Raw genomic sequence first — 288,358 nt, 5'->3', positions numbered from 1 at the left:
TTTGCTAGCTCAGCATGCATGTTCACCGCGCATTCTTATGTAATGGGAACCTGGCATGATGGGAGCCCAGGTCTCGACGGAATTTTAGAGACAGTGAAGTGATTTGCAAATAATGTGGCATTACCTGCGCAAATTGAAGTCTCGAGTCATAGGCCTTGTTGAGACCACTCTCCGTGCGTTTACGCAGCTTTATTTAGTAGAAACGTCATTTCGAAAAGACACGGTGAAGTGATTTGCAAATTACGTGGCATTACCTGCGCAAGTTGAAGTCTCGAGTCATAGGCCTAGTTCAGACCAGTCTCCGTGCGTTTACGCAACTTTATTTAGTGGAAACGTCAATTCGAAAGGGCTCTACTCTTCTCTGCATTATTTTTGCCAATTTCCGATGACATTTCGTATGACGCTCAGTTGAATGGCTTGGCTTCGCTGGGATACTGGGCGACTCGTAGACCCTCTGACAAAGTCAGTCGGCCGGCCGCTCGCCGGTTGTACCAGTTTGTACTCTCAGTTGAAACCACGCCAGGTTGAATCTAAGCCACGACACGATTTGTTTGTTTGAAGAATGTCCTTTTATAGTTTGTGAGTTTGTCAACTGCAGCAACCTCAGTAAATTCTATGAAGTCAAAGTAGCTCCCCACAAGCGCACATAGAACACTTCGCTGGCTGGTACACTACTAGAAAATATAGGGCCAAATAAATGTGGGAGAAGAGTCAGCGAAGTCTCTATAGGTACTGAGCAATAGAGATCAACCGGGAATTTTATTGTAAAACGTAAAAAGAAGGTGCGAGAAGCGCGTTGTGAGCTAAGTGAACAAACACAGCATCAAAAATACGATAACATATTTGCGATAGCTTTTTGCCCAAGGAGAACCTTATTCATTCATTCATTCATTCATTCATTCATTCATTCATTCATTTATTCAGTTCTTGTGTACAGGTCAATCTTAATATGTAGTGCTCCAAAGTGGCTAGGCACTTGGTGAAACAAGACACATCGATTGAATTTCATGAAAAGCAGTTCAATAATGTTTTTTTTTCCGCATACAGGTTGTCCCAGCTATCATGCATCAGGATTTAGGAAAAGAGCAATGACGTGACTCGAACAAAACCTACGGGTTAATGTCTCCAGTACAATGGCGCTGCGACCAGTATTATTCCCGTAATAAGATTGAATCATTTAATTGTAATAATAATCGAACTCGAGAAGTACTGTCGTGATCTTTACAGTGTCATACAACTGCAGTAGTTTCAACGACAAACTAATGGCGTTCTCATTCATTCTCATACATAAAGAAATACCGTAAATTTTAAAAATACCACATGACGGCACTCCCGCCTGCATCATAAAGCAGTGACCCAAACAGGCTGCCTCTGAGTTAGCCAAAATGCAGAAATGAAGAAATTAGGATATGAATTAAAGAATTGAAGAAGTAATCGCGAACGATTTTGTACCTTATCTCCCGCGCGCGCCCTGCGAAACGTTCGGTTGCTACCCATTCCATGGCATTATCAAGGTGATGCGCTGTCTATTCGGGCGTGTGAAAAGCCAAGCAGTAGCTTTGTATCAGTTTATTTGAGTTCTCTGCCTGATGAGCCGGGCGGGAGCACTATCACGTGGTCTTTTACACGAAGGAGTTTTATTCTGGAATGCACGAACATTTGAGTGACGTCATATCCATCACGGACAGGATGCCAGTAAAACGACGCAAGCGGCCTGTCAATGGTGCACCCTTTGACACAGGGTCTTTTTCCGGGGAAAGAACCTTTAGAACAAAAACGTGCTTTATATTTAGGGTAGTTTTTTTTGGGGGGGGGGTTCGTATTTTAAGACGAAAGTGTTTTATGCCGGGATACAACAAGATTTCATTGACGTCATATCCGTCACGGAAAGGACGCCAGTACACGTTCGCAGAAGCGATCCTCCAGCAGGACGTCGTGCGCAAAGCACACCCACAAGACAGCCCCCGACCCGCAAATAATCCTCAGATGCAGATTTCGCTGCACAATTCGCTTTCGTATTTTACCGATTCCTATGACAGAGGAATCAACCACAATTTGTTTCAACTTTCGGGGGTATCTTAATCAGCCAGAATAAATGAATATGCATTTAAGTAGTCGCTGAAGATACCACAGTAGATGCTCATGTGGGTACCTACAAGTGCTTTATTGACCCTTTGGTGATAAGTACAGTACATTTCGATTTCGATAACTGATTGGAAATAAATAACTGATAATATAACGAGAATATTAGTGGTCGATATTCCACTGTACTGTAAGCATTATGCACTAGATTTTCTTCGAGTAACGCCAATGCTCTTTTTCAAAATTATGTTGCATGATAGATGTGACATCCTTTATAAACTGAACACTTCCCAGTCGCTAGAGATAAGATATTAGGTGGAATATGAAGCACGCTTGCTGGATTTTAAAGAAATAGCCATCTAAACTACTGGGACCGCTGAATAAACTAAATAGGCTATACAATATAAACCTTACATTTCCATCCAACATTACCGTTGCGTCTATGACCGAGTGCTAGTACTACTACTCGTGCTACTGCGGAAGCGGTTGAACAAAGATATTATTGATGTGTGTCTACCTGTTCCGTTTTTATTGTCATTTCTATGAGGTAGGTCCCGAAAAAAATGTTCCAAACAGTGAAAGGAATGCCAGGGCGTTCTTCGGGTAATGCTTTCATTTTCATGGCTTATCTCCAGTGATTTTGCACATCTTTCTGCATTATTGGGATATGGTGTTCCCCATGGGACATACTGCGGCGGAGCTTGAAAAAAGATCTGCCAACAACGCCTTATGGCATTCTCTCTCTGCCAGTGGACAAGGCGGGGCGTGTCCTGTGATATGTTCATGGGGCTTAATTATTCTCCATTCCATAAACTCGCACACCAGTTCAATATCAAACGCGGATGCTCCTACAGTGCGAGAACATTTCATTTTACGCTGTGTTTATTATAAGAGAACTGTATGAAATCATGCCGGGAGAACCCGGGTGGCCACCCCTTCTGGATCTACTTGCGCGATTTAAAAATATTGAAGCTACATCACTTCAGCCGACTGGAGGCTGGGGCGTTTACATTGTGTACCGTACAGTACGATTTGTTTTGCCGCAAGCAGGCAATGGACAAAGAAAAGGTACCTATGGCGGAGTGGGAGGTCAAATGGACTATGTGTATTTTTAGCGATTCGTAAGTTATAATTCCCGATAGCGCTTGTTTTTATTTTTTCGGAGTTGGTTTTTGCGTACTTAGGAAGTCATTTCTATATTAAATTCTTTATTTTGTGCGGCAACCGTTATTTCTCCACGAGCGAGTTGCCCGAAGGCTGTGAAACTGACAAAGACGTGCTCTCGTTGGCGTGGTATTGACATAAGCAGGGACTGCTGGTGGGCACGAATCACGTGACTCTCGACCTCGTGCGCATACGTGCAAACAGCCAAGCTCCCAAGGTGTTGGCGGAGTGCCTCGCAGTCGAGCCGCTCTCATGACGTAGAGGGGGTCCAGCCACTGCGTACGCATCGGCTGGTAAACGCCAGAATTTTGAGCGGTGCTGGTAAACTTATCTGACGCTTTTACAGCCGACAACATTGCAGAAGGGCGGTATGCCTATTCCTGTGATATCAAGATTTCCTAACCAACGATAACCTGAAATGGCAAACATATTGTTTCGCAAAACTTTAACGAAAACTAGTTTGAATTCCAATCGTGGGCATCGTCCAATCGCATCGCAATTCGAAAACGCGTCAGTACTGTGACTGTATGCGAGGCTTCGCAATATTGGAGACGCTTTAACTAGGATTTATTCTGCTCGTCCGAAACATTTAAGGGATTAAGCATAACGTTACCGTCTTCGGCGGAAGTCACTGTTTGCTTCGTTGTCCACTGGCTGTACTTGTTGTTAGGCGTCTTCAGCGCCAAGCGGATGCCGACGGATGTGTAGGGCTTCACTGGGATGCGGTGCTGCTCTACGGATGGAAATCCCGACTGTGTGAGGTTAAATTCCAGAGAATTTCCGTCAATTTCGAGGACGACGCTGGCGCTCCAGCAGAGCCATTGTTCTCGAACGGGGTTCTGAAAAGAATTGGAGCAAGGACCCACACACGTAAGAAGTTAAACACGGTGCCAAAATTGTTACTTTTCAAAAAAAAACGTAGAACACCCAGCTCTCGTTACTATCTATTGAGAGAAAAAAAGCGTTACTGCTAGATTACGGAACAGATATGCTGCAATTGTGTGTGTGGATACTTTCACTGCTGCGGGTGATGTAGGCTGTTGAGAGTCCATTGTGTACACTTCCCACCGACAAAAGTAGTAGAATAAGTGTCATGTGGCAGGCAGCGCGTTCTGGCTGTGCACAGTGATGACTTGGTGCCTGCAGCGTGACGTGCCCAATGGTGCGCGCGTGGAGCCTATTTTTATTTGTTTGTTTGTAAGGCCAAATGCATTACAGAGGGAAGTGATACAAAAAAGGCATATAAAATAAAGTAGCATGGTTATAACAAGGTGTTGTGCATAAAAAGGGAAAGAAAGACAAAACAAATTTATATAATTGCAACAATGTGGTCACGTAATTAGAGATGCAACATCAGATATTTCCTGCATACACGTTACTGGTTAGGGCATCACGGGACAATTGATTATCAGTGATAGCCGCAATGTCAGCTGGAATGTGGTTCCGTTCTCGGGTTGAGCGTGCCAAAAATGTCTTGGTGGCAGATTTCGTGTGATGAAAGTTAAAGACCACTATTTAGCGGTGAATGTACAGTGGCTGTGGTAAAAGCTAGTTGCATAGGGGGGAATGATATATTTTGTTCAGCATGGCTAACCAAAAAAGTTTCCTGTGTGATAATATAGAGTGAAGAGGAAGGCTGCGTTTCATTGAAGATATGCTGTCATAGTTTGATAGGATAAAGCGGTCATAGTTTGATAGGATAAAGCGAACGGAATTAATTTGAACAAGCTTGAGAGAAGCGATAAGATTTTCATGGCTTGGATCCTGTACCGACGCTGCTTATTTTAACCTGGTTCGTATTAGCTATTTGTAAAGCGATAATTCTATTGAACATGGGGCTCTAGAAAAATTCATCCGTAAATACTTTAACATGATCTTAGCACTGCTTATATGTTCAATATGTGTTGACCAGCTGAGGTTAGTTGTAATGTGAACTCCAATGTGATTATATGATACAACTGATTCTAAAGCTATGTTGTTAAGACAGTAAGTGGACCGATGCGTAGCGTTGCGGGATACGTGCATAACATTACATTTATTAATGTAATGTTATCATCATCAGCCAACTTTGGCACCAGTTGGAAACAGTGGTTACATACTACTGAAGGATTCTAGTGTCATCCCAACTATTTTTCTAACAAAAAATCCCACAATTGTCTGTAGACAAATGAATAATAAAGCATACATTGGAGGGAAGGTAATTAATATAGATCCGAAAGAGGAGGTGCTCAAGGACGGTTCCTTGTGGTGGCCCAGAGCGCACTTCGATTAAAAAAGAACGAAAGCCATTACAAGAAAAAATTGAGTGCGCTGGGTCAGAAAGGATTCAATACATTGTAACCCATTTTCATCATGGTTGAGGTTATTTATCTTTTATTGTAGCAGTTCATGACAGACCTTATCGAATGCTTTATATTAATATAAATAAATGCAGTTAGCTTGAGGTAAGCTGTCCATGATATTGTGGAATTTTTCAGTGAAAGATATGAGCTGGGTTTCGCAGGAATATGTTTTACCAAACCCTTGTTGCACTGGACTGAAAAATAACTTTGATTGAAGAATGTTTACAAGGTCTGTAAATATGATATCTTCGAGAAGTTTGCAGCAGATGCTAGTGAGAAAAACCGGCGATAGTTAGTAGGAGAATGCCTGTTTTTGGATTTATAGATAGGAACCACCTTCCAGATTTTCAATTCAAGAGGTCGCGGAGATCGATCGAGTGATTACTGAAACGTTTTGGCCAAGATGATTGAGCTCATCGCAGTGCTATTTTTTAAAAATTAGTGTCAACACTGCCATAACCCGGTGGAGGCTGAAACCAAAGTGTTTATAACATCGGCAATGCCAGGAGAGTCCACGGTCACTGGTGGCATTGGGACATAATTGCTGTGAGGTAGGTGTGGCAAAAAGCTGTAAGATGTATGCGAAAAATTGCTTACAAATGTTTTGTTAAGGATACCTGCACATTAACCTTGAAAAAATAATCACCACACATGTCTACAAGAGAGATGGAACAACTAGACGTCGGGTAATAGTGCGCTATTATTGTTTCACAGTTGATTTTTGCATGAATGTTAATTCATTCGACACGAAATTTTTTTAGCATCTTTGGGAGCCGTCACATAGCTGTCAGAAGCAGCTCTGTAGGCAGCCCATTTTGCATCGGTCTGAAAAATTTTAGCAGAATGATAACGACGTTTCTTTTTGCATGAGGCGTTTGATGCGTGTGTTGAACCATGGGCATTGCGCATGAGTAGTAATGAAACTCCAGGGGATGTACTTATCGGTTAGTCGGCGTACTTTGGAAGAAAACATATCCTAGTTAGTACGAACAGTTGGCTTTCAGTAATCTTTCAAAAAATGGCATTATCTCTACTCTGTGGATGATGGCGACGGTTAGGAGTACGGGGACTCAAAAGGACATGGAAGTTGAAGCGGTGAAAACGGTGAAAAATCTAAGCAGAGCTGCCGACTACGGGAAGACTGCACCATGCATGGGTGTTCGCCTGTCTTCTGCGATACCACAGTTTTGTCACGGCATCGAGATAAAACCACTGGAGAGCTGATAGAAGCATTTCACATTAAAAGGTTCGGAGATATATGTGTTAGTGCCCCTTCCATTTTTATAACAGACAAAGAATATTTTTATCTGTTCCACTCATTGCGATCGTAGCAGTTTCTTGATGTGTTATGGTTTTGCGGTTTTAATGCCCTTACCCTTCAGTTTTCGCGTGTACACCGGTATGCATATAACCACTGTAAAAAGTGACTTTCATGGTATTATCTTGCGCGAGATGAACGTGCCACATGAGATTTTAAAAATACCTATTTGTGTTTCTTTTCAGAAACAAAAAGTAGCGAGTTAGCGCAGTGTCGTCTTTGTTTTCCCACTGTTGTCTCTGTTGTGTGAGCGCTTCCACCTTCAAGCTGAACAGCTACCAACTAGGCCAATTGTCCGTTCTACTGCCGTAGTGAAACCAAGTGGGTAAGTGAAAATGTCGATAGCAGTGGCACGAATTCGCTTTCTTCGCTTGAAAATGGTGACGAAGAGGGAGAAGGAGCATGCCACTGCCTGGGAAATTAAAGTCACCAAAAAAGAGCAAAGGAGAGGAAGAAAATCGGAGATGAATGATGTTGAAAACCTCGTGTAATTCATTAACAAAAGCTGGTGATGAGGAAGCAGGGCGATAACATACACAAACAGTGTACTTTTGATGGCCTGCTGTAAGTGAGTAACATACGCGTTTCTCGATTGCTGCGAACATGCTCAGGTGGAAAATGTATGTTTATTGAAACAGCCAACAAAACTCCCCCTCCTCGTCTTTCAGTGCGGAAACGGTGATAAACTGAGTAGCGGGAGGTATTCAGAAAAGTTCGGAATCATGCACATGCGCATTAAGGCAGGTTGCAGTTAAAGGATACACTAATTTGACATGCTTTCGCGAAGAAAGGGTTTGACATAATTAGTTTCAATTACCTGAACCAAAGTCTTTGTTGTGTGAAGACAATGCTCTCTGAAATCATAATCCAGCAGTCACTAATGAAGTGCCGGACTAGGGTATCTTTTCTTTGGTGAAGGGTATCGGCTTCATGCAGGTTTTATGCGGTTGGCTTCCAGCCACAGCGTGCTTTTGTGCTTGCAATGGGCTAACAAAATTTTTAAGACTGATAATAATTTCTCGATAACCATTATTAAAATGTAACACAATTCAAAGAAAGGAAATTCCGGACCATCTCCACTAACGTGAAACCTATGCAGGAGCGAAGGATACAGTGTATGAGTGTATTCTTGGCGCCTTGGCGCTTTTGCCAACCCAGACGAAACCACTGGGTGGTAGACGTATACAGCTTTGCTGTAAAAGTCTCTTGTCTTTGAAACGCGAAGCTCTGTAGCGTGAGGCGCAAACGAGTATACCGGGTTTTTTTTTCGTACACGTTGCGTTCTAGCGCGAGGTGTAAATGAGTTTGCCGGTGTCTTAGCGCCATGACTCCATGAGACGACGCTTACGACAACTACATGAGAAGGCGACAGCAGCAGCCCCTAAGGGGGTTCGGCCAGAAAAGATTGCCTTTCTAGTCGCCGGTACCAGTGGTTGTTATGATGTACAAGCGTAATGTTGTGTGGAGATTGCCAAGCGTGGAATGAATATGTTAAATGTTTCCGTCATCGCGACAGTCTGGAGCCAAATGTCATAGCATATCCCATGGAACCTTGACAGTGTTGGTTTGTGCGTCATCCTAAAAATACTTTTTAAATGTTCTCAAAGGATACAAATTCATATTTGCATCTTTTATAGCTAAAAGCACTTCGGCATGTGAACGCGTGACGTACACAATCACGAATTTAGGGTAACAATATCGCACTTGTCCTCGGTTCGAGTGCAATTTCCGAAAGTCCCGCCTAAGTGAGCCCATACGCTGTGTAGCAAATGTACTCGCAAAATTTCAAGTCTCTAAATCTGCCATATTTGGCTGGGCGTTCATGATTCAGCCAGACAGACAGTTAGTCGGGCACTTCTCTTTATATGTATAGAAGGTTCATTCTGTGAAGCTAGCTTACTCAAAAGAAAATGCGATAAAATCCCCGAAAAGCAGCTTTTAAAGAAAAAGAAGATAAAAAATCCTTCGCTATGAACCTACCTGACACGAACAAAATATCAAATACTGAAAGTAATATCCAAGCTTCAGTATACAAGGTGTATTTTTTTATATGCCCGAAAAATGTTTCAGAATAAACAAAATTGTGGTCTGAAATTATGACAACCATAATTGCGCTTTTCAGACACTTACTTTCCACTTCACCAGAATCTCAGTGGTGCTGTTGCTGTCAATCATGATGTTCTGGGGGGGCATTGTTGGTGCTGAAAAAAATAACGCGTTATTGTGAGCTTCAAAACCATCGCCCATCCACTACGACAACTCACTTCCGCAGGCTGTTTGAAAGCGGCTAGAAGAAGCTCCGTCTTCTCTGTAGTTCCCGTCCTTATCCACGACCAATACACGAACCTCGTAGTCCGTGCCAATCCGTAGCCCGTTCAGGAAAACAGCGTACCTCCACGTTTCGTTAATTGCTCTCACAAAATGGGTACTCCATGTTTCGTTTGCCACCTGAGTTCATAGAAGGGTATATTTTAAACAATGGTGAAAGAGGCCATGAAGACAAAATGCATGTGTGGTTCATTAAGAATAGTGCCTTGTCCAGCGTTAAATATTTCCAACTCTCTCGCCAGCTTTGAAATAGCGGAGGCAGTAGGAAAACAGACGAAGCTTTAGCGGCTCCGCAGCGACTTTCCGGCCAAATCTCTATGACGTCACCGTATCTTCTTTGTGCAATTTACGGCCACCGACGGGAGCCATAACCAAGAAACTTCCCTGGTTGAATGTAGGGGGCGTCTAGTTCAGTTTAATCGTATCACCTAAACGATAACGTGAAGAAACGCACTGAAAACTATAAGTCCTCCTCCTATTGCGTTTTTGCTTCCGTTGTGTAGCGCAATATATGAGTTTTTATTGCGGGCGTTTTTTTTCGTATAAACAAACGTATTTCGCTGCTGGAACAGAGCCGAGTGAGTTACTGAAGGCTATTCCATTCAAACTGAACAAGGTTCCATCTTGTCATTATAACGCTTACAACGACAAATAATGACGAAAGGCCCATTTTACTTGTGAAAGTGTTTAACCGCATACGCTCGAGCTTTTCTCCAGATGTCAGTGGCCGTCAAGCTCTGGCCAGTGGGGGTGGCCACTGGTACTTCTTGTGTGCTTTTCTTCTGTGCATTTCACTCGCCTTCTTCACTAATGAGCATCAGATAGTTTGTCTCGTGAAAGTTAAAAATCCTGGTTGGCTTAAGCCGGACTTTTTTTTATTTCTGAAGGTTAAATCGGGATGGGGGGGGGGAGCAAAACATATTGTACCGCATTGAGACAGTATATAGACAAGACTGACGCAGCAGCGCGACTTTTACGAGGTTGATTCACTTTCACTTCAACCCTCGGTGCCTGAAGTTTGTGTAACCGAACCTAGCGGGATATTAGGGCACGTAAGAGAGGTCTTTTTATTGTTGCTGAACGTATTGGCTTGAAGCACGCAAAAAAACATCTTTAAAATTCTGCAATAGTGGACAAAGCTTGTGGCCTCATCCGTCGAATTTTCTAGGAGTCAGCCTAAGCTTTCTTACGTGACTTCGTATCAGTGTCGTCGTAAGACTTCACTGAAATGCAGTTAGACAGCCAGCTTTACCTAAACGAAGTCACTCTTTAGTGGGGTTGAGTGCTAGCATTGCCCGGGCTTCGCAGAAACGTTTAAATAGGAAAAAAAAACATAGAAAATTACTGGAAAAAGGCCGTCTGCTTTATTCTCCTGTTTTTTTGAAAAGAGGCAAAACATTGAATGTGCTTCGCGCAGCGAATATAAATGGGGCAAGAACCCGCATTCAGAAGTTTTGTGTGAACCCTTTAAGTGCCGTAGAACACAACCACACACGAAACTTTAAACAACACCCCCTGTAATTTCTTCCATTTCTTCCAAAGCTAAGCAGGGTGGGGAAATTGCGTTGTCACTGGAGACCATAATGGAACCGTACAACAGGTTCTTGCATTGGTAGTTTTATTAGTCTGCTATTGACTCACAAATTTAAAACATGCCCCGCCCATGGCGCACAACGTGCTCGAATTCTTGACAATTTGAAAGTTCTTTACCGACTTTGTTCATCAAGACAGTGGCTGAAATGTCTTACGCCATTCTCAGAACGCCTCTCAACAGGGGGAGGGAGGAACACGCATCTTGGAATTTTTAAAGGAGCCGTACGGATAAACCACAAGTTTTGTCAATTCGAAAGATTGCCTCGTTAGAATCATACTGACACCACTTTTAACTCATACTTCTCTGAAATAAAGTATGGAATTAGACCAAATTGGAATGGCCTTGCGACCCACTAGCTCATTTCCCGCAACAGAACCTATGATGTTTTATGCCTCGCTGCGCCATTGGCTGAGGCCGGCAAAAAGCAAACGTAAATTAGCAGTGCTTATAAGCTATCTGACAGAGCTATTTTGCGATAAAATGTACTGTATATTCATTTTACAGCAGTAAGAATGGTGCGGTAAGCAATGAAAGTTACGAAAATACATGTCAACATAGAAGTAACGATTCGCAATGCTGTTGGTACTACGCTTGTTTTAGCTGCACAGGCGTGCGCGGCTTTGGAGTTGCGTAACACGGCACTGGCCGTTTGGCGTAAGCGACGTTGCCTTACGTGACCTTATTATTCGAGCATACCGATGTTTCCCTAAATGATTATTTTCTATCGTAAAAAAAAGAAGTCAGTTCCAAATAAGTTCCAAAACGAAGCAATGGACAACGGTCCGCGGCTCCGTATGGCAGCGTCATCTGGGAGGACTGACGGTAAGCAAGGCTGCAGATCCTATTGGCTCACTGGCAGTTCGTTTGAATATCCGTCCTTCTCACTTCATGGCAGACGGCATGAAAACACACGATTTGGCGGGTGATTCCAAATTTTAACCTAAATTAAATAATTTCTTAGTGAATACGGCATCGCTCGCAGCCGGGCTAGCTCGGGGCACCCTATAAAACACGGAAGCTTTTGAATAAAATAAATTGTATTTTGTGTTCATGGCCCCTTTAAGGAGCCTAATGTTTATGAATGCCTGAACGTTTGACCGCATATTACCCTTGGTACCCATTTGTTCTCGGAATGTAAGATCCGTGGATCAGTTCCACTGAGAATTATTCCCAGGGACTTGGAATCAGGTGCGTAAAGTTTCCGACCACTTCTGGCAGTACTAAGAGCTTCATTTTAAAACAGATCTCCATCTTTATTACAAATGCACTGAAGCCCACGCACATGTTTGTGTGAATGGCTTGATGAAACCAGTGTTAGATGTTACGGTGCTAAAACGATGTCAGTGCCGGCTAAGCGGAGAGCGAGGTTTAGAGGGTTTTCTTTCTATTTATAAACAGTGTGTTACCTACCTTGTATTCGACGCGATATTCCTGAGGATCGCCTTCCCCGTCGTCGACATTTTTGGTCCAAGCTTTGAATTCAATAGTCGCCTCTTTTTCGGTTATTCCAGTAACTGATGGTTTGCTTTTGAAAAGGGGGTAGCCTGAAATTTTTGTAAGAAATATCGATGAGACGAAGAAATGGTTTGTTCGTAAGCCGGTTGATTGTGACTGTTGGATCAAGACGTGTAACACATAAGCCGGCAGATTTAACTAAACTGGGTGAGTGATTCGTTGACATTTTTAAATGCGAGTGCAAAGACGCTGCGAAGCTACGCTTCGGAAACGATGCTTTGATTTGTTAACTCACTAGGTGTGTAGCCTGTCAAATTTGAAACTGGGAATTTAGCTGTGACGACTGGTGTTTATAGCCGAAAGGCAGGATTCTGTCCTACAGGGTCTGGTATATAACCTGCTCTTGGCTTCAATACTACCATGAAGGTGGGTGTTAGGCCGAATGCAGTTGGCATTAGAGTGAGGTATACTGCTGGGAGAGTTCAGAGTTTGTAAGAGCACATCATGCGAAAAGCAAACTGTCGTAGTCATTAATGCGTTCACTGTTTGTAGCCCGTGAAAGACTGCTTTTATGTTTTAACGTAAATTTTTCTTGTGGTTTTTAACTTCGCACGCAATCAACGTGTGGTGCAAAAGCGATGATACTAAATTCTTTGACCTAAAATAAAAACACCGGTGCGTTTTCGTCCGTTTAGATAGGAGTGTATCGGTGCTGTAGAGTTTAAGCGATTGCACTATGTTAGTGTTATGCGAATGATGCGGTCAACACATTCGCGGTATCGCTAAGTCCTGGGCACATTTCACCAGCAGATCATTATCCGCGCGTGTTGTAGTATCACAGTGACTTAAGAGTGGTGCTGCTGAATCCAATGCCGCGGATTCGATTCCGTACTAGGCGGGCTTTCTTCTGATTGAGGCGAAAGACAAAAATGCCAATGTGTCTTGGTGGGCTTTTTTCTGATGGAGGGGATAAACGAAAATGCCTAGGTGTCGATATTTTGGTTCGGGTTAAAGTTCATCAGGTGGTCTAAAATAACGAGAGCCCTTCACGAAGAGGCGTCGCAAGGCCGAGATGTACTTTAGGCACGCAAAATACCCCAAAATAAATTCGAAACCGGGAATTATACCCATTCCGATGGATGTTTTGTTCTTCTATACATAAAGAAATAACTGTCCAAAGTTTGTTGACCTCGTACGTCCCCAGAACCAATCAAGCCCATAATTTTGGTTTTTCGGGCTTTGATATGGGTCGTTTGTCACCACGCCGCTTCTTACCACGAAAAATTAAAATAAAATTACATTAGATCGTCCCGAATAATGCTGGTGGATCGGTCTTTCCATGGGACAGACTCACCTGCTAAACTGAATTGCGTAATATTTCCCCTCCCTCCTTTCTTGTTCGGTGGAATTAAAGGGGCCCATGAAGACAGAATGCAAGTTTGTTTAAGTTGAAAGGGCTGGTTCTTTTTAACGCACTCAACGTCATTCCAGCTAAACAAGACGTTCTGTTTAGCCAAAAGACAAAAGAAATACGAAAGAACTTTTAAATGTCGCGCCACAGTGACGTAGCCTAAACAGGAGTAACGTAATATGGTCAAGCAATAAAAACAATTTTGCCAATTTGCTAGCCGCACGCGCGCACACTGATATTTCTTGGCGGTAGCTTAGGTCTGTGGCCGCCAATCACATCAACAGTATTCTGCGAAGTGACAAACAAATAGCTGTGAAGTGGCTGTGTAGCCGCCACTGCTCTATCTGTTAAGTTTAATCTCTGGATTATTTGTTTCAAGTTCGAGATAAAAATTTCTATCATTGTTATGGGGACAAAGTAGCATTCTTAATCGACCAAACTTGTATTTATTCTTCATGACGTCATAGCTGCCGAAACGCCGTCGTCGTTCGAAGTTGCTTTCTGCAAAGGAAGCAGATGCATAGCCTCTTTCCTACTCCCAGCTAGAACTAACCTGCATCCTCCGAAGCATGCGGTTAAGCCTGCAACGTTTAAGCCTGCATGCGACGCGTAAGATCTGATCAGTTTTCAGTGACCTTTGGTTTCAGGGCAAAAACAACTTTGCAAGGCACTTGGAATGAGGTCGTTCATGTAGTAGAAATTTCTTTACTTATGTTTGAATCGTCTTCATCATATATAGGGTACAGACGCCAACTGCTTCCACGTAAAGTATCTTGACAAATAACTTCTTGCAACATTATGCTGAAAGCGGTATTTTCCCTTCCACATTGTTATGGTTGAGGTTATGGTTCATTTCCCTGACACAGACGTTAAGTTAGAAAGGCGAGAAACGTTTGAAAGCAGTTTCTTTCAATGAATTTAACTGTAAGTACGACACACAATGTTAAACACAGCTTCAACGTCTGTACTCACTGTAGGTGTCACAGTCACAAGCGAGTTGTTTTGACTGAGGACGTACTTGTTACTAAGAAAATTTTGAGTAAATATGGATTAAAATGGCCGAAATCCCGTCAAAAATGTGAAAATAAAGTTGCTGTGACTAACTTGTGTCGCAGAAGGGCGCGTTCCTCCAGCCTTGGCGACACATCCCCCGGTCTTGTCGACAGGTGCCCGAGTAGATGTCGCAGAACGGCGCGGTCTTGCAGAAGCAGATTCGGCTCTGCTTGCAGTCTGCTCCATAGGTGTGAGGAGGACATGCTGTGACGCAAGGGAAGGGGGAAAGCAAAAGGAAGACAAGCATATTTTTCGCTAAAATGTAAAAGATGAGCAACAACACCATCATCATTCTCCTAATCAGGCTGTGTATGTTCATTGGGAGCCGAAGACCAGTACCGTAGGCTTTTAGATGCTCCAATGCTACCATGTCCAAATTTCGTCTCTGCGAAGAGTTCTCTCATCTCATCGCTACATCGAGTTAAGTGCCTTTCTTTATTTCTCGTCCCGTCTCTCGGTAGACCCTCGGGTGCCGCATCAGCGCCCCTTCTGTTATTTGCGTTAAAATCGCTTACCGACTACACTTATTCTGCAATTTGGCTTTTATGTCTTCCGCTCGAATTCGTTCCCTAAACGAAAACGCCAGTGTCCTATCCGTTAGCGCTACTTTCATCAGCTTTCTTTGCATGACTGGATGTGACGTTGCCATAAACACGCCTTCGAAGTTTTTCGTGAGTCCCGAATTTTCAGGCCCAGAAATCGTGACCAGTAGTACCCATTGGTTGTATACCTTCCTCTTCAGTCACAGAGCTTTGCTAATGTTTATGATTCGGAACTGCCTGCTCAATGATTCCTTGCTGATACTAGTCCTACACGGGATTTTTTTCTTGGGTAGGCATCAGCATGGACAACTTCGCTAAAATGATTATAATCATGGACATCTTGCGTTGGCTTAATTACCTTGGCTGAATTCCCTTGTCCTAAGGTTAGACCTTAAGCTTGTATATTCAATATTATTTGCGAAATCTTTATATTAGTCTTCGTCGCTACCTCGAGCCATATGAGTGTCGTTAATGAAGCATTTTACTTCAGCTGTTAAGACTCGTAGAGCAGAACACTGCCGCCCGCAAATCTTACACGGCAAACATATTCTTAATTTGCTCACAATTGAGACGTTTCCTTACGTAGCTTTCCAAATTCTCCCGCTTCACTTTATATCAACAGTTCTAGCCGCTAGTGTCTGCTTGCCTGAAAGCCAAGTCTTGCGGAGAACCTCTAATTTTTAAGGCAAAAGCCTTAAGGGCCCTATATTAAAAAAAATCGTCGTTTTTGGGGTTGTTGTTGTTCACTTAAAGAAATGGCGGCCAGTGTGCATGACAGTCGTGGCCAAATGAAATGCGGACATGGAAATATAAACCAGAATACGAAAATTCGAAAATACTGTTCGTAGAGGTCAAATAATGGCGCGCTACTGAGATCCATATTTCCCGAGATCCATATTTCCCGAGTTTGTTGCAATAATTAGGCGATGCTTCAATTTGACCTTTATGGAAAGAAATTGCGCTATTTGAATGTTCGGTTGAAATTTTTTTTATCGCGATTCGTTTGTTCATGAGTGTACAGAGTGAAATAACTAAATAAACAAATAAATAATAAATAATAAATAGATAAAAAGCATCCATTACACTAATAACAAATGGTTAACGAACGAAGCGGTGACACGCGTCCCATGTCTTCTACTTGAAGCTGCACCGCAGCACAGCCGCTACTACTGCCCGACATTGTCGCTTCAGGCTGAGCTTTATGCAGCAGCTCACTGCGGGCGTGCTCCACTCCGGGTTAGTCACTTTTTCCCTCGCTCCTCTTTGCCGTTCCGACTTTCCAGAAGTGATAGACGCGACAACACTGTAGCAACGTCATCTACAGGCACGTTGGGCTGATGTTTGCCGCAAAACCAGCAGCGCTATTTCCCGTGTCCTGGTGGTTCAGGTCGTCATCTCCTTTGTTAAAGATGCCATGCTCAGCAGCACCTCAGTTCGAACACCCAATTTACGCAAGCGTCGCCCCCCTGACTGAGATACCAACAGCCATGACTCTCACAACGGAAGCCAGGGGCGCCCACACACCGAATACTGCTGGTAATATCCCAACAACCGCCAGGGCGAACAAACAGTTTAAGCGGCGCAAGTGACAAGGCGTCAGTCGCTGATATTCTAGCCGACCATTCATGTTATAGGTAATGAAAAAGGCAAGGAGGAATACATGCACTCATCACGGCTTTCTTTCTTCAGGCCTTGTTTCAGCGCAAGCCTTGCATACCATTAATCACGGCATGCCGCAGGCACTGGGTGATAGCCGGTCGAGAAATCACCCCTCTGTTGTCGATGACCTAACATGGGCTGCAGGAAAACTTACTACTAAAAGCGCTGCGCTCCCAACGGCGTCTGTCCGGTGCAGGATGCCTATAAACCCACTCGTTTAAAGAGAAGAGCATTTCAATGGCTCGCCTTGTCGTCGTAGCTCGCTGTAACGCAAGGGCTATGTTAAGACTACCGACGCAAAAGCCATGTCGTGATCTATGGATGTAAAAAAACGGCGTGTCATGCCGTTTCGTTGGCTGAGGCGTGAAATGATGTCATTGTTCAAAGTTATTACGACAGATGAGGTAATAGCCTCAACCCGGCCTAACCCGTAACGCTTGATTGCCGGAAACAGGCGGCGCAGCGAGATAACGGACCCAAGTAGATCCCGGCGGACCGTCATAGCGGCGTCCAAAACAGGCGTGCAAAGTGAAGCGCTTTATATAGTCACAACCGTTCGAAACTCGTGAACCGCTGGCGCTTGTGCTACATCTTCCCGTTGTTTAGCGCAAGGAACACTGCAGGCACATTTGAGGCAAAATATACGTAATTCAGCGGGCAGCACCCGCGTTTATTTAGCTAGGAACTCTCGTTGGGTTTGGTTTTACAATATTAAGCCAAAAAAGTGGTAATGCAAGAAAAAAATGACGCGTTGTAAAGTGCACAGCAAGCCGCCGGCTGGGCTGGCACTTCCGGGATGAAAAGCAAGCACAGAAAGAACAGAACTTTTACTGGCGCTGTTTCAGGTAGAGTGCTTGGGAGCACTACGAAAGCGGGAAATTTGAATCGCTTTGGACAAACCTCCGTTCCAGTGGTCAAGACAGGAGTGAGACAAGGCGGCGAAGAGCGTGATGGGTAGTAGCAGTGAGCGGATAGCGGCGCTAGTGCCCTATACGGCGAATGACTGCTGTGCACTTCCGATGACTTTCACGTTGAGTGGAATGTCTTTATGTTTCTGTACTTTGGTTTAATTTCCTCTCCAGCCAGCTTCTTTGTTTAGCCCAGCCCAACGGCTTCATCGACAACCCACAAAGCATTGTCGGATCCAGGCATGCTCTCGACACAACTAGAACGGCATTACCAAGGTATTTTTACCGTATACGAGCTGACATCGTCGCAAATCAAGCCGCCAATACCAAAAGCACCCGTTTATTCTATGAATGTGAAAATAGCTTGATGACACAGGAAACCCGTCACGCCGCGATAACTTAATCGTCATAACATTGTCAATCCTAACGCAAAAGAAACAAATGACGGAACAGAACAACTTATTCTTAACGCTGTCTCGAACAGCTGAAAAGAAAAATCACCCGAAAGAAACAGATCGTGTACATCGACTCGAAAGCCACACAACTGATCGCTGCCCCCCCATTGATTTTCCGGTTCACGTTCTAAAAAACAAACCAAAACACCCTTACTAATGCCCGATTGTTCAAAGGAAGTAATTTTAGCATTGGCGACGATATTTCACTCAAGGTTTGCACTTCCCGCCATGATTTAGTTGCGTTCACCAATCGGAAAATTTCAAGACACACCTCGAAACTTCGCACATGTGCTCGAAACACTACTGCCACGCATCGCAGCACTCATAGAAATCGCCGCGCCCGAAGAGCAAAGCGCACCGCCCCCGAATCCAATCGCAAAATAATTTTTCTTTTTTTATACTCTTTCCAAATAGTAGTAGCCCCACGCCGAAGCGTCAAGTCGTGTCTAACGCTGCGGCGCCTTCGAACATCAACATGTTGGTACCTAAAGCAGTATTGCTTACCCATGAAGGTACCGACGCCTTTTCCATTCCCTAGTTGCTACTTTATTGGAGCAATCTGGCTGCAGGAGTGCTCCACTACGCAACAGCAAAAGCCCACACCCGATAAGTGCAAACTTTTTGCATTTCATAATTTGTTTAAAAGGTCCGACACCTGCATATTGTTAGTACTTGAGAAGTGTGACCGGAGGAGCTGCTCAGTGGCTAAGCGGTTTGCTGCTGACCACAAGTTGCCTCGATCTCCCTTCCCCACTGCCGTTTTTTTGAAGTAGATGGAAATCTTGGACGTCCATGTACGAGATTTTGATCCACGTTTAATATCATCAGCTGGTTAAAATACGTCTGCCGGCTTGCAACGTAGGCTCCCCCTAGGAGCAGAGATGTAGCACCGGGCATCAAATGCGCCGGTTTTTTTCAATGTGTTTGCGCGGAAAACAACAAAAAAGATAAGGCAAATCACGTTGTTTTAAACTATTAAGCAAAAAGTAAGTAAAACCGAATAATTAAAAAGCGCACCAAAACGTGAATATTGCTCTATATTTTTCTTTTCCCTCCCTTTCACAACCAAACGTGTAATCAATACGAAGAAAGTGAACTCCGTGGTCAGTTTTTGATGAGGGTACAGTGCACAAATTCCGCTTGTACATATAAAAATAACAATAGATATGTCAGGGAAAACTCTTAAGATGTGCACTTAATCCCTCGGCAAGAAACTGCAGCCCTCGACCTTGTCTTGGATGCAGAAACAGTAATAAAGCAAATGACACTTGCAGAAAGGCATGCAGCTACCTCACACTGTCCCAATCGCCCAGAGATAATCTTTTATGCTTGTTCTGTAGTTTTGTCTCTTTTAGATCTGCTTTTTTTCGAAGGTGAACTTGTAGTGACTATCCAACTCACTACATTATTTCTACTGCTGCTCGTTGCGGAGGGGATTACTGCTGTGGACGAATTAAAGAGCGTCTACCCAAAAATGTCCCATCTCATGCTCCGCGCGTCCAATTTCCGTTTAATTTTGTAACAGCATAAGCTGTTATAACATTCCGCAATGTAGCACACGGAACGATGGCCGGGGGTAAGGCGGTACGATGGATTATTTCACCTGCACAAAAACTGTAGCCGAACCGGTATTTTTTTTTTCATTTCGACACACTGTTATATATACAAATATGTATATATATAAACAGTAAAAGCTCGTTAATTCGGATTTCTAAGGACCGGAAAAAATGTCCGAATTAACCGAATGTCCGTATTATCGAATGGTCGAAATAAACACAATAAATGCAAGTTTTTTTTCTACATACCTTTATTTTACGAAGTAATCGCGTATGCTTGTCTGCTTTCGAGCAGAAATTCGCGCGAACACAATTTTTCTGAGCCCTTCAAGGTGCTCATCAACGAGAACAAAGCCAAAAAAATTGCCCCCACCTCCCCGAAGGGAATCGTGACGAAGTGCGAATGCATTTCTTGCGCCGAGAGTACACGGCGTAGTAATTCTGCCATCGCCTTGAGAGGCGCAGTACTGGCGAGGGGGAGCTGTCAGGCGAGGGGAGAGGCGCGCGCCGAGGGTGAGTGCAAACCTAACGGGGGGAGGGCTGCGGATCCCGAACTCCGCGCTCGGGAGGCCGAAGGGAGACGTAAGCGGCGCATCGCCTGCGGTGATGAAGGCCGGCAGCGAGACGCCGAACGAAAGCGTGCGAAGCGAGCCGAGGTCCCCGAAGGCGTTCTGGCCCGGGAGCGCGCGGCGCGTGAGCGTGTGCGGGCCCTCGAATTCGATCGGCCGGACGCGCGCTTCAAGCGAGACTTCCTGGACCGCAGCTTCGGCAACAGCTGCGCCGTGTGCGACCGGCTGTGGTTCGATAACAACCTAAGCTGCATTTCCGGAGTGAGGAACGAGACCAACAGGTTGAACGCGTTGCGGGTTCTTTGGAACGAGTTCGGAAGACGGTCGGGCGAACACCGATGCGAGGACATGAATGCGCAAGACCCGCGGTTGGCTCCCTTCGGTGCGTTCCGGGTGTGTGCCTCGTGCCGAGAGTCCCTGCTGGCCGGACGGGTCCCGCCGTTGAGCAAGAGTCACGGCTACGCCTACCCGCCTCGTCCCGCTCACCTTCCCGATCTGAACTCGGTCGAAGAGCGCCTCATCTCGCCTCGCCTCCCCTTCATGGCCATCAGGCATTCGCACTTATTCCTGGCCAATCTCCCACGTGGGTATGTGCCATGTCAGCGGCCAGGCAGCGCGCGCCCATCTCCCCCCGTTGCTAAAGAAGACAAAAGCGCGCGCACCCGCAGCTGTTGCTATGCGGACGGCGGAAAGTTCGCGGTCGCTTATAAAGTGCATTCGCACTTAAAAATGGCACCGATGGCACCGCCAAACCTACACGCGAAGAAAAGACGTTCAACCAGTCTCAAGTCAAGCCAAGTCAATAATTGATGTCCATGGCGATGCTGCGTTTGAGCTTCACTTTTGTTCCGAATTGTTCTTTTTCATTTTTGAGCCTCGCCAGCGGCCTGAAAGTCGCCGAATTATCCGATTTGCGGTCAAATCTGTTCGAAATAACAAGCGCCGTGTCTCATAGAGTGATGCGTATATTTACAGGGACCAGATGACGTGTCCGAATTAACCAATTTTTCGAAATAACGAGAGTCGAATTAACGCGACGCGAATTAACGAATTAACGAATTAACTGCCGGCATTTCTTTCTGTATTTCGTAACGAGCCCCTCATTTCCAAACCCTATTATCGTGCGAAAGCTTAGCGAGTGCCTCGGTTCTGGCAGCCTTGATGCCAAGGTAGCATAAGAGGGCTCCCCGCCAGTTACCCGCCAATGACAGGCTGTAGACGTTCGCATCATGCCCCGGGGGTTGAAAAGAAGGTCCCCTTCTCCCCGTGTAGTCTAAGTGGCGCTGGCTACCACCCTCAAGCGTCAGATACAGTTGTAGTAAATATAAATACCCCAGAAAGTGAAGGAGACCACAGTCGCCCAGATAGCCGAATTGATAAGGCATTCGAGATTTAATCAAAAGGCGTGGGTTCGGTCCCCACTCTGGGCGCGTGTTTTTCTTTCTTTCTTTCTCCCATAATAATTAAAATAAATAATGTAACATCACTAACAGTAAAAAATGGTTCAACCATTCCCCTATGCCTTCTTTGGCATTGTAGACTGCCGGCATTTCTTTCTGTATTTCCTAACGAGCACCTCATTTCCAAACCCTATTATCGTGCGAAAGCTTAGCGAGGGCCTCGGTTCTGGCAGCCTTGATGCCAAGGTAGCATAAGAGGGCTCCCCGCCAGTTACCCGCCAATGACAGGCTGTAGACGTTCGCATCATGCCCCGGGGGTTGAAAAGAAGGTCCCCTTCTCCCCGTGTAGGCTAAGTGGCGCTGGCTACCACCCTCAAGCGTCAGATACAGTTGTAGTAAATATAAATACCCCAGAAAGTGAAGGAGACCACAGGCGCCCAGATAGCCGAATTGATAAGGCATTCGAGATTTAATCAATAGGCGTGGGTTCGGTCCCCACTCTGGGCGCGTGTTTTTCTTTCTTTCTTTCTCCCATAATAATTAAAATAAATAATGTAACATCACTAACGGTAAAAAATAGTTCAACCATTCCCCTATGCCTTCTTTGGCATTGTAGACTGCCGGCATTTCTTTCTGTATTTCCTAACGAGCACCTCATTTCCAAACCCTATTATCGTGCGAAAGCTTATTGAGGGCCTCGGTTCTGGCAGCCTTGATGCCAAGGTAGCATAAGAGGGCTCCCCGCCAGTTACCCGCCAATGACAGGCTGTAGACGTTCGCATCATGCCCCGGGGGTTGAAAAGAAGGTCCCCTTCTCCCCGTGTAGTCTAAGTGGCGCTGGCTACCACCCTCAAGCGTCAGATACAGTTGTAGTATATATAATTACCCCAGAAAGTGAAGGAGAACACAGTCGCCCGGATAGCCGAATTGGTAAGGCATTCGAGATCTAATCGAAAGGCGTGGGTTCGGTCCCCACTCTGGGCGCGTGTTTTTCTTTCTTTCTCCCATAATAATTAAAATAAATAATGTAACATCACTAGCGGTAAAAAATAGTTCAACCATTCCCCTATGCCTTCTTTGGCGTTGTAGACTGCCGGCATTTCTTTCTGTATTTCCTAACGCGTCCCTCATTTCCAAACCCTATTATCGTGCGAAAGCTTAGCGAGGGCCTCGGTTCTGGCAGCCTTGATGCCAAGGTAGCATAAGAGGGCTCCCCGCCAGTTACCCGCCAATGACAGGCTGTAGACGTTCGCATCATGCCCCGGGGGTTGAAAAGAAGGTCCCCTTCTCCTCGTGTAGTCTAAGTGGCGCTGGCTACCACCCTCAAGCGTCAGATACAGTTGTAGTAAATATAAATACCCCAGAAAGTGAAGGAGAACACAGTCGCCCAGATAGCCGAATTGGTAAGGCATTCGAGATCTAATCGAAAGGCGTGCGTTCGGTCCCCACTCTGGGCGCGTGTTTTTCTTTCTTTCTTTCTCCCATAATAATTAAAATAAATAATGTAACATCACTAACGGTAAAAAATAGTTCAACCATTCCCCTATGCCTTCTTTGGCGTTGTAGACTGCCGGCATTTCTTTCTGTATATATATATATATATATATATATATATATATATATATATATATATATATATATATATATATACCCCGAAAAAACGCCGGATTTTTTCTCGACATATATTTTCGCTTATTTATAAATGTATCAAAAAGAAACGTGGCAAACACACGTCATTCGGCCCTAATAAATATTTCGGAAAAAGCCGAATAGCACTGGCAATGATGACTGCAACCTTGATATGTATCTTTACCGAGTCCCTTGTCCCGTATCTTTCTGTTCTGCTACATGCATTACGAGGCACTGGCTCCAGCAGTTCGGATAAGCCAATTGCTAACCCCGACCTCCTACCACGGTCTACGTGGCGGCCGCTGGGAAAGAAGACGCTCTACGTCTCCCGCGGTAGTCGAGGGGCGGCGCTAGTTGACCGGCCTCCTAGTACTTGTAAATATAAACCCCTGCACTAAAGTCGAGAGAGAAGCCGCTACGGGATAGCGTAATGGCGAACGCACCGCACCGGTTATGCGGAGATGTGGGTTCGAGACCCGCTCCCGGAAAAAATGCCGGATTTTTTCTCGACGTATATTTTCGCTTATTTATAAATGGATTAAAAAGAAACGTGGCAAACACACGTCATTCGGCCCTATTAAAAATTTCGGAAAAAGCCGAATAGCACTGGCAATGAAGACTGCAACCTTGATATGTATCTTTACCGACTCCCTCGTCCCGTATCTTTCTGTTATGCTATATATATAGTCAGAAAAGATAAAAACTCACACAGAGCGCGAAAAAAAAATCAGGTTAGTAGAGACAAAGACAAACATGAAAGACGTAGAAAATAGAAATACGTTTTCTGACGTTTCAGGGAGAGGACTCCATTTTTTCAGAGTAAAAAGGGAGTCCTGTCCCTGAAACGTCCGTAAACTTATTTCTATTTTCTACGTCTAGCATGTTTGGCTGTGATTCTACTAACCATATATATATATAATTATATATATATATATATATATATATATATATATATATATATATATATTTATATATATATATTTGTCTATATATAGTAAAAGAGACCGGTATTCTCGTAGGTCAAGGAGGGACATTGTCAAGTGCCGTGTCTTGTCTTCAGTCCGCTCCTTTCTCGCTGTTTAAAACTGTTTCGAGATCAAGTACGAACGAGCACAACCACTCCAGGGTATTACATACTTACTGAAAAATTCCGCCCATGCGCATTTTTTACGCTCATAGACACTTCGCGATTTCTTCCCGCAGGTCATATTGAACCGATCGGTAGCTTCTCAGCGGATTGTTTTTTCTGGAGTGGGAAACGACTCACTTTCGTTGCAGAACGGACCGTGGAACCCCGTGCCGCAGGAGCAGCCGTACGGGTCAGGGAGGCACATCAGAATTCCCCTGCAAGACCGCAAGTTTCCGTCCGGGTTTGTGTTTGAACACCGATGTTGGCATTCCCTGCCAAAATAATTGTCTCCGCAGGCTGAAATGAAGGAAAAAACAAGAATACCACAGGTTAAGATCCTCCTCTCCCCGAGGTGCTTCAATTGCGCTAATGGTTTCTCTTAACCGGCATATGTATTAACCATTTTTCTTCACCATGACGTGATATGTCATCGATGCACCGGGGGCTCATACGATAAACTTCTACCGCTTTGCTGAAATATATCCCCACGCGCATGTTACAGCGAAATTTTCAGAACCATGTTCTGAACCCCGACCCCTATCTCACACCAGTGCGAGCACGTCAGCCATGGCATTCATACGTGCTGTTTAAGCCGGTACTTCGCTGGTACAAACTGTTCAATTTTTTCCCTACCCCTTCTAACAATCAAACAGCTTGACTGGTAGAAGATTCCTCTCTGCTGATCTCATTCACGCAGTAATTTGATTTCGTGTTCATACTATTAAGTGTTCCACGCTTATCTCCGTAACTCCTACTTGTTGCTGTATACAAATTTTCGGCATGCCGCATTTCTTTCTTCAGCTTTTTTCCAGTTGCTGTTGTTTCAAAATGTTGCATATGAATAGTTTACCTCTCCTGCTTGGGCCTCTCTAAAGGAGAATTAGTAAATAAATGAAAAAATAAACATTTCGCCTATTACGTTGGCATTACATTTCCGAGATACGAATTTCATAGAGCAGCACGGCCGTCCGCAACTGCCGTTCGTAGCCTCCCGTCACAACAGTATACCTGTTCCGAGAAAGTGTATATTTTGTTTATCTATGGACGACGGATCGTACAGTCCTATCAGTCGATAGACGTGGAGGGGAAAATGGAGGGGAAGGCCCATATTTCTGTGGAGGTGCGCAACTTCCATTGGTTGACGCTAGTGCGTCTCGCCAGGCAATGCCGAAGAATATCGTCTGTGAACGCTTCTCTCGGCGAGACGTCTCTGCTATGTGTAAAGAAAAACCAAAAAACCCGCCCGCATCTTCCCACGGGGTGAACTCGAGTAAATGCGTCGCAGAGTGGTGGGGGTATCGCGTGAATGTTGCGCAATTGGGTATGGTTTGGGAATGCTTAATTGTTATATCGTCTTTATTATTCTTATTTATTGAATGAAGGAGAAGCGAAGGCAAGGAGTGTAAAGTTAAAGTCTGTCTTTATTGCTTGGTGCCGTCGTTGTATTGGACGGAGAGCATGACTGCTTTGGGGTCGCTAAAGTGCACTGTCAAGGGGTCTTTGAGGAGCGGTCGTGCGATTGCGTAACTGGTGAAGACGTTGCTTCCATCGCATCTACTCGAGTCAAGCCAAGCGTCAAGTCAAGCGAAAGCCACGCAAAGACGCCCTTGACTGAATTACGAACACGCGCTCCGCCGCTTAAATACACACCGCCCGCGTTCGAGGGAGAGGCGTACTGGGGAAAGACGCGCATGCGCACACTTCCGTACACACGCGCGCGAACTTTCCCCGCACCCACCACGCCGCTATCACGTGTACACGCCCTGCCGCCGTTACTGTGGAGCGCGACGCAGCGCACGGGTAGCTACGACGCATGCGCGCACAGACACTCCCCCCGCACCGCCGCAGCTGTTGTTGAGAGCGACGGAGCACACGGGGTACACGCGCTCCTCCCGCACCGCCGCACCTGTTGTTGAGAGCGAGTAGGGTACGGGGGAGAGACGCTCACCTGCGCCTCGACGCGACGCGCATGCGCAGTGAGCATGTGGACGGCGCCGACGCCTAAGCGCGACATCGTGCGACTAAGAAATGCTCCGCATATAAAAAAGAATTGACTGGAGTGACTCCCGGTGGAAACGTCGTTCACTCCAGGCCTAAATGGAACAGTTCGACGTAGCATTAACCGTGAACCAGTTCTCGTTGATGGATAATACTGGAGTCAAGGACGAAGAACCGACTCATCGAGAACATTTAGCGATAGGGAATTTCTGTGAGCACATCTCGATGAAGGATGGCCGGTACGAGGTTGCCCCACCATGAAGAAATGACATCGACCTTTGTGATGGCCTTCAAGCTGCGAGAAAAGACTTGACCATCTAAGTGACCTTACGGTATAAGAGTAGACGTGAAGCAGGCCAAAAAGAAACGTTCGAGGAAGATTGGTAAAGGAGGAGGAAAAAAAACACCCGCGAAAAGAAGAATACTCACTGATCCAATCCAGTTCAATCCGCGCATGCGACATGTCAATTTTCGCTTCTTTAGTTTTTGGTGGTTTTCAAGCGTATCTATTAGGCTTGCTCCTGATGCCTAGCTTGCTGGCGTATACGGCAGTGACTCTTGGCAAGTCACCGGCCGGTTAGGGACGCCGTGCGAGGTGCTGACGCGGCCCTGGAGCCAGCGCTGCATCATCGTCGGTGATTAGGCCATGCGTCTACTGGCACCCCCTGCTCTATAGCTAGGCGTGCAGCAGTTGATTTGGTAACACCAGCGCTACGCTGGTTATGCATCGACGCTGCAACGTGATAGCATGGTCACTGAGATGGCTGCACCAAATCCGATCGAGAAATTGCCAATGGCCGCAACGGGTAATGGTGGTACGGCGGACAGTAAGTGGCGAGAATGTGATCAGTCGGCTTACTTCGCTTGAGGACAAAGCTGCCCGTAAGCGTGACCGCCAACAAGCAGGCAAGTCCTTGCGCCCAGCTGGTCTCAGCTGTACAATGTGGCGACAAAACCACGGGATTGTTTCAATGTCACGACACAGCCAAAACCGGGTCCTTCAAGCGGCCCGTGAATTCAAGGTGTCGTCATTCTCCGCCCCACCAACACCACCTCCGAGTGGGTGCGTTCACCAGAAGATGTTGAACACCTCTTTGGTGTGAAGGAGGTCCCTTTGTCTGCTCGAACTGCAGTGACGGTACAAGCGTACCTGATAAAACTACATGCCTTCGCAGACATGTAGTTTTCGGCGTCAATCCAGACGAATCACGAGGAACCCTAGTTGCTGCGCAGAAAATCTCGTCTCACCAGGGTTTGAAATTCCGATACTTGGGTGGCGGCCGAGCTTGCCTGGTCACCGTTCTGTGCCCATCTCCATCAGCTCCAATCACATGTATATTACGGCTGCATCCTGCGATTTCGCCTGTATAAATCAGGCGTGGTCTATTGCTACAGGTTTTCCGGTGCGGTAATATACGTATCTCACGCCCGTAGCCTGAACAAGACTACGAGAAATTGCATGAAGCTAATAAATATAAACCGGCATCTTCAGACAGCACGACCACGATGTACGTCCAAATAGTACAGAATTAAGCGCAAGGCCAATAAACCCATCGCAAAACCCGTGACTGCAGATCGCGATAGCATGACGTGTCCGCCAGGAATGGTCCTGACGTCTAACCTAAGCGCGGTTTTGACGCCCACTGAAGGGACGACTTTTGATTCCTTAAGAGTGGGGGATAACCACAAGGTCACTCATAAGGAAACACGCAAGAGGGAAATGAAATGCCGGAATTGTTATGCTTCCCCGCATCAGCCAGCACTGCAAGATTCTGGGAAGAGGGCAAAAGTGGAAAAGCGTCTCAGTACGGTTCAGGAAAAAATCCAACGTCTTCGCCAGCGAATGACCAAGTCACCAGCTCTTCTGAGCGGTGAGTTGCCGTTGATAGTGGGTCTTCTTTTCCTGCTACGCCTGCCTCACTTACGTTATTAGCATGCGCCAATGCAACAGTGATTGAACTACTACAATAGGTGGGGCAGCCACTTCAACCCTTGTCATTGGTTTTGCTGGCACACCACACTTCGATGCTGTGATTCCGATGGAGCACAAGTGTATGATTTAGAGGAACTACAGAGCACTCGCAAACAACGCCTTGAAGTTTCTCTAAGTACGTAGTTGTTTTGGCCACTGGCGCCTGAATAAAAGGACACTTGTTCGTGTTCGGGACATAGAACAATTGGCCCTACTGTTCTTGGCCTTACAAGTGTACCATGTCCGTGCAAGGCGCCCAAACAGCTACCTCGACACGAACTGTAAAATATCAATACGAATTATCCAGACAAGTTGTTAATCCAGTGGCTGGCCTCTTGACTTCAACATCAAAAGTGGGGCGATTGTCCACAACGAAAAAGAACGAAAACAGGAGCGACAAAATTGGAAATAATACTCCGGAAACATACGAAGAACTCAAGAAATGGAATAATGATAAAAGCCACTGCCTTCACCCCTCCCCCCTTCCCAAGGGACACCTATTGAAACTTTCGGGTACTATGAGACTGTCACGGAGTAGGCAAGCAGAAAACTAGCCTAAGTCACGAGGAAGAAGACCACGTGCTGTTCCGGCTATCATAGATTCTCTACACAACAGTGAGCGGGCACCAATGAAGAGGCCATGGAATGCAACATGTCACCCAGAGAAAAGGCTCGCGAGCATGGAATACTTCCCTGCCTTTTCCCAGCTTTTCTGTTTTAAAATTCCTTCGTTGCAATCCCACGTAACTGACGCGTCGACGATGGCCACCCTGTCGTGTGCCTGGAGAACCAAGTCTGGCTTGAGGCATTCTCCTCTAGCAGCGTCGCTTCCGGGTTCTTATCAAAGACGATCCTCACCACTTGTCGGGAAATGAAAGTGTGTCGTTCTTGGCGGACTAAGCTTAATGATTCACACTATTGTGGTATACGAAAAGCCGCGCCAGGCCTCTCCCTCCACAGCGGCGACAAAAGCCTGTGGCTAGATCGTTGGAATTTTTATTAAAAATAGTCTTTGTCGGTGCCAGGCTGGTTTGCAATCTCAATGCCCTAATGCGGTCGGCGCCTTTCAAAAACTTAAAATAATGTTGCAGCCACAACTTCTCCCCTGCTATTGGACATGAGCGAAAATGTCTGTGTATATTCGTCGTTCATGCTCTTCCACCATTTGGCTGCTCCCCTTTTCAGGGCGCCGTCGACCATCTTCGCATACGTTAATCCTTCGGGAACATCGAAGAGACCGCAATCCGCTTGTGGCAAGCGCCAAAAATCTCGTCGAAGAGGAAATTGACGGCCAGCTCGGATAACCGTAGTAGGCGACCTAGGGGTTTCCACTGCGCTGGCGGTGCTGACATATTAAGCTGGAGTCCCCAAAGGCACCCCTTTTGTGCTGAAAGCCTGATGTAGCTACTTTGGAAACTCTGTGGTAAATGCATGACTTTCCTAATCTTCATACCAAAGGTGTTGCCTAGACGTCGGCATTTCTTGTCGACTTGAATGGTGTTCGTTGAATAGTAGAGGAGAGCTGGGAGCACGAGCTGACGGATACTGTGTAGTCTCTGGAAGGGCTTGAGGGACGCCTTCTCGATCAGTTGAAGCAATTTAGTTGCCTTGGCGGAGTCACCATTGGGTGTTTTATTGGTGCCCCGCACGGGGCACCTTGAGTAATCTTGGGGACCGTATTGGCGACACCGCGGAACCCAAGCCCCCCAACATAAGCTGTAACCTACCGTGATGAGGTGTGTTTAAGGTGAAGGGTAGAAACATCAAACGGTGGCCGTCGGAGCCCAGGTCAACCTCCGGCGGTTGGGCTCCCTGTCTGTCTACCCGGAAGGGTGTTCCGGGACCTCTCTCGGTATCAGGGTAACCGGAGCGAAGAATGTGCCCCCGTCCCCTGCTTCTATACTAGAGCTTATTGTATTTTCAAACACCCCCAACCGTGGTCAGTCCCTGAAAAGGGGCCGCACCGAAGTTTATTTTCCTTCTTTGCAATCCATTTTACTCCCAAACCCCGATAGTTTCTCGCGCTTTTTGATCATGGAATCTCTACAGGCGGCTCAGGCGCGGCTCCCGATGGTGCCGCCAGCTCCTGTCGGGCACGCAGTAGCTTCCACAGTGCCCGAGAAGGATCGACACAAAAGACGCGCATGGAGCTAAATGAGTATGACCAGGAAAGAGGCGACGAAAAGACAAGTCAAGACAACTGGATGGAGGTAGTTAGCAAGTCGAAGAGAAAGAAGAACAAGAACGGACGTCTGGGAGACCAAACACAGCTTCATCCCACTACAAATACAACCCAGGAAGCAAAAGCAGACAAGCCTCGCGTCTCCCCGAAGCCGCCACCGCTACCAAAATATGACTTTAAGATGGTTATCACACCCACGGAGCGTCTTGGCTTCCGAAAATACCAAGCGGCAACCATCTCCAACATCATACTCCACGCTGCTCAACTCTCATGGAAGCAAGCAAGCATCAAGATAAGAATCAACTGCGACCAAAACATCGCGACCGTGAGCACACCTCACGAATTCGCAGCAAGCAAGCTTGACAGAATCACCCACCTCACCATCCATGGCACGTGTTTCAAAATCAATCATTACGGCCTCTTCCCCAGGATTCAAGTAAAGGTCTCTTGCACGACATACCGATCGAGTACACCCCCAATAAATTCTCGAATATTTATGATGCCCGGATACGAATTCGCGGCGTGTCAACGACTTGGACAATCGGGCTCGGTGGTGATTACCATCCTAGGACAGAGAGTCCCCTTCTATGTCAACTACAAAGGAGTATAAATTTGTAGTTATCTGTACAAAAAAAACCTTTCCGTACTGCTTCAAGTGCTTCAAGCAAGGTCACCGCTCCGACGTGCGCCCCACGCCAGACGTCATAGCATGCGAACGCGGCGGTGCCCGGGACCCACTACCTGAAAACCTGTGCAACCCCAAATGTGAGCTGTGCCAGGGGGACCACCTCACCGCCAGCAAGGAATGCAGAATGCGGTTCGGGAGCCGTATCTTCTCCGATAGAAGAAATGGGAACACGACCACCCCTCCACTCCGACGGAGTCCGCCCATCGGTCCCGCAGTGCCACCCGGGGTAACAGTGGGCCAGCCAGGCGCTCAAGTCCCGATCAACCGTCCGTCCCCAGGGAACCGTTCGCGGTCCCGGTCAAAGTCCCGGCAACACGGGGAGAGGCAAGGGGGGCAGGACAACGACACTGACGGGAACAAGGTGAGCTGGGCACCCGTTCTCTCTCCCACTGCTCATCCGTCCAGTCCACAGTACAGCGAATGTGATAAACTACAACAACAAATAAGGACACTCAGGGCAGAAATTCAATCACTCAAATCCCTCATGACACAACAACTCAAGAAAACATCCGCGCCAACCCCACAAACACAACCCGGTACGCCCCCTGAAGATGCCTTAGAAGAGCCCATCACGACACCTCTGACACAACCCGCTATAGAAAAAAAAAACGAAGGCTGGAACAGGCGTAACCTATGCAGGACGAAAGCACCGTAAGTTATATAACAAAGAAGAAGTCCAAAGCGGTCTCGAGCAGCTCAGTACTCTCCTCCAGGGCCAGCTAAATACCATCTCCGCTCAGCTAGGGCAACTTGGGAGTCAAGTAGCGCAGCTGTCGGGACAAATGCAGAGCACCCAAACCAGAATCAAGCGCCTAGAACTTCAGCACGCGACAAGCACCGGCCGTCACTCAAGAAGGGTCAAACCGTACCTCCGCCCAGGACAGACAGACACGACGGTCGAAAGCTACATCACCAATAATGAAGACTAACTCCATACAGAGTCCGCAATCTCCGCTACTAGTCTGGCAGTGGAATTGCCGAAGCTTTAGAATTAAGAAGGGTGACTTACAACAATATATTGCTAATCAATGTCATCCCCCCGATGTAATAGCTCTGCAAGAAACGGCCCAGCCCGCAAAAATTCTCGGCTACGCAAGACACATCACTAATAATGGAAGGAATGTCTGAACCCTAATTAGGAAAGATATCACGGCTGTTCAGCGCCCCTTGACAACAAACACTCAACATAATATTCTAACCGAACTAGTTCCTCAGAAGACGAAAAGAAGTAATAGCATTTTTATCCTCAACATCTATTGCCGGCCGAAAAACAAAGCCCCTGGACTGGCGGATATCATTCGACAGACAAAAAGAATAGCGGGCTCTAATCCCTTTGTCATCGCAGGGGACCTAAACGCCGCACACCTAGCCTGGGGCTACATGTATCAAACCAAACGAGGAAGAGAGCTCTCCAACATTATCGACGAAGACAGCCTCACCCTCATCACAGACCCATGAACGCCACCTGGAATCGGCACTCGCTCGACGAGAGATACCTGTCCGGATCTTACCTTAACATGAAACATCTTCAGCGTTAACTGGAGGAATTGTGAAGAAAGGTTAGGAAGTAATCACATGATCATCGAGACTAAAGTGTATGGCCCGTCATACAGACGGCAATTAGGAAAACCGAAACTTACGAACTGAGAGGATATAAGAAAAAAAGAAGTCAAGACCCCACCACCACAATAGAATACATAAACGCATGGACCCAAGACCTCTGCAACTATATTTCACAAAAGACAAAGAAAATTCAAATTTCCAATCAAACACCGGCAGTGGACGATCACTTGCTTCACTTCTAGGCAGCCCGGCGCAGCTTACTGCGGAGATGGAGGAAGCAGAGACACAACAGAAAGCTCCGCTTACGAATCGCCAAACTCAACACAGAAGCAGCCCAGCATGTGGCGCAGCTTTGCCGCCAAAACTGGTTACATATATGTGACACCCTAAACGGAAGACTCAGCACTTCGAAGTTATGGCAAAATTATTAGATATCTGATAGACCCTACCAAGAGAAAGCTAGAATCTAGCGAGACAATGCAGAGTGTAATACACCAGTACCAAGGATCTGGAGAGGACCTCATGAGTGCCCTCAAGAACAGGTATTTCCAGGACACACCCAAGGAAGTTTTACCGACATACAGTGGACCACCGAATACCACCCTTGATCAGCCAATAACACCAGTTGAGGTGAGGGCGGCCCTGGCAAAGATCCGCCGGAACACGTCTCCTGGCATAGACAAAAAAACTAACAAAGCCCTGAGAAACCTGGACGACGCTTCCATCGTTTCTCTGTCCACCTACATGAACGATTGCCGGATGAGCAGCATTTTCCCGAGTTCATGGAAGGAGGCGGAAGTGAGATTCCTACCCAAACCGGGCAAGACGCTATGCGTAGACAACTTCCGCCCGATTTCCCTCATCTCCTGCATCGGGAAGGTCATGGAACACGTTGTTCTATACAGGTTGCAAAGGCACTCAGGAACTACAGACCAAATGCCCCACGCCATGTTCGGATTTCGCCCGCAGCTATCCACGCAAGACATCCTACTTCAACTGAAAGCCGACATCTTCGAAGCAGCCAGTACGACCACGCCGAAGGCCATCCTCACATTAGACCTCAAGGGGGCCTTCGAAAATGTGGCTCACAGCGCCATTATGAAGAACCTCAACGACCTCGGCTGCGGCGAAAGAATGTACGAATACGTCCGTTGTTTTCTCACAGACTGCAAAGCAATCATCAAAAAGGGAGACCTACAATCTGACGTTGTATCGTGCGGAAGTAGGGGTAGGCCGCAAGGCGTGGTTCTGTCCCCAATACTGTTCAACATCGCCTTGATCATCCTCCCGAAAGAACTGAACAAAATTCCGGACATCAAGCACGGCATTTACACCGACGATATAACGATTTGGGTGGGTAAGGGATCACTGGGGATCATGCAGGACCGCCTCCAACAGGCCGCAGACGCTGTCCATGCGTATGCAAAGCAATGCGGCCTCACCTGCGCGCCTCAGAAATCGGAGCTTCTCTTGGTTCAAAAACGCCACCGGGATCCCACCACGGATATTCACGTCATGTTGGATGGCATCATGATTTCCCCAAATCGAAACATCAAGATTTTGGGAATGACCTACCAGGGAAATTGTAAAATGCGCAACTAATACAGAAATTGGACTCGTCAACCGCCCAGATCGTCAGGATGCTTCGCCGCATTGCAAGCCAAAAACACGGAATGAAGGAACAGGACATCCTGAATCTTGTTCAAGCTTTTGTAATATCACTAATTACGTACGTCGCCCCCTACGCCACCCTGCTGGCCGCAGAAAGGTGGAAGATCGATACAATTATACGAAAGGCCTTTAAACAAGCCCTCGGACTTCCGGCAAGCACTTCTTTGTCTCGTTTCATGGCGCTAGGGGTGCACAATACCATAGATGAGCTTACAGAGGCGCACCTGAACTCCCGGAAAGCGCGAATAAGCACTACCCCGACAGGCTGGCAAGTACTTATGAACCTGGGATACTCCCCTTTAATGGAAATGGAGAATGCCGAAGACATTCCACCGGAAATTAGGTCGAAGCTAAAAATTGCTCCCCTGCCAAGAAATATGACCCCTCAGCACCATGAAGGCAGAAGAACAGCCAGGGCACAAACCCTTGAACGGCTGTACTGTCACTCAAAAACAACAGTATTCAGAGACGCAGTGGACTACGCATGTGAAAATACTAAAACAGCGGTTGTTGCGACCCCCACTGATCTTATTACTAGTGTCACCTTTCGCCAGACTACCATCCTCGAAGCGGAAGAAGCGGCGCTCGCATTAGCAATAACCCAGACCAAAGCCAAGAATATTATTACGGACTCGCAAGCGGTGTGTCGCAAGTACAAGCTGGAAGGATTTCCACAAAAGCCCTACGGATCCTAGTCCAAAACCCCCGTGAAAGAACAGTCAAAATCATTTGCACGCCTGCCCACTCATCTCTTCGCGGCAATGCAGCTGCTCACACTCACGCCCGAGATCTTGCTCGCCGGGCACCGCAAGAGGACGACGAGAGGACCAGACACTCACCTATTACATACAACATCATCCAACACTACATGCCCACACGACGCACCTTCCCGACACCCGCAGAAAAATTAAAAAAGAACAACAAGTCACTCTCCGACAACTTCAAACAAATATATTTGAACATCCCACACGGCTACACGCCATTCACCCCACAATATACTACCCCCTGTGCAGGCACTGCGGCAACCCAGCAACGCTCTTTCATATGGTTTGGGCATGCCCTTCGAACCCAGACCTTGCACCAATTCCCAGTCCTACATACGAGCAGTGGGAGAGTGAACTTGCCAGCTCGGACCCAAGTAAGCAGCTCTGGCTCGCTGAAAGGGCGAAGACGGCAGGCCACACCAACGGAGTCCTGGGCTGAGGACCCCGCCCACTTACAAGCTCGATCTATCTGTCCAAAAAAGTTTTCTCCTCCGGCCCCTCCTCTTGATGACACAAAGCCAATCACTCCTCGGTCCATTTATTTAATGTACAAGTATCTTAAAAGCCTTTTCGGCAAGTCGTACAAGGCTAAAAAACTGAAAACGGGACAACTTATTGTGGTAGAAAACAAACAGCATTCCGCTAACCTCCTCCCAAAAACGCACATGGTCGATGTTGACAAGATTACGCCTCATCGCAGCATTAATAGCTTCAAAGGCGTGATCTCTGATTGGAAACTTATAAGTGAAACCGAAGCCGATCTGCTTGAGGGCCTTCGGGATCAGGGTGTGACGGCAGTGGGGCGAATAACCATACGCCGAAACGACTAAATTATACCAACCAAACACATAATCTTGATGTTTGACCGCTCAAAACTTCCTGAGTCGGTCAACGCAGGCTTCTTGATATGTCCGGTCCGACCCTACGTGCCGAACCCACGCCGCTGCTTCAAGTGTCAGCGGTTAGGGCACGACACCTCTTGTCGTGGTAAACTCTTGTCGTGCACAACCTCTTGTCATGCGCAAAATGTGTAGCACATGATTATCTAACTGACAATTGTGAATCAGAGAATTTCACCTGTGCAAACTGCCAGGGACCACACGCTGCCTATTCCAGGAGCCGTGAAAAGTTTAAGCGCGAGAAAAAGATCATTTCTTGAAAGTCAACGAGAACATCCCCTTCTACGAGGCGCAAAAGAGGTTCGCCCCTTTCTCCTGGGGAGGAACGCCGACGCAGCTCGCCGGGGGCTGAGCGGCGTCTATGAGTGTCCTCGGGCAGCCCAACCCGTCTACGCCGCACCCACTGAGCCAGCAGCGGCTGTTGTGGTATTCCCGTCCGTAGGGGATGCTGCTGCACCCACTGTTTCCTCTCCACCGGCCGAAGCACACGCGAGAGCACGGAGGAGATGGAGACGGAGGAAACCACAGTACTTGCCACCCCCGCCACAACGCCTGTGCCACCTGGGGCGCTCCTGACACCCTCGTCGGCCGCGGTTCGAACCAAGGGCACCGGAAAGGGTGCACGTCTGGGGGACCCGGTCCGCCGGGTAAACCCTTCCAAATCTGATGATGGCAAGGATGTGGGACTTTCCTGTCTTCTTCGCCGCGGAAGGAGCAGGTTCCTACATAGACACCTCCAGAAAAGGTTAAAAAACCCATCCCAAGAGTGCAAGGCCCCAAAGACCTTACGTAAATAGTCCCGCTCCAGTACCTCCGAACACTTCATGGGAAGAGATGGGATGAGAAAATGGGAAAAGAAAACATACTACAATAAAACTGCAGAGGCATTCTTAAAAATCTTGACTATTTATACGAAATACCGCATGCTAATCAGCCAAGTGTAATATGTGTCAAGGAAACACATTTGAATTCCAAACAAAGTTCTTGAATAGTTACCTGGTATTCACAAAGGAAAGGAATGGTTACACACACTCTTCTAGGGATGTGGCCATCATTACACGGAAATCCTTATTATGCCACCCTGTCACTTTGAACACTGTCTTTGAGCGTGTAGCAATTAGCATAATAATATTCATTAGGTTGATAACGGTATGCTCCCTATACATTCCTCGTGATCTTGCACTTTGGAGCGCCGACTTCGAGGCGCTGGTCGATCAGCTGCCCAAACCATACATACTAACAGGCGACCTTAATGCACACAATTCTCTTTGGGGCTCTTCTTGCACGGATGCCCGCGGTCGCCTGACAGAGAAATTCCTTACATCTTCAGGAGCATGCGTCTTCAACAAAAGTAAGCCAAAATACGTTATTATAGGACATACCACACACTCATATCTTGAATTGACTGTTCGTTCTGCAGTTCTCTCACCTCTTCTTGTGCGGAGTGTGGGCACTGACCCATATGGCAGGGACCCCTTCCCCACCTCAGTAGCGTATACAAGTAAAGGCCCATACAGTCCATCTTACCAGAACCGGTTCAATGAAGCAAGAGCTAACTGTAATACAATTACAGAGGCGTCCAAACTACACTACACAACCATAAGACACCTTCACATTGAAGAAGCTCCCCAACTCCTCACGGCGCACATCCTCGGCGCCGCCAAAAAATCCAGAGGCGCCCCGCGCATCCAGAGGAGGCCATGGTGGAATGAGGGCGGTAGGCGGGCGTGAGAGGCCGAGAACAAGGTGAGGGGTATCCTTCGTCGGTACCTCACGTAGGGTAACCTCCTCTTGTTCAAACGGGCAAAGGCGTTCAGAAAACGTGTTGGCCATGAGGCAAAGCGAGAGAGTTGCCACACCTTCTTGACATCCATAAACTCGTACACTCACAAAGTGTGGACACGAATACGCAAAGTCAAAGGACAACAGACACACAGCCTTTCCCTGGTTAGCACAACAGGGGACACACTGGAAGACCAGGCTAACACGCTCGCACAACACTTGGAACACGTGTCTAGTTCAGCACACTACACAAACACTTTCATGAAACACAGAACAACTGCAGAAAAGAAGTCCCTGTTTAATAGCAACAAGTCGCACACTTCCTACAATTCTCCTTTTTCAATTCGTGAGCTGAAGGCAGCTCTGACCACATGTAAGCCTTCAGCTCTAGGTGCAGACAAAATCACATACAGCATGATACAACACCTACACTCAGACACCGTTGAAACACTTCTACATGTATACAATCAAATATGGCTTTCAGGGCACATTCCACGCTCTTGCAGAGAGGTCATAGTAGTGGCTTTGCTGAAAGAAGGAAAGGACGCTTCCTCTCCTGCGAGTTATCGGGCCATTGCTTTGACAAGCCGCCTGTGCAAGCTTTTAGAGAAGATAATAAACAGGAGACTCGTGTACTTCTTAGAGTACAACGGTCTTCTCGACAGCTTCCAGGCAGGCTTTAGGGCGGGGTGATCTACCAACGATCAGATTGTTGCATTAGAGTCGTATACTAAAGATGCTTTCCTCCACAGACAATATTGTATGACGGTATTCTTTGATCTGGAAAAAGCGTACGCTACAGCGTGGCTGTACGGCGTCCTAAGCGACCTGAAGTACTTCGCCATATAGGGTCACATGCTAAACAGACTTGTCAGCTATTGGTCTGAAAGAACCTTTCATGTTAGAGTTGGAAATGCATTCTCAAGGGTTCATGTGCAGGATAATGGCGTGCCGCAAGGCGGAGTTTTGAGTTGCACTCTGTTTATGGTAAAAATAAATTCACTGTTCATGGCACTGCCACCATCAATTTCTTGCTCAATCTATGTAGACGACCTGCAATTATCCTTTAGGTCTTGTAACCTGTCAATCTGCGAGCGGCAAGTACAGCTTGGTGTTAACAAGCTAGCTGTTTCGGCAGATAGAAACAGTTTTAAAGTTTATCCAGGAAAGTGTACGTGTGTTTAGTTTTCGAAAAAGCATGGCATTCACCCGAATCCAGACATCAAACTCAATGGTATGTCAATTCCAGTCAGAAATGAATACAAGTTTTCAGGCGTAGTTTTTGACGAAAAGCTCACATTCATTTAACATATAAATCAAATTACGTGAGATTGCTTAAAGGCAATGACTATACTCAAGGTTCTTTCGCACTCTTTTTCGCACTTCACTTTCTTTCGCACTCAATGTCCTTTCGCAAAAATGAAAACCCTCCAACGACGCAACGACTCGCGGAAGACAGTGACTCACAACATGCCCTCATCCCGACGACCCGACCCAGACCTGACGAGACTCCCGTACACGACGATAGCTATACGCCGCGACGCGTACCCGACCGGACCGAGACGTCCGCTGAGAAGACGATGACAACGACGACGCACAGTGCCCGTCCGCCAACACGCACAAGCCGAGATGCGACGCCCCGACGCACCCGGAACTCGAGGAAGGCGGCATCCGACGTCAAGGTGTCCATCGACGGATTTGATGTAGTCGCCCTCGTAGACACGGAAGCCGACTACTCCGTAATGAGCGGACCATTTGCGTCTAAGCTGAAGAAGGGTATGACCAGATGGGACGGTCAGCACATACGCACAGCAGGAGGCCACCTCGTGACGCCAAGTGGAACTTGCACATCGCGCGTCACCATAGACGGCACGACGTACCCTGCGGTGTTCGTCGTTTTGCCCAACTGCTCCCGCGACGTAATTCTCGGAATGGACTTTTTGGCGGACATCGGCGCAATAATCGATCTGCAGACGAAGTCGATAACTTTTTCCTCCGACCACTCCGTGACGCCGGAATCGCACCCCGAACACCGTGCAGCTGTAAGGATCGCCGATGATCACGTCACCCTGCCACCCCGCGCAAGCTTGTTGATCACCGTCTACCGTGAAGGTGCTGCTCCCGACGTCGACGCTATCGTGGAGAGTGACCGAAAGTTGCTTCTTGACCGCGGTGTGTCTGTTGCAAGAGGCATTGCGCGGTTTAAGCAGCGCAAATCCCACGTTTTGGTCACCAATTTCACCGAGGAGTACCAGCATTTAAACAAGGGCGCTGCAATTGCGTTCGTCGAAGAAACGCAACAAGCAAGTGACGTGATAGCAGTCTGCGACTTTGAACGCGCACCCGACGATACCTTCAAGCTTCCGCACCCCTTCGACGTGAATCCGGCGCTACCGCAAGAAGAAAGGAACAAGTTATTGGCTTTGCTGCGTCGCTACAGCGAGTGTTTTTCGTCGAACTCAAAGTTACGTCAAACACCTCTGGCGAAGCACCGGATAATAACCGAGGATGGAGCCCGACCTACCCGACAGTCACCGTACCGCGTCTCTTCCCACGAGCGCGAAGCCATCAGGACTCAAGTCGACGACATGCTCAACGACGACATTATACAGCCATCGAAAAGTCCGTGGGCTGCGCCGGTCGTACTCGTGAAGAAAAAAGACGGCACACTGAGGTTCTGCGTTGACTACCGGCGATTGAACAAGATCACCAAAAAGGACGTGTACCCCCTGCCACGAATCGACGACGCCCTCGACCACCTCTGCCATGCGAGGTACTTCTCACCGACGGACCTGAAGACCGGCTACTGGCAAATTGAAGTGGACGAGAGAGCTCGAGAGAAGACTGCATTCATAACCCCGGACGGCCTATACAAGTTCAAGGTAATGCCGTTTGGGCTATGCACGGCACCAGCAACGTTCCAAAGAGTCATGGACACTGTGCTAGCTGGCCTGAAGTGGCACACCTGCCTCGTATACCTCGACGACGTTGTGGTATTCTCCCGGACTTTCGACAAACACCTCGCAAGGTTGCAGTCTGTACTCGAGGCCATCCGTACGTCGGGGTTAACGCTGAAGCCTGAAAAGTGCCGCTTCGCGTACGAGGAACTGAAGTTTTTGGGCCATGTCGTCAACGCCGCGGGAGTCCTGCCTGACCCGACGAAAACTTCAGCCATAGCGAACTTCCCAAGGCCGAAAGATAAGAAGGGCGTGCGCAGATTTCTTGGACTGTGCGCATACTACCGGCGCTTCGTCGCAAACTTCGCATGCATTGCAGAGCCGCTCACGCGCTTGACGAAAGATAGCACCGCTTTCAGCTGGGAAGACGACCAAGAAAAGGCATTCTGCGAGCTGCAAAAACACCTGCAAAGGCCGCCCGTGCTCGCTCATTTTGACGAAAACGCCGAAACGGACATACACACGCACGCCAGTAATATAGGCTTGGGTGCCGTCCTTGTCCAAAAACAAAGCGGGTGCGAAAACGTAATCGCCTACGTGGTCTGTCGAAGGAGGAGAAAAACTACTCTGCCTCCGAAAAAGAGTGCCTGGCTATTGTATGGGCCATTTCAAAATTTCGCCCATACGTGTATGGCAGACCGTTCAAGGTTGTAACAGACCACCATGCGCTGTGTTGGCTCGCCAATTTGAAGGACCCCTCTGGCCGTCTTGAGCGGTGGAGTTTGCGCCTGCAAGAGTTCGACGTTACAAACGTCTAGAAATCCGGCAGGAAACACTCCAACGCCGACTGCCTGTCCCGCGCCCCTGTCGACCCACCACCACAAGACTCCGATGAAGACAGTGCGTTCTTCGGGGTTGTTACGGAGAGCGACCTAGCCGCCCAGCAGCGTGCCGACCCCAACTTGCGAGTAATGATCGACTACCTCGAAGGACGAAACGTCGCCGTGCCTAGAGCGTTCAAGCGTAACTTACCAGCATTCAGCCTCAAAAACGCCGTCCTCGTGAAGAAGAATTTCAGCCCCGGAACAAGAACGAATTATCTACTTGTCATCCCCGCAGACCTTCGTGACGAAATTTTGGAAGCGTCCCACGACGACCCGTCTCCCGGACATCTCGGCACAGCTCGCACTATTGCAAACATTAAGGCGAAGTACTTCTGGCCCCGCCTTACATCCGACGTCACCCACTACGTTCGGAGTTGCCGGGACTGCCAGCGACGAAAAACGCCGCCGACAAGACCCGCCGGACTTCTACAACCGATCACCGTCCCGTCGAGGCCCTTTCAACAGATTGGAATGGACCTTCTAGGCCCGTTCCCGACGTCACGATCGGAGAACAAGTGGATTGTCGTAGCGACAGACTACATGACGCGCTACGCAGAGACCGCCGCTCTTCCGCGGGGGACTGCACAAGAAGTCGCCAAGTTCTTTATAAACCAAGTTGTGCTGCGACATGGAGCCCCTGAAGTCGCCAAGTTCTTTATAAACCAAGTTGTGCTGCGACATGGAGCCCCTAAAGTCCTAATCACGGACCCCGGAACGGCCTTTACCGCGGAGCTGATGCAAGGAATCTTACGCTACACCAACACGGATCACCGATGAACGATGGCGTACCACCCCCAAACGAACGGACTAACAGAACGTCTGAACAAGACAATTGCGGATATGCTGTCCATGTACGTCGACGTTGAACATAAGACTTGGGACGAAGTCCTCCCGTATGCCACGTTTGCGTACAATACAGCGACGCAGGACACTACGCAGATGACACCGTTCGAGCTTGTCTACGGAAGACGACCGACTACAATGCTCGACGCCATGCTTCCGCATGTAGAAAACGACGACCTCAACGCCGACGTCCAAGGATACCTTCAACGTGCGGAGGAGGCCCGCCAGCTCGCTCGAGTTCGTATAAGGGACCAGCAGCTGGTAGATGCCGGCCGCTACAACCTCCGACGCCGAGACGCCGAGCACCAACCAGGGGATCGTGTGTGGGTTTGGACTCCCATCCGACGACGCGGACTGAGCGAGAAACTTCTGCGACGGTATTTCGGACCCTACCAGATTCTGCGACGTGTTGGCCAACTTACCTACGAAGTGATCCCCGATGGTGACTCCGGCACATCACGACGACGTACGCGGCCCGAAGTCGTCCACGTGGTTCGCTTAAAACCTTTCTACGAACGATAACGAACTTTTTTCATTTTCGGACTGTCGCTTATGTTAGCATCGGGTCGATGCACTCTTAGAGGGGGGGGGGGTAATGCCGCGAACCATGCATTGGGTTTATTTATTTGTGTTTTGCTTTTACCGCCCGGCTGCGCCGGTCTGTGTTATCTCCGTGCCAAAGGAAGCGCGTGTTCTATTCTTTCTTTCTGGGCCGCAAGTGTTATCTGTTCTGATAGGGAGCGCATTCCGATCTAACGTGAACATCCCGGAATAATTTTCTTGCATCTACAATGTTCTCGATGCGAATCGACGGTTCCAGAACCACGCGCACCGAAAGATAAAAAGCCTGCAGAGCAGACGCCGGGGCATTCGATTCTGCGACGCTCGCTGACGCAAGTCACTTTGTTGACCGCTGCTTCGCCGCCTCTGTATTCTTTTGAGTTGTTAAGGGAGCACAAGTTCGCTCCAATAAACTTGTTTCTCCTGCAAGACAACTGCGTCGTCCTTGGCTTCGTGACAATATGGTGCGGACAAACTTCTTTTATGTGTTTTACTAGCCTGATACGTTCACGATTAGACTTTAGAACTGTTGCTTATGGGTCAGCAAGTAAAACATACCTCAAAATGTTGGACACAGTGCTTCATCTGGGACTTCTCCTGGCATGTGGTGCCTTCCGACCTATCTAGGTCCAAAGCCTCTATGTGGAGTGTAATAAATGGAAGCTACAACGTCAGCTAGCATAAACAGATTTTCTTTATTCTGTTAAAAGTTCGTCTATGCGGGACCATCCTTTTAAATCAGTTGTTTATGATACCTATATGACTGAACTCCTTCCAAATTGACCATCGATCGCTGAGTCCTTCTCTTACAGAGCTAGTGAGGACGCGTCAGTACTTGCTGTCTTCTTTGTAGATACCATCCAAACTTCAATAAGAAATTTTATACCACCATGGCATCTTTGCCATGCATCATGCGACACATCTTTCACACATGTAGATAAAAACCAAGCTCGCAGATGTGCGATTCTGCAGCACTTCTATTTGTAGCAGAAGTACCAGTGTTCTGAATTTTATACGGATACCTCTAAAACTGCCACCTGTATCTTCTGCGCTCCGCATGGACCCGACCTAATGTCACTAAAACTCTGAATACTAACACTAGTGTATCTTTACGACAGACGCTTATGGTGTACTTCTTCTTGTTAATCATATACTTCGAAGCAACATCCCACACTCTATTATCTATACAGATTCCCTCAGTGTTGCGCGGGCACCGTATTCAACAAATTGTTCCAACAACCATGTTGTCCATCTCATTGTCAAGGGTATTATGTCTGCGTAAGTCCACAAATTTTAACTGGGGCTTTTCTGGGTCCCTGGCCAATGTGGTATAGCAGGGAACGACGCCGCGCATCGAATGGTTGCTGCTGTTACACTCTTAAATACAGCAGGCATAACCACATTACCCCACACCAACGTTAAGCCACGTATCAAACAACTTCGCAGAACATGGCAAACCCACTGGAGTAAACAAATAGACAACACGTTACACGTAATAAAACCTCACTTGGTTCCATACACCACCGACACACGCAATACATACACCGAAGTCGCCTTGGCTAGATTACGAATAGGTCACACACATGCAAAGCACTCGCACGTTCCCAGTGGATCGCCAAGACCTCTGTAAGGCAGGTGCGGTAGGCCCAATCCGTGATCCACATCCTCATACAATGCAAGCCACTAGAAACAACACGACACAGACACTTCTCACAACTATACAGACAACACATACCACCGTACCGATCGTACTTTTTAGGGGAATGCCCCATAATCACTCACAACCGTAGCGATGTCAAATTTTCACATCTCATTACTTACCATGCATATGACACCCTGGCCCTTTACACAGTCATTTACATTATATTTTATTTCATTTCGCGTATAATTTTTGTTGAACGTTTTACACTCACCATTCCCTCCTCCTCATAAAACAACTTTTCCGTTGCGTGGTTTGCGCATAGTCGGCCTTGCGCCATAAAATCCCGACCATCATCATCATCCACCGATTGGGCCAGAAGTCAGAGAGTGCCTGCTTTCAAGTCATCCTGACGCTAGTTCGTGCCATCCTCAAGCCTGGACTCGTCTATCAAGCACAGTTTCCCCATTCTACTTCGTGCTACTGGAATAAGTTAAAAACTGCAAAACGACAAGCAATGGGAAATATCACGGGTCTCCCGGACATGACCTTAAAGTGAGGCGCAACTGCACACGCTGGACAAACGGGCACATCAGCGTCAATCGGCTCGTCGTCTGAAAATCCAGTCAACTCCCGCCGTGGCAGCAATTGCACAGCACTGACTGTGTACCGCCTCTGCTACCTTGGTCAGGGGAGCCACCTACATTGCAGCGACCGCAGGACACGGGCAACCGGCCTTTTGGGTACATTAAAAGCATTCATCACCAAGCGAACCAGGACAAATCACCACTTCTTGGCTCGCCAGATAGCCTAATAGCTCATGCTAACGCAGGGGTGGTCAATGTTATCCTCTAGACTAACCTTTTCTGCTCCACAATACCATCTATTACCCCGACATACACGTCTTTCACGGAGAGGCTACTGCCATCTGTGCTGGCGACTTCGCTGGCATTCGTGATTGCCAGTGTGGTTTAGGTTTTGATCTCGAGCTTGCCCACTATCGGGATTGGTTATATAGAGGGACGCGTGATTTGTAATATATAAATTCGTGATCGGTACTATAAACTGGAGCTATACGAGAGCTCCAGCACGTTACCAGTACACTGGAGATAACATGCGGTGTGCACCAGATACAACAGTGCTTCCAGTTCCCTGTTCTTGTCCTCTGGACCCACCTTATTACGACCACCGAGACTCTCGCCGACGCTGCAGCTGATGCGCAGCAAGTGGTTTATCCTGTCCCGCTTCTGCTGCCGTCACTGGACGACACTCTTTTCGTCAAAAAACATTCTTCGGGGTTCCACGCGAGGCCTCCCCACTACGCGTGGGTCTGACCTCCATAGCGGCCTATACCTGGGCGACGCATTGACACCTGCTGTGTGACCAACATGGACTTCTAGCCTTGCAGACACCTCTTCAACCTGACCCTACTGTCATGCCTCTGTTTTATAAGCGGCATTGGGTAAATTCCTAGAGATGTTCCCAAGGCCCCAATGAGCCGGAGGTTGACACGCGGGGACCGCAGGGCATCGCAAATGCCGCCCTCCCGATATTTATAGGTGCATGAGCATTCCCCTTTATAAGAAAATGTTGGACTTCTTTGCGAAACTGCACTGGATAGGTTTCTGTAGTGCATAAAGACACCCGCACTCTGTCGTTTTTTTCCTTTTCTTTCTTTCTGCGCCGTACCTATACCCTATCCTGTACATAGCCTCATCATGTTTTTTGTGGGATTTGGTAAAATGGCACAATCAAAAGAAATACTCACACAAGCTATGCTTTCAATGGAAGAGCAGTAAAAAGTGTTTGGAAGAAATAAAAACAGGATCTGTGGGGTGCATCGGTGATATTAAAACAAAACCGCCAGCGTTATGGAGTCTGACTCGCATCGAAGCGGTACTCCAAGACCGCGAGAGCACCTTTTGCTCCTTCATCTTGTGGTTTCTGAATTGTCCCGTAACGAACCCGCCAGTGCAACGTCTGTGCGTACTGAGAGCAGGCTGACCCAGGTTCCTCCATGGCCAGGGAATATGTAGAAACTTCGGTATCACCATCGCTGCTGGAACGACGGCATCGTCACTGCCGGAGCCGAACATAACCTGGGCGGCTTGCTAGAACTGGTTGACCCTTTTTCTCAAAGCCGCCAATAAAGCTTGCCATGTGCAAGCTCCCTTTTCTCTCCATGGGGATCCTTCTTCTTTGAGCTCAAATTCTCACAATGTGGTTATAGCTAACAGTACTTACGGCAAGACGCAGTCAAAGCATATCACACTGCACTTGCTTCATTAGTTTAAATATCGTAGGTTAAGAAAAAGTCGCTGTTTCTTATGCGGATCGGGATCATGATCGCACTTTGCCTTGGCTTTTGCAAGTTGATGAGGAGTGGGCCACGCTGTTGATTTCTATAGACATTGTCGCATGCAAGCGTGCATACACCCCGGACACTCGGCTTTGTTATAAATATGAACTTCACACAACCTGCGTGCAAAATTACCTTAATAATCAAAAACAAGACGCCAGAACGGATAAAATTACGGGGCTCGTGAAACTAGTTGTCCCTTCCGCTACTGGGTTGTGAATACCAATTTGGTTTAAACTAAAACATTGGCAGCGTATCTGCTAAGTTCATTGCAAATGTCTTCGAAAAATGATAGTCGGTTGGCGCGTATGTCAAGTAATTTCCCGCCTTCTATTTTTAGCCCACATCTAAAGGGGTTTCTGTTCTGTATCGCTGATCCAGAGATAAACACTGTAGAGGTTTGCTGAAGTGAATTTAAATTTACTGCGTTTCGCTGCTCCACGCTGGGATCCTGCGTCTATGCGAGCGCCGCCGTACGGAGAAGACGCGCGTCAATCGAGGCACCCTAGCCCACGCGTCTTTCACGCGCCACCTATTAGAACCTTGTGTTACTATTGCCGTTTGACTTGTTAGAACCCCACAAGGGTACCGCGGGCGACCGCTTTCGTATTTTTCGCGTCGTATTGTAATAACAAAACAATGCAAATATCACTTATGTGTTTATGCTTTGTGTCAGATATGCGCAATGCTTTATTTTGGCTCAACAATTTTCACAAGTACGAATATTACCACCCGCCTTAGAGGTTGAGAAACGAAGGTAGCTTTACAAACATAGCTTTCACCTTCGAATTACGTTTGGCTGGGCGGTTGAATCGAAAGACAGGCCGACAGATAGATGCACCAAAATGTCAACGTAGAAGTAGGCCAAGAAAGACTATCGTGTTCGAAATTGGGAATGACGTCCTTATGCTCCCTCGGTACCAGCGACAGAAATATTGATGTGAACTACGAGGATGTGTCCCTAGAAGGTGCCGTATTTTCAAATACAAAGGAAAAAAGCAGCCAGCCAGAGACAGCGGGGATGACAAAGCTGAGAGTATTTAGGTAAGATAACACACCCCTCCTTCCTTTCGATGAAGACCATGGGGCGTGTATTGTCGTTGGTGTCAAAAGAATCACAACTGTACGTTGTGAAAAACACTTAATAATATCTAGATACCTACGCGCAAGAAACGTTTCGTACTCACGTGCGTCGCAAATCCGTCCCCGAAAGCCCGGCGGACAGATGCACTGCCCCGTGATGTCGTGGCACACGCCTCCATTTTGGCAGTCGGGACAGCGGTTATTGCATTCTGGCCCATAAACGCCGTGCTCACAAGCTGCAACAAAAGAGGGCCAAAAGCTTCGCGATTTTTCGCTTTCTGAGCAGACACAGCAGATAATACGACATACTTTCATGGGCAAGAATAATCGCGCACGGAGCGAGGGGGAAACTCATGCACTTTTAGGAGCAGTCGGTAACTGCTATTAGAACAAACCGATTTTAACACGACCTGTGTGCGATGAGAATTATTTCTTGGCCTGAAAACGTTAAGAACTTCAGCAAGCCAAAATGACTTTCACCTAACTGCGAATTTAAAGCGGCTGAAGGGCTGTGATTTTAATTTACATACAAGCAGTATTGGTACGAGGGTGCTTCTGATAGAAACTCAACCACATGTCTAAAGCCCTCCGACCTTGAGAGCCGAAGTTTCCGATAAACGGTGGTCGATTCATGGGCTCAAAGGCGGGGATGCCTGTGTGCTATATTTAGGACAAAATACCGAATATTCTCCATTCGTGCCCCGAACTTCCGTTACGGACGCATCTCGTGCGTTAACTTCCGTTAAGTCCAAGTTTGCAGGGATGTTTACACGTGTTTAAGACTGCGAAAGGCAAAGCCTAGTTAGGCCTTCTGTTCATCAGCTTTTAAACGTTCTGCTGAAGTTTAGAGCTGCGCCCGTCACCACTTGATCAGTCCCGTCGACAGCACCATCCGGCGCTCGTTCCGCTCATTCGCCGTCGCCACCCCTTCCGTGCGCTCACCTTTCACGGAGGCTCGTTTGGCACGTTCTGTAGGGGCCTCTCCCCACACGCGTTCAGTTGCCCTTGTTAAGAACCCCTCTCCGGAGTTGTTTGCCGTTCCCCGTGCCCGCTCTATTTTCTGCCAGCTTCTAAGTACCTCACTACAATTTTAATTACATGACCGTTTTGTGCACCATATAGATCCACGGATTTCGCTTCAAAAATGACCACAGAACTTTGATTAGCAAGCAGTTACGCACGTGAAATGAAAGGCAGAAGCGCCATTTGAAGGACGGAGGCCGTTTAGACGCCATTACGCAGCATCGGGTGCTTTCAAACAATATTTATTCCGGAGAAAACGTACAGTAACAAAACCTAACGGAGCCTTTAAGTTCTTAAATTTGTTTTCCAGCAGCGTGTACCTGAAAAACGTACTCCAAACAAGCCACACTTCACATAACAAATTTTCTCCTCACTTTGCGGTACCAGCATCACGTAAGTGGAAGAGCTGCACCAGCGTAACGCATTGAAACCTAACCAAACTGACTTCTCTTTATTTTCTTCTTGAGAATATACGCGGTCCTGCGCAGTAGCCTGCACACGCGCCGCCAATTTCAAAAAGGCAGCCAGTAATAGCAAAGGGAAAAAGTTGGCAGACTAATTATGCCATGCGGAGTTGGTAATTTCTTAGCGAATCCCGTGGATTGGAGAAGCTTCATTTTTTTATGCAAGATAACCTGCAGCAGTTTTATCTCCACACCAAATGAGCGTCCAAGTCTTCTAGTAACTGCTACCCTTATGCGGTTTCATTTCCCGCACACGCATCGTCCCATGTCATCAGTGGGCATGAGTCTGATGGATGTTTCTTTCCCCATCTGAACGTCTACGTTAATGTAACAGCTTTTTGAGAGAAAGCGAGCTACATAAATTATAAAAAAATGCTACCGCCTCTTGGTACTCATATTGACAACAAATGTACGTAGAATAAATTATGATAACGTCTTTATCAGTAACAAATGTGTCTGGGTCGTTCTGATTCTACCCTAGAAACCAACTGGAAGTCACGGGTGCACCACTTGCTGGTGTCTGGTTTATTTTACATGCGCTCCAATTGCGTCCATGCAAGCTACCACGGGCAAACACTGCCCCAGTCCACGCACTACAAGGCAATAAGATTACAGGTAAAACTTACAGCGAACAATGAGTCTGAAGATGGCTCTGTTCTTTCCAGGCTCATTCGTATGTCGGCCATCAGCAAAGTACACTCCACTGTGGCGGCGTTCCACTTTTTTAATGCTCCACGCCGATGAATCGTCCTGGATCGTGAGCTTTGAAGTAATTTCCCAACTCATCAACTCTGCCCCAAGATGTCACCATAGGGTCCGTGCCTTCTTCGAGCAAAGACTGGACCCGCAGCGTGACAGACTCGTTCACACTGGCGGTTACAGTGTAGTTCTGGGGCAGGAAGCCAGGATTTACTGCATGAGAAACCAACAAATATCGTGGCAGTGTTACGTGTAGGAATTACGTTATTAAGAACGTGGTTTGCGCTGAAATGTACACGGAAAATAATATTGAAATCAAAACTGGCGAACTGGAACAGACGTGTTTTGAGCTGGAGAAATTCCCTTAAAATGCCGTCGTTCGTTACTGAGCACCTAGTGAAGACGTTGGCGTCAGCCAAAGTTGTCTTACTTTTATAAATTGCTCTGAACGCCAAATTTAAGCCAACAATTTATTGCTGAACCTAAAGTCGCTTCCCTGCAATACGCCGTCTTTCATGCGAGCCATCCACCCCACCGAGTTTAGCGCGATGTGGAAACTAGTACAAGACATTCTTTATTGTAGCAAATAGCCAAACCCAATGTGGTTGTCGTGACCAGAAGCGATGCAAAGCTGACGTTTAGAACGGCATGCAGAGATTTAGAATAATAAAAGTAGCTTGTCGGCGCTGATCGGAATCCACAGTAAACATTGGCTTATTAGTGTAAAAGCATTACGTGGCCTTTACGCGAAAACCTAGGCTTTGCTAGAAGCGCATGGCCTAAACAATGTGCGTCATTCAACTAAAAATGTCATAGTCGGTACGAAAACAGTCCACAGGAAGGTGCAATAACAGATAGGCGAATTATTCATTCACGTACTCTTACGTCCCAAGCAAAAAGGCTTTCGAGGTGCACCTAAGTAAATACACGAATTTTTAATAGTGAAGCATGTAGAGCTCCCCTGCGAATACATTTCTACTTTAGGCATGTATCAACCTGGTTCCACGACGCCCCCTAAAGCATATTTGACGAAGTGTTGGGGTGTATCTTCAAGAAATGCGTGAGCATGTTATGCTAATCTCCCGCGAACGTGAAGCTCAGACCGATGCGCACGCCTTGCTGCGATTCCAGCAGCCCGCAACCCGCGGCTCCCTCTCGCCCGTCGTACGCTGTGGCGAACGGGATTAGCCATCGAAGCGTTTCAGTGGTCACGTTCGCTGGCTTGTATTTGCTGCCTGCTTCTCCTTGTTGAGAAGCAGCGACAATTTGTTGCCGTTGCTTCATTGTATCCTGTTTTGCCGTCACCCGGGTCCTCCACTCCATAAACACTCCATTTTACGAAGACTGAAAGCGGTGAAGGGACGGGTGGAGATGCCGTGCGAGGAACTTCGGTCAAGGGACAGTAGATGACCCAGCACCTATTCTGTGTGACGTCTCTCTATTAAACGAGGCTAGCGCAGCGTCAGGCGCGGCCAATACTGCCACCGAATAAGCTGTCGTGGCCGCTCTCAGCAAGCCTTCTCTCGATCTCTAATCTGTCGCTTTGCGTTCACAAATCGATGGCGCCAATTATTGCTGACGTGAGTAATATAGTGGTAATGCAAAATTAGAGATTGTGGCTTCTAAATATAGGAGTTCCAAATGATCGCTGGAATGGTCCTTTGCGCACTTGAAGCCATGACAATGACAGCTGGTGTGAGTGGCAATGACGGGAACCTGTAAGAAATGCGTAGTGAGAGGCAAGTGACTTGAGCACTAACCTACTGATACTCTCCTCAATACACGGTTTTTGAGGTACACCAAACTGCACTTAAAAATTCATAATTGCACCCCTTTACGTGTCCGTACTTTAAAGGTAAATCTACTGGGTATGATAATAGTTGCACGCAGCTAACGTAATACAAAGTTGCAGCTTCTCAGCAGAAAGTTCGAAATAGTCGCGGACTGCTCACTTTACTACTCAAGCGGCTTGACAAGTATTGTTTACAGCTGCTGTCAGGAGCTCACATCCTATTCACTAGTTATTACCCGGCCACGGCGCTCCGACATCAATATAACCGCCCCCAATCCCTACATACCCGCTTGGGGGGAATGACCAGACAAGGGAACTGCTGTCAGGGGCTCACGGCTGATTCAGTAACTCTGATAACCACAACGCTCTCGCAGTCAAGGACGTAAGCCGACTGAAGTGACGCTTCTAAGTGTTTCACTCCCCTGAGAAATACAGCGGCTCTTGCACAGAAAGCATTTGGCTTCCTTTCCTTTCCTCCCTTTTTCGCTTCCTTTGGGGCAAAACTACCCCTGTCATATTTTGTATTCCAGGTTTCTGGCGTTTATGAACCGTGCTTTTCTGGCGGTGAGGATATTTCCCCTATGGTTACATGAGCTACATTTAGGGAAAGATGGTACTTGTTCATTGATTGTGTTCAAACAGTGCCAAGATTAAAAAAAGTAAAGCTGTTTCCCTCAACGGGAAAACTGTCAGAAGTGCAGAGCAGTGATTCTCCATGGAGGCTTTTCCGCGGTTACCCGAATTTGCTACCACTGTTAACGCGCTTCGCCTGCCGGTCTCCCTTCTCTGTTGATGGATTGGACAGACGATTGTCCGACGCATTTGAAATGCTCCGCCTTCGAAGTAATAGGGCGCGCTCTGCCTGCAACAGCAAGAATGGAAGTTCTGTAAGTTTTGTGATTGCTTTCGTCTCACGAGCCTCAGCTTTACAGCGCAGTTTTGAACGCGTGTCTTCAGCACCCACTGGGTTTCTTAAAACAAAACCCAACCAGCGCTCCAAACTAAATGAACGAGGGGCCTGCCGGTTAATTCGATAGAATTTGCATCAAATGTACTAGCAGAATTCGTTGTGCTAACCAACGAGGAGATGTATGACAAGCTCCGGCGGTTCAGCAGTTTTGAATGGTTATGAATATTTAAATTTCTTGTTTTCAGTAGCTTCTCTGTTACGCTGTTACGCCGCAAGGCTCTGTTTGGGTCCGTCATGGCACTACCTAGCCTCATTGGGGCGGTGGCTACACATCGCAACAGCGAACCAGCTCGGACGACAAGACAACGCGGGACCGTAAAGGCTCTGCGTTGAAAAAATTAAAGCAATTTCACACAAAGTGAAAGCTGTAGGTAGTGCAGAGCAGTGACTCGTGAGGCGGCTGTGGGGCTAGCATCCGCTTATTGCTACCACCACACACGCTCTCCGCTTCCCTGTATCACTCCTTTGCTTATGAACTGAATAGAGGTACGTCCAACACATTTCGAATTTCCCGCCGTTGAAGTGCCAGCGCGACCTCTGTCTAGAACACCACAAGCGAGAGTTCTGTTTTTTTTTTTTTTTGGGGGGGGGGGGGGGGGGGCTTGCTTTGATCTCACAAGTGCCGGAGCCTTACTGCGTAGTTTTGAATGCGCGTCTTCCACGGCCGCTTTTTTTCTTAGAATCAATCGTAAAAACCAACCCGACGAACCGTCCTAACTAAATTAATGTGGGAGCCGCCGGTTAATTACACAGATTTTGCCTCAAATGTACCTGCGGTTTTCTTTGTGCTAAATAATGGGAGATGTATGACAAGTGCCTGTCGTTCAGGTGTTGTAAATGGCTATGGCTACATAAAGCACTTGTATTCCTAAGCTCGTGTGTTACGCCATTACGCCGTCGGGCTGTATTCGCACCCTGATATGTGGATTGTAATAAATTCTCTTTTCATATATTTATTAGGACACAACTTCGCTTTGTTGTAGCGGTGGAAGTGAACAAGCTACGACGACAAGACGGGACCCTCAAATGCTCTGAGCTTAAAAGGAGGCTCACAAAACGAGCTTAACAGTTGAACGAACTTCTTAAGTACCCTTTTCCTACGTTTACCATCTTGGCGTTTTTAATGCGCAGCTTTCTTTGCCTTACTTATGGCGACCGTAGCTAAAAACGCATTGCGGGAAAGCCAGGTTTACACAGTGGGAGGCACGTAGTGTCGACGGGTTTCCAAAAAGGTACATCAAGCACATCAAGTCAAAAGGTACATTAAAAGGCACATCAAAAGGTACATCAAGTTCCTGGCGTTATCAAGCCGACGTTTCTCCAATGGCGTTATTCGGACACGGCTGAAGCCGTTCGGATTTTTTGGACTTCGACACTCATTCAGGTTACAAGGGAGACAGCTTTGTGTTTTGACTATCTTTCTCTTGTGAAAGGGCTCTGATTGTTTTGGAACAAAATCGCGCATACTTCTCGCTAGTACTCCTCTCACATCCTACAGGGAAGTGTGCACAACTGATTTTCGATTGTTCAAGTGAACGTTTCATAAACTCCGCCTCTTTTCTCGTAGTTGCGTACCTCCTTCCTCAAGCTTTTCTGAATGTGAACTATAAAGATATGTCTTAAATGCTTACTTCAATTGCCGTTTATTAGCCAATACACATATCTGAATTGTAACACTGGAACATCAGCCTACAGCATGGTTCATATTTACATAATGAGATTAGTAAACCTTTAGCGCATCCCACGCATCGATAAGAGCATCACAAAAAGTGTGCCCCGCTCCTCAGCTTCGGTTACATGTCTCTTACAAAAATGGGCGGATTTAAAAAGGAGTCACGATAAAAGTGCTTACCGTCGCTACCGTAGTACATGGCTGGTGAACCGATGTTTGAAAGTGCAGAACCATTCACCTGGCACCAGAACATGTTCGTTCTTGCAAGCGGATCTGCATTCGTAGGTGCATTTAGCATGTAGGCTCCTGAAAGTTTACAGAAGACAACAGAAACCAGTTGTTCTCAAGGATAGAGGGAATACAGGGGACACCATATTTACACGGACAATTCCTGATACTCTTAACGTTTATCAGTCCTTCCCAGTTGCGGAGCATGTGCTTAGCCACGAAAAATGATTTGGCAGCCTTTCCTGCAGACTCTCGCCCTGCGCTTGCGAACCTAGTTCCCTGGGGCGGATACTAGGTCGAAGCAGGAGCCAGGGAGCATAAGAGCTATCAGAAACGTTTTCCATTAAATAGGAGGGTTAACATTGCGTGAGAAAAACTTATATTAAACGGCAAGACACCGAGCAGGCCCTGTTTAATTTACTGTGTCTGAATTTTTTACGGCGCAACTGTATATTTCGGTAGTTTCTTAGACGAATATAACTGTATGTGGAGAAGTATGCTGGGGCGAAATGGCTGGGGCTGGTAGCTCACTATCACTTTTGCCCCTCTGTGTACTATGTGCGTACGTTCTAGGTTAAATAAACAGTTGAGTGTCAGCGCTTGTCCCGTGTGTCTTGCAAGCCTTTTCGCACCTTTTACGCTGTTACGCCTTCTGTAGCTGATTACCAACTCGCCAAGATGTTCGTTTGCCCTCAATGTAGCATTGTAGCAGTGAAATGTTTAATATATTTAGCGGTGGTTTGAGTCAAAGAATTGCGACAGACACGCGTGTATCAGACCACTCTTTTTTGTGATGAAAACATGGAGTGCAGCGTGTCTGACACAAATTATCTATTGTGCAGCATTTTACAAACTAGGCGAAGTATGGCGCAAGTGCGTCGCTAGTAGCGAGATCACGGCCTAGAGCGCGTGGGTGATGCGCTGTCGTGTTTCACAGCAGGCGTCATCATACAGAATGCCGCTGGGCGAAGGGACGTCGGTATGCTAGTAGTCGCTGCGGACAGACCTCCAGCCACTGATAGAACACTGCGATTTTGCTCTTCTGCTTTTACGTCTTTAGCGTTATGCTTCCCCTCTATCCACCAACAGCTTCCCTCTTCGTGCTCTATTCACAATCACCGTCATTCTTTCTGGACTGTTCCCTGTGTTAGCCTTATCTCCTTATCACCGATGGTTCCTATCTGCACGTTTGTGATCACGTCTGCACAAGGGGCGCCAAACATAACGAAGAAAAACACACAAAATACAGGCACTGCCTGTGTGGAAATACTGTGTATTTGAAGGTTAGCCAGAATAAAATCACAGAAAGAAATAGAGAGACAGAAATAGAGAGAGAGAAACTTGAATGAAAGCTCAAGAACACATAAAGAAAAACAGCCGCTGTCGCATCCGGTACCAAACGCAACAATAGCACAACATTAAGAAACTCCGCTCGGCCGGCGCAAAGAATGGCATTCGGCTCGTATACACAACTTCGAAATCTGATCAACTGTATCCGGCGGCCCCAGCAGTGGGTGCGAAGAAAGCTATTCAACGACGGCAATCTCCAGTACAGAGTTTCGGCCCAAGCCTTTTGAAGACGAGATTGCATTTATTCCTACTTTCCTTCTGCGTACGAATTTGCGGCATGGAACCGAAAAACTCTTCGCTAAGTTTTGCACTTTATATTATTGGTGCACATCCTTGCAAATCATCCACCCGTCCGACGGGGAATAGGACATTCTGTGACTCGCTTCGCTTAGTTAGAAACTCTTCATATATGCTACCACATCGCATTCATGATAAAAAAGAGCGATAGAAAAACAGAGACCAAGTAAGTAGGGACGACGCACAAATAATAGGGGACGACGCACAGCGCTGCCGGTCGCCCCTCTTTTTTTGTCGTTGTGTTTCTTGCCCTGTTTTTTCATCATCCTGTACGTTGTCCCCTCTTCTTTTATCCCGCCGTTCTTTGCGCTGGTTTTTTCTCATGAATCCTAATCTGCAGTCATTAGCCCAACTTGCCATCTTATCACACTGCTGCCTGCTACGTATCCTGCCTTCAACCCTTTTCCTGCTTTGCAAAACACAGTATTACATTTCAACTGGTGGCTAGAAAGAGAGGCCCCACCGTGAACCAAAAACCCGTACGACAATCCGTATAGGCCGTCTCCAAACATAGCACCCCAATGTGTTTTTTTTAAAGGAGAAATGTTTTCATAGGGCACTGGTTAGACTTGCAGAAATAAACTGGGCATTGTGTAACCCGCAAAATAGCAGGGTTTTTCGTATGCGTTGGGAGATGAGTTAAGGCACTTCCAAGACTTGTCCACGCCACCTTTATATTTATTACCATACCGCACGGGTAAATGATACTTAAAGTTCCCACCGCCTTCGTCTTGGGCTGATAGCGGGCACCTACAGCGCCAAATGCTCTTTTGTAGAGGCGGTTGGTTGTATTTTCAGAGAACGTGCGACCTACGAGGTCCCGAGATCACACATTCTTCAGGACATTTAGCGCTTACAGGAAAGACAAGTAACCCCAAGGATTTATCTAGGACCATGACCATGGCCCCCAAAAGCTGCTCCCAGCTCTGAATTGCTTGATGTCTTGTTCCGTTAACAGTGCCCAAATAGCAAAAATTGGAGAAACTCCTGACAAGGTGGCAATGTGCCAAAATTTAGAGAAGTTACTGGTGGCTGATAGAGAGAGCGAAAACATTAGGAATTTATGAAGGCACTTAAGACGGGTGCGTGTGAGATCTGGAAAGCATTAAATTTTATTTGAAGATCTTTTTTCCAATGCGTTTATTTTTTTATTATTTAATAGATATTACAGTCCTGTAAGGACCAAGCCCGAGTGCAGAAGGGAAAGTTGCATAACAGGCGTGGTAGAGAAGACTACATATCAGTTGCCATGCTAATATAGGACCGTCGTGATTATATTTTTGTCTGTTGAGGCAAACAATTCGAAACTTCCGACTTATGTACCTTGCGGGCAATCTTGGTGTCGTAATGTTTGCGCTACTACTGGCTGGTGGTAGGTTTAGCTGAACCAAGTGCGTGACTCTTTGTTCACCGCGCGGTATTTTCGTGCTCCCTGGAACCTTCTTCTTGAGCGCACTTTCGTGCATGACCGCATTTCACAGCTGCCATTGCGGCACATGCTTCAGAACGTATCCAAGTAGAGAGAGCGCAAGCACACAGAAACGTGTCCAATGTTGCGATTACCCTGTCATTGCCATCGCTATTATTTTTTAGATCCCCTCATTTTCTTTTTTTGTATTTTTAAACCCGAGAGGCTTAGCCAAGCACCATTTCAGTAAAACATACAAGCTTTTACGACGCACGTGCGTTGCTAAGTTTCTAATTAGCACACTGAAATTACTCTTGTAGGCCCCCTTGCTGAGATTGTATCCTCCTTGGTTCACCCTCTGTGTTGTTCCTTACTCACTCTGTTAGTATTACTGAAAATCCAAATTCGCCCTACACATAGGCGTTTATCTGATTTGCTACTTTCTCCAACTGGCATGGTCACAAAAGCCCTCTAGGCCTCCAGTGCAATGGTTGTGTCATCTCGTTACCATTTTCATGATTCTTCTTCCTTTGCATCATACTCATTTTCTTTTTGGTTTTCATGTTCTGCTCTAGAGTATTGACGCCTACACGTGGAAGGGAATGATTTTAAGTGCGAATGCACTTCTTAAGCGACCCGGAACCTGCGTCCACCGGCGATGTCCACATAGCATACCCACGTGGGGGATTGGCCAGGAATCTCCTCGTCTTCCTTGGCAACGGCGGGAGACGGGCGCGCGCTGCCTGGCCGCTGACATGGCACATACCCACGTGGGGGATTGGCCAGGAATCTCCTCGTCTTCCTTGGCAACGGGGGGAGATGGGCGCGCGCTGCCTGGCCGCTGACATGGCACATACCCACGTGGGGGATTGGCCAGGAATCGGGCGTGAGAAGGGCTAATGCACCCGCTTAAAGGAGTACTGACACGAAATTTCAAAGCTGAGATCCGCTCTAGCAATCAAGTACAACGACAACACAAATAGGTGTCTGTGAATAAATGCATCTTTCTTTCTTTGTAGTTGTGTGTGTGTGTGATCTCTCTTTCGCGAACATTACCGAACCGCGCAAATTCAACTCGTGCATTCGCACTTTCACATTCTTCCCCTCGGGGAAATGCTGGCAATTTTTTCTTTGTCTCTTTTGCGTCCTCCCCTAGCCCCTGTCTCATCCAAATATTCTCCTTTAGCGAATGCCGGTTTTGCTACATCTGTTTTAGCATATGCTCAGAATACTCATCTAGACATTAATGCATGCATCTAGCACCATATGCAAATTGGAATGCCGCATTGAATTCACTGTGATTGTCCTCTTGCGCTCATGTTCGTTTCGCTTTTATTGTTTTTGCGCTGTACATGTCACACCATCTTCAGATGGCATCAACGTCGGACGACACGTTCTCGCTTTAAGTTGCATGTAATGCTTTCGCCCTACTCAGAGCTCAATTGAGCATGTAACTACGTGCACGCGTTATTCAGTGTGACTGCGCTGATTTCCGGTTGTCTTGTGCTAAAGTAGCCGTAAAAAAACAAATTTTTGAGTTTTATCTGCAATAACGCTCACGTGGTGAAACAACCTCATGCGCTGTTATACGCCTTCAAGACCGCATACTGGCGTTCCAGCACCGTTCATTAGCGTTCATTAAGAGTACTTTTCTGTGGTTAAATCAAAATCTGGGAGCGTTATGTCAAAGTACAGATATTCATAATTTAGTTCAAATTACAGCCGCACCTTTAATGCACTCGTAAATGGAAGAGGCAACGAAAATAATTACGTGTACAGTTGTACACGTTCAGCTTATAGCGCACGTTGGAGTGATTCCACCGCGCGAACACCCACACTCGTCCGCACCTTGAAAAAAAAAATGGTTGCCATTTTGTACCGTATTTTCTACGCCGCTTTTTGTCCCGTATTCACGTCAAATTACACCGGGATGTCTATCCGCGCCAACTGTGATCGACAAAACTACATAAAAAAGGGAACGGAAAAAAATTTTATGAATGCAAAACCCCACGTCAAAACTCTGGATGAAGCTTGCCAAAAGACGTTTTGTGTCGTAGTCTCTTTTATTTTTCTCGCTTTATCTCTAACTCGACGGCCGCTGCAAAGCGATACGCGACGCTATCGCCGAAAGCGGATAACAACCAGCCCAGGAATATATACCTGACATGGTGAAAAAGGCGAGATCTTTGGCAGTAATGTATAATGCAGTTTAGACAGCCTGAAAAGGGTCCCTGCAACGCAACTTTTGGTTTAGCGCTAGTGGTGCCTGTTTTCTGTATATACTACGCTACGTCACGCTATTTTGGGATTAAAAATATAACCGAACTTTTTATCGTAGTATTTTTTAAGAGCGAATGCACTTCTTAAGCGAGCCTGAATCGTCCGCCGCCGTAGTCCGCATAGCAACAGCTGCGGGTGCGCGCGCTCCTCGTCTTGCTCCTCGTCTTCCCTAGCAACGGGGGGAGATGGGCGCGCGCTACTCTCCTCCTTCTCTCTCCGCTCAGTGACTGCGGGTGTTGGGCGCCTCCTCATGGCACATACCCACGTGAGGGATTGACCACGAATCGGGCGTGAGAAGGGCTAATGCACCCGCTTAAAGGAGTACTGACACAAAATTTCAAAGCTGAGATAACTATGTAAAACGCGTCGACGTCCGCAAGGACGGAGAGTGGTTGATGCACGCCACGCACTCCATGTCGTGCGTACCCCTCGACTCGCCCACCACCATCAACGGCGGTTTCATCGACCTGGCCTTTGCGAGAAACTGCCAAGTCCGCACCGTCCTCCAAGACCCTTTGACGGTCCATTTCACGGACCACAAAGCGATCCTTCTAGCAATCAAGTACAACGACAACACAAATAGGTGTCTGTGAATAAATGCATTGCGTTTGAAAAATTTACTCAGAGATAGAGGGTGTCGAAGCACGCACCCTGCGCTGAAAAACCGAGTGTCCGACACATTAAACCATGTAGAATCTTTTTATCTTTATCTCGTGAAATTCAAATACCATCTCCTAAGACCACATATCTTCAAAGCTAGGGATGGCGTTTCGAGAACTGCCAAATTAAGATTACGAGAGGGAGTTTTATGCATTTCTCACACTACTAATTTCTTATAGCATGACTCGGCTGCGTTGTCTGTGGAATAGAAGCGCGTGAGCTGTGGTGCTAGACAAATACAAAATGACTCCGTGCTTTGACCAACAACGCCCTGGCCCATTCCGAAACATAGGCATACGAGCCGGTTGACATGAATGGACATCAATACATTTTTATGAACAAAAAGGGCATCGCGGTATGCAGTACCAACATAGCAAATTTCACTGCTTTAATAATGGCACCCGCTAATTAAGAGACCATTTACAAACGCGATGGTGTCTGGATGACGGGCGTATTGCCAAAGCAAAGTCCAGAGGCATCGGCGCAGTTCTGGTATCAATATGTTATACCTGGCTCCACGAACTGAGGCTGTAGAATTTATGCCGGTGATTCTAGAACGGGAACCACTTAGTGGTTGCGCTGCATGTTACTACGATTGCGCCCGTGAAAAGGTACATGCCAATGATCCTAACGGGAGACTTCAATGTCCAGGTGTCTTCACCTTTACTACGTTGCGTGTCTTATTGTAATCAGCCCGCGAACTTCAGCAGACGCACTTTAGAGTGTGTAGACATAATTTAAAGAGCACATAGCGCCCATACAAATAGGGACATGAAATGCTTGAATTTCCCATCCGGGATTCTCCCCTCCGCCCTCCATAATTTTTATGTGGTTACCGTTCGAGGGCGCTGGGTGCAGGTCAATGTCGAATTCGACTTGCTTAATGGAGTAATCGAAAGCAATCGTGCGGTCCTTTGGGCCATGACATTCCAGTCTCGACGAGACATTTATGCTCGGGTAGGTGAAATTCCGGTGTAATGCCGTGATGTCCAGCACCTCTGAAAAGAAACACACAGTACACGTTCAAAGTTCTGTACGGCCCTGTCGTGGGTTTCAAGCTTAAGATTACGTTTTCCTAGGTAAGTTAAAATTTTGTTGGCGTTTCGCAACACTCGGGAACGAATATGGCTATTTTAGAGACCCATTCATAACACCAAGGCGTATATACTGAAAAAAAAATATTTTTGTGTTGTGATGATTGCGTTCAGTATACTTCATACATTTTGGACAATGGAAGATTTTGGTGACGTAGCGATTCATCAGTGGCAGAACAAGACGAGTGAAGATGCTTTACGCTGAGTAGGGCAGCTGACGATATTATCAGGTTCAAGCAGCATGGAAATAAAGGAAGACGAACTATGTGTGCATGCTCCACCACCATGTGCTTATCCGCGGCCCCACGTTTGAACTGAGACCCGCCGCGGTGGCTCTGTGGCTAAGGCGTTGCGCTGCTGAGCACAAGGTTGCGGGTTAGATTCCCGGCCGCGGCGGCCGCTTTTCTGATGGAGGCGAAAAGCAAAAACGCCCGTGTGTACGAGATTTCGGCGCACGTTAACGATCCCCAGGTGGTCAAAATTAATACGGAGCCCTCCACTACGGCGCGCCTCATCGCCTGCGTTGCGTCGGCGCGTTAAACCCTACAATCAATCAATCAATCAATCAATCAATCAATCAATCAATCAATCAATCAATCAATCAATCAATCAATCAATCAATCAATCAATCAATCAATCAATCAATCAATCAATCAATCAACGTTTGAACTGAACATTTTGGACATTTGATGATATATGTAAACCAGGAATGACCCACAATTTTCGCTGTTTTGTTTATGCCCCAGCTTCTCATTCCTCCCACGCCAGCCAAGGCTGGAAGGCATGACAGCGTGGGGTGGCGTTGTAAGAGTATGGCGGTCAATCAATTCCAGAAAAACTCATTTTTAAACGAGAAAAAGTTAAAAACTTGCGTTAATTCGCCATGCCGGGCGAACTGTGTCATGGTTTGTTAACTTATTTAGCGTCGCGCTGTATATCCCTTGTTACCAGGCGAGAGGACACCTGAGGCCACGGAATAGAAATTAGTGCTATAGTAAGTAGAATTTATTTATTATCACTCTTAATCTTCCAACAATTATATTGGAGGAGCGTAGAGTCTGGATATATTTCCTTTTCCATGCACCAGAGCGAACCTTTGCATAAAACCTGGAGTATGGTACGAAATGCCGCATAGTAGGCACCGGAAATCTGGTTATGAAAGAGGCTGCCTTCTTTCGAAAGATAGCGGTAGAAGAGCGCAAAAAGGAACACGACGAAAGACGAAAACGACAAACACAGCTTTGACGTACAACTTTATTTTAAGCGCAAAGTTGTTGTAGGTCGAGCTTTTTCGTCCGTCTGCTGTAGCTCGTGCGTCACGCAGGGGTAGGAAAAGCTTTCCGTTGGGTTCATCCGCAGGCAGCAAAGAGTTGTGCGCCAACCCGTCATTTTTACCCCATATTTGTGCAGGAAAGCCACCCGTTGGGCGTGCACGATCCGCGCTTCCGCGGTTCACCCGCCCTAGCTGGGCGCAGCACAGGAAGCGTCAAGGCTTGTTCTTTCGCGCTCAATCTTTGTTGAATCCGAATTTCACAGTAATATGTGAAATGAAGCTGACTCACAAAAATTTGCCTCCGACATAGCAAAATACCTGGTTTCGCTGATAATCCGCCACACTACGTGAAGCGGTTTTTTAGAAACCCTCGGCACAGAGATCAATCTCTTCGCGTTATAAACACGAGCTGCATTATCAGACGGTCTTAAAATTTATCTCTTTCTGGAGTAGGGTCAGAAGGGCATGCGCACACAGAAAGGGCATACTTACACAGCTTCAAATTTCTGCTGCTTCAATTATAAGTCTGGTTCTTCCTCCTCTATCAGAAAACATTTTTCAAGAAAGTTTTGCTGTAGCAAAAAAACAAAAGAGAATATAAAAAAAAAATAACTGCCGCAGCTGAAATTTCGCCCTCAAAGGAAAGCTGGGTGAGCATGCCCTCTCTGACCTTATGACCCTCTTCTAGGAAGGGAAACTTTTTTAGACCCTCTGTTAATGGAGCTCGTGTTTATAACCCAAAGCGATGGTTATATGTGACGGCAGTTTGTGTCAGAGGCAAAATTATGTTATTCTTGGTTTTATTTTTTTTTGCTGTGGAGATACATAAACTGCCCTTACGTCGAAAAATGGACCAGTTGTAAATCAGCGCTGTGTCTGTCGTCTTCGGCTCTTGTCCGTTTTTTGCACTGTTAGCCTTTTTCGTACCATTAACCAACTTTCCCATGCATCGACACTCGAACTAGCCCACCAGCAAAGATGACTGTAACCCTGTTTTATATAAGAGGCTTCTTTTAGAGCAGAAAAATACGATATCGACACAAAAATATAATTATCTGTCAAGTAGAGCCACGCAGAAACCTAAAGAAACTCGGTGGAGCTTGGAATACCTTCGATGCGTGGTGACAGGAATTCAAAATATCCGGCTTGGTCGGAGGAGCTGAGAAAAGGGAAATGCGACAGTAAAGCCAGAGTTAGTCATGTTCATGATCATCATGATAATCATAATTGTCATCAACACCAGCATTAGCCTACTGATTTCAAGTGCAGCAGAATACCTTTTCCTTAAACCTGTAGCAGTGGCATATCATGCAGCGTCATTTCAAAGCATTCGTTTGCACTCAATTTTATACTTGCACACATCAAACGGCTCGTCAATTTGTCGTAAACTTTTCTTATTGTTCTACTCACTTTCTAATCAAGAAATACACCCCTTAGAAATGACATTTACTTTGCCATCTACGCGCTCTCTCCTTGTGCGAACTATCAGGCGTACATTTTATTTAACTGTGTTATCACACCATGCCTTTATTACGGCGCACCTTGATTACCCTATATGAACCACTTTGACTATTTACTAAAGTCATATACAAGTGATCTCGATATTATAAGTATATTTAATTCCATGTTTGGGGATCATTGTCGAGTAACCATTGTGGAATTCAGGTTGTCCTGAACCTGCCATACAACTTGTATAGATCACAAATCAGGCTGCTGTATTTTTACTTTTTAAATTCACTGATATAATCTGGTGAACCAGGATGTTATTGGTATTTGCCGATGATAAGGAGAATACTCAGGTCGCGCTGCATAGTGAATGCCACCTTTCACAGAATTCTAATGCATATTTTCCTGAACTTTCTCAGCACATAAGACCTATTCTGTCGCATCTTGTTGCTTTCTCTCTCTTTAAATGCTAAAACATTTGTACGGATCATCTATATTCGAATCGTGAAACCTATTACTGCCGGTACAAATCCAGGAAAGGCTTGGCGACGTCCCTCTGACCTTCAAGGATGCGCCTAGTGCACTCAAATGCAAGCAAGTACCACATGCATTTTCGCGCGCCGAAGCGAGAGCCACTGACCAAGCATCGGCGATCGACAGTACCCACTCGGGGCACCGATCGCTTTCGCAGTTGAATCGTGTATTCGCTCATTCCAGGGGAGACGGTTGGTGGATGGGGTAAGACTAAGCGCGATCTCACACACGGTTAGTCCTGCGCTTCGTACGCTTTTGAAGTGAAAGCGCCTGATTGTTAGTCGGTTCCAAAAAGAGAGGTGCGAAGACAGGTAGGGGAAAAGAATAACGGCGGGTGAGGCCGGAAAATGGTACGAGACGACGACTGCATCCTAGTTCGCGGCGCGTTCGCCCCTTAAAGAGGCACTCCGCCGAGCAGCGTAGGTGTTTGGCCGTCCGTGCAATTGTGTCCGCGTTCACTACGCCCTTTAGCCCGAAGACCGCGCGTTCGTCCGACCAACTTGGCCTAAACGCGCACAACCACGTCAAGGATATAGCTGCAGAGTAGATTTCTAGTGTGCTCATACACAACTGTGATTGTAATACAAAGAATATTATAAAGAGGGTGTTTCTAGCTCTTAGGTATGCGAGGTTCACTGAATAATAAAACGATTTTGTGTTGCTTGCTGGAGTGCCATTCGTATGGGCATGATCAATACGCCATTACATGTAAGGGGGCCGGATTAGCAGAGTGTCGCGGATGCCTTACCACGGAGAAAAAAACAAAATTGTTTTTCAGGTGTGTTGCTAATATTGAAAAACGCGGACTTTCATTGGTATGGTGAGAAATTTCACTTACATTTCGGAAGTCATGCTTACCGCTTAGAACCAGAAAAATCTGGATCGTGTCTGTAAATCCTAAAAGAAACATTCCACTTCGCTGAGGTCCACGAGGATATTCGGAAATCATCAAAGGCGCTTTTGCAGATAGATGATTCCTGACAAAAAACAAACATATGAAAAAAATAGTTTCCCTCTGGCTCAACAAATATGCCACTGTTGGACGTCAATCGAGAAAAAAAATTTCAGGGTGCTGAAGTCTGATTCCTGCTTTGAAGAAAAAATCTTGCCTGATTGGTGACACTTACCTTCGACACCGACGGGCTGTTAACTCTTTTAACTCTTTTGACGGGTTAACTCTTTTGACGGGCAGCTTTTATATGCACGTCCACCCGTCTACGTGTCTGCCTCGCCGTTTTACAGTATTATATTTTACTGACAGTTTTATATCGAGGGCCGTTCCTAAGCACCTTATTTACACCCTAATGCTACCTAACCCATATAAATCGAATTTAACCCAAACTATGCCTTAATCCTTCATAGTCCACCTTAATGTATCTAAACCCACCCTAGTTTATGTTAATATCCCATAACAGTAATTACAATCAAGTACCAATGATTTTTTATTTAGGCTGTGTATAAAATGCTGCCTGATGGCACTATAACCACTCGACTAAAGGTATGTTCATCGGCATTTCGTAACAAAAATGTCCTGTCTGTCATTATTTCTCCCCAATAAAGTGACCAAACCTAGCAACTTCACGAAGAGAAAGGAATTATCCTAAACACCGAAAACTAACCAAGTCGTAAATATTTTAATTGAAACTGTAGAACTGAAAAAATAAGGGTGGCAAGAGCTGCACTCGAATCACCGTCATTACTTTAGGAAGCCAAAACGGAACATGTACACCAGAACGGATGTTTTTTTGTTAATGGCATGAGAGGATGCGCTCAAACTTAACGACGGCACGAGGACACAACATAATTTCTGGACAAGAGAGAAAATTGTGACAAGCATAACTACACCAAAATTCAGGCAAACACCCGGAACTGTTCAGAAGAGGGAACTAGTCAGGTGATAAGTCGAAAGAATTATGCGCACTACGTACAGAAGCCACAGTGTCTCAGAAATATGCGTATGCTGATCTGGGTGACTCGGCATGCCTATCATAAAATCGACCCTGCCAGAGACTGTACAGGCCAGTTCAAACATACAAGCCATAGAGTCAACCATCAGGAATGCCGAATGGTAAAAATGGGTTTGAGAAAGGCGTGGTGTCAATGTGTTCTCAGTTTTCGCTGAAAATGGGCACACAAAGGCGGCATCCCTGCAGTCTACAAAACAGTAATCATTTATCTCTGGTCGTGAGCAGAGGTGGCAATCTGTCGACAATGCAAAGGATCCGGTCATGCGTCGAAGTTTTTGCTTTCTTTATTGGGCTACATCGCAATGGCAGATGCTGCCCCCAGTGCTAAACTACTCTTGAAGATTCTATGGTCGTCGGACTGCACTGTTGCCCGGGCGCTTAGCTGGGAACTCTAGACACTGCGTATTAACTTTCGTAATCGCATTCATCTCTTATACAAGGCTGTCATGCTTCGATTCACTTGTGGCCTTCGTTGGGTCACCTGATAATGTTGGACACTATTTTGTGCCGTTAGAGTCTATGCCAAAGTCATTCAAGGCCCCTTTCATCTGACACATGTAAGGCTTTCTTTAACTTTAGAAGACAAAGTTACACCGTAAGCAATTGTTTTAACCATGTCAGTCAGCGGAACTATGGAGAGATTGAGTTCCACTTCTCCTGCGCTGAACGGGATACTGGGCAGCCCCTACTACAGTGCCGTTCTTACCCAAAATACACAGAGCATTTCGTTATGCGCACCTTAACTTGAATGCAATTACGCGCCGCTTCTGTGGCCAGTTTGGGCAATGTTTCTGCTTTACGGCCACGGGAAAAGTAATGCACATGTGCTGCCGGTAATTTACGATCTAAATATTCCCGCACATGTATACGCTGGAAGGAAGTTAACACAACTGACAATACCGCCGAGCACATAGCTTCACTCCTGGCTGTATTTACTCCCACTGGAGTGCTGCTGCTTTCCTAGGAAAAACATTTGAATGTATATCACAGTTCACTTCGCAAGCCTACACAGATTCAAAGCAGACGCATATTTACCAGCCGGTAACGAGGCGTTCCGATGTTGCCAGGCTTTGTTCCGATGACAAGAGCTTGGGAGTCCGTCGAGCACGTAGACTTACAATGGACGCTGCAAAACGAACTGACTTATAGAATGCGGCTCGGCCAAGACGGCTTTCGGCAGTAACATCATTTTTAGTTTCATCGAAAAGCAGGGGATTTAGCATTGAACGTAATGCTCGCCGAGAGTTGTAATAACGTTTTTACCCCCCTATTTCCTTTTATGTTCGCACCGTGAAAGCTTTCCAACACATTTAAGAGCACAAATATGGTTGTGGATGCAAATTGAATATTTAGAGACTTGTAGCACCCCGATTTTTTTAGAAAGTTATATTCGCTATGTGGGAACAGCATAAATACGAAGGGTAAAAATATATGAGTCCCTGAGGACTCGTTAAGATGTAGTGAATGCCGAAGCCTGGGTGTTCAGTGGCCGAATATGACCTATCCTTACGATCATCATTACCTTGCCTTCCTTTTTATTTCTTCTGAAGCCACCTTATTATGTAACTTCCCCCTTTCCCCACATAGCCTCTAAACCATTCTGTATGTAACAAAGTTTACAAAATTCGGAAAAACAGTCCCGTACTTGGATAGGTTGCGCGTGATCTGTTAGGCAAGTCTGTCTAATCTACATAATTATTTGCTTTGTTGTCTTCAAAAGCAGCTCTAACCGGCCTATCTTGCCTTTTTGTTTCCGTTTCTTCAGCTCTCTTCAAGTCGTTTCCAGCCCGTTGATTTTGATTTCGTTTGCCATCTTAAAAATGAACCAAACGTGTTCTCTTAAACGAAAACAACGTAGGTGTGTATTTTTTAAGCCTGTTTTGCCTCAGATATGCCTAACGTTTTCTTTACGCTTAATAATGGCGGTAGATAGGAGCCATGGCAACCGTTTTATCACGACGACAACCCCTTCGGTAAGGGAAAAAGAACTGTAGTTACATTAGAATACACACACAACACGTCCGATCGCTGCTATCGTTCCTCAGCGTCCCCGTCGTCTCCCCTCAGCGATCACTTCTTCCTCCTCGCGGAATAAAGTTCCTACACACACACACACACACACACACACATATATATATATATATATATATATATATATATATATATATATATATATATATATATATATGACCTATCTTTCTGCATATATATATATATATATATATATAGTAAGGAAATGAGGGGCTCGTTGAGGAAATACAGAAAGATAGGGCAGCAGTCTACAACGCCAAAGGAGGCATAGGGGTGTGGTTAGTCTCTTTTCTTTTTCACTACGGTTAATTAGGTAAACATTTTTTTTAAATATACAGAATAAAGAAAGAAAGAAAAACACGCGCCCAGAGTGCGGACCGAACCCACGCCTTTTGATTACATGTCGAATGTATTACCAATTCGGCTATCTCGGCGACTGTGTTCTCCTTCACTTTCTGGGCTATTTATATTTACTAGAAGTGTATCTGACGCTTGAGGGTGGTAGCCAGCGCCACTCTGACTACACGGGGAGAAGGGGACCTTCTTTTCAACCCCCGGGGCGTGACTCGAACGTCTACAGCCTGTCATGAGCGGGTTACTGGCGGGAAGCTCTCTTATGCTACCTAGGCATCAAGGCTGCCAGAACCGAGACCCTCGCTAGGCTTTCGCAGTATAATATAGTAAGGAAATGACGGGCTCGTTGAGGAAATACAGAAAGATAGGGCAGCAGTCTACAACGCCATAGGAGGCATAGGGGTGTGGTTAGTCTCTTTTCTTGTTCACTACGGTTAATTAGGTAAACATTTTTTTTAAATATACGGAATAAAGAAAGAAAAAAAAACACGCGCCCAGGGTGGGGACCGAACCCACGCCTTTCGATTACATGTCGAATGCCTTACCACTTCGGCTATATAGATATATATATATATATATATATATATATATATATATATATCGAAAGGCGTGGGTTCGGTCCCCACTCTGGGCGCGTGTTTTTCTTTCTTTCTTTCTTTCTCACGTAATAATAAAAAATAATGTAACGTCACTAACGGTAAAAAATAGTCTAACCATTCCCCTATGCCTTCTTTGGTGTTGTAGACTGCCGGCATTTCTTTCTGTACATATATATATATATATATATATATATATATATATATATATATATATATATATATATATGAGAAATGCGGGGCTCGTTGAAAATAACGCAAAAATAAGAATTGGCTGTCAAGAAAACCTCGGAAAGCAAAAGGGAGGATGTGGAAGGTCACTGAAACAGATAAAGAATTTTGAAAGAAAGAAAGTGGAGAAAAAATATTGAGTGGATAGTTTCGCTGGTTACCACCCCCAAGCACAGGAAACAAAAATACCTTAACATAAATACCCCAGAAAGTGGAGGGGAAAGTCGCCCCGCCGGTAGCGTTGTGGTTATTGTACCAGACCGGTATACTGGAGGTCGTGGGCTCGGATCCCAACTGTCGGGAATTTTTTCTGCACTTTCTTTCTTTCCAAATTTTTTACCTGTTTCAATGACCTACCACATCCTCCCCGTTCGTTTCTGAGGTTTTCTTGACTGCCAGCTCTTATTTCTTTCTTTATATATATGTTGTAGAAACTTTATAGGTGTCATCACTGTTGCACTGATGTGATCACCATCACCGGTGCCCATAGTCGCGTGAGCAGCTTTCGCTCGAGCTGCTTCATCTTCATCATCCGCCATCTTGTAAATAAAAGCACCTTCGTATCGCCGGGACGTCGGGGCTATTGATCTCTCTTTTGTTTACATTTTTGGTGCCGAAACCCGGGAAAAAGGCCCAGTGCGATTCGGATTCATCCGAACTTTGGCCTACGAGAAGGAGGACCCCTCGATGCCGATGACGGACCGTTCGATGGACACATCGACGATGGTGCTACCCATGGCTGACCGACGCGATGGGCAGACAAGACGACGAATCATCCTCCACTCCGAGGATTTTCTTCGGTGGGTCTAGAAAGCGATTCTTCAAAAGGTGAGGGGAGTGCCGCAGCTCATCGCGCAATGAAAAACAGACTACCTTCGATGCAGGAACTGGGTGTTCCTCAACCTAAGATGCGCCTGCACGAAATGATTATGACAAGAGAAAGGACGCGGTCAATTGCTCGTGAACTACGTAGAAACGCAGAAGCCGCATTAGGGCTGACTGTAATAACGAGCGATGTTTGCGAGCTGTTGACGAGCTTTCTGCGCCAGCTGCGGAAAATTGAAGTTGAACTAAGACGGTTGAATGAGGAAATTGAACCGCTTATTGACATCGACCACTTGGATACGAAATTCGCAACCAACGCAGAGTACGATGACGATATTACTCACATTATGACCTGCATATACTATCGATTGAAAACCCAAAACTACGACACCACAGGACATTGAAGACCCTGGAAAAATTTAATTCATCTAGAAGTTTCGGAGAGTTTTTTACGGTTACAGAGCAATGCTACGACCCACGTGATTTCATAACTTCGGATGAAGAAGCCGTCTTGACCGAAATGTCGCTTAGGTCAGATTTCTTACCGCAAGCAGAACAGGAGAATGCGACTCCCTCATTGGCTGCGCTCGATTTCAAGCTGAAGATGCCTTATTCTCGTCTGTTTTTCAAGAATTCGTCGACCCTACCTCAAGCGAGACTGTTTGCTCATTAAGTTGCCTACCACCAGCACAGGCTACGTATGACGAACGTATCGAGCGGAAGACAACGAATGTATTACCTGGAGCACATCAAGGGCAAGACAAGACACCAAAAGAAAAAGTGATGCACGACACTGAGGAGCGGGATGCTGCCGTTTCCGAGAAATATCCCAAGAGGACTGCTGCCGAACCTACCAGGCAACCCGAAGTAAGAAACAATGTTCGCGGAAAGCATGTTTTAAAGAAACAGAAAACATCTGATAACTGCAACAGAATTGTCAGCGTACAGAGCTCCAGAGAGAAGCAGAAGTCCCAGGGAAACTTTTTTCGGATCTCGAAATGTGCATTTGAAGAACTAACATCTGAGTACGAAAGCATCGAAGACTGCTTGCGAATTTCTACCTGGCTGCGTCGACTGCGCCGATATTTCCAGCGAGGATTCAAAAGACGCCCCCTGCGGCAGTTTCCCGTTCTGACTGCCTCCCGGATCAGATTGGAACGAACTTATGTACTTCTATATATATATATATATATATATATATATATATATATATATATATATATATATATATATATATATATATATATATATATAGATATATATATATATGTATATGTATATTATAGTGGGATTTATTGACAGGACGTTGTAGCGAGGTCTTACAGCCGTGAAGTCCAAACGGGTCAGAGCGAGCTCTCGGCGGGTCTCAGAAGCAGTCTTGCGCACAGCACTCTCGGTGGGGCTGCCAGTCCCAGATCCAGGCACATACCCGCCTGTGGCGGATTGTCCCATATTCGAGCACATACCCGCTTTGGGGGAATTATCCCGATACTACGCACATACCCATTTAAGGAAGTGCCCTTGCTGCTCGTAGTATCTTCATTGCAATATATATAAATAAATAAATAAATAAATAAATAAATATATATATATATATATATATATATATATATATATATATATATATATATATATATATATATATATATATATATATATATATATATATATATATATATATATATATATATATATATATATATATATATATATATATATATATATAAGGGGTTTTGAAATACCTTCCGCCGATGCATGGATGTACACGTAATCAAAGAAAGCAATGTATTTGGAATCTCCTCCCGCAAGAATTTTGTTAAAGCGATGAGTATTAGCTGGGAAATCGTAAATCAAAAACCGCGCATTATCGTCGCTCTGCGTTTCATCCTCCTTTCGACTTACTCTCCGCTGTTGACGGCGCGCGAGCCTTGCCTCCTATGATGATGCGCTCCGCAGCGGCGGCGCACTTCCTCTATTGCGCTGCTCAGACTATCGTCTGCTACGGGTAAGCTTTGTTGACACGATGAATCCCGCACTCCGCTCAAGGCTGGAAAAGCAAACGAAAAATCTGGCCGCATGTATGCGGCGGCCTGGCCTTTGCCCTTTCGCGGTGTACGTTACTGGCGGCACATGACTTTTTATCGGCGGCGAACTCGCAGCCGCACGGGGTGGGTCCTGCGCTCGTTCCCTTGATGCACCGCGCACTGTTATCCAAAAAGCGCCGTATCAGATGTGGCCCCGCTGGTGGCGGGTCTTATTTTGCGGCGGTGGTAATTCCTGCCGGCGGCATGTGAACAAGTCATATTAAACCGATACAGAACCCGTGCACAAAACGCTTCAATCATGTGACCAGTTCAGCTTGGGGTGACGCGTGGTGGAGAGCGGCAACTTTGGCAAAACATGCTCCGCCGCGGCTCTGAACTTTCTAGCGCAGGAGCGAGCCCCATTTCTTTGACAATCTCAAACATCGGTTGCCTTGGCAACAAGGCACAAACCACTCTAAAAGTCCGTTACGGTTCCGTGATCCCGTTCAGCTCTGGGCCTCACCTCGCGACATGTGGGCACTGCAAGCGTACACTCACTGCCATTGGGAAGTGCGAGATGCGTTTGGCATTACAGGAGGCGATGGTGTGCGTGTTGTGGACGCCTTTGTTTCGCGATGAAATTCGACGTTGTGCTTCTGCGGGTGGATAGTGCTTCCCATGGTCTGGATTATCTTTCTCGAGCGACGTACGACTCAACCTCGCAAGGGGTATGTGCAGTGTGCGTGGCTAAAAGCCATCGGCTTGTGCGCCAGAGTTAAGTGACTTGCTGTTCATCCCCGCAAACCGCGCGCGAGGTGAGTACAGAATTTACGACGGGCAGGAGGCAACCCATCCTCTGTCAATCGTGGTTCAGACTTTCAACGCATGTTGTGACGTTGCGTTCGTTAGAAACGCATCTCTGGAATGTTTTGAAGTTCAATATAATGTTTGCGTCATACCCGGGCATTCGGCTCAGGGCTGCGATTGCACTAAAGAAGTGCCACGGGGCTTCAACGCTTTCTTTATGGAACGTACTCAGGTAAGAGAATATCCATGTCGTGTTATTGCCGTGTTGCATTCAATACAAACGGTTAAGCGTTTGTTTTACACTTGTTTCGTTTGCCGTAAAATGCCCAAGCACTCCGGCACTCCGCTGGGAGATCAGCCGGCGAGCCGACGCTGAGCACACGACTCATCTCTTTGCCGGAAGTGCGTGAAAAAGCCGCCCAATAGCAGGATGTCTAGCTCATGACGAACATCTGGGAATCGATGATGCAGACATGTGAAGAAGGCGGCGTCCAAAAACACGAAGGGACGGGTGAGAAAAAAACGACAAACTTTGCAACAAAAGTGTGAGCTTTCCGCTGCGCGTAAAAGAGTAATACTTGGCACAGAAGACGTTGACGACCTAATCTAACGGTTGCTCTAGTTCATTTGGTGTGCTCAAAATGCCTTTCAGGGCCCCTTTAGGTAAAGAGACGCACACGTCGCTAGAATAATTAAAAAGAAAGTTATAAAGTTTAGTCACGTAGCAGCAATGCGACTTGCCTTCATCAGAGTACGGTCATATGATTTTGCCTCCATAAACATTTGAAACACATTTGTTATATAGCTTTGCGAAAAACTGTGACAAGGAGGGGAAGATGTTTTGGAAAAGGAGAGTATGCATATAGTCGGGCTATGCCCGTTGTACAACAAGAACAAAAAACGAGATAGAGTGAGAAAGGGAGAGAGAGAGGGGGGTTGAATTAACAAGGCAGCTCTCAAGATAGCACAACGACGTGGCGACGCGCGTGGCGTGGGCTGCAAGTTCAGACAGTGCCGAAGCGTGGACAATCACAGTTTTAGAAACAAGGGAAAAGTGCACAATAAATATTCAGTGGATTGGGAGACTGGATCCGACGGATCCATACAGGCACGAACGAAGACTGTGTTTTGCCCCCCAGCCCGCGGATGGAAAGAATAGATACAGCGCCCAAAACAACATTGCACAATGAGCTAGCAACCGAACAGGAAATAGGTAGGGTTCCTAGATTTCCAGTTCCATTGCTAGCGGAGAAAAAGCGTTCTTGCTTTTTGCAGCCGTACCTTTCCATAGGTGGCGAATTCCGGTGCAAGGCGGGTGTACTTCCGAAGCGTTTAGTCCCACACAAGGGCCGAGCGCTAGGCCGGGGAGTCGTTTGTACCTATTTTATCGGTAGGTGCCCGGCGCCACCAAGATACATGAATGCACATGGTGCATTCCACAGAAACGCTTGACGCTCAAATCGGAACAGCTTGTGGCAGGACATGCCGCCAGACGCTTTCACCCCCGGCAATGGCGGAACCCGGCATGAGGGCCGGGGGCCCCGCAAGATGGACAAGGGTCATGGGCTTCTCAGAAGTGTGAAGGCAGCTTTCCAGGGGTGGATTCCCTTTTGAAGGGTCCGCACTCGACCAAGGATGCAGTACCCAATAAAGAAGCTGGTGGGTGCCCGGCGGTACTAGGATTCGAACCCGTTACCTCCCGCATGCGAGGCGAGTGCTGTACCTCTGAGCCATCGACACGGTTTAGGTGGACAAAAAATGAACACCGGGTTTTTTTTATTTTTTCTTGTGTTTTTCAAGAAAAAGACAAGTCCCCTTGTCGAAACGTTGCCAGAGGTCTGACGGTGCTACCTTCTTCAAAATTAAATATATATATATATATATATATATATATATATATATATATATATATTTATATATACAGCAAAATCATGTAAGTGTACTCTGATTAAGGCAAGTCACGTTACTCACATTTGGCTAAGTGAGTAAAGCTTCATTGTCATTGTTCTTTAAATAAATATATATATATATATATATATATATATATATATATATATATATATATATATATATATATATATATATATATATATATATATATATATATCACAGACAGAAATAAGGTTTGGCAGTCAAGAAAACCTCGGATGGCAAAGGGGAAGATTTGGTAAGTCATAGAAACAGATAAAGAATTTAGAAAGAAAGAAAGTGGAGAAAAAATGCCCGCCAGGTGGGATCCGAACCCACGACCTCCAGAATACCGGTCTCGTACGATAACCACCACCCTACCGGCCGGGCTATTTGTCCCCTTCACTTTCTGGTGATTTTATGTCAATGTAATTTTTTCATGTGCTTGGGGGTGGTTACCAGCGTAACTCCGACCAGCGCCACTCCGAAAAAATTTACATTGAGATAAATACCCCAGAAAGGGGAGGGGAAAAATAGCCCCACCGGTAGCGTAGTGGTTATCGCACCAGACCGGTATTCTGGAGGTCGTAGGTTCGGATCCCACCTGGCGGGCATTTTTTCTCCACTTTAATTCTTGCTAAGTTCTTTATCTGGTTCCATGACCTACCATATCCTCCCCTTTGCTTTACGAGGTTTTCTTGACTGCCAACCCTTTTTTCTGTCTTATTTTCAACGAGCCCCTCATTTTCTATTCTGATTCGCTGTATGTATATATATATATATATATATATATATATACAGAAAGAAATGCCGGCAGTCTACAACGCCAAAGGAAGCATAGGGGAATGGTTAGTTTATTTTTTGACCGTTAATGAAGTTATATTTTTTATAATTTACGTAGAAAGAAAGCAAGAAAAACACGCGCCCAGAGTGGGGACCGAACCCACGCCTTTCGATTAGATCTCGAATGCCATACCAATTCGGCTATCTCGGCGACTGTGTTCCCCTTCACTTTCTGGGGTATTTATATTTACTACAAGTGTATCTGACGCTTGAGGGTGTTAGCCAGCGCCACTCAGACTATACGGGGAGAAGGGGACCTTCTTTTCGAACCCCGGGGCGCGACTTGAACGTCTACAGCCTGTCATGAGCGGGTGACTGACGGAAAGCCCTCTTATGCTACCTTGGCATCAAGGCTGCCAGAACCGAGGCCCTCGCTAAGCTTTCGCAGGAGAATATGATTTGGAAATGAGGGGCTCGTTTAGGAAATACAGAAAGAAATGCCGGCAGTCTACAACGCCAAAGGAAGCATAGGGGAATGGTTAGTTTATTTTTTGACCGGTAATGAAGTTATATTTTTTTATAATTTACGTAGAAAGAAAGAAAGAAAAACACGCGCCCAGAGTGGGGACCGAACCCACGCCTTTCGATTAGATCTCGAATGCCTTACCAATTAGGTTATCTGGGCGACTGTGTTCCCCTTCACTTTCGGGGGTATTTATATTTACTACAAGTGTATCTGACGCTTGAGGGTGTTAGCCAGCGCCACTCAGACTATACGGGGAGAAGGGAACCTTCTTTTCGAACCCCGGGGCGCGACTTGAACGTCTACAGCCTGTCATGAGCGGGTAACTGACGGAAAGCCCTCTTATGCTACCTGGGCATCAAGGCTGCCAGAACCGAGGCCCTCGCTAAGCTTTCGCAGGAGAATATGATTTGGAAATGAGGGGCTCGTTTAGAAAATACAGAAAGAAATGCCGGCAGTCTACAACGCCAAAGGAAGCATAGGGGAATGGTTAGTTTATTTTTTGACCGGTAATGAAGTTATATTTTTTTATAATTTACGTAGAAAGAAAGAAAGAAAAACACGCGCCCAGAGTGGGGACCGAACCCACGCCTTTCGATTAGATCTCGAATGCCTTACCAATTCGGCCATCTGGGCGACTGTGTTCCCCTTCACTTTCTGAGGTATTTATATTTACTACAAGTGTATCTGACGCTTGAGGGTGTTAGCCAGCGCCACTCACAGTATACGGGGAGAAGGGGACCTTATTTTCGAACCCCGGGGCGTGACTTGAACGTCTACAGCCTGTCATGAGCGGGTAACTGACGGAAAGACCTCCTATGCTACCTTGGCATCAAGGCTGCCAGAACCGAGGCCCTCGCTAAGCTTTGGCATGATAATATGATTTGGAAATGAGGGGCTCATTTAGGAAATACAGAAAGAAATGCCGGCAGTCTACAACGCCAAAGGAAGCATAGGGGAATGGTTAGTTTAATTTTTTGACGATTAATGAAGTTATATTTTTTTATAATTTACGTACAAAGAAAGAAAAACACGCGCCCAGAGTGGGGACCGAACCCACGCCTTTCGATTAGATCTCGAATGCCTTACCAATTCGGCTATCTGGGCGACTTGTTCCCCTTCACTTTCTGGGGTATTTATATTTACTACAAGTGTATCTGACGCTTGAGGGTGTTAGCCAGCGCCACTCTGACTACACGGGGAGAAGGGGGCCTTCTTTTTAACCCCCGGGGCGTGACCCAAACGTCTACAGCCTGTCATGGGCGGGTTACTGGCGGGAAGCCCTCTTATGCTACCTAGGCATCAAGGCTGCTAGAAACGAGACCCTTATGCTACCTAGGCATCAAGGCTGCAAGAAACGAGACCTAGGCGAGGGTCTCGTTTCTAGCAGCCTTGATGCCTAGGTGGCATAAGAGGGCTTCCCGCCAGTAACCCGCTCATGACAGGCTGTAGACGTTCGGGTCACGCCCCGGGGGTTAAAAAGAAGGTCCCCTTCTCCCCGTGTAGTCAGAGTGGCGCTGGCTACCACCCTCAAGCGTCAGATACACCTCTAGTAAAAATAAATAGCCGAGAAAGTGAAGGAGAACACAGTCGCCCAGATAGCCGAATTGGTAAGGCATTCGACATGTAATCGAAAGGCGTGGGTTCGGTCCCCACTCTGGGCGTGTGTTTTTCTTTCTTTCTTTCTTCTGTATAATTAAAAAAAATGTTTACTTAATTATCTGTAGTGATAAAGAAAAGAGCCTAACCACACCCCTATGCCTCCTTTGGCGTTGTAGACTGCTGACCTATCTTTCTGTATTTCCTCAACGAGCCCCTCATTTCCTTACTATATATATATATATATATATATATATATATATATATATATATATATATATATATATATATATATATATTTATGTATATAAAGATATATATATATATATACATACAGGTTGTCGCCGCGATCATGCACCAAGATTTAAACAAAGAGCAATGATGTAACTCGAAGAAAACCTAGTGCATAATGTTTGCAGTACTGTGAAGAAGCGGACTAAATTTTTCGTTAATTACACTTCACTACATATTGGTAATTATTATCTAACTCGAGAAGTACTGTCCTAATCCGTAAAGTGTCAATGAGTCACTTGTTGGTACCCACAATTGGCATCTAACAGTGGTATTTTCAGCGACGAACTAATTGCGTACTCATTTATTCTGACTGATAAAAACCCCACGAATTATGAAAAATGCCACGTCACGGCGATTCCCCGGGAATTGTAAAGCAGCGTCCCGAAATAAGGTGATTGAAAGCAACTGCTTCGCCTGTGACCCGCCCAAAAAGATAGCGCATCTCCTTGATAATGGCATGCATGGAAGAAACAGCAACAGCAAGTTTCGCGACGTGCGTGTGCAGATAAGGCACAAAGCCGGTCGCGATTTCTTCGTTCTTTATTTTGTTCATTTCATTCTGGCTAATTTATAGGTAGCTTGGTTGAGGGCGTCGCTTTACGATGCGCAAGGAGGCGCCGTCACGTATTATTTTGCATATTTCGCTGGTTTTCTTTATCAGAAAGAATAAATGTGTACGCAATTAGTTCGTAGCTGAAAATACCACAGTTAGATGCCCCTCATTGATACCTGCAAGTGCCTCATTGATACTTTAGGGATTAGGACCGTACTTCTCGAGTTATATAATTACAAATAAATATTAAGTCTCATTAGCGAAAAAATACTGTCCGATTCTATACAGTACTGAAACATTTTCCACTAGGTTTTCTTCAAGTTACACCAATACTCTTTTTTATATCTTGGTGCATGATAGCTCGGTTACCCGGTATATATAACTAAAGTTGAGACAGCGACGTGGGAAAAACATTACAGAATCAAAGTTTACTGACGTTTCAGGAAGAGGACTTCCTTTCTTCAGAGTACGGAATAAGTTTGTTTCAAAGTTGTATATAACGAGAATGTAGCAAGGGTTAAGGCTGGGAAAGGGAAGGTAGAGTTTGTACAATGGTAATATAGTTGGTGGGCAGCGAAAGAGAAAAAAATGAGAGAAGTGAAAGAGGGGAAAAAGGGATCACAAGAAATCACAGTCACCCGATACGAACTTCAGACAAAACAACTGAGGAAAGTAGAAACGGAAGGAAAAAAATTAAGGCAATTCTCCTTTCCTCCGGCGGCAACATGAGGGGAAGAAATTGGTATAAACAAGATATTCCCTTGCGTGCATTTGGCATGGGATTAAAAAACATAACAAAGAAATCAGAGTCACCTGGTGTGAACATGAGAACGAAGTATGAAGAAAAATAAAAAGAACAAGGTAATGGGTATTTTCAGTGTCCCGTGGGAAATGGAGGCAAGATAGCGGCCAAAAGATATGCCCATGCACGCATATATTGCACATTTGGCCATACACATTCATTGTAAGAATCAGAGTCAGGAGATTGGAACATGAAAGAATACTCTACTTGGTTTCTGGTGGTTGGAGAAAGGGGCAGCGCGCAGAAAAGCAAACAGACAGCGAGTTTTTACAGGACATGAGTGCACATTCCTATCCAAAGAGCATCGAAAAGCAGGAAAAAAGGAGAGAACAAAGAAAAGAAAAAAAGACAGGGTCAAACAAGCCATGAAAAGGAGCATAACAGAATGCAGGTGCACGCACATGACGCGAAGTTTGGTCGCCACATGGTACCAGTTGAGGGAACGCCGAGGCGGTCAGCAATGAATATTAGAAAACAGAAATACAAAAAAGGAAGGGGTATAGAACAGCAATCAGAAACGCTGGCGTGCACAAAGCGATTACGGGTTGAGAGTACCAAAGCTAACAATGGTAACGCAGCCTCCTACCCAGGACATAATTCCCAGAGTTGCTGGTCAGACTTGTTTAGTGAAGCCACCGTGCTTAAGGAGGAGGTGCTACCACGAGCCTATAACTGTCTCCTTGGCGTCGCCAACTGATGGGAGAATATTATCGAGGGGGAAAGAAATGAACAGGCATAACACAATGCTGAGGAATGCACAATTCAAGCATATGAATAAGAAGGAGGGGGGAAGAGAAGGCGAAAGCTGAAATTTTATTCCGAGAAAACACCCGTAAGTTTTCTGTTACTTTCATTGCAGCCAAACGAGGCTGACCTGAACTCATAGATAAGGTAGGACTCACGAACCTCGCGATCGTGATACGTTTTAAAACTAGATTCTCAACTTTGGCCTTCAGCTCTTTAAAGGAAGAACCAGGAGTGTTAACATGCCTTGATAGAGGCAAAGAAGGGCATGTTTCCTCTTACGGTAGCTTACTGTAACTTTGACCATATGGTATGGCAGTGCCCGGCATTACAAGAGGACGCGGAACTCATCACAGAGGGAGAATGGACCATGGCCCTCCACAGCGAAGACTACTGCACTCAACTCCGGGCTGTCCAGCAGACCTGCGTTAGGGCGGAGGTCTTAAACCGCCCGCCACCCGCGCAGGTGCGGTCCGCGCCTACTCTGGACGGTCCTCTGGACGGCTGGGTTAGACCTTCCGGACTTAATAAAGTTCAATGTCTGTCTGTCTGGCCCAGATAGTTTTTGTAAGGAGAGGAGTGCCTGCGCGTCCAAAAGTAGACAGAAAATCACCCTTCCGTCTAACGACGACGAATGGTGAACACTAGAGAAAGGCATGGAATGTCCTTATCCATAAACCACTTGAGGGCACAATCGCAGTGCAGTAAACAGTGCTACTGGAAAGATACTTTATGTGTATACGGCATGGTGGTGTGATGTGGAGCCGCTCGCTTCTGGATTGGTTCGCTTGATGTGGGACTTGATTTTACAAAGCTTCACGTTCCTCCGTCTTTTTATTTCTAGAAGCGGTCGTTCATTTTAGAAATTCATTGTGGGTTTTTGTCGGGTAAATAAAGAATGTGGTAGCCGGTATGCAGCTGGGCAGTATGCAGTATGCATACTGCATACTGGGTAGTATGAGTAGTATGCAGTATGGATGCAGTATGCATCCGGTTGTCTCTACCAAAGTTACAGTAAGAGGAGACAGAGAGGGTTAATTCCGGGTTAAATAAGCTAAACTTGCTCCTGGTTGGGGAGGAACCGGTCTGAAGCATTCTAAAGGCGGCGGAATGTGGGTGTGGGCGAGCAGGGTGGGCCAGCGGAAATGTTCTTCGCCTAAGTTGGTAGTGTGTGAATATCTCGTTGAACGTGAGTAACGCGTCTCGGAACTCTTTTGGGGCCTCGGGAGCTCGGCCTGTTCGATCGCCGCGGCGGACGGTTTCTCGCGCGCGATCGTGAGCGAACTCGTTGTCGTTGGGGAGGGTGTGGTAAACTCCGTGGCCCATGTGGTCCGGGAACCATGTGATGTTATAAAACGTCTCTTGTTTTCTTCCTTGTAGAATCCTGGCGGCCTCTTTGGCAAGAGTTGCTTTGAGGAAGGCTCTTGCCGCCGAGTGGGAGTCCGTGTACATTTGCTTGAACCGGGTTTCCATCATGGGGATGGATAAGGCGATTTGTGCGGCCGTAGTGCCCTTAGTTGCATAGAAGGACCCCGAGGTGACCAGGTTTCCTTTGACAGCCATGCCGGCAATGCGGAAACGATTAAAAAGCGGCTTCATAGCGAGTGTACCCAGGTTCTATCTGGACCACGGAAGCGATTTAATTTTGCCTTATTTCATCTGCGATCATCATCGTCAAAAAAGTCGCTTTCTGGCAGTGCGCTTTGTGTAGACGACACATGAAATTAGTGAGAGGCTGAAAGCTTCGATTTGAAACTTTCAACATTCACGCTGCAGTTACAAAAACGGCAGGAGAACGTAATATGGGCTAGCAACAAAGTCAATTTTAAGTGTGTTAACTTCACAGTAGCATTCAAGTGATACAATGTAACATAGCTAGAGACCACTACTATCACCCAGTCCTGTTTGTTGATGGTGACATAGGCCGGCGGCCTACAATCGCAGAAACAAGATTCTGTCACTTCGTGGAAAAATCACCGAAAGTGTCAGCGGAGTCTCCATGGCCTCATGTGTTTTCTAGAATAACTGGATTTTTTTTTAATTTCGTGATAAAATTGGTATTATTGTTATCTGCAAAAGCAGACTTCCTAATGAATCCAGCTTGTATCTTGACTTCATTTCGCTTTAACAAGAGAAAACGGTGCGTGAACACACAAAAAGTTGGAATTATCAAAAAATTAATTGAAATTTATATGCTGCCGGCTAAGAACGTTAAAACTCATTGATAACTAACTAGCGCGACGTCAATACGACAGTTCATGCAGTGGCCGTGACCAGCGAAGGCTATGTTCTCTTCAGTCCCTGGTTATATCTCAGCTATGATTGTAGACATTTAATAAATTCATATAGAACAGATGGGATGGGCGCAACAGCGCACAGACACAAATTAGGTTCAATGAATGTGCTTTACGCCAAATGTATTCACTCTACCACGGGTATGAATAAAATATTCCGGACGGGGATGAGATTAGGTTTTGAAGGCTTGTGTGAAGTGTGGCTAATGCCAAACAAACGTTTCACAGCTGTAGACAACAGACGATGAGAGTGTCTTGGATAATACTTACGTGCAAGTCTGGTTATAGCCACAGTGATTCATCAGGAATGTTGTACCCGTTTCACTGCAATCGATGGTCAAGCATCTTGCTCCTGCAAAAAAGAATGTTCACTAAGTATGGAGCAATAAAGGAAAAAAGTGCAACTCGCTTAAGCAAAAGAGATTGTTACAGTTATACATACGAAGATGCCAGAGAAAATTTCATTGGGATTTTAAAGTTAGGCTGCTCATTCTGATCACCGGTACGACGAGTCTATTAGTGCAAAAGAAAATATCAACATGTCAATGTACTGAACGCTATCGAAGGTAGCGTCAATGAATGCTGAAACAATGTTTAAACTCGCTTGAGCACAAATGAGCATATCGTAAACAGATCCGACTTTCTCCCAAGTGGAGCCTGGGGGCGCGAGTTTGTGTTCCTTCAAATAACAGCGGGAAAACTCCTGCTCTGCAGTTGTAATAAATTGTAATGCATAAAGTATATATCTTTGTGTGTGCTTTTCTGGGAAGATACTTTAGGATGTGGGTTTGCGTCAGAGGCGTTTTTGTGTGCCTGCGTGCGTATATGTCGGTCCGGGTATACGAGCGCAGATATGCATTTCTCAGATGCACAGCCCATGTAACGTGCTTACACAACAATTTTGCAAGACAGCCATGAATTTTATTTCACAACAAAAGCCTTGTTAAATGTTTTTATTATTGATAGGTTCACACCATCTGTTTTATACTCTAACCTATCATCGTCACTGCAATCGTCAAAATCACCACACCACCACTATCATCATTATAAGCCCAGGTACACTACAGGACATAGGCCTCCGCCATAGGCGTGCAACCGGTCCTGTCCTGCCCTGGCATAGTGCATACTGCGCCTTCCTAGTTTCTTATTTCGTCCCTTTTGGGGTTAAAGGCCAAGTGCACTGAAATTTTGCCTGGCCCACATTTTATTCAAAAAGACACTTATGTTCTTCAAATCACATAGGGAACTCATAAGCTTCGCACTTGCATAGCACACTAACTTCCGCCTTTGAAGTAGCTCTGCAGCACGCGACATTTCCACCTGGCCGAGTGCCACCAAAATAACTTCCGAGGGGCCTATGCCGGAGCAGAGGAACCTGTTCAGGGGAACTCGCGCTTCTCCGGCGACTGAGACGGCGCACTCCCTGGTGCAGGAATGCGGTAACCCGGATATCTCTTCTTCACCAGTGGGCCGTACCGCCGTCGGCATCACATGTTGTAAAACTAACAGCATTGGTATCAATATCGGCCATTTAATTAATGCAATAAAACGATAAGACTTTTACACATTGTACAAGTGCTTGCGATGGTTCTGAAGTTATCAAAACTCTTTTTTTGAAAATATTATTTGAAACACAAAAATAGCGCGACGTTTGGACTTTCCTGTACATTTATCGTTCTTATAGTACCTCACACAGAAACAAAAAATCTGTTATCACTGTTGACCACTTGCACTTCCGCGTGCAATATTTTGTGGATTTAGACTGTCCCAACGTCACCTCCACCCGTTAGACTTTTTGAAATAATGTACAGAGGCAGTTATGGTACGCGTGGGTTCAAAGATTTGTGCAACTGTTTTCTCGCTGGCTAGGTGAACCAAAATCAGCCTTGTTCGGGGATACAAATGTATTTTCACAAAGATCGGTCGTCTCCACAGGGTGCGAAAGTTAACGAAACTTGTCCTCTCCTAAACTACGTTATTTTTTCCATCTCGAGATAAAGAAGTTACTTTCGTGGAGTTATAAACATTGTTTACCTGAAAGCGAAATGTTGTGAACCGCACATATATTTTGTGAAAGTAGCAAACAGCGGTAGATAGGTACTTTATCTCGTTTCTGTGCATCATCTTGATTTGGAAGCAGACAAATGCTTTGAAAACGATTTTTCAATTCGATCTTTGATTGGCAGCTAGGTGAAAGTTACTGGTCAAATACCGGGAAGCTGTTCGCACGTAAACACACAGCAAAAACAGTTCGTGATTGACCGCCACCTGTGTGGGGTTGGTTGCCCTAAAAAATCGAGATGATATCTAAGGCGCCAGCTATCCAGAGATTATCGATATCATACGAGCAAACAGCTTTGCAAATCTCGACCGGATTTTTACTGGAACAGCCAATGATTGCTACACCTACAGATATGAAGATGCAAAAATGATGGTCCAATGGTATGGTTCATTCCAGTTTAGACCAACGCGATATCACAATTGCGCAAAACTCCATAGGTCTCGACATATTTTAGTGGAAGTTCTGTGCAAACAACAGAGCGAAACACGACTCTATCACGTGCATTTGGAGGTTTCGTAGATGTGAGTGTCCGCCGGTACGGGCGCACCCGCTCCCGTTGCATCACCTATGTCACGTCCTACCAATGGGCTTCACAAATTGAAAGAAAACAAACCCAAAAGAACATGGACCCCAACAGAAAAAAAAGAAGAAGGGAGGCGAAAGTAAAAGTAATTACCAACTGTCGCAAGAAAAGAGACATGAGAGAATACTGTACACTGATGCTGCCCTACCCAAATTCTCCAACAAAGCAACTATAGTGGTGACCAGACGGAATGAAATAGTGAACTGTCCATCATTGTACACCACGGAACCAGAGGAAGCCGAAGAGGCCGCCATAGCATTGGCGCTAACGCAACGTGGTGCAGCGACAAGTCTCACGGAGTCGAAAAAAGCCTACTACAGATACAGAACAGTATTGATCTATAAAAGTGCCGCCAAAATCGTGACAAGCGGGAAACCCCCTGGAACAAGAGTTGAACTCGTTTGTGTCCCCGCGCATTTCTCGATCGAGGGAAACTAATTCGCCCAACGACAAGCCTAAAACTTAAACCTCCGGGCCACACAGAAAACGGAAGAAGGAATGCACACAATAATGAAATATGCCGAAATCCCCAAATATTGGAGGGAGAATAGAAGAAGCCTTCCGCGCAGTCATCCTCAACTATCCAGGGAAGAACAATCAATATATCGATAGATACAGGCAGCCTCTTTCCAAACCCTTTACTCCTCAAGTGCATGTTCCCAATTAAGTACGGAAAAGAATGTCCCGTATGCTCAAATCCAGGCACCCTAAAACACACCACCGGAGAATGCACAAAACTCAAGTCCACCCTCCCCCACCCAATAATTGTTGACTCCGTCAGCATAGAGGATAAGCGATGGAAGATCTTGCAGACCAGCCCCGCCCTAGAAAACCAACTTCGGCTGATCCACAGTGGCCAGGAGGCTCGGGAAGCATATGGGAACCTGTGAATAAGGAACAACTCGGACTGAGCTAAAGTGGCTGCATCGCTACCCTTTTGCTAAGAATAAAGTTTACTCTCTCTCTCTCTCTCTCTCTCTCTTCAGAGGCTGGTAATACCATCTTTTATGCAATTTAATTTAGGTACCGCAAACGCCAATCTTCATGAGCCGCTTGCGTCGCACACATTATTGTTTGAAGCGCAGCACTTTGCGGTTAGCCCTCTTTATATGTGTAATATATGATGACATCATTTTTACGTGGTCGAAATTTTGAGTGTAGTTGGCCTATAATCCTCTCCCCCTACTTTTAGTCCTTTTTTTCGTGAGACACTCTACGGCACTGGTGGTGTGCGCAGTGCGATGTCCGATTTGCTGGAGCGAGGTTTTGGTGCTGACTTTATTTCACCCACCAAATGTTTGCTACCGTGGTCTGCAGGTCTATCGGACCTTCAGTAGCATATAGATTGTATTCACTTGTGTGGCGCGCATGTCGGCAACCTTAGCAACCGTTGCCGACATGTCGGCAACCGTTGCCGACGTGTCGGCCTTAGCAACGGGACGCGCGGGCTGCGTCATGGCGGTACACGGGTGAGGCCATCCCCGTGAGCTCAAAAGGATTGCCTCGACGAGAAGATAAGTTCCGCGCAGCGTCCTACATCCTAACTGTCGCAACACGCGAGTGATTTCGTCGGCACAGATCAGCTGATTGTCAGCTGCCGTGTTTTGGTACCGGCCACAAATTGCTCACCCTCTCGCCGAGCGCTTCCCCTTCGGCCACTTGTAAGTCGCTAGTCTCCAAGCTAACAATGCATTGACGTTACCACCCTACCTTAATCGCCGTGCGCCTGAACCTTACGATTTCTTCAGAAGCATTATTTGGTTTTTGTACTGAACGTATTTGCCTTGGGCAAGGTGCAGGCACACATATGTTGATATCCGTATTCACAGAATATCAGGACACGTATATCCGTGTCCATGTGTTCATATCCGTGTCCGTGCGTCGTGCGGGCTTTCTTTCGCGATTGCGGCTCTATTCTCCGGTGGTGATACGGAGTTCTCTAGGCCTAGTAATGCTTCACCACGCATTGCCACTGCGAGTCTCCGCATCTATTGATGGCAGGCCCGAGGTTGGTCGGGTGACAGAGACAACAGACGCCGGGGCCTGTTTTTTTTTTCTGCGAGATTAGGACGCATGTGAAGACAGGAGGGAACTCTTGCCAAAAATAGAATTCGGCCACTAAACGTTGATGGGAATACCTTCTATACACCTACATCTTTCTTGAAAACAACAAAAATCTCTAACTAAATTCTGCAAGCCTTTTGTCCCTTTACGTAGCCCGGAGGACCTGCAATAGTTGTTGTTTGCTCTTTGACACCTCAGCAGTGCTTTATGGGTAGGCAGTGGTATACAATATGTAACTATGCAGCGTGGCGTACCCATATTGTGGTTCCACTGTGTAAATGAGATTTTATTAGCACAAAACGCAGCCCCTATAAATACTGAGCGCTTCGTCCTCTTAAACGCCTACATGCTTGCTTGCTTGCCAGCATGCATGGTTCTGGTATTGATTCTGAAGGATTTACAGTAACTAACATGCCCAATGTTAGAGAATTCACGGCGGAACACTGTAGGGAAACGCGACTACTTTCAAAACAATTCCAGACAGTAGCAAGGTCTTGCAAAGGTGACTCCGGCTTCCCAGAGGTCGAGGAAACGCCAACGCAGCCGGCCACATACACAAGGCAAATTCAATAGTATCAGGAACGTCCGAACAAGTTGCCAACAGTGTCTTGGTAGCTGTAGCCGTGCTCGAAGGAACGCAACATATTATTTTGAATGTATTTATCGCCGGAAACGCCAGCCAAATGCCCTTCCAAGCGACCGATGTGCTCCGAGAACACATATTCTTCTTCAAAAATCCACTTACGGCACCATGTTCTGTTTCATAGCGCCATCTGTACTACTGGACATCATTTAATGTCAATAAGCGCGTCGCAGATATATTCAGCCGCCTGCGGGCTGGCTGCGCCTTTCTTATCGCTTTGCTTACTCGGAGCATGGCCACAAAGGTACCACCCGGCTGGGCGAAGGTGGAACATCCCCTTTGCCTGCGCCCGAATGCTCAGCCTGTTTCCCTTCTGCATTGTCTTCTGATGTTCGCCTATTTTTAAAGCAAAGCTTTCTAGCTATACCACTTATCCGTTCTTTCGTGGCGTTCGGGACAAGCTACTCCCAGCGCGGCTTGGCTGGGAAGGCCGATTTTCACTCACGGAGCACACTGTAGATGGCTCAGCGAATTTACCCAGCGTTCCCAGTGCACTCACGCCGGCGGGCGCGTCGGCGCAACCCGGCGTTGTCGTCTGCTTAGCGAATGTTATTTTGGGCTTGTTTAGGCGCAGTTTGCGTCCATGGAGCGCTTTCTTCTCACGCATTGATTAAATTCTTCCACAGCACCTCCTGGATAACCCGGACACAACGGAAATAAGTGGTCGTAATGCCCAAGTACGTTAAAGATTGGTTGGCAGGGCTCGGAAACGAAATGTAGCGACCGCATACACATATCTGGCCGCTAAACAAACACTACCTTTTCAGCATTGCGTACTACGAATGAGACTCCATTTAATAAATTTGTGAATACCAATTCGCTTGCGCTTTAACAGGTATTACAAATGGCGAAAGGAGCAACTGGTTATGATAAATAGGAATTATAAAAGTCCCCTGAGCTTTCTCGCACCTTTCAATCTTTCTAAACTAAATAGTTTACATCGGTGTAAACGCGAATCCCTAACCTCCAATTGTTTTGTGTGCCGGCGCTTGTGTCGCGCGGTGATATAGCCCCGAGATATCACATCGGGATGATTAGGCTCCATTTTCTAACCCTTCGAATGACGCTCCTCGCCGTTTCCTGTCTGCCCACGTACGTCCAGGCTACAGCGGCGCCGTCCGCCGCTCTAGCCCGGCCGAGGCCGGCGCTTCTGCGTTGGGGACGCCGCCTTTGCGAATTCTAGGTAACGGCAGGCAGAATCTCTGGTTTCACTCTTTCTTTGTAGAGCCACGTGTGAGAATTCAAGTGCGTCGCATGGACAGTTCTTGTGGGGTGACTTACAGCTTTTCTTTCCAACCATCCTCAAAGCATCGGTTTATCAGCGCAAAGTTTTTTTGCGCTGATAAGGATACCTCTGTAATACCAGCACAACTCCCTCAACCTTCCGCACTAACTGAAGGTCTGCTTTGCCGACGTTTGCTCCCTCAGTCTCGCCATCCATGCCGTGCCGACTGCAGCCTGTATGTGAGTGCCCTTCAACGCAAATAGAATGATGAATCTACTCATTCAGTGACATCGCTACACGGCAGGCTGTGTAATCTAAAGCAAAGGCAAACTTCCCCGAAACACTGTGTGCATACTCTTTGCTTGCGCTCCTGACAACGAGCTTTAGTAGTGCTATACCTGAGACATTTTTAAATGCAGAGCATTTCTTTAACTAACCTGAAGCGTCCGCCATCCGTCCGCAACAGCTCAGCGCGCAAGTGCGCCCTCTCCCCAACTCCTCCTCTCCCGCATCACGCTACCCTCCTCGCTCTCAACAACAGGTCCGCGCCCCTCCCCCTACACTATGTAAAAAAAATAATAGTTATCGGCGCCTGGTTTCGATCCCACGACCCTGTGGGCGGAACGCGAGGTACATGGTGCTCTTCCACTGCGCCACAAAACCGACACAGAATCAAAGGGTACGAACGCGCCTTATATCCTTGACTCATTCAAACTACGTCAAGAAGCGAACAACCTACTCCTTGCCTTCACTTTTTGCGTCACAAAAAAACGAAAATGGGGGCCCATCTCTCCACGAGGGGGGACTCGAGTCGCAAAATCACGATAGTAATAATTAATATATGAAATAAATAATATTAATAATAGTAATAAGCAATAATAGTTAACACATTCGTTACCACCCCACCACCACCCCCCAAACACTAACGTTAACGCAATACACCCACCCCCTACGCGACGCATTTACTCGAGTCCCCCCTCGTGGAAAGATGGGCCCAATTTTTTTTAATTATTCGGAATTACGTCGAAAATGCGGACTGGATTGTGCAGATAGAAGCCTAGCTTTTTCAGTGCTCACACTGACAATAGTAAAATAGATTTTCCTGTTTGCTCCCCATTCACCAATCTAGTTCCATAATTGTGACGCCTCTACGACCCGCAAATTTCACGTGGATGTACCTGTACTGGCACAGAAAAGAATGAAATGCACAGAATTATACTACGAGTACCCCAAATGTATTCGTAAATTTTGAGTTGGTTAATCACTGTGGCCATGCGTATGGCTCTTCCTCTCTGCGCAATAGTGCATGTGCCTATGTGCGTGTCAGTATGTTATCGTACATTGGCAACACCTCTGTTGGCGCCGCAGCACCGCAGCAAATTCGGGAAGTTTGATGATGGCCCAGAAGCAACCGGTTTTTTAGCCAGTAACCACAAGAGTTCGCATCAGGGACTGTCTCCTCATAAAAATTTTTACCAGCATTGAATTCAATGTATGTTGACAAAAGTCGACACATGCTCCCAACATTGAGTAGACTGTCTACTTACTCTCTATAGACCTCCTAGCAACAGCCTACCAACTTTTTGTCAACCATGGGCCACCGTGTTTGAACCGGAATGTTTCTGTTAACTTTCTACAGAAAGTTTTGTGTAGACGTTATACTCAATCGCTGTTGCTAACCGAAGCGTTTTTGACAGGATATTAAAGTTATGATGCAGTAGGAAAAGCCGTGCTGTCAACACAGCTTAATTGAAGGTCTTAATTATTTCTCTCTAAAAGATCTTGTGGTGGCAGCAAAAATGAAAAAAAAAAACAAGGAAACAGCAGGTTAGGCTAATCGGGTTCTTCAAGGTATAAAGCGTTCGCATTTTTCGGAGCCAACATTTACACGCTCACTTTCTGAAACGTAACATAACAACACAACCCCACCTCAGAAACGTACTAGAGCGAAAAAAACACAAACGCAAAGTAGCACAACATCGTCACCGCACATTTTCAAGCAGTGCACTTCATGTATATATAGCCGCCATCCGCGGAATGCCGATGCCGCGGTGAGGCGTGCTCCTAATTGCAAGTTTACAAGACTGCGCATTATTATCTCCCAAATACAATACCGCGAAACACTGGGACGTAAACAATTGCACATATCTTCATGTTTACTTTATAGTTGCAAGCTCTAACCAAAGAAAACGGAAAATTGGAATGAGTTGCAAGAAAGCGCGGCGCCAGCACGCGCGTCGCGTGTTTGCTGCCTCCCGTGATTGGCGCTTTTCTCCCATAGGTACGCACAGAGGAAGGGCCGCCGGCGGCGGTTGGTCGAGAGCAGCCAAAGCATCTGCGCTTGCCGGATTAGGTTAGCATAGCGGGTGATTTTCGATTATCGCCGTTCTTAGAAACGCGTCCAGCAGTCTGTAGCGAAATATTTACGCAAATATCCTTTACACCATGTAGCAATTAGCTTGCGTAAATCAAAACACCATGACGAGTGGTTGCGAGTGGTTCATGCCGCTGGTTGGGGCTTGTTCGGAACCGCTTATTAGCAATGTTTAACAGCGTGAAGAGTGAAAGCGAGCAAGTCGTGAAGGACCAACCCGGAGAACTGGTTGTTCCGAGTGAGAAACTGCGCGGCTCGAAGTACGAACACTGATAATTTCTCCCTTTTGCTACTCTTTCTTCTTCGAGTGCACAGGTGTGAAGATACCTGCAGAGAGAGAGGGAGAAAGAAAGATACGTGTGTGTGTCTGTGTGTGTGCGCGCGTGCGTGCGTGCGTGTGTTTGTTTGTTTGTTTGTTTGTTTGTTTGTTTGTTCAAAACCTGATTCCAACAAAGTAACGTAATCTGGTTAAAGTGAAGTAAATATATTGTCCCAAAATATTGTGAACCTGTCCAGGTATTTAGAAAAAAAACAATATGAATTAATTCAAATCGGACTCCAGGGTGAAGGAATCAGATGTTTCCGTTCAATTCAACTTGCGACAGAGCGTCTCATAACACTTTTAATGGTCATCCCACAGACGCCTGTCAACAGACAAATGTCAACAAAAATGAAGTTGACTTTCTATGTACAACAGTAAATAGACGAGCGTCAACACATATTCAATAGACTTTTTACAGACAACTGTCAATACAATGTAAGAGTATGTAGGATAGCAATAAATTTGGTAGGATGTCAACAGAACGTCTACAGAATGTAAGAACGTCAACAGAACGTCTACAGATCCGTACGTTTTCACCGTGTAAACAGTGGATTCATAGAAGAAACACGTAGCGACACGGTACTATTAGTGGTATATTTGCCGTTTGGAATTGTGCTACACCACGGTCTCAACCTCACCATGGTAACTGAGGCCATGTATCGCACGCTGTCCGCTAAGCATACGCCAGATCGTTCGTTGCTGTGGGAATCCTTATTAGAAAAGTTTCAACACCGCCGAAATTGCGGGTTTCTTAAGCTGAAATTTGCTTTCGGGCGACCTTAAAAGAGCACTGACACCAATTTTCGGCGTTAATATTATTGCACAGTTCGCTTCCTTCACTCAACAGAATATCCTGGCTGAAATATGAGCGGCTTGCGACGCGAAGAGCATAGTTCAATTCCATCGCAGTTATAGCGCGGATGGAGCAGCGCGCGGAGCGGCACTCAGCATGTGGACATCAGCGTGACATCACTCCAGGAGAGGCAAAAGAAGTGACGCGGCAGCGCTCGCCAAAAACTCGTGACGTCACTTCACGCGCGCGGCCAGCGGGCGCAACACCCTCTCAAGCGGGCGCCGGTGACGTCCGCACAAAGCGGTGAGGTCAAACCGGGAGGCTGTCATATGCGCCGTTCGGGATGAAAGCGGGGGAATTTGAAACAAACGGTTTTCAGGCCGTTCAATGTAATTAACTATGGCGCGCTGAAGTATTTTAAGTGCTGTTTCAGGTTCGCCAGACCATTAAACATCGATAAAAGCAATAAAAGTGTAACATACAATTTTCGTGTCAGTGCTCCTTTCAGAAAACCTTGGTCAACCCAAGCTGGCTTAGCCCGCCTGCTTTGACTTCGGTTTGGTGGCAGCCGCTTTTTGGTTAGAAGCTATAAACTCTTTCTACTTTGAACAGTTATTAAATCTAAAGGGCTGTCGAACTTGTTCTTTCTACTTAACATTCGTACGAACATAAGAGCGTGATCAATTATTATGCCCAAGAAGTCCACAAAATATCTGTGCCAAATGGTGCAGCTTTACACTCACGGCTTGCCGAAAACATCGAGTAAATGGAGCTTTCAATAGCTCCCCAGTACCACCGAAGTACAACCGGTTTAACACCCAATTTCACCAGTACATGAACAGGCCAAACGGCAAAAGAATTTTGTCCACCCGAAGGTGGAGAGAAATTAATAGGGAAAGCTACCTTGCGACCCACCACCATGGAGACGAGCCCGGGGGGACCCCCATTGTGCCCACTAGGAAATAGCCGTATGGGATGGGTTGTTGGGAACGGGAAACGGGAATCGGGATAGGTTTTAGGAAAAGGAGGAGAATGGGCGAGCAATTTTGCTCTGATCCAGATGTCTGACACCTTTTCAGGACTGATCACTGAGAGAGGGCATCAGACAGTGCCAATTGCCGAATGTGCGGGCCCTGCCACGGTTACCGCTCACCCATGGGTCCGTTAACTAGGCCCTATTGGGTAGCGACGGTCCAGCGCCCCCTCTCCTCCCCCCCACCCACCCCGACCCTCAGCTCTGGGGCCGATGCGTACTAACATCCTCGATCGATGGCCCCGCACCAGGTACTAATAAATCACCAGTGAAGCTTTCCACTATACACGGGTAAGGTCCACTTATGAGATCAGTGGCCAGGCGCTCGGGCTGCGCGTGAGAACCCGCCACTCTGTCTGGGGGCTCAGCACTATGGACTCTACGCCGCAGCCGTCGCCAATTCGTCACGGCGCGCACGGCAGACGGATTGTACTGGCCACCGGATAGCACAGGGATAATCCCCCATTGAGAACGCAGACGGCGCCCCCGGGTTCCGAGAAGCACCGGGGAGGTGTAATTGCCGACGTCGGGGCGTGCGCCGCGCGCAGCCTCCATTGTTAACGCGCTCCTTCGGCAGTGCACTGTCGCCGCCTTTCGCTCTCACCCCGCGGGGTCGCGCGCACTTGCTCGTCTGCGAGTGTGCCATTGACCCAAAGATGGCGGGCATCATTGAATATATATTCCGTAGCGCGCTGAGTGACAGATGTCTACGTGAATTTGGGCACTCCCTTACGCGTGTGTGAACGCTACAGGGGCGTTCCGAAGAGAGTGTGATCTCACGGTGTTATAAGGCTAAACTTGGCCGTTAGAACTCGTTCTTCTCTGAGCGCTGAGCTGGGCAGTTCCCGGCGGGACAAGTAGTCTCGACCGTTAAAGCTAGGTTGGGATTTGTGAGCCCCCTAGGCTAGGGGTTAAGATCGCGTCGGAAGTTTAGGGTACAGCGCCGTACCGGGCAACTAGACGGATCTTGCGGCGAGACAAAGTCTCGGCCGTCGTTTTTCGAGCGGTTTGTGTACGCTCCGAGGATAGGAGAGTTAAACGAAGTTGAGGAGCTCACGTGATTTGTGCGCACTTCGAGCTAGCGTCTAGCTGAAGTTGAAGTTTTTCCTTTTATTACTCATGTACCCAGTTTTCCTACTGTAAATAGCTGTATATATTCGTTTCACTTAATCAACGCCAACAGCTCGAGTTCGTCAGTTGGACTGCCGTCTCCAAGAACTTCAACACCATCGCCCTGCCAGCCTCCTGCCAAATCAACCGGAGCCAGGGCGATTGGGTTCCTGATCGACACCGGACTTCGGGGAAACGAACCACAACCATTTTACTCACGGGTACTTGCAACACCTGCTCTTCACAGTCTCCGGACACCAGAAGTTTGCATGCGAACGTTAACTGAACTCCACGTTCGCAAGGTCCCCACAGAAAGAGTGAGGGAGTCTTGCTTATGCCATCCTCTTTGCCTACTCTGTCGCTCAATGAAACAAGAGACTTCGATTTTTGCCGTTGGTAACGGCAGAGGAGATCGGTCCGGGCCTTCTAGCCATTGCTACGCCAGGAGAGTTTCCCAAGCCCGTGTACTAACCTCCCCTTTCCCCGTTTCCCTGTGCGGGACACCAAGCAGCTCGTCGTAGCAGGTCCCGGTGGCCTCACGCAGCAAGGCTATGAGGAGGCGCACCCCCCCCCCCCCCGGGCCCCTGTACAACATCTTGCCCCCCCCATTACATTAGGTTACAGGGGTCTGTCATTCACCCCGACACACGGTCGATCAGGTCGCTGGAGCCGCCAAGATTGCAGTTACAAGGGGTCGCCAGTCCCCCGGCCTCATAGTGGTTTCCCGACTAATAAAATCGGTACTGCCAACTACAAACGACTGTAGGCTGGCATCACTTGCTACTTCGCCACTTGACTCGCCGGCCTCCTCTCACGCTAGATTAAAAGGGTGCGTTACTTCTCCCAGCTAAAGAAAGTCATAGTTGATCGATCTCGACTGATTTTCAACTTCAACCGCATCGCCAAGTGCCGGGTTGACACCCGACCGCCCGACCTCCACGTAGGACCTGATTGAAATTGTTCAGGAAGCTCCGCAGTTGCGGCCGTTTTGCACGCTCCCCTAGCCTGGGGGTGCAGCCTTCCCGTTTCCTCGAGGAGGTCCTGTGGAACTTCCCGTGTCTCCACGCTCTGGCCTCCACGACATTCGGTTACAATGGTTTGTCACAACCCCTGGCCTGCAGACAGCACGCACGTTCAACCGAACGAGCCCCAAGCTATGGTTACTGGGGTGTGCACGTCCCAGGCTCGGTAGTGGTTTTCCCATTGCTTCAGCAATTTACCCCAACACTACTTGCGAACCGCACCGCTTGATCGCAGTAGTTACTTCGCACCATTGACCCGATGACTTCCTCTCACGGTGGATTACAGGTGTGCGTTACCACCCCCAGCCTTTGTCCTCCTCCCGCACTGGATTACAGGGGTTCGATACTTCCCCTAGCGAAGAGAGTCATAGTTGATCCACAAATATAACCATCTTTCGAATCACACGGGTCCTCTGAGGAACTCCAATTAACTCCACACTCGCGCCCCCAAGACTGAAGGTTACAAGGGCTCATTAGGTTCCCTCGGTCAGCAGACCAGCTCGCATTATATGCCCCATTCATGCTCCGGCTGCAGGGGTTCGCTACACCCCCGGGCTCATTGTGTGTACCCATGCTTCAGCATGGTACGATAAAACGAACTGTATCGCATATATCCCTATGACTCGGGTTACAAGGGCTCTTCACCTCCCTCAGCGAGCACATCGGTTCATCTTTGTAAGCCCCTTCCAAGCTGCGGTTAGAAGGGTTCGCCACTCCCCCGGCATCATAGTAGCACTCACATTGCTTCAGCAACCGTGCACCCCTATAACACAAACTGTACCGCATGAGTGCAGTTACACTTTTAAACATTGACCCCCCCGGCCTTCATCAACACTGGATTGCAGGAGCGCGTTACCGCCCCCGGCCAAAGATAATCATACTTGAACCACAAAAAAGAATTCACCCCACCTCCCCGAAGGCAATCGTGAGGAAATGCGAATGCACCGGGATCGGCCCGGTGCCACTGCCGCTTGGTCTCGGCCTCGCGCCTCTTCACCTGAGGATCGACCGAGCTAACGGGAGATTGGGGCGAGCGTCGAGAGGAGAAGCACCGAAGCACCGCGCCTACCCTCGCGTACACACTCCCACACACGCGGGAGCTCCGGCGAGCTCCCGCGATGCGAGCGCCCTCACGCGCCCGAGCGCGCTCCTCCTCTCTACTCACTCGCCGCTGATCCGCCCGCACCACCTGCTCCGGTTGCTAGGGGAGAGGAGGAGCGCTCGCGCTCGCAGCTGTTGCTATGGGAGAGGGGGTGAGAGCGAAGAGATAACACCTGCGGGCTCGTGGACGCCGCACGGCGCCTGACATGGCTCGACTAAGAAATGCATTCGCATTTAAAATTTCACATTTTGGTCGAATTTCCATTCCAAGCACCAACCTCGGTAGCCACCAGGCTGTCCGGGCCTGCGTCCGCATTACACATCGGTGTTCTTGGAAAGCTACTACCCTCAAAGTACCTCGGGAGTTGCTCAAGCTCCTACGGGCGGTCGAATAAAAAGTTATTGTATTATTACTGCAAAGCCGTATAGTCTAACCCCACTGATTTTTTTCTGGTGTCATTGATCTACTCGGCGCCGCTTCGGGGCTCCTCCTCACCACCGCTGCCACATCTTTCACGAATATTTTCCTCTCGTCTCCGCCGATGCCCGTTCAGCAAGTTGCGCTTAACGGCGGTAGTACGGTTATCGGATGATTGGAAAAATAAACACAAGCACGGGCGCGCGTTACAAATGCGCTGATGATCACTACACTCCCCAATATGAAATTTCTGAGCATCGCAAGCTGCAGTGTTGGCGGTCACGGCGCATTCCTGTTGCGTCTCAGGAAGTGTTCGTGTTATCAGCTTACGCAGGGCGGCGTGCGCAACCCTGCTGCCACCTAGCAGGGCGCCGCCGCCGCCGGCCTGCATGTTGCAAATCTTGTTTTAACCTCCCGCGCAAATGTCACGCGGTTCCGATTCTGTGGAAATTTTGTTGGTTCCGATTGTGGAAATTTGTATTTGACCCTCCCGCTGAAAGTCACGTGGCTTGGATTAGTGGAAATAGGAACAGCGTATAGAAAAGTGTCAGGGGGAGGGCGCTCCTGTGAAAAAGATGCCGCCGTGAAAAAGATGCCGTGAAAAAGATGCAGTGAAAAGATGCAGTGAAAAGATGCAGTGAAAAGATGCAGTGAAAATGGCAGTGAAAAAGATGCCGCCGTAGGAGCACGTGTCGTACTCCACCTCAACCTTCGCTAGACGCTCCCCTCCGTTTTATTTCTTTCGTCGCTGCTGCGTTCGCTGACTCGGTAACACGGACATAAACAGACGCCGCTCTCGCCAAGCCCAGGTAACGGTTGCCAAATGGCTGCCCCTACAACGACCGAATTCCGCCGTCGCCGTTTCCCCTGAAGCTCCACTTCGCCAAGTAGCTGCGACTCATTGCTGGTTGAGGGGAAACTTGCCCAGCTGGAAAGCCCGCTTGAACCCATATTTGCCTTTCAGCCTGGGAGGCCTCCCTAGCGACATTTTCGCTGGTGTCTTTTACGCCTAAGTATGCACCATCACCGGTTGCCGGTTTATGTGTGCATGGTTTGCGGATGGAATAAGGGGGGCATGCACGCACAGCCAGGCTTCATGCCGCTACCGATAAGATGCCGGTTGTGCTGGTGGGAGATTTAGATGTCGAAATTACATGGCTCAATGCGCTTAGTCGGCTGTCCTCCATAATAGAGTGGTTCTAGTGTGGGTTTGTATGTTACACAGACATCTTAGACAGACAATAATTTGCCTACGAGAAGGAAGGGAAACGGACAGCTACATGTTTGTACGCGAAAGTAGAGCTCAAGGGCTTCCAGGTATAAAACTTTGTGGGGCGGACACATGCCGCTCGTTTGAAGGAAGAAAAGCAACAATTGAAGCGTTGGCCGGAACACAAGTGTGAACGGGAGCAAGAACAACAGTAAGATCCTGGCGCCACCGTTAGCGCCTCAAGTTGAGCTCGTCGAGTAGCAGCGAATACCCCGGAGGAACAGCAACTTGCTTGCTTGGAGCGCCGGAGTGAGCTAATATCACATCTTCAGGGGGCTATCAGGGTACATTTTCGACCGCGTCTGTGATGTCTAAACACGCGCACATGACCGGTTGCCGGTTTATGAGTGCACTGGTTTCTAGTGGAGAATAGTTACAGGCAGGAGAGGGGCGTGGAAGCGCCGCCATAGGTTTCATACCCGTACTGGTGGATGGTATCTCTGCTGTGGTGGTGCATGGTTAAACGAGGACGTTAAACGTCCCAATGTGACCTGTCCGGAGACCTTAGTGCTAGAGTGAATAGGGTTGGTGTGTTACACAAACATTAAGATGCCTTCGACGCGGGAAGGACACAGGCAGCTCCATGTTTGCATACAAGAACAAAGCTTCGATCCTTCAGAGGTTCATTCAGCTAATTGGCAAGAAATTATGCTTCATCGCAAATTACAGCAAGCGTCTTTTGTTTCGTGCACTCCATGGACTGCGTCTGGCTTTGCAGGTCATCCTTCTTCACAGAGTGGAAGGGCGCTAATTTTGTTTTGTTTTCGCGGAGATTTTTTGTACTTCTGTGATCGCAGCGCCTTGCTTGGAGCTGCCGCTACTGATACCTAGCAATTTGTCATACACTAGTCTGGTAAGTAACTATAAGCAGTTCTTGAGAGAAAGAGTGAGAATAGGTAGTAAGATTGTGTATACATAATTGATTATACCATGTGCGGTGCTATTTTGCATCGGTATTAACTGCCATTACAAGCGTTAAAACTACCTGAATGGGGCCATGAAGAGAACACAAGTAGAGTGCACTAAAAACACTGCTGTTCTCCCAATGACAAAAATACCAAGACTTCTCAATTTCAAAGACATAGTGAATACATTTAAAAAATAAAGATAAAGCGGTGAAGACTCCCTAATCACTATCCCGCGATTTCCATACGACGTCATAGAGTCTTTCTTCGACTGCCGGACCCCAACATAAACCATCCCCATAAACATCACTGGGCGATTCTTTGGGGGACCTCCTGATCGGTTTGATCGTAGCACTTGAATATTTGCGTGCACTTAACACACTCCAAATTACCTGTTAGTGTTGGACAACATTACGTCATTCTTGTCGAGAACACGTCACTGTAGCGAAAAATTTCAAAATTTGCAATATTTCTGAAGCTTTTTTGGGTTATCAAACGTCTTTTTTGGCTGCATTGGAGCTGCGTGAGACACCACTAACGAGTTCTGGCAAATTACCCAAAGTCGTATTTTGTTTGGAACATCTCGATGGCAGCACACTTAAACACGGAAACTAAAAAAGGGAGCTACAATCCACGGCGCTCAGGTTTGTCGTCTTCTTTCTAAGTGTCCGGGTTAAAGTGCGCTAATATCAATATGTTCCAAATGCAATAACAACTAGCCCAGTTGTCGATTATGCTATTGTATGTGGTCCTAATGGCTGCTTGAACAATTGATATGGGAAAGATTTTGTTTTCATACATTCTTCAGTTCTTCCCAAAAGAGATAAGTTCAAGGGTGAATGTAGTGACCATTGCCACGCTCAATCTATGAGATACTATTAGGCCTAGAAGGACCAGGAAATAAAAGCAAGGGGGACAAGACACCAAAAACGTCGGAAGGGTTCTCTAATGCACAGTGACCCTGTGTTGAAAGTAAACTATACGAAAGACCTGTTACGACGCAGGTATTGAAGCTTACTATATCACACAGTGTGACACGATTGCCTCAGCACCTGATAGCCCGGAGATAGGGAATCTATTCGTAATAAAGATGTGGTAAGTGACAAGCGCCATGTGCGACACTGTCTGCGGTATGCTGAAGAGTGTTCCGGCGCCGCTTTATCACCGAAACTCACCCGGCACGCAGGCGATGAGGAGCGCTGCGACCATTTTCGGGAAGGCCATCATGCTTCATCTGGAGTACACACACCGATCCTAGTTACGTTCTTTGCACTGCCTCGGAGAAAACATCAAGGGGCACGAAAAACGTGGGTGGATGAAGATGCACCGGCGAAAGATCCAAGCACGAAGACAGGAGCCCTTTTTGCAAGGGCAGCACGTGTCTTGATGAAGCGAACCCTATGAGGCCGTTCCCGCTGCAAGGCAAAATATGCGATGGGAAAATGGCCCACTTGCCCTCCCCGGCACGCCGGTTTCCGCGGACCCCCTCCACCACTTCCGCAGGCACCGCCGAAGCCGACCGACTTACAGACACTCTCTTTCTCTTCAACGTTCTTGGTTCTGGGGGAGGTAGGCAATATGGATGATCAGCCGTAATTGTCCTAACTGCTTCAGGAGAAAGGGAGGGCTATATTCAAGTGAAGGGGTGGTTCACTAGCTCTCCGTCACCGCATAACGCTTTGGTGCTTTGCCCATGAAGCATACACGTGGCGTGGGGAACTCAGGAGAGAAGGAGCGGCAGAAGGCGACGCTGCACATTGCGGGCGGGTGAGGGGGGGGGGGGGGGGTGGCTGCTGCGATGTGAGCGGACGGAGCCGGCTGTCTGTGGAATTTCCGGTGAAGAAAGGTAGCTTGAGGCAGATGCCGGAGCTCGGATCGGAAATGACGTCGTCCGCCAGGGGCATTTGGTTGCCCACGTCCTACGTTATCGGAAGAGGAAAGGCAAACCAAGGAGCTTCCTGGATGGCGTTTCTCTTTATCTCAGTCTTTCCGTGCGTCTGCAGGTGTGGCGAACTGTTCCGGCGAAAGAGTTCCTCTTTTGCTTTTTGGTTGCGCTACGCATGTGTCAATAGCAGATTTGCAGGACTGCTCGTTTCGTTATCAGGTGGATAGCGTTGCTAAATGCTGGACAGAAATTACAGGATAATTTATAAGGAACTGATGGCAATGTATTTTAGCATACAAATCATTGTTGCTTGGTCATTACCAGCGAGGTTTAGCAGTGGCCTTGGTGGCTTAGTGGCTAAAGTCTTCGTTCTGCTGGGCCCGGTAGGCATTCATCCAATCTCTGTCGCAGTGGTGGTTTTAATCGCAGCGGACTTTTAAGGATAGGCTTGTCGTCTAGCTTGTTCGCGGTCACGCTATGTAGCCACTGCAGTTACGTGGCGTCACAGACCCAAACGTAGTTTAGCGGGGTCAAGTACCCGAACAGAGGCTTCGACAAGTACCTTAAAATACACTTTGACGATCATAACCGAAAGAAAGACCCGCTGTGGCTAAATACTACACGGGTCGTCAAAAAATAACATTAGTTCCAAATATTGCGACCTAAAAGAAGCTAAAATGGTTTCTCAAGCACGTAGCTGCACTACACGTTCTTCTACTTCACAACGCCATCGCAGCACTCATTACAGTTCCGCACAGTTCTCTACTGCACCCGCAACTAAAACCACTACTACACCCAGAGATCTTTTCAGTTCACAAGACGAAAAATTCACGACAAAACATATAACCCGCAGCACAACAATCAATCGGTAGAATAGGCACTTAGATTTGCTTGTTTATCACACTCATAAACCCAGTCGACCACCGCTGAAGGAACTGATATTCCCCAGCTTGGAGATCCCAGCCTCAAGACAATAGAATAGGCGAGAACGCATATTTCTCAGCATGGGAAGCATGTACCTTTGCGGCCTCACTTGTGCGCCGCAAAACACGCCTGCTCCAGATAATCAGGGCAGCGAGTCACAGAAAAAGGAGAACAAACGCGTCGCGCGGCTTGGGTCGTGCGCCGATTTTCTGTCCAAGCATCCGTACTAACAACTTCCACTATGTCTTTGCAACCCTCCAATCGAAGATCGAATGCCGCAAGGTTTCCGCCGCCCGCACTGTGGGCGCCTGTCGGAGGGTGCTGCACCTCATGCTGCTATGCGGTCTGCCTTGGACAAGACCCCCCAGTTGCGCTGCCAGCCGAAATTCCTGACGTCGTCTAGTAAAAGCGAGGCCGCCAGCTGATTCCACCGTACCTTTGTGCTCCTTCGGCGCTGCTCCTCAATTTGCAACATCACTGGACGGTTTCGCATATTTCGCTCGTTGGTGTGTTGTGAACGTCTATGGCATGAACTTGCATTCTAAAATTTATGAACGTCTTTATTATGTGCTTATAAACAGGGCGGCTGCTCGGGGAGGGTCCTACCCGCACGCCATTGAAAAAACACACATTTAGTCCGTGCCAAGGAAGAAATCACAGAGCTATAGCGCCGGGTGTTCCTCATCATGCACCAGGTTATTAAAGTCCTTATTCCGAGGAGACCACTCATGGCATCTAACAGGGCAGGCGGAAATTGCACATTCTGCCTTGAAGTTGCAAGCACCGGTGGGCCACTTTTTCAGTTTTCCAAGCAAAAAAAGGTGCCAAGAATAGTTCCCTTTTGTTTTTAGTACATGCTGTGGTGACCCCGCCAGCCATGCTACCTAGTAGTAAGCTGCCCACTCGCAGGCTTTTATAACAAAGGTGTGCTCCCACAAACAAAAGTCGAAAAAAGTAGCTATCGTCAGCTGCGTCTCCGCCTTTTCTTTCAACTGCTGCAGGTCTCGTTCGCCACTGCGCCCGGCGCGCGAAAGGCCACAACGCTTTCTTTCTCGCAACCCAGTCAACGCCACCAGGCAGGTGAACGCCTCCAGGCTGGTCCGAAGCGAACAAGCCAAGGCGGAGCGACTTGTTTATTCCCATGTTCAGCAAGGCACCTGGCAAATCGCTGTACTCTGAAAAGCTGAAAAAGTGTTGCGTAACTCTCTTGGTCAATCGAGAACATAAAAACGTTGTCCGCGTACGCCAAGACCTTGACCTGACACGGACAACGGGAAGCCGCGAATAGGAGGGAATTCAGTTATTCGACGCAAAATGTAATCAAGGAACAGGGCTAATAAGAGGCGAGACAGAGGGCAACCGTACCTTATTCCGCGAGTCACGGAAGCACGGGGGTGGGATCAGTTAGTGGTCCGTTACCCAAAAGCGTCGGTGTCCCGTCCGTCTAAAGAGCCCCCAACATTGTCATGCAGTCCCGAGGAAAGCCGAAGCACTCCAGAAAGGCGATGACGATCCGGTTCTCCACCCGGTAGAACGCCTTCGCCTGATCGACGGAGGCGATACAGCCGCAAATTCCCGTCCGTGAGGCGAAGGTGAAGATGTGTCTACGAAGTGTGAGCACTGAGAATGTACTGGGGCCTGGGACGCAACACTTCTGCGCCATGCTAACTGCGGGGGTTCCATGGCGATGTGTTTTACCAGCAAGGACGAGAGCAGGTTGTTGTCAGCGTTGGGTTGATTTATGGCTGGTATGCATGCACTTCTGAAGTACCGCTGCCAGGCGTAGCTATTAGAACTACCCTTCCCGATCGAAATGAATAGGGTTTCCTTCCTTCGGCCAACAACGCGTTCACCATTCTTAGAAACTGCTGTTTGAGGACCGGGAGAAATAATTTCTAAAACTCCATCGGGATTCCGTCTGGGCCACGAATGCAGGAGTCGTGCATGCTGGTCAGTACTCTCAACAGCGTCTCCGCTGTGACAGGACCCCAAAAACACTCCTGGAATTGGTATTGATGCTGGGCAGCGCGCCACAATATTATCGTACGTGATGTTTCAGGCTGGACTGATGAAATTAAGCCCTCTCTTAGCTACAAAAATTATTGGAAGTGGTCCGCAGACGTCCTGAAGATATCTATATCGTTTGTACAACGTTCGCCATTCGGTAACTCTACGCATACACTTCGAACATGTGATGCCTGACAGATTGAGCCTGCTTTCACATTTATTGAGAGAGATGGATGTGAAACTGTACGTCCAAAACAAATGCTATGCTTGTCGCACGTGACGACGGCCGCAACAGGCGCTCGTGTGGTGCCTTCAAAAGATACATGTAGGCTCGCATAGCGAAGGTTACCGTACCTGCCCTCTTAACTATTCGTAACCTTCGGTGGGTTTCGTTAAGCTCACGCGTGACGCGAACGCGAACCTTGTGCCCGCACCCTGACTGGGTAAGGAGGGTACGCCTCCAGCTTTATAGCAATCGCCATCCGCACCCCCTCCTTCTTCATGTGTGCTCTTTTCCTCCACTGGAAAAGCCTAATTTCCATCGCGCTAACGGCATCAGTAAGGACGCATCGAACCAGTCAGCACATATTAGGGTTAGTGTCGGTTGTACAGGATCTTAGTTTCACCGAAACTGGCGCGTTATCCGAACATCTAGGTGCATCCACGGTGAAGGACAGCACTTCGTAACTAATTAACCGGTCACCTAACTGAGGCGGAAAAATGAATTTGTATAGACTACTGGCCTAACGACCTCTAGAGCATGTCACAGCAAGCACGTTTCCTCGTAGATGAACCCACGCATAGCCGAGGCAAAACTGCAACGTGCCCGCACCGCTATACAGCCTCCCATGTCCTAGCCCGCGAACGTCTCGCTCGGTGTACACTGCACAGTTAAAAATCGCATACTAGGGAATTTGGTTAGGCATCCAACAAAAACAAGACTAGCAAAGGAAAGAAATTGGCTCATAGATGGCGCGGTGCAAGCGCGTACACATTAACTGCTAGACCAAGTCGCGAGAACAGATAACAGTCGAACCCGATTACCCGCCCATCAAAACTTAAGGTTACATGCGCGTTCTTGCAAAAGTAAGGACGCTAAAAGACAACACCAACACCTGAGGCAACAGAAGCATTGAGAGAAGAAACGGAACTAACTGAAAATCGCTTATTAAATAACTTACCATTCTGCGGGGTGCGACAATTGCTGTATTGCAAGACAAAACACATCATTGCTCTTTGCATGACAACACTGCTGAAACCCTCAGCATTTAGCGAAAGTAAACGCACTTTCATTAGAGGATAGTAATAGTGGGGCGTCTTGTTCTTGACATATCCATCTTTCTCTAAAACAGTCAGACGGGCGGGTCAGAAGCTGAGCTTGACACGTTGCACCTGTAACGAAAGACGAAGCCTACGCACGTTACGGCGTACATTTCGCGTGCCCAAAGAAAACATAGTTCTCTCGCGGGATGAACCCTTGAATTGCATGCGATGTCGGAACGGAGCAATTGCGGGAACAAGCAGAGGCCGTGTGCAACGGTGAACGCTAGCACATGATCTGAGTACTGCCGAGGACAGGCGACCAAAGTGACACTCGAACGCAAAACAACGTAGAAAATAAAAATGCAAATGAAAGGAGCATCAAGGGGATTTCTTCGTGCTAGTCTTTGCAACCCCTACTTCCCACTTCGCCAGTGGGTAAACCTGTTTTCAAGCGAGGGTAACACGGCCATCTGAAAATAAAGGATGGCTATAAAGACAATGAAAGCAATTAATGTACTTAATTTTCAAATCAGGACTAACGTTAGAATCGGGCAAACGCAATTTCTTACTCGTGTCTGCGGTGCCATCTGAGTGCGTTGACGTTGATAACAGCCGCTTGCTGTCCACTGGTGAGGTACATATGAAGTCCCCACGTGAATAATTGGAATAGCAAGGTACGGGTCCTTGCCTTGCGTGGAACAGTCTGGTTCGGTCAAGGGTGCAGAGTCGGTCGGGAATTAGGCATCGTCTGGGAGTCGAGGGGGCCGCACGAATAATGTCCCGCTGCTGTCACATCAGGGTGATAGGGATTTGCCGCTTCACGACGAATGGGCTTCACGTGGTCCTCGTTACTGGGATCATGAAGTCCATTGTTGCGAGGCCCTCGACGCTTGGCCGCAACTTCGGGGTCGACTGAATCAAGCAGTAGAGGTGGTGCATGAAAGTAAGTAGAGCCAATCTCTTCTGTTTCGATATCTGAAGAGCTGGGCAGTGAAAAGTAATCATCGGAGCGGGAGCTCCCCTCCGTAGTTGCACTCATCTAGCTTTCATCTTCTCAAATGATGTGGTGTCCTTGTCAAGAATCGCCAAGACGAAAATTTATCCATTTGCGTCCTTCAACGGTAGTCATGGCCCCCAACGTGTCATCGTTGGAAGAAGGCATAGGGTCGCTGGGGATACCGGCAGGTAGGTCCTGTAGGGCGGTCAAAGTCGCCTGTGAGGTATCGCTGATATTTCGTGAAGTTCGGGAAAGTCGCTTGACGCCTGTGTGTAAGTGCGCCTTGGTAGGCTGTCGGCGTTGGCATCATTTCCCATACAACAGTGACACAGGGCGAACACGTGTTGAACTCGTTGCCAATCTTTCGCGCAGACAGCACAACGACGTTTTACAGTCCATGCCGTGTGACCTTCAAGGTCACAACGAGAACACACTCCCTTCACGCTCCTGTTCTCGCACTGTACCTTATACCCTCCCAATGACAGGAAGTTTGGGATGGGCGACTTCTTGACGCGGTCAAGGTGCACGCTGTTCTCAACGCGCGGCCGACTAATGAAGTTCGGGTACTGAATGTTAAGCACCCAGCTGTAAGGCGCTAGGTCTGCACCCAAGTCTTGATCGTTCATGTACCACTGAAAACGGTAGACGGTTACGTACTCGATTCGAGGACCAATGCATTTAACGGAGCACAAAATGCAATACCTGACAATGGCAGCACGCTCATTGTAGGTTCTCGCTGCAGCAGCGGACGGGACCATGGCAAAGAACTTCAGGCCTCATTCGTGTTGGCGACCCGTCATGCCGTGGGGGCCCGCGATGGCCGCTATGACATCGATGATGTGAGGAGTTTTTTTTTCAATATGAGTCAAGTGCACTTCAGACGGAATTGAGAAAAAGGCCGTTTATTGCTACTGAAATAACGATAGCACCTACTGACATAATTTTCTGCCATGGTCACGGAGGCATAAAAGGAACTTATTTTAGAGCAGTGAAGTATAAATGTGGCTTCATTACTTCGCTTGGTAGGTACTGGCAAAATTCTGATCTAGCGCACATACATGTCATACCCAAAAGCTGGGCAATTTTGAATAAAAACTTTTTTTATTTCACAGGTTCTTGCTTGTGATAAACGTGTCCAAAAGTATTACTTGAGGACTATTTGGGCTAATATGGGTAAAAGAAGTAACATTACTATCATTTTCTAGCTGCAATCTCTTGCTACACTGGAACAGAGGTCACTACGTGCCGAGGCAATTACTAAATGTTGAACGAAGGAAAGTCTCCTTGGCAACATCCGCACTCTTCCTGTTGGTCAGCTGCCTTTTCTTTATTTTGGAATCTCCTGAAAAGGTCGGAAAAATATTGCCAGTCTTCATGTTGCTGCTGCCATGATTCTCCAAATTGTTTAAGAAGCAGTCCCGTGACGTGCAGAAGTGCAAAACATTAAAATAAAAGCACCACGGTAATTTTGTTCGGAGGTCCCAAACATTTTTTGTTGAAATTTCTTGCTGTAGGTGGCTAACTAAGAACTCACTTGCGCGTTTTCTGTTTGTGCGCGCATTTTCGCAGTGGTACGTTTCGCGCTCGTTGTACCCTATGTACCCTAGGATCACTTCTTCCAGGAGCGCACCGGCCACCAATCTCTTCGTTACCGTCGTCTTCCATTTTAAACTGGAAAAATTATGTCAGAAAACAGCAAAACAAGGCAAGAGGCGTAGGTGCGAAGCCGAGAAGCGACGGCCATGTTGAGTGCATGATCACGAGGCTTGCACAGTGATCGTCCATTGGCTGAGTGTATTTGGCTCATTTTGTTTGGCACAGGTCGCGTAGATGGCCCGTTTTTAAATCGAAATAATCCTTTTGAGTTCGTGTTTGTCTGTATATTAGGCCCATTCCCTTTTCAACGGGAACCTTATATAACACTCTCCATTATACAATTTCTAAAACCCAAATTTAGCTGAGTTTTTATTTCGGTATTTGGATCATTTTGCAATAAAAAACTCATGTCATCAACAGAGGCGTATTTCGGCCCATAACACTTCAAGCACCGTTGACCTAGGCACTAGTGGACGGTAGTGCACGAATTGTGGCTGGCGAGGCCATCTTGGCGAGAAGTCAAGGAATAGGCTAGGCTCCAACAACGCGGGAGGGCGGGGACAGATGTGGGGGTAGAGGCTTCCCAATGCAAAAGTTGGGCCGCCTCGCAGAAAAACTGGGTAAAACACGATAGCAACTGGCCACCTGCACCAATGCCCGCTTGCCCGTCGATTAAGCCAACAAGCTAAAAGTCAAATGGACGGTGAAGGAAATTAGAGGCTGGGCTCAGACGAAAGTGGAACTGCCTCGAGGTCCTCTCAGCGGTTAATCGGCAGCGAAAGGCTTTTAATTGCGAGAAATTGCCAATTAAAAAGCGCATTTCATTTCTTGAACCATTTTATGACATTTCGCGTGAAGCAAAAGGTTGCCGTAAGCGAGTGATACCGCAGGGTGGTCCCGCAGGAAAACTAAAATTTACTGAGGGAACCATCGCGGCTGAAAGAGCTAATGGTGGTGCACTCGGGGCATACGACAAAACTCCTTGCCCGCCATACACGTCGCTTACCTTGGTGACGCAAGGGACGTGAGATAGCGGTGAGAAGGCGAATGTGTCGTGCGGTGTTTTACTTTACTTACAAAACGTCTAGCGGACAGCGCAACCGCCGCGCCGGCGGCGACGGGCGCGCTATTTTCATTTTCATCGTCGCAATGGACAGTCGCGTCTTAGTCGCTACGACGGCGGGGCGCAATCTACTAGTTCAAAATGTAACCCATAGTTTATCTTGCAACTCGATTGATTATTTGATTGATTGTGTGGTTTAACGCGATGACGCTAAACAGGCGATAAGGCGCGTGGTAGTGGAGGGCACTGGCATAATTTTTTCCACCTGGGGATCTCAAAAGTGCGTCGAAATATCGAACAGACGGGCGCTCTTTCATCACAAAAGCAGCCACTGCGGCCGGTAACCGATCCCGCGTACTTGGGTAATTGACACTTGTAAATGTTTTCTGAAGCGAGTTTCCCAATAAGCCATCTGGCAGAAGTATTCCGAGAGCTTTTACCAGCTTCTAATGCAGTACTAACAAACGCCTTGGCGCCAGTATGAAATGAAAAACGTGCCTGCCGGGATAAAAATATTATTTTACCTAAATACACACCGTAGCCCAAGCATAGCAGACCCTGTATGGCGTGTACATTTTATCAAGACAGTAGTGTTTGATGCCAGGGTACACCAAGATCCCACTGACGTCATATCCATCGCGGAAATGACGTCGCCACAAAAAAGTGCTATTGAACAAGAGGCGCCCGGATTCGACCCCACGAACTCTCTCGCCGCCACGGGAAGTACGAGTCACTCTGCCAACTGGCTATGAACTCAGATGTAAACAGTTCTACAAACGCGCCTTATTTCCTTTCCTATGACTCATTCAGATGGGGCTGCAGTCTAGGAGAGGCGGAGCGAATGAGCGCACCATGACGCTAATGAGCGCCGACAGTTGGCACCTCGATGCCAGCTTCTTCGTGTACGGGTGACGCGCGTGAACTGAGGCACCCTCCACTGCTTACTGCTTTTGGTGTGACAGCAACTTGTAAGAAAGCTTGCGTAAATTGCCACACAAAGGCAATGACTCTTATGGGTGAATTTCGCGTTTGTGACTGCTTCGGTGCGACGAGAGACACGCCAGCGGGAAGTGGAACGCGCTCACGCGCTTACGGTTCATACCATGAACTAGGGCTCTCGTGTTTTACAAACTGAGCTCGTTGCAACGAAACCATCTGCTGTACACGCCATAAGGCACAAAATGGTCGCACCTTTGCCGAAGCGACCCGCCAGCAGGATGTCTTCGCCAAGCACACCCACAAGACAGCCACCGACCCGCAAATCATGCTCTTTTCGCTGCAGATTTCATTCCACATTTCACTTTCATCTTTTAGCGAATCCTGTGAGAGAGGAATCAACCACAGTTTTTCAACTTCAAGACAATCGAGAAACGATTTCGAACAAACACGTCGTCACGGCATGCGCTTTGAGGTCCAAGGGCGGAATTAAGACGAGATAGATTGCTCGCTTCTGGCGTTGAACGCGGGCGAACAAGTCTTGCACAAGACGAAAAGGGCTTCAAAAATTGCCGACACTATAACCACCCGATGCAGGGTTTCAGTCGTCGCTAGTGATAATGCTAACACAATAAGCACTCTCCATCCGCATCTCCACCCGCAAGAGCAGGCCGTCACATTTCTTGGCGAACCAAACCCAATTAAAACAAACACACAGCTTAGGCCTCCGGCCTGGCTGCAAAACTTCGTTCGTGCAGACAGCGCTCCTGAGGGAGCCAACAACTTGCTGTATCAGACGCGAATTCCTGTCCACAGAAGAGCGGAACCATGAAAGGCCGACGAGACTTGTTGCCACGATGTGAACGAAAAAGCAGCTAACAGGCATGTGACTACGCCGAGCCTGCAATAACCATCACCACCGGCCCCAGTGCCGAGGCTCCGAAGCTTGAGAATCTCGGCCCTGCTTGAACTATACCTGCACATTTAAAGCGGTTTATGACTTTACCTGCAAAGAAAGATTTCACCTGTTTCCTTGAGAGCATATGTGCGCGCTCCTCGTTCGGTTGTTTCTCACGTGTCTCTTGGCACACCCGCGTAGTCGCCATTTACGTTATATCTGCTGGGCAACTGATAGCTTCATTTTTTAAATATTTACGAGATTGTGTTGAAGGTATGGCCCCGGAGACCTGTATATTCCTTTTCTGAGGATGGCAATCTATCTATGAAGACCAACTTCGGTTTTGCCTTCAGTGTCCCTTAGGAGATGCTTAAACAAAACTTTTATTTAGGAAAACCGTTTGAAACTCCTGGAAATGCTGCCACTTGTCACAAATGTCCCCATTAGATAGCGCATAGAAAACTGCAGGCACATGAAGGGAAAACAAATGTAAGTAACCGGCCGTACCACGTCCGTTTAGTTAGTAATGCTCATTGAGTTAGCTTTATGACAGCAAGCGAAAAATAAACTGGCCGCCGAACAAGAAATGACGCGTTCAAAATGGCGCCGAAACGCTTCAGCACTCGCCAAAATAAACCAAACACAAAAAGAACAGAAGACTTGCCCCTGCTGTTCCAGGCACAACAAGAAACAAAGGACAAAGAAAAAGAGGCGATCTCTCTCAGCAGAAACCGTGTGAACACTGTGAAGGCATAAAAATTGAATTGTATTGAACACACCCCTGTTCAATTCATTAAGAGAGGAGTGAGGCAGATAGGGCAAAAACGTGAGGTGTGGTAGTGGTAGCAAAGAGCGAAAAAGGGTGCCACAGCCCCCGTGCCAGATAACGGCTCTGCATTTCCTACCGATTTCAGGTTCGGAGGAGCTGCTTGAAGTTTTCCTCATGGAGGAAAAAATGAAAACGCCTATATGTCGCGATTCTAGCTACCGTGATAGATCTTCAGGCGTAAAAGCTGATGCGGAGTTCTTCTCTACGGCGTACCTTAATGCCCAGGGGTGGTATTCTCGAGTTTTGTCCCTTTGCGTCCCTTTCAAAAGTGTCCCTTTTGGCGAGCCCTGATTGGCTAACAGCAAACAACCGGATGTGACGTAACGCAAGCGCAACAAACATACTGCCAACGCCCACTGTTTAACAGGAAGTACGTCACGGTGAAAGTGACTCAAAATGGACGTTTTCAATAGGAACAGCTACGAGAATACCGCCCCAGGTGAGCTAGTGCGCGTTAAATAGCATCCACCTCCTCGAGACAGGAAAACCAGCAGCAATCCCCGTTTGTTTTCGCAGTTTATTTGTAAAATATCAGATCTTTTTTGCACCCAGTTAACCACACAACCTTACAATAAGACCGTCTGCAGACATCTCCGCAATCAAATAGATGATCACAGATCACGGCGGGTACAGCGGGGTAGGGTTTCCACAGTAATTTGCCAGCGTCTACCGGCAGCTACTTTAGCGCCTGGACGCAGAACGGTGCGCAGAAGTCCCAAAGAATGAGCATGCGGCTATAAATTGTTCTCGTAGAAACCAATGTGAGGTCGTGTTTCAGAGCAATGTCTTGTTGTCAGCGATTCAGCGGCTTGCTGGCGGGCAAAGGCGTCGCACATACGCTGGTGGGTAGCAAGTACCTTGCAGTGCTCCATAGTCCCGAGTTCCAGAGCTCTGACGCAAGTAGGAAAAGGACCATGACATATTACTTCATTTCACAACACTGGACACGCAGCAGCCTTGTTTATAGTTTTAAAGTGTTGTAGCAGAAAAACGTTTCCTACTCTTGATCTTTTTCGTATTTACCATGAGAATCGCTCCTGGAACTAACAAAGAATATGTAAGCATTCTTTGAACAATCGATCGGCTGGCGTATCGGTCTAAGGGGGATGTTGGCAATGGGATGAACGTGTATAGGCAGCGTCCTGTTTAAATGGTTTTAAGGCCACGGCGGCTGCTTTTCTGGATGCGAAAAGTGAAAACGACCACAAGTCGATATTACAGAGTACGTAAAGATCCCGATTGATGGTGGGGTTTAATGCGCCGACGCAACGCAAGCAATAAGGCGCGCCGTAGTGGTGGGCTCCGGATTAATTTTGACCACCTGTGGATCTTTACGTGCGCCGAAATCTCGTACACACGGGCGTTTTCGCTTTTCGCCTCGATCAGAAAAGCGGCCGCCGCTTCCGGTAATCGAACCCGCGACCTCGCGCTCAGAAGCGCAACGCCTTAGCCACTGAGCCACCGCGGCGGGTGACGTAAAGATCCTCAGGGTGGCTAAAAATGGCAGCGGTCGGCAAAAAAGTAGGTCGGCAGATGAGATCAAGCAATTTGCGGGGATAAATTTGTCGCAGTTAGCCCAAGACCGGGATATTTGGAGATCTATGGGAGATTGTTTTGCCCTGCAGCAGTGGGCGTAGACAGCATGATGATGATGATAACGATGAAAAAGGAGAAGAAGAAGAAGAAGAAGAAGAAGATTCAAAGGTGGTCGAAATTATTTCGGAGCCCTCCATTACCACACGCCTTATATCCCGTGCGCCTCTTCGGCGGGTTAAACCCATGAAAAATTAATATGTTCCACAAATATTGAGAGGTGAAGCAGGTTTCTTTTAAACAAAAAGGAACTGCTATCCATCGCACGGCATTCTTTTACAGCTACAAAACATCGCTTTCTGTTTTGGGAGAATGGTCACTAGTGGCTCTTCGAGGAACGCATTGCGCCTGTTGTTAGCTTGTTATGATGGTATACCGTATTTGCTCGCGTAAATATCGCACTTTTTTTTAAACAATTTTGTGGAAACTAAGGGGTGCGTTCATTACGCCCGGGACAATTTTCGCAAAACATTTTTTAGGACAACAAACGCAAGCAAGTTGTGCGTAAAAATTGGACGGTAGTTCTCAAGACCATAATAAAAATATCAACATCCTAAAAACTCGTTCACCGCTTCCAGCGGGGTTGCAAAGATGCCAGCCGATTCGGAAAGATTTGCAAATGCCATGGTGTTTATGAATGAACGATCACGCCGGTACGAGTTTGCTGCAAGGTAACAACAGTTTGACCAATAAGCGGCTGCGACTGTTACAGTATCAAAACAGACATGGCGGCCGATTCAGCAACCTGAGTGTGATGTTCCTTGTAGTATTGGTATATTATCTGCATTTAGTGAGTGTTCCTTCCTCATCAATATTGAACGCATGCTTCCCGATATCGCTAATGTCGGCAAGTATGCCGCAATACCCTACCCATGTCCTCTTTGACTTGGAAGTAAACATAGGTACGCACGGCCATCATCAGCTAGACTTTGCACACATAAGACATATTGCGGCGGCTAGTTCAGGGTGCGTTCATTGGGGAGAAAATAAAAAAAATCGAACATCAACGACATACTTAAGGGGTGTGATCATTAGGCGGGTAATTACTGTACATCCATTCTGCTAGTTTTACTAGTTTATTAGCACGTTCACATCTACGAGCAGCTTGGGCATTTGTCATTGCGACTGCCCTTGAAGGGTTATGGTAACTTTGTATCTTTCTTTACTCCCGACAGCTGCTCTTGGTTGAACTGCGATTTTTATTCTATCAAGAGTTTTACTTCACAAGAAATATTGTCATATCTACTGGCATTGTACCTCTTCTTGTCTTAAGAGGCGTGCTGCCATGGCAGAAGTAACCTGTTATTTAATACGCTAGTAGCAAGGTACATATATAGGCTGACATAGGTCCTCAGGTTGAAGAGTAGCAGGATACACCTATTAATAAATATTAGTGCACACCTTGTCATCGGTACGACGCTGACTACATTACCCATGAGCTCGGGGCATCAACTTTGTCGTTTACAGTGAAATGCTGGGCAATACATTTGGGTACACGGGCGCAGCTTTAATTTTATTAAGTAAGAAGCCTATATGGAGTGCCCACAAAACCGAAAAAAATACCGGTTCGGTTACGGCTCTGGTTCAGGCGAAATCATTTCGTTCCGGTTCAGTTCCGGTTCGACGAAAATCGCGCACCGAACCAGTTCGCAAACTGGTTCGGGAGCTTGAACTGGTTCGTTAACCGGTTCGATGAGTTGAATTATCACTGATAATAAAATAAAAAAAAGCATTAAGTAGTTTAAAATGACCGTCAAATCAAAATAGAAACAAAAATTCAAAATGCTGCTGTCTCCCAAGGGCGTTGGCGCAATTGAAAACAAACCTTTAAAAAATTACGCGATATTAGAACAACATATGAAGTGGCGACGATTTGCCACCTATTTTCTCGCCCAGACTTTATGTTGTCCTAGCGACTATTCATGAAGCCACCACCAAGAGATATGACAGTGGGATATAATTTCGGCCCCTTACTTTTTTGTTGAAATCGCAATAGCCGCTATGGAATCGCCCATCACGCTAACCTTGCAGCCTTCAATTTAGGCCTCCTTACTGGCGCGATAAAATACCAGCGCTTAATACCAATGGCGCACATTTTTTTATATTTGTAACACAACAGAAAAAATGTTACAACAGGCACATAAATACTGCCCATGATATAGATAATTTGGTCACCTTGAATAATTTGTTAGCCGTCAACATACCGAATGTGTGAGCCACACTTTTGTTAAAAGTAAGCTTTAGTCAACGCTGTCACTGCATTATTGCTCTGACCACTGCAATGGCTTTTGCGATAGCTGGACCGGATGTGTGCATTACAGTCAGTATGTCATCGTACCGCCTGACCCCCTGCCATCGTTGCATGTGCTACATTAGGGAATCTTATAACAGATTGTGGTGTTTGAGGCCTAAAACATTAGATGGGACTTTCTTGGGGAGACGCTTTTTAACTCGTCCACACCAGTACTCCCCTCCCGAACGTGTAGCAGTTCCAGTAATGTAGCGTGTTGGGCCGTCAGTACAAGTGCACTTTCGGAAAAAAGCAGATCTGAAACCTACAACACTGCAAAAGAAGCAGAATAGATAGTCGCTGGGGGAATGGGACAGTGTGATGTTCCGGCCTGCCTTTGTTCACATGTCGTCTGCTTTATTACTGTTTCTGCTTCCAATACAAGGTCGAGGCCTGCAGTTTCTTGCCTAGGGATTAAGTGCACAGCTTAAGAGTTTTACCTGACATATTTGTTATTTGTATGCGTAAAAAACGAAACTTATCCCTTGTACCGTCCTCAAAACGAGACCACGGAACTCACTTCCTTCGCATTGATGGCACGTTTGGTTGTGAAAGACAGGGCAAAATAAGTATAGAGCAATATCCACCTTTTGGTGCTTCTTTTGCTTATTCCGTGTTACTTACTTATTGCGTAATATTTTAAAACAACTGGATTCGCCTTTTCTTTTTTGTTCTTTTCCTTGTAAACACATTAAAAAAAGTGGCACATTTGATGCCCCGTGCTATAATTCTGCTCCAGGGCGCAGCTTATGTTACAGGCTAGCAGACTTATTTGAACCAGCTGGTGACATTAAACGTGGATCAAAATCTTGATACACGAACGTTATCGATTTCCATCTACTTCAGAAAAACGGTCATGGGGAAGGGAGATGGAGACCACTTCTGGTCAGCAGCAAACGGCTTAGCCACTAAGTAGCTCCTGCGGTCACACTAGTCAAGTATTAACAATTTACAGGTGTCGGACCTTTCAAACAAGTTATGAAATGCAAAACGTTTGCACACAGCAGGCGTGGGCTTTCGCTGTTGCGCAGTGGAGCAATCCCTCAGCCTGATTGTTCCAATGAAGTCGCAGCTAGGGAAGGGCAAAGTCGTTTTATATCCCCTGCCAGCTGCCGAGAAGAGCATTTCGTTTGGTCAGCTTTCACTACGCTCGTGCTTCCAGCAGCAACGGACCATTGCTACATTGGTGCTCGTTCATTTCCCCTGTTGTTACATAGAGCGTGACAGTGTTCAATTGTCTGGAGGGGAAGTGCGCGAGCCGGTACGAAGTTGATAGTACGTGAAAGAAAAAAAGGCCTGAATTGCATCGACTGTGCATTATCAACAATGGACGGTCGAACCGCTCCGGTGTGAACCTGTTTACGTTATTTCTTTTTTCGGTTCGGTTCCGGTTCGGGTTCAGCGTGCTCAAAAAATAACGGTTCGGGTTCGGGTTCAGTTCTGGACAAAATACCGGTTAAGGTCCTGTTTTCGGTTCGGTTTGGTTCCGGTTCGACAACCGGCGCAGAAGCAGTGGCTTGTTTCTGCCATATAACTCTGCTCAAGTTTAACGTGAGGAAGAACACTTACTCTCTTTTCTAGACACTGCGAACCGGTGCTCACGATGCACGGCACCATTTTGCAGTACGTGCCACATATCATGCATTTAAGTTTCCGCAAATTCTCTAGAACTACTTTGATCCGTAAAGGAAAGATTCACACCATAGCAAGTGGCAGCTTTCTGAAATGACGCATAAGCTTGTGTACATACCGACAGCTACGTCAATACTTTGCGCTTTGTTAGCTCCTTCACGGCGCGTGGACAAGTGCCCGGCTGCTTCATCAACCTAAAAGACGTCTCACAAGAATGATGTGAGTAGGGTTACTGAAAAAAAAGCCTCCGCCAGCGTAACTTCCCACATAAAAACTATAAAAACTAACCTCCGTCAAGTAAACACGGTGTTTCTTAGCGTCACCTTCAGGCACAAAATAGCGACGTTATGCTTAACCAGGAATGGACAGAATCGAAACCTACTCAATGCCCATTATGCATGCTCAATGCGACGACTTGAACGAGGCCTGTATACATAAATATCGGGGTATTACATGCATCGGCGGATCTAACAAACCGAGGCTAATTCAACACGTTCTGCTTCACCTCCTCCCTCATAAAACGCAAAAGAAGCGAAGAATTTACAGCTGAAAGACGCAAATACGCGCCAATCCAACAAGACCTTAACACAGAAGAAACCATAATATTGCGACGAATTTGAATGAAAACCTAACCAAATATACATACGTTTAGCTTGACGTATCCACAGGAATATTATGACACTTGCCCCTATTGCGCGGTAAACTGATTTTACACCACGTTACGTGGATATGTACGGACACATGGCAGGTAGTGTATCGCCACGGAAGAAATAAAAGGAGGGAAAAAGACCTAGTCAAGCTGCAGCTCCCAGCTTTTATCCCAGAAAATAACTTGATAGGGCACTCTTGGCAGCTCGGACCTGGCGCTTGAAAGGAAATTGTGTAACGATGATCAAGAGATTGCAAGATGCAGTGGAATCTTGGAAGGATAACCCCAACCACGGCTGTGCAGTGAATACCTTTTTTTTTTCTTTTGTATTATGTTGTAAAGGTTGTGATGATGTATCGGGGGATTTTCGAAACCGTGTTCAGAGGGGCCCTCAAAACGACGCCAGTCAAGCTCATGGAAAACCGTGACGATTGCAAGTCGAGCGAACGAAACACTTCCTCGTGCAGGCCCCAGCGACACTAGACACGCGCGTTCTTCGTGCCACGGCGGAAGTTGAAATCAGGAGGACGCTCGCAATATCTCGCGGGCGACGGAAATTGCTCGGCGTTTGCGGAAGCCCTTGCTACAGTGTGCGCCCGCCCGCTTTTGCCTGGTTGTCGTAACTTCGCTTCGCAGGTTCAAAATCTCGACCTTTACGAGGACCATTTCAAAGCGAAAGCTTTCTTATTGGGGCCGATAGCGTCTTGTGAAAAATGATGCATATTCTCTTAGGCCAGTTGGTCCACCGAGAAAATCTGATATTATCTCTGGACACTCAGGGCATACGTTACACCGGAAATCTGTTGTGTCAAAATGGCAACTTGAAAATCCTGAAAAACGGAACGAATCTAAGTACGACTACGCTACACACATCGACAATGAAGAAGCAATATGTAGTACAGCTATCCACAGGCTTTGCTGGAGCAACGTTTTACCCACTTTTCGTCTCCTCTTGCTTTGGTATCAGTTAATGTAGTGACCATTGCCGCATTTAAATCTTGTTAAATGGGGCACTTAAGCCTTCCACACGGGTTTTCCAGAGTTTTTGTTATAAAGAAATATTCTACGCCCAAGTCAAATTTGTCGCTTCAGCTAAGCCTTTGCACGACTGTACAATAGCATGCCTTCATCTCAAATACAACGTATCGGTATACATTTACATCTTTCGTACATGTGTTTGTGTTCACTTAGTCCGCCAGAAATCGTCGCACGTGTTTGTTCTTCATTATAATTTCGGACGTTAAAAGTTCGATTATCGGTTGGACGCACTTTCTGCGGCAATCAGACGCGTTTTTAGCTTTCCGGCATCTTTTGACATTCTCCAGAATGGGAGGGTAGTTTTTTTCAAGGTCATCGCTTAGCTCCGCAGCTCGCCAAGAAAATAAATACGCTGTTCTGTTCATACAGCGGCTGAAGCCAGCATTACCGGTTCGGCTGCTTGTGACCTAATCAGGTATATTAGATGCAGAGCATCCGATTCACTCGCCTTGTCCCTCCGGCGTCGTCGGCGTTGTCCCCCCTCCCCCATTCTCCTCGCCGCTCACCCCCTCGCCTCTCCGATAGCAAACACTTTCTCGCGAGGGGCATTGGATTGGATTCGATTGGATTGGCTTGGATTGGATTGGCTTGGCTTGGATTGGATTTGAATTGGATTTGATTAAAGTGGATTGTGTTGGATTGTGTTGCGTCATAGCCGCGGCACGTTGCGTCATAGCCGGGGCAGACGCGCTGGGGCTGGCGCATGTGCAGTACTCTCTCTTCCGCGATTTCCTCTCCTTCGGGAGCGCTGCGCATATAACCGGTGTGCCGTTCTCCGGCGAAGCAACATCCACGCTTGGCTCAAACACCTAGGGTCCACGCCGCTTTACAAGTACGCCAACGTCGTCATCGACTGGGACCGGCTTACGCAGTACCCTCAGCGTTAAGCTTGCTCAACGCCACCTGTATAAACATTGCCTAACGCGTGAGCGAAAAATGGCCAAACAGCCACTCTCCTGTTGCTCTCTCCTACCCTTCCCCGCTCCGTAACCTTCCAGCCAGCACCGCTTCTCGGAAACTATGCAAAATAGTGGAAAGTTTGTTTAGCGTTCCGGAGGCGGCGCTCCTACGCCTTCTTGTTTTTCACCGTGCCTGTCTGTCTTGGTCTGTCACTGATAAAACTTCCTTTGTCACGAAGCAAAATCCATTGCGCTGCCGCAGGCTGATGCCGGCTTTGCGCGCTTATCTACTCGGATCACAGGCCCTGAAATTTTCTGAGTGGGGCATCCCACCTCTATCCCCTCCGCATATAGGTATTGTTTTGACCTCGCTGTTCGCACTCCGCATCGGTACGCACTTCTAAAATTGAGGACTGTACTGTAGAAGCGCCCGGACAGCGTGGCGGGATCCAAGCTGCTTATCCTTTTGTTTCCTATAATTTTCTGAAGTTTACAAGCACGTGATATTACTGGAAAGTAATCGTAGAAGTGAGCGCCTGAACAAAAAATGTCACGCAATTTTTTTTTCTCTAAATACTCCAGAAAGAAAACTATCAGTCAAATAATGGCTGCCCCATCCGAAAATATCGTTTTTCTGTTAGCTATATGTCTACCCGACAATCAGTATGTTCTGATGCTATTTCAGTCCGCCTCCGCCTTTATCTTTGGAAAAATGCAGCAAATATGAAGCGAGCGACACGTTGAACGAGATCCCCCAGTGCGCCAAAGAACTAGCGCCCCGTCGCGGCTAAGATGTAAGCGAAACGGCCTTTGAAGCCCAACAGGCAAGCTGACAGACACACGTCCTAGAAGTGGGTGCAGCGTTCGCGACTCGCGAGCAGTAGCGTAAGGCGAGATGTCCGCCGGAACGCGGCGCCACGTAGCGGATCAGTACTTGAACTAAGCGTCCCTACCCTTCCCATTGAAAAGCGCGCGACACGTCAGGCAATGTTAAAGGGAAGCTGAAGCGCTTTCCAAACAAATTGAGTTAGATTAACAGTTATATAGTTTCTTGCGCGCTGATTCCGAATATCACATTGAAATTTATCGTAAATGAGTCCAAGTGGCATTTATCTTGCAAAAAGCGCGGCCCCGTTTGAAAGACGCGCGCTTTTCGTCTTTTGACGCTCCTGATTGGTTGCGCCCGTCATGACGTCAAAGGAGGACACCCTTCGGCCGCGCGGGTTGTCGGAAGCATTGCGAACGATCGCACGGTTGCCTTTGCGGCAATTTAGCTTGCAGTTTAATTTTCGCACATGACTGGAAGTTTGTTTTATAATTTCCCGTGCTGTTGGTTCAATTATCTTGGAGCTTAAATTTGCTTTACACGACAGAGAACCCCAAAGCAGTGACTGTGACGTCGACTAGTGGGTTCCATCAAAATACTTTTGAATTAGGCAACCAGCATAGGGGGATTTTATACCTTATGTTAATATTATAGGTACTGCCTTAACTGTTTCTTATTATACACAAAACCATTTATGCCGAAGATTAATGGGCGTTTTATAGACAATCTACCAGCGAAAAGCACGTACGTGCACTGCGCGAAAAAATAGCGTTCATGCGCTGTAAACGTATATGCGAGACACATCTTGCCGGTACACGCATAAACCAACAAGCAGACTCTGCTTCCGCATTTCCTTTGTTCGTTGTCGCCCACCCCAGCCCCGTTACTCATCCCCGTACACAGACCCACACGCGCGCGCCATTTCGGCAGCGGCGCTACGGCGCCTCCGCGATTGCTAGCTGCACTTCGATGAGTGGCGTCTTACTGCTTCACATGCATTTATTCTGAAAACACTGCAGCATACTAGTGCCTGCTCAGCATTATTGGCTGTAGTAGGACTGGATTTTCGCTTGTGCGTTGCGCATTCTGCTACAATATTACGGCCACCTCGTTATAATTAACAGACCAGTCGGACAAGGCAGTTACGTTGTAGTTATGTTACTTTAGGTAACAATCACCAAACGTTTGTGATAATGAATCGTTGGCCTGTTTCAGCATTTCTAGATTTAAGCATTTACCGCGCTTGTCGGACAGAGGCCGTATATTTACTCTTCGCTCCTAATTTTTTTAGTATCATCATTATATCTATATCACCAACTATCACTGCAGCACACTTGAGGTTCAGTGACAAGTGCTTGCCAGGTTGTAATATGCAGCCACACGGAATCTTGGGCAAAAAATTAGGCCCCCGCAGTCAACACAAATTATGGCACGGTGATGGTTCGGAGTGGTGTTTTTTTTTAATTCCAGACAAACATCACCTTATCGTGACATGTATACTTGCAAAATAAGTAATCTGGTTGTCTTGGTTCTTTCACTTTGTAGGAATACTGTTTACCTCTTAGCCGGGAAAGAACTTCTATCAGGATTGGCCCCTTGTTTTAGTTTCGCCAAAAAATTGTTTTTTTGAACACTGTCCTGAGCCCATAGGGAACGAAAACCGACGCGTTTAACGAAACAAGTATTTCCTGAACAAATGTGACTTGGTTTCTGGAATGGAACGAAACATCCCCGGCCAAAGTACAGCAGTATTCCCCATCCTTCCTAAATCAGAATCTAATGTGAGCATTCACGTCCGTCGCATCAAAAAAAAAAAAAAAAAAAAACCGCACTGGAGCGGTTTAGAAAGTATTTAACGTAGTGTAGTATATTCTCTGTCATCAAGCACAACCACCTCGGCTGTCGCTTCCGTATGTTATCAAGCATCCCGGCGTGGCATTATTCTGCTTAGGAATACGGCATGATAACGTATGCCTCGTTTGGCGTTCGTGTATACTTTCAAATGAGTGCTACCAACCACAACAACAACAAGTATCATTCACGAGGAAACACGGCGAAAAGAGCATGGCCGAGGCGGCCGATCCGGCCGGAAGTCCAGGTATGACGTTTTTCAGCCGGTTTTCGCCCGCGCTCTTCGGTCTTCCGGCATCGCGCGGCGAGATGGGGGCGGGGCATCGGGCCACTTTTGTTTGCTCATTGCGGCGCTTCTATTGCATGTATTGCGAAAATATTTCGTACACATGAACTATTCAATGTGTACTTGCTGCTAGTCAACTTTTCTTTTAATTCTAAAACCGCTTCACCTTCCCTTTAATACAGGCGGCTTTGGCTCGCTATAAAACGCGGTCCATTCGCCGCTCCGCCTATGCGTCGCATCTACACAGGGGTTCCCGCGAGGGGAGGTGGGAGTTTTTTGTTCCTTCCTTGGCTGTGTACACAACCATGGTTCTTCTCCCCATTTTCTTGCAACGTCTCATAAACCTGTTTTACAGTGTACCTGTATTCGGCTACCATTCCATTGATTTTAATGGGTGTGGCCCGTAGTTCAATACATTAAGGGGAATCGATCCCCGGTTTTCAAATCTTGTGCCCGGTGCTTTACCCCGGCGCCATCTCTGCGTGTTGACCGCAGCGGAAGGAGGGTTAGCCTGCTACGTTCCACGTAACCCAAGAATGTGATGGCGTGTAAGGTGCATGGCAGCCATACGAAGCTCTGATTCAGGAGCAGCTGTCAGTTGAGGTATTGGCAGTCAGCCCCTCGCAACAGTTAACACCCGTTCATAAAGAAATGACAGCGAGCACAGGGGCACAACATGGTGCAGCAGTAAAGAAGTAGGTGATATGTAGCTCGGCTTTCACCTTTAAAACAAGTAAACGAGATTTGAGTGTCCGAGGAATTATCTTCTCGTTCGGGGCTCCAAGCGCCATCTTATAAAATACAGGGACAAATCGGTAAGGCATGTTGTGGCACCTTGAAGGTCCAGGTGGTGTAGGGCGAAGATTGAATGCTTTCCAGCCGACTGATGGTGCACTTTGTATCGATCTTCTTAGTGCGCTTGGAGGATGCGATCTAACTTGACGAACTCTCGGCGCTTTGTTATGTCAGCCGGACTGCTCTTATGGCGGAGAAAAGCGTGCTTATTCTGTATTTCCCCTGCTGCTTTGTTATACGGCTCCGTTGGTGTTGCACCTGCGTGACGTGGAATGGATATTTTTTTTCTCCAAGTAGTCTTGGTTGCTTAGATAATTATGTCATCCTCGTGTATTACAGGTACTGTCGGTGGTAATGCTCTTGGTTTTGTGCTGTTTGTCCATTGTAATGTTGAAGACAAGAAGATATTGGAGCTTCGTGGAGTCCCTATATTTTATTTATGGTATTTGGAAACAGCGCGTTAAAACAGCATCAAAAAGCAAACAACCATACAGGATTAGCGCTGCCCTGTCCTCTCTCAATGCATGAATGGGATTCTTATCGTAGCGCATGCGGAGATTCGATGTGGTAGTGTATAAATGTTTCTTTGTTTGGAATAATCGCAGTTGAAAGCCAGCGCTCGTCTTCCCTGGTTCTTTTCTTTGTGGTCCTGTTTTAACGCGCTGTTTCCAAATACCATGTCGTGATACCAACTCGCCCAACTCTCCATTCTGCTGCACTATATTTTCTTTGCTGAAGTGTTCCGTACGAAGTTCACCTATGCAAAGGCGGTACTTCTCTCCTCCCGAAAAGATGCAATAAAGTTGCTTATTCGCTCTGCGTATCCTATCTTGCAGAGGGCGTTAAGTATAGCTTAATGAGAGAAATTGTCGAAGGCTTCCTCAGGGTCCAATTAGAGGATGACATTTACTCCTGGTCAATACTACGCAAAAAGGTATTCGTGACAGCATCGCTGTGTAAGCTCTTGGCTGCACTGTCGAAGAACCGAGGTTAGTGTTTGGTTAGGTAAAACTTTATTGATGCCTGTGTTTTTTGTCTGCACCCCGGGCTTGCTGGACGGCCCAAAGTTGAACGTCCTTGTCGTTACAGCGCACTCCGTGAAGTTTTGTTTGATACGTCCGTAACTTCGCCTCGCCTGGAAATTGGACACCGTACCAGAAGATGTTCCACTGATCTTCCACACCCATTTTACACACTTTGCACTCAGCACTGAAATAAATTACTGGATGTAACACGAACAGCGTCCAGGCGAAAAGATTGATCCGGTTTGGAGCTGCCGTAGCTACACGGCCAGTAGAATGGCTCTTTTTAATTGTGGCTGGGAAGGGGTCACTCCCATGGGAGTCTTAACGCAATTTAAAAACAAGTAGCTAGAAAAAGCAGCTGAACAAATGGCCAAGCCTACTGAAGTGTATTTTTTGGAGGTGGGACTATAATGAGGTGGATTCGTTTTGTTTAGTAGGCATGTTCCGGTGCAAGGTACATTCGCCACCGGACATCATACTGCTGGCAACCAGAAAGAGGATGGCGGGCGTTGTAGTCGGCCGCTATAACGTATGGTTCTGAAAGCTGGTGTATTAGGTTTTCAAACTATAATTTTTGTAGTTGTCGGTCAACTGGAACATAGATTAAGGATAATTTCATGAGTCTCTATAACCATACGACTTACTTCTACAGCCTCCAAAGCAGCCTGGAGATTCAGTTCTTTATCTTCGTTGTCCTTGCCAGAATAACTGCCACACCACCTCATGATTGCCTGGTGTTTCGCATGTTCTTTCTGTATGTGATGTATTGAGGCAAAAGGTTCCAGTCTTACTGCCCAAGAGGGTGTTTTGAAGACACACTGCCAGTGGCGCATGGTCGAAAAGCAGCTCGTTAAGGCTATCAAAGTTTTTAAGAATCCCCCTTCAGTTCAACTGCAGATTGCGAGAAATAGCCATTGCTAGTATGAAGTCTGTTGCTAGGACCGGGATTAACTTTTTAGCTACCAGAGCCCTTTCCAGGAGGAGACACTCTAGGGATCTCTGCTTTTTGGACCTTTCCTGAGAGATCGTGCGCTGCAAGGGTTTCTGGCGATTATTCGTCGTGCTCCGTGCCGTAGATGGCTCACATGTGCCCATAGCCTGGTGAGAGGGCTTCCTTGTTGACGGTTCGAGACCTAGGGGCCATTGCAGACCTTATGTTCTCGTTTGAGCGACAACCGTCTTCATAACGTTAGTCAGATGTGTATACCGCGAGGTTACAGCTCACACATACGCCGTTTTCTCACCGTCGCTCCTTTGAGGTGTAGCAGCAAGGGCTGTTTGCACCTTGGAGGCTCAAGGCTTCTCCTCAAGCCCTCTCAACAAGGAACCTGATAAGAACAGCGCCGCACGTGGCTCCGCCCCCTCACGCGCACGTCGGCGTATGCTCTGCTGTGCATGATTGAAAGACGGCGGCGTGCTGCGAGGTTGAAGGTACTTTATTTTACTTTCAGTGCTATAATTGTTTTTTCTTAGGTTCATTTTTGACGCGAACGCGAGTATGTGGCATGGTCACCACTGCAGTTGTACAGTAGGGAGGTTCCGAGCAGGTTTCTATGGCATGGTTAGTTTTTCTGCGTCTTGCACATGTCTGCTTACCCCTACAGCTTTGCGATCAATGTCCACATTTGTGACAGGTGTAGTGACGACGTGGCTCTGGGGAGTAATGTCTGTGTTACCAGCTTCTATGTTACCAGCTTCTACAATTTCAGGAGAACTGTCGATGATGGGCCTTGTTGGTATCTCTTTGTCTTCCCGCGAGATCGCTATTCTGTGTAATTTCACATTTCGTTGCTGGAGTCCTTTCAGAAGCTCAGTTTTCGATAGGTCAAGGAAGCCCACGTCAGTGATAATTTTCCGAACGGTGTTCATGGAGCAGTGAGATCTATGCTGACAGAGTCATAACCTATTTTTCAGCTTGTTGCTGCTGACTGCAGTGCGCGTTGTTCTTTACTTCGATCAGCAGGTATCCACTTCTCATCTTTGCCCTTTAAAGCCGGCTCCGACCAGGATGGAGAGTCGTGTGTATACAACGATTATTTTCTCAGTGAGATGCTCTAATTTTCAGACTTGATTACATTGAACTTTTGAATACCTTTTTGGCTTTTGCCAGTGAAAATGTGAAGGTTGCCTCTGTGCGCCCTGTATTCAGAAAACGATTGACAGAAAAAATCTTTTAAGATGTCATACAACCACTATGTGTTCGGTGGCATGGCCGGTCGCCCACAGCGTGGCCACCAACGAACTTGGCTTTGCAGCACACGCAAACGGTACCTTGCCGCTATACCCTGATGCTTGGAATCAAGAGTAATGTTTTTGCATAGATTTTGCCCACGCCGCGTGGGAAAACATAAAATGATGCTTAATAAAGAAGATAGGAGAGAGACAACTGAGAGTTGGACAGGCAACAGCTACTGGCTGATTCGTTCCTGGGCAGTTCAGACGGGGGGCCACATTTGCGAGAAGCGTGGACCAAAGTGTTGCGTGTCCGCCGCAAGGGGCCATGATCCTTCCATGATGTTAAAAATATACGTAGGTCTAAGAGCTTCTTTGCGCTTTTCGTGTGTCGTGATTTCTCAATAAATGTAAATGCCCGGCGACAGAACCTCATGTGCTACGAAAACAAAGGCGTTTTATAATTTCAACACAAAAAAATGCACTTTGCTTTATTCTCCCAGAGTGTTAGTTTGCGTCGATCACTTCGATCCTCGTTTTTCCGTCCATCACAGCACGAAATGTCTTGAATAAATGAGGAAAGCATCCGACGCTGTCACTCGATGCTACAATACACGTGTAAAGAGTCCACACAGGCTAGTGCGACCTCGTAGCAGAAGGCATACTGTTCCTGCAAAAAATTATAAGACAGAAGTCAGAATAAGCCAGTATGAATTGACAAACTAGGTCAGCGTTATTTACTCAATTCTAAGCTGCATGTTATTTTAAAAGACCTGGAAAAGGGTGTGTGCCTAAAGCTGTGGCACACCAGCACTTCATTATGTACGTTTCCAAACATACGCATCACTTGCTAGATGGCAGGTACGATTTACGAACAAGGTTGGAGGGAGGGTGGGCGAAGAAGAGAAAGCAGGAATCATGTTTCTCACTGATGTGGACGTCGGTTTCAAAGACGTTGAAAAGTACCCTAGGTTGAAAATAAAAATAACACTATGTTGAAACGACGGAATGCCCAAACATTGTAGTTCGGAATACAAATTAGACCATCTTTACTGACTTTACTCGGCGAACAATGATGTTAACAGCGAGGCTGCCTGGCGTTTCCAAATCTTCAGGCTAAACTTCATAGAAAATGTTATATTGCCGGTAGATTTGCACAAGCTAAGAATGGCTGAGTGGTTATCTATGCATGCCATGCTCTTCCCATCGTTGCAGGCACTGCTAAACCGAGACAGGTTGTTGTCAAACGACAGTCTATCCTACAACTGCACCATATTTCCTTTCAAGAAACACCCATTTGAACAGTCACTTGGTGTTCCTGCTAGAACCTCCCTGACGTTATTGAAAGGCTTCGACTAGTCGGAGACCAGGGTCACCGGTATTTCGTAGTCCTTGGATTCATTCCTTACGTCACAGTTGACTTCGTCATAACCGTAATGAACTTCGACGTGCTATGCTTTGACTCAAGGCGCGTCACAATTCTTTCGCGCTTGGCTTTGGCTTCTTCCTCTCGAAGCTCTGCATTTTCCCCTTCTCTTGGGCATGGCTTTGGTATCACTAGCGCAGGCTTCGGGATTCGCCCGACGACGGCATGCCATTTCGGTCGCCAACTCTCGCTGGCATTCCCGACGGGTGGCTTCTTGTTCTGCAAAGCACGCGAGTTAACCCATTTTCCGAACATTGACAGTGCCAAGCGGGATTGTCTATACTCTGTTTCATACAAAGCGTGCATTCCTTCTGAGAATAGAGAGCATGTTTCGCGCTTCCGGTAATGAGGAAAATCGGGAGCAAGGCTGCTCAAAGCAGTAAAATTCCAAACACTGTGAACGTAATTGTTATCATTACAGTTTTACTAGCGTTATCTGTACAGACAAAGTTTGCGTATGTTTATTACTGCTATGGGTCTGTTTTTCTGTATCCCAGCGGAATGCAGCCATGCGAGCGCATCTAAACCTTGAAGAGACGGCCCGAGCGATTTCGCTATTTCTGCCTTTCGTTTTACCATGCAGACTCTATTCCCAGGCACGCGCATCTAAAGCCACGACGTAAGGTGGAGTGGTACCATTTGTTTATTTTTTGTCGGGAACTATTTGTGCGTATTCCATGGAGTTGCGCTACCTGGCGTTTGCTCTTCCTATCATAAGGCGTGCCATATACACAGCGCTTTGCCCGCGTTAGCACGCCTCGTCCCATGAGAGAATCGCCCACGAACATCTTTGCTCTTAAGAAGGGGATCAATTATATTTTGTTTTCTATTACAACTTAGATCGACCTACAAACTGTTTGATCTAAATAGAGGTCATGTTTAAAGCTTTGCAGAAGAGATATTACACAACTCTACTTGCATTCGAGTTCCGAAGATAATGACCTATAATTGCAATTAGTGATTGACGGTCCCACCATGATTCCAAAAATTTGTTTTTGGTTTGTATCTTACCGAGTCCACGATGAATTCAGCACGGCTGCCACGCACGTTCTGAACAGCGCGGAAGACGTCCAACTCTTTCTCGAGTTGGAGTTGGTCGCAGATTGCCGCTGAGACGCAGTAGAGACCAGAATGTTGGCATCCGTCACTGGAATACATAAAAACATAAATGGCGACTTCCAACACCATAATACTATTAGAACCAGCCAGAACGCCTAAGCTGAAAGTCACTACATGAAAACAACCTTGCTAATGATCGTTTTCGCTTGAGAAATTATTACATCAAATTCTCAACTCTAAACTCCTTCCCGTTTAATCCGAGGCGTGGTGCTCTTCCTGTGCCCGATCGACTTTCAGATAGCGACCTTACCATGCTCGCCGACTCCGTGTGCTGAGTTTGTTATTGCTTGTTTGGCGTTTTTATTTCTTTGCTACGCCACTGCACTGGCTGGCGCTGCGTTTTTTCACCATTTCTCCGCTCTATGCGAGAGAGCTCAGTCGGGTGTCATTATTTAGCCGTTGTTTTGGGTCGTTGCGTTTAGTTCTTCCAATTCACCCTGTGAGGACTGCACACCTTGTGTGGACTCGGCGGTCTGTGTAAGTGAAAGCTTTTTTAACGCGAAAGAGTAACTTCGTTAGGCCGACGAAAGCACGCAAACAGCTGGCGTCCATCCAATCCGCACCCATTCTGATATCGTTCGAAAAAGTGCGTAGAGCTATTACGCCTCTGCTAACGCGTCTCAGAGCGTTTCTTACATGTAATAGCGCGCGTACATCGGAAATATTAAAAGATATTCAGCGTGTTTATTTCATAGCAAGGATGAGAAAAAACAAACACCAGAAAGTACTTAGCGTGCACGGTTTCATGAAAAAAAACAGAGGAAAAACCCTCGGGTCGCGGGCGATGCCCATTTACATGCGACGCGTTTCACACTCGAGTATAACAAAAAAATAATACGAGCACGCTTAACAAATTTGGCCTGATGTCTTAGTTGCCCTGCAGCTTCTTCGGAGGCAGTGACGCAGATGCATGAATAGTGAATCTGGAAAACGTAGGTGCACTGAGTCTGAGTTCAACTTTGCAGGTTATAGACAACGTCGGCAGAAGGCCCGGTGACAAACCTAGCCAGGTGAAACACTTTCGCGAGAGAATGTGCTGAAAGATCCTGTGCATTGTTTTTGCACTGTGTTTTCAGCGAAAATATCGTTGGCGATTTTACTTGCTGCATACAGCTGAGAAAGACAGGCAACCGCACGGCAAAAAAAAATGTTTTAGGTGCGGAGTTCCTCAGGACCGCACAATGTCCGTCCGCGTCCGTCCGCAAGCATTTACAATGGAGAAAAATCAAAAAGGCTCCGGCAGGATTCAAGCCTGTGTCTGGTAGACGAGACAGAGTTAGTGTCAGTAGTCTTACCCATTAAGCTACGACCGTGAGCTATTAACCGAGAGTCAAACGGCTTACTCCGTAGATTGGCGCAAAGCATTTGCACTTGCAAAAATTACACAGGCGCCAGCAAAATTTGAGCAGGTGTCTGGAAGACCAAACAAAGTTAGTGTCAGTCGTTTTACCCATTAGGCTACGACCGTGAGTTAGTAACCGATAGTCAAAAGGTTTACTGCTTCGCCTGTAATGGTGCGGAGTACATCAGGAGCTTCGTATGTCCGTCCGCGTCCAACCGTGCGCACACTACCATCAAGCGAAAATCAAGCAAAATTCGTTTTGAGGCGTGAGTTGCAGTTTTTTTAGGGAATATTCAAGGTGCAACTCATAGCTCCAAACCAAATGACGGTCAGGGCGCAAATCCGATGTCACTCGGGGCGGAACATCGATGTCATTTCGAATCCCCGTAGTCCGCTCACTCGCAATCAACCACACAGTTGAGATGCTGCCATTTTTAAATTTCCATCGCTTTGCTACGTGCAAGTGGCTTAAGAAAGAAATTGTAAGATAAGTGTGGTTTTCACAGCATGTATATACGAGGGGCGGCTGTTATGCCAACCGCGGTATTTGTCGGGTTCAGCCACCCCGAGGAAGTTCCTACAAGTGTGGCTCCAGTTTTGATGAAAAAGATGCAGCCACTGAAAAGGTTTGCGTTGATTAGTGCCCCGTTTGTTAAAAAAAATGTCTTCGCGTGAGGGTTTTGGCACTTTGACGGACACATTGGCACGGTTGGAGCTCCTTTACACAATTTAAGGCACTACCTGTAAGCTTTTGCTCGTGTATAAATCAGCTTAACGTAAAAAAAAAGTTTCGCGAGTAAAGCCCAGGTTGATAGTTTTCGAATGTTTAAATGAACGGAAATGCTCGCAGCTAGGGACTGGCAGTGGGACATGCGGGTACGGTTGCAGCGTGATTTCCTTGTATACGCAGAAGTTTGCACAGCTAGGAAGCGCGGCTCGACTGAACAGTAAATTCTCGATGGTGTTACGTATTTTAGGTACCAAGCGATACAATCGGTGTTGGTTGGTACGACGGCTAAATATTCCATGATTTCTAGCACCCAATGCCAATGAAGCGAAGCTGCTGAGGATCCAGATAAAATTTAGCTCCAGTTACGGAGCGCGCCTTCTATACACAGAAATGTTTCGGCACGCTGGTTACCCATCGTTGCCGGCTGCTATGGGCGGGTCACTGCGGGTCACTGCTATGGGCGGGGCACCGGGCCACAACCGGGCCGGTTGTGGCCCTGTGCGCGTACAAAGCGGTTGGATGCTCGTTGGAGCAGTTCTGCACTTATATTTCTCTCCAGCCACGTACGGAATTCTGCTCCTAGTTTAAATGTCTCCATACTTCCTTTGAAGGAAGTGAGGGGCCTCTCTAGTGCAAACTATTAGAAGAGTAAGTCGGACGAAAATCTCGTTTCTTTGTGTTCAATGAGGTGTATAAAAAATGCCTGAAGGCCCAAAGAACAGAACCATAAGTTAGAGAATGCTCAAAGCAACGCATTTCCCAAAGTTCGTGAAATAAAGTGAAGTATTTGGTATTCTTTCATTGATTGATTGATTGATCGAATAAACATTTGTTAGAAAAAGCGAAGACTACAATTCCGTGTTGCGGTAAGAAAAACTACTACGTCCATAAGAAAAGCAAAAGGGAAGAGAAAGGTACAACAACTAGCTAAAATAGAGCCTGATGCTAGATACAGCTCACCGGCCCGGATTTTTCTAGTCGGGAGAGCGCAGGTCTTCGTATGAATGTTTTCATGCTGATTTGCTGCCTACCATGCCATTAAGTTCACCTCTTCTGTCTCTGCAGGTTGCAGTGCAAGCTTTAATGAACCATAAGTCATTCTTGAAAGCATGTCTTGTGCGCGAGCCTAATACCCTGTACCCTGAATACCCTGCAGGGATATTCGGATTGGCTGACGTAATGGCAAGTCTCTTTTCCAGTGGTAGCGTAGTTTGTTCGTCCGCTCCTTCTTTTTTGGGGTGTTTTGATGAAGGACTTGGGGGCCGGCTTGCCGCATATTTAAGGATGCTCAATTGCTTGAGCATTTCTTTTTCAGACGGTGTGAACAGTGTTAGTGGGGCTGATTTGTGAAAAGCACATGGCACACCACAGGGTTGTGGCCATTTTAGGGCTACTAGAATTGCTTCTTCAACGATATCCTGTTACTGTCCTATGGACCTAGTAGGAACTAAAAAGGGTAATCATCGGCGCACATAGCCACGTTGAAACGTGATATCTGAAGCACGACGGGCAGTATGTGTTCTACAACAACAAAAATTAGTAGACGGGTTATAACCGAGGCTTGCAGTGTTAATTTGCTTTAATGTCCAGAATTACTTCAAGTGAGGTGTCTAATGCCGGGTCTTGCATTGCGGTCGGCAAGAAATTCAGAGCCACATGTTGAGACACGCATCTTCGAAAGGTAGTAGAAGCGGAGTCTCGACATGTAGCTGAGTTCGTAACATTATGTGAAGTCCCCCTGATATCTACAGGCAGGAGCGATTCCTTGCTACGTTATTTTATGCTAAGCGCGAGGCAGACACAGGCCGAGATAAGAGAAGACACAAGAACGAGCGCTAACTTCCAACCAACACAGTTTATTTCGAGAAGCAAACAAATGTATGCCCCTCCCCAAAACAGTGCAAAATAAACAAAATTATCTAGAGATAACACACTTGCCACAAACTGCGAAGGAGGGGGAGATAACACATTCCAGCCCCACTCTACAAATATTTTCCGCTTCGATAATTTCGAGCGTGAGCCTGCTTTTGCTTTTTTTTCTCACAAAACATTTTTGCAAATCTGGCTTACAACCATTTAGAAGACACGGGCTTCCGTGCAGTGTGAGAAAACCATCACGACCATTCATCACATTGCGTGCGTGTTCGCGGAGCCTATCAAGCCTATCATGTAAGAGCGACCAGTCTGTCCAACATACTGCTTACCACAAGAGAGAGAGAGATCTGGTACACTACATCCGCAATGCCCTACATAAGTCGTGCCCCACCTACTGATTAGTAGTTTTAACCAGCAGTATTCGAGGCTCTCGATTGCTGGTTATCCCACGCACACACAGATATCAGTAGCGGAAGCTCTGGTCAACACGAATACATCAAAATATTCTCACCCACAATAAACGTCATTACCCCTGCTTAAATGCGCCGTGGTTCCGTATTTTGATGGCTTATTGGACAACCGAAAAACATCGGAGCACGCCCAAGTGTAAAAGTACTGTGTTTTCAGCCCCGAAAAAACTGGCCACATTATTCAAGATGAACCCTTGCAAAAGTAAACCGAGCATGTGCCAATACGCACAAAAGCCTCTTCGTTTCGTGTGCAGAAAATGTGGTGCACCAGATCCCTCTCTGTTGTGGTAAGCAGTATGTAGGACAGACCGGTCGCGGCTTAAATGATAGGCTCCGTGAACACGCAGGCAATGTCATGAATAGTCGTGATGGTTTCCTCGCACTGCACTGAAGCAAATGGGTTCTAAAGGGTTGTAAGGCGGATATACAAAAATGTTTTGTAATAAGGAAAAGCAAAAGCAGGCTCAGGTTCGAAATCATCAAAGCGGAAAAGATTGTAGAGTCAGACGGAATGTGTTACCTGCCCCTCCCTCGTTCTTTGCGATAAAGAGTTGAAATTCCTGAGGCCATGGAATGTTCGCGCATGCCAAGTGTGTTATCTCTTGATGATTTTGTGTACTTTTTCACTGTTTTGGGGCGTCGTTTGCATCCCGAAATCAGCTTATTTGGAAGTTAGCGCTTGCCTTCGTCTCATGTCTTGTCTCGTGCAGTGTGTGCCTCGCGCTGAATAACCGTCGTCCTTGCTACGGTTACTCAGGTTATCGCTTCCAGGGGGGGGGGGGGGGTAATATAACGTTCTTCAGCCAGGGATTCATGTGAGCCAGAGGTCTTTAGGTTTATAACGTCAATTTATCTGATTCAAGCGAGAAAATGTTCAAATTTTAAAGACTTCAAGTATCTGGGGTCATCTGTAGTTAAAAGTGGCACTCTGGCATGAAATTTATTCCAATTGGTTATCCACCAAAAGCGATCTGTTGCTCCTCTGGCTGCTGCCGAGAGATTTTGATTTGAATGTTATAGTGATCAGTGCCTAATGTTTTTGAAGACATGTCTACTTGACATAATTAACCTTGATGGCAGTGAATACAGCGCTTTCCGGAATACAAAAGCACAATTAGCAAATGGAATGATGGCTCGACAGTTTAACTGAACAAGATCATGAAAGTAGAAAAAACTGCGCGTAAAAGACAGGACCGTGACAAGTAGACAGGACAAGCGCAGACTCACAACTAACTTTATTGAAACAATGAAGGAGAATATATGTCATTTCTGGCACATGCGCACACAGAAGTCAGTTCGTTTATCTTTCCCTGTAAGTGCACCATCCTCTTTAAAAATTCAAATTCATTGCCGTACAAAGCAACGGATGGCACGCTAACACAATTTTTGTCATTCCTGCGTATAAAAAACGCCTCTATCAGCTCTCAGGCGGTTCGATCACGGCCTTTGCCCAGCACTGTAGTTTCATTTATCAACGGCCGACATGGTTTATCTTCACAGGCAAGACAATGGTGCGGAAGGTGGGACCCTGTTTTGTTTTTTATTGAAAGCTGGTGTTCCCTCAGGCGGTGATCGATGCAGCGCCCCGTCTGCCCAATATATACCTTCCCGCAAGTGAGCGGTATAGAATACACAACCCCCTTTGCGCAACGCACAAACGGTGTAGCATGCTTCGTTTGGCATGCTGCGGCCTTGTCGGATCCTTTTAGAATCTTGGGGCATAAGCCAGCCAACTTACGAGGGGCAGAAAAGACTACCGGCACTCCGTGCCTGTTGGCCACATTTTTCAGGTTGTGCGCTACTTTGTGGACATATGGCAAAACTACAGGGGATTTTCGCTTAGGAGCGTCAGCCTCACAGGTCCGGTTACACTTGATCTTTTTCAGCAGTGACTCAGCCACCGCTATCAACACCATCAGAGGGAAACCAGCAGTTAGCAACCTCGACACCTGGGCAACAAAACTTTCACGCACCCTGTGGTGGCAAGAATTAACAAGCGCTCATTGGAGACATGCCATAGCAACCGCCCTTTTCACAGTCTTTGAGGGCGCAGACTCATAAGGCAACAACCCTTTACGTACCCTTGGCTTGTAAATCCAGCATACATGATCCGGTAAAAACGTGAGGTTCAGGTCTAAAAACTGGAGACAGTTATCGCTCGGCATTTCATTGGTAAAAGAGAGGCCTTTCCCCACTCGTTGAAACACTTCTAAAATCTCGTTGGCAGTGACAATGTATTTAGAAACAGGTAAGGTCAACAATGATGCTTTTAAAATAATCAAGAAGTCGTCTACGTATCTAAAAACCTTCAGTACCTTTCCTTCAAGGTCGTGCTCCAGAAATTGATCAATGCGGGCCAAAAACGTATCACAAAGAACTGGGGCCACGCACGATCCAATACACACGCCCCTACGTTGAACGTACAAATTGTCCCGGAATGAAACAAACGTGGACTGAAGATAGAATCCTAGCAGGGTCATGAAATTATCTAGGTGTGAAAAGGGCGGTTGCTATGGCATGTCTCCAAGGAGCGCTTGTTAATTCTTGCCACCACAGGGTGCGTGAAAGTTTTGTTGCCCAGGTGTCCAGGTTGCTAACTGCTGGTTTCCCTCTGATGGTGTTGATAGCGGTGGCTGAGTCACTGCTGAAAAAGATCAAGTGTAACCGGACCTGTGAGGCTGACGCTCCTAAGCGAAAATCCCGTGTAGCTTTGCCAATTGTCCACAAAGTAGCGCACAACCTGAAAAATGTGGCCAACAGGCACGGAGTGCCGGTAGTCCTTTCTGCCCCTCGTAAGTTGGCTGGCTTATGCCCCAAGATTCTAAAAGGATCCGACAAGGCCGCAGCATGCCAAACGAAGCATGCTACACCGTTTGTGCTTTGCGCAATGGGGGTTGTGTATTCTATACCGCTCACTTGCGGGAAGGTATATATTGGGCAGACGGGGCGCTGCATCAATGACCGCCTGAGGGAACACCAGCTTTCAATAAAATACAAAACAGGGTCCCACCTTCCGCACCATATCTTGCCTGTGAAGATAAACCATGTCGGCCGTTGATAAATGAAACTACAGTGCTGGGCAAAGGCCGTGATCGAACCGTCCGAGAGCTGATAGAGACGTTTTTTGTACGCAGGAATGACAGAAATTGTGTTAGCGTGCCATCCGTTGCTTTGTACGGCAATGAATTTGAATTTTTAAAGAAGATGGTGCACTTACAGGAAAAGATAAACGAACTGACTTCTGTGTGCGCATGTGCCAGAAATGACATATATTCTTCTTCATTGTTTCAATAAAGTTAGTTGTGAGTCTGCGCTTGTCCTGTCTACTTATCACGGTCCTGTCTTTTACGCGCAGTTTTTTCTACTTTCATGATGCTGCACCAACTAGCCCAACAACATGCTTTACTGAACAAGGTTTGGTGGTGTGAATGCGATGAGGTTTAAGTCACAATTTAAAATTATGACCTAAAAAGGAAAACAGGAATTGAAAGATTCGCAATAAAACTACTACCCCTTCATAAAGAAAGTCTACAAGACCGGAAAGGCTAAACGTGCGTCCAGTTTTCGCTGAACGTTTGTACCATTATTCATCACACCTTCAAAGACAGAAATAGCAAAGAAAGAACGAACCGATGCGACGATTTTTTGCGCACTATGTGAACGCATGTGCAAACATTTAAAATGCATACAAATTTGCCCCTTCGTCATGATCGATGCGTGTATTGCCTCACTTAAAAGCGTTCCTTTTTCTCGAATTTCAAGTATATATTTTGACACGCAGGAACCCTAGTTTTCCGCACGCACGAGTGTCCAGAGATCTTATCATTGCTTTTCGATCGACCAACCAGTCTAGGGGGAAATTCATTATTTTTTGCACAGGACGCCATTGGTCCAACGTAAACGTTTTCCATTTAATAGAAGGGAGAATCGTTCAGGCAAAAAATGTGGCTCCTAGTAGAACAAACTAAACAGCTCACTGTATGAGCAGTCGTCCCGCCTACTTGAGATTGTTTCTCGTCTGGTCTTTCTTTTTTTAGTGTTAACTACAAAACATTTCCCTGGCAGAGCTTTAAAAGTAGACTAAAAGCTTTTCCTCACTAAAAAAAAAAGGTTGGTGCCCGTAAAATGGTGAACTTGTCAGGAATTTTTACACTACAGCAAAGTAGAGCCGTTTGAGGTATTCTTTAAAAATTCCTGAGAAAGTCAGTTGCAGGAGTCACTGCGGTGCATCCTGCGTTTTTTAAATATAACGCCATAAACGTAATTGCTGCGACGAGTTTGCGAACTTACAGACACTGCACTACGACAGGTGTTCCTTCCGCTTGCGCCTGCCAGCGCTGTACATGCTCGAGGAGCTCCAAGACAACTTCCGCCGAGCTGGGCACACTCGGATGCGTCGGCCAGGACTGGGAGTGAAACTGCTTTAGGATACGGGGTGGCCCCTGGAAGAACGAAATAGAACGTCCCGGTCACTGGAAATAAATATTACCGCCCCGTACAATAACAAGGAAGCCACCCCAAAAAAGAGCATCTAACAAGGCACTGCATCTTAATACTCTGTATGCACGAAGAACAAAAAATTAGCAACTATGTGGGAAAGAAGATGAAAGGGAATCATCTTTAGCACACAGCATCGAAGTGACGCAAAATATGAGCACAATTCATTCATATCGCACGCACCGTTAACCCTTTTGTCCGGGCCGCCTCTCCACCCTTTTTTAAGAGTAACTAGGAATAAGATGTTTTCACTGCGTAAGCACACAAGACACCGCCTTCACCAGTATGAGCTTCATTATTCTCATTCCGCTATCGCATGCTCCACACCCCATCTCTTCCGAACAAACGAGCGATTTGACGCTTTCGCTTAGCAAGCGTAACAGGCACCGGCTTGACGTAGTGGGAACTGGCATTTTTTCACTTATCGCTCTTGGCGTTGGCTGAAATTAAAGGCCAGATTGATGGAACGAGGCTTTTGAAATGCTTGACCTGGAGTTAAAACTTTGCTTAAAATAAAAGGACTCATATGAAGTTTATTCACTTTCGTAATGGAATGTTCGTACGGGAAGGAAGAAGTTTGCAGTGTCGATTCTGAAGAAGACGAGTCACACGTGTCGCAACCCCGGTTTTCGTGCAGCATTGGCTGCCTATAAAACCGTCGTTCGTACTTTTATGTCCAGCGTCCTGCCGGGGCGTAACATGCTTGGTTCCTTTCGGATCAGCTCGGCACCGTCTTGGTATCGAAGCTAATGTAGAGACAACGTGGACAGCCCAACCATGAGCCGACCTAGTACGTCGATACCCCTTGCTTAGTGTCCCCAGTCTGTGACCGACGAGAATGAAGATATTATGGGCCGTGACCAGCTGAGACCATTGTTAAGTTAGCCCCCCCCCCCCCCCCCCATTCCCGTCTGGCTAGGCTCCAAATTTGTAGCACATCTTTTTTGAGCCACGGTGGGCGTCACTGTGCTCTGGCCACGTCGCATGCAGCTCAGCATCTCATCCTTGGCGGCATTGGCGTAGGAATATTTTGCCTTTTATCTTTACAGCAGCTGCTCTTGTACTGCGGCCTCAAACGTGACGGTCGTCTTCGAACAGTGGGTATGCTACGAGAATAAAGCAACCAGTGGCGCACTGCGCCTTGCAGACACGACTTCGAAAACGAAGATGAACTACATGCGGCATACTTCCGACGTTTCTGCAACCATGGCTGCCATGTATATAATCGTTAGCTTCTTCCATGGTTCATATCATGCGCTCTGTCACCCCGTAACAATAGTTTGAGGACGTTTATCATTATGGACTGGTGTAAACAAGGAACAGCTGTAGGCGAAAGTGCTTTTCTGAGCAACTACAAAGACGTCTTCTGCACAATTTTACGGGTGAAGGCATGACGTGCCACTTGAGCCAGGCGACCACATTGGCTTAATGTAGACACCTTTTAAGCATGCAATGTGCTTCTTCTACTAAACACTCACCCCGTTGCAAGGCGGAGATTCTGTAAATCCACGATTAGAAGCCATTCGTGCGGAAAGATAAAGGTTACCCACTTGGGCTGCTTTAACACAATTTGCAGTGGACTATTTTAATAAATTCTACTGTAAGAAGAGTTTGTGGTATCATAGCAGACATAGTTGTGTGGTGGGTATTTTCAGTATACTGCTTTGTTTGACGATCGCACGCCTACTAACGGTAATTTGCATAGAGATTCACTGAGTTTCCAAAAATCCTCTGCGGCATGTTTGTCGCAGTCATAGAATTCAGGAAATTATTTTCAACAAAGGTCAACTACTTTCCTACCCCTCCAAAGCCCATACTTTCGGCACTGCAGGCATTTAGAGATGTCCTGAAAGTGTAGTAACTGTGTCAAAAAGAAATAAAAAATAGCGTTAAAAAAGTAGAATGTCTGGATTTGTTCATTTTTCTGGCGTAACAAAAGAAAATTTTGCTTCACATGGGTATCAAGTGGGATAGGCATTCTTATGTGGTCAAAAAGAAATCGCAAGCCATTTGGTGGATGCGGTGAAGAGTATCCCCGCTACCTCCTTGAATACAGGAATACTCAGATTCCAGTAGTCACGTATGTCAAAAGTACCTAAGCCTTCCTGAACGTTGTCGGAGCAGCCTGTACGAGCGTACATCTTTGGACGTAAAGCCTGGTGACAAATGTTCTCAAATTTAATGAACTGTGCACACATTTCACTAAACCTTAGGAGTGGAAGAATTGTGATTATAATATTTCCTGCACGTAAACTCCGTCTTAATGGAGGCAAAAACAAAAAATACAGGTTTGGTGGATTACAACGATTGGCAACAGAACGATTAGAACGATTGGATTGTATGTTTTGTCACATACTCCCAACAAACTGAGCTTCATAATAAGCAAAAGAGATTGACCCATAGTGGCTCACAAGCCAATTTCCGGCCATTTATTTGCAACGCCCAACGATGTTTTTGTGTGATTGGCAGGTGTCCAACAAAGCCCCGAAAACAGCACGACTGTGCAGTTGTAGCGCTGATTCTAGTGCTGTTTATTAGTATCACCTGTGGGCTAATGTTCAGCCAACACACGGAAAACAACGGTGTTTTGTTGCCTCCATTACACAACTCTGATGTCGTGCTGCACTGCATTGAAATTTTCGTGAATATTTCTCTAATACATCAATTGTTGCAGAAATGAAGCGTCAATAAAACCAGGTTTTAGTTTTTTTACAATCCCCTGAAGTAGTCGTAAACACGATCATAGCTGTGGAGTGCTTTTTGAAATGTTTTTACATGATCGCCAAGTTTTTGCGCATTTTCCGGCGTTTCGATACGTTTTTTTCGGAGATTGATTCTCCCATGCACTCAACAGTTAACTTTCAAAGTTGAATAGGTCGGCGAGGTCGATGATCGAAACGATGATCCTAAGAGATGATTCGGTGAAACGACGATTGCTGGCTCGTTGGCCGATGGCACATAGCCGACGACGGTCTACTTCAAGTAAACTCAAAATGTACAATATGTAAACTTTATTTACACTACGGATGTATTTACAACTCATCACTCATGATCGAAAACAAGACGTTGGGCAAGGCCGGCGTCGAGCACCTAGCTACCGAGCGGTATTAGTAAGTGAGGAGCCGGAACTTATCACCAACCTTCACGAACAAAAACAACCATTGAAACGCTTCGCAACTTCTTGTGCCAAGTTCCTTGCACAGCCATTAACATAACTATAAACATACGACTGCCAAAATGTATGCAACGATACTCATAGGTGGCCCATAAATGGCATGAGAGAGGGCTTTTTTTCTACTTTGTTTCCTTCTTGCTTATTTAAAGGCACCTAACTTTAGTAACTACCCTGGTGGGCTCATTCTCGAGCCTTTTCGATTCTAGTCATGAGGGCAGAAATTTATTAGGCTGAAATACTCGCACGAGTGTTCCCATACGAACTAACAGTAGGTGGTCTCAGAGAACATTAGCAGCTAAGTAAAGTAAAGTACACAATTAGTAATGTTTTCTAAGCATTAGTTACTTCTCACAAGTGCGAACCACAAGTGATCTCTGCGCTGCTTTTAATGAAGTCTTGAAGGAAGCGTTGTTAAGGCGTTTTGCAAAGCAAGAAAAACTTTCGCACCGAGCTTTGGGTCAGCAAGAAGGTGCGGACGACAAGGCCTTCGAAATCTTCTGTGCTCTTCTGCTCCACAGTCACGTCCCCGTATCTCGCCGCGCACTTGAGATCAGGCCAGAATATTGGTGTCACCGCCTGCGGGAGGAAACGTTGTTTAGATGCAAAACGTAGTAGCGTTAAGCACGACGAATGAAAAGGAACCGCACTCTTCGACACGCACTGCTCCTCAACAAATCTATGGGCGGGTGTTTGTGTGTATGTATACACACAGCGCGGCGGCTCAGTGACTAAAGCACTTTGCAGCTGAGCCAAACGACGCGGGTTCGATTCCCGGCCGTGGCGGACATTTTACTAAAGGAGGCAAAAAGCGAAAGCGGCCGTGTGTTCGAGATTTCGGAGCGCGTTAAAGATCCCCAGGACGTAAAACGTAATCCGGAGCCCTTCGCTACGGTGCACTTTATCACCTGTGCAGCGTCGCCGTGTTTAACTTCATAATCAATTTGTTTGTGCGTGCGTGCATGTATGTATGCATATATACGGGCCTGCATGTATGCGTCCATGTATGTATGCGAATGTGTGTATTATGTGTGTATGTGTGTAGGTACACATGCATGTAGTTCAGTACTTTTCTATGCATGTTCGTATATATGTATGCACGTCTGCTAGTAGCATATGAGTTTTCCTACTCTTTAGTACTGCACGTAAGTAAATACGGTTTCGTAGTGATTGGTTTAGACCTGATGACTGGTATCGACGTTTTGACACCAACGGCTATAACCAAGCAATTCATTCTCCCAGAGGATACGGTCGAGCCAGAACTGGTCCCACGGCTACAGGTTTAAGGAAAAAACTAGAACGACGTCGATGAGCCACTCCAGGTCAAGCTATTAACGGGAGGAAAGTACAAGATGTCTTATCAAACAGAAAAATTGTCACCATAGGTGTCGTCGTCGATGAAAACACAAAAGGCACCTGAATGGCCCCACTGTGAATAGAATTAAATAAAAAAAATGCCCCATTTCGCTTCAGGGGTGCAGTGCTTAAGAAACAGCAGTGCTACCGGCACCTCTCGCTTCGTCGGAATCGCCGCTGTTGCACCTCACATGGATTTGCGAACTTGCCTGTGAAAGTTCTCCATGACTGGCAGGCCCGAAAACCTCTGCCTGCAGTCTTTCACATCTCAACCAAAGTGGACTACCTTAGCACGTGCTGGAACCCGTGTAAACCGACTTCGCGTACTCGGCGTCTGTAGCGTACACTCGGCGTCCGTGCTCCCTACTTCAGGCGCGAGCGCACGTAAACTGGCAAGATCAATACGCGAGAGACCACGCCACGAAAGCAATGGCATTGTCGCGACGGCGACAGAGAGATCAGAAGACACACGTCTGCACGCTACAGCGCCGTGGGCCCAAACCGGAGGCCCCGCTTTATTCCACACCCGTGCCCAGCGCGCACCGCAAGCGCGTGGTCAGCACTCGCCACTCGTGGCTCAGCCCCAGCGTCATCGTTCCTGGAGCGTGCCCGTTTGCGGCAGCAGACGACGCAAGCTGCTGGGGCGCCGCCACATAGCCCCCCCCCCCCCCCCTCTTCAGACGGAGTGTCGGCAAAACGGACAGTCTTTGCGCTGGGATGTTCGCGGGTGGGGCTGCGAACGGAGGGGAGAGTGGTGGTGTTCAGGGTGGAGTGGTGGATGGTGGTGTCGAAGGCAGGCGGTTCAGCCTCGGTGAAAGCGGGCTTGAGGCGATCGATGGAAACGACAGTGTCGCGGCCGTTAACGCGAACTGTAAACGTCTTTTCGCCGCGTGAAATGACGAGATGAGGGCCGGTGTAGGGCGGTTGAAGTGGCCGGCGGGCACTGTCGACACGGATGAAAACGTATTGGCTGACAGAAAGACTTGGGTGAATAAAAGTGGGTTTTGTTGAACACGGCCGTGGCGGTTGGGGACGGATATAGCTGAAAAACCGGGTTAAATCCTTTACGTAGGATGGGCCAGGAGAGGAAGGGTTATCTTGAGGCTGTGGAGGGACCAGGAAGTCTGCCGGTAATCGCAAAGACGTGCCGTAGACCATTTGGGATGCGGCACAACCAAGATCATCTTTGATGACAGTGCGCAATCCTAGCAGCACAAGAGGAAGGTGAACTGCCCACTGCTCAGGTGATTCGTGAGCCATCAGCGAGGCCTTGAGCTGACGATGAAACCTCTCGACCATGCCGTTGGCTTGAGGATGATAGGCCGTTGTTTTTAGGTGAGTAACACCGAGTAGGCATGTCAAGTGGCGAAAGAGTGTGGACTCAAATTGGCGGCCACGGTCTGTGATAATCTCCGACGGCACGCCAAAACGGGCGATCCACGTCGACATAAGCGTGGAAGCAACAGTCTCAGCCGTAATATCGTCGATTGGAGAAGCCTCCGGCCAGCGGGTAAAACGGTCGATCACTGTCAAGATGTAGCGGCAGCCCTTAGATGGTGGTAGTGGGCCAACAAGGTCCACGTGAATTGTGGAGAACCTTGAGTCCGGTAGTGGGAAAGTAGCCAGAGGCGATGTGGTATGCCGAGAGACCTTGCATTGTTGGCAGGCGAGGCAGGAACGGGCCCAGGCGCGTACGTCAGTATTCATGCCCGGCCAGACGTATCTCTCGGCAATCAAACGCCGTGAGGCACGAACTCCAGGATGAGAGAGACGGTGAATAGAGTTGAAGGCAATGCGCCTGAGAGACGCAGGAAGGTACGGCCGTCTGCGGCCTGAGACCGGGTCAATGTCGCAAACGATGCTGATTCCCGAATCAGGGCATAGAATGTCCTCGAGTTGCAGAGAGGAGCTGTTTGAAGAACGTAGAGTTCGGAGCTCCTCGTCATCGCTTTGAGCTTGGGCCAACTCCTGAGAACTGAAACCGGGGCGCTGTATGGCGGAAATACGGCTAAGGGCGTCGGCTGGAAAGTTGTTAACTCCCTTGACATGCCGAATGTCCGTCGTAAACTCTGCAAGGTAAGCCAAATGTCGCGTCTCTCGGGGAGAATATGTAGTCTTCGATGACTTGAAGGCGTTCGTAAGAGGCTTGTGATCGGTGATGATCACGAAGCTGCGGCCTTCGAGGAAAAAGCGGAAATGCTTCACAGCGAGGTATGCCGCCAGGAGTTCCCGTCCGAAAGTGCTGTACCGTTGCTCAGTGGGAGAAAGCTTCTTCGAAAAGAAGCCGAGCGGGTGCCAGCTGCCGCGGATGTGCTGCTGAAGTACACCTCCAATCGCACAGTGGGAAGCATCTACCATCAGGCTTGTGGGAGCGTTGTGGCGCGGGTGCACGAGGAGGGTAGAAGAGGCCAGGCGCTCCTTGATGGTAGTGAATGCGCTATCAGCGGCTTCAGACCATTCAAGACTGCACTCGGGAGACTTGGGAGTTTGAAGGAAAGTTTCGAGAGGTTGAACAATGGCCGCACATTCCGGGATGAACCGTCGGTAATAATTCACCAGCCCTAGGAAACGGCGCAGTTGGCGCAAGGACTCAGGTCGGGGAAAGTCGATTATGGCCTTCACTTTGTCTGGCAGAGGGCGAATTCCATTGCAGTCAACGAAATGACCGAGAAACTCCAACGACGGCAACCCGAACGCACACTTGTCGCTATTAAGGATGAGGCCATGCTCTGCTAGGCGTTCGAAAACTATCCGCAGATGGTGCAGGTGCTCAGATAGCGATGAACTGGCGACAAGAACGTCATCTATGTAGGCGAAAACAAAAGGTAGACCACGGAGGACGACGTCTATGAAGCGCTGAAAAGTCTGAGCTGCGTTGCGTAACCCGAAAGGCATTCGAGTGAATTCGAAGAGGCCAAACGGTGTAATGATGGCAGTTTTCTTGACGTCATCCGGGGCTACGGGGATTTGGTGGTAGGCTTTTTGGAGGTCAAGCTTTGAAAAGATGGTACATCCACTGAGGTTATTGGTGAAGTCCTGTATATTAGGTAGGGGGTACCTGTCGGGTACAGTGGCCACGTTCAGGGAGCGGTAATCACCACAGGGTCGCCAGTCTCCTGATTTCTTCGGGACCATGTGCAACGACGAGGACCAGTTGCTCGATGACGGGCGAGCAATGCCGATTTCAACCATGTGGTGAAATTCCTGTTCCGCGATTTTATGTTTCTCTGGAGCCAGTCGACGCGCCACGGCGTGCGTAGGTGGACCGGTGGTGATGATCTGATGAACGACGTCATGCTTCACTGGCTTTGTCCAGTCTGGAGGGGCAGTCAGGGAAGGAAACTCGTTCAGCAATTCCCGGTACGGAGAAGGTAGGTCGCAAAGAAGCGTGAATGCGAACGGATGGACTGGAGACGATTTGCCGATGACAGAAAGGCCGGTTGTGGCGTCCAGGATTCTTTTTCGGGCCATGTCAACCAGGAGGCCGAAGTGCGAAAGGAAATCGGCTCCTAGAATGGCGTGACTCACGTTGGCCACGAGGAAAATCCAGCGGAACGCACGGCGTAGGCCGATGTTTACCATCAGGGATTTTTTTCGGTACACGGGAATGCTGGACTTGTTAATAGCTTGGAGATGGCACAGTGGTGCTTGAGTGCGGTCACAGGAATTAGCGGGGAGCACACTCACTTCAGCACCAGTGTCAACTAGGAAACGTTGACCACTGGTTGCATCTGTGACGTAGAAGAGGCGACTGTCGCTGGCTTGGGAATCGGTCGCCGCCGCTAACGATCCCTCGCCTCGTTTCCCGGCCAGCCGCAAGGACGGGTGCAACGTTGCGCCGCTGCACCGAAGCGGCGATGGTACCACCACAATGAATCAGGGTGTTGAGGTGGCTGGCGCGTTGTGCCTTCCTGGCGAAATACTTGCGGAGACGGGGTACGGCGAGAAGGGCCAAACCGGCGAGCTCGAGGGTTGCGAGGCGGCGGCGAGCTGTAACCAGCCGAGGCGACAAGCTCCTCCAAGTTTTGCATGCGCTCTCGGAGAGCGGCGAGGTCGTCGGATAGCGGTGAGGGCAAAGGAGTAGCAGGCGCCGCCACGGTGGTATGGTCGGAAGATTGAGCGGATGCCACCGTGGACAAAGGCGGATGCAACGTGGCGACTTCCATTATCTTGTCAGCATGCGCGGCCAACGCGGATAAGGGAAGGTCAGAAGCAGTCGCGAGGATCATCTGCACAGAAGAGGGGAGCCGTCGCAGGAAAAGTTCCTTCAACAAACCGGAGTCCGTGGCAGAAGGTGCGTCGCCGAGCAGGGTTTGCAGTTCGTGAAGGAGCTGCGAAGGTCGACGGTCACCCAACTCCTCTGCAGAAAGCAGCCCCTGGAAACGCTGCCGTTCCGAAGGGCTCGTGCGTCTCAAGATGGCAGCCTTCAACGTGTCGTAAGGGTTCGTGGTAGGCGGGTTGGCAAGGATGTCACGAACCTCAACCGCGATCTCAATAGGCAATGACTGTTGTAGATGGTTGAAGCGGGTCTCTTGCGACGTGATGTGACTCACTCGGAAGCTTGCCTCGGCTTGAAGGAACCACACGTCGGGGTGCTTAGCGCTGAAGGGGGGCAAACGGCAAGCGACGGCGGAGATGCCAGGTGAAGAGGCAGCGGAGGACACAGAAGGACCGCTGGCGTCGCGGGGAGGGTCCATTCTGAGTACGTGGCTCCGCTGCAACGTCCGGGTCACCAATGTCGCGACGGCGACAGAGAGATCAGAAGACACACGTCTGCACGCTACAGCGCCGTGGGCCCAAACCGGAGGCCCCGCTTTATTCCACACCCGTGCCCAGCGCGCACCGCAAGCGCGTGGTCAGCACTCGCCAGTCGTGGCTCAGCCCCAGCGTCATCGTTCCTGGAGCGTGCCCGTTTGCGGCAGCAGACGACGCAAGCTGCTGGGGCGCCGCCACAGCATAAAAGCCGGTTTCGTAACACGAGATACCTAGAATATATTTCGTTCACGGAAAGCGTTCTTTCTCGTGCTTCGTCTAAGCGCTAACTCGGCAGCGCTAACAAGGCAGCGTTGATGCATGAAAAAAAATGGCCACGTATCTCTACCTTTCGTTGCAGATGTCGCCGAAGGACGATATTGGACTGGCGCACTGCCAAGTAAATGCATCCCTTCTCTCTCCCGCTCACCTCTCGTGCTGATTCACTCCCGTGTCGTTCGTGTGAAGATTAACACGGTAGAGGTTTGCTCAAGTCATTTTAAATTTACCGCCTACCACTTCGCCGAGCAGGGTGCCTTGATGCCAGCTCTGCCGCATGGCGGAGACACGCGTGAATGGAGGTAACCTACTGCAACTTTTATAGAGCCACCATGCCCTACTCCACGAGAGTTCTAAGTGGAACGTTTAACCTATCTAGTGGAACCTTTCGCTTCTGTTGCGGTTTGATTTCTTAAATGCCTCCAGGAGCTATAGTAGCGCAGGCAAGAGCAGGGGACGGTGTTCTGTCTGCAGTTTAAGTAGTATTATATTTGCTATCGCAAAAACCAAGCATGCATGAATTCTTAATTAAGGAACACTGCACATATCACTTGTGCATTGGTTTTCTGCCATATATTTGCATAAAGTCCGGTTTTTGTTCAACAATTTTGACTAGTATGAACGTCGACAACGGACTTAGACGTTCAGATTTGGCTGTGGGTATAAAAGACTATTCCGCAGGTTCCGTTTCACTTTGGCCGGGGGGCTGAATCAAGTCACAGACAGGGAGATAGAGTCGGCTGGGTGGCTGGGGGCACCGAATGGCTGAATCGAGCCAAGGACGTCGTTTTCCTGCGGGGCGGCCATCGTCTGGCGGTCATCTACCCTGCTGACACCTGGACCGCCTCTTGGACACTTAAGGACACGTTTTCTTGGCGTCTTTGGAGACTCTTGTCTTCTACTTCACAACCCCGAATGACGTCACCGTGGATAATCTGGTGAACGGCCCCGAGGAAATCATAGGCCGTTATGACATGGATTCCCTGATGCACCTGGTGGTTGGAAGTTCTGCGCAGTGGCTGCTTCGGCTGCTGCGGCTAACAAGATCACCAGAAAAAAGCCGTCCTCGTGAACGTTGCTTCATGTCCTGTGGCGTGCATGGGCCCACAGGTCATATACGTGATGGTGTACCGCTTGAATCCCGCCGTCAGCAACACGGATCTCGCGGCATCACTGAGACCGTATGGAAAGGTCCTGAACGTCAGGCAGCCAACGTAGAGGAGTCTCCAGCATATCAAGACCGGAATGCGACTTAAGAATATGAAGATGTCCAAGGCTGTGCCTAACTTCATGAAGATTCGAGGGTTCAAGGCCCAGTTTGAGTATGAAGGTGTGCGACGGGGATGCGCCCGCCACCGTCACAGAGGCTAAGAAGTCTGCGACTGCAAGAAACCCTGGTGCGGCCGCTGCTCGCAGTACGGCCCCGACGAAGATATTTGTAACGCCAAGTGTCGTCGCGGCAAGGCAACCATGCAACCGCCGAATGCATGCGCCCCCGGTCTTATGCGAAAGCTGCACACAATTCCTCCGAGACACATTTTCATCGCGCTTTCGCGAGCGCAAGTTTAATTTCATCAACCACCCCGTGCCCCCTCTAGCCAGCCCGAAGAGCTCTCAAGCGGAAGGATTGATGATCTCGAAAGCGCAAGCGAATTTTCCGAACTACTACGGGCCTCTTCGAGCCAGCCGGCCAAGGCGAGGAATTTCCCAGGACATCCAAAAGATGGATCTCGAATCTCCACGTCGCCTTCAGAGGAGGCGATTACACCTCCTGGGGCAGCCACTTCATCGTTATTCGCTTGGGACCTCCTTCTTGACGAGTATCAGCTCTACAGTGCAGCGACATCGCGGAGCAGCCTTAGTGCCAGCAAGGGCTTGCACCGGTGGTGGTGGTGGTGGTGGAGAAACTTCATTTCCCAAAAGGGCCCTGAAGGACACCTGACCGGTGTCAAGGTGTAGAGGACATCTCCCACGGTAAGACGGGAGCCCGAGACTCTTCGCTGCTATGTGGGCTTTCTAGACAGCCCAGAGGTGGTCTTTAAATTCGCTGCTCCTGACAGCACTGCCCCACTTGCTCTTATTCTCCAGATAGGAGGCTTGCGTTGCACAACCACACAGCATGTGGCCCAAGTTCACGCGCACATCACACTTTGTACACTTAACAGTTCCGTCGTAGTCCGAGTCGATGTGGCTCATCCTCCAAGGATTTGCGTATGAGTCCGTTTGTAGCATGCGGAGAGTGACTGACTGCGGCCTGTTTAGGCCTTTGTATGAGAGTACAAATTCACGTCTATTTAAGCAGAAGTGCTTGGTGAGCTCGTTCTAGGTCTAAAGTTTATCGTTAAAAGCCCTGTGTGGTGACGGGAGTGGCTGGGAAGCAGCGTGGCTGATGAGTCCTTGCGCCGCCTCGTGTGCGCATTCATTGAAGTTTCGCTGTCATCTCCCGAGGTCGCTCATGTGGGCGAGAAACCATACTAATAAATGATTACTACTGTTTCTACCTTCCAATAACTTGCAGAGTTTGGCATCAACCACTCCCATGGCGAAGGCCTGAGTGGCAGCCCTTAAGTCACTATAAATTATGTTGAGGATCCAGCAGAGAAAGTGCAATGGCCATTTCCTCAGCAACCTCCGCATTATTGGTAAACACGGAAAGTGCGTTGCACATCCGTTCTTGAGCATCAATTATGGCTGTCGAAAATGCGTGTTTTCCATTTAGCAAAGCAGCATCTACAAAAGCCGACTGCGAAGGGCTCTCGAGTGCCGCAGCTAGAAGTGCCTTGGCTCGACACAGTCTCATCCCTTGAAAAAAGAGAGGGTGGGTGTTTTGGGGGAAAGGATGGACCACGATTGAGTCTCTGATTTCTCTGCTAAGGTGCCTGACACTCTCCCTATTCTGTTCGGTAAAGATACCCAGAGTGACCTGAATGTCTCTGCCTGCTCTAGTGCGGGACAGTCGAACTACCTGCGCAGTGTGCTGGGCTTCTGCGATTTTTGATAACGTATTTTGAACGCCTAATTTCAGTAGGAGATCTGTGGATGCATTGACAGGAAGCCCCAAAGCTACCTTAAAATCCCGACGAATCATGGTGTCGAGGCGTTTCTCTTCGGTTTTCTTCCTATTGAGCATAGCAGCGACGTAACAAATATGGCCTAGGACGAAAGCACGGATAAGCCTGATGACGCACTCTTCCCTGATACCTCTTTCCTCTTGAGGATGCGTCGATACATTCGTAACCCGTTTTCCACTTTCCCGGTAATATCATGTAACATTAAGTAATTGGATGCGTTTCCTTCGATAATTAAGTCCAGAAATTTCATGGAAGTGACCTCCGGAATGCGATTGCCATACATGTCAAAAAGCGCGATGTGGGGCCTCCTGTCCTGCTTCCAAAAGCTCAGCTTGCGTGCAGGTCTAGATGGCAACTCCGACTGCTTTTAGGAGCGTTTAAGACCCGCAGAGGCGAGTTAGAGCTCTGAGACCCTGACAGCTTCTTGCAGTCGAGCCTCCAATTCGCCGTCACGGCCCCCCAACTCAATAGCGAAACATCATCAGGGTAGATAGTGTGTCCAACTCCAATAGTATCAAGAAGTGTTCTAGGTATTTGGACTTGACCAGATTCAAAAAAGGAAGACAGTACTGATCCTTGAGGAGTTCCCGTGGCTCCAAGGTCGAAGGGTTTTGATATATTATCACCAATGCGTAGGGAGGCGGTTCTGTCGCTAAGAAAAGATCGAACGTAAGAAACCGTTGCCAAGACTGAGGTCTGATATGGCCTTGAGTAGAGCCATGTGGCGTATATTATGGAAGGCTTTTTTACATCAAGGCCCAGAATGCCCATTGTGTAATGCGTGACTCGATCTAGCAGCTTCTTTTTGATCCCGAGCATAGCTTCCTGGGTCGAAAGACCCCGCCTGAAGCCGATCATGGTATAAGGGAAGAACTGGGTATCCTGCGCGTAACCAGAGCGCCTGTTTAGCACAACATGCTTCGCAACCTGACCGAGGCAGAAGGTCAGAAAGATCAGTCTGACGTTTTTTAATCCAAGAGGCTAGCCCGACTTGGGAATGAGTATGGTATTAGCGTGTTTCCCTACATCTTGAACGTAGCCCTGTCTCCAGATAATATTGGTTTGTCTGGTTAGATAACTGGTGGAATTATGCTCAAGATTGCGAAGAACTTCTGTTTGAAATATCGTCAGTGCCAGCAGCACATTTACTGTTAAGCTCCGGAATCGCAAAACGAACTTCTCCTTCCGAAAAATCTCCGTCAAGCGCGTGGTAGGGAGAACCCGTGTACACTACTGAAGGAGGTTCTAAAGTCTGCGTTTTCATACTTGGCAAGTACTGACTGGCTACATCTTCTAAGAGCTAGTCGTACTTAGCATCCTTCCGCGCCTTGTGAATTATTTTGCTCAGCAGCGACCGCTGGTTTGGTTTAGATCTGGAACCATTTTCATCTGTCTGTCTGTCTGTCTAAAAAATTTTATTGTTGGAATATACAGCGAAGATGTTTGGGGTGGCCCGGAGGGCACTACCTTTCACAATCACTAGGTGGGCTTCTCATTACAGAATCCCTTTGGCGATCGCCGCGGCTCGGGCTCGGTAGACCATGGTCTTCTGGCTCACTAAATGGGAGCAGCCGAGCAGGGCTGCCTCCCAGTTTCTCATCTAGTAGATGTTTGAGGATACTCCAGCAACTTCCTTTGCGAAGTTGGCCGTCTAAAGAATCACCAATCTCATGCCATTGTGGCCTACATAGAACTTTAGAGTACTGCTCGATCTCTCTGTTTAGAAGCGTGATCTTTTTCCTAAGGGTCCTATTCTGCCGTTGGCCTTTCCGCCGTGCTAGTATTGGCTGCTTCACCTGAAGGAGATTAGTTCATCTGTGGTGCATCTTTTCAATTTTCGCATTTGTGAAGATGGTTTTTCCGACGAGCGAATGTCCAGCCCAAGCTGATCTATCCAGCTCTCGAGGGGAGGGTCTGCCTCGTCGGGAGAGGAATCGCCATGGGCCCTCAATGTGCGAAACTTATCCAAATCAATCAGTTTAAAGTCTTTTAGCTTATTAGAGACTACTTCGAAGCTGATGAACAGAATATAGTGATCGCTACCGAGAGCTATATCAGTATTAATCAAGCTAGGTTTCTCGATTCCTCGGAAAAAAGTTGTGCCGCATCTAGTTGGCTGAACAGGGTCTGCAATGAGAGCGAGACTAAGGTTCGATCTGTGAGTCCATAGCCGTTCACCGTTGCCGGTGGAGTAAGGGTATTTGGCCGTTTTGTGAGGGACATGGAAATCTCCACCAACGATCAGAGGAGCGTCACCGGCTAGTCATGCCACTTTAGTTAAGATGGCCTCAAAGCTATGCCTCGATTCTTTTGAGCTACTATAAAAATAGAGGAGTAATATGCTGCTGCTGTTGAATACATACTTATTAGGAATGACCTCGACAGCGAAGAATTCCACCTTACAACGCGACGTACGGAGCTTATTTCGGATATTAAAGAACTTTTTTATCAAAATAGCAACACCCCGGCTTTTATCACGCCGGAGGCTCTCCACCTTGTATCCCGTGAAAGGGAGGTCAGCTGCAAGAATCTCCTGAAGTATAATAACATGTGGTTTCTCAGTTATGATCAAATTAGCTGCTGGAGGGCCGATATTTTTTGGGCTGAATCCTCGGCAGTTCCATTGACAGGCTCTAAAGGCTTTACTTATCGAGGCCATCTTGACGTTGCGGTATTGCGTTATTATTTGGTATTTGTGTGGGATCTGCCCTCGTCTTCTAAATGCTTGGGATAGATCTTCACCATAGCTGGAACTACCGTATGCCTCAAACTTTTGCAGCGTAGCTCCGACGCTGTCCTCATTGTGCTTAATACGAGTGAGTCGGTCGTTTATCTGTTTGATGCTATCGTTGATGGCAGATAGAGCCTCCTTCATTTCCGACTTTGCTTTAAACTGCAAGTTACTGGCCGTAGTAAGGACCCGCTTCTTGGAAGCTGGACACACTGTGGCCTCGCCCTCTGAGTGAGAAACCTTCATGGCCCTTGGAATGTCGGTATTGAGGGATGCTCGCCCTCTGACGGAAGAACCTCCATCGACCTCTAAACCTCAGTATCTGAGGGACGCTCGGAGGAATAGGACTTGTTGCAAGTAATCTCTGAGTGGAGCTCGACCTATTCGAGAGTTAGCCCTTCTAACGCCGCCCTGAGGCTGTTGTTCTCCTTTTCTAGCTATAGAATGCTATATCTTTCTTGACTTGTACTCGCTTCGGCCATTGGCTGATCCGGGCCTTTCTCTTTGCTCTTAACCTTCTCGGGCCAGGAGTCTGCGCTCCCACCAACCGAGAAACGCGCCTGCGGCCCCTTGGAGCGGGAGCGACAACTGTTTCTGCTTCATTCTCGCAGTTTTTATGACGCACGACGTCGCGACCGAGAGCGGCTGTGCGAGCTAGGTCGTTCCTTGAATTCGGACCTGTTGCTCACCATCTGCGTCTCTTCCTTCACCAGCTGTGCCTTTGCGCGCTCTTGACGTCTACACGCGCGACGAATGGAATCAAGTATCGCATCTTGCACAATTTGTGCGCTGTCACATGCAAGCCTTCCGCACAGCTTGCTTTTCGGGTTGCAGACATGCGGGTCGCTTGGGTTGCGCACGCTGTGCCCCTGCATTCTGAACCACCGGGTGACGGCAAACGTACTTCCGGTGTCCGATTTTTTCGCAAGCGTGGTACACGTCCACTTGTTTCCAATATCAGTAGCAGTGTACTAGAGCAGGTCCATATCTAACAAAGTTCGGTACACGAAGTCCATCAAATACGATAATAACAAATACGGAGTTCTTGATTCTTTTGACGTTAGCGCCAACGTGTTACGGTAGTCCAAATAGTTCCTTTAAAAGGTTGCCGGCCTGTCTTCGATGTCCACGTTTTTAATAATCCCCTTGCACGTATCCCGGGGGCGGTCTCTTAATTGTTTACTTCCAAGACATTCCCGGCCACCGTTGTAATCTTGATGCGAGCGTACTTGTCCGCATTTTCTTTTATGGGGGTGCTGGCCACCATATTGTTTTGCGTAATGTTTGGGAACATTACGTCATGCAGCGTTTGCTCTATGCTCAATCTTGCTGCTTCGGTAATCGTCTTACCCACGATAGGGCCCATTTTCTCCAAATTCAATCCCCCTCTGGGGCGTATCACAATCTTGATCTGCCCCTGAGGCATGGGAGGCATGCGTGAGTCCTTTATCACCGGATTCACGACGCTAGAAAACGGCCGGCGGGCACTCACATTTCCCTTCGGCAGCAAGCTATAATGCTGCGCTCGGTTGACTTTTTTCTCTCTTCGGCTGTTGACCTTCTTCCAGCCCGATTCCTTGTCAATATAGTCTTCGGCGATGAATTCGCCTTCCACTTGCATCGAAGCGGCCGCCATGACAGCTGCAGCGGAGATCGCCGTGTCAACATCCATTGAGACGAAGGAATCGCAGAGGATGTGGAGACGCGGCGACGAACACACATTTATTCTAGAAAAGCATGATAATGACTAGATCTGGAACGTGAATGTGGTGACTTCTTCTTCTTCGCTTCTTCTCCTTGGTTTTGTACATCCATGGCAGCCACCGGCGCGTCGCCCCGCTAGGCCTGCCGAGCGTTAGGCCCAGTAGTTGCCAGCATGGCGCTAGGGGAAAAGGTTCAGTACTTCGGTGAAAAGACCACCCACCGGCGAAATCCAGGTATCCACTAAACGCTACAACTTCCGGCGTTGGTTGAGGCCAGAAACCCAGCGATACAAGTAGATCATCCGACCGAAATCATCTGAAAACTTGGGAGCCGATCTTGGCATGTCCGCACTGGTCCGTACCCTCTGGCGGCATCCAAAAGACTCTTTCTGGAAACTCGAGCGGCTCGCGCAGCCGCCGAAAGGAGCAAACAAAGCCCGGCATGACTGTCAAGACAGCGGCGAGTTGTTCTAGTCTCGCGCCCAAGCCACCTGGGGCTGACCTTCGTACGGCCAGCGCCAATGTTCTGCCTCCGGCCAAGATCAACGATCCCCGTCTGGTCAATCCTATAAGCCAGGTTGCCGACCTACTGTGCTCGCCATCCTTCCTGGATTGGCCCGACGCATCCAAGCGGCGTTTGCCTTCTTCCGCTGACTCAGGAGATGCGGATGACACTAAGAAATCGTGTGTTGAGATGTCCCCTGAGGATAGCAAACTGTAGGTGGGAGCATCAACATTAACTAGCGCATTTATACCATCGTCATGCTGGTGCATTTTATTTCCCTGCATGCCCAGGGTTTTCGAAGCTTGATCAAACAGCGAGAGATTATGACTTATGCACGTGCGCAAAATGTGGACGTTCTTTTTCTGTAGGAATGTAATGTACGCTTACCGCGGGATGTGTTGGCTTTTGGCAAGCGTTTTCCAGTAGAGGCGTTTTTCCCATCGACCTGTCGGGCAGCTTCGGATGTAGGAGTTGTTTTCTTGCGAAAGAGCCTACCAGAAAGTCTCACTGCACATTCAGCTTTGAGGGGCGCGTGTTGTTGGCAGTAGATTTTATGCTCCTCAATCGTCATGTGCGAGCCGTGGCTGTTTATGCCCCGGCGTGGCCTCTGACTCATCCGCGTTTTTTACATCTTTAGATGCATTGATGTAGTTGCCCAACCCCACGTTTCTAGGGGGGGGGGGGGGGGTCTTTAACTGTGTGTAGTCCTGGACAGGGTAAAAAACCCTATGTAGGCGCGAAAGCAATAAATGTTCTTGTAAGCCCGTTCCAACTCTGCGAAACGTGGGTACAGCTGAATGAATACAGGTTTGCCGCCATGCGGGAGAGGGGACGGTCCGGCAGCCGGTTGGATAAGTTCTTTTTTCCCCCGGAGCTCAGCCACTATCTTGAACGCTGTGACGTTCTTTCTTTTCTGCGGGCACTCCGCGTATCTCTGATCACACACCAGTCTTAGGGACTCTACACTTCGGCGACTGTATGTAACGTCACCAGATCCGGCGTTGGGGTCATTGCAACCGCCTTAAAGGAAGCGTTGCGTCCGCAGCGTCATGACTCTACGAACCCACTACATGGGATGAGTTTCTTTGGCTGGCGCGAGAATCTAGTCCGGGAAGGGCGAGTGCATAAAAGCTCTCTCACGCCTGCGCTCAACGATACACTATGGAGGCTTCGGATTTTAAAAAAGCGTGGCACTTTAGGCAGGGTTGTTCCTTGCCTCCTCACTCTTTTCCCTATGCCTGGACCCCCTTTTGAATCGCGCGGTAGCGAGTCATTCCATCCGTGGCTACACACTCCCCGGTCAAAGCCACAATAAGGTCTCTGCATATGTAGACGATGTGTCCGGTTTTAGATGCGAAGCATCTCATGGTCGGGGCTATGTCCCTCCCTTGTCGTTGTCGTTGTTGTTGCTACATCCACACCCCCCCTGGACATGCTCGGCTTGATAGATGCCCGGTCCCTTTTACGGCTCCTGGAGCGGCAGTGTTGCCGGTGTCTTCCTGGGCCGGCACGAAACGAGCACGCTTCACGCGCCTTCGACGTTTCATCGTCGAAGGCGCGTGAAGCGAGACTCGCTTCACGCGCCTTCGACGATGAAACGTCGCGCGTGAAGCGATGACTCACGCTGATGACTCACGCGCGTGAAGCGCGTGAGACTCGCCGACGCCGCCGGCGTGCGTCGGCGAGTCTCGGCGGCCCATGATTACAAGCAGCCCAAAAACATCCGGGGAACGTGCATCGACCTCAGCTTTAGCAACTTTAGCGTTCATTCACTACAACAGCCCTTGACTTTACATTTCAGAGACCATGATTGATTGTAGGGTTTAACGCGCCGACGCAACGCAGGCGATGAGGCGCGCCGTAGTGGAGGGCTCCGGATTAATTTTGACCACCTGGGGATCTTTAACGTGCGCCGAAATCTCGTACACACGGGCATTTTTGCTTTTCGCCTCCATCAGAAAAGCGGCCGCCGCGGACGGGAATCGAACCCGCGACGTCGTGCTCAGCAGCGCAACGCGTTAGCCACTGAGCCACCGCGGCGGGTTATTTCAGAGACCATAAGGCGTTAATAATCGAAGCGAAACACACGCAACAGCTCAAGGTCACCTACGTTGAAGATGAGCATGATAGTGCCTAAATAAAGACAAACTCATACCACGTACAACGGTTCTCTCTCTCTCTCTCCCTTTAATGCTTCTCCACTCTAACACCCCCACCCCCCTCCAATAAAATTAAACCTCTTCCCGTAGGGGAACCCTGAGTAGTATGCGAAACAGCCATGGCGTCAACGCAATTTCCCATTTGGCGGTTCCAGTAAGTGAAAAGCGTGGTAGTTACTATAGAAACCAAACGGTAAATATAACGGTAGCTACGTACATCAGCCTCACGGAAACGATGAACTGAAAACTAATGGGCACTCGAATCAACCACATGCCTGCTTCGCATACTACTCAGGGTTCCCCTACAGGAAGGTGGTGTTATTTTTTTTCGGGATGAGGACAGCTACCGGGCGTTTATACGGCTTTTTTTCGGAGTATGGTGAGGTGTCTGTATACCGGCTGAACAAGGGTAAACAAGAGTGCTACGCTTTGGGTCGCTTGCCACCGACCTTGTTGGAGTTGTAGAGTGGGTGAGGAACGTTTAGGTGCTAGGCGCAATTTTGAACGAGCCTGGCGAAGTTGGCCGTTAGACATATGGAAGGGTCCATTGGACGCGGCCTACAAACGCATTGCGATAGCTCCAAACTTTCAGGCTGTCTTTATCTCAGAGGAGCTGTACTATTAGGTCGCGCGTTTTAGCGGTGCTCTGTTAAGCGGAGAGGGCAACTCGATCACCTCGCAACATAACTCGTGGACTGGCCAAAAAATTTGGTCACTGCCCTGGTGTAAGGTCCACTTATGAGATTAGCGGCCAGGCGCCCGGGCTGCGCGTGAAAACCCGCCGCTCTGTCTAGCGACGTGGCACTGCCGACACTGCGCTGCAACTGCCGCTAATTCGTCGCGGCGCGCACGGGAGACGGATTGTCTGGCCCACCGCATTCCTCAAGGATAATCCCCCGTTGAGAAAGCCGACGGCGCCGCCGAATTCCAGGAACGTCGAGGAGGTGGGGGGATTACCGGCGTCTCCATTGTTGTCGCACCCTGGTCAGCATGACGCACTGTCGCCGTCTTTCGTTTTCACCCCGCGGGGTCGCCCGAACTTGCTCGTCTACGAGCGTGCTGTTGACCCGAAGATCATCATCATCATCATCATCACCAGCCTATCTACGCCCACTGCAGGGCAAAGGCCTCTCCCACTATTCTCCAATTACCTCGGTCCTGTGCCAACTGTGACCAATTTATCCCCGCAAACTTCTTGATCTCATCTGCCCATCTAACTTTCGGCCGCCCCCTGCAACGCTTGCCTTCTCTAGGGATCCACTCTGTTACCCTTAATGACCAGCGGTTATCTTGCCTTCGCATTACATGCACTGCCCACGTCCATTTCTTCTTCTTAATTTCTACTAATATGTCTTTAACACCAGTTTGCTCTCTGACCCATTCCGCTCTCTTCCTGTCCCTTCCTGTCCTGTCCTGTTCCTGACCCGAAGATAGCGGCGCCTCATTGAATATTCGGTGACGTGCTGAGTGACAGCTGTCTACGTGAATTCGGGCACTCCCATACGCGTGGGCGAACGCTACAGGGGCGTTCCCGAGAGAGGGTGATCTCGAGGTTTTAAAAGGCCGAACTTGGCCGTTGGAAATCGTTCTTGTCTGAGCGCTGAGCTTTCAGTTCCCGGCGAGACAAGGAGTCTCGACCGTTAACGCTAGGTTGGGATTTGTGAGCCCCCTAGTCGAGATTAAGATCGCGTCGGAGGTTTGGGTGCAGCGCCGCACCGGGCAACTAGACGGATCTTGCGGCGAGACAGTCTCGGCCGTGGTTTCTCGAGCGGTTTGTGTACGCTCCGAGAGTAGGAGAGTTAGACGAAGTTGAGGAGCTCGAGTGATTTGTGCGCACTCGGAGCTAGCGTCTAGCCAAGTTTGAAGTTTTTCTTTTTATTTCTCATGTACCCAGTTTTCATACTGTAAATAGCTGTACACAAACTTCCGTTTCACTTAATCAACTTCAACGCCTCGAGTTCGTCAATTCGACCGCCATCTCCAAGAACTTCAACACCATCACCCAGCCAGCCTCCTGCCAAATCAACCGGAGCCCGGGCGATTGGTTTCCTGATCGACACGGGACTTCGGGGGAAACGATCTTCACTCCTGGGGTGCGGTTTCTGCGCTTGTGATCTGAGATATGATTTGATCTGTCAGCGCACGTGATATCAACGCACTGGGGCCCACATCGAGGTACTCGGCAGAAAATGTCTTCCAAGATTTCCGTCATGTAGGTTTCAATTCGGTTTATTTTAACCAATGTACCTTCTCTCTTTCTTCTCTTTGTGTCGAAGGCGACGCGATTTCGCGTGTAGGTGACGGCTACGTTTCTCTGGTCATTTACCCGCATCCCAGCCGCCAGCGCGGTGCTGCGTAGTTTGCATTACCCAGGGAGGAACCCACTAATGTTGCATCCGGGCTTTGTTATTCCTAGATTCTATGACGTTTGACCGGACCAAGGGTTGCAGTTCAAGCTACAAACAAATTCAAATTATTGAAGTTCTAATCTACGAGCTGTCAGTGAATAGCTGTGTTGATGGCACGCATACCTCGTCTTCAAGGGGACCAAGCGTGACAAGGGTGACGGCTTTGCTGCCTGCTAGAATCTCCCAGAAGTCGTCGATGGTTTCCAGCACTGGCATTGGCGTCACCAAGTATGCCTTGCTCCTCTTGTACCCCTATTAAAAAATACAATACACTTCTTAAGACAAATAATAGAGAAACGGCAAAGTAAAATAAGTTGAAAGAGTATCTTCATTTAATATGGGAATGTCAAAAATTATAGTGAGTGAAAGGCATAAAGGATAAATTTATATGCATGTTGCTTGTCACTTGCGCACAATAAGTTGCATTAGGTGCATTGACATCTTTTACGAGATGTCACGTTCCAGAAGTAATTGTTTCGGCAGTTCTCCAAAATCACGCAACACGCCACAAGGAGCTTTGCAGCAAGGCTCCGCTCCCCTGCAATGCTCCTGGTGTCGTGCTCTTTTTCACTGTTTTTTCGGCCACTGCTCAAAACTTTTTTCATATAATTCTTAACTTTGTTATTATTATTTAGCTTAAAGACAAAAAAGTTTGGAGAAATTCAAAGAATTATTTAATATTGCGTGTCACTCTTATGCCGCTTGTACTGAGTTTGAGCGTTTTAAAGTCACATTTTTAATTCTAAAGTGTAAAGTCTAAATGAAGTCATACCAATTATCTCCATTTACGCTATTATAAGGTTTATAGGCGAAACGTTCCCGAAATATGCATTATTGTCGAAATGCAGAGCGTTACACGCTTCGCCATGTTTCGTATTTGTGGTATAGCTTTCTTCTTGTTTTAGTTTTCTAAATTTTGTTCGACCAATTATCTGAATTTACGCTATTATAGTGATCATAGGCGAAACTTTCGCGAAATCTGCATTATTGTGGAAATGCCATGTGTTATAAGCTCCACCATTTCCCGTAATCTCTTTTTATTTTTCTTATTTTTAGTTTTTCAAAATTTTGTTGGGCCGCTTTTTTCCATTTACGCTATTTCAACGTCTACACCTAGAACTCTCGCAAAATTTGCATTATCGTTCAAATGCGGAGCGTTACATTTTTCTCCATTTTCCGTAATTTTATGTATTTTTCTTATTTCTTAATTTTTCAAAATTTGGTGCTACCAGTTATGTCCGTTTACGCTAATATGGCGATTACAGGTAAGGTGTAACTTCAGCAATATCTGCATTTTTGTAGAAACGCTGGGCGTTACACTGTCACGCCTGTTGGGGTACTCAGAGAAGAATGCTACGCAATAAAAGACACACGGGTATAATGTACATTTTGCACTACTTCTGCGGTCAAGCCCACAGGGAAGACTGAGAATAGCGTCAGTGTTGTTTCGTGTACTATGTTATGATCAGTTTTCTTGTTTCGAAATCAAAGTTGGGGAGCAAATGTAAGAATAAAATTCAATTTTTTTCTTGATACTTTCGATTACAAAACTACACCAACCGAACACAATGTAAAACCAGCGTTGTGTCTGCAAATATTTTGCGCCCAAAATACTAGCCATTACACCTGCCACGTCTGCCTCGTGAAATATTGCTTCCCGAAGACATTTTTATGCACAACAAAAACATTGTGGGGGGGGGATGATGTGACCAGTTTTATGTGTACTCTGGTCTTTTCGGCAAACAAACGCCATATCCCAAAGCGGGAAGAGAAAGGTATTGACTTGAAGGGGTTCACAATCGTAAAACCAGGGTTACCATGCTTCCCTAACATTTAACAAAAAAAAAAGGTTGAAAATGTTTAACAGCACAGCCTCCTAGAAAAACGGCAGGAAATGTAACAGCGCACTGGAAGCCATATCACTGTAAGTAATGTTCCTTACATCGACGTATATTGAGTTGATGTAGCCCGTCTTCAAACCGTCAGATGTTGCCCTCAAAAGGCGCTTCCCACTGTCACCTGGAAAGATGGACGCAGCATATTATAATGACTGGCAATAAACAGTTCGAACCGCCAAAACGTGGAATTATGTCCTGATTTGTGTGACGTACCAGCCAGGTTTGTCGCGGCGTGAGCGCTTCTAAAGTCCTCTGGAACTTGAGGGGGATGCATCCGGTCCAGCTCCTGAGGGAAAAGGTTATTACACCAAACGATGATCCAGCACATCAACATAATATTTGTGATGGCTAATATGTAGTACACATAATCGAGGACCGCCACCGAGAAATGAATTTGTAGACACCACTCGGTAAGATAGATTTACAAGGCCCTTCACTTGTGGAGAAAAACTTCTCTCGTCCGTTTCAAAATGCCTGCACTCAAGACATTTGGCGAAACAAAAAATTCATTCCCGAAAAATGCGGGGCTACACGGGTAGGTATGTTAATTACAACTTCACTATGGTGCTTAACATTGCGTCTCCGGCGCAATTGCCAGAGGTACCGGATGGTTTTCTCAACTATGTGAAAATAGAACTACACTCGTGTAGAATAAATCATCATCATCATTAGCAGTAACAGCAGCAGCAGCTTGCGTATGTCCACTGCAGGACGCAAGACCCTCGGAAAGGTCTCCAGTCACGTCTATCGAGTGCTAAGTGAGTCTACACTCAGGAGGAGTGCAGACATTTTTAAAGGCCGCTGCAACACTTGTGTAAACCTTTTAAAAACTGTTAAACCCTCTTAAGAAGTAGCCAACTAATAGATTGAATACTTCGATAAAGAAGTCAGAAAGTAGAACTGAAGCTAACTTGCGAGGCTGTATGCATATTAAAAACGTTAAGCTGGCTGAAAACAGCTTTCTCCTTCCTAGTTCGTTGCCGCTGTTTTTGCGGACTTAAGCGACACCACTGAAGCCATATCGTTGCTAAGGAGCAGCTTTCGATCAGTTGCAGCTACGTATGCTTCGATATCTACCTAAAAGCAACGAATGCAAATCTGAACTACAAGTCATACCTTCTGCAGCGATCGAATCACGCAGTACCGCTCTGTACTGGAGGTATCTCCGGCTTTAATGTTAGTTCGAGGCACAAGCCCTGAAAGTGTTAGTGCGACCATTAAAAGAAATGCTACTTCAGGAGCAAATTACAGCCCAACCCTTGGAAATATAAGACATTGGGTTCTCTGCACAAACGGGTGATGCCTGCAGCTGTAATAGACGCAACAATGTCTTTTTCACGGTTCACAGACTCGCCTGCAACGTGATTCGGGGTGGAAGATTGAGGATGGGGCAGAGTAGAATTTTGCAGTGTGTATGATCCCACCCCGTTGAAGGCGGTATTTCTCAACGAATATTCATGGTAAGACCAGGACAAAGTTGTAATTCTGCATTGTAGGGACCAAACAGTAGAGTTTGAAGAACATCCTTCAAGTAGCACTGTCTTTTCTAAGAGCTCTTAAACAATAAGGGGTTTAAAAAAAACGAATCTTCGCAAGTTATAGTGTTGCCGATGCCTAATTTTTGCAAAATGTAAAACAAAGAAAAAAGCATCGCATCTGGCACAATTACGCTGAGTCGTCTAGGAGGAGCGCTCTAGTAGCACCTAAAGGCATTTTAAATCTTGTAGTACCAGTGTGACAATTACGAATACTCTGGGTGTCGGGCGCCAGGTACAGGGTAAAAGCAGCAATTGGACCCATCATTTCCTCAACGCTCTTAAAATGCTCCCTCCAGCCACTCATCATGACCTAAGTATTTTAATTATTCTCAAAATCAGTTTGTCTGGAAGCTGGCATGGTTGAAGCAATATGAGCAACAAAGTTAGAAGCATCCTAAGGTCGCGTGCTTGGGAAACCATGAAGAAGACTACCATGCTTTCGTCACGCACTTCTACATGGCTACTTTCTTGTCTTTTTAATAAAACTGCTGAATCTTTCATTTGCTTACTCATTTATTGCGGGTTGAAATCATAAATGTTTTCTAAATGCGTTCGGGTGCAGTTTGTCAAGAAGCTTCTATAAACGATTTTGCAAGCTTCCCCCAATATAAGGTACCTGCTGCCGCCGTGGCGCTCAGGATGAGGTGGACTACGTGGGTGTGGGTTTGCGCTGCAGCTCTCGCCCTTTCTCTCTCCCTGTTTGGTATAGGCCAAATTCCAAAGAGTGTGTGTTCCCAACGCTTAACCATTGCTGGAGGCGAGTCTCAGGCAAATTGGCTAATCTTGAGCGGGGACATTGTCGGCTTCTGGACAGCTGGCCCTGTTATGTGCCAGCTTTGTTTTGCTTGCAAGATTTGTAGCCGTTGTTTTATGTTTCAGAATCTTAAACCAGCGACCTGTTAACATATCGTTTTCCAGGAGTAATGAACATGAGGATTTATGTTTACCTCGTCCTGTTACCTTCATTTGCGTAATTATGCCTTATGCCTCTTATTATATATGAAATTCATTTTTCTCTACATATTATAACACAATTATTTGTAATACTTCATTGTTACGAAGGCGATGTTTGCTCATGTAGACATGAATGATACTGCCACTCTTAACAAGGTAAATGACCAATAGAACACTGTCACCACTTTATCCCAAAATGCATTAATTAGGAAAAATGCGCACTCAACTACTGTGCTGTTGGCAAGAATGTGTGAGCTACGTCCGCCATTTGTGGCTGAAGAAAGTAAAAAAGTGTTGCAGGCTGTTCAGTTGTACTACGCCAGTTAGGCACAACAGAAGGAAAGTTTAGCGGAGGTCATACTGCTACCTCTTACCTCGAACTCAAGGTTAATCAAGCTCTTGCCAGTTGCAGGGAACTTGGCTTTAAGCTTCGGGTGGAGCCTGACAAACTCTTCGATGGACAGCTTGTGGTTCTTGGGGCAAAGTATCTCCACCAGAATATTGTAGACAAAGATGTATTGTTCCTGCAATGCAAGACAGTAACAAGGAAAGCATTACAATGAACCCATAATAGTGGTCGTTTGACTGGCGCACGTTATGTTCTCGCTGTACCTTTCTATTATTCAAGAAACTGAAATATAAGGTAATGCTTCATGAAGATTTTGTAAGCGCTGCGGTCAGTATTACAATCTTGGTGAACCTTAGCTTCCGGTGGCAGACTGAAGAAAGACCGGTTTTGCCATCTTTGTGGAGTTTTGGGATGACTAAAAAGCAGTTTTTAATGACATTGGTATTAGTGAATAATAAATAAATAAGTGGCTAGTGAATACAGAATGAATAATCTGTTAATAAGCAAGAACTATATTATTTGGAAATTTAAATTTTCGTACATTGTAAATACTTTTGTATAAAAATTCTGCTTACGTAATGTACAGATTAACCTGTGTTTTTTTACTTTTTACACGCCTCCTGGCTAAGCGATTTAACAAATTGATGCTTAAAAATAATGTTTTCTTGCACAAGATACCATGGCTGGGGTTTATTCTTCGCGACAATTGAACAACAGTAAAAACTTTACAGACCGAGTAAAACACAAGAGTGGCCAAGGAGATGTACCTTATTCCCTTCCAGGTTTTTAAGGTCCCTGTTCACCGAAGGTTTCTGCAAATCTCAGGGTGATGTACACCAGCATTTTAGGCTATTACACAGTACCAGACAGTACCATTTCATTCTATTACCTGTGACATGGATAAAAGTTTAATGCTTCTCACCAATGAATCTATCAGGTCCACCCTGCTCTGTCGCATGGCGTTGAGCTGAGCCACTAGGTCGACTCCACCCTCAGCCTCAGCCTGGGTCAACATGCTGTCCACGAGGACAAATGCACCGGTGCGACCGATTCCGTCACTAGAAAGAAAAAAATGCGAGCAAATATAGTCACAGAAGACTGTCATTAAAAAGCGCGAGGGGTTAAACTAACTCGTAGCACGAATAGACAGTTTTTAATATGTGAATTAGTTTCGTAGAAATAGAAGGAACTTATATTAGGACAAATATAACAAAGCACTCATAAGGCAAGAAGAAACTGTACGTATAGCTCAAATTTATTTGTTCGTTAGATGCAAGATTAAGGGAGCCATGCTATTTCAAGCATTCGCAGGAGAGAGAGAGAGAGAGAGAGAGAAAAAGAGAGAGAGAAAGAGAGAGAGGGAGCTCTATATTAAAAGAAAGCAGAGAGGTCTGCAGGCATGTATTCGCCTACATGCTACTCTGCGGGGGTGCGGTGGAGGGAGTAAAGTCCCTAAAGGAAGTAGGGTGAAAGAGAGGGGAGAAATAGAAGAGGTAAAAAAGACGGCAACGTGGAGTGTTCCGTGGGTCACGTAAAAGTAAAGGTGGTCTCACAGGATGACGATGTAGAGTTCTACAGTGTCTCTGCTACGCCGATGTCGTGTAAATAATAAAACAGTGCATCTAACACCTTTCGCTGGGATGATGGAGATGACCTTGGTCCAAGAAGAGCTTTCAATGATAAAAGTCCGTTATTCAGGCACTCTATCTTCTTGGCGAGGTGGTTCCGTTTCTGGCTGTACGCCGGACATTAATAAAACGTGTTCAGCAGTTTCTGGCAAACCACAGTTATCACAGTAAGGGTTTGTGGTTTGACCGAGGTGATGTCGGTAGGAGTTCGTAAGTGTTGCGCTGAGGCGCAGCCGATGGTAGAGCGTGTCAAGTCGACGTGGGATTTGTTCTGGGAGCCTCGTTCTCGGAACAGAGTCTATATAATACAGAAAAGGGTGGTGAGTTTCGGGGAAAGACCAGAGGCGGTTTTGTTACTCTACGGCAAGCTGCTTCGCTAGCGGTGCAGCCTTGTACTTTGCAAAAAAAATTTTCTTACATTGCGCAGTTGTAGCCCTCTGCGAGCATTCTCATCTGCTTTCTCGTTGCCGAGAACGCCACCAAATGCGGGTATGCATTGCAAGGTCACAGGATGCCCAGCGACGTAGGCTAGATGGTGCAGGTAGGTGATGTCGCGGGATACATGGTCGTGAAGGCTGAAGCAACTGGCGTGCTGTAGGGTATGCAGTGCTGTGTATATTCCGTGAATATAGCCCATTCTACTGATGGCTGACGAAGAATGTAACGGAGGGCTTGTCTAATTGCATGAAGGTCGGCCGACGTGGATGACCTTGCACGTTCAAGGTGGAAGGACAGCGCTTGCTCGGTAAACGAAACGTAGACACCCGATGCCTACTGTGAGGTGTAGATGAACCATCCGTAAAAATGTGGGCCATATGTGAATAACAGCCACTGATGTGGGCGAGCACGAGTTGAAGGAGGCACAATTCAGGGAGTGTTTTCTTTGAGGTGACACCAGGTACGTTGAGGTTTATGTACACCGGTGACAGAGTCCAGGGGGGGAAATCAGACGGCATGGTTGGTCGCGCTTGGGATGGTAAAGATATGTTAATGGAGTTTATCATCTCTGCAAAGCTGGAGATTTCGTTGCGTTGTACAACACGGGTCAAAAGATTGGTTGATGTGTGAAATAGAGTACATTCGGAATGTTTCCTGTAGCCCAAGAACATCTAAGGGCAAGCAGCCAGCCTCCGCAACGGTACCAGCGCAGGAAGAGCCCCTATGAAGGCCAAGGAAGGTGCGCAGACCGTTATTTCTTGCCCCATCAGCTCCTTTTTGCTTGTGGTCGAGAGCTGCTGCAAAACAGGCAGGCTATAACGCATCAAGCCATCAACATAAGCCTTGGAGAGAAGCCCCATCGATCGACAGTCACTGCCCCATTGACTTCCGGCAAGGTATCCAATGACTTGCGCCGCCGCGGAAATGCGAGTACGTAGTCTCCAAACCAGAGGGGCCCAGGAGAGGTTTCGATCTATGGTTATCCCGAGGTATCTTTGAGTGCGCACATAAGGCAGGCAACGGCCCCCAAGAGTGAATGGGTACTGAGTCATCCGCTTGCGGGAGAATGCCATGGCAACGCTCTTCTCAGGTGAGAGGCGGAGGCCGTTCGGTGCAAGGTATTCAGAGACGTTTTTAGACCTTTCTGTAGCCTCTGTTGTGTATTTAGACGTGACCTTGCTGCACTCCAAATGCAGATGTCGTCGGCGTAAATTGTAACCTTTACACGAGGAGGAAGCACACGCTTTAGGTCGATTAGTGTAATGTTAAATAACCAAGGACTCAAAACCGCTCCTTGAGGTACCCCTTTTTTATACTGTAATATGACATAGGACCTTCCTGTGTGCTCATAAGAAGCTCTCGTCATTTCAAGCAGCTGGAAATCCATGCATACAGCCTCCCACCAAGTCCAAGAGCAGCAAGGAACTCTAGAATGGCTGTATGAAAGACCGAATCAAATGCCGACTTTATGTCTAGATAAACCACTGTTGCTATATCTCCGTGGTGTAATCCTTCTTCTAGGGACGCCACGAGAGCAAGGATAGTGTCGATAGCTGACCGGTTTTCTCGAAACCCATTCATTTCCGGTGGATAAAGATTCTTATTTTCCATGTACCAAGTAATTCTTTAAAAGATCATTTTTTTTCGTGATTTTGCCAATGCAACTATGTAGAACTATGGGACAGAAACAGTCGTACCGTGATGGGTGCTTTCCGGGTTTTAGAATTGCGGTAATTTTGGCTCTTTTCCATTCTGCAGGCACTGTACTCCGCAGCCACGTCGAGTTATAATATTCCAGAAGGCGTAAGCGGGAGTGATGAGAGAGGTGGGAAATCGCCTCGCATGTTATGCCGTCGCAAGCTAGAGAAGAGAGTTTCTTGACGTTTGATATTGCCGCATTGAGTTTGCCTTTCGAAAATGGAAGGTCCATGGCAGGTATGGAGGCCGGTGGCACTGTGTCGGGAACACGCAGAGAGGACACTGGAGGCAGAGAAATCGTAGACGGGAGCCTAAAATACTCTTCAGCCGCTTCTTTTTGGGGGATTCGTTCGTGTGATGACAGTGCCCCGAATGGATTGAGCTGCTGGTTGTTCTTGCGCATGCCCTTTATGACTCGCCATATACGAGAGAGAGGGTTACGGACGTCCAATCTACTACAGAAGTCACGCCACAGTTGTCGACGCAACTTTTCCAAATAGCGTCTCACATGCCTTTGAGCTTTACGGGCCTGAGTCAAATCCTCTAAATCTTTAGTACGGTGAGCCTTCCGCTCAGCACGCCTACGCATAGCACGCAGCCTTTAGTATTCTGCGTCAGTTTTCATAGCAAGGCGCTCCCGTACGACTCTCGAGGACTCCTTTATACAACGAGCCATAATTGGCATTAGGTCGTCGTCGGAAGTGGCGGCGGTTATCTCCACGTCGACACGGTTTTTGAGGCAGTCCAGTCTGTGCATCCGAAGTTGCTTTCGCACCGAGACGCAGACACATCTGGTTATGATATTAAAATTTGGAGGGGATCACTTCCTATCGTCTCAAGGTCAGTACACCGAGTAAACTTTTGGATCAAGCTGTTTGAGACAACACATCCCCACATCACATAATTTGCGAAATTTGGGGAAGTCGCAGGGAAACATGAGCCGAAACTCTGACACGCTCTTGTCAGATGAATTGAGAGACAAAATGATAAGTGCGGGCACTTAATGAGGTGAAACACAAAACACTGAAGGGTCGTTGGAAAAGAAGCTCGGAAGAAGAAAATGGACGAACTCAGGCAATTGGCAGCGCCACGATGAAAAGCGTGAAGTGGAGGATGAAAAAAATTAGGAACCGATTTCCGGAACATCGAGGCGGCAATGGTGCCATCCGATTAAGAGCTTTTAATCTCATTGCCGTATACTTGCCAGTTTTAGCTTGGTCCTTTCCGCAGTGTCTCCTAAATTGGCACGTCATGTTAAAATACACCGAGTTTGCCTCTCCATAAAACTTTGGTTACAGTAGTCTTCCGTTTGCGTGCTTCTCGCACATTAATCTCTTTCTACCCTTAAAAGCATGTTTGGCGAAGAGCATAAAAGGTGCAAAGTTTTCTGTTTAGGCCCATTTCCGAACATGACTTGGTATTGGAATTCTACGATCACATGTAGAATAGTTACCGCGTCTGCCTCAAGAGCGCGTGTGTTCTGAAAATCTAAAAAACTTCGCCGAAATGGTCGCTTAATATTGCTGTATGCAACTTGGTTTATATGCAAAGCATAAATGTGTGTCCCATGACAGGATTTCATCTGAAGTAAACAGACCTCCATATGTATTTAAAGGGACACTAAAGTCAACCAGCAAGTTGGTTTAAAGAGAAAGTCGGACCTTCCCATGGGCACGTTGCACCGCACAGAGACTGCTGTGAGCGCAGCACTCTTCCTAGTAAAGTTGTCTGCAGCGCACGCAGGGGCGCAGATAAAGGAGCGACTTTTTATCGAGCCGTTATCAACGACCGCTTGCAGCATTCTATACCAACAATCTATGTCGTTGACACTGAGTCACGGTGTAAAGAAAGACGGCCGTCATGAATGCAACTATTCGTCGCTGCCTTTTCTATCATCTGCAATCTGACTGGTCGGCTACAATAGCACCTAATGACGTATTTTCGCCTGCGCAAAGCTCTTCGTTCTTCGAGGACTTGTTATCATGACGTTTCCTTAGGTGCCTTCTTTGTGTGGGCACCTATGCCTGACTCGAGATAATCCACGCTGTCCGTGTCTAGGACAAAGCGCCGGCAATTACGTATTATGATTGCTATGAACCGAGCCCGTGATATGCCTGGCATCTTTCCTACCGTGATACGCCTGGCATCTTTCCTACAAGAAATGGCCCCCCAAACCATCGGAATATAGAAAACGGCGCTGCTGATTGCGAGGCATGCACCAGCGCAACGTGGCTATAGCCATTTTTGCGTTGATTCGGTGCCGAAAGAGGCCTGAATTGCTGATAAGTCGCTATCAACCGCTCATCGAAGGCGACGCAAACAGCGACAGCCGCTGTTTGCGTCACGAAAAGCCGAAAGCAAGCAACTCAGCGGTGATGTATAGCGCTATAGAAGTACCCGAGTTCAACGCGACCACACACCGAGCAGTTGGTCAGTTGCGGTGAAATAAGTCGTGCTTTCCCGACCTTCCACACCCTTCGCAGCTCCGGAAGACTAGGCAACATTTTTCTTCATAGTACCCGTGATCAGCTCAGAGTTTTTAGGGGCGAAGCTCCTAAAGCCGTGGGTATGTCCATCCCTTGTGTCTCGTGGTACGTGACCACCTAGTTCGATGACTCACTCGCAGGTGGCGCTACGTGACCGCCTAGTTCGATGACTCACTCGCAGGTGGCGCTGGTGTGAGTGACGTCATGATGACGTCATTCGTGACACTATAAAAGGCAATCGCTGTTGACGCGCTGCCTCTTTCCCAACGAGTCACCGGATGGAGGAGGTGGTTGTTGACAAGGCATCGGAGCGGAGGGCGCGCAGGGCGGCGGCAGCGCTCGCTCGCCGACAGGATCCCGCCGTGCGCGAAAGAGAGGCCGAAGCATGTCGTCTAGAAAGTCGCGCTTAAACCGCGCGTCGGCAGCTTCGGGCTGAGCTCGCTTGATGCGTTTTGCAGCCGCCTCGCGAGCCCTCACTGCATCGGGGTTTTCCTGCCGATACGAGCGCTTGCTTGCAGCCTCACAAACCCTACAACAACAACAACAAACGAACAAGAACAAAATAAAAGTTGATTTGTACAATGCACGCACACAGTCTTACGTCTTAATGATGTAATGGGCGAACTTGCACGGGTGAGTTACGGTTACCGATGATCTCCCCCTCTCGAGCTTCGCCCCACTTATCATCATTCATTCCGTGGATATGGCGTGATTTTTTTTAAGAGCAACATTGTCATGTTGAGGCCCCGGGAATGTTGTCTTTCAATCAACCGCTAGTGCGTAGCTCGCACGCTTTCTCAAGAAGCGGTCCCGCCGCGCAAAGAATAAATGAGTAGTTCGATGCAGCGGACGCCAGGAAAGGTGTTTCGCACCACAGACGTTTTCAAAGGTTCAACCACATCTTGTGCAAGTTGCGGGGTATAGCCATAGCGGCGGCACCTGTCGTCATGTTTTCACTATTTTCTATCTCAGTAAAAAAAGCTACGCGTAAGAGTAGTATATTCCTAGTTTCGGTAGCTAATCTTTCGAAGTAGAGCAACTGCCATTTTATCTTCAGTGTCCCTTGACAGTCAAATTTACTGATCAGTAACGTTTACTTGCACAGAAGCGTTTCAGAACAGATTAAAGAAACATGCAGTACATCGCCCCAGCAGCTTTTAGAACTTTTACCCTGGTATCGCATTCGTACAGGTTGATTTATTGATTGATTGATTTATTGATTTATTGATTGATTGATTGATTGATTGATTGATAGATTGATTGATTGATTGATTGATTGATTGATTGATTGATTGATTGATTGATTGATTGATTGATTGATTGATTGATTGATTGATTGATTGATTGATTGATTGATTGATTGTAGGGTTTAACGCGCCGATGCAACGCAGGCGATGAGGCGCGCCGTAGTGGAGGTCTCCGAGTTAATTTTGACCCCCCTTTGGATCTTTAACATGCGCTGAAATCTCGTACACGCGAGCGATTTTGCTTTAGGCCTCCATCAGAAACATGCAGTACATCGCCGCAGCAGCTTTTAAAACTGTTACCCTGGTAGCGCGTTCTTACAGGTTGGGTGATTGATTGATTGATTGATTGTTTGATTGATTGTTTTATTGATTGTAGGGTTTAACGCGCCGATGCAACGCAGGCGATGATGCGCGCCGTAGTGGAGGGCTCCGAGTTAATTTTGACCCCCTGTGGATCTTTAACGTGCGCCGAAATCTCGAACACGCGAGCGGTTTTGCTTTAGGCCTCCATCAGAAAAGCGGCCGCCGCTGCCGGAAATCGAACCCGCGTCTTTATGCTCATCAGCACAACGCCTTAGCCGCTGAGCCACCGCGGCGGGTCGTACAGGTTGGGGCTGTCTGGCTTGGGCGAAACCTGTCAGTCATTGCAGGAAAACACACAACAGGAGTGGCAGCAGCTGTGTTCCCGTAAAAATGGGCACTATATTGTTTAAAAGGAGTTTCTCAGACCACGGCATCTATATTTTAAATTTGTTCCGAAAAGGTGTCAAGTACTTCCCCGGACAAAAAATTGTGCGCAGCCGCCCGGTATAGCAAAAATAGCGGCATTTTTATATTCTGTAGTCTCTTGCAAATGAACTGATCTGACAAATAGCTGGTCGCCTAGCCAATAACTGCTGACATTTTACGGTAGCACTGACTGCTGGACTTACAATTATTTACTCGCCTTGAAAATCTCTGTTGGGACCTAACTATTTTCCATGAGTTCCAAATACGGAAAAAGAATGTTTAATTGATAGAGCACAAGATTGTTGGGCTCGAAACTAATCTGCTGGTATTGAGGAGTACACATGTCCTCTGAAACCAATTCTGGTTTCAGAGGACATTTTCTTGTTAAGCGTGTCTGCGGAACACCCGCAAGAACGTTGGAGGAACTAGGATCAGAAAGCAAGGCAGTAGGACAAAAGATAAATATGACGAATGTAAAGTGATGTTGAACAAACATGGCAAAAGCACCGTCCTCAACTTATATTACAAGGCGCTAGAACAAGTAGAGTATATCTATTTTAGAAAAAATGTCAGAGCCAACCCCAATCCCGAAATGGCAATTCGGTGCAGAATACGTATGGTCTGAAGTACTTTTGGCAGACGATGTCATATATTGAAAAGCGGGCTATCTGTCACTGAAAAAAAGAATATATAAGCAATGCGTCCTGTCGGGGATGATAAATACATTGGAAACTTGGCGCCCTACTAAACAAATAGAAACCAACCTGGGTTGCTGAGTAACTCAACGGGCAAAGTAACGAATATTGATCGGAGTAACACTCCGGGACAGGATACGAGCTCCCTGGAACAGGCTGTGAACTCGAGGTGACGATATTATAGTTCAGATAAAGAAAAAGAAATGTACTTGGGCTGGCCACGTAGTTAGATGAGTTGACAACTGGTGGACAATTAGGGTAACAGACTGAAAACCTAGATAAGGTTCTGTTAATCAAGATGAAAGGGAAAGACAATAGATTTTGAGGGGTATATGACCTGACCTCTAAATCAAATGAAAAGGTGCCCCTTAAAACCTCATCAACCGATCAGGTTTTGATGATAGTGCCACAGAACGTTCGGAGGCGAAAATTGTAGATCTACAATCCTGCCAGAAGAATACCTGGCAACCAAGGCTGTGAGCAGCAGAGCAACGTATTTTTAACTGTGCGTGAGATGAAGGCACGTGTATGAAAATTCGTCTCCGCAAAAAGAATAATATAATCAAGTTTTTTATTCGTTTATGCGATTTTTCCGATATTGTATTTAGACTTACAGAGTATTTGAATACGTATGGTAGTGCCATGGTTACAGACTAGCTAATGTCGCCGTTCAGACTACGGGGAGTTTAGAGCCAAGTTAAAATTGTGTGAACCAATTTATTTAAATGTCCATGGGGTTTCCCCGGGATGAAACGGTGGCTTGTATATTAGCTAGGGGATATGCACTGCACAAAAATCGGTTGTATTGCGAAACCTACATTATAACCGACATCCTTGTTGCGTGTACCAGCTTAGTTGCGCTTGGAAACTTTACGTCACAGAGCCCACGAAACTTCTGCCACCTTCTAGGCTTCCAGAAGGAGTGTGTTCAAATCGTTTTTGGCGAATTAAACGTTCAGTCGTTTGTCGCCAAAAATACAAGATGAACTACTTGATTTTAGTGGTTCGTTTTAAAGTGCATGTTTAACCAGCGCTATCGAACGGTACTATCTATAAATATGAATTTCTTAACTCTCTCCGTGCCTCGTTCTTACCTCATGGACTACATTCGTAAGGTATATCTTGAGATTTTATCAGCGCCACTCCGTGAAACGAGTGCTGAATAAAACTGCCTGTAATGGCCTAGCAGAAGTGGAAAGAGTGGTGCAGCGACACTCTACTCATCTTGATTTAAAGACTATCGTGTGCCTCAAACAGCCTCAATTATTTTACAGAGAGCTGTTTACGGCAGGGTTCTTGTAAATTCTTTTTCTGCCTCACGATTCGGCGCCAATAAAACCCCTGCCCTCATCCAGCACACGCTCGAATCAGGTGTGGTTTGTTTTCTTAGGCTCTGCTAAGGTGACGGACGTCGCCCACGCTGGAGCGACCACGCCACCTCACGTGGCTTTGAACCTTCAGGCGCTCCATTGCTGAAAGCATAAGTGTGTTGGGACGCGCTTGCTTGCTTCTTAATTGCTGCTTGCTGCACAGGAGGGCCGAAACTAATTCGGTGGGCCAGGCACGGATTTATAGCGCCGCACCATTGCCGTTGTCATGGCAGCTAATTTTTTCATCAGAACGGCCGTGTGCTAAGGTAAGGTCTAGGATGTTTCGATGACAGCATCTTCAGCAGCTGAAAAAATGTATCGTCACCGGGATGTGCACGCTTGTTCGAAATTCGGTGCCAGATCAGTTTTGCTCGTCAGCCTCCTTCCCGGAGTAGACTGGCTCGTGATTTTTCAAGATTAGGCTCTGCAAATGTATATATTTAAATAGTGAATATACATTTCCGCGGTGAGCCGCACCTGTTAAAATATTGAGAAGCGATTGTGCACAATTTCACTTGTAATCCGGCACACTTGTTGACGTCTATCTTGTTTAAACGTAGCTAATGTACTGGACAAAACATCGAATAGTTATAATGAGTTTTCCTAAAATAAGTGCCATTGCTCAGCTTCAAGAGAAAACCCTAAAAGCAAATATTCATTTTTAATGTTGTGATATCATCGGCGCTTAAAAGCTGTAAACTAGGGTAAAATTTAATGCCTAAGGCAGTATGCTGACAAAACTTCAATATACACGTGTACCAAACAATGCCTGGGGTGCTTTTCAAATTGCGTTTTTTATACCTGCAATGCACAATTATAGGGTGCTCGTCTTGCGGCAGGAAATCCCGTATTCTTCCAAGGAAAGCTCGAAAAGCCGCTGGGTGCAGGGGAACTCCATGGTCCGGCCACGCTGTGAAGTGAAACTGAACTACTCTCCGGGTATTGCCGTGCTGGTGGAAACAGATGAAAAATTTGAACCGGTGACTTAGCTTTGCTTGCTGTGTAAGTGCAACAACTGTGAGGGCATTGTCACCAAAATATACGCAACCCGCAACCACAAACATAACAAAAGTCCAGGTGCCGCTCTTAACAGTGCCATTCATTGGTTCATTGGTTGAACGAGGCGTGAACACTACGCATTTTTGTTGGTTAGATATTCGTTTTTATCAATGACGTACTGATACAGTTAAAAGTATTGTGAAGGACGTCCGTATAGCGCAGCAAGCAGAGTTCTGAATAAATTGAATATCTTGAGTGCCATGCTTTGCGTAAAGACTTCGCACTTCGCCGTCACAAATGTTTAAATTAAGCGATGTGGTTCCCGCCAAGGCAATTCCGCAGTTCAGCTTCTCCACAATTCTCTCAATTTAAGTATTTATGCAGTCAACGTCGAATTTTTTCTGCGAATGATGATGTTTATTTAGTACATGATTTTAATGAAAAGTCCATTGTGCACTTTGGCGTCACTCAATGCAAATGCGAAGTTCTGCACTGGCAAGTACCGCTGCGCCGGTAAAATTGAAGTCAGATAGTTAGCGCGTAGCTGGAATTCGGCAAGCTGGTTTGGTCAGCCACACGTCTTTTTTTTGCTCACTCCGGTGCTTTGTTGTGAAGCTAAACCAACACTCTATACTATAGTGTGCATATGTGCTTCGCAAACATTTCACAATTAGGCTAAAAGTCATTGTGGTCGTCTTTTTGTTCTTTTCGCTTGGGCTTTGCCACATTTTTGTAAAAAAACATAAATAATGTATACAAAACAAAGGCTTCTAAGCAAAAATGCGCAAACGTAAGGAAAAAATCGATTCGAAAGGCCACCTAATTGTGACGGAACCAATTTTAACCTGATACGCATAGATACACGTAATGGTTTACATCAATCCATACGACGATTTATACATTGCTTGGGGCAATCGTTTATTATTTCTTCTCGCACATTCATTGGTTCTTCTTATGAGAAAAACACTTTACCGGGCAATTTGTAAATTCCAACTTATTTTTTAAGTGCGAATGCACTTTATAAGCGACCCCAAACCATCCACCGCCGGCGGCGGCGGCGGCGTCGGCGGCGGCGGCGTCCGCAGTGCTCCTCTATATTTAAAAAAGAAACAGCATCCGGCGCCAGGTTTCGATCCGAGGACTTTGCGGGCCGCAGCCCGACGCTCTACCGAATACGCCGCGGACGCGACGCTGATATCGGTGTCAGTAACGCGCCTTATATCTTTAACGCATTCAAACTACGTCGTCAGCGGCGTGCGTTGGCGACTCAGCGGCGTTATAGCGGCTTGATAACTGCGTGGTGTACACGTGATACTACAAACCCGATGGAAGAGATGGAAGAGAAGGCGGCGAGGCGGTGGGCTGTGGGGGCCGAGCGCAAGCGCCGCAAGCGGGCCGACAACCGTGCATTCGCACTTTCACATTCTCCCCCTCGGGGAAATGCGGGGGAATTTTTTTTTTGAATTGTACTTGCATGCGCATAGGAACTTGCACGAACCACCAATTGAAGCTCAAGCTTAACCTTCGTATATCACTTTGACGTCACAGGTAAATTGATGGGAAGCGCTCTCTAGAATTTTATTTTTAATGCTGTATAAACACGCAAATAAAAGAGGATGTAGTTACCAAGGTAACCTGAAACTCTCGCACAACAAAGTCGACTTGTGCATCCGTCTTCATCAAAGTAACGGTAAAGTTGCTGTACGTCTTCGAAGTCTCTGGCCAATACTGCGAACACTTTGTCTGAAAAGAACCGAAATGGACTGAGTATTATGATGTTGCGCTAGGTAAAGCAAACCTCTCTATACTGTTTTGCATAGTTAAAAGTCCACCATTAAGCAAAGATGCCAGAAATACTCTAGAGAAGAAATGAAGTACACTGCCAAATATAGCCTTGCTTTTCCTACCAGTATTTTGCGGGAAAATATTGGGGATTATTAAATATGTTTCGCTGATGCCCATTACTTCTGTGCGGGAAAAAATCCTCACCAAAGTCTTTTTTGCCGCGGTCACTGCCTGCAAAATAACACACAATTTGTACTTTATTTCACAGTTTTATACCACATAGCCCACTGACCAAAACGGAGGATATTAGTAGCTGCGTTACACTGATGATACGGATTTATGATACGGATTGCCCTATTGGGTAAAGCTAAAGTTTCGATATTAAGCCTTTTTAGCGGTGGTAAAAGTACCAAGGTTTCAATAACAGGTATTTTTGTCAGCTAACTGTAACTTGCATTGTAACTTCGTTGCAAAATTTTCGCACGTGCTCTATTTTCACGATTTTTTTCGCGAACCTGCGCATCGGTGGCGGTGGCCGCAGTGAAGCGCTATGGAGTAATAGAGGAAGCCATCCGAAGAAAGCCCATTGATGCCAGACGAATAAAGATGCTTATTTGCGTACAGAGAAAACATGTTTCAATGCTTGATGATATACCAGGTAGTCGTCAGATGACGTGGGTGGGCGTCTGCCCGGCGCGTGATTTTGCGTCCCGGATGAATGGGAGAATAAATCTACCGCTGTTCCTTTGCTCTTTTCACTACTGGGGTGTGTAGAAGGACAAATCTACTGTCACTCACGAGGAGAATTTGCCAGTGCCCATTGGGATAAAAACGGAAGCGAAACACCGCAACATCCTGCCCTGCGGGAGCCTGATTGATAATTTGATGGGCTTTGGGAGGTAGTGAAGTTGGCTGTGTATGCCCCACTTTTTCCCGTGTCGTAGGACGCCACTGCGCCTTGAACGTGTAATCAACAGCAACATAATATGCGGCGCTTTGTAATCATTCGTGCAAATGGCACTTTAACTCATTATGGCGAGGATTATTTTTGGTCGTCTATGTTAAACGCTCTTCAGAATACAGAACTGGGTGCTATTTCCGCGGGCAAGAATGCTTTTGATTGATAGGGCAGACGACATATTCTTATACGAATCACATAAATAAAAAGTCCGTCCTACGGCACCGAAATGATCACATCCTCTAGAGCAATCTGCTGTATTTTTCCTACTTACTGGCCTACTCTAGTTCACCTCATTCCTCATTGAAAAGTTGCACCAAACACGCCAAGTTGAACGCGCAGCAAGATACTGCATTCATTTGTTTCGTGGGCGAACAAAAACTGCAAAGGTAGCCTTTACCCATTTGAGGAGGCACCTGTTCTGCTTAAATTACTTTGAGCAGTTTAGGGCGCATTCTTTGCGCCATGAAAACGATGGAGGAAAGAAGAACAGAAAACCACAGCTTTAATTTTTATTTCGTGTAAAAAGAAGTTGCAGAAAGTTTATGGATCGCCATAATCGTAGTGCACTTACGATAATCATTATCGGTGCCCATGGCCAGGTTAACGGCTCTCTCGAGCTACTTTAGGTTTTTCACAATCGCCCTTTAACTGGTGATGCGCACGGTATTTTTTCTGCATAAATGCCTTTGTCCCTGGAGTCTGCGGTCCCACACAACGCTTGTGACGTTGAACAAACTTTCTAACATAGGGTCCTGCATAGACCTCGCAACGTAAACGGAAATATATCGATCCCATTGGTTTCTGTTTAAAATATATCAGTTTTTTGAACCTGTAGCGCCATGGTTACGTTTTGTTTCAACGACGGGATGGTCGTAACAATTTGTACCGTAATGTCACCAGCAAAACTGAACGCCACGACAAGCATACTGACTGCACCAAGACAGTCTAACCACTTACTCAAATGCCGACTGACCAAATATAGTAGGATAGATAACGATTTGGTTGTTGCAAAAACTGGTCACATGGATTAGAGAAAAAGGGATCTTATCATTCGGGAAAAAAAACTCCGTAGTCACCTTCTGCAAGCCTTGGAGAATTCTGAGGTGACATGCTAAATTCTCTGTGTGGGAATGGCTATAAATAATTTCGCACAAGTATTACTGATTGATTCACTTGAAAAAGAAAACAATTGTGTTGTTGTAGAAAACCGTACAAAATAAATTAGAGGAAAACAAATCTTACTAGCAGGAAAGAACAAACTCTAAGTTCATGTTTAGAAGGCTTCAGTGGTAAATTAGATTAACTCACATTTGTCACGTTCACGATGCATATGGGATTGCCTACATTTCCCGCACAAGTATGGCGACAACTTTTCAACCGGCAATTGTTTTTTTCGTATTGATAATTTATACGCCCTATTTCTTTGAATTCTGCGAAACAAAGAAAAAAATATATACGCACCTTCTCTTGTTCCATCAGGTTGGTTAGCATTACTATTTTGTACGAACCTTCCTGCCAAACCATCCGCCAGAAATCTGAAAGTGTGGACTCCTTCGGACCTGCAAGCGCAAAACATAACGCAGCATTGTTCAAATGTTTATTGCAACGGTATTACCGATGCGTTCCGTTACCTATTTATTTATATTTGTATACGTCTTCTTAACAGCTTTACTGGTTTAATCCCACCGTCTGCTGTGACAGTTGTGTATTTATGCAGCAATCAATGACGGTATTCGCTCTTTGCGGGCAGGGTCTTGCTCCTGCCTTCCCATGAAGCTCTGTGAGGCCGTCTGCCGCAGCGGCGCAAACTGTAGTCTAAACTGCTACATCACTACCAGCAGCACTTCAGATAACACTGATACACGACCCCTGTATCAACTTCCATGCTTTGTCTTTAGAACCTTGGAGAGCCTCTTTATCATCCCCAGCCGCAGGATGCCAGGCACAAAATGCAGTGTCCTTTTTTAAGACGACAGTCTTTCTTGGGCTACTTAAACCCAGAAATCTTGGTCTGTCGTTATGTCTGTCTGTCTGTGACTCGATTCAGCTTCCCAGCCAAAGCAAAGTAGATATTGCGCAATAGTCTTATATACTCACAGCCAAAGGTAAACGTCTAAGCCTGGTGTATATGGTTATACCTGTCAACTTTGCTGAACAAGAACAAGACATTACGCAAATATAAGACAGGAAATTAGTGCACAAGGGATATTTACAGTGTTTCTTTATTAAAAATTCATGGATGCTTGGGTTTTTGATAGCAAATGAAATTGTACATCTACGGCAGAAAACCGCCGCCTGCTGTTGCCCACGCCACTTCCAGGAGGCATACGAATAATCACGCGACAACAGGAACAAAAGATGATGCTGACGATGTCCACAAAGATTTTGGCATGCACCCAAAGGAGGGGATTGGCCAGGGCTAAATCAGTTGTTCCACTAGCTAGGTTCCACGTTCTGCTTTGAACGCACGTGGAGCACGGCCACTCGGTTCTATAAACCTTCAGGTCAGCCGCCTCGATTCACACGCGTCACCGCCGTACTGCAGCGGTGGCATCGAGTAACCCAGCCTTGAGCAGTGGAACGCGGTAAATTCAAATCGCCTTGAGCAAACCCTTGGTGTGTTTACCTTGGGAAGAGCGCAACGGTACGGGAACAGCATGAGAGGTGAGCGGGAAAGCAAAAGGGGACATTCCCTTGGCAAATGTCTACAAAGACTGTCGCCTTTTGACGACATTTGCAACGAAAGGCGCAGATACGCAGCCAATTTTTCGCATGACTGACTTCGGGGTATTGAATGATGTGCACAAATGCGGAATTCCGTTGCGCTTTTTGCGTTTAAAGCAAAGGAGTGTTCATTATACCATTTCCATGCAGCAAAATCCAGAAACATTTGTGGTACAAGCTAGACGACCACTGAGATTTGTTGTTTGCTTCTGATTAATTTCACGCCCCCTACAAGCATTCTAAACCAATAAAATTTTGTAAGGATCAAGAACTCAGCCCCTACCCCACCAACTCCAAGCAGCCGAGCTGATGATACACTTGAGGCAGTACTAATAGATACCCAAGCAAGTATGGCACAAATCACTTTCGAAACTAAAAGTGGTGATTACATGGCTACCAACGATTGAAAGAGCGTAAGAAAACCGAATAAAGAAACTATGCACCCCTCCGTCTAACGACGAAGATAGTTGAACGCGAAGATTTCTCTTGAGGGATTACTTGATGGTAGTCTGAGTTTTTTTCCACTCACGCAGGGTTTGAACTTCGACTCAAACGCAGAAGGTTTGAGCTTTGACATAGACTCGCACGCAGTTTGGACTTTTGATCGCTGCGGCTTTGGCTTTGAAAATCCCCCAATTGATTTATCACAAATAAAGTATCGGGGTCAATTATCGTCGTCGTTAGACTGAGTGCACTCTAAGAAATCGGGGGAGTAGTTGAAGAGTCCAACAGTCATTGTACTATTGTAAGCGTTGGCGGACTACCCTCGAAAGCTGCGGGAGTTGGATGCAATTGTCGCTTCCCATGAGGAGGAGAGCAAAACTGACCGTGTACTCTTCTCGTGCGCGGCGGAGTGCACCCAAGTTCTGCTCCCGCACCAGTGAAGAGTAAACCTGCGCATCACCTCCCATCTCCAGTACGAAGAGTAAAATTGCAATTTCATTCTTGTCCAGTGCGGGAGTAAGCATGGAGATGCACTCCTGCCATCTGCGCTCACCAACTCATAAGCGATTTTTTATTTCCATACGAATATATTATATAAAGCAGTTGTGTAAAAAGCGCCCGATTACTTCTGCCGCGCATTCTAAACGTGCAAGAGTATGAATTCGTGTAACGATAGCTCGCAGCGTTCAGTTGCGCCAGGCGGCAAACCGAAGGAACTAATCTACGAGCCGCTGCAGACGGCCGCATTCGAAGAGTTTGATAGACGTACGCTTGTCCCACGCCTAGTCGAGCTAAAAAAACGGATTGTAAAGCTGAGATCGACTGAAGAAAATGGTGTTGCAAGAACTGAAGTCCGCGCTCTTCTGATAGCTCAAGCTGCAAGCGGAACACGAACCCGACCCAACAACCGTGGCTAGTGTCGGCGAGATAGGCATGTACATACGATAGCTTTTATTAGGTTAAATAAAGGAAATCCGGCTACATAACGTGTATTTATTAACAGCAATATGGGGCCCGTCTGCAAGGTCGGAGTGTGAGGAACAGGCGATATCACTGCGAGGGCATCTCAAATACACCGTTTACCTTGAAAACTGTCTCGTCGGCTGGCGAGCGACGATAAAAGCGTACACACCGATTGGTTGCTGGAACTCAAGTGCCTGTATTAAGCAAAGAGAAATGATGAACCCCGCCCCCCCTTCCCCGCGGCAGCGCAGGCGTGGAACACGATATAAAACGCGTCATACATCCGGCGGGTCAGGTAACGGGAACCGGCCGAGCAAGCGTGAGAAAGGCACCTTCAGCGAGCAGCGAAGTGCGCGTGTTCTGCAAAAACCTACACAGGCGGTGAACCCGCCAAGGCCGGACGGGCGACTTACAGACCACCCCAGACCGTGATGTCAATGTGCTACGAACGAAGTCGGCTACGAACGATGTCAATGTGCTACGAACGAAATGTGCATTCAAGCAGACGCTTCGTGCAACATGGGATGTTGGACCTGCCCTTATCGTCATACTTGCTTCGACACAGTACGACGCGTGTTGGCTAACTGCTGCACGCCTGTGCGTCAGTGCGACATCATGAACACGCGAGCAAGTCGTATATTCGTTCATTCGTGCGTGCGTGCGTGGAACTAGTTTTTCTTTCGGACGAACATCACAGCGGCGGCAGCGCTAAGGCCGATTTCACAACTATGCACAGTGTGCATAGCCGGACTGTATTCGCTGCTGTCGCAGGCTTCGCGCCTTGAGCTTGGGATCTTTCGCAGCTATGACGACCTTGGATTTATCTACCGGACGAAGAAACGCTGGCAGGAAGTATAGGTAAGCAATTAGTTAACCTCGTATTCTTGTCTTGTGTATTTAACGAAGCAGAGTTGCTCTCTAACTTCGGTCTGCGGAAGCGGTTAGTCCTAACGTTTTCGTGACTGATTTTGACCGTTGCTGAGATTTGAAGGGCGGCTTTTGTAACCGTGTGCAAACAGCGTCGATTCTTGCACCGGTTCAATCCCTGTTATTCGTGAAGTGTTGGTATCCTTGCCGAATGTTTTCGCAGGTAAGAAGCACGGTCGCGCGAGTAGTCGCAGAGCTGCCCTGTACTCTTAGCTTGGCGGCCAGGGTTAGAGTGGCTGCCGTGCAGTAGCTGTGGCTACCTGCGCGGCTCCAAAGAATTGCGTACAATAGGCTGGGTGATAGGAGCGCGTCTAGCGCGTGGCAGTCATAGTGACCGCCGCGCGTACAGCAGGAGACTGAAATGCTGTGCAGACAGGTTTTTTGCGTTTTGATTGAGGGCAGGATGGACGGAAATGGGACTTTTCGGGGCGTACGCCCCGCACTGTTAAGGGGTAACTACATGCGTCTAAGACGATGAGCGACGCGAGAAGCCTCACTCAGTGTGTACGGCAAACAGGTATTGTGGGCGACACAGACAAGCGAAAATTTTTTACACAGGCCGCTGACGGCGGCGACTGCGGCAGGCGACTGGCCGCTGCCGTCGCGAGTTTATTCCCGGACAGAAGTCCACAAGCGAGCTACAGCAACGAGGACGAAGGGCATTGGCAGCAATGTATTACTTTTTTTCGTTTGTCGTACTCGCCAAGACTGTTTGTTGTACCCGTTATATTACTTTTTTCGCGTGGGTTGACGCCGTCGCTGCATGTGGTTTAATGTTCGAGCGTTCTGATTGTTCAATAACGATCCTACCGGCGCTCATCAAATGTTGCAATCTGCAGCGTGCATGCAACGAAGCGTATTCGAGAATGACGAAAACAGTAGCTATATGTCCCATTACAACTTTTCGACGCTGGACTTGTGAACGTATAATGGGCCGTACGTTGCAGTCGGCTGAGGACAAAATCCAATGCAAATTATTAAGGGATTATAACCTTAGAAAAAGGGTATTTTTGTTTAAATTTTGTGCAACGTTTTTATACCGGGAACGATAGTGGGGTAAACAATGGAATCTACTGACACGTAAGCACTAATGGGTTTGGGGCGCAGTGCGTAGTGTTACGAATCGGCCAGCGCCGCAGTACGTTCCCGCATCACTCCTCGGCTGTGCGGCGAAGCCACTGCGTGCGCCTTTCAGCCATCATGCGCCACTATGTCGGTGACTCATCATTCAAGTTTTTACAAGCCGGGATAGACGCCTCGCTTTCAACCCGCTTCAAACTCCGGCGGTTGCTAGCGGCACGTCGAGACCCGTTCAAGGACACAGAGGCCTCTCGATCTCAGCGGAGTCCTCCTCTATCTCCCGTCTCTCCGACTCGACGTGCGCAGAGGCTACCGACGACTCACGAACTCTGGAAGGAGCTTTGTGTGTGTCTGTGACGTTCGTGGCGTGTTGCCGCTTGTTGGCGTTTTGGCCGTTACGGCTTTTGGGTATAAATAGAACCCGCCCAAGCGCTGTAACCTATTCCTATTTAAGCAGAGAATCCATGCTGTCACTCTGCTCGAGTCCTGTATTGTAACCTCGCCCGTCGGGGCATTGTTCTTTGGCTTCGGCTCACCTCTCGCTATGAAGTAAACAGTTACGTTAGCCTACGGCTTCTGGACTTCTTCACGGCTGCAACAGAGGCTGGGCGCTCGCATCATACACGCTACCACTCGTATGTCGGAGGCCCCAGAGCTCGGATCGGGTGCCCCCACTCGGTCGCAACAACTGGTGTCAGCGCTGGGATGACACGGTTGCAACAGTAGACAGACAGCTGTAGGGCGCGCTGTCTGACATGACATTGGTCAAGTGGCACAATGCGCGTTGCCGCTTCCAAGGTCACCACACATTCGCATCTAGACTGGTGACTGCGCCAAGCAGTATTGCATTCCAATACACGTTCAGTGCATGCTCTCGGCGCGAAAACTAATCTATCACCCAATAAACTTCATTTAACGTTGTCAAACTCGTTAATTTTTTCTTCATTGTAGAACTTATCTTTGCTGTCCCCCTCTTTCTGCCGAAGTAGCAACCACGAGAAGACGCTGCTTGCTCGAAGATTTTTTTTTAACGAGAGATCCTCGAGGCGTCAGCAGGAGTGGCCGTCGCATTCAAGACACTTCTCCTCACAGCCTTGGACATCGTGGATGGGTTCCCATTGCAGCTGCCTGTGTTTTCGCTTTTCAGTGTGTAATACGCTTCAAAGGCGAAGCGCAACTTCTTGCTTCTGTAGACGTTACTTTGGCTCAAGCACGGTGCCCTGGTCGGTACTGTTCTGAAGGCCGCCACCAACATTATGAAGCAGTCAGCTCGAACGTGTTTGTTTTTAATACAAAGTTATGCCTTTTTAAATCTTACTAGCGCATCCTCATTTGAGAACCACCCACCTAAAAAACCCAGGGGGAACGTTTCCTGCGGTTTCCTATTGTCCCACCAACATATATCTGTTACAAAGTTCCCGTGTCAATGGCTTTGTATCTTTGTGTTGATTGCACCTTGTAATGCGTTATTACTATCCACGCTGAATTGTTTTAGTCCTAGATATTTCTTTCGCAAAATGTATTTGTAAATATTTTTAATTTGTGCTAAGAGCTGGCTTTCCAGTCCATGTGAAGCACCCACTGATATACTAAGGCCATTTTGTTTTATGTTAGTACCGTGAACTATTCTTCAACCGCTGTATTTTTACTGACGCTTTTCGTGCTAATGCCAATACCTTTTTATTTGCGGATGTTAATGTCCTTTTAATTGCCTTAATTTAATGTTTCTTTTTCAGTGTTTTCAATTGCTTTGCTGCATTTTTATTTGATTTTTTTGTGTATCCTAAATAGGCGCTACGTCTCCTATGTGCATATGGAGTAGGAACCGTATTTATGCTGTGATATTTTAATTCCAACCAAACTGTTTTTTTTTTGTGTGAAATTGCAAAATGAACCGATTGTTGTGATACTTTTTTGAAAAAAAATTACACCATCTTCCCGTGGGGAACCCTGATGAGGATGCGAAGCATCGTGGCGGTTCCGTGTGGTTCCATTGTGTTGCCGTTATGTTGAGTGATCTGGTTTTTACTAGCGCCAGAGGGAATTCCGCGTCCGGGTCCACACCGGTGGCAAAGGCACGAAAGTGCTGTTGTGTTACGGTGAGTAGGCGGTGGTTCTCGAGGCGCCGAATCTCGTCCATCATGTTCTTGTCGATGTTGTCTCTGTGGTAGAATCGGTAGTCTCCGTCAGCTTTGGTGAGGTAAAGGTTGTTGACATTGGTGCACCGGCTTAGAGCAATATACACGCCATCCTCTTCGCAGATTTGTGTTCTCGTTCTTCTTCTTCGGTGATTCCCCTACGGGAAGATGACGAGGGTGGTTGAACGCGAACCTATCTCGTGATGGATTCTTTGGTTGGCCAATCCCTTGGGGCACCCTACCACAATCAGCATCAGAGGCGCTGCGGATGGGGCTGGTTGAGCTGCAAGGCGCGTGGCGCTTCCCACCACAGCTTTCCCACGGGAAATTCAGCATTCCCCTCTAAAGTTTTCAGTTCGTCGTTTCCGTTTACGTTCAGCTTCGCGTGCCTTCGTTGTATCAGTAGCTTCTTGACGTAGTTTGAATGCGTCAAGGACATAAGGCGCGTTCGTAGCTCTTGCTCCTGTCCCGGATTTGTAGCGTAGTGGGAAGAGCACCGCGTACCTCCCGTTGCGGCCAGAGATTCGGGATCGAAACCGGGCGTCGCTAACTATTTCTTTTTTTATAGTGTAGTATCGCGGAGCTGTGCGTGTAAGGAGGAGAGTTGTGCATGCGCAGTGAGCGTGTGGGCGGCGCCGCCATCAACGACGCAGGACCAGGCGAGCCTAAGAAATGCTTCGCATTTAAAATAAAGTCTGAGCTTGATTTTTTTTCCATGTTTCAAAATAGCTTATCCTGTTTTGTTTGCTTGTAACTGCCTATAGTACCATCGTGGGGAAGAGGAGAGGGGTGTCTAGTAGCAGGCGGAGCGAAAACACGCTGCCTCGCGGGGAATAGCAGAACGCTCTTGAGGCGTAACGAGATACTTTCCAAGAGAGAGTAGTAGTACCCGTCTGCAGTAGCTGGGAAAGCCGCGGCGAAGAGAGATTATTCACGCCCAAAGGGAGTGACGGAACGCTGCCTTGGAGATGGCATTGCAATTCCCACACAGGGTTCAAGTACTCCGCTTCCAAAGCAGCAAGTAAATCCCACGAGGAGTGTTTCGCCTCTCGTTTGGCCGCCACGTGCTACTCCTCGGAAGGGTAGCCCAATGCTCCAAAGGGACTGAAATATGGGACAAAAGTTTTTACTCCTAGACAGTGCCCAGCAATCCTCGAATTCTTAGAGTGTGGTGCATGAATTTTCTGCATGAATTTTCTGTCTAATTCTGCACGTCTATGCAACCCTGTCCAAACCCCTACCGTTTCGACGCTGTGGGAATGGTGCATCGCATAGACGTCGGATTCATAACGCGAAGTCCCAGCTCCAATCCCGACCTAGCAAATAATTTCTTTCTTTCACCTCACCCACGATCACTATCATCACTAGAAAAAAGTATGATTTCCTGGTGTGTGTTTTTAACGCGCCATACTCCATCGGAGTGGCATTCCAAACACCGAGAAAATCTGTTCGTCTACACAGATAATTTGTTTTATTTATGGCATTCTTGACAAATCACCTACCGTTACAACGAAGATGGTTAGATGGCTTAGACGGGCGAAATGAATTAAAACACAAGTGGCGACCATGCTGCCTTCGTGTTTAATATAGAGTATTAAAAAAACAAATGGAGAAGTCATTATAACGCTCTATACTGATGATCGAGGTTTCTACGAGTCATAACCAAACTTACGAGGGAACCTGAGCACTAAATATGAGGTAGTAAGTGCGAAAGCGTAACATCGCAACTGGCGAATGCATATGCTGGCACGGCCAATGCAAACCATGGCGGCTTGAAAGACAAAGGTGTGAGTGTGAAGATCGGGGGACCGAGTGCTGAAACCAGATGTGCCGATAACACATCATCTTTTTCCATTTGCACCTTTTTCTGCTTTGTGTTACGATGATGCCGACTTTTGCCAAATCACTCTTACTTGGTCGATGTGTAGGCGTGACGTTATATAGCTGTAACGCTGCTAGTCAGAAGGGGTAAAACTTCAAACTCAATGCAGGTAAAGCTGAACGTGCCGGTTAAGAAAGCTGGAGCTCAAAGCAGAACGTTAGGCCTAAAGTACTGCCACAGATGCCCACGTTCCCTTCGCCAAGCAAAAAATACTCGATGCACCTAAGCCTGCCTACGCGCTTTGAAGGGAAGCTAGCGGTACTCATCGAAAACGTTTTTGTAACGCCGTATTCCTGCATTTTTCTTGGCCCTCGTTTCTTGGTTCTCTCCCCGAGTTACTTCGACGGGCTTCTTTTCTGCTACACCGTCCTTACGAATCTTTTTCACTTTTGTTTGTTCGTTTCACGGTGTGAGGTACGTCAGAAAGCAAACATAGAGACGCCGCAGCTTCCCTAGAATCAGGTTCTGCCCGAATGACTGCACTACTTGTACTAAGACCTCGTTGTGTGCACCTCTTGTACCTGTTGCACTCACGTGACATCACGTTCAAGAGTAGCGCCACAGGCAGTATTCTACAGTTCATACGTTGAAATTTCACAGACTTTAGAATTTTCTGAAGTGGGCACATCAGCCTCTCAAAGCTCCTTATCCTTGGCTAATCACTGATGTGGCTATGTTCTACGAAGAAAGAGAAAACAACTATTGTTCTTGTTGTTTAGATGGCACTTTCGACTTTTTGTCCTCAGATTGTGAGATTCTTGGCATTGATTTACTCCTGCCGGGATGCCGCCCTGTGTCGTTGATAAATGTGTATTTTCCCCACGGAGTTTGCGAAGTTAGAGCTTTAGATGCGGCCCTTTCGGTTAGCCAAAAAGCTGTGGTTGTGGCGGGGGACTTCAACTCGCACCACGTATCTTGGGGATATAGGACTGACACCTCAGGGAGACGTCTTTGGGAATGGGCAGGGGATAACAACCTGCACTGCCGAAATGTAGGCAATGCCACATTTATAAGTGGTCAGTCTCGTTCTGTCCTAGACCTCACTTTTGCGACCTCAGGGCTTGTATCCTCGTGGTCCACAATTGACTGCGAGACTAACAGTGACCACACCCCGGTACTTTTTGACATCGTTTGCGCTGCAAAAATACCAAACCACAAAGTACATTCGTTTGTCAATGTTAATAAGTTCTCCTCGGAGCTGTGCAAAGCAATGTCAGCTTTTTCACCTATGGAGCAGACAATCAGGGCTGAAAGCGTTGTCTCAGCTATTAAGGATTCCATCCTTAGAGCAAAATTTACGGTATCCTCAGTCCATAGCACCGCTTGTAGCCCTTGGTGGAATGAGGAATGTGCTAGAGACTTCCGGCGTTGAAACGCCGCCTGGCAGCAGCTTCTCCACAATCACAGCCCGGCTAACTGGGTTAATTTTAAATTTCACCGCGCAAATTTTAAGCGTACTGTATCACGTGCGAAGAAAACATTTAATATTGACCGATTTTCCGCCCTATCACAACCGAATCGTAGACAAGCTTTATTCAAGTTTCTCAGGTCTAGGAAATCATCTCCCGTCTCTCCGAACACACCCTCCCTGGTTCGTACACCAGAAGAATCCGTTGAATTCTTAGAGACCATAGCGAGTGATCTACAGCTGCGGTTTGCGACAAGGATTCCGTCGACAGGCTCTCGAAATTTCGGCACGGCTGACTTTGAAGAGGTCGCTATAGGCGAGCTAGATAGCGTAATTTCCCGTCTTCCAGCGTCTGCGCCTGGTCCAGATGGTATCACCGCAGCGATGATTAAACTGTTGTACAATGAAGCCCCGGCAGACCTGTTGAATGTGGTTAATATTTCTCTTAAAAACGCGTGGATACTTCCTGAATGGCGCTTGGCCAAGATTGTACTTTTTTTAAAGAAACCGGAGCTTGGATATACAATTGATAATATTAGGCCAATAGCATTAACATCCACCCTTGTAAAAGTAATTGAGTGCGTTTTGCTTCTCCGTATTAACAAGTTTTTGCGTACGAGGAACATACTCAACCGCAGACAAATTGGTTTTAGGGAAGAATGCTCTATCTGGTGGGCGCATATAGACTTGGAAAGTCGCATCCACTGGGCCCTACAAAATAAGCAGATCGCAGCATTGGTCACCTTGGACATTTCGAAAGCCTAGGACAGTGTGGAATATGACATCCTTCTAGATCTCCTAGCTCGCTATTCGTTTCCGGAGTACATTACTGCGTGGGTAGCGGCTTTTCTGGAAAACAGAGAGTTTTTCTGTTCCCAAAATGGTTACGCCTCTTCCCGGTATAAGCAGACACGTGGAGTACCCCAGCGGTCTGTTATCTCCCCAGTGTTATTCAATGTGCTTTTGAGCTCCATACCCATTCACCGAGATGTGCATACATATGTCTATGCAGATGACATGGCCTTTTTCTCTTCATCGCAAGACATCCATTCCTTATTTCATTCCCTTCAATCATATTTGAATGCCCTGGAAGCGTGGTTGGATACTTTGAAATTTTCTTTAAACATTGATAAGTGTGCCATCCTCGTGTTCCCTCTTACGGACCAAATATCGATTTCGTTATCGTATCACCAACAAACCATTCGTCAGGTTGATTCGCTAAAATATCTTGGGGTCATATATGACAGAAAATTGAATTGGCGCCTACACATTGAACATATAGCTGCAAAAGGCTCCCGTGCTGTGGCTCTACTGAGGGGTCTTAGCCACAAAAGAACAGGCCTGAGGACAGATACGCTCTTGATGATTTACAGCATGTATGTTCGACCAATTTTAGAGTTTGGGTGTGTTGTATTCTCTGGCGCTGCGACATATAAGCTCATGCCTTTGGTGAAGCTGGAACGACAAGCTTTGCGTTGCTGCTTAGGCCTACCCGGTTACGTCCCGATTCGGGTATTGTACTTGGAGGCCGGAGTCCCAACGCTGAATTCCAGGTTTAAATATCTCACCATCAACGCAGTTGCAAAGTTCCTAGAGTCACCGCTGGCCAGATCACAGGCTGTGTTTGTTCAACACGCATTTCCGTTTTTCGGCTCTAATTGGTCTCGTATCCGGCGCCCGCAGGTCATTTTTGCCAATTCTTTACTTCAACCATTACACTCCACGCTCCTATCAGTTCCCGTTTTACAGTCTCAACCCACAGTAGTGGAGGTTTCTTTTGATAACATTTTCCCAAAACATGCTAAGCTGCTTCCAACCAACTTAATTAAAAACATTCTCCTGGCTCACCAGTCTGAATATTCATCGCACGTGGTTATTGCAACCGACGCCTCTGGAAAAAATGAAAAAGTTGGGGTGGGTATCTTCTCTCCGGCATTGAATTGGTCTTTTTCATTGCGTCTACCAGTTTATATTCCCATATTTTATGCAGAATTTCTGGCTATTCTTCTTGCTGTTCTGAAACTCGATTCGGCGCAAACTTCAGTGATGATACTCACGGATTCCCTCTCCGTGTGCATGGTCCTTTCTTCAGAAACTGCCAGTCCCATGCTTAAAACTTTTTACTCCTTCGTTCCCACGCATGTGCGGGCAATTAGGCTTGTCTGGCTGCCTGGCCACTGTGGATTAGCCCTTAATGAAGCCGCGGATACATTAGCGAAAATGGCATTGTCGTTACCTATTGTGGAGGTGCTTCCCCCGTTTGCTTGCGTTTTGCTAGCCCGTTATCGACAATACCTGCTGGCCCAGGACGTGTCCGATCACGGGCTGCACACCTCTCCGGAACTCGAACACCTCAGGTTTCGGTGGAAAAGAAGCCTCTGCCAAACTCGCTCGTGCGAAGTTTCGCTGACTTCGTTTCGGTGTGGTGTTCCCCCACTTTACAGGTATCTATACCGGGCAGATCTAGCAACCTCACCCTTGTGCCACTTCTGCCATGAAATTGAATCGGATGAGCATTTCTTCCTTTTTTGCCGCCGATTCTTGCATCACCGGAGAAGGCTGCTGGAGGCTCCCCTGCGGCGTCTTGGAATGCCACTAACCTTGCCAGTGCTTTTGTCGTTTGGAGGCACGCAGCTAGGCCACTGCCATGGGGATGTCTGTCAAGCCATTCATTCCTTCATTTCAGAGACGGCTCGTCTGCCTTGTTGAAATGATTCTGATCAGGCTCTCTCGCTCCTCTTTCTTGTTCTATTTCTGTCTCCAACCTATATTCTAAATTCTTTCTTCGACTGCACCTTTTTGCCAATCTGGTTTTTTAGTAAAAAAAAAAAAACGCTCTTCTTGGCCAATCCCCCTGAGTGGGTATGCGCCACTTTATGGGCCACCACCACCACCACCACAGTGGTAGTGTATGAGGCTGCTGAAGTGGATTTCTTGGTTCAAATCCCATCGAATAACCCGTGTGCTTTTATTTCGTTTTTTTACAGGAGCGGTCACATTCCTTTTTCAGGCTTTTATTGTGTTTGTTACTTTTGTTATTAGCATGCTCACATTATGCACGCAGGTTTCAGCACATATCCTGAGCGCAGAATTTCAAATGAAATGAAACAACGCATTCCCTGTTTTCGCCTGTATTCAGCCAAATGCACCGAGTCGTCCTCATGTATGCATAAAACGTATTCTTCCGGCATTCAGCAGGTATATGGTTCAACACCATCCGGACACAAATTTACCCACTTTTTTCGCCTGTTACTTCAATGGTATTTACTTTCGGCCACCCGCCATTTTCTTTACCAGTTGTGTACCAGGCTCTCCAGTTTTTTACCCAATGAGTGAACGGAATTTCTTGCTATACATCGGACCAAAATATCATAGGACCTCACAGATTAGAAAAAAGTATGCTTGAAGCCATAAAACAAAGTCCAATAATACATAATTCCAGGCAGTTCTGAATCAAAGAATAAATATTTTTATATTTTTACAGCCAGAGTTATGGCATGAAGAGTAGCGTGAGATTATCACTTTGCCGCCCGCATCTTCCAGAAAGGACTGCTAGGTTTCGCACAGGTTTGAAACGGCTCCTCAGTGTTGCGTGGCAAAATGGTATTTATTAACTTAAGATCTGCGTGTTAAAATGTGCAATTTTGTATGGTAAGATTATCTCCCACTATAAAATTCTGTTGATATATCCAGTACCGTCCCTCAAAATGCAGTTATGAGGTGATACTGTTTCTCTGCACTTACGTACGAAGTGTCATGCTGAAAAGCGACAAAAAATATGCCATTTTTGGAGGGAAAGAGAGTACTAAACACAAGCATTTTGCATTCTAGCAAAGATTGTGATGATCTCCATACTTTTATCATTGCCAATTTTAAAATTTTAAGATCATCACTAACGAACCCTGGTTGAGCCCTAAATAATTTGAAAAACCTTTCAATCATTTATCTTTTCAGTGCCTAGGCTTTAAATTGTATCCTTTACTCCATGTCTATTCGCTAATTGGTTGTACTTCTCTTTATCGGCACTCATTATTTTACCTACCGATGTGTTTTTCTCTACTCAGTAGTCATTTCAGGCACTGTATCATAGACCTGTCGTGTTCCACACTTTTCGTTTCGGTCCTTTGTTCCTTTCATTCACATACTTGTTTTGCTTTTGTTCTTTCTGCCACCCACGATCACCAATTATTGCTATCCTTACCATTCACGTAATCCATCTATACTATGCAGCCCTTCAGTAAAATAATATTCCGAATTAAAAAATGATTGAAACAATAGCATAATATGGTGTTAACAAAGGCTTACCTTGTGTGGCGATGTACTTGCGCGGAATTTTGTACCCCTGAAAGCAAAGGCAGAAATTAAAACAAGTTACGAAATCGTACTTTTTACATTTTATATAAAGGTACGACGCCGAAAGAAAAGCATTGCAGTTTTACCGTAATCCTTTCCTGAAGCACGCAATTGCCACATTCCAAAAGTACAGCTATCTACAGCTTCCGTACATTGCTATAGGTTCGACACACGTAAGACAAGTAGTGAGCGTAAGCGGCGCACTAAAACCGTACGCAAACTCATTCTAACCCAATAGTTTGAGCTCTAGAAGGATTAGTTTGTATTCTAGAGTGTTTATGTGTGATATAGAGTAACTTGTTCTATGAAAAGGGGCTCGTGCACCATCCTTCTCCATGACTTCGTTGTGTCGCCCATGAAGACGTACTATAAAGTGCCTGTGACGGTGGATAATGATCTCGAGTAATTTAACCGTAAGTGCTCTGTCCGCAATAAAGAAACAATCGAAGAATGGATAGGTGAGCATCAAATATAATAATACATGGTTAGTAAAAATTGTCGGCTTATCGGCTTGCTTCGCTGCAAATGTCGTCAAAAGACGACATTATGAAGGATAGACATTTAAAGGGACAGGCAGGCGGACGTACAGACAGACCAAAATTTATCTTGCGTTTTCTGGGCTTCTGTTCGTGTTTAGACTTGGTACTTCATTACTACTGGCATGGTCGCTTAAGGGTGGAAAACCAACGGTTCGCGCTTCGTCCGCTTGGTTTTTCCAGTGTTGCCTCCGGGTGCGTATTGCGTCATCGTCTTTCACTAGCCGATTGGCAATTTGCTCGGACGTGTCCTGGGACGAGGCCGCTCTACACCGGGGCGCGCACTCTTGCGACAGCTATAGCAAGGCCCTGCCTAGGCACGCTTAATTAAGGTGACAGGCGTCAGCCCGCCGGCGCTTCTCCGCCACAATGCCTCCTGGATTCCAAGATTCCAGCCGGCAGTGGCCCTTGGAAACACACGGATGTGCGCCACCAGGGCCGCTGGCTGATGGTGCCATGGCGGCGACTTTTATACAGTGGCTAATTTTTTTGTTTTATACCGTTAATTCAAGCATTCTTGCATTCTTTATAACAAAACAGTGCAAATATCATTCATGTATTGATTTATTGCCTAAAGTATCCATATGGCTTATTTTTGCGTAAAAATGTTGACAAATATCAACATTGCCACCACATTTAGATGCTTAAAATTGGTTTTGCGTGTATTAACGTCCTGTTCGACATCTGCGGTTACTTCGGTCGGGCGCCTTAATTAAGAAACAGACATACAGAGAGGTAGAAGCATCAAACTTTCCGCGTCCAAGTAGCCAAGAAAGACTTCATGTGTTTAAAATCCACGTACTAAATCAATTTCGTGCCACTGCACAGCCCCGCGATGCAACTGTGAATGGCGCATGATATATCGCATTCTAAGCCCTACTCGTGAGCAGTCTTTATAATCACGCTGAATTGGATCTGAAGGGCACTACGTGTTCCACAATACACTGCAGTCGCAAACAAGCACTACTCTATGCCCTGTCTTTGTTTAGGGGTACGCAAATTCGGAAAACCATTACTAGGTCCTGATTTGCCTCCATAAAACCTTGCCTGTTGTAGATACAAAACATGTACCACAGCCAACCAAGTAAGTGTGACTGCTCCTGGGCCATTGGGTGCGTGTTCAGCGAATTTGGTTGACTACACTTTTCCTTATTTACAGTTGCCCGATGATATGTTAGGCACAATGTTCATTTGTTCAAATTTGCACTTATGGGCTCACCCGCACGTAGCTCGCGTTGATGTAGTCCGTGCTGTCACCTGGTGGCGATGGAGCAAGGATAACTCTTGAGTGATCATCTGCAATTTACAAAAGGCAGCTCATTTACGTGTATCAGCATGGTATCCAACCCAAGAACTTCATTTTCCATGTTCAATGACAGTATGAGCGCTGTGCGATCGTTTCCCTAATACAGATAACTGCTTCGACTGTCAGTCCCTATACGTATGAATCCTCTTGTTGGACATGAATTCGGCAAGAAAATATTTGCTGGCGAAGGCCAAGTTTAGGTTAGGGTAGAAAAATGAATATAACCACGCACCAGACGGGATATATGGCGCGGTAAAAGGTATGCCTGCTTCCGTTCAAAGAGCTTAGTTGTACTTCGGCGGCTTGCGGCATGGAGCTCGATCGCATGTTTTGATGCATACTAGGTGCAATGTACTAGTTCAAGGACGGTAACAAGAGGAAGAACCCACAGGACGAACGGCAGTCCTGTGGTTTTGAAATTTCTGTCCTTCATTCGTAGCATGTTTTGAGGCATGAATGCATTGTTTCAGAAATATTTTCCTGAGTGCTACACATCTCTCCAGAGCGATTTATTGAGTAAAACTTAAAGCACGTCTTGACAGGCTTCTTAAAAATATAAAAAGGAAAAAACGCCACACACAAATTGTTTTCTGCAGTAATTGGAAGTTTACTACGCGGTACTAGGCCTGAATATTTCCAGAGATGCTGTTGCACGCACGGCGCAAAACAAGTAGCGATCGGCGTGCACACAGTTGGCCTTACATGGAAGTTTACATCCGTCCCGATTCTTTGGCTTGTTTTGTGGTTCCTTGGCGATGTCCCAGCAATGCAGTTGTCCTTTCGGCAGGTTCTGTATTTAAAAATGCTGGCTTATAAAAAGATCCTAAACCACCAGCACAAATACCACAAAAAGGGACTACACCTGAGACGACAGTGCGTCGATAAATTTGAAGCATAATATAGGATGACGCTACAAAAACATTTATTTCCATTAGCACGGCTCACCTGTCACGTATCACACAGTTTGACTTCATCGAAAATGCTGAAGTTTTTATCATTAGCTGCATAGTTGTTTTCCTGGAAAAAAACTACCTTAGCTGGAAGTGTTTGGCTTAGATAGACAAATTTTCAGTCCTTCAATCTTTCCCTATGATCCCTCATGTAATTGCAGCAACTCCGTAATCTTGCCTTCATCGGCATCATTATCAACCGGCGCACGCTTAGAACACCTTGAGGACTTTTTCTCCATTAGCGGAAGGCCTTCCCACGCCATCTGTCAATTCAACATTGCCGCAGTGTACAGCCTCACGTCGCCAGGGAACGGGAACGCCGCGGTGTCGCAAGAGGTCAGCTCAGCGACCCCAAAAAGAGCTGGCAAAATTGCCTTGTACCACGAGATGTGCGAGCACTGCTCGTTGTTTGCACAATCGACGATTCCATCTTTTACTGTGAATGCGCAAGTTCCCAAAAAGAACAACGCAGCGAAAGCACAGTTAGGCCGCCAATTCAACTGTCATGACGCAGCACCACGCCTCATCTTGTCGTAGACAATATAGTTTCCCTCGCACGTCTGCGACCACCGGAAGTTCCTAATTCCGGTGGACGCTATCTTGCTGTCGAGTAAAACCGTCCCACTTGGTCAACAGCTACCGCTTGACGATCAACGACGCAGGGACTCTTCCTTGCTAGACACGAACACGGCACATATATATGCAGACATTTCTAAGCCTTTCTGAGCCCGCGTGTCTACATACCCAATGCTGCATTTCCGTATAAGCACATCTTAGCCTAACCATACAGTCGCTTCTTCATTGATTATGACGTCTAACGCCCCGACCAAGCACAGCAGATGAGTCCCGCCGTAGTGGAGAGCTCCAGAATAATTTGACTACCTGAAGATCTTTAATGTTCGCCTAAATATCGAACACAGGTGCGTATTCACTTTCACCTCCATCAGAAAAGCGGCCGCTGCGGCTGGGAATCGAAAACGTGCGCTTTGGATCAGCAGCGCAACGCTTTAGCAACTGAGCCACAGAGGCGTGTCCCACGGTCGCTTAGATTCCACTCATGTGCCCAAGGTGCTGCGACTTAGGTGGGGACCACTTAAAGATACCATCATCATCGGCTTTACCAGCATCAGTGTCATAATTATCAATCAGCTCACGCTAAGAAATGCTAGTGTCCTCGAACTCTAACAGCGCACACTCCTCCACTGCTGGTTTACCACCATAGCAGAGCCGGCCCTGGCAGAACCATTCAAACCTGAATATACGTGAACTCGCCAACCCTACCTCTTCGACTGCCTACAAGTTACAAGTACAAATTACAAACAACTTACAAATTAGCTACAAGTATTAGGTCTGCGCTAAAAGGGAACAGTATGGTCAAACAAAGCCACGAATGTATTCTGTCAGCTTTATAACCTAGCCGAAATTTAGTACAGTTAATTGCCCGTTTGAAAGGTCAATCATGTGCCTACTTAGTGCTGCAGCCTACGAAACCTATTCAGGGTTTATTTCGCTGGATGTACACAGCATCTGTGAAACTGATCATTCCCATTCTTGCCAGAAGACTAGCCGTAGGGTCGCGCATCGTGGACATACTGAAGACAACGAGCACTAAGGAGTGCGCCCAGGCCGATGCTCAGAAAAACAGGATTTTTTAGGCGTATTCAAATGTTGCACCGCGTATTGAGTTGCCAGGTGTGTACTCACTACAAGTTAGGAACTTCCATGTTATGTTGACTGATATGGCGGAATGTCATCTGGTAGTGGGTAAAGAAGCTATGATTCCCATGTAGACCCTAACTACATCGTTTCGACGAGCAACAATTGCCTTTCTTTTATGGGTAATGTAAACATAATTGTCCTTATGATGTAAAAAAATCTGGGTAACACCCAGGTGGTAGCGTGGAAATTTGGGCTTGTTGGTTCATAACTTACAAATATATAGCAGAGAAGACAAGAGACACAGACAAGTAGACACACACGGCGCTAAACCGTGTGTGTCTACTTGCCTGTGTCTCTCGTCTTCTGCGCTATATATTTGTAACCAAGGTGGTATTACTTTTCATAAAATGTACTTGCGTACAAAGATAAGGTGAAAATTTGAGCCTGCACTGTTTTGTAGTTGCCATAATGTTTTCTTTTTCTCAGCTGCCTGTCTGAAATATCTAAGTTAAATATAAATTGATGCTGCCCTTTGGATGGCTTCAAGTCTAGCGAAGTGTTTAGGCGTTGATGACTGACTTTGCAGAAAGCAAAAGACACGAACTGGGTCTACGGTCGTTACAAGATATTGTGCCAGTAGGTAGATAGAAATAAACCGCAAATTAGCAGTTATAAAAATACTGTATTTTAAATATACTTTCAAGAAACGATATGTCTCTCGAAAGAATAAATCTATAATTGGTTTTGGTAGTCGCCTTAGGTTTTAGGTACACAATTTTGAGATTTTAAACTGGCGAACCTGATCCTACCGTAACCTTGTTATCTTACTCGTTGTTTCAAACATTTTCAAGGTGTCCCATTTCACTACTGCTTTTCTATATTAGCGGGTTTACAAGGAGTTCCTAGCAACTTGCAATATCGATAGTGGAATGTGGCATTTCTGAGCTACAACTCCCTCCTGGCGTTACTTCCACTTCGATGGTCACTCGTTTTCACAGTTCTACAGTTTTAGAGGGACGGAAATGCACCAAGTTGAGGCTGGCACACCTGCTGCCCAATTGTAATTTTCTGAAGCTAACACCAGTGCCTACCGATACAGCTAATTGATTTCAGTCACAGGTACGCATGTCATCAACATTTTCAAGAACTCTGAGGATTATGAAGGAATGGAAAAAAATGTACGAGTAAGAGCCAACAGCTTTCAAATCCCGCATGCGTTCTTGCAGTCTCATCAGATATGATCACATATCTTCAATTTTGACACGCTCCAGTTAACCAAATGAGTGTAGATTCTTAGGAACCAACTTGACCTTTAGAGAATTCTTGAAATATAAGGGTCTTTTAAAGTGTTCTGTTGCACATTAACTCATGATTTATACAGCTGGATAATATTTTGAGCAATCTTTCGCATTAAGACTCCGAGGCGTCAGTGCGCTCAATATCTTACAAATGACATGGTACCCATATTCAATTGTATATTCGACGACCAGCCATTTCTCTTCAACAGGTTGAGGTACCGCAGGCCTAGCAGCACGTAAAGAATTTCCCAATTGCAACACACATGATGGAATGTAGGGTTTAACCTGGTTTAACGCCGGCGCCGCCACGAACGCGATGAGGCGCGCCCTAGTGGAGGGTTCCGGATTACGTTTGACCTCCTGGGGATCCTTAACATGCGCCGAAATCTCGTACACACGGGCGTTTTTGCTTTTCGCTGCATCAAAAAAGCGGCAGCTACGGCTGTGAATCGAACCCGCATCCTCGCGCTCAGCAGCACAACGCCTTAGCCACCGAGCCACCACGGCGGGGGCTACAGATGATATGCTGATAATGCACCGTGGTTCTGATAGACTTCTGTGTAATGAAATTTTGTCCAGTTTACGGTGTTTTTGTACGACACGAAGTTTGCCATTGAACAAGCCACAGTACAATCAGTCTTGAAACGACCATTGTGCCCTCAATACCAACCATGTACTCCTTTTCGAGAATGCCTTCTGCCTCCGCCTGTATGACATGCTGTCGAAGCTGCTTCACGAGCACTGGCTTTGACGGGAGGCCTCCGCTTCGGATCGATGCCATGGGTAGATATTCGCCGGTGTCGATGATAAGCGTCTTCTGTGACCCTGACATGCTGTTTTCTTTCACTGTAACATGAATGACATTGTTGTCTTGTGGGTTTAGCACGTACAGACGTCCACTGTCTTAGCTGGACCAGATGTTAACCCACGCATTGCGTCTTGCGGTATAAATGCAAGACGATTTATTCATAACTGCTGCATTCCTCTCAAGCTTAAGGGGGAACCAAAGTCATCAAAATTTACATGAGCAGTTTTTCGCTAAAAATGTTGAGATTGTTCACGTGGAAGTCGAATCTGATGTTCCAGTTCACCTGGTGCACGACTGTACGCGTTCATTACTTACCCTTTTCCAGATTGTACTGACAAAAAAAGTTGTGCAGAACGTAAACACCAAGCGAGTACATTATATTGCTACAAGAGAAAGAAGATGTTGGGTTCATCTGAACGGCAATTTGTTTTACGGTCTCTTCAGAACTCTACAATTGAGATTGATGGACACTATACTGTTTAGTTGTGGAATCCTGGCAAAGAGAAAAAATAGAAAGTGAAATTTCCTGCAGGGCAATGAAAACTTAAAAAAAAGAAGTTTGGTTGGTTTTTTAAAATAACGATGGTTCTTTCCCAGGAAATACTTCCCTAGACGACTTAACAGGTCAAACACGTAGAATCAGCAGGGCTGACCGCAGAAGAGCGTTACAACGAGTCATTAGCGCTGCATTGAGAAAAAATGTACAAAACCACCGTACATAAAAAATGACACCTTAAATGCACAAAAAGCGCAGGAGAGCAGACTGAATCCGACGACAAAAGTTTTCACAGCAAGTCTGAAATAATTGAAACGTAAGTTTAGGTACAAAATTGAAAGAACGACATTCTATTGTGAATGCTTTCGTTCATGCCCTAGATTTCGAATTCAGTAAAATGTAGCAGTTACTAAGAACACCGGCGATGAGTCTTAATTTATTTACCAGTGAGGAAATGCACTTTGTGCAATTTACAGAAGTTATGTCCGTGCTGCCTGTCGCAATACCAAACCGAAACACCAAACAGAGAGTTGGGTTGAACAATATATTAGGAGATGCGGGAAAACGTTATGTCCCTTTACAATAACACCAAAATTTTTGTCTAAACGGCAATGTTAGAGAAATTTATTCGTTGATTTCATTCAATACGTGTCACCCTCCACATACTCGTATTGCAATTTGTGTTTCACGAATTGTGTTCATAAAACGGCAAGGCTTTTACGCAGCCTACAAAAAACAGACCTGCAGTGGAATGGTTCCCAGCAATTCGCCCTACTCGACCACTACTCCCCCCCCACGTGAAAAATTCCAGATATCTTTCTTGAAACCAGCGCCAAATGGGTAATACGTATAGCATGGTTGTGAATGAAGTGTTATTTTTCGAGCTTTTATAGTACTTTACAGTATTTCTGTGATAACTAGCCTAGAGTTCATACAAACCCAAACTACTTTATAAATAGTTTTTTTTAATTGCTTTGACAAACCTTTACTCAGAAACTGGACGATGTGCGTACAGTTGTTTCTCAAACTTTATCATGGGGCCAGTCCCAGGTTTATAACAATACTATTTCTTGCAGCTTGTTGCTGTCATGGTATTTTAACAGTGTGACTCTTTTTAACGAGTCGTGTTTTACAGCGATACAGCTTGAATGGCACCGTCTATTTTATCCATCTTTTTGAATCATAGCTACAAAAATGTCAGCACTTACACTTAGAGAGCTTCGTTACGTTTTTCTTAAGGGCTTCCATTCTGGGAATATTCGACGTGTAGGCTACAGCTGCTTTTTTGCTGAAAAGAAGGGAAGAGTTTTCACGTGTTACATCCCTGGATGAGAGTATACAAATTATGCTTAGTTCGGAGGCGTCTTCTCTGCAGAAACGCCAGCAATGGCCTGTATAATTCAAAGCATAATCAATGCGGCATGCCCTGCTTTTGTTGATAACCGAAAACGAAACATTCCGCCTCTAGTGTACGTATTATACGTGCTTGTTTCAAATGAACCTGTGTAAACAATACCCGACTGAGAAGCCACGTTACACATTTTTGTATTACATAGACTTGTAAACCTTCGGAATGAACCGCCGGGAATGTCAATATCTCGCTTAGTGTGAGTATAAATATTTGTTTGAGTTTTCAGAAATGGGCGAAATTTTTTGGGTACTACTTAAAATAACTGGCTGTTTAAACTATACAATTGAAGCCTGCTTTTGTTTGAGGGAAGGCATTTTCGCTGCGCAAGATTTTGTAAGGCCTGTTTCAGGCCAGCATTTGCCCTGGTCTTGGCATCTGAGAGGCGCAAACAGTAAAATCCAGGATATGTGTAACTACGGTGGGAACACCTTTACACAGAGTCATCCACTTTTGTTAAACTCCAAAGATCCTTTTTTTCCACTTCGTTCTCTCATCTGATTTGTGTTACGCCTCCAGCAACGATTATTCCAAGGCTTGGCCCCCGCATGTACTGACGTATGCAATGCTTTAGGATTTATGGGTGCAGAGGTATACAAGATTTCCGAATCCAGAATCCCTCGACGTTTCAAGAATAAAACTTGAGCGAACGCGTATAGCATGTGGCAGTTCTTTGTTTTCAACCCGAATAAAGGAATTTCACAACTCTTAATAAAATCCTCTTGGACAGGAACGGCCCTCAGAAATGGTTATTCCCTGTCACCTCTTCGCCCCTAAAGCACATTTGTCTATGTAAGTAATGCATTAGACATCCTAGCACGACCATCCAATGCTTAGCAGCTGCTTGGCTGCTAAGCTACCGATAATTTGCATTTGTAAGCTAAAATCTCGTACCATAAACTTCTGCCACCTTTAGTGGGCTCGCAAACTATAAAACGGAGTTCGAAAAAAGTGATCGTGGAAAGTGTTTGATCCACTCCTAATTTTCTCCTCTGTTTCCCCATAGCTTTAAACCAGCCCCCATTCCCTTCGAGTCTTTAAAAGCACTAACATGTATGCACCTTATAGGGCAAGTCTTCTCTGCAAAAGGGTACCGGCTGCATTAAAAATTCAAGCTATGTTTTGCAGCCCTTTGACTGTTGTACTGTCGCCAAAATTGTTGCATGCCACTGCTCGCACTAATGGTTTGATTGTTTCAAAAACAACTAAAGTAATAATTTTGCACTGAGATTGGTACTTTGAACAATTCTGTATCTACGGAATTCATACAACACCTACTGTGCGAAACAACTGTCCTCGGGCTGTCCAATATAGCATTCGAATTTCACAGATTATACGAAGAGGAAGAACGCTTCGTTACCAAGCTATGCGAACTCACCGGATACGGTACCGTGTTAACAAACCGGCTACGATGATCAGAATCAGAATCACTGCTACACCTCCAATGATGGCGCCAACGTCCGCTGTGTTGCTGCTAGTGTTCACTGCATGGAACACACAGGCAGATTACATTGCACCCTAAATGTTCAAAACTCAGTTTTGTTTTTATCTCAGCAAAAAAGGTATAACGTTTTTTCAAGCAGACATGTGCACTCACCTATAACCGGAGCAGTAAGGCGATATCCGTAGAGCACTTCCTGTGAATTGTGATGAAGGAAGCATGTTTGACCTGTGTACGATGAGCTTCCGTTTTTGGGGGAAGGTCAGAAACATTTGGACGAGAAGTTTCCCAACCCTATACAAATCATATTACTCCTTTGATGATATAGTAGATAGCATCTCACTTTTTCCAGCACACTGATGTGGACACTTTTTGAGCACATTTCTGGATTTGTTCCCGGCTTCCGAAGGCCAGTGCGTACAATATCCAGACCTTAATGATAAGAGTCAAGGCCTTACAATTGCGAACATGGGATTCCGGTGGTGGGACTGAGTTTTGCGCAGCGTCTGGATACCCCCTTCAACATCGTGAAAATCACCGAAGAACGCATGTCACTATGCCTCGATGTGACACCTCAGAATAAATCACACAGGGAAAAAGTTACGAATGTTTTTCTTGAATGGTTGCCTATTGCAACACAAGCAAACGTTTGTCTAATAAACTTCGTTGGATTGCGTGTTGCTTTGTTTCACTTTGAGCAGTTACCTATGTTCGCAGTCCTCCAGAATTTCGGTTCTCAGCGTTAACATGCCGAAAAATTGGTTCGTTCACCGAGAGAAACCAGATCGCTTTAACTAGTGACATTGATTAACTTTTTTTTGCTTGAGGACTACCTGTAAGAATATATCAGGATGCATTATGCTCCGTATAGCCATATTTGAAGTTGAAAAACGAATAACCTTTCAAAATACACCCACAACTTCAAACTGAATAGCTATAAGGCCCCTCGTGATTTTAACTCAACCTCTCAATGACCGCTCATTCCAAACAACACATGCGCTCATTAATACGTTTCAGCAAAGGTATTGCTTCCTGACGTAGCCCTCCTTTTATACTCGCTGGACTGCCCAAGCTTTAAAACTTGCAGCCTCAAACTGTTAACGACCTCCCGTCCCCCACGATCGAATCGTAAGGAAAGCGATTAGAGTTCGCGCGACGCAGCTCGCAACGCCAAACTGAAAGAATTCTACGCAAGGGAGTGGATTCGTGAGTTGAATGTGGTCCTCAATGTTCACTTTTGAATAACCGTACTGTTGTAGGTTTTATTACTTTAATTTTGGTCACCGCTGCGTCCTTGGATATGCGACGAGTTTCTTAGTGACAGCAACATATCGGCATAAATTACCCACCCACCGTTTATAGTAGTAGTTTAGCAATTTTGGAAGCTCTTTAGAACTGTCTTTCACACACTGCAAATGCTGTGGTGTTTTTTTTAGCTTCGAGGTCCCGTAACTTGCTAAAGAGCAACTACAAAAAAGGCGTCGCCAAATACAACCAGCAAGAACACTCTCTTCACTAGCAAGCCTGGTGAGATGAGAACACACAAGCTGCACATACCGAATTCAACGGGGTGCGGCGGCACTAGTTAGCATGCATGGTTAAAAGAAATCGTCAACTCATTTATGCACCAACTTACTGTGGCGGCAGACGTGACGCACTGTAAAACACCATTTCATGCTTATGAGTTGTTTGCTAAAAGCTAGGGGCTTGGCCTACGAGTCGCCTTCTATATAAGAAACTGCATTTTATTGCCTGCCAACCAATCTACGTATTCTGTGTGGTAAAGACCAAGCAACCGTTCGGCCGCCCACTGTGTCGGAGTAGTTAGGAACTTAGCTCACTATTAAAGAATCGAGATACAGTGAAACTAGTTAAACCGTGCCTGACGTGGAGGCGAAGTACGTACCAAGCGGCACTACGGTTAATCCTAATGCAGTAGGTTAAAGAAAAACCGAGTTGAGGATTCAGATTAACAATGTGTTAAAAGAAACTACTGCTTATGCGGTACGATTTAACGAGATTTCACTGTATATTGCAGCGCATCACTTGTAGATTTTATTAGCGGTTGCCAATAAGCAAAGTCCTGTGCTACACACCCTTGCTTGAAAGAGTTGTCAACATACATAATGCTTGGTGTGTTCTCGAAAAACAAACTGCGTCCAAATTAACGGCGAAAGAAACACACGAGGACACCGCAACTGCAGACTAACAACTGCTTTATAATTACACACATCAAAACCATAAATGCCAAAGCGCCGAATCGACCCGCTCTAGAATCGTCCTCGGCGCACTTGTTCTGTTGCAGTTTTTTTTTTGAGGTGCATCATTACCAACTCGCCAAATTTCAACAATTTTATAGTGTTTGTTACTGAGCTGCAGGGCTCAAAATAAACGGGGGTCAAGAAGCACGCCGTTTTCTTCCAAGGACCTTTTCTGTTTTAGCAACACGCGAAATAGTGGCGAGAGATTCTCCAGCTACGCACACATATCCGTGCCACGTAAAGGAGACACTTGTGTGTTTTCTTCATATGGTCTTTTTGGAGGCCTTTTTTACGCCATAGCAACTTTTTTAAACCAGAAATAAACCCCACCGTGAAAAGAAAGAAACTTCGAGACTCAGTTACTGGTGATATGCCTTGCAGGTCCCCTAGGCTACTTGTGCGCTAGCATCGCTGGCATACACTCTGCCGCCAGGGGTAGTGTTTGGTTAATTTTGCGTACGTATAATTTTCTCTCTTTTCAAGTGACTGATTACTTCTTGCAAAACAAAACAAAATGCGACGAAAATATGTCCGAACCCTTCTGGAACGGCATGTTCCTACCACAATAAGGCTATTATTTAAACATTGAGGATTAATTTCTGGCCCCAACTGGTACAAATCCGCACAAATGTCCCAAACACAGAAAAACCGAGCCAAACGAAGAAAAACCGCATTTTTCTCCTTGTTTAGTTTCTCGTTATCTCGCTCTGGAGTAGAGACGGCATCATATCATTCTACTCCGTTTACGCATGCCGCAGCATGCCATGGTGAACTCGATCATCGTAGCGTACCGCGCCAAAGGGCGCAATGGTGACTCGCCAAGAACTTTAAAGACGTGTGGGACCGGTGAACTAACACTTGCACTTCTCTTACTGAAAACGCCGGATATTCGCTGCTGGAGGGAAAGCCGGGTTCTTTCATGGTTAGGAAGGCTCCGGGTCATGAGTTAATAATGAGCAACCCAAGTCCTCCCGTACTGAGAAGCCCGAGTCCTCACCTATTAGTGGGGAGTGGCTCATGATGGCGATAAATTTGAGGATGCAATCAGATACGTTCCTATGACCGTACAACCACGTAATATTTATTTTTTGTAGCCATACGTGATATTCCCTAATAAGAGTGCATAAATTACTTACGCCTGCAAAGTTGCTCTCGGCAACCAAACCAAAGCGATAGGGCGTTGCGTCAGTGAGGGGTGGATTCTCAAAATGTTCTGTACCGTTCCCGCTGCCAACCACAAAATTAACCGGGCCTTTGTCCAGCTGGCCGGGAGTCAGGTGAGCAGCCACGTAGTATCCTTGTCGCATATCCTGGGCGGTGCTGAAGTTGACGAGCTTCGGCGGCTCGTCAATGCTTTTACCTCCTCGAACCACAAGTAGGTAGTATCCGCTGTTTGATCGTGAGGAACAGAAACAAAATATCATATTTGAGCACACTTAACGCAGCTGTGAAATGCATGATGTATTTACTTCTACATTTTGGTTTCGCTCGACGCACCACCCGAAAGGGCACAACCAAAGGGAAGCCTTCTGTCTCTCCTCCCAAACTTTCAAGCGCTGCTGCTCTTGTCTTCCTCTGACACCCCACGGCATTTTTAATACACCACCAGATGGCGCTCACCTCCCCGAATCCCGGCCCTTCACCACCACACCAGACTTTAGTGATCCTACGGAACATCCCGCAGTCGGCCCAGTAAAGTGTTACCGCTAATATCGTCAGCAGCTAGCGAACGAAGAGGACGAGAACGCTCGAGCAAACGCTCGGCGTCACCGAATCCGGGCTGCAGCTTCGAGCTTAAGGCTGTTAAACTTTCTTTATAGCCTTCATCTATTGAAGGGCCAAATGTCTGCTGTGACTGTAGATGACGATTAGGTAGCGAAGGAAGAATTAATCGCAGCTCAGAACGGGGCCTCCTGCCTGTGTTACCTTCGTCCGTCCCTTCCTTTACTGCGACAATACACAGTCTGCGCTCATTCTCGCTGGTGGCGGGGGAGACGCCAGCTTTACGTGAGTACAGTGGGAGGACGTCGGAATCCCTCTATTCACTTTTCCCATCACGTTGCCATCAACTCAAATGCAAGCGAAAGACTTTTTTGTCCTGCGTTCCATTCAGTACAAACGAGTGGTTGTAGTTCTGATTTCAACAGCCGTGACAAGAAGACAACGGTGGTTTGTACGGCAGACTTTAAAAATTTACACTCAAACCAACGGTTACACGCCTGCAGGAAAAATCTCTGCATCGTGCGTTTTATCATGTGTCCTATTTCCAACATCCCAACCCAGGTCAAAAATCAGCGCCAAAAGTGACCATGTGTTCGCCAGATGAGTTGAGATGTTCAAAGCTTTTTGTTACGTCTGATATTCCTAGTAGCACTTGTCACTATTTTCATTCAAGTCGATTACAATCTATGCTTCCGATCCGCCTACTTTTTTTCTCATTAGTAAGCAGAGGAAAGGCAGTTTTGTTACCGCACAATGGCCATGCTGAGGAACGCGAGACTAGCCTCAAGGCTTCCGTAAAGTCTGAGGCTTATGGACACTTAAACAGTAGTTGTGGGCCGTTTGAATTTCGTATTGTCATTGGTGCGTTATGCATTGAAATCAAGGAGGACTACAAGGATCACCCATAGGGCCCGTTTCTATTATTTGATCACTTTGAGATCTTGAACGTTCTGCCAAAAATACAGGAACTCTAGTCATTGCAGCTACTTTAAAACAATCACTCAAACTATAATACAAAAGTAAACATATCGTAGGCCATAAGATTAAAGGTAATTGTAACAGAGCGTTTTCATTTGATGGTGTAGATTCAATGGCTGTTTGGTTGCCGGTAATTCGGAAGTCCAAATCAAGCATTTTTGGTAGTAAGAAAAAGTTTTAGAGGACGTTTTTTAACCATCCCTGAACTACTTCAGATGCACTTGATGGCTCGTAAGGGAAGCGAGTTGTAGCAAGTAGTGTTTTGGGCTTGTTGGATGCCATTCGCCTCATTTGAATGTTGTGAGCTTTGTGACGCAAATATAAAACAGTCCGCTATGAAATGCCAAGCCCACGCCAGTTTTGTTTTTCCTGCGTACCTCCTTCTAGGTTCCTTTGCTGGAACATCCTTAATTCGCAGAAGAAAAGCATGTAAGCAATATTAACACCCGGGAAAACCTCCGCCTTCTCATAAGGTGCTTTCCTCCTTTTCTCTAGTGTAGTTATTACCAGTTTGGGCAGGGAAGAAAAATAAGCCGGTCAACTACGCGACATCAGTGAGCGAACTCAGAACCGTAGCGCAGTGTTACGTACGCGCAATGCAGTTTATATCCAAAAAACACCATTCTACATTGCTTATAACCATAAATTTCTAAATAAAGAAAGTGAAATAAAACTTATTTCCACGCCTAGAACAAATCTCTGCGGGATTTCTTATAGCTTCTTGGAGCACGCAACCAAGACAGGCTTACGTATCTTGTATTTTTTTCATATGTTCTTGGAATGTTCGGGTGTTGTGGCAAAATCAGATGTTTATGCTAATAACGTGTGCTAGCTGCCGGGTTGGTACGACAATTTTAAGTAGCAAGAATAGGGATAGACACGAGACACACGACGGGACAAGTTCTGGCTATTTAATATGTAGGGTGAAACAAGTTGTCATTTGTTTTTTGTTTTGCATACCGTCCTTGCCCTTGTCTTACATCGGTTACTCTTTGATGGTAGCATTTTTATTTGTTGTTCGGTTCCCACAATACTGATGCTGGAACGCACGTCGTCGCTGAAGAAAAAGCCAAGTTCGCGAGTAATGCTACGCCGCTATTTGGTGAGCTGTACCATGCCCACAAAACTGTCCATTATGCCTGCAGTACTGCCTGACATGTAGCAAAATTGTTTACTCCAAAATAAAGGGTGAGATCTGGGTAAGAATAAATTGATTTCCCAGCGAAATTAGGTATATATTGAAGCCGAAGATGAAGACCTCTTATCCGTCCAACCGCGTTAATCCTGCAACGTTTGAATAAATTTTTTTCGCGATTTTGTTTACATTCCTCGACAGAGTAAGCGACTTGAGCAACACCAAACCCTCTCTTTCTGCTTTGCTGTTCGACATCACTTTAAATTTTTCTCTGCTTGTCGAAGATGCGTGACCGAGCTTTCCGATTACAGTTATACCAGCATTATTTAGAAGTGTTCCCGAGACTAGCTCAAAGCAACCTTGTCCGCATTCCTGAAGGGAATCAAATATCCTTAGTTTACTGGTACCCTTTACTTCTCAGAGTCGAGCACCTTAAACACGCGCTGTAGACAATTTTAGAGAGATGACATGCGCCTTCTTGTCTGGTTGAAGTCCTGATCAGATCGGGAACTTTTCACTCTTCTTGTGAAGGAATATATACTGACTTTGCATCCGCTTTATACCGTGGCTACAAGTGTTATGTTCGACTTTTAATGGTTTTTTAAATTGTCCTGTGCCTTTATTCAATCACGGCTGGTTCTGTAATTCTGCTCCGCTATTTAGCTTCCCCTCCTCATGAAACAGTTAGGTTGAAAATTTTTCTGTCGTCTGGTATCTCTAAAGCCATGAAGCATTTTCAGAATATTTTGGACGCTTTCGCAGTGAGGCGTCGACTTTATTCTTTTCGGTGACTCATAGTAATTTATAGTTAGCCAGGGTCTCACAAGCATGGTAGGTTAAATCGCATTCTCCACCTCACCTTATGTAAAACGTGCGAACCTCACCAACCGAATAATTTCTTTTATTCAAGTGGCCTATTATTGGTAGCGTAAAACCAAAACATAGAGCCGTTCAGCTATACTCATTCTTTCAACCAGGTTGTTCGCAATGTTACCCGTTTTGTCACCGAGTGAACACATTCTTTCGTTACCAATAAAAACACTTTTCTGCAACTAAAGATCCTCCTTTTGGCCATTCGTAGGTGCACTTGCCATCACTAGGTGGGAACGTGCTGTTGGTAATTCAGTTCGACAACTCCACCACTTCAACTTTGCCCTGTCGCTTTAAAACTAAATATTCATTCTTTTTGGATAAGTAACCTTATCTCCAGAGGTGGTTTCCAAAATTTTTCCTGTTTTTCTCGTACAGGTGGTGCTTACTGTGTGATTGTCGGAACTAGAGTGTAATTCAATATTTCTAGGTTCAGCACTTTACGCCAATAAACCGCCCTTGAAAACACTCGTCTCACTTAAAAAAGTTTCATACTTTGTGTCTAAAAAAGGTATGGGTAATAAGGATTGATTGTTTTCTACAATTCAGCGCGAGAGAAAGTTTTTGCAACAGGATATTGTGGGCAGCGAAAACGCCAAGGTCTTTCAAAGATGCACTGTTTAGATTACATCGGCCGTGGGTTAAAATTTCTTAATTCGTAGTGGTATCTTCATTTAGTAGACAGCTTAGTAGGACAGGTACACACCAGCCTCGTAGAAACCCGATTCTAGGGAGGCTGTGGCGGGCGCCAGTCTTCCTGCTCGCGCAGTAGAAGAAGAAAGGAAAGAGAAGAAACTGACTGCAAAACGATATGTAGCACTAAAGAAGCCGGTCGAAATAATTTTTACGAAAAGACAAAAAAACGTTAACTAGGCAAAAGACGCAAGTAAAATGCATTAGTAATGAAGTTGTTAAGAGGTATCGCGAGGCTGTCGCCTTTAAGGCACGTTTTAACTGCACCATGGAATTTTTTTATCGGAAAGCAACAGGCTTTCCCTAACGCAATACTGGGCAGCCATTATTTGAATGTTGTGCGTTTACATTACCCAGTTTCTTTTTTCATCAGGAGGCAATGGTGACGTGATTGCATTTTCTGGCACCGACGGCCGGAACTGCTTCTTAGCAAAAACATTTCAAACAATAAGCTCTCATGTACACCTGAAATACCAAATGAATAAACTTTGTAGTAAAATACCGAATAAATTATCAAAAGCGCAATAAAGAAAAGCAGTTCAATTGACTTGTCCCCTGTAGCTACTAGTGCACCCGTGGAGCGAGAGAACGCACTAAAAAATGCCGCCATGCCGTAGTCGCGGCTCCTTGAATCACGCTGCCCTGGACCGACTTAGCTACCTCAAAAATCAAATAGCATAAATCTCATTTTAAAGCATTTTAACGCTACCCCAAAATATTACCATCATGCTACTAGGGCGTCGCCAGAGCTAGCGCCTCACGAGCTTTTCTCAGTCTAGGGCCTTCTGGATTAGCACCCCTTAAAGGGACACTGAAGTGATATGTAAACATTGCGGGATTACTAGCGCAAATTGTAGTCCGGAGTCCCCAGGCCATGTTTCGACCACTCTGACCACTCTGGACGCGTTTACGCGATTTTATTTTGTAGAAAAATTAATTCGAAAATGCTGTCCTCCTTTATTTATGCTCGCCCATTTTCTGTGGCGTTTTCGTGTGACGTCGAGAGGAGCTGAGCTCGCAATTGGCTGCGCTACTGCACGGCTCCCCGGCCTTCAGACGGACTCACGTCGGCCCAGCGTTTCGTCCGCCGGCCGCCGACGGGTCGTCGCAATTCGTTCGCTCAGTTGAAACGAAGCCAGGACACGTTTGTGAATGGAAGAATGTGCCTTTCTTTACTTGGTTAGTTTGTACACTGTATCTAGCTCCAAGTCAAGGTCGCTTCATACAAGCGCTGCACAAGCGCACATGCGACGCTTCGCTGACATGGTACGCCAGAAGGAAAATATAAGGCCTCTTGAAGGCGTGAGAAGAGTCAGCGAAGTCAATATAGGTACTAAGGAAATAAAATCAACTGATATTTTTACCGTACAGCGTAAAACTAGGGTGCGGGAAGCACTTTTTTGCGCTGGGCGAACAAGCACAGCGGTCAGCAGCAAGACTACGCATCTGCGTACGCTTTTCCGTCTAAGAAATGCAATTGCTAGACGTGATATACTGTGGAAACTTGGGGGATGCTTACTGCACGAGCGCAAAACAACAAATAGTCACCTAAGCTGCTTGAAATGCCGAAAGTAAATAAAAGTGTAAAGTGGTCATACAATATATACCTTATATTACCAGGGCCAGCCGAGGCCGCCCTGTGGCTGAGTTGGCTGGAGCGCTTGGTATGACGTCGCGATTGTTTTGCAAGTAGCGAGTTCGAATCCCGGCGGGTACGTGCTTTTTTTTTGTAAGTTAACTTTTTCGTTTTCCGCCGATGTTTTTTATATTGAGTTCACCTTTTTTTGGGCCGCAACGTTCATGGCTCCACGAACTAGTTCACAAAACGCGCGCAGGCTGGCACTGGCGCGCTAGCGAGTTCTCGTTGGCGTGCTGTTGCCATAAGCACCAACTCTTGCAGGCAGTGGGCACAGGCCAAAATGAACAGGCCCTTGGCCTGGTGCGAACACGCTTTTTACGATACAGGCATGAGGGAGGCAAACTCCAAATATGGGGGAAAAGCGCATGATATTTGGGCGTCTACGGGTACGCGGAGGGCGTTCATGCACTGCGTAGGTCTCGGCTAGTGAATGCTACGATTCCAAGTCGTCCTGGGAGGCTTATCTTTATGCATTTTTACAGCTGACAACATGCAGAAGCGCGGTACGGTGATTACTGAGTTATTGAGAATGCCCATCCAACAACGCCTCCGGTTGTGTTTTAAAGAAGCGAAACCGAAACTTGTTTGGTTGCTCACCTTGGGCATCGTCCAATCACGGTGCCCGCTCCTCCTAACGTCACAGCTTTAGTTGGTGCGGCCGCCGCAAACCGCGCATGGTAGTTTTTCTTCTTTCGCGCTTTGTAAAATAACTACCGATTTGTCAACCGGATAAACGACGAAAAGTGTGCTAATTTGAGCCAGTCTACGCAGTGCAAGCAAAAACGGGAGCTCGACAAATTCACTTCAGTGTCCCTTTAACAAGTGCAGACGAGTGCAGATCAGTGCTGACCAGTGAAGAGTGCAACTGGAGCTATAAATTAGTAAAAAATCAAGGTACGCTGCACCAATTGTCCAGAGCTTGCAGTGAAACTAAAAAGATGATTGTGCTGTGCGGCAGTGAAAGTACAAAGATGGCTGTTGATGGCTGCATAGCTAGTTTCCAAAGTGCTAGAACAGCAGGGAGGGTGAGTGTCCTTCTTTTGTACCTGCCCTTGATTACGGACGTTTATCATTCCTACTTTTATTTAACAAACACTCAATCTCGTTGCTACTTAGGAATTACATGCACTGCAGGTAATCGGTGCCGCCAGAAGATCACTGTACAGCGACCTGCTGTTAAGGGCTCAGTTGTGTTGTGACTCTGTCCTTTACGTTGCATGGCCAAAAACGTGCTTACGTCGTATTGGGTAGGCGGTTTGATCTGTTGGCGCTTTATGAAGCTACGAAATAAGAAAGGAGGCGATATATTCAAATAGGCCATTTCGAAGCATTCAATTTTGTCTCGGATAAGCAGCGGCGGCCGGGAAGACAGCTCTCGAAGAACAAATGAAGTTGGCGATCACCATGACGCGAACTATTCTTCCTAGAAACTTTCTGTCTCCAAAAATAACAGAATAATTTTACCACGAACTGGACGTGTCCGTAACTGAAGTTGCGATTACAGCTGCAACCGTAACACAAGCGACTTCAAAAATAGTCTGTCGCCCGCGTTATTGCGCTATATCAGGAGGAATTAGGTTTTGCTGAAGGAGGGGGAGGCTTAAAAGCGCCTTTACTAGAGAAAAAGGACATGATTTCAGCATTTTCCCAGAACAGATTAATTAAATGCAACCTGAAAAACATTAAAATTTCCGTCGACACTCTGAGCGTACTATAAAGGGTTTTTTGGCGCTGCAAGGTACGACGGGAGCTATTATGAGGCATGTAAGCGGCACTTGTTCATGCTGCTGCCGACCCATATTATTTCAGTAAAAAGTAAATCTTCTATAGATAATTAGAATAAAGATATGGACGTGTTGACCTACCGGTACAGAAGAAGACAGCTACAATGAAAACAAATGTCGGTTCCCATAATTTTAACACCACCTGAAAAGATTGTGGAACAAGGGCGGGAGGGCTGCCAATAATTATAAAGAGAAATCAGCGTTGCAGCGAGCTGGCGGGCTACTCCATACGGACACGAACGGGGCGAGAATGAGCTAAAAATCGGAGACCCAAAAATCATACAAAGAATAAAATACGCAGATAAGCACACCTGAGAACAATTAAAGGAGGAGGAGATAGCCTTTATTACATCAGGAAGACACTAGGTCAAGTGGGGAAGTGGGAGTAGAGGGTGGGATATTCGAGGCTTGGGACATCTTGAAAATAAACCGTTCAATTTGAAGCTGGTTGGCTCCTTACGAAGGCGGAAGAGGCCACGTGGGGTGAGGAGAGCTGGCTCACGGCTCTAAACTGCTCCCACTAGACCGCTTTCTAGGGATTCGTGCGCAATTAAAGAGCAATTAAAAACTGTCACCGACCATAAATGCATATAAAATTCAAAAAGACGTTTCGGCTCCTGTACGGGTGCGTTATTCACAATCAATTTTAAAGAATGTAAAACATGACGAAGTAACTGGCGTATGAAAAGGAGGTTAGAACTTCATTTGCGCTGTTTGTCGTTTCAGAAGTATCTAACAGGTTGCCAACAGATTTTTCAGAAACTGCCTACTTAGATTACAAATATGTAGCGCAGACGACGAGAGACACATACAAGTAGACACACACGGGGCTGTGTCTGTGTCTCTCGTCTTCGGCGCTACATATTTGTAAGTTATCAACCAACAAGCCCAAATTTCCACGCTACTGATGCCTACTTAGAGTAGCCAGAAATTGGACGGTATAGGGGTTCAATGAATGCCTTACACTGGCTCTGCACAATGCATGAAGAAGATATTGGCTATATTTTAAGTGCAAGTGACTAACTCAGACCGCCGAGCTTCCTTCATAGTATTCCCTTCATTTAGTTGCCATCAGGGATTCGTCTTCGTCTTACCTCGCCCGCTCATCATCAGCACATCATCGCCTGGGCTCGCGACGCCAGATCATCATCATCGTGGTCCGAAGTCCTTCCTCGGTTTCGAGCTGCTGCTTGCCGAATAAAGGGCCTTCTCGCCTTCAACAAAGCCTTCTCACCGGAGCCTCTCAATATATATTACGCCTTTAACAGGGGACAAAAAGACTCGTTTCCCTTGGGCACATGTTTCAGAAAAACTTATTTCATTAGTTTATTTAAAATTTCTCTTGTTGTTAGAATAGATAAGCGTTTCAAGAACTCATCTTTCACTGCGGCTATTCGCTTGTAAAAGCGCTTGGTGGCGGATCTTTCGGAAAGACCAAATTATACGTGCTTTCAGGTATGCGCCCTTCTAAATACAGGTGCCACGTGTTTATTATCGATTTTTCCTTCTAGGTGATTTCAGATAGGGCCGAACAAAGTATGGCTGGTCGACCTGTTCAATTAGCTTGAAAATGTTAATGTCATTGCGAGATTATTGCAAAGTCGAGATTCCGCAATAATTTTCCCGGGAAATTTCTGTCTATAAGTAAAAAACTCTAGAATACGACAAATTTGACCTCCACCGCCACATGCCCGTGCACCTCAGCCACCTTTAGCGACGTCTAGTTAAAAATATTTATGAGGGGCACTTTGTAAATTCTGCGTTAAATTTACGCCTGGTGCAGAATAATCTTAAAAATTTGCTGATGTCAAAGAGATAAATGTTTCCCAATAAAATGTCAAATTCGGATCACAGCGCAATTACGGTCGAACTTTGAGGCCAAGTATTACAAAAAGCACGTAAGTGACATCATTCAAATTATACTCATGTGCACTCCTTACAGCTCTCAATAAACACACGGAATATGACAGTTTTATAGTGTACAGTCAAGGTGCAATGGGCACGGAAGTTTAAAAAAAAACGAGAAAAAATTATAGGACTTATCATAAAAAATGATGTCTTCCACTTTTATGAAATTTCCCCGAGATAGAGGCTTTTGCATACACTTGCCAGACCATCCAAAACATGTTGCATCATTTTGTTCCTGGGGTGCCTACAGGTGAGAAAGGAGCTCTCTTCGCCCGGCTCTCCACGGCGTATTGTAGTGGTTTGTATAAAGCAGGCATGTTTTGTATCAAAGAAAAATGATCCCTTCGTGGATACAATACGCGAGAATGTAACAGAAAAAAAAGTATTTCTAGTGTCGACGTTGGCACCACAGCAAGCAATCAATAATAACAACCACAGAAAAAAAGTATTTCTAGTGTCGACGTTGGCACCACAGCAAGCAATCAATAACAATAACAACCAATCATAACAACCAACGTAATACAAATTATACGTATTGGAGGGGAAAACGACACAACTCTTAGGTCAGCCTCATATAAAAAAAAAGCATTGTTTCAATTTTTGTGAGACTCTCCCGACATGTTGACCACGAAATTAACTTTAGTTAAAAGTAGGACCACCTTGCATCCTATTGATATTGGAGTATCTCCAGCTACGCATCCTATACAGCTAGCACCGCTAGAACGTACTCTGAAAATGCGCGCAGATGTTAACGAAAGGAAAACGTTTTCTGCAGCTTCCAGTTGTAGAGCTTCTTCTGGTTTTCCTAAAGCGATAAAACTCTTACTTTTGATATGCTATTTTGAATTATCGAGCTCACCCAAATAGCCAACACACGTAATTAATGCACAGCTCAATTCGAAATGCGCTGTATTCGCTCCATAAAAGCAAGTATTTTACAAAGGCAGAAATTGCACGCATTTTCGCTTTGTATTTTGCCCGGAATACCGTGAGCTTGCCTCGTCGGAGCGATCGCTCGTCTACTTAACCGCACGCACGGACACTCGTGTGGCGCTCAGAATAATTGGGGACTGCACATGGGGCGGCGCGGAAATACTTCAGAGATAAGCTGGAGTTCTCAACGCAAATTTAGGCATCTGGGTTGTACTTAATGCCACGAAAACATGGGAAGTAACACATCAAGACAAAGAAGGTTGGGGAAGAATTCTGCATGTACAAGGAGTGCTATCCTTGCTACAACACTTAGCGAATCAGGTACAATGACTTACTCCTTGCAACCTGGATGAGTAAAATGTAATCGTCAGCAAGAAATGTGCCCCTCCATATACAGTGCTAACTAGCACGTTTATGTTGTATCCACGTAAAATACCAGGAACTTAACTATAGATTACAGTGAATTCAACTGTGCATTCCTTTTCAGCGCACCATCAAATCAATGCAATTTGGGGCGAGTGAGAAATACACAAAAAGCGAGCCTCCCATGCGTGAAAGACTGAAGTTTTCTGTAGAAGGTACGGTTGGGAAAAAGGAATTGTCGTGGTCACGTGGGAGCGAGGCTACTCTGTATAGAAGGAACTTGACCCTAACAGAAGTCTGAATTGCATTTGCAGACAATGCATGCGACATAGTTATAGGAATCTTTGGGAAACCAGGCCACCTTTTACAACATAAAGGAGACCTCAATAGTGGCAATACATATTTCCAGAAACGTTGCAAGTGTTGTCTAAAACGTCCGTGCGCAAACTTTCCATACGAAGAGCGAAATGAAGTTTTTAACTACCGTGGCATCAAAAAGAAATAACGATGAAGAGAGCATGCTTTTCCCGGCATTAAATCCTGACACATATGGCGTAAAACATATGGGTTCAAGGGTTCAACAGCAGGATCAAATGATCTACGAGCAGAACGGCTAGCGTGTGCCCTTTATGAAAGAAAGAAAATGCCTTTATGAAAGAAAGAAATGCCCTTATGAAAGAAATGAAAGAAATGAAATGAAATGAAATGAAAGAAATGCCTTTATGAAAGAAAGAAAATAATCAGGAAATTATATATAAATATTTCAAGCAAATTGAAGAGGTTGACCACCCAGACTTTGGTCGATTTTATCAGAAATTAACCTGTATCGCTGGTGGAGTATTCGGAGATCAATTTTCGCATTTATTTTTTATATGTGTGTGATCAACTTGCGTTCTGTGTCCTTTGAAACGACGGATGTCTTGGCTCTACCTATTTTAAAGCGAGCTTGCCTTGTTATTTTTGTTCTTGGCGCTGTTTTTCACGTGCATGAAATTGTATCCTCTGCTTGTTTGTGGGTGTTTGCTAATCTGCACCCAACTGCCGCATTAGTCCGTAAAATTGGCATTCAGCATGGCAGCGCGAAAGAAATACAAACAAACAAACCGCAAGAACAAATAGAGAAAGAACTAAACAAAATTGTCAATACGTGAGTCTCGAAGAACATTTAAAGTATTTATTTTACCAGGAAGGACTTTTTCTCCGCTGAAACAGTGGTAGCATTCTTGGAGTATTAGAACATACCGCAGGACTCATTCAAATAAGTGACAATTACAAATTTAGGCAGATCAATTATGAGTCTTTTAAATCAAACTCAAATCAAACATGGATCAAACTAAAAGGTATTACTAAACTTATTTTTCAACTTGTATGCTGGATGCTTTTACTTCGATGCACCGCTCGAATATATTAACAATTTCCGAGATTCCGTTACGGTGTGCTCGCAGCAAAAACACTATGCTGCATCCTGTCTTTGTCTATCCGCGCGTAAATCCTAGTTTTAGCGTTTTCATCTACAAGCTGCTTCTTTACTATTGGTTTTAATTATCTTTGATTCGGGTCTTTGTTAACCTTATAGTATTCTGAGTTGTTATTTTTCTTTGTACCGGCTATAAGGCCTAATGCCTGCTCCGGGGTACAATAAATGTAAGTATAATTATGCCTAGTGTTTTATTATTATTTTTATCTAAAAAAAGATATATTAATTTCAGTGCAGCGACACTTACGTTATGGGCCCCCTAACGAAGTCAACCGGCGTCAGAATAAGGCTGACTTCGTTGTTGGTGATCTTTCCGACGACGGGTTCCTTGGTTACTGCCGGGGCTAGAACAAACAAAAATCGTCAATTTTCTCACCCTAAATTTACCAGGAATGCACGTAAAATATGGTGGGCCAGGGAAAATAAGGATGCACAAATAAATTTTAGGCAGGCACAGCGATCACGTTTATTATTGCGAAGCATTATTAGGTGAACCCCAGAAGCCTATCTATCCGTCCATTCATCCGCCAAACAGCTTGACATGATGTGGTTTTTAAGTATATATTGGTCAACGGTGTTTTTAGAAATCTCAGGCGCAAAGGCTTACGGCCTCCAAGGCAAACTTTCGCGCAGGTGTATTTGTGGAGACGAGTAACCGGAAATTATACTGGGGAATTGTTTTATCATTTCCTCCAGTGAGGGGGAGTTTCTACGTGATTTTATGTAACCACAATATCTGTCCATTCAATGAACCGTGAAATGGGCAATATACGGGAAACATTGCACGCGGTACACTTGTTGCTTACCGTTTATATGTATAAAATTGTCCTCACCAGATAGGAATGGTGAAATTGTGACCGCAATGTCACAATAAACATAAATGGCACTGATGTTCCCCACTAATCATTCCCGCCTCAACATGCGTTCACACTTTCCCACGTTCAATGTGTGCAGATTTCTTTACGGGATTCATCTCCGTTCGTATTAATTGTGGTCGAGGCGGTAATTTAGGATGAGGCAGCCTGTTACACGCAGGCACAAAAGTCCTACCGCGGCAATTTATCTGTTAGTCACGTAACTGCATAAGACTTACAATAGGTCGAAAAAATTCCCTGTCGTTGAACAGGAATATATTGGTTGAAAACACCCGCATCTTTCTTTTCCTTTTAGATAATTCTAGTAACTTTGAAAAGTGACTCTTCCTCTGAATTACATTTTTTTATTTATTTTGTTAGAATAAACCGCTAATATGCTCTTCTGGAAATAGTCAAGCGGCAAGACATTTCGATGATAAAGGCCTGGGCAGCATATGCTTTGTTACAACCAAAATAAGAAACGTACCTGAAGCTTTAGTGCTGAAGTTTCCACATAATGCTACACCGAAGCCCGCGGACGTACTGGCCTGGACGCAGACCTGATAAGTGGATCCTGGAAACAGGCCTCGGAGGTAAAACTCCGGTTTCTCGGAAGCCGGCAGTGTGATAGGGTTTGAATTCCACGATTCGGTCAGCATAGCATTGAATGTGTGGGCTATCCGTGGGGTCACCTGCATGTTGGGAAAAGATGTAGCAAAAAGAATAGGACGGAATGTCGCACTGCTAAGGAATATTCATATTTTTTCTTTTTTCCACTGTTTATATGCAATATGTATGTATGTATGTATGTATGTATGTATGTATGTATGTATGTATGTATGTATGTATGTATGTATGTATGTATGCATGTATGTGCACCTGGATGTGAGGAAAAGAAGCAAAAAAGCATTTGTGTGGATGTCGCAGTCTACAGAATTTTCCGAATTCCCTTTTCTTTTTCCACTGTTGCCATATATATACCTATATAAAATATGTATGTATGTATGTATGTAGGTAGGTAGGTAGGTAGGTAGGTAGGTATGTATGTATGTATGTATGTATGTATGTATGTATGTATGTATGTATGTATGTATCAAACTAGGTTTTATGACCAATGATGAGACAAAGCCATCAACAGGAGCAATAAGAAGTACAAATTGTTTCGACGCTTCAAACAATGACCGTTAACCAAGGATACACGCCCCACATACTGCTTATTGCTTTGAAGCTGTATTTTGTTGGATGATTAGCTTAGTTCAACTGACTTTCTGTTGCAACACCTTTCTGTTGCATGGGGATTTCCTTGTTCTGGCGCCCACAGAACCAATAGTTTCAATCGCGTAACTTGCGACCACTCCGAACTCATGAAGAAGGCAAATTTGTTTACCTTGTAGTGAAGAAGGATTCCATTTCTTCGCCGTGGCGGTTCCCACTCAATCTTAAGGCTCTCTTCTGTCTCCTCCGAAGAAATTATATTGTCAGGAGGACCCGGAGCTTTAGGAGGAAAAGTATGAATGGAGATTTCGTGTAGGAATCTCTTCATCTCGCCCCATAGAAACCAGAAAGACCGAAAAATTCATTAAGTGCTTGCGTTAGAACTGCACCTCGTCGAACCCCTAGACTGTGCATTAAGTTGTGGGAGGTGCTTTCATGTGTTGTTGGTAAAAAAAACATTATTTGCCAAATCGCCAACTGCTGTAGTCTTTGCGGTTGCATTCACCACCACATAGATATATGGTTTTTATTCCTCAATAATCCGTTTTGCTTTGGAGTCAAAACTGCGTAATTTTCCTGCGAGGCACTTTGGCGCTTGTTGCAATGGTTTGGGGGCGGTGGCGTCGACATTGATGTCCTCTTAATCGATAGTGTGAACGAGACACCATAGTTAGAATGAAAATGGTGAGGAGCATTTGGTGATAGTGTGAGGGGGAGAGTAGCACGCCTTGCTATGCCGTAATCTCTCTCACTGCCTCTCCCTCACACTTCCGCAAAATGCTCCTCCTATGTTCGTGGCTAATCCGAACCAGGAGACATTTGCGGGCGTGGTTGATACACAACTTTCAACAACTTGGTCGGCAGCGGCGACGGAATGCAACACAACGGCAAAGTAGCGCGCACCGCCGCGCGTTCACTGCTCAGTCGATCACATTCACTTCCTGAGACGCAACAGCTATGCGCCGTGACCGAGACGACTGCAGCTCGCGCAGCGCACAAATTTCGCATTGGGGAGTGCAGTAATCGTTAGTGTCCCTTCAAATGAAAGAAACCGCGTTGACTTGTAGACGTTAGACTCCCTTAAAATAAACATTTCGCGTTGGGTATACAGTACTAGTACAAACCGTTTTATTTTCGCGCTCCTCGCATTTCAAATATAAGCAATGTATAAAAATTTACAATTTTGCCGTTTTCTGCTTTGATTTTGTGTAAACTTAACAAGAAAGATACAAAGCGACCCTTCTATCAACACCCTCCATTTGTGTCTGCAGGAGAAATGGGCGAATATTATTGCAACAAAATTGGGGCGGTTTCACACTAGTGGCTCGAAACCGTTTTATTTTCGCGCTGCTCGCATTTCAAATATAAGCAATGCATAAAAATTTACAATTTTTCCGTTTTGTGCTTTGATGTTGTGTAAACTTAACAAGAAAGATACAAAGCGACCCATCTAGGTTTCTAGGTTTCACACTAGTTTCACCCTTCTAGGTTTCACACTAGTGGCTCGAAGAGTGCGCAAAAGGCCAATGTGGCGGCTCCACCTAGCTTATTCCTTGTTCGGCTAAGTTTATGCGTCATTATGCTTGGACGCTCGGCCAGATATTCTGCTGGTTATGCTTCGAGACTCAGTCAAGTTTTCTTCGTGATGCTGGCGTAACACAGCCAAAGAGCAATGAGCCCTGCGTCGTTAAAAGTGTGCACAATGCACGCGTCACTACCCCCTCTTTGGTGAAGCTCCGACAGTAGCGTTGGGGGCAGCGGGACAAGCGTTTGTCCAAGGCTTGTGTGGTCTAGCGTGCGGGATGCTAATTAAGAAGTTCGATGACGAAATCGCTTCTCGGCTGTTGGCTTCGTTTACTTTGGCAATAATTCTTCCGTTTTCACTGTCAAAGCTCCGCCACTCATTGCAACAAGCGCTAGAGCGAATTGCTCCACGCTACGTGTTTCCAAAGCCGCTCTTCTACCAGTTGTATCGCGCCCCTCAGTGATAGCGACACGAGAACTGATCGAGCACGGCGACGCAAAGATTCGGTAAAGAATTCCGGCACACGCAATGACGTCATCGTTCGGCGAGGTTTTTCTGCGCACGTTCACCGGCCTGACCACCAACCTAAACAACACCACCGAGCTAAAAACAACAGAATTGTAGCCTTTGGACTGCACTACTTGACACTCAAAAATGTGTTTGGACAACCTTACGCTTGTTTTGCTACAAAACAGAGGCATAAAAATAGCTCCGGGAATTGGGTCACTAAATCATTGGTATATGTACCGCAAGTTCATTAGACCACACAGCTGTTTCCTGGTACGATCTTCTTTAGACGTTACCTCAACGGCACTAAAGTGTTCAGTGCTGCTCAATGTATGCCGTATTTATTTTTTGTGAGCTGTAACTTACGGAGATCAACAACCGGTAGTCCTGAAAAGCGGTTCTTTTAGGGCAGAATTCGGGCGCCCTAAATTCAAATGGGCTTACAAAGTATTTGTATCATGCCTTAATTACGCTTTTTAAGCAAAACTTACGCGTTTCCTTAGTTTCGACTTCCAGCTCGACAGAATACGGGGAGTACCCTGTCCCTTTGTTCTTGGCCCGAACCTGTTGGTTTCCAAAAAGTGCACTTTTGAAGAGCAAATTCCCCTAAATATTCAGACAGTTTAACATTCAAAAGAAGAAACATTTCTCATGGCGAAAATTCTGTCAGAAAGAATTTTATATGTCCAGCGTGGTAAACAAAAATGTTTTTTTGGTTCGGCATGGCAGACTTAAAAGCAAACAGTGTATACAGCAGGAAACCTAGTTAGAAAGCTAAGGTACTCGCTTACTAATAGTGCGTTACTGCTGCGCTTTGCCTCTTTATACAGGACACAGGGAGTTTGAGGTGTGCACATCAAAAACATTTCGAAATACAGCCATATACAGCTACGCCGTTAATGAAGAGACAACTATGTCGTACGACAGGAGAGCCCTCCAACGCATATTGGGTACGACCTCGTCGCAATTATTATACGCCGCCTTTTCCCGGTAGTTTCTCTACCACAGATAGGGGAGAGGGAATAAGTAAAACTGTAGACTGGGCTGGTTGGTAATTGATAGTGATAAAATGTCGCGCAGCCGAAACACACGGGACGGAAAGAATACACACACGTACGAGCGCTAACTTCCAACGGCTTCTTTATTCACATGACGGCCAATATATATGCTTAGCCTTAGCAGGAACAATACAAAGAGGAAAAACAAAAACAAAATTACTGAAAAAGAAAGAGCGAATGCATCCAACACGTGCCAAACATTTTGACAATCACAGTGGCCTGTCGCGTATGGCATATTATTGCAGGAAATGTAATTCATGGTCAGATAACGAAACCATTGCTTGTCTCCGTAGCCGAGACAATGTGAAGGAAACAGAAATGCAGGGGCGCTGCTGCATACAAGGTCAAGATAAAGGGGAAACACAAAGAGAGTGGCTGTGATTCCGTATATGCACTCAGTGTCCCATCGCCATAAGAAAATGGGACAACGTGTTAACCGGAAAGTTGTTTTCAGCGCTCCTGATAAGTCGTCCCAGGTGGCTACCACTACCTGCCCCGTAAAGCGACGTGGAGTCCGATGCGCTGTCAAACAGAGAACACAGTTCGTAGAATGTGTTCGAAATGTGGTATATAGAATTCCTTTGTCGTGCGGCGCGAGGTGAGTGGCTCGGCGAGCTCAACGCCACCGTTGACCATCAGTCTAGACCGAGAGATAGGGCTAATTTCGCCAAGCGGGTGGCCACGTCGATTACCAAGGCAGCATGCATGCCAGCGGCTATGCCAAAGGAGGACATCAAGATCGTTATGAGGCCGCGCGGTGGCTTCAACGTGGCGAGGACGGAAGCCTCGATCATCATGTAGGTCGTCATGCCGGCGGTCCGAATAACGACGGAAGAAGCCAAGGAAGGCACCATTTGCACGAACGCGGCGCAGAACATCATTGTGGTCAGCACGCTGAACGAACAACGAGCCGAAAAGTACTCAAAGACCAAGGCCCTATCACTCGGGGCTGTGCGTTCGAGGTCAATGCCTACAGGACGGCGCCGGACGGCACGGCGAAGCGGTTATCTGTGGCATCGCAATCGAGGACACCCCGGCGGAGATAAACGAGAACATCGTTAACCCGCACAACCCGCTGGCCGTGGAGGCGCACAGGATTGGATACACGACGACGGTGGTAATCATATTCGCGGGACAGAAGGTACCCAACTACGTCAACTATGGCTCCATGTTGGTACGCTGCGAGCTCTACCGCAAGCACTTCGAAGTGTGTAGACAGTGCGGTAAGGTACGACACAGGAGCGCCATGTCCCCGTACCCCAACACTAGAGTGTGGTTCGCCTGCGGTGCCGCGAAACCCGGCGCCGGCCAAGAGCGGGAGTGCAGGCGCCAATGCAAGCTCTGCGGAGTGCAACACCCGACGGGCGAGAGGAAATGCAAGAATAGGTATAAGAAGCCGTGCGTGGTCATGGAACGCCAGTGGGAACGCAGGATCGAAGCTACATCGCAGCAACGGCAACCACGTATACCGGACCCGGTGAGTTTCCCACCGTTAATCAAGAGCCGAGAATTGAGGCAGCGAAGCAGCAGCCGACGCAGGACCAGGAGCAGCAGCGCCAGACGCAGCAGGAGCGCCAGCCGCCGGAGACGGACGCCATCGCAGCCGAAGAAACGTGTTGCCTGGGCCGACCGGGTCAAGATGGTGCCCATGACGAGGCAGCAATACCAGCAACAGCAGCAGTGCAAACCCAATACTTAAGAAGAAAGCGGCGCAATTACGGCCTTACGAGCCGAGAACGAAAACCTAAAGCAGAAAATAGTCGAGCAAGACGCGACCATCAGGGAAATCAACGAGAAGCTTGCGATGTTAATTTCGATGCAGCAACACCAGCAGCAGCAACAGCAGCAGCAGTACCAACCGCCTCCGCCGACGCCGCAACAGCAACCATCGCAACCTCAGCCACAGCCGGCACAAGAAAGGAGACAACAAAAAATAACCGAGGACGAACCAGAGGCTGAAATCGACCCCAGGGTGGCCCGCACGTCGGAACCGAACCACAAGAGACGGGCTCTCGACGGAGCCAAGGACAGCCGAATTAACGCGAGATTGGACAAACTGCAGGAACGGATGGACCGGGTAGAGGCAAATGCCAAAGTCACCAACGAGCACTTCACGGCACTCGAATAAACGGCCCAGGTTACGAACGAGCGCCTCACAGCACTCGAGCAAGCGGTCCAGAGCCTGAAGAACACCTTCACGCAAACGCAAGCTCAAGTAAAAACGCAGATACAAAGATTGTAAATGCAGATCAGTGCCAAACTGCAAAAATATGGATGGGACAACCAGCAGTAGTACAGCAACAGCAACCGCAGCAGCAGCAGCAGCCCACTCAGTGCCAATAAAGGACCTCCTGGTCTGGCACTGGAACTGCAACAGTTTCCTAAGGAAGAAAGCGATACTACAACACCACCTACAGCAACTAGCAAGAAACCCTGACGACATACTAATCCAAGAAACACACTGCGAAGAACCGCAGAAGCTCCCTGGTTACCGCGCACACGCGGGCCCACCGAGCGGGAAAGGGGCGACGGGCAAACGCAGAGGACACAGGGGCAGAGGCGTCTGCACCTTCGTCCGCAAGGGCATTACCTTCGTCGAAAACGACCTGGTGACCAACAGCACAGTCGAACATTGCGCCGTGGAAGTGATAATGGGCAAGAAAATAAAGGAGGGCACGTTCGTGGTTAACGTCTACAGCAACCCTGCCCACAACCGGCAGAGGTTTCGGGCACTTCTACACAAGGCAAGCAGAATCGCCAGACGCAACACGCTCGTGGTCTGCGGAGACATCAATGCTCCGAGCCACGAGTAGGGCTACGTCACGATGACAGTCGTGCACCTCGCCACTGCACCGTCCGTCACTGCGCCTCGTGACGGACCCGGTCTTCCCCACCAGAACGGGCACGCCGGTAACAAGGGATACCACCCCGGACCTAACTTTTGTCAAGATCCGCGCGACGTGCTCGAGAGACGTTCAGTGGTGCAACACGGGGGAAGACCTCGGCAGCGACCACTTAGTCGAGGTGGTCACGGTGCCGCTCTCGAGCAACGGCAACTACGGCAAGACAATAATATCACGGACTGGGACGCGTTCCGAAGGGCACTGCCCGACGAGCGATGCTACATTGAAGGCATAGAGAAGTGGATGGATGCCATAACAAAAGACGGCGGGGGAGGCAACCACGGAAATCGCGATGGAGGACAACATAAACAGGATGGATAGACGACTGGCCACTCTCCTGGAAGCTAAAAAAATTGCCCCCACCTCCCCGAAGAGAATCGTGAGGAAGTGCGAATGCATTTCTTGCGCCGAGAGTACACGGCGTAGTAATTCTGCCATCGCCTTGAGAGGCGCAGTACCGGCGAGGGGGGCTGTCAGGCGAGGGGAGAGGCGCGCGCCGAGGGTGAGTGCAAACCTAACGGGGGGAGAGGCGCGCCAGCTGCAGAGCATGTGACGTCACGGCGCGAGGAGAGGGGGAGCAGACGCAAAGGCGCCAGCGCGCGGTCATGTGGGAGTGTGACGTCACGGCGCGGGAGGCGGAGCGCGCGCGGGTCACGTGGGGTGTGACGTCGCTGCGCCGTTGCTACAGACGCTCCTCTCCGCTCCTCGCGCCGTTGCTAGGGGAGAGGAGGAGGAGCGCGGATGACGGCGGATTCAGGGTCGCTTATAAAGTGCATCGCACTTAAAAGTCCCTGAAAGACCACTGGCTCGGTCATATCCCCGCTGCTGTTCAACCTCGTGATGATCGGCGTGGCCAATCGGCTGGAGAGGGTGACGGGTGTCCGCCGCACCATCTACGCTGACGACGTCATGCTGTGGGTCATGAGGGAAGCGACGGTCACATAGAGACGACGCTGCAAGAAGCGGTCCACGCCATAGAAAAAAAAACCGCCCGCATCTTCCCACGGGGGGAACTCGAGTAAATGCGTCGCAGAGTGGTGGGGGTATCGCGTGAATGTTGCGTAATTGTGTATGGTTTGGGAATGCTTAATTTTTATTTCGTCTTTATTATTCTTATTTATTGAATGAAGGAGAAGCGAAGGCAAGGAGTGTAAAGTTAAAGTCTGTCTTTATTGCTTGGTGCCGTCAAGCAAAGCGTCAAGTCAAGCGAAAGCCAAGCAAAGACGCCCTTGACTGAATTCCGAACGCGCGCTCCGCCGCTTATATACACACCGCCTGCATTAGAGGGAGAGGAGTACGGGGGAGAGAGGCGCATGCGCACATTTCCGTACACAAGCGCGCGAACTTTCCACGCACCCACCATGCCGTTATCACGTGTACACGCCCTGCCGCCGTTACTGTTGAGCGCGACGCAGCGCACGGGTAGCTACGACGCATGCGCGCACAGACGCGCTCCCCCCACACCGCCGCAGCTGTTGAGAGCGACGGAGCGCACGGGGTACACGCGCGCCTCCCGCACCGCCGCACCTGTTGTTGAGAGTGAGGAGGGCACGGGGGAGAGACGCGCACCTGCGCCTCGACGCGACGCGCATGCGCAGTGAGCGTGCGGACGGCGCCGACAACATCGACGAGTGACATCGCGAGCGTAAGAAATGCTCCGCATTTAAAACAACTGCAACGGTTGGGGCTATTCTGTTCCCCGTCGAAATCGGTACTACTGGTGCTCCCATCGAAGAACGCGGGCAGAAAGAGAAAGTGTGACGAAGACAACGACCCTGCTACCTCCAAGATGACCGTGCGCCCGCAAGGCGGGCAAGTCATTCCGGAGGTCGACAAGATCAGAGTGCTCGGAATGCTCATCGAGAAGAATCGCGTCAACGGCGCGACGGTCACCAAGCTAGCGACGAAAGCAGACGCGGCGATGCGCCTCGTCAGAAGGGTCTCCAACAGAAAAGGAGGGATGAAGGAAGAGAAGCTCGCGAGGCTCGTTCAGTCCTTCGTCATTAGCCACGTGGCGTACGTGGCCACCTTTCACAACTGGCGGCCGAGCGAACACGCAAAGATCGACGCAGTCATACGCAAAGGCGCACAAAACGGCGCTCGAGTTCCTGAGGAGCACGAGTACGGCAAAGGTCGCGGCCCTGAGCGTGTACAACACCCTGGACGAAACAGCAGAAGGCCAGCGAGTTGCGCAGCTCAAGAGACTATCAGGAACCTGAACGGGATGGCACATACTACGGCAGCTTGGCCTGGTGTCCAAGGAGAGCAAGACGACGAGCGGGGAACAGTTACCCGAAAGGGCGGGATGACGGAACACCGTGTGCCTGATACTTCGGAACCTGAACCCCGAACGCAGCAGAGAACGGCGACTGGCAAGAGCCAAGGCCCTGGTGGACCTGGCAGCCAACTACAGCGGTGCCGCGTACGTGGACCCGGCGAAGCCCCAAGTTTACACGGGGGGGGGGGGGGGGGGGGAGGTGACAGAGGTGACGACGGGCAACACGAAGACGGCGGCGAGCATCCGCGTCGGATGTCGGAGGCGAAGGAGGTGGCCGTGGCCCTGGCCATCGCCGATCCCGGCTGCACGACGGTGCTGTGCGACTCCACGATGGCGGTGCGGAACTTTGCCAAGAACAGTGTGTGCAGTGAGGCCACGCGCACCTTGCGCAAGGCCGAAGCCAACGGCAGCAGTCGTCGTGTGGGGATCAAGTGGTTCCCGGCCCACATGGGTAAAACCGTGGCGGGCCGGGGAGGGAACACGAACCACAACGAGACGGGCAACCCCGTCGCGCGAGGACTTTCCAGCCGCGCGACGACGACTAGCCAGGCCGACTCCGACGACGCAGTCGCGGGCAACGACGACGGCGGTACCAAGGACACCATGACCAGTTACAACGGCGTTGTGAAGTTGTACAGACTCAATAGAAGGACGATGCGGCCACCTCACCCGAGGGTCGCTAGGGAAGAGGCAGTGCTATACAGACAGTTGCAGATGGACTCCGTGATAACCCCGGTGCTCGTGAAACACATATGCCCAATGGTGTACGAAAGTGACGCGTGTAGACTGTGCGCGAGGGCGCGAGCCACGCTGGCTCGCTTCCTGTGGGACTGTAGCGTTAACGCGAGAAAGGCAGCCAGGATGACGACGATCCCGCCGCAGCTAGAAGCAGCGACGTGGACCTACGACTACGACATTCACCTCCAGGCCGTCCAGCAGGTCTGGGTGCCCTTGAGAGGTAGCGACCGACCGACGCTCAGTTGTGAGGAGGGCGGTGGCCCTTCCGCACCCGTGCGGCGGAACTCAGGAGCAAACCTCGGGGGTCGGCCAGCACGACGTCCAGGCCGCGTCGTGGAGAAGACAAGCCCTCCAAGCTGACGGACGTCTACCCCGACGTGCAGGCGATTCCAATAAAATTGTTCTCACTCACTCTCCCTCAGTGAGCGTCTACGCGAGCATGTAATGACAAGAATGGTTTTTTGGCGCAGCATGCCAGCAGGTGTACGGGTTGCACTCAGCAGTTTCCTGGCACCACACTAGTCGAGATAATTAAGGACAAGTAAGTGCACGTAATCACTGAGGCAGCTCAGATGGCGCCTCAAAGGAACGACTGTGTTAGCAAATCGTCGGTTGCGTTCATAGAGGTTCTTAGTAAGTATACTAGAGAGGAAACTGTGCCTCATAAGCCATGTCGTCGTGGGGGTTCATGGGATGACCCCTCTTTTTGGATTGGGCGTGGCATAACAATTGGATTCTTAAGCGGTTTTTGGCATTTGCTTTCTTTACTATGAATAACACGTTTACGAGCTGCAAGGAAGCTGAAATCCTCCCTGTTCTGTGGTAGCCGCGTTGAATGAAACAGCAGGCAGTGCGTGATCGCACCTGAAGTTGCTCATGCCACAATCGAAGGACGTACGACTGAGCGGGTAATACGCCATTGTAAAATTTGTAGCCGACGAAAAGAAGATACAAAACGTACGTCGACGAAGGCAAGATACGACAGATACGGGCGATTGCATGCGTTCTATCCTGTCATCGTCAACGACTGTTTAACGCCACGTTTTCTTTTTTCTTGTTAAACTAGCTGGTGGTCGGTGCACCGGTTCACCACGAAGCAACGTTTTCATAGGGACGCTCAAAAAACTTTCCAAACTCTTCAAACAGCCTAATATCTGAAATAATGGTAAAATAACAAATTCAGAGTCTCCAATGAGTTCCCCCCCCACATATTAGCATTGTTCGTAACTACACACTTGGCCTGCGGAATAGCATGCACAACAGTTGCGGCAAAAAAAAAAAATTCCCCCGCATTTCCCCGAAGGGGAGTATGAAGAAGTGCGAAGCACGGGGTGATGCTATGAGGGGGAGTTTGTTGAAGTTTGGTGGCATTTTGCCCGTAAGTTACATTAACACCCCCTCGTGATCACGTTCGGCTTAACACGCCTCGTTTGTCCCTCTGCGGAAATCTTGGTGAATTAACGTGTATGTTCGAGAGATGTTCGAGAGGGAATGTAATCACGCACACACACACGCACACGCAAAGTAAAGTGAAACGACAGTATTTATTTCAGCACTTGTTTGTGTTGTCGTTGTATGCGACGGTCATTACGACCGCCTTGTGGTCGCTAAAGTGGACCGTTAAGGGTTGTTGCAGGACAGCCCTTACATTACAGTTCCTAGCAAAGGCCAGGTCTATATACCCGCCGTTGACGGTGGTCGGGTTTGTAGTAGCACGTGTACACCACGCAGTTATCAAGCCGCTATAACGCCGCTGAGTCGCCAACGCACGCCGCTGACGACGTAGTTTGAATGCGTTAAAGATATAAAGCGCGTTACTAACACCGATATCGGCGTCGCGTTCGTGGCTTAGTCGGTAGAGCGTCGCGCTGCGGCCGTAAAGACCTCCGATCAAATCCTGGCGCCGGATGCTGTTTTTTTTATATAGTGTAGTGGCCTGGCTGGCGCGCTTTAGGAGAGTACGTGAGGGGGGAGAGGAGGCGCTATGCGAGCGCCCTCACGCGTCGGAAATCCGGCGCCGTTGCTAGGCACGGTAGCTAGCTCCGTTCCTAGGCTGCGGACGGAGGACGGCGGTGGAAGCAGGAGTAGGCCCGACTAAGAAGTGCTTCGCACTTAATAGGCTTTACTTCCTTTTCCCTTAGGTTTAATACCGCCTGCTTTTAGTTTCCACTTACATGATCGCACACTATTCTTCGCGTTTTTGTGGCACTTTGTTCAAATTTGCGGTCACTAAAACGTTTCAATCCAAGCCACTGAAGAAACTAAAGCGCGCGCATGACCTATGGCGGTACATGACGACACCGAAGGCCTTGATGTGAGCCGCATAGACGCTAGCGCTAGATTCCTCTCTAGTGTATTTTGTAAGAAACTCTATGGTTGCGTTATCTGACCGCGAACTACAGTTCCTGCAATGTGATGCCACACGCGACAGGCCACTGTAATTGTCAAAATGTTTGGCGCGTGTTGGGTGTATTCGCTCTTCCTTTGTCAGTATTTTTGTTTTTGTTTTTCCTCTTTGAATTGTTCCTGCTAAGGCTAAGCTGATATATTGGCCGTCATGTGATTAAAGAATCAGTTGGAAGTTAGCGCCTGTCCGTATGTGTATTCTTTCCGTCCCGTGTGTTTCTGCTGCGCTACATTTGATCAGAGGGGGTCAGGCTGGAACCCTCGTCTGTGGCATCAAAAAAGCGGAATATAGCAGTCACATTTTCTGTTGATGCACAGCCAAGAGTGAGGACAACTGCCTGTGACAGTACTGACCTTAAGCGCTGTCTCTTTAACCTTTTACGATAAACAATCATTTATACAGCCATGCGACATAGTTTCCATAAGTGAAAGATAAACAATGTTGTAACCTTTAGGTAACAAATAAACAGGTGAAACGTTAGTGCCAAATCAAGTCGCGTTTTAGCGGCAACGTGGCGGGACAGCAATATTTCAGGCAAGGGAAATTATGAAACTTCATTCTTACCGAAAAGAAGTAAAGCTCGTAGGGATTGAGCCCTTCCACTGTGTAGCAATGCTTGAGCACGGATTCATTAATCCGGCCACACTGCACTTGCGGTAGGATACGTTCCGTATATAGGTGCCGGTCCGCCGCTTTGAAATACTTCAACTGGTAGTGGCTTAGTTCACCGAACGGTGGGTACGGGGAGTTCCACGACAAATAGACGCTTTGTTGCGACAGTTGAACTCCCTCCAGCGATGTTGGGGGTGGAGGGTCTGGAAAAAGTTAGGAAAGATTATTATTTACATCGTTATCGTGTTTTGTTGTAAATTTGAACCTGCCCAATATTGTACGCACAAGAAAACTCCCCACCACAAAGTCTTGGTGTGCGCACTTTAAGGAATTCTTTACGGCAGCAACCACAACGATAATAGCATGCGTCTCTTCACAGGCGTTTGCGGAGGATATAATCACGCTCGTAGTTGTTTTCGGCTATGCTGGAATTAACGAAGAAGATACACTGAAATGATGCTGATGCTGGTTTCCCACTATATTTCTTTTTACATGGCAGTAAGAATATTACGTTAAATAAGCAACCATAAATTAGCTTTTGAAGCCACCCCCATTAACCTGAATATCTTTGTTATCGTTAGCATCAGCCTGATTGTCACCACTAGAGCACAAAGGCGTCTTTCGTGTTCCTCCCCCAGCTCCTGTCTTTCTGTGCACATGCTCATTCCATGCCTTTGAATTTCCTGTTTCAACGAAAGGGCACCTCAGCACAGGACACTCGCAACACGGACATTGTCAAAACCCCAGTGTACCGACGCTCAAAATTAGCAGTCACCGACACCGGCTGCCCGCTTTTCAACAAAGTTACCTGCCTTATTTTTTCATCAAGCACGGTCGAAACTACCGCCATTGCCCCCGAGGTATCCACATAATATACACCCAGTACCTAACTCACTATCACCCGGATTCCAAACAAGCTTGCCGACGCTAACTCCTCGGCGGCGCTCCAGATCCTCGAAGCCATTCCTGCCCTATCCCCAATCGCAATCGTGCGTGGATGCATGCATCCCATTAAGCATGCATCCCGGACATGCATAACCAGCTGGCAATGAAACAACTGTGGGCTGCCCGCAAGCTTCACTGTCAGGCATTCCCACAGCGCCGGGTGTCCCCGCTTTTAGGACGACCCCTCTCCACCCTTTGCCCCACTCGTTCTCCGAAATCATATTCCACTGCTGACGTGCTCGCCAAACCTGCCCACCGCTTTATCCAACCTTCTCTGTAGAAGAATCACGAATCTGGAGCCGACTACAAACTGGCACACACAATAACTCAACAATCATCTGCCAAATCTCCTCTCCAAATTTACGTATCACTGCCCGCATTGTGAACATCCTGCGAAAACTGCCCACCTCGTAATCCTGTGTCCTAAACATTCTATGCCTCTCCCTTTCCCTACTTCCGAGTGTTGGGAAAGCGCGTTGACCACCTCGAACCTGCAAAGGCGCACGGAGCCTGACTCAACAAGTCACCCAAGCAACTACATGCTGCGCGCGGCCTCCTGAGCACCGGATGACGCGCACCAATTTTTCTGAACAAACGTTTATTCACCTTACGTTCCACACCTCCACCCCATAACAATGTTCTACTTCTAGTCCCGTATTTCTTTAGCCGGTGTGTTACTCTGGTGGTCCAACGATTGTCACTACTTTTGCGTGTTCCCTTACATGTTCTCTTCTCTTAATTTATACAATGATTTCTTCCACGTGTATATCTACTCTGACGTGGAAAGCTCCTTTCCTACCTCAAGCGCTAGTCCTCAATCCTATCCTCCTTCGTTCTGGTGCTCATTGGGCTGACTTTAATTTTCCTGAAAGGCGCTTATGTTAGGCGGAAATTTTGAGCCACAATAGTCGTCACTACCACTACGCATTGTTTGTGTGCAGTTCTTTCAGATAATACAGGGAGCTCACGGTTCATTTGTTGGGGTTGCCGACCGAATTCCCCCAGCTAATACGTAGTTCTACACCCGCTCTCTCTTTCCTCGTAGAAGGCAGAACTGATAAACTGTCCAAAATATTTTATGCACCTACCTCTTCAAGTACTTTACTATCTACCCTTAAGGTGAGTCTTGTCGCATGCCTGTTTAACATCATATTCGATATGTGCATATTTGTCGTTTAACTTCTTGGAGAGATTTCTGTATACAATTCGCTAAGCATTTTTTTGCAGTTCTCTTAATTCCCTGAACAAGACAACTTCGTCTGCAAATCTAAAGTGGTTCATACATGCTCCATGCTTGAAAGTGTTTTGAGATGTGAATGCTAATCTTGAACGCTGACCTGGGCCGCTCTCAAGCGATGAACTCTTTAAGAATTCTACTTTGCATCGCTTTAAAGCGAATGGTAATCAAAAAATCAATCGTGGTCCGCACAATTCTTCTCGAGCAATTTTGTAGTGCAGGCAAAAGAAGTGGATTAGCAAAAAAGTTTTACGAAAGCACCTCTCACCCGCTGCGTCGGTCGTGAAGTTCAGAGAAGCGTACATCGGGGAGCGTCCTGCCTCGTTCTGGGCGAAAACCTTCGCTTGGTAGCGCGTGTACGGCACCAGATCTCCGTACGTGTAGGAAGAATTCAGAGCAGTCGTCTTGCGCAGTTGTGTCTCCCACGGGTCGCTGCTCTCCAGCTCCAGGTAATACGACTGATTGGCCCCGCTTGCCAGGTTGCAGGGCACATGAACCCAGGTTAGTGTATCGCCGCCGGCCGATGTCCGGGAGTAGTTCAACTTGGTCGGAACGCATTCGGGAGCTGCGAAGAGGACCAGCATGATTTGTCGTGCAGATTTGTTGTGGTAACGACACAAGGCTAGCCCATTTTCACTGGACGGATAGATGGAGGGAGGGCCAGACAGAGGACAGACACCGCACTTCAATGATGCAGCAACAAACCAAACAAGGAGACAGGATAAAAACATTTCGTAATAAGGGTAGCGATCATGAATACGCCCCTCAGTCCGCAGTGATATAGCGCATTCTCAGTTTACCTGTCCTGAATAAGCAGAAGATAGTACCACGGGTGTATACAACTATAATTTGACATTGCACGGGTTTAGAGTAGGGCTGCCCGCGACGTTCAGGGATCTCTGCCATGACAGTCGCTTGTGTTGCCAGGTGAGAGATCCCTAGAGCCGGCTTCCAATTCGACAAAGAGGGAAAAGGGGTCGTGCGAACACCCGCATGGGGAGTGGAAGAGTGCGTCCGGCACGCCGCATCAGGGGCAGTGAGTGGAGGCAAATTGGCGGAGGTGGGTGTGCACAAGGAGAGTGCGGTGTGGGAAAGTATGTTTTTGTAAAGAGCACTCCATATGAGCTCCCGTCGGAGTAAGTGAAGGGTGCGGGACAAGTATGCTCCGGTGCGAGGGCAATACATCCGAGGGCAATGTATGCGAGAAAAAGAAGATAGCATAAGGAAATAAATGAAAAAGGGGTGTCCAGGCGCCCGGACCACCTGGTGAACCAGCGAAGCTGCTACGTACGTGTGGTGTATACGGGTGGGTTACTACGCGAGGTTCATTATTTTTTAGTATCAGGGTAGCTTAAGGGCCCGGGCTGTCGTCGTCTCCTGTCGTCCCGGTAAACCAAGTTGTCAAACGATGGTAAAAACAAGTGTACAATGAATAAAACTGGTTCAAAATAAACTAACAAGATTCAAACTAATTTAAAATACAGGAGTAATCAATATTTATTGCATTAATAACAAACATTTCAAATTGGCTTCAAACGCCAGGTTTTCTCCCGTACACCATACTTCTTAGCATGCTGCGGCGTGTAACAGGAAGGCAACTTAAGGCCAGTCTGTCTCCCATTTAATCGCTTAAATTCGGTTCACCACAAGAAAGGGCGCCACCGCCTCAGTAAGCGCACGATTGCTCCTTTTACCGGCTCTTCACCGGCGCCCAATCAGCGCGCGCCGTGTGGCAAGAGAGAGGCTCACAATCACTGAATTAACTTACACACTGCATGCTTCGCCTCTCCCCAGGTTTCACTTTGGTGGAGATGGCCCGGGATTCTTTTTATTATGCCTTGCGTGGTCCTGGTATCTCCTTTTGTTCCCGTTCCTGCTCGCAGCGTCGACGTTCGGCATGCTGCTTGGGTGTACAGTGCTCACGGAATGAAACGCGACACTGCGAGCGAGTGGCCTGCGGTACCTGGAGCGCCGCCCTTGGACGCCCGTGGAAGCTAGGTGTGGCATTGTGGCATACCGCGAGGATGAGAGTGTGTGGACCGTAGGCTTAGTGCTTCCAGTTGCCAATGAGCGGGACTGGGGTTCAATGCAGCGACAGCGGGGTGCTGCGAGCCAGGAGCGCTGGAACGCATTTGTGCGCCGACGGTACTAGCCGGGCTGTGCGCGCAGCCGATTTCGCGACATCGTATGCGTGCGCTCTTGTTACGCGTGCCCTTCTAATGCAGCACAGTAATGTTCATGTAATGCACAGTCACGCTCATCTGAATAAAAGAAACTTCTGTGCGAAGGAACAGCAAACTTTATTCCATGATGTAAACTAGAAAAAAGGAAAGACCCCTTTTTCAGGCACGTTCGCGTGTTGTGCGGTGAATTAGTACTGCGTCGGCTTTACTCTTTTTTTTAATATATACCAAGGAATAAAGTTGGCGGTTCCCTCGTGCGGACGCTCGTTTTATTCGGATAAGCATGACTGTGCCTTGTATGCACATTATCTGTGTCGCATCAGAACGGCACGCGTAAGAAGAGCGTGCGAGCAGACGATGTCGCGAAATTGGCTGCGAGGCCACCGGGCGGCTACCACCGGCGCACAAACGCACTCCTACGCTCCAGGCTGGCAGCGCACCGCTGTCGCTGCGGGGAACCACTGCCCCGCTTATTGTCAACGGGAAGCAGCAAGCCTATGGTGAAAACGCTCTCATCCTCGTGGTATACCACAATGCAACACTTAGCTTCCACGGGCGGTCACGGGTGGTGCTGCATGTACCGCAGGCCACGCGCTCGCAGTGTCGCGTTTCAATCCGTGAGCACTGTACGTCTGACGCAGGGCCTACCCATTATGAAGCAACGTGCAGACTGTGTAGGCTATTGCCTGGTTGACGTTGCTCGTCCCGCACTCGCGACCACGTGTGCTCAACGCAGCCACAGAGATAAACCCATCTGCACCACCTTCGCTTACGTCCAACCCCTTTCCAATGTGCTTTTTTCACTCATTGTTTTCTAAGTACCAGTAATTTTCTGGTTACACAGGAGACGTGAAAATTCATTTCGACTAGCTATATAAAGCTTCGCTTTAAAAGGGCTTCTCTCGTTTAAAGCGCCTCCCAAACGTGATACCCTACTGTCCATTTGCGCAAGATTCCATACCGCTTATTTGTGAACATAACTGCTCTCCTAAGGGGACCTGAAGACAAAATGCATGTTTGGTCCATTTAAAGTTGCTTTGCCCTAATGCAAAAGTACCGATATTATCGGTAACCAATACTACATAAAGATATTGGTAAAAAAACAGATAAAGCAGGGGCGACACACATCCACGTTCTTGCGGGGTTTAGAGAACATCGCAGGATCTTGCTTGCGCCGTTGGCGGCCGCTGACGAATGCTAACTCCAAGAAACATCACTTTGCGATAGTAGCGGTGCCTCTACCTTCACCTCATCATAACACTTGAATGCAAACCTACAGTTAACACACCAATTTTTCTGTGTTCGATCTATTCCGTTACTGAGGAAGCATGAAGCGCAAATTTGAAAAAACTTTTCTCAATTTGCTTTCTTTTTTACGTAAAAGCGTCTCCAAGATTCCATTAAGACGCATTTTAATATATTTTAGTAGAATGCATCTTCATGGATCGGTTTATCAGAAATACACGAAAGCATCTATTTTTTTAAATGTGAAGCTTCACTTCATCGATTTTGGTAAGCAAGCCAGCCCACTAACAATGTACGTCACAAGAATTTCAGTATGTATGTATGTATGTATGTATGTATGTATGTATGTATGTATGTATGTATGTATGTATGTATGTATGTATGTATGTATGTATGTATGTATGCATGTAATGTATGTATGTATGTGTGTATGTATGCATGCATGTATGTATGTATGTATGTATGTATGTGTGTGTGTGTGTATGTATGTATGTATGTATGTACGTACGCATGAATGTATGTTTGTATGTATGTATGCAGTGAGCAATAAAACTTGGAAGATGGTAGAGAACACAAGAAAACTTCGATCAAGGTACAAGCCACGATTGTGGCCAACGTTTCAGCAAACAGGCTTGCCTTCGTCAGGGACTTGACAAAAAGACCTGACCTCGTCAGGCCCCTCACAAATGAAAGTCTCCTTGCTCAAACGTTGGCAATAATCGTGGTTGTTACCTTATTCGAATTTTGCTTGTATGTATATATGTATGTAATCATGTATGTATGTATGTGTGCATGGGATGCAGCGATGGCGTAGAGGTAGAACACCAGCCTCGCGTGCGGAAGGACCATGGTTTGAATCCCGGACAATTCCCACCGGATTTAAAAAAATCCGCGTATTGATGGAATTGCAAAAAGGGGCTTGGGGTGCGGCCTGACCCCGGCGACCATTGCCGGTAATGCACTCCCTCACCAGAGCAGGATTGGCCACCCTGGTGCAATAACGACCACAACCTCCCATGAATACGCCAATTCACCCATGGCCCTGAGTCCCCAGCAGCTGCGAAGCAACTGACCACGGCGGCGGTCAGACCTGTGACGCAGAAGAGGGTGCTAAGAATCCCTGGATCCGGACAGGCCGCCAATGAAATCTGAACCTGGCAACGTTTAACGCTCGAACCTCATCTAGCGAAGCGAGTCTCAAGGTGTTGTTCGAGGAATTAGAGGGCAATAAATGAGATGTAACAGGGCTTAGCAAGGTTAGGAGAGCAGGCGAAGCCTTTACGGTGCTGAAAAATGGACACGTCGTATGTTACCGGGGTCTAGAGGACAGAAGAAAACTGGAAGTGGGATTTCCAGTCAATAAAAGTATAGGTGGCAACATAGAAGAACAGTATAGCATTAACGAAAGGGCAGCAGGTCTTGTAATTAGGCTCAATAAGAGGTACAAGCTCAAGGTGGTGCAGGGCTACGCGCCCACATCCAGCCACGACGACCAAGCAGTTAAACGCCTCTACGAAGATGTGGAATCGGCTATGGCTAAAGTTAAAACACAGTATACCGTAGTTATGGGGGACTTCAATGCTAAAGTAGGAAAGAATCGGGCTGGAGACAAGGCAGTTGGGAAATATGGTCTGGGCTGTAGAAATAGCAGGGGGACCTACAAGTTGAGCTTGCAGAACGGAATAACCTACGCATAGTGAATACCTTCTTCTGTAAATGGGAGAGTCGGAAGTGGACCTGGAGGAGCCCAAATGAGGAGCATAAAAATGAAATAGACCTCATAATATGCGATAACCCTGCCGTCGTGCAGGATGTAAAAGTACTCGGAAGGGTAAGGTGTCGTGACCACCGTATGGTAAGATCTCGAATTAGGCTAGATTTGAGGAGGGACCCCAACAAGCTAGCACAAAAAAAGCCGATAAATGAACTAACAGTAAGACGTAAAGTAGAAGAATTCAGGATCGCACTGCAGAACCGATATTCAGCTCTTAACGAGGAAGCCGAGCTTACGATACAGGAAGCCAGCGACAACCTTACACGTATTATCACGGAGTGTGCAGCGGAAGTCGGGGGCAATATGGCTAGACAGGATACTGGCAAACCTTCACAGGAGACGAAAGATCTAATTAAGAAACGACAAACCATGACAATCTCTACCGCAGCTGAGAGAATAGAACTAGCGGAGCTTTCGAAGTTAACCAATAAGCGCAAGATAGCTGACATACGGAAGTATATATTGGAGAGGATCGAATACCCTGTAAAGAACGGAGGTAGCCTGAAAGCTGTGAAGAGGCGTCTTGGCGTGGGGGAAAATCAGATGTATGCACCTAAAGATAAGCAAGGCAGTGTCATCACAAATAGGGATAAAATAGTCACAGTGGCCGAGGATTTCTACAGGGATCTGTACAGTAGCCGGGACATGCAGGATAATGCCGAACGAAACAGTAGTTTAGAGGAGATAGACATCCCACCTGTAACCACCGAATAAGTAAGGAAGGCTTTGAAAGAAATGAAAGGGGGCAAAGCACCTGGACAGGATCAGATAACAGCAGACGTCTTGAAGGATGGCGGAGAAATTGACCTGAAAAACTGGCAAACCTGTATACGCAATGCCTAATGACCGCAATGCTACCGGAATATTGGAAGAACGCGAACATCATCCTAATCCATAAGAAAGGCGACATGAAGCACTTGAAAAATTACAGGCCGATCAGCTTACTGTCAGTCGTCTACAAGGTACTTACCAAGGTAATCGCTAACAGAATTTCTGCAACCTTAGATTTCAGTCAACCTGAAGAAAACGCAGGGTTTCGTAAAGGTTATTCAACAATGGACCATATTCACACGATCAATCAGGTGATAGAGAAGTGCGGGGTGTATACTGAACCCCTATATATAGCCTTCATAGAATATGAGAAAGCATTTGACTCGATCGAAACCCTAGCAGTCATTCAGGCATTACGGAACCAGGGGGTAGATGAGCATTGCGTAAGAATACTAGAGGATCTCTACAATGGGTCCACAGCTACCATCATCATCCATGAGGAGAGCAGTAAAATACCTATAAGGAAGGGTGTCAGACAAGGAGACACAATCTCTCCAATGTTATCCACAGCATGTTTACAAGAAGTATTCAGAACGTTGGATTGGGAACAGGTGGGAGTAAGGGTAAATGGAGAATACCTCAGTAACCTCAGATTTGATGATCACATTGCCTTGCTAAGTAACTCGGGGGACGAATTGCAAAGCATGCTTTCCGCACTGGACGAACAGAGTAGAACCGCGGGCCTGAAAATAATACGCAGAAAACTAAAGTAATGATCAATAACCTCGTGCCAGCACAGCGGTTTGAGATAGGAGGCGAGGCAGTGGAAGTGGTAAGCGAATATGTCTACTTAGGCCAAGTTGTGACCCCGGATCCCATCCATGAGGCAGAGATAATTAGAAGGATCAGAATGGGGTGGGTTGCATATGGCAGGCATTCTCAGATAATGAATAGCAGCCTACAATTGTCGCTGAAGAAGAAAGTGTATGGCAGCTGCATCTTAGCGGTGCTCACCTACGGGGCAGAAACTTGGAGGCTCACTAAGAGGGTTCAACTTAAATTGAGAATGACTCAGCGGGCAATGGAGCTTAAAATGATAGGTGTAACATTAAGGGACAAGAAGAGAGCGGAGTGAGTCAGGGAACAAACACATGTTAAGGACATATTAGTAGAGATTAAGAAGAAGAAATGGACGTGGGCAGGGCATGTAATGCGAAGGCAAGATAACCGCTGGTCATTAAGGGTAAGAGAGTAGATCCCTAGAGAACGCAAGCGTTGCAGGGGGCGGCAGAAAGTTAGATGGCAGATGAATTTAAGAAGTATGCGGGGATAAATTGGTCACAGTTGGCACAGGACCGAGACAATTGGAGAATAATGGGAGAGGCCTTTGCCCTGCAGTGGACGTAGATAGGCTGATGATGATGATGATGATGGTTTGTATGCATGCATGCATGTATATATGTATGGATGGATGGGTGTATAAATGCATATGTGAATGAATGTATGTATTCATGCATGTATGTATGTACATATCTATATGGTGTGCATGTATTTTTGCATGTATGTGTGTATGTATGCATGTATGAATGCATTTGAGCACGTATGTACACCTTTGTCAAAATTTTTAAGGCCAATACTCAGCCTTCTCGACAACAAAGAATTCAAAAATAAGCTTTACCTTTAAATGTGACAAAATCGTTTGACACTAAGAAAGGTATTTTTTCTTGATTTCCAGCATAAAACTTTCAACCTCGCTCGCGATGTAAGCTCGTACATTCAATTTCTTGCGGCCTGCGCGTTTCCAGTTTGGACTAAAAACGTTTGACAAAGACTACGTCCGTATGTATGTATTTATGTATGTATGTATGTATGTATGTATGTATGTATGTATGTATGTATGTATGTATGTATGTATGTATGTATGTATGTATGTATGTATGTATGTATGTATGTATGTATGTATGTATGCATGTATGTATGTATGTATGCATGTATGTGTGTATGCATGTAATCTATGTATGTATGTATGTATGTATGTATGTACAAGAAAAGAAAACTTTCAACAAGGTAAAAGCACGATTGTTGCCAACGTTTCAACAAAGAGACGCTTTCGTCAGGGCAATCTCTCGCCTGGCTCGCACGCTTTCTATAGGGGTAGGTCCCCAGGTGAGAGGGGAGAAGGAAAGAAGTGAAATTGAGAAAGCGGATTGGTTTGGGAGTATGTGGGGGGAGAGATTGAGGGGCAAAGAAGGTTGTATAGTGTAAGCCGCGAAGTAGTTCACACGGAAGTCAGGTGGTGGTGGATATTCGTGGAATTTTTGGAGAGAAAGGATGAGAGGGTGTTTGTTGACCCGCCGCGGGGCATACGGAAGGGTTCTCCGAACCGCCGGAAGCAGACCCGGTGGTGAGAGTGGGGTCCTTATCAGAATCTATCTGCAAGCCTCAGGTGAAAAGAAAAGATAGAGAAGGGGGGAAAGTAACTAGGTCAAGGAATAAAGAAGAAAAGAGAAAGAAAAATCAGGGAGGGAAACCACATCAACCTACACACAAAAGAAAAAGCAATGACCTGGAAACTGAAATGGCACGCGTCACCCGCGGCAACATTCCAGAAACAGGCCTGTCGTGAAACTCAAAAACGAAAAGATAAAGTTACAGTGACGTACGGGGCACAAGACCACGCAGAGTAAAAAAAAATAAAAAGAGAAATAAAATAAAAAAATAAAATGGAATTCCAAAAGACAAGGTTGGAGGGATGCGGGCGAGTATTAATCTAGACGCTAAGGAATAAAAAAAAATTAGGTAACCAGGTAAGGACCAGAGCGAGCGGTAATAGTCTTTGGATGGGGTATATGCAAGACATTGCCTATTTCTGTATTCCCGGTGAATATCGCAACGATTCCAAGTTGCCCCTAGACGCATTAATTCCAGTAGGTTCCATGGAGTTGAATTTATGAATTAAATAGGATTCGCGGTATTTCCTGTAACTAGGAGACCTGAAGTTTGACTGAAGTATATATAACTTAAGGTCATCAAAATTGTGGCCTGGTTGGTGGAAATGCTGCGCTACAGCTATGGAGGATTTGCTAAGAGTATCTGCCCGGTGACCATTAAGACGTAGGCTCATAGGTTGACTCGTTTCGGCTATATACTGTTTGTGGCACATTGAGCATTCAAACAAATACACAATGTTGGATGAAGTGCACGTAAACTTGAATTAATCTTCTGGACACAATTACTGCCTGTGCTTTTTACAATGCAGTCGGTCTGCAGGTGCCTGCAAGTCTTGCATCTGGGGCGGCAGCAGCTGGCTATGACTGGTTGCTTTGAAGGGCCTTCAGGTCTCCTACGGAGAGGACATACCGCGAATCCTATTTAATTGATAAATTCAACTCCATGGAACCTACTGGAAATTATGCGTCTAGGGGCAACTTAGAATCGTTGCGATATTCAACGTGAATACAGAAATAGGCAATGTCTTGCATATACCCCATCCCAAGACTATTACCGCTCACTCTGTTCCTTACCTGGTCACCTAATTTCTATTTTTTTCATTCTTTAGCGTCTAGATTAATACTCGCCCGCATCCCTCCAACCTTTTCTTTTGGAATTCTATATTATTTTTTATTTTATTTCTCTTTTTATTTTTTTTTTACTCTGCGTGGTCTTGTGCCCCGTACGTCACTATAACTTTATCTTTTCGTTTTTGAGTTTCAGGACAGGCCTGTTCCAGGAATGTTGCCGCTTGTGACGCGTGCCATTTCAGTTGCCAGGTCATTGCTTTTTCTTTTGTGTGTGGGTTGATGTGGTTTCCCTCCCTGATTTTTTTTCTCTTTTCTTCTTTATTCCTTGACCTAGTTACTTTCCCCCCTTGTCTATCTTTTCTTTTCACCTGAGACTTGCAGATAGTTTCTGATAAGGACCCCACTCTCACCGCCTGGTCTGCTTCCGGCGGTTCTGAGAACCCGTCCGTATGCCCCGCGGCGGGTCAACAAACAGCCTCTCATCCTTTCTCTCCAACAATTCCACGAATATCAACCACGAGCTGACTTCCGTGTGACCTACTTCGCGGCTTAAACTATACAACCTTCTATGGGGACATTCTGCTGTGGTATAGAACTAATCGAAGACGGCGACCCCCGCCTCATCCGAAACTTTCACGCGCGGAAGCGGTGACATATCGACAGTTACAGACTGGGTCCCTTCTAACCCCGGTGCTAGGTGTACATGTGTGCCCCGAAGTATACGAGACAGATGTGTGCCGATTGTGCGCGAGTGCCAAAGCAACTACAGCCCACATCCTGTGGAACTGTGAACTGAACCCGCGGGAGGCTGCCACACAAACGCAGCTTCCCCCAAACATTACGAACGCGATGACCTCGTCGGACTACAGCACCCAACACCTGGCCGTCCAGCAAGTGCAGGCGGCTCTCGAACGCCAGCCGCCTATCACACCCACGGGTACGGGACGCCTCTCGGAACTCGGGGCGTGCGGTCTGGCAGCGGCAGAAAGAGCACGCCGGCACGACGTCGTGGCCGCGTCTTAGAGGCTCGCCCCTACTGGGCTCGCTCCTAATTGCAGGCTTTCAATAAATGTCGTTCTCTCTCTCTCTCTTTGCCCCTCAATGTCTCCACCGACATACTCCCAAACCAATCCGCTTTCTCAATTTCACTTCTTTCCTTCTCCCCACTCACCTGGGGACCTACCCCTATATAAAGGGTGCCAGCCAGGCGAGAGATTGCCCTGACGAAAGCAAGTCTCTTTGCTGAAACGTTGACAACAATTGTGCTTTTACCTTGTTGAAAGTTTTCTTTTCTTGTGTCCTCTACCATCTTCAAAAGTTCAACTGCTTCCTGTATGTATGTATGTATGTATGTATGTATGTATGTATGTATGTATGTATGTATGTATGTATGTATGTATGTATGTATGTATGTATGTATGTATGTATGTATGTATGTATGTATGTATGTATGTATGTATGTATGTATGTATGTATGTATGTATGTATGTATGTATGTATGTATGCATGCATGCATGTATGTATGTATGCATGTGTAGCAGCATCCACAGTAGCACCATCGTCATCGGCAGGCTGTTGTGGACTCTGAGGAAGAAGAGAGCGAAGTTTGCTTCCAGGCACAAACTCCATCACTTCGTGTCCATCTTTTCTCTGCGGAACAGGCCCGCCGGCCACAGGTGCAGTGTAGCATTGTGGGAGCCGGCGGCCCGCCCCTTTTCGCGACGGCCGACCCTCCCCTTAAAAGTAGTGAGCCGGAGACATCGGACTCAAGGCCAACATGAATTCACCGCTGGAATATAAGCAAAGTTTCTCCCTCCAGCCGCTATGTTCTGCGTTCCCTCGCATGCAACCTTTCAAACACAAGTACGCGGAGCTGTGGTTCGCGCTCATTAAGATGCGCTTTTACATCCGCCGTTTTTTCAGCCAGGCCACACGGCGCTACATCACGTATTAGGCTCTCCCAAACGAGATCCTTGCCCAGCAACGTGCTGCACCATCTGGACTAAATGTCTACACCGACCTGAAGGACGCGCGGCTAGAGTACTTCGGCATACCGGTGGTTCGCCTTCCGCCGTTTTCTTTCTTTCTAAATTCTTCATCTGTTTCTATGACCTACCACATCCTCCCCTTTGCCTTCCGAGGTTTTCTTGTCTGCCAAACCTTGTTTCTGTGTTATTTCTAGGAGCCCCTCATTTCCTATTCTTATTCGCTACATGCATAGCGAGGGCCTCTGTTCTGGCAGTCTTGGTGCCATAAAGAGCTTAATTGGCTTGAACGCTGGTCGAGTCATGGCGCGGGGATTAAAAAAAAGGTCCCCTTCACCCCGAGAAGTCAGAGTGGCGCTGGCTACCACCCCCAAGCACAGGAAAAAAATTACATTGACATAAATACCCCAGAAATCGCGAGGGGAAAATCGCCCCGTCGGTAGCGTAGTGGTTATCGCACCAGACCGGTATTCTGGAGCGTGGGTTTTTATCCCACCTGGCGGGCATTTTTTCTCCGCTTTCTTTCTTTCTTTCCAAATTCTTTATCTGTTTCAATGACCTACCACAACCTCCCCTTTGCTTTCCCAGGTTTTCTTGCCTGCCAACCCTTATTTCTGTGTTATTTCTACGAGTCCCTCATTTCTTATTCTAATTCGCTATATCTATCTATATCTATCTATATATATATATATATATATATATATATATATATATATATATATATATATATATATATATATATATATATATATATATATATATATATATATTGTGGGGTTATAGAGGGGTAAAAGTAGGTTGGTTACTTTCCTCACGTAATAGCAAAACCGGCGACGAGCTGACACTAATCAGTCTTTGTCTTCTCGTTTCGCCCAGCTAGCACGCTATCTCCCACCCCGCGACTCCGCTCTGTTCCGCGCCAGCCGCGGTGGGCCGTGGCTCAACGGAACCATTGAAGCGCTAGGGCATACGGCCCGCGCTGTAGCGTTGTAATTGCAAGCCCGCAGTGAGTGAGAACGGAAGCTGCGTTGTTTGGCCCGATTTTCTTTTTCTCTGCTGTCTCTTTTATCGACTCCGGGAGTCGGGGCTCTTGGAGCGGTTTGGCCAGGGGCCGCGGGTGCCGTAAGGGCTGTCTGGTATTGCGGCTCGGCACCGGGCGTTCCGACATCGCAAGACGCGATGGGCGCCGCCGCTCATTTAGCTGTTTGTGTTGCAGCGAGCGGGTAGGGTCGACGGCAAAGCCGATGTCTCCTTCGCGGCCGTGCGAATGGGGCAGTAGAGCAGGCCTCTGGGTTGCCGGTCGTTGCCAAAGATGTGTGTAGCCCGAAGGCTTTTCGGAGCCGGCACGGCGTGGGAGAGGGCATGACCGAGGGGGACGTAGCTCGGGAGCAGATGAACGGGAAACGGCCCCTCTTCTCCACTGAATGGCGTGGTGCGTGCCGTCGGAATGCTCGTTTTAATTTGCTCGTTTTTGCTCGGAATGCTCGTTTAAATGGTACAGGTTAGGTGCTGTAGCCTACCGACAAAAGGTACAAGTGGGTGCCAATGCGAGGGAAGTGGTGCCGTTATACCATTTTCGGGCTACGTTTGGCCTATATGCTGCTTTTGCGCAGGCCTAGTTATTAAAAATTTCTTCTTGCCGTCTGAGGGGGGTTACAGCAGGCAGGAAGCCATGAGGGGTAATTTCTTGGAGTCGCTTACGGCTTTCTCGTTGCAAGCGGTGGCGCTGCAAATACCATGTTACTGTAGTAGGCGCCGGCAGAGGGTTGGAAATCTTGGGAGGAGAGCTTAGGAGGCAGTCCCTTGCAACGTCATGGGCTTGCTGATTTCTATCTGCTCCAACCCTGTTACCAGGTGTCCACGCAAGTCGAACAATCGTGCCTTGTTGCTGGAGGGTCTGTATTAGTGCTATGATGTCATTGGCAGTTGCATTGTGAGTGTAGACCTTGTTGAGATTGTGTAACGCTGAATGAGAGTCCGTAATTAGTCTGAACTTGGTGACGTTAGTTGGTGGACAGGGTTGCACTTGTTGGAGCGCCCCGAGTATTCCAAGGAGTTTAGGTTATTTGGCGAGGTCGTCGGTGAGCGCAATTTGCGGCGGCCATTTAGAGCAGGGTGTTAAGGACATGCCCAGGCAATGACCGCTTGTGCACCCTCAAGTGAGTCATCTGTGAAGATGTCCCATCCATAAGGACCTTTTTCTTGCTTAAGTTTGGGTACATGTAGTTCCATCACAGCCGCGTTTCTTCTTGGATTGGTTTCAAGCGCACGATACTGGTAATTCGACGCTCCCAGGGTGGCATTGAAGGGGGTATTAGCGTTGGTTCAAATTCGCTGTTTTGCAGAACCTTTTTTAAGAAATTAAAAAAAAAAAGCGGAGAGCTAAGTGTTCGACCGGCACTCGTGGGTGTTTTTTATATCTAGGGTAAATCAGGAGACATACTGCAAACTGCCCACTCACAATCCAATACACGATAAAAATCCCATGACAGTCATTTTTTTTTTAGTTTTTAACCATTTCCCGATTGTAAAATATTAATATACACATTGCCATTTGCACGGCCAGTCACCTGAGTGGTTGTAAAAACCAGCTAAATGGGAGCGTGTTCTTTTCTTTCTGCTCACGAGTTACGTAAAAGGAGCAATATGTTGATCAAGGTTCTTGACGAGGAACATAGTTTGTACGCCTGGTGATAACCACTTCTCGGCTCACGTACTCGGTTCAGTCAACGCCGCCTGTATAATCACTGCCTAACGCGTGAGCGAAAAATGGCCAAACAGCCACTCTCCTGTCGCTCTCTCCTACTCTTTCCCGCTATGCAGACGTCCTGCGTGCTTTCATGTGCGCTGCCAGCGCCGCTTATCGGAAACCATGCAAAATAGTTGAACGTTTGTTTGGCATTACGCAAGCGGCGCTCCTACGCCTTCTTGTTTTCTCCATGCCTGTCTGTCTTGGTATGTTGCTGATAAAACCGCCTTTTTCACGGAGCAAAATCACTTGTGCTGCCGCACGCTGATGCTGGCTTTGCGCGCTTACCTACTTGGATCACGGGCACCGAAATTTTCTGAGTGGGGCATCCCCCTCTCGTCTTCCACATTTCTTTCAACCAACCCCTTCCCCGTGATATTTCCTACTCGTGGTCTAGCTGGGCCGCTCCCGCTGAACCTACGGCAGCCCTGTGGTCAATCTTGGCTTCCCACATTGAAACTCTTTGTGCACCTCCGCCATGCCCGTTACCGTTGGAGGACCATCGGACACTCCCTTCCAACGAGGACTGATAACTCCGCGGCTCGGACTTCAGCTGCAAAATAAAGATTCATCTCTCTCTCTTTCTCCTCTGTCCCTTCCGCATTTCGGTCTTGTTTTGTGTCCGCTGTTCGCACTCCTCATAGGTACGAACATTAAAATTGATGACTGTACTGTAGAAGCACTCGGACAGTGGAGAGGGATCCTGACGTGCTTATCCTTTTGTTTTCTATAATCTTCTAAAATTTACAAGTACGTGATGTTTTTGGAAAGTAATGGTAGAAGTGAGCGCCTGAACAAAAAACACGCATGCAATCCCCCAGAGAGAATAACATTGTTACGTGGGGAGTATCGATGAGACGATGCATGATTGATGAGGCGATGATGTAATTGGCGTCAGCCATCTTGGCGCGAGCACGCTTGCATCACGCAATGTGCTTCATCTTCTTGGGAGGTGGGCAAACATGGCGGCATGCTTTATTGCCCACTTCGCGTCTTCCTCGTGAGAATATCAGTAAAATAATGGCTCTACCATCCAAAAATATCGCTTTTCTGTTCGCTATGTTTCTACCCGACAATCAATATGTGCTTACACTATTTCAGTTCCGCCTTCGTCAGTTATCTGTGGAAAAATGCAGCAAATATGAAGCGAGTGACACGTTGAAGGAGATCCCAGTGCGCCCCAGAACTAGCGCCCCATCCGGACTAAGGTCTGAGCGAAACGGCTCTTGAAACCACGCCGGCACGCTGACAGACACGCGTCGTAGAAGTAGGTCTAGCATTCGCTACTCGCGAGCAGTGACGTAGGCCGGGATGTCCACAGGCGCGCGCCACATTGCGGATGAGCGCCTGAACTAAGCGTCCCTACCCTTCCCATTGAAAAGCGCAGGACGCGTTAGGCAATGTTTATATAGCCGGCGTTGGTTCAGTGCACTAAAACTTTACGATATGAACTGACATCAGCAATTGGACCAAACAAGCGGGATTATCAGGTGATGCTTTCGGTTACGTTGCTCGCAGCGGCATCCGGCCTAGATACAGAATTGTGTCGCTATCGTCGGCAGCAACTGTTAGTTCGCGTCTAACAAAACTGGTTACTCGAGCAAATGACGAAACACGAAGTTATATAAAAAAATGAACGAAGCTCAGACTAACGCGTAAGACTTGGATTTGGCGAAGCTGGACGCAACCTTCTCGACCTTCACGTCCATCAGAAATATTTAGGTCCACAATTTCAGCCGTTTTGCTTCTTTATATGGAAGGGATAATCATAAGAAACCAGCTTGGAAAGCCTTACGAACAAATACGGCGAGAGCTGTAGTATTTTTTGTTCTTTTTTTTGCCAGTCTCAACCAATCTCCATACGCGGTTTGCTTGGCTTGCAAACGTGCGCCCGGGACGCTGTTCAGTCACCACGAGGCGCGCACACCGAGCGTTCGCAATTTTTTTGCTTTTTTAACTACCTGGTGGACGCCACAATCTTGGCCAATGCCCCTAAGTGGCTATGCTCGGCTTGAGAAGCACGCACTGGTCACGCTGGGTGGTCGTCACGAGTCCAGCAGTCATGTGCACGCGCTGGGCAATTTCGTGGTATTTTTCTCTGCGAACACGAAAAATTAGATTTGCTAACAGCGTCGCTGTTAAAAACATTTTTGCCGCTGTGCACTCCGCTCGCTTAACACGAAATTGGGTCATAGTTATTTTGCCCGCCATGCTGGCTTTTGTTCTATTGTCTGTAAAATTTGACGAAAGCCGAAAATTACGTGACTGAGCTCAAACTGCTGAAAAGGGACTCGCAGATGGTCATTGGTGCGGTCATTAGCTATCATATTTAAGGAGGTCAGCAAACTACCGCTTATTTATACAGGGAAGGTCTGTATACCGCAAGGACAGGGGTCTCAAACATGCGGCCCGGCCTGCAATTTGGTGGCTTTGTTCATTTATTTTTGTGTTTTTTTGAGAGGGCACCCAATGCAAGGTTCCCATGTGTTGAAACATCACTGTGGAACATGTAGTTTATTTTTCACAATCGGCGTCCAGATTTTAGCCATCCTGGAAATCGGTGTGGATATGTTTTTCGAAACCTGACGCCAAATTCTGACGCCAGTTTTAGTTAATTAAGCCTCCGTAATATACAATTACCTTCTATTTATGTGTCCCCCCGGGGGCATAATTTCACTGTAGAGGTGGTCTTCGCGAAAATCTAAGCACCTATTTTTAAAAAAACCTGTCGACTTAACTTTGATCACCCTGTATACAAGATATTTGAAAGAAATTGCTTTGTTTTTTTAATGGCCGTGGTAGCTGACATTTTGTTAACGCCCTGCCGCCCCGCTTCGTTAAAACCTTCTTGGTGGTCCCTGCCCTTGCGGGACTAAAATTTGTCACTGCGGCCCACTCACTGATAAGAGCATGACACGGCTGCATACGGAGAGAAAGAGTGGTCGGTGTAGTAACAGTCGAGGCTCCGGTGCAATCGGATGGGGTCAGAACACGACGGTACTCGCGGGGGACAAACGGCTTACGACCAGGAGGGGTAAGGCTTTCTCTCACAGAGCTGTTTTCTGGCCTCTCGTGTCAGTGCATGTGCGTAATCACAGGAGTAATTAATATTCGCAGTAGAGTGGTTTTTTTCGGGGAAGAGCCAGGGGGAGTGCACGAGAGATAGTTAACTTGTTAGAGGAGTGTTTTTGAACTGATGATTACTTACCTTGGACACAGTGGGCACTAGAAGCGTCTGACAGGTAAAATTTAGTTCCCTTTGCACTATCACAAAATTACGCTTATGTATACTCTTGATACTCAGTGCATGCGGCTTTCTCGCCGTAGGAACTCAGACCGCCGCTAGCCTCAAGTGTTACACGACGTACTTCAGCGTGCTCGCTCATCCTCAAAGAGCAGCCAAGGTAAAAAGTGTAAGGACATAACGCATGAGTTCATAACGCAAATAGTACGCAAGCCACAAGTATGGTCGATTCTTTATTTCATAGCAGTCAACCTAAGTTTATTTAACGCCCATACGTTTTCTCTGGAAAATAAATTCAGTTTGCGACATCCTACCGTCACCATTTTCGCCCTGGCTAATTGACTCGTGAGAGTACGTGCCATACTGTTCAAAGGCGTCTCATCGTCATAACCCTTCACGTTTCGTTGAAAGGTCTGCGGTACAGAAAGCGTTTGCACATGTTCACTACCGAAGAAGCCCTTGACTTAAAAATAAACTAATTTACCTACTAAGGCTGCTTTAGTTGAACGTGCATTAAACCACAGTTTGGAAAAGCCAGAACTTGCCTGCACATTTTTTTTATTTTTATTTTATGAAAAACATTTCCAATAAGCACAATTTCCTGAAATCCTCTAAACAACGCAAAAATCGTGCGTACCGAGCTTGTTATTTTGAAGACTGAAATTCAACATGTGCAAAGCAATCCCACAAAAGTGCCAAATTTAGCATAAATACAAAAAAAATGATCTATACCAAGGTCCGCAAGGTAAAAAGGCCAACTATTATTCAGGGGGCCTTAGTGAAATCGTAAAATATGGGTAAATATATCAGATCATATCATCAACGTCCCCGACGAGAAAAAATTAGCAGTGGCTTAGCTCGGCTATGTGAGGATATACGTAGCGGGCGTTAAGGTTCAGCTGGTTATTTTTAGCTTTCCTAGTTGTCTAGGAGTAGCTTGATTATCATGCTTACTGCTGCTTCAATGACGCACACGCGGTATACGCATTATGAGGCACATCAAGCGGCTCCATCGCAGCGTCACGAATCGCCCCAGAGCTCAGCTGGTTCCACAGACGCACGCCGCTGTTTCTGCGACGCACGAGCAATCGGTTTCACACCGGCCACCCCTCGCAAGATCATCAAGTGGACCGGGCCGCCAGCCGGCGCGCTTCCTCAGCATGGCTCTCCAGGGGCCACACGAAACTGCTCATCCTCAGCAAGTGCAGCTCACGCTACAAAAAATTTACACTAATGTGCTTGTAGAATGGGGGGCCTGTGGGAACTTTCCTGAATCATGCAATGTTGTTCCGTCACGAATGGTTCAAAAGACGAGCAATAACTTCATACCTGCTTTGCTTACCTCCTTTTCTGGCAGATAGAAATTTGTGAGCGTTGCGACGGTATGTACAATCGACTTTGACAGAGAGAAAGAACTAAAGCTGACGTGATAAACCTTGCACTCAGGGATCAAGAAATATCACGCATATTGAACAAAACCTGATAAAAGACGTACCAGTTGTGTAAACCTCAGAGACCAATACTTGGGTGAGAGCTGGGATATGGGTGTGAGATAAAGCGAAAAGCGTAAAATTAAAACAAAAAATTCTCCAGCACGTAAAACTATACCCTAAGAGGCACAGGACTGTTAGGGAAGATAAAACCTTTAACACATGAATTAATAAAGCGGTCCGCCCTCGTGATGCAATCACTCAGAGGTGGGGACAGGGGGGGAGAGGTTTGCTCTGCGGTGGGCAAGAAATAGCTGACGGGTGTCATGAAACAGTTACCATGCCTTGCGTTACCACCAGCCTGAACACCCTAGCGGAACAGTATACAGTAGAACCTCGAACTTACGTTCCTCAGTGTTGGGTTTTCCCTGCTGCTGCGTTGTTTTTGTCTATTCCTGGTGCAGCTCACATACATGTCCATGTCTTAAAATTCTCACAGTTACGTCGTGCTCAGAGTACGTTCCTGATCATTCGTCGCAATCTGAAACTCCGAACCCACCAGGAAATATACGAGGAGTGCCATTTTTATATCTGACGTGCCTTGGCCAGGCTTGGCTAAGGAACTGACTGCACCAACTGCACGCGGGGGCGATCTGTCCGCAGTAGATGGCCCCATGTTACTCTATGCCATCATCATCATCACTGCACTTACAACGGAAGTTTCACTTCGGAATGCCGGATGTGCGTGTTTTTCATAAAACTACCACCACAAGAATAGCACGCGCTCTTGTCGTCATCGTGCGCTTCAAGTTTTGAGAACACCTTTGATCTTGCAACCATGCACGCACTTTGTCGTGCTTTGATTGCGTCGCGAAAACGGGAGGCGCTTTCCCTTCAAGAAACGCTTGAAGTACTAAACGCAGTAGACAAGCCGCTAGCGCGGAAGGGAGTCCATAACGCTAGGGACCTTGCATTGCCACGCGTGGGGTTTTGTCCGGCGATCGCAAAAAGTGGCAATCTTATATTCTCGATTTTAAAGGTGCCAAGGCCAAAGTAGTAGATATACATGGTTGCAGCTGAAAGCTACACTGTTTTCGTTCAATTTTTAAAGTTTCCTCACTGCTGCGTTTTCCTGGTTGCAGCGTTTTGTTTTCCCAGTCCAGTGAAAAATGTGTGAATTGGGTTCCACTGTATACGGTCAGGTGTCTCCCACGCAAGATTCCGTCTCCTTGAGTGTACAAGCCCGATATTTCCGGCGCGCACCAGGCGACATGTTCTTATTCGCTTGGAACGCTCCTTCTGCTCTTTTACGCAACTGCCGAAAGAATCGTCTTTTCAATACCAGGAAGTCATCAATATGAACCGTGAAATTTGCGTGCTTCCATTTCCTCCCATGTCCGGGAATCCCCGAGCCCGCGCCGATTCCAGAGCGCGTTTTACCTGGGCGAGGGAGAGAGAATGAACTTTATTGTTAGCAAAAGGGTTGCGATGGAGCTGTTTTAGCTCAGGAGGAGTGGTTCCTTATTCACAGGTTCCCTTATGCTTCCCGAGCCTCCTGGCCCCTGTGGATCAGCCTAAGATGCTCTTCCAGGTCGGAGCTGGTAAGCAAGATCTCATATTGTTCATTCTCTATGCTGACGTAGTCAACAAATATTGGGGGACTTGAGTTTTGTGCATTGTCCGATGGTGTGTTTTAGGGTGCCTGGTTTTGAGCATAGGGGACATTCTTTTGCGTATATAATTGAGAACATGCGGTTGAGGAGTAAAGGGTGTGGGAAAGAGGCTGCCTCTGTATCTGTCGATATATTGATTGTTCTTCCTTAGATAGTTTAGGATGAGGGAGCGGAAGGCTTCTTCTGTTCTCCCTCCAATGATTGATGATTTCTGCATATTTCATTAATGGGTGCCTCTCTTCGTCCGTTTCCTTTGTAGCCCGGAGGTTTAAGTCTCGGCCTGTCGATGGGCGAATTCGTGGCCCTTGATCGACGAATGCGCAGGGACTGAAATGAGTTCAATTCTTGTTACCGGGGTTTCCTGCTTGTAAGGATTTTGGCGGCACTTTCTGAGATCCATCCTGTACTGTGTCTGTTGTAGGCTTTCTTCGAGTCTGTGATAATTGTGGCTGTACCAGGTTACGTTAGCGTCAGTGCTATGGCTGCCTCTTCCGCTTCCTCTGGCTAGGTGGTGTAGAACGATGCACAGTTCACTATTTCGTTCCTTGTGGTCAGTACTATAGTTGCTTTGTTTGAGAATTTGGGAAGCGCAGCACCAGTGTAGAGTATTCTTTCGTGTCACTTTTCTTCCAACGGTTGGTTAATTGCTTTAAATCTCGCCTCCCTTCCTCCTTTGTTTCTTTTGGGGTTCATGTTCTTTGGGGTTGGTTTGCTCCCTATTTTTGACGCCCATTGGTCTGGTACTTGTCGCTCTGCGACATGTGGCGCTTCTTGCCATCCTATCTTCTTAAGTACATCCCTTCCTGCCTCCATTTTGCTGAGGCGAACTCGTTGATTCGAAAGGTAGGCTTCCACTAGCTCCCCAAGCGTTTTGTGGACTGCCATGCGCAGCAGTCGCGCTGTTGGCGAGTTTTGCGGTATCCGCAGAGCTTGTTTGGTCACTTTTTTGGTTAAAGAGTCTAGGTATACGGTGTCTGCCTTTCTGAGATGCAGGTACGGTGCTGCGCATGTTATCCTTCAGATGACGGAGGCCTGCACTAGACGTAACGTGTCGTCCTCTTTCATGCATCTTCCTTTGTTGGAGACTACGTATCATGTTGAGGATCTTGTCCGTTGTGGTGAGTTTTTTCACCGTTTGCAAGGTCTTGCCGTCTGCTTGTATAATCAGGCAAAAGATTTTGGTATGCCTGCTCGCCGTAATTCTTGTCCCGTCTATTTTGATTTTGACTTTGCGTGCTCTCTCGGGGTTTCTCGTTCCTATGATGACTAACTCAGACTTTGAGGGGTGCAGCTAAGTTCGAATTTCTGCGCGTATTCGTTAACGGTGCCGGCTGCCCTTTGGAGCGTCGCTTTAATCCATCCTTAAGATTCTGCTGTTTTGAGACATGTCGTTATATCGTCTGCCTAGGAGTTTCGGCAGTGGGTGTAGTGCCAAGTTGAAAAGCAGGGGGGAGAGGACCGATCGTTACCGGGTTCCTTTTTCCCCCAGAAGGATAGGTTCGGACATCTCCTCTCCCATCTTGATTTCGGCTGTTCTGTGGCTGAGGAAGTCTTTTACATTGTTGTACGTGCGCACTCTACATCCTGTTGTTTTTAGGTTGTTGAGTATGCTTCTGTGCGTGACGTTGTCGAGTGCTCCCTTTAGATCTAGTATGAGTACGCTCTTGGGGATTTGTATGTTGCTGTTTTGACTACCAGTTCGCTGAGATGTACGAGCACGTCTTGCGTTGCGAAGTGCTTGCGGAATACGTACATTGTTTGGGCAATGATGTCGTGTTCGTCCAGATGTCTTTGGAGTCGTTTTAGTACCATTCGCTCCATCACTTTTCCGACGCATGAGGTGAGGGAATCGGCCTCATGTTGTCGGTGTGCCGTGAGTCTCCTGGTTAGGGTATAAAGCGTACTTCGGCTTCTTTCCATTCCGGTGGGAAGGTTTCGGCCTTTCATGTCGTGTCCATTTGATTGAGGAGTTCCATCCGGCTTCCATCGCTGAGGTTATGTAGCAACCTGTAAGTGATCGCACCGGGCCGGGGGCGCTGTTTTTACTGCTTTCGTCTATGGCTGCGAGCAGTTTTGTTTCGGTAAACAGTTTTTTCAGAAATTTGTTTGGCGGACCAGAGTAGTCTTCGATTTCTCATTCTCATCTTTCCGTTTTGAGATACTTCTGTTTGCGGTCTTTGATTAGGTCACTCGCATTTCCTATGTAATTGTTCAGGGTGGCTGTGAGGGTGCGGTTTGTTGCGCTCTTGCTTCCTAATGGGTCGATCACATGTTTGAGCAGGCTCCACGTTTTCCTGGTTGATAGTGTGCTTTGCAGGGCGTCGCAGTGCTGCAGCCAGTTTTCTCTGCAGAGTTGCATCGCATATTGTGACGCCAGTTTGTTCAGTTCGTGCATGCGCTTCCTAAGTTTATTATTATGTCCTTGTTTTTTTTCCACCTCCTCGTTATCCAGTGGCGTGCATCCAATATGTGTAGGAGTTTGTCGTGCATGAAGGGTGTCGGCATTGTGGTCGCTATGGTTTGTGTGTGTCTTCTGGTCATCTGGGTTTGGTATTTAGCCAGTTCTGCATAGGTGCCTTGTTCTGTCTTGTCTTCTTCTGCTTCTTTCATGAGTTTGTCACAGTCTGTAAGCTGCGCTGTGCCTGTTTGGTCTTGAATATCGGCCTTTTGATCTGGATCGAGATGAGGTCGTTGTCTGAGCCCAGGATCGTTCCAGTATTTTGCAACGTGGTGTCGAGGATTCCTTGCACCATAGTAAGGTCGGTGGTAGTGTCGCTCGAAGTACTCGTTCTAATACGCGTTGGGGTGTTTGGTTCTTTGAGGAGGGCGAGGCCTTGTTGCCCTATAATGCTGAATAATGCTTTGCCCCCCTGGAGTTAAACTTATAGCCGCACATCGAGTGTGGGGAGTTTATTTCGCAACAATGACAATTGCCTTGCCCCGGGTGGTGTAGAGGGCTATCCTGGATGAATTCTTCTAGTTTTAGATCTTACTTCGCTGGCCTGCCGCATAAGGTGAGGATAAATTGTTATCTTTGTTGCCGATAGTCTTGGTGTGTATTCCCAACAATATGTTTCTCCTCATCTCTGCAGAGTGAGCCGTTGTGTGGCTGCAATGTTAAGTCTGATTCGGGTTGACATTCTTTTACCACTGGGATTCGTGTATGACACGTAGGCCGGAGAGTTTGGGTCGTGTGCTCGCTTCCTGTAGAGCTATGATGTCTGGGTTGTTTTCTGCATTACTATGTATGATTCAGATCCCAAATCTTGTCTTTTATGCCTCTACAGTTTCATTGATATCTTGTCGCGTTCTCCTTGTGTTTCCCACTATTCTTCTTCCCCATCGTTAGGCGTTTGCAAGTTGCTGGTGTTCGTATTTCTCTTGTACAGTCGTTCACGCGTTGGGGTGCCTCTGCGGAGTCCCTGCGTTATCCTTTAGCCCGAGTTTTTGACATTGTTGTCCATCTTGTTTGCTATTGTTCCTACCTTGGTGGATAGTTGCTCGCCCTCGCTTGCAATGGTGTTGATCTGCTTGGTGAGTTGTTCCATCATTCGTGTGAGGCATTGGAATAGTTTTGCCCAGTCCTGTTCCTTCGCTTGGTGTGCTTGTGCAGCGGTAGCAGCCTCTCTTTCTATTTCTACTGTTGCGGGCGGGTGGAATTGGGTCTTCTGCCTGGCCGTCTTGCGCGTGCTATTATCGTTCTCCCCTGTTTTGAATTTTCCAGGGCTTCTATTCTATCTAGGAGTTCGCTAATCTGTTGATTTTGCTTGGCAGTTAATGTTTGAGTTGTGTACATTCATCGCAATCTTTCTTCTCTGTGTTCTTTGCGGGACGGGTGGTTTGGGGAGTGGAAAGGGCAGCACGTCCCTGTTGCTAGGGAGAGCGATGGGAAACCCCGCTGCACAGCCTACCTGTTTTGCGGCAGTAATCCTTGGTGGCTCCGCGGTTGCGGATCTGGATGTTCTCGACTTAACCGGGAGAGTCTGCGTGCTCGGTCTGTTCTCTCCGGTGTCGGCGCTGTCGAGCTTGGGCGTCGCAATGAGCAGCTGCGCTCCCTCCTACCTTCTCAGAATTACAAGCGGCGTGGCGATTTCTTCACCCTCTCGCGCCTCAGCAGTGTTCTCGTACTTTCGGTCTGGACGTCGTCAGCTCGTTCGTGCTCCCACTGCCGTTTCCGCACCGCGTCTGGCGTTTTGAAGCGAGCCCGGCACTTGTTGCCTGTTGGGTGTTCACCTCCGCGCAGGTTGCATTTGGGGTTACACTCGTTCTCCTGCCTTTCGAGTAGGTTGCGTGTTCTGCACCCTCTGCAGATGCGGTACACGGAATTTGGGCACACGTCCCTTCGGTGTCCCAGCCTAACACACTGATAGCACACGTCTACTTGCTTTCTGTACAGCGAGCACTTAGGAGTCCTCCGTATCTCACGAAGTTGAAGACCTTGTTGCTGTGGCGGCGCTCCAGCGGCGATGGCGCTGGGCCTGAGTGACAACAATGAGAGCGGACCACGCGTCGTTGGTGCGCAAGCAGCAACGAACGCCACGAGCGTGGAATAAAACGGGGCCCCAGTTCTTGGGTGCACGGCATAGAATTCAGACGTGTCTCGGCTCGTCTCTCCGTCGCGATCGCAACATTGATGACCCGGACGCTGCACCGGAGTCAAGGAGCCAGAATGGACCCTCCTCGCGACACCGGCAACAATTCTGCGTCCTCCGCTGACCTCTTCCTATCAAATCTCCACCATCGCCTGCCGTTTGTACACCTTCAGCACTCAGCACCCCGACGTGTGGTTCCTCCAAGCCGAAGCAAGTTTCCAAGTGAGCCCCATCATGTCGCAAGAGACCCGCTTCAAGCATCTCCAACAGAAACTATCTATTGAGATTGCGGTCGAAGTTCACGACAAGTGAGCCCCATCATGTCGCAAGAGACCCGCTTCAAGCATCTCCAACAGAAACTATCTATTGAGATTGCGGTCGAAGTTCACGACATCCTCGCAAACCCACCTACCACGAACCCTTACGACACTTTAAAGGCTGCCATCTTAAGACACACAAGGCCTTCGGAATGCCAGCGTTTCCAGCGGCTGCTTTCTACCGAGGAGTTGGGTGATCGTCGACCTGAGCAGCTCCTTCACGAATTGCAAATCCTGCTCGGCGACACACGTTCCGCCACGGACTCATGCTTGCTGAAGGAACTTTTCCTACAACGTCTTCCTTCGTCTGCGCAAATAATCCTCGCGACGGCTTCTGACCTTACCTAGCAACAACTGGCCGCGAACGCCGACAAGATAATGGAAGTCACCACACAACATTCGTCTCCAACCACGGTGGAATCCGCTCTATCTCCCGAGCATACCACCGTTGGGGCTTCTACCACCTTGCCCTAGCCCGTATCCAACGACGCCACCGCTCTAAGAGCGCATGCAAACCTTGGAGGAGCTTCTCGCGTCTGCTGGCTACCGCTCGTCACAAGGATGCCACACTCGTCGGTTTCAGCGTTTTTCCCGTCCCTCGTCGCCACACGTTTACCGTCAGGAGTACACAACGCGCCAGCAGCCCCGTCCCACTGATTCCTTGTGCTGGTACTATCGCCGCTTCGGTGCAGCAGCGCAATGTTGCACCCGTCCTTGTGGCTGGTCGTGAAACGCGAAGAGGGATCTTTAGCGGCGGTGACCGATTCCTTAGCCAGCGGCAGCCGCTGAGGATGCAACAAGTGGTCAGCGAGTGGTCAGCGTTTTCTAGTTGAAACTAGTGCTAAAGTGAGAGTGCTCCCCGCTAAATCCTATGGCCGCACTCAACCATCACTGTGACATCTCCAAACCATTAACAAGTCCAGCGTACCCGTGTACATGAAAAAATCCCTGATGGCAAACATCGGCCTACGCCGTGCGTTCCGCTGGATTTTCCTCCTGGCCAACGTGAGCCACGCCATTCTACGAGCCCATTTCCTTTCAAAGTTCGGCCTCCTAGTTGACATGGGCCGACAAAGAATCCTGGATGCCGCAACCGGCCTTTCTGTCAAAGGCTGATCGTCTACCGTCTACCCGTTCGCCTTTACGCTTCTTTGCGACCTACCTTCTACGTACCGGGAGTTGCTGAATGAGTTCCCTTCCTTGACTGAACCTCCTGACTGGACAGAGCCAGTGAAGCATGACGTCGTTCATCAGATCATTACTACCGGTCCCCCTACGCATGCCGTGGCGCGTCGCCTGGCTCCGGAGACACATAAAATCGCGTAGCAGGAATTTCATCACATGGCTGAGATTGAATTGCTCGCCCGTCCTCGAGCAACTGGTCCTGGTCGTTACACATGGTCCCGAAGAAATCTGGTGACTGGACACCCTGCAGAATTACCGCTTCTTGAACGTGGCCACTGTACTCGACAGGTACTACCTACCTTATATACAGGACTTCACCAATAAGCTCAGCGGATGTACCACATTTTTAAAGCTTGACTTCAAAAAAGCCTACCACCAAATCCCTGTAGCCCCGGATGGCGTCAAGAAAACTTCCATCATTACACCGTTCGGCCTCTTCGAATTTACCCGGATGCCTTTCGGGTTCCGCAACGCAGCTGAGACTTTTCAACGCTTCATCGATGTCGTCCTCCGCGGCTTGCCATTTGTTTTCGCCTACATAGATGACGTTCTTTTCGCCAGTTCGTCGTTATCTGAGCATCTGCACCATCTGCAGATAGTTTTCGAACGCCTAGCAGAGCATGGCCTCATCCTTAACAGCGAAAAGTGTGCATTCGAGTTGCCGCCACGGGGGTTTCTCAGTCACCTCGTTGACGGCAATGGAATTCGCCCTCTACCAGACAAAGTGAAGGCCATAATCGACTTCCCTCGGCCTGAGTCCTTACGCCAACTGCGCCGTTTCCTAGGACTGGTTAAATATTACCGATGGGTCATCCCAAACGCTGCGGCCATTGTGCACCCTCTCAAAATTTCCCTTCAAGCTTCCAAGTCTACCGAGTGCAAGCTTGAATGGCCGGAAACCGCCCATCGCGCATTCACTACCATCAATGAGCGCATGGCTTTTCCTACTCTCCGTGTGCACCCGCGCCACAACGCTCCCACAAGCCTGATGGTAGACACATCCCATGGTTCGGTTGGAGGTGTACTTCAGCAACACATCCGTGGCACCTGGAACCCGCTCGGTTTCTTGTCGAAGAAGCTTCCTCCAACTGAGCAACGCTACAGCACTTTCGGGCGGGAGCTCCTGGTGGCATATCTCGCTGTTAAGCATTTCCGTTTTTTTCCTTGAAGGCCGCAGCTTCGTGATGTTCACCGATCACAAGCCTCTTACGAACACCTTCAAGTAATCAAAGACTACAAATTCTCCCGGAGAGACTCGACACTTGGCGTATCGTGCTGAGTTCACGATGGACATTAATCATGTCAAAGGAGTTAACAACATCCCAGCCAACTCCCTTAGCCGTATTTCTGCCATACAACGCTCCGGTTTCAGTACTCAGGAGTTGGCTCAAGCCCAACGAGATGACGAGGAGCTCCGAACTCTGCGTTCTTCAAACAGTTCCTCTCTGCAACTCCAGGATATTATCTGCCCTGATTCGGGACTCAGCATTGTTTGCGACGTTGATCCTATTTCAGGCCGCAGACGACCGTATTGTCCTGCTTTTCTCAGGCACATTGCTTTCAACTCTATTCATCGTCTCTCTCATCCTGTATTTCGTGCCTCACGGCGTTTGTTTGCAGAGAAATACGTCGGGTCTGGCATGAATTCTGACGTACGCGCATGGGCTCGTTCCTGCGTCACCTGCGAGCAATGCGATGTCTTTCGGTATACCACATCGCCTCTGGCCCATGTTCCCTTGCCGGACTCTAGGTTCTACACAATTCACGTTGACCTCGTGTGCCCCCTACCACCATCTAAGGGCTACTGTTACATCTTGACAGTGACCGACCGTTTTACTCGCTGACCGGAGGCGGTTCCAATCGACGATATAACCGTCTGAGACTGTTGCTTCCACGCTTATGTCCACGTAAATTGCCTGTTTTGGCGTGCCGTCGGAGATTATAACAGACCGTGGCCGCCAATTCGAGTCTATGCTCTTTCACCGATTGACATGCCTACTCGGTGTAGCGCACCTAAACACAACGGCCTACCATCCTCAAGCCAACGGCATGGTCGAGACGTTTCATCGTCAGCTAAAGGCCTAATTGATGGCTCACGAAGCACCTGGACAGTGGACGGCTCAGCTTCCTCTTGTGCTGCTAGTATTACGCACTGTCATCAAAGAAGAGCTTGGTTGTGACGCCTCTCAAATTGTCTATGGCACGTCTTTTCGCTTACCGGCAGACTACCTGGTTCCTGTCCAGCCACGAGACAACATTTCGTCCCCTGGACTGTCCTACGTAAACGATTTAACCCGGTTTTTCAGCTATATCCGTCCCCAACCACCACGGTCGTGTTCCACCAAGCACATTTTTATTCATCCAAACCTTTCTTCTAGCCAATACGTTCTCATCCGTGTCGACAATACCCGCCGGCCACTTCAACCGCCATGCACCGGCCCTCATATTGTCATTTCACGCTCTGATAGGACGTTTACAGTTCGCGCAAACGGCCGCGCCACCGTCGTTTCCATCGATCGCCTCAATCCCGCATTCACTGAAGCTGCCCTGCCTGCGTTACACTCCACCACCCACCATTTCACCCTGAACACCACCACCGACCCTTCCGTTCGCAACACCACCCGTGAACCTCGCAATGCAAAGAATGTGCGTTTTGCTGAAACCGTGTGTACGGCTAACGAGCGACAGTTGGCCAACTTTTGAACATTGGCTGCCGAAAACGTGCGGAGAGGATGGTGGCCGTATTCAAACAGTTTATCTTAAGTTCAACGCTGGCCAATTCGTTTCCGATGGCCGAGCATGCCGGAGAACAGCTGTAGGTTGGCCAGTCAAGAATCGGACTGGCTGCGCTGCCTGGGCCGGTCTCCCCACGGACTCCTCCTCCAGACTCCGTCTCAAGAGGAGGGGGCTATGTGTCGGCGCTCCAGCGGCGATGGCGCTAGGGCTGAGCAACTACCAATGAGAGCCAGCCACGCGTCGCCGAAGCGCAAGCAGCAAGGAACGCCCCGAGCATCGAACAAAACGGGGCCCCAGTTTTTGGTTGCACGGCATAGCGTTCAGACGTTTCTCGTCTCGTCTCTCTGTCGCGTTCGCGACATTGCCGAAGAACGCCATCACCACCGTTTTCGTGTTGCCTATGCGGTTTGCTTTTACTACAGTGGGGTTGAATTCATTGACCACAGTTTCGTTTACGTCGCGGATGGTGTCTTCGAGAGGTATGCCACGTATTACCCCTTTAACCATACCAGGGCGAGTTGCTCCTCCGGTTCCGAGGGGGTCAGACTGGAATCCTACTGCTGAAGGGTAGGGTAGTGAAAGGGGGTTGGGTGAAACGGGCAGGGGAAGACTCGGTGGTAGGTGGTAAGAGGAAGGTCACACGCTTGGTAGTTATGGGGCAAGAGGGATGGGGAGATGCCTGATAGAATCGTGTGATTATAGAAAGTATCTGTCTGAAGGTGGTGATAGACATAGCCTTCACGTGGGGTAAAGGATGGTGGGGAGGCGAGTACCATTTCTGTTGTTTGTTTAGTGGAAAAGGATGGAGGTATAGGTAGGGTCGAGCTCTGTTAAGGTGGTGCTTGCAGAATCTCGACGTCCTGTGGTGTCTAGATTTGCAAAGGGGAGTGCCCGGGTGTGAACAGCGCTGGCTGCGGTGGGCCGCTTCATTCCCAGCAAACCCAGAGTGGCCAGGGGTCAAAACTATTGTCATCTCTATTTCTTTGGGGAGACAGAGAAATATGGGAAGAGCTTCAGGGGGTGCCAGGGCAGCTTGATACCACCGCATTCGTGCTGAGAATCAGTGACGATGGCCAGCTAGGGCTGTTTTTGGAGGGTGGTGGCTTCACTGGCGAGATTGTAGGCTGATTGTAGGTGGCTTCACTGGCGAGATTGCCGGTAAAGTCCAAGGTGACGAGGCCGGTACGCCAACCGTTGGGAGTATGGGCAATATCTGTGTAGCGCGTTTGGGCGTCGGTTCCATATCGCCTTGTGAGCGTTCTGACACGAGGTTCTCGCCTTCCCCTATTGAACGTTTGATGCACATGGTTTGGGATTTTGGTGACACTAAGCCACTGGCAAATGTGAAGAGGGGTGCGTTGAAGTTCATGAGTTGCAGACGGGGTAGACCAGCCGATAGTTCGAAGCACGTTCTTGCCAGTGGGCGTAAGGGCCAACCGTAGTAGCTGTGAGGTTCGTTCGGCTTCCAGGATTTTGCTGAGGGTATTATGCAGCCCAAGTTGAAGCATACGGTCATTGGAGGTAAATTTAGAGAGGCCCAGAGCAGCTTTGCAAGTTTTGTGGATTAGGGCGTCCAGGTTGCTGGTTTTTTGGGGGGGTCTGATATTCACGAACGGGGTTCCGTAGGTGAGAGGGCTGACCATGAGGGCTTGGACAAAACGGCAAGTGTCTGGCCCTTTTACACCGCATGCAGATACCCGGATACGGCGTATGAGGTGGATAATCTGGGAGACTGGTCGGTGAAGTTGGGGGAGCTTGGCAGAGCATTAACAATCCCAGTGGAAGGGAACGCCTAATATCCTGAGCGTGGTAAGTTGAGGGATGAAATAGTCACTCATGGTGACCTGTGGGACAGGGGTGGGCACTGCCGGGCGGCCTCTTGTGCGGGCTCGGAGGACCAGTAGAGCGGATTTAGATGGCTTTCAGTTCAGTCCTCTTGGCTGAAGGTAAGCAGTAATGGTGTCCACTGCTTGTTGAAAGATGCCGTGTTCACCGCTAGAGACTTGGGTGGTCCAGAGAGTGAGATCGTCAGCGTAGAATTCGGGGCGAAGGCCGGGAATGGTTAGCATGTTGTTGGGGAGGTGAAGCAGCGCTATATTAAAAAGAAGAGGCGAGATAACTGATCCTTGTGGTGGGCCCTTTGCCGGGGTGTGGAAAGTCAGCAAGAGTAGAGGGCAGAGTCGGAGTATAGCTGTTCTTTCTGAAGGCTTTTACAAAGCGAAAGGTATTTACGCCACAGTTCACCGTACTGAGGTTTTCCAGTATGACTTCGTGGGTGACGTTGTCAAATGCACCCTTCAAGGTGAGTGTTGAGATTGTTTTTGGGAGGAAGTGCAGCTCAGGTGGTCGAACACCTGTTCCGTGAGCTGCAGGTGGACGTCTTGAGTAGATAGGTGTTGCCGGAAACCAAACAATGCGAAAGGGTAGAGGTTGTGGTCTTCCAGGTACGCGGTGAGGTGCTGATGTACTAGGTGTTCAGAGAGTTTACCGATGCATGAGGTCAGGGGGATTGGTCGAACAAAAAGTCGGCGTCACTGGCTTGTTGGGTTTTGGGATCAGTATAATGTCCCAGTGTCGCCACTGCTCAGGTAGCGTTCCCCCCTGCAACTTATATATGTAAAGTTCGAGGATGTCTTGGAGTGTGTCCTCGTCGAGATTGCGGACAGGGGGGTAGGTAATATGGTAATTTCCTGTGGTGGTGTTGCGGGTGTGGCGGGCCAGGACCGCCTGAAGTTCACTGAAGGTAAATGGGGCGTCTAGTGCTTTGCTAGCTTGGCCCTTATAGCATATGTCGTTGATGGGTGGGTAGCTAGTAGGGTCAGCAAAAAGGTGTTCACGGATCAACTTGAGGTGTTCTTTAGAGGGGAGAGCGCTGTTGCAGATTATTTGATGTATTCTATGGTTTGTGTATATCTATATATTGGTGTTGTTGAGAAGGGAACACCGGATGTGCCATATTTTCTTTGTGGGGAGAGGGCCTTGGACCTGATTGCGGAAGGTGTGCAAAAGGTGTCGCTGGAGATCTGCGGCATATCCTTGCCCCTGCTGGGTTAGGAGGGCTATGCGCTTTTTAAGTTTACGGTTATGCTTCTCCCGTTTCCAGCGTTTAGAAAGACTACGACGCGCGTCCCAAATGTGCATAAGGTGGGGGTCGACCGCCGGAGTGCTGTCAGTAAGTGCGATTTCTGGGGTGTGCTTTTTAACCCGGTGTTCGAGGGCCTTTGTTCCAGTCACTTAAATATTGGCCTATTGCATGGAGAGGGGTTGGATATTCACGGAAGGCGGACCAGTGAGTCAGGCTTGCGGTTCCCATCCGGGTCGTTTTTTTTTTGGTTGAGAAGTGAAGATAGAGGAAAAGATGGTCACTGACGAGTGTTTCCTTGAGATGGGACCATTTGATCCTGGAGATGATTTTAGTGAATGATAAATCAGGTGTGGTGTCTCTTATGACACTGTTACCATTGCAGGTTCGAAGGCTGAGGACATTTTGGAGGATCAACTGGTCGTTCTGGGTGGCGCGTAGGAGGGCCGTGCCTTTTTTGAGGAAAAGTTGTAGACCCACACAGGATGTAGGGCGTTGAAATATCCGAGGAGAAGTAAATGGGCGTCTTTGGACACGGATGCGGCTTCGTAAATCAGTGCCTCAATCTTGTGAAGGTTATCAGATGGGGGACTGTAGATATTCAGGATGAAGATGCTGAGGCCAGTCGGCCTTGTGGCGATGAGCTGAACAAAGGTATGAGGTACGGTTTGATTAAGACGATGTGTTTGGGCCGGATGGGAGATACGTACGAAGTGGCGGTGCAATGCTGGGGTCTTGCGTGAAGGTGGTATAATGCGTAGGCGGGGGGCAGGAGTACTGGTCTCTTGCAGGGATATGACATCCGGAGGATGTTGTTTGGTAAACAAGTCTAGCTGCTGTCGCTTGTTGTTGAGGGAACGGCAGTTCTACTGGAGTACGACGAGGTCCGTATCCGGGGGATTGTTGAAGAAAATGGTGATGTTTGAGTTTCTTGGGTTGCTGAGTCGAAGCCTCTATGCCTCTCTATGCCTCTATGCCTCTAGAGTTCTCTATGCCTCGGATGGCCTGCTCTAATTAGTTTTCCCGATCAGTTATTGCCCGGGTGCTACTTCATCTGGGGACCAGATTCTCGGTTTGTGATTCTAACAGTTCTTTTATGGGTTACACTATTTTTGTGTAAATTAGTGCATTAATGTTTGCACGAAGGGTGCTGGTGGGGCCAGGAGGGCTAGCAGGGGGATGCTAACAGGGTGTCAATTTTGGTAGTTACAGAGTCGAGTTGTGCCTGGAAACGTCGCTTTTGCTGTTTAAGTTCAGCAATAGCAGCGCATTAGGACGGGTGGATTGGTGGTTGGGGTTTGGCGGGGGAGGGGGGAAGGAGAGTGAAGTTAGAGCTGTGAGAGTAGAGCGGAGACCATCTGACCAGCTCACGGCGTTTGGATGGCGTTCCGGGGTTCAGGGTGGACAGTCGAGGATTGGGTTTGTAGGGCTGCAACGTCCTGGTGGTGGTAGGCCAGCGGGGTCTGGTCAATTGGGTGATATGGTGACTGGGCAGGTTGGCAGAATGTCCGTGTTTGGAGAACCGGTAGAAAGCGTTTGGGGCATTTTTTGTTGGAAGTGGCATGGGCCCATCACACAGTTTACACCGAGGGGCACTGGAGTGGTCCGGTGACGGTTTGGCGATACCACAGGCCCGGCAGCGTGGCTTGTCGGGGTGCGGGCACACGTCTTGACGCTGCCCTTTATCACCACAACATTGGCACGTCTGGGTGGAGCAGCGGTATGGACGAAAGTACACCATTCCACGGTCTAGTTTAACGTAGTATGGGATGCGGAGTCCATTGAAGGTCAGTAGAGCTGATCGCGTGCGACCCATGAGGCGGGTGTTGATAAAGTAGGGTCGGCTAGCGGCGGTGAGCTTAATGAGTTGGTCCTGCGTGATGCCGTCGGGAATGCCGTGAATCCATCCACGAGAAGTGCCGGGAGCGGGCTACATATAGGCAGATACTTCAATGTAGTGCTTCAGAGGGTTACTGCGGTGAGTTGGGAGAGTCGATCAGCAATATATGGGTCAGGGATGGCCGCTATGAGGAGGATTTGGGCTGGCTGTACTTTGAGTGTTATAGTCGCACGGAAGAGGGGGCCGGAGATTTCGCTTGCCGCGTCGATGCTGCATACCACGTCACGAGCAGGCCAGTCTCCGACGGGGAGGCCGTCAGCGGTCGGGTGACAGTTACAACGTGGTTTGTCGGAAAGCGCAGAGGCGGTATTTTTCGTGTTAGGACGGCAGGGGTTGTAGCATTTGTGGGGCGTACCTCGTTGTCAGTAACGGAGTTGGTCATGTGGGAGTTTATGATTTAAAGCCATTGGTTATGTGTCGGAGTAGTTCCACCTTTCGAGACGTCGAAATCCATGTCGGCGTCTGCGCTGTTTCCGTTGACAAGGTCTTGCGCCGGCGACGATGTGTTGTTTTGGTTGTGCGTCAGCGACGATGTGGTGTCACGCGTCGTTTCGCAGCTGCGGGATGGCGAAGGGGGCATGCTAGATGGCCAGTGCGCGTGCGTTTGGAGCTACGGCAGCCCAGCGAGGCCGCCGCTAGTAATAGGTCTGTAATATAAGCCTAGCGGCGGCCCCCCGGTGTTGTCGGTAGGTTCAATGGTCCTGAAGGGGGCCGGACAATCGTAGGTGGCAAACGATGTTGTCCAGAGACGCCAGAGGTACTCATGGACACGATAGGAACACCAACTTAGTCAGGCAGGCAGAAAGATCTCCATTGGAGCGACAAAAACGGAAGTTGCAGCGAAGGACCCATGTCCCGCCCCTGGCAGCGATCCCATCCGCATGTAAAACATTTTTCTATACATTGGACACTGGCGCGTGCTCCCTGTAAAAACTGATATGCAAGACGGTTATGTTTTTATAGCTTGGTCAACAGATGTGTATATCATTCCAAACCTCGATGTGTAGACCGCAATGTGAAAACCATTCCAAGTGCCGGTCAGGCCGAACACTTGCATTCCTTGGGCACTTTTTTTATGTATTCTTTTCGTCACTGGGCACGAGCACGCTGACGAACAGGTTCGCGATTACGCTAACGATTATGCTCACGAGTGCGTTCCCGAATAACCGCCTTCTCTTGGGCTGAACGAGTCACCCATGGCCTACCAAAAGATTTACGAAATGTGAACTCAGGTTACAATCATCATTATCAGAGCTCCTTAAGGTAGGCTTTACTGCATGATTTTTTGCATACACCTTAATGGCTTACGAATTACTCGTCGCCCACCCATAGGTAGGCTGAATTTTAATTGAGGTAAATAAATCATCAGAGCTCCCAGAGCTACCAGACCCGACACTAGCTGGTTCATTGTTTGATTCACTGCACGCCCGTATGACCGCAATCAGTGAGTGCCACGGTGATGTCATTCGGTACCAACCACTCAAACCGAGAACATCATCACGTAACAAGCGGCGAGGAACCCTAATTTTGTTTAATAAAATCGTAGTAAGCCACCCGAACCAAAAATATTATAGCATGGCTGGTTTGTTCACATCACATCCCGATTTTCACTATATTGTACCTTACACCAAAAGGGTTGTAGCTTCGTAAAATTTTCGCACCCCAAAAGAAGAAACTGCAAAAATTATAGCTTTGTGTTACCCATTATAAGGGGGGCACTGCGTCTGGTACAATGCAGAGGTAACGTGAGTTTTTCATTACTCTCCTGCAGGCACGCTGGAGATATTGTAGAGGTATTAGGTCGTTGTTGGAAAGCAACGTTTACGGTCTTTTTTAACGCAGACAGTGCCTTACCAATTCCTTGTGGTAATTTTTTCGTGATAGCGTGCCCCATTGCGGACAAAATACGTAAACATTCAGTGTCATACCTTTTTGAGAAGCTCGATAATCAGCGAGCTGTTTGTAGGTAATTGGTTATCGACAAACTTCTTTCCACCATGCCAGGGAAGCGTTCTGGTTTATTCAGAGCAGGCTTCACTGTGCAACCTTTCATTTGGGAGAGCACACTTACAGGCCCTCCAGCCATCCTCCTTTCCACCCATAAATGAATTGTCAGAAAGACAACTTCTAGGGGCCATTAACGCCTACTTATACCAAACTATCAAGGCCCATTTCTGACAGGGGCCCATAGAAAGATGGTGTGCGAAGTGATCAGAAGGCGGGCGGCTTTTATCCTTCTAAGGACACAGAAAAACATGGCAGTTAGCCTACAACAGATCCGGTGGAAGAAAGTAGCCAAGAAATGCAAGTGTTCTGCCTGACAGGCACTTCGAATGGTTTACACATTCGGTCATGTGAAAAAAATTGAGTGCCCTTTCGCTTTGTGAAGAAGGGTTCTCAGCGAAGGTGTAGTGCGTAAAGTTAGAGTCGCCTTGGTGGCTAGTTGTCACACTATTTATTTCCGCATAGTTCCGTTAAAAATAAATTTACAGCCGCTTTCAGTAATAATGCCCACTCCGTTGATGGCCATAATTCCCTACTCAGCAGGAAATGCGGAAAACCCAGCTTCAAAGTTTACACTGATTCCCTGAAAGTTGGCTTCACCTCTCAACACCAATGTTTTGCTGGGAACAGATTTTTAGGGGAGATATCAGCCCTCCTCTACCAAAATATGAAGGCACTAGGGCCTTCTGTTACTTTTGTGATTTTTTTGAACTGCTGGGAACGTGCTTCTTGGGTGGGGGAGAAACCGGCTGTAGAAAGCGTGACATGATACCGGCAGAAACTCTTCAGTGCCGGCTCTATCACAGCTCATCTGTTAAAGGAGGGTGAGGTAGTAAGTACGATCCAACAAGAAATATAGGGTGGAACAAAGCGCGCTCTTTATTCGAGGGAGATCATGGACGCGCTTTCCGTTTAACGCAGCCTTCCAGCGGCATTTCCCGGCTCGCGCCCGCTCTGCAGCAGGAGCGCGCCACAGCAGACAACAGGAGGTTCCCCCTCCTCCTGAGGCCAGTGCGTATGCATCGGCTGTTTCCGAATCTCGTCACTTTTCGGCGCTGCAGCGCTTCGCGGAGCGATGCGGACACGCGCTCGCTATCTCCCTTTAAGACTGGACCGCACTGTACATTGCGTGTATAATTCTTTGGAACAACCACTTGACTGTAGCCATCTTTGAAGCGTTTGTCCTTTTTTCCTGAGTTTTGATGCATTTGTGATTGCCCTAAGTGGTGTATTCCCTTTTCTACTTGACTTTGTAATTCCCGTTTTACTGTCGTTATGTTGAGTGTTTTTTTTCCCAATCAATAAATAAACATTTTAAATGCAGAACATTTCTTTAACTCACGATGTCACCCGTCGTTGACGTGCCTCGGCGTCCGCAACAGCCGTTCCAGGTGCGCCCTCTCCCCCACTCCTCCTCGTTTGCTCTCCGCTGCTCCTCGCGTGTTCTCTGCGTGCTCGCATCGCGTTCAGCAACAGGTGGGGCGCGCATGCGTCGTAGTTTGGCGCGGGAGCAACAACAGTTGTGACGTGATCGTGACGTAGTCGTGACGTGGTCGTGGCGCGGTCATGCCGTGATGGGGCGGTTCTCGGCGTTCGCTCTCGCTGTCAATTTCTTTCGAACCAGATAAGATCGGGTTTGTGCGCCCCCCGAAAATGCTCTGCATTTGACCGTGCCCCTCGCGAGGGGATGTTTTTGCTTTTTTTTAATGTTTAGGGTAGAGATCTCTCACCCACCCACTGTAAAGGGTATAACCGCAAGATCATCATCATCAACATCAGTGTGCGCCGCATTCGATAGATGGCTTACAATGCTGTGCGCATGGACAACTCCAGACAACGGCACGGACATTCTTATTATTCTGGGGGTAGACTTGTAGGTTCTCTACAAGGGCAATTTCGTTTCTTAATTCTTGTAATTTTTCTGCGCGTGAAATGTTCTCTTTCCTCAATGCCATGCTTAGTTTTGGTGAAAGAGGGTGATTTGTTATCTTTTACGATGATATAGAGGTGGTACGCTGGATATCAACACGGGTAATTAGCGTTGTGCATAGCACCGGACGTTTCGGGTGTTGCACCAATCTCGGAACGAGATATTAACTCAGTGTGATCAAACCCCTACATCAAGAAACTGTAGTGGGAGGCAAGGCGACCGAGTTTCCGAACTATTCCCTGCGGCTTTCGCGTCTTGAAACTCTTTTGCATACACATCTGGGCTACACTTAACCACCGTTTTTACCTCATTTCTGCCGCCACCCTGAAAACTGAATCAGTCTTTGGCCATAATAGTGGTAGTGGGATTTGTCCGCACGTGCTGAGAGAGCAACGCGTCTCTTTAGGAGTGTCTTGTCTGCAAGGCCCGCGCCTGAGCAAATTACGATATAGTAAGAAGAGAGGCTGGTATTCGTTCTCGTGGAAGTTTTTTGTATTAAATTTTTCAGAAATTATGAAGACGTATTAGAATTGATTGCGCATTTTAAGCGATATGGAGAAGTAGGCAACAAAGAACCTTTGTATAAGAGTTCGAACACTACATATCTTGTAACCTTAGGCAGATTTGGGCTCTTCTGAATTTTTTTCCCTCTTTGTGTGTGACTGCAGCATAAGGAAACCGGGGTTGGTCGAAAAAGCGTAAGTTGGACGAATCTCTCATGATTATAATAAAGAAACACCCAATTTGTCTTCATTTTAACTGGACATTTACGTATAAAAACTGTGAAACACCTCAAAATATTTCTTGAGATTTATGTTGTTCTAGAATTGACTTACTTCCAGGGCAATACTTCACCTTCCGAAATAAACCACGGAGAAGTTCTGAAGTTTTTTGAAATAGACAAGGTGCTACACCTTAATGGTGCTTTCAGACACCTTTTATTTTATTTTTATTTTATTGTTTAGTACAGCGACCTTTGTTCACAAGGATAGCGGGGTGGAAAAAAGATAATTTAATGAGGTCACCTTCGCGGCAAAACACACTCAAACATGAAGAAATTATACAGAAAAAAGAAGCACGTGTATCCTGTGGGCATACGGACCTCGAAAGCAGATACTAAAATATGAAACTCTATTAGAGCATGGTTACTAAGTATTTAATAGAGACAAAATAGCTGTGCGAAATGGTACAACTCTACGCCCACAAGAACAGGTATACACACACGACTAACAGAGTTTGGTATTTTCCCGTGTTGTTCGCAATACCCTAATTTTTTTTCTGCTATTTGACGACACCCGAACAAATCATTGCTAAAACTGGCTTTTTTCAAGCTGCCGCTATATATTCGCCGAAGTTTCGTCTGTAATGTAAACCGTTCGGGATCCTACCAAATGTTTCTCATTCGACAACTTTTGGCGTTCATAGTAAACATAGGCATAAATTTGCAGAACCTCATACAATGCTGGGTAACTTCTGCTCAAGCATTTCTGGCTACTCAGTTTTTCCCTATTAATGCCGAAATTTGAATAGTGCACAAAGATGATTTCGACTTCGATTACGATATTGCGCAATACTCTGTGTCACACTGAAGAATTACCTTGTAATCAGGCTTCTGCGAAACAGGCTGAGGCAAACACCTGCACTTCTAAGAAAGTACCCGAAGGAAGAGCGAGCTTGGCCTCAACGCAGGCTACAATAAAGCTAGAATTGTTTTAAAGACAGGCAGGGGTATGTTGTAGGCGTTAGTTTGGAAGAAATACGCGTGCAGTAAAATTAAAGAGTGCGTTTACATTAGGTGTGGTTGAATGGTGAGATTACAATGGACAAACAGACATTTGTAGGGGCGCAGATACTAGGCACAAGAACCTCCTAAGCCTTCCCATAGATGGTGGCGGTATCCCTGCGTTAACTATGTCGTTTTAAGCGTTGGGATATCCCGTTAAGCAATATTTCTGTTGGAAAGCTGCAACGTAATACAGCTGAGTTCAAAAAGCAGTAATAAGTTAACAATCGTATAACAGCATGAACTAGCCCATCAATCATACATTTACCTTGGCTCAGCTATGTCAATGCCAGGCATCATAACGTGAAGGTACGAGGCGGTGTTATGCAGCAGCCATGGAAAGGACTAGATACAGTTCTTCAGAGAAAGAGAGAGGGAAAGATACTAAAATATTTCACATTTAAAGTAGCAAAAAACTCATTTTGCATAAACGTGCGGTGCTGCTCTTTCTGGGTGTAAACTGTCTTATGAAGAATTGAAATACTGTAACAATCGACATGCAAATCTTTTTGTGGACCAAAATATTATCTAGTTGTTCTCATTCAGATCCGCCCAGGGGTAAATGTTGAGACCATTGGCGTGCTCGTTATATAGGCGCAATTTGGAGGGCTAAAGGAGACAAGGAACAAGACACAAATTCGGGACAAGACACCACCAACGTCGGGAGCGCTATGTGATGCACCGTGACCGTGTATTGAAAGAAACTATCCGAAGATTCCGCCTCGCGACATCTATTCACGCTTAAAAGCACATAGTGCTCGCCAATTGCCACATGCATGCTCCTAATGAAAAAAATATTAAGATAACTATGTTAAATGACAAGCTTTCTCTGCGGTATGTCGAAGAGTTATGCGCTGCCGCACTTTAACAAAAACTCACCCGCAATTGACGCGACGACGAAAGCTGCGACAATGCTCTGGGAGGCCAACATGCTAGATCTGGCGGACACACACTGGCGCTGGTTATGTCCTGTGTTTGCCAGCCTGCGGATGGTCCCGGAGGAAACACCAAGGGGCACAAAATGCGTGGCGGGTGAAGTTGCACCGGCGAAAGATCCACGCGTGAAGAAAGCAGCCCTTCCTGCAAGACCAGCGCGTATCTGGAGGAAGCAAACCCTGTGCAGCCGCTCACGATAAAAGACTAACTATGCTATGAGACAATGGCCCACTTGCCGTCCCGGCAGGCAGTCCAGTTTCCACTGACCTTCGTGCCACTTCCGTAGGCGCCACGACAGATGGACAAACGCCGACACACGGACACCCTCTTTACAAGGTAATACTGCCGATAAGCCGTAATAGTGCTCACTGCTTTACGGGCGGTGAGGGCTATACAAAGAAGGCGACGGGGTTCAAGAGCTCCTCGTCACTGCAGGGTCCTTTCCCGATCAAGCGTACCTGCGATGTGGATAACTCAGCAGTAAGGAAGCGGTTGGGTCCACGGAGTTTGGCTTGGGCGTCGGTGGCAGCAAGTGAACCCGCACATTGCGGAGAAACTTCTGCGACACGAGGAGAAGGAGCCGGCGGTCTGTGGGGCTCAGGGTGCAGAAAGATATCTTGATGCCGATGCGGTGGCTCGGATCAGAAATGACGTCATCCGCCCGGGGCACTTGCTGCCCCCGCATCCTGCGTTGTCGGAGGCAAAAATACAGACCACGGAGCTTCCTGGATGGAGTCTCTCTTTATCGGAGTCGTTTTGAGGCGCTTGCGGGTGTGACGAACTGTTCCGGCGAAGGATTTCCTCTTTGACTAATTGGTTGCATTGCTCATGTGTTATAGGGTTGCAGGACTGCCTTTTGGTTATCAGGTCAATAGCGTTGCTAAATGCCTTACAGAAAGCTAACGATTCTCCATGCGAAACTCGTGGCGATGTATTTTAGCGTACAAATCACTGTCGCTTGGTCATTACCAACAAGGTTTACCAGGGGGCAAGCCACCAGCCTCGGTGGATCAGTTGCTTAGGCGTTGGTTCTGCTGGGCCCATGGGCGTGAATCCAGTCTCTGCCACAGTGGCGGTTTTAAGGGCAGAGAACTTGAGGCGTTCCAATTGTCATCGGAGCTTGTCCGCTGTCACGCTATGTACCCAGACCAGTGACGCGCTGTCACGGGCGCAAACATAGCCCCGCGGCGTTACCCACCTAAAAAGAAGCTCTGCGGCTACTCGAAAAGAAAATTTATTAAATAACTGATAGAAAGGCACGCTGTAGCGAAATAGTACACGGGTCGCCTAATAAACTCCATTACTTCCGAAAACTGAAATACAAACAGAATAAAAAGGTTTCCCAAGCACGTAGCCATGTACACTACACGTTTTATTACTTCCCAACAACATCGCACCATTCATTACAGATATCTACATGTTCACTACTGCACACACTACTACAACCACTAGTGCACCGACAGACCACTGTAGTTCACAACAAAAACAGTTCACGTCAAAACATATTACATGCAGCACAACAATCACTAGGTAAAATAGGCACTTCTATTTGCTTGTTTACCATACAGATAAACCAAGTGGGTCAGCGCTGAAAGCAATACTCTTTCCTCAGGGCGGCGAACTCAGCCTCAAGATGATGGAATAGACGAGAACGCATCTTTCATAGCTGGGGAAACATGAACTTCTGCAGCCGCGCTCTGAGCACCGCAAAGCCGCGCCTTCTCCAGATAACTAGGGTTTAGACTACTTGGCCTAATTCAGCCATGCAGGTTTGCTCATTGTGCTGGCATAGCTAATGCCTGAACATTTCCAGAGAAGATTGTGCACGAGGAATGGCACTTTGAAATACAATTTTGCTAAAATTTTATGTCTGTCAATTGAAAAACCGAAAACACGAACCAGTCATTGTATGCGTTTTTGTAGTAGAGTAGTAACTTCACACTGCACGTATATCTTGCAGAGATTTGAAAAAAAAATACCAATAAAATCCACTGAATCAGACGTTTGGGCTCAGCATCGTAATAGTAAATTAAGGTGCCCGCACGAATCCTTGTCCTTTCCCGCCCTCTTCATGGGTTAGCATCAATCTGGTTTTGATAATCTGCTGAACACGTAGGTAAAGCGTTACTGTTTGTGCTGCCACCTCGGCTCTCTGGATGCTCTATCTTCAGACACTGCAAACGCGTTGAGTGCAGCCGGTGTTGTCTTGTAATAATGTGAAAGGGTTTCTTAACTTAGTAGATTGAAAACTGGTGCACTGGTGGCATAGAAAATGGCTGACCGATCAAACAATAGAAACCTGCTGAATAAATGCTTGAACACAAAGTATATATATAGTGGCCAGACTGTTCAAAACTACTAGAGCTGCTACCATGGCTTACGCATGTCCAGGTTCTTCAGCGAAAAGGAAATCTCAGCCGTATTTCACAACACAACGGAAGTACATAGCCCTTTTTTTTCTTTTACACCAATACCTTAGGTTACCGTAAGCCCCGGCTACACTAGGGCCCAAATGTCATTTTAACCAGCTGTCATTTGACTCAAATAGGGTCTTCGAATGCCATTAGGAATCCGCCGTGCTCCACTACAATTTCGGTGGTATTTGATAGCTTCAACAATCGCTCGCTCTTCTGCGGCGTGCTGCTGCTGCCGAGTTCTGTTTTTACACAGTAATGCAACAATCAAATTTAGCAGCAGTCTCTGGCATTAAATTGATACCAAATTATAAATATCGTGAACTTTGACAGGGTTTTTGCTTATTTCTGAATTGCAATCGAGGTTTTCTTGTGCTCTCTGGCCACACTGGTGTCGTCTGCTAGCATTAATGCTGACAGTATGGAATCACTACATCTTGATATCATGACTTAGGTGAATGAGAACTAAACAAGGCCCAAAAATTAAGAATATTTTGTTTGTGTTAACTACGCCAGTGATGTATTCGTTTTTGCTGACTTGGAGCGCTTTGCGCGAGAGTGCTAGAAATGGCATTTGGGCGCCCCAAATGTCTTTCTGGGTGCTCATTTTGCTCGAAAGTCATTTGAGCCGAAGGGCATTTGAAAACCCAGTGGAGGAGCACAAGCTTGCATTTGAGCCCAATGAAATTTGGTTCAAATTACATTCGGACGCTAGTGTAGTAGGGTCATTACTGAGCAACAAATAGCAGCACAGAATATATTTGAAATTGATATTTCGGCACAACATCAGTATTCCATTATCATACACATACAAAACTTTTCATAGGAGCAATGTGGCTAAGAGAAAAAAAGTGCCTTTTGCTGGGATTATATAAACACCGAAGGAATCAATGTAAACAAGCTTAATCCATGCCCACATGGCTCTCTTTCATGATGATGATCAGCATATCAAGGTGATAATTTGTCAATTATCTCCCTGATGGGTTGAAAATCAAGCTGGCTGTAAGGTTTACTCGGATCTCATTTTGATAGATGGTTGACTAACTCACAACCTAACACAGTTGATGCATAGTCAAAACCTGTTGTTCTGGAGAGGCACTCTTAACAATGCAATTTACTTCACCAAAATGTAGGTACCTGAAATATACCAGTTTTTTTATAAAGTAATACGAGTTTAAAGCTAGTTTTTAAAACCCTTCAGAAAAGTAAAGAAGGGGTTAGAGAAAGCAAATTTAAAAATAAAGAAAGCAAATGGAAATGCTTACCGACAGAACTGGGGAGTCATGCATGCTGGTGTGGAACTCTACTGTAATTTTTGTTGACATGTAATACGGATTGAAAAAAAAATAGTAGGAGATTGAGAACAAATTTTAAACTTGTCTGCAAATATCTAGACGACTTTATCCTATGCTTTATTATATATACCGTTTTTATGTACTTCAGCAGGCAGGCAGCATGTAGTTTCATTCTTTTTACCCGAGTAGAATTGCATGTGCCATAAACATTTATGCGTCATAAAAATAGTAAAGTAAACAGTGAAAAACAAGCCTGCTAATAGTAATAATATTCATACCCTGATAATATTGCTAGCCCTCACACCTACACTTACCAGCAGAAATTATACTGTGCACAATTTTTCTAGAAGAATCTTTTAGAATTACAGATGTTTCGTGAAATTGGGTGTTTATTAAAGAGAATTAGTTTAAACTAATGTTAAACAACAGCTTAAAAAAAGAAGTCCCATATCATGAAATGTCCTATTTTTCCTCGATTGCGTCAAACCCCAGTTGCAGCTTTCCCGCATAACCCCGATGCTTAGAAGTGAAGGCTGAGTCAGAACGCCGCACGCGGAATAAAAGGGTGTAGCCCCAAAGAACCCATTCCCGTTTGACCCCTTCCTGTTTGAACCCATTCCCGAAACGCCCATCCCGCTTGACCCGTCCCGTGTGCGCCCGTTCCCGAAACGACCTTCCCGTTTGGGTGCTTCCTGTTTCAGCCCGTTCCCAAAACGCCCTTCCCGTTACAACCCACTCCCAAAGCGCCCTTCTCATTTGAACCCGCATTGCTGCAAACCATTTGAATTTCTGAAAATATGCGTTACCGTCTTCGAAACTTCCCCAAAATGTGCTTACAAGCAACGGGTCATGCACTAAAAACTTGTATGCACCAAATTTTCAGGAATCGACCGGTATTTACGGCCGATAAAAATTTCCGAATGCCTTAGGCTGATACTGCCCTCTTGACACAAAATTTGTAGCGGCGAAAGTGTACTATAAAGATACCCATGAAATGCAGGCATTGGATTTTTCTGCAGTTGGTGTTCGTACGTGCGGCTGAAATTTATTTATCAGCCGCTCTTATGCTCATTGCTTGGAGCGTAGCTTTGTCTTCGGGTTCGAGAGATCTATAGATGAAAGATGTCCGTAGGAGAGACGCTTAAAAAAGGCAAAAACATGTGCAGAAATCTTATAATTGGCTACATATGCTTTTCCTACGTGAGTGATGGGCAGATATGTTTATTTATTTACTGATACTTTACGGCCTGGTCGGGCTCATGCAGGAGTGAACATAAAAGCACATCAGTATTGGTTGGCGTAGTTTAAAAACGCCCCACACAAATAAGTAAATATGTAAAAGACGCAAAGGGGTCCGAACAAGGATATGCATTCGTAATGTATTCCCATTTTAAAATACGACGATTCAACCAGAACACATATTTACAATACGCGGGGAAAATTCTTCTAACGATACCGAGTTCACTGTTCGTTCAGTTAACGTATTCCAGTAAGAAATTGCACGAGGAGACAAAGAAAACTTTCGAATAGTAATTGAGTTGATTGGCTGCCTAATAGTCTTACTATGATGTCTTCTGGCTGAACGTCTGAAAGGCCCTTGGAGGTAGTATTCCCGCGACAATTTAAGTTTCTGTAGTAAAGAAAATTTAGGCTAGAGACGACCCTGCACTGCTTAGGTTTTTGAAGGTTTGCCAAATTATGCAAATTGAGTACGCTAGAGTGACGGGAATAAACAGAGTCAATAAAACGCAAACCCAAGTTTATCATTTTCGCTGCTTCTCATGACTGTGATTTTTTATAGCCAGATGTGGCATATGCATCCAGATACATAGGGTTATTTTATTTTTATACATCTTTTTATCTTTTATACTTTTCATCTGTTTCTTTTCGACATTGATGAACACTTGCGCTAATATAACGAATAAATGTGTTAGTCCGCCAAATACGATTTCTTTCAAAGTGCGTTTTTGCGTTTTTTTATTTGTGCTTCCGCGGCGCTTTTCTGGGCTTTTGGGTTTATCATTTTTTGGTTTGTTAATTTATAAGACTTGTTAATACAAAAGATTTGTTTATTAATTTGTTAATTGTTAATTTCTTTGTTGGGCTTTGTTAATTTAAAAAATTGTTAATTGGTATGACTTGAATTGTAACCAAATTTCGTCGTCTGTAGATTCAAAAAGTGAAGCCCAGATTTGAAAAGCAGTCAAGGACTCTGGATGTACTGAGCATGCTATCGCAGCGACAAACGGCAATAAATGAAAAATAATATGAAAATGTTTTTTATAACGTTTCATAAACTGGGTACGTTATTCCGGGAATGGGCTAAATAAATAGGAAAATGCGAAACGGCAGGGTTCTTTCGCCCCGGGTTGAAATGAGAAGGAACAAACGGGAAGGTTGAAATGGCAACGAGTTCAAACGGGAACGGGCCAAGTGGGAAAGGGCGAAACGGGAAGGTCGTTTTGTGCCGGGTTGAAACGGGAGGGAACATGCGGGAAGGGTGAAATGGGAATGGGTTCAAACGCGAACCTCCCGAATAAAATGTGCTGCCTGTGTAAAGCACAATGCATATTTCTGCAATACAGAACCATATTCTCCATACTACTGCATCATAACTGCCCACCACGCAATACATAAATTCATTTCGCCTCGCAGAGGCTACACTGATGAGTGAAACCTAAGCTGCCTTTTGTTCGGTGCCAACTGGCTGTTATACGCTGCGTATACGCCTCGAGCGCAGAGGCGACACTGAAATCCCCCTAGCGGCCCGTTTCCAAAGCAGCCGCGGTAGTCTCCGTCCCACTCCTCACTGTCGCGCTGCTTTTGCGCCACGTTCAGGACTGAGATTAGCCGTTTGTGAGCGTTGGAAATCCATGTTTATGTTTAGCAGTAAGTCTGTTCGCAAATAGGGTGTCTTTACGAGAGAGTGAATGTTTCTGACGCAAGCTTAGTGTGGTACATTCCGCCTGCATAAGCGCCAGGTGTGTTTCACAGGCCAGCGTCACAGAACCGCCATATGCATGGAGCTGATTGTAGTTATCACTGCCCTGTAATTTACTAACAGTGTCTCCGTAACCAGCGTTTTCTGAGACGTTCATGGTACGGCTACACACTACGATGTAAATTGTTTTTGTGCGGTTACATAATCTAGCCAAGCCGAGCTCATACCTGACAGCACGCGAAGTACGTTTGCAAATATCATACCTCATATATTGATCACCACCATACGCAAGCCCGTGTGTCTTAATTTCGCGCACACTAACATAAACTACGATGGATAATGCATACTCGGGTTTCAGCGCACGACAAAGGGTCGTCTTGAGGGGAGGTGAGCGCCTGTAAACATTCATCTGCGACATATATCCTCCGCGAGCAGCGGGGAGATCGGCTTAGACTATAATCCGCGTCCACGAATAAACGCTTCTTCGAAACATCGTCACATGGCATAGGGTGACTGCAGAATAAAGCACAAACTGAAATCAGGGGGCCTTAATACCCCCTCTTCGGACGACGCCGTTTTTTGCTTCTACCCTGTATACTTCCAAAAGTGTGTCCACCGAATGATCAGTTGTTGTTTGAAGTCGAAGAAGGAGAGGAAAGTGAAGGCGAGATTACTAGGCGAGTTTGTGTGATTACTAAAATCGTTCATTGCTTGATTTCGCCCCGCATTTGTACACAGCGTACCCCTCGCCTCCCTTCTCTCATGTCTCGCGAAACAGCAGTGCATTTCGCGCCTAGTTGGTCTGGTGAGTCATACCTGGCTTAAGTATCTACGAACGTCTTTAGCATTTTTTGCGTATGTTTGTGTGTTTGTAGACAACATACTTATATCCCTGTCTTCCTTAGAATAAATCAGTTGTTAGTAGCGCATCTGTCTCGTCGTTCTTCCTTTTTTCTGCCCTGGTTTGTAGCGCTCGTTGTCCTTAAGCAATGAACCAAGTAGCCCAACTGCACAGGAATAGCACAGTGTTTATTTTCCCGTAGTTTCAATACCTTTCCCCGGGTCTTGCTACAAGGCGTGAATGGGCACATATTTAGCGAAGCACAGCCTTGTAATAACTTACGCATTGCCTATATTTTTATAACTGGCTTGTTATTGTCGGGGATTGGGTAATTAGATCCCCGAAAGATATTGGCGTATATATTCGAAACGAAGCCGCCTTCGTTGCCTGCGCTGCAAAACGAAACCTACCTCTCACTGTGCCAGTATCAGGTCTAAACGAGGCTACAGTAGAATTTACTTGTGCCTGACGTATTTGGACGGGACGGAAGTGATATGCTGCTGCCGTCGCCGACACCCGGAAGAGCGGCGAAAAAGCGCACAGAACCGCGTCCTCGGGTAGCTCTTGTTGGCGTTCGAGAGCTTCACGAAGACGCAGCTGCTTTTTAAGTGACCTCAACGTACTCTTTGTTTATAGACGTCACCATAACAAGTTTTATAGGGCGCAGAATTGCGAAATCAAGTGAAATAGAGCCAAAACACTACACGAGCCCCTATTAGCCACGCAGCGCAAATCCCGTAAACGCCGCGGAGAAGCGGTAGCACGCGCCGCAGCGATCGCGAAGCTCGAGGCATATACCTTACTTACTCCAAACGCCCTGCTCCATATCTCAGGACCCGCGATGCGACGACACGCTGTCTTCCCCCTCTCCGATCCGGCATAGCTCAGATCATCGCCTCCAGTATTTTTACAGGAGGCGATGCTCACGTTCAAGCTGCCTGCGCGGCGATTATTTCGCGACATTCTTCAGTCAATGTTTCGGCGGCATTGCAACATTCTTGACAGCGACGATGTACACCAGCCAGAGAACTCCAAGTCATCCACGTGCACTAGATACTTCTTACCTGGAGGCAGTCGCGTTGTTCCGGCGTTGGCAGCGGTCGAACGAATTCCGAAACTATTCCGTTGACGAGCTTGCAGCAATGGCGTCTTCAAAGTCCCCGAAAGCCGCCGGTGCCGCGGAACAATTTTTGTTAGGCCGTCTGCGCATGCGTGGCTTCCTCACTCGCAGCGCGGCGCCCGCTTGGAGCTCCGGTCACGTTGCGCCGAGAAGAAAAGTAGTGTAAAGAAATCTCATGAAAATTTTGCAGA

General features: G+C 47.1%; 2 protein-coding genes, 1 long non-coding RNA gene and 1 other non-coding gene across 5 annotated transcripts in view; 1 reads left to right on the top strand and 3 right to left on the bottom strand.

Moving 5' to 3' along the window:
- The window catches only part of LOC144161553 (receptor-type tyrosine-protein phosphatase mu-like), a 60,798-nt gene extending 12,189 nt beyond the window's left edge, over positions 1 to 48,609 (bottom strand). The window contains exons 1-7 of the mRNA XM_077692206.1: positions 48,484 to 48,609; positions 24,733 to 24,891; positions 14,799 to 14,951; positions 12,239 to 12,372; positions 9,171 to 9,354; positions 9,037 to 9,107; positions 3,860 to 4,085 (exon numbers count right to left, since the gene is read on the bottom strand). Coding sequence (XP_077548332.1) covers positions 3,860 to 4,085; positions 9,037 to 9,107; positions 9,171 to 9,354; positions 12,239 to 12,372; positions 14,799 to 14,951; positions 24,733 to 24,799 — 835 coding nt within the window. The 5' untranslated portion in view covers positions 24,800 to 24,891; positions 48,484 to 48,609. The remainder of the gene's footprint in view (positions 1 to 3,859; positions 4,086 to 9,036; positions 9,108 to 9,170; positions 9,355 to 12,238; positions 12,373 to 14,798; positions 14,952 to 24,732; positions 24,892 to 48,483) is intronic.
- Positions 48,610 to 62,067: 13,458 nt separating this feature from the next.
- On the bottom strand, positions 62,068 to 68,668 carry LOC144162562 (uncharacterized). The gene is made up of 4 exons (XR_013320712.1): positions 68,572 to 68,668; positions 66,428 to 66,546; positions 64,699 to 64,748; positions 62,068 to 62,220 (listed from the first exon to the last, which is right to left on the bottom strand). It is a non-coding gene; the product is annotated as an uncharacterized LOC144162562 (long non-coding RNA).
- Positions 68,669 to 79,210: 10,542 nt separating this feature from the next.
- Trnat-ugu (transfer RNA threonine (anticodon UGU)) lies at positions 79,211 to 79,282 on the top strand. The gene has a single exon. It is a non-coding gene; the product is annotated as a tRNA-Thr (tRNA).
- Positions 79,283 to 128,747: 49,465 nt separating this feature from the next.
- On the bottom strand, positions 128,748 to 280,157 carry LOC144162559 (receptor-type tyrosine-protein phosphatase epsilon-like). Of its 2 annotated transcripts, none has more exons than XM_077693149.1 (28): positions 280,015 to 280,157; positions 279,500 to 279,700; positions 238,785 to 239,081; positions 236,287 to 236,537; positions 226,830 to 226,902; positions 224,479 to 224,585; positions 223,579 to 223,783; positions 222,485 to 222,581; positions 209,872 to 210,124; positions 206,631 to 206,670; positions 206,412 to 206,517; positions 204,834 to 204,913; positions 202,992 to 203,167; positions 199,117 to 199,204; positions 198,328 to 198,404; positions 196,525 to 196,561; positions 182,115 to 182,212; positions 179,534 to 179,650; positions 177,710 to 177,858; positions 167,540 to 167,675; positions 166,643 to 166,792; positions 163,990 to 164,062; positions 163,821 to 163,897; positions 162,002 to 162,130; positions 143,365 to 143,493; positions 139,536 to 139,687; positions 130,721 to 130,856; positions 128,748 to 128,953 (listed from the first exon to the last, which is right to left on the bottom strand). In XM_077693149.1, the coding sequence occupies exons 2-28, from the start codon at positions 279,549 to 279,551 to the stop codon at positions 128,879 to 128,881; spliced, it is 3,360 nt and encodes a 1,119-aa protein (XP_077549275.1). In that variant the 5' UTR covers positions 279,552 to 279,700; positions 280,015 to 280,157; the 3' UTR covers positions 128,748 to 128,878. The 2 variants fall into 2 exon arrangements, with proteins under 2 accessions (XP_077549275.1, XP_077549274.1); XM_077693148.1 differs by having other exon boundaries at positions 279,824 to 280,124.
- Between the last annotated feature and the right edge of the window lie 8,201 nt (positions 280,158 to 288,358).

The sequence above is a fragment of the Haemaphysalis longicornis genome, unplaced genomic scaffold, assembly GCF_048455015.1.
Source record: "Haemaphysalis longicornis isolate Haplotype H1 unplaced genomic scaffold, Haemaphysalis longicornis Haplotype H1 scaffold_12, whole genome shotgun sequence".
Lineage (NCBI taxonomy): Eukaryota > Metazoa > Arthropoda > Arachnida > Ixodida > Ixodidae > Haemaphysalis > Haemaphysalis longicornis.
Note: the sequence above shows the minus strand (reverse complement) of the source record. Positions and strands in the feature narration are given on the sequence as shown.

Bases quoted from the DNA above. Each gene is read 5' to 3' on its own strand.
- LOC144162559 (XM_077693149.1), bottom strand. From the start codon at position 279,551: ATGTTGGCCTCCCAGAGCATTGTCGCAGCTTTCGTCGTCGCGTCAATT. The intron at 164,063-166,642 runs GTAAGAGGTAGC...CTTTTCCCTCAG, and splicing joins TGATTAACCTTGAGTTCGAG to GAGCTGGACCGGATGCATCC. The intron at 163,898-163,989 runs GTACGTCACACA...CCATCTTTCCAG, and splicing joins CGCCGCGACAAACCTGGCTG to GTGACAGTGGGAAGCGCCTT.